At 34.4% G+C, this 233,181-nt stretch overlaps 8 protein-coding genes across 9 annotated transcripts; 4 read left to right on the top strand and 4 right to left on the bottom strand.

Annotated features, from left to right (window-relative positions):
• Positions 1–6,606: 6,606 nt before the first annotated feature.
• LOC137931858 (phospholipase B1, membrane-associated-like) lies at positions 6,607–46,439 on the bottom strand. The gene is made up of 7 exons (XM_068775369.1): positions 46,359–46,439; positions 12,848–13,106; positions 12,532–12,701; positions 9,247–9,463; positions 8,452–8,597; positions 7,063–7,231; positions 6,607–6,944 (listed from the first exon to the last, which is right to left on the bottom strand). Exons 1-7 carry the CDS (start codon positions 46,437–46,439, stop codon positions 6,766–6,768), a joined length of 1,221 nt encoding a protein of 406 aa, XP_068631470.1. The 3' UTR covers positions 6,607–6,765.
• A 14,129-nt stretch (positions 46,440–60,568) lies between these two features.
• On the top strand, positions 60,569–70,319 carry DCTN4-p62 (dynactin subunit 4). Its single transcript, XM_068775142.1, has 9 exons — positions 60,569–60,762; positions 61,940–62,061; positions 62,869–63,017; positions 64,411–64,565; positions 65,184–65,346; positions 65,936–66,119; positions 66,755–66,962; positions 67,739–67,881; positions 69,429–70,319. The coding sequence occupies exons 1-9, from the start codon at positions 60,634–60,636 to the stop codon at positions 69,625–69,627; spliced, it is 1,452 nt and encodes a 483-aa protein (XP_068631243.1). The 5' UTR covers positions 60,569–60,633; the 3' UTR covers positions 69,628–70,319.
• A 4,072-nt stretch (positions 70,320–74,391) lies between these two features.
• Ppox (protoporphyrinogen oxidase) lies at positions 74,392–76,145 on the bottom strand. Its single transcript, XM_068774899.1, has one exon. It carries the CDS (start codon positions 75,999–76,001, stop codon positions 74,595–74,597), a length of 1,407 nt encoding a protein of 468 aa, XP_068631000.1. The 5' UTR covers positions 76,002–76,145; the 3' UTR covers positions 74,392–74,594.
• Positions 76,146–80,001: 3,856 nt separating this feature from the next.
• LOC137931780 (uncharacterized) lies at positions 80,002–85,702 on the top strand. Its single transcript, XM_068775279.1, has 5 exons — positions 80,002–80,253; positions 81,469–81,660; positions 82,152–82,457; positions 84,603–84,732; positions 85,617–85,702. Exons 1-5 carry the CDS (start codon positions 80,002–80,004, stop codon positions 85,700–85,702), a joined length of 966 nt encoding a protein of 321 aa, XP_068631380.1.
• Positions 85,703–87,913: 2,211 nt separating this feature from the next.
• Positions 87,914–129,160, bottom strand: LOC137931812 (V-type proton ATPase 116 kDa subunit a 1-like). Of its 2 annotated transcripts, XM_068775322.1 has the most exons (19): positions 128,863–129,160; positions 126,317–126,496; positions 125,081–125,209; positions 123,208–123,296; positions 122,166–122,204; positions 101,563–101,689; positions 99,130–99,306; positions 98,823–99,035; positions 98,345–98,495; positions 96,771–96,910; positions 95,993–96,229; positions 95,436–95,548; positions 94,820–94,962; positions 93,273–93,409; positions 92,551–92,637; positions 91,980–92,096; positions 90,899–91,025; positions 90,024–90,156; positions 87,914–88,329 (listed from the first exon to the last, which is right to left on the bottom strand). In XM_068775322.1, exons 1-19 carry the CDS (start codon positions 128,977–128,979, stop codon positions 88,230–88,232), a joined length of 2,556 nt encoding a protein of 851 aa, XP_068631423.1. In that variant the 5' UTR covers positions 128,980–129,160; the 3' UTR covers positions 87,914–88,229. The 2 variants fall into 2 exon arrangements, with proteins under 2 accessions (XP_068631423.1, XP_068631424.1); XM_068775323.1 differs by lacking the exons at positions 122,166–122,204; positions 123,208–123,296 and adding an exon at positions 124,076–124,161 and having other exon boundaries at positions 91,980–92,099.
• Positions 129,161–129,922: 762 nt separating this feature from the next.
• emei (transmembrane protein 161-like emei) lies at positions 129,923–138,100 on the top strand. Its single transcript, XM_068775133.1, has 9 exons — positions 129,923–130,011; positions 130,102–130,464; positions 131,194–131,273; positions 131,707–131,922; positions 133,206–133,322; positions 133,814–133,954; positions 135,644–135,818; positions 136,510–136,737; positions 137,748–138,100. Exons 1-9 carry the CDS (start codon positions 130,009–130,011, stop codon positions 137,865–137,867), a joined length of 1,443 nt encoding a protein of 480 aa, XP_068631234.1. The 5' UTR covers positions 129,923–130,008; the 3' UTR covers positions 137,868–138,100.
• A 7,045-nt stretch (positions 138,101–145,145) lies between these two features.
• On the top strand, positions 145,146–148,234 carry LOC137931769 (heat shock 70 kDa protein cognate 4). The gene is made up of 3 exons (XM_068775266.1): positions 145,146–145,254; positions 145,626–145,836; positions 146,394–148,234. Exons 2-3 carry the CDS (start codon positions 145,626–145,628, stop codon positions 148,142–148,144), a joined length of 1,962 nt encoding a protein of 653 aa, XP_068631367.1. The 5' UTR covers positions 145,146–145,254; the 3' UTR covers positions 148,145–148,234.
• Positions 148,235–160,075: 11,841 nt separating this feature from the next.
• LOC137931760 (uncharacterized) lies at positions 160,076–193,358 on the bottom strand. Its single transcript, XM_068775257.1, has 7 exons — positions 193,184–193,358; positions 172,818–172,961; positions 167,463–167,624; positions 166,658–166,834; positions 165,898–166,095; positions 161,530–161,774; positions 160,076–160,555 (listed from the first exon to the last, which is right to left on the bottom strand). Exons 1-7 carry the CDS (start codon positions 193,356–193,358, stop codon positions 160,487–160,489), a joined length of 1,170 nt encoding a protein of 389 aa, XP_068631358.1. The 3' UTR covers positions 160,076–160,486.
• Positions 193,359–233,181: the final 39,823 nt, after the last annotated feature.

The following is a 233,181-nucleotide window of genomic DNA, read 5'->3' as shown; positions in this document are numbered from 1 at the left end:
ATACCATAAACAAAAGAGGATCAAAGACAGCGGAGCAATTGAAGTCAATTGACTCCTTGCACTTCAGCCGGTAGAACCATATGCGGTCTATCGATCGAGTTGACTGACTGTACTCAATTAGAAATAGCGAGACCATATGGCACTTAATGCAATTGAATATCGCCTTAATTACAACAGACATAGAGTTGTAGTCGCTGTAATGCTACATCTAATATGAGTCACGTAATAGTATGTTTTGCTCGATCAAAATGGTTTTATAAATAGCGCAAAGCTAGTTTAGTTTTGTGAAATGAATATTCAACAGTTTAGGTTGTTTATATATAAAAGTATAAGAGGTAACCTATTCTATCAATTGTATTAATGTATCTTAAATATCGGATTTTGAAATTATGAAATATATTTTATTTAAATTTAAATGTTTGAAAATCGTAGTAGATAACGTATAAATTTTTTTTTTATAATTTCGTAAAGACGCGTAGAGTTTTTATGTAAAAAAAAATTGCGCGGGAAATATTGAAAGTAACACTTTATTTCCACAGATTAAATTACAACATTTGTTTTTAACTGTCAAACACTTAATATCAACGATATAATGTAAATAAGTAAGTCTATTTCCTTTTATTACGTTTAAAGTCAGTTCCGAATATATTATAGAAGTTCCTTATGCAAAATTACAACTTTCAGTGCTTGCATTTGCAATGTTGCAATGCAACAGACATTGGGTATGAAAATTTTTGTATATTAAATTATCCTTTCCACTCGGCCAATTGTATGCTACCTGTTTTATAGCAACATTAATTATTTACGCATTATAATTAAAGTATTACAATAAATACTCTTTTTTAAATAACTTTTTTTTTGTTTCAATAATGTTGACGATCATGCCAAGGTTCGTTTCTATCAAACATACTCGAATTGTAGTGCTAAACACGATTTAAATGGCAGTTAAGTTTAGGTCTCCTCTCGGAGATTTCTGCGAAAAGTTACTCCAAAGAATGTCTACCTAAGTGAATATATATTATGGAATAAATAATGTTCCAGCTCGGCTAGAGGTTTCTAAGGGAGCCCTAAGAAAGGAGTATAAGTAATGGACTCAAAAATAAACTCTAAAACTGTCTATAGTCTAATAAACAACAGACGTAATGATAGCGCATCAAATATAAGTCAGGCTTGGCAAGTTAAATGTACCGTGAAATAACATAGCATTGTTTATCTGGAATGTATGCAAGAACCAAATGAGACTGTGACACGAAAACGGGATCGTCTTTGATTTGTATTTTATTTAAGTATTTATTCATATATCTATTTAGTATAATTGAAATGACCAATTCTATATGTCATAAACAACTGTATAGTCTGTACTTTCTATCTGATGTCTACGCTGTGACTAATTTAATAAAAACCTAAATTAGATTAAGCATATATATGTTAAATCTTTAAAGACATGATAGTTTAGGGTTCCGACTCCATGTTGCTGGCCACTGCGGCTACAATATAATTATGTCAAATCATTCTCGCGCGTTCGAATTCAAATATCGAACGCCGATATGAATTCGGACGCCATTAGTGATGTCGCTGCTGTCGCATTAGTGTCTTGTAGATTGTAAATGCTCTTTGTTCATCTATGAATACATATTCTTCGATAATTTCTCAAAAAAAAAAAACTTTAAAATTTTTACACCACTTCTTTTATAAAGTTATAATACTGAAAAATGTTACATTAATCAATTTTGCTATTAAAAGTTGACAGGTGGTTTTTCATTTTAAATGGAGTGAATTTTTATTAGCGTTTCTTTTATTTATTGATATAACATGCAACGTAGCGTAGGATATACGCCCACAAGTGGGAACATATCTTATTTTTAATTATTATTAGAATCTACATTACACAGACATTAGCGTCCGTGCCTTTGTTTTTACGTTTACGTTTAATATTTCCGATTTTTTTTTCTCGCGTGTTACAATGTTTACTAAGTCTTTTAATCTTTTAGGGGGATCGGAAATTAATGTCGTTTCTGTCGATGTATTTTACAGTATAACCGATTAATTTGTTACCGCTCTGGCATTGATTTTGTATACTAGATGGCAAAAGGTTGTTGATAACGTAGGTATTGTTGATCATAAATAAAAACTTGTTAAAATATAGTTGTGTGAATTTATCTTAAAAAATCGACATTATTCGGCCCTCCTAATATTTTGTCGACGTCCTAACAATGTCCAATTTTTAAAATTACATTTAGTGACCACTTCCTAATCCCTACTCCATATTGGCATCCTCAGATTGTGCGCCAGTATCTGTGCAGTGGTTGCTGAATTCACATCGATGAACCTTGCGATTGCATCTTGAGTCTCGTCCGTGCAATACACGCACGAGTTCGTGTGACGTGATATTGCTACCACCACATGGACACTGTTATACAGCCCGAGGGTGTCTTTTCTTCGTCGGACAGGATAGGTCTTATTAATTTCGTCATAAATTGGGCTGGTTATAAATCAGTCCTATTGGAAATAAGTTTGGTAAACCTTTGTCCAGTAGTGAACACTGTACAGCTGAAATAGTTACAAACAAGCGAACATCGTTGGAGATGTACGTGTGCAACAAACACCCTGCACCACAGGTCTAACGCCACAGTTGGACTAAACCTGTAGTAAAGAAAGGTTTCGAAAGTATAACTCTTTTCAATAACTAACTTCGGAAACTTCTTTACTAATCTTGGTTTGTATCGTTATATTTAATATATCAATAAATTATAAGGTATATCTCCAAAGATGTTTAGGTGGATAAATCCTCTCTATGCCAATCTTAAATGAGATTAAATAATCTTCACTAAAATTTTACTCAACACACGTCAAATTTTGACATTGCTCAGGGTTTTATAAAACTTGGTAACACCAATACCTCACTTTGCGTCGTGGTTACGTTCCAAAAAAACACGACGCAAATTGAAACGTCCCAAAGTGAATTTAGATTTTCTATAGCAAACCATGTAAAGATCGAAGATATGTTTCAGAGTCACGAAAATACTACTTTTTAAAAAGAAAATAGAACAAAGTAAACATTTAAAAAAACAAAATAATATAACTCTGCGAATAAAGAAATTTGAAAAATATTTACCTTCTTTGTAACCAGAAACAACATGTGAAAATTAATATAAATTTATTATTCCCTTTAAAAAAAGCACAACACACTACATTACAATACACTACGTAATTGAAACTGATCTATAAAATTAGTAAAACAAAGTGAAAATAAAACTGTATTAAAATTGCAATGATTTTTAGTTAGAAAGGCAATCCCCAAGTTTTGATGACATGGAGCAATTAGAAACAGGTGTTGCCATATTTTAGAAAAAAAAATTTCAAAACAAAATTAAAGACTCAAACCCAAAACAACGCAACCTCGAAAATCTAACGACGCAAAGTGAAAATGAGTACTAATTAAGCAGCGACGCAACTTCGAAAAAAATGCAAAACGAAACGACGCAAAGCGAGGTATTGGTGTACTTCTATTCTTTCGTTTTATTTTTATTGTGTTATTAACCTGTCTAAAAATTTATTATTGTGGACTTTCTTCCTGCTTCTTCTTCACTACTATAACACCTTGCTAAGCGGAATATAATAAAAAATAATAAATTAAAAAAATTTATAAGAGTTCTGTTAAATCGCTCTATGTACGTAAGTTATTATATCACGCCATTTTTTCCTGTATTTTAGTTTTCAAAAGTCTGTACGTCTGTATTAATGTTTCTTGAATGTGATCTATACATGTGACTATCCTGTTTTAACGGTATAAGAGACTAGATTATACTGATGAAAAAGTAAATGTTTTAGTTTAATCGACATATAAGATGATGAAGGTGACGCAAAGATGATGAAACCCGGTTTGTATTGATGGTAGATGAATTATTGCAACCGTTCAAGTTATTCATATACATGTTTTGTAATATTTCACGTTTATTTACGTGATTACAATCAGTTTTTTTATTAGTTATTCACTACAACAAGAAATATAGCGACATCTATCGTGATTACTCTAAACTAATATGGGTTACTTTGGCCAAAATAGATAGTAATGCCATCTAGTTCTCATTGGAAGTAACATTTAATATTCCTTTGATTACGCTAGTATAGTTCCTCTATGCTTTGATGAACTCCATTGAGTCTATTTACGTTCGACACTTTAAAATAAATATAATACAAAAGAGCATATTGCAATATTTTTACAAATTTAAAATAATTATTAATTTTAGGAAAAAGAAAAATTTAAATTTAAATTTTAATCTTATTAGCGAGTCCCTATGCAGTTAGACATTATTTTCATTTCTTATCTTTTGTTTTCGCAGTTTTAATTGCATGTTGTCTTGTATACTTGGAATATTTCTGGTGGCTTCTCTGTAATATTTGGCTGTGATCAAAATGAGAAGGTTTGATTTTTCAAAACGCAGCATTAGTGTAACTTTTATATTTTGTTCTTAAGAATGTGAAATCTTTATTACGGACGCATCAATTTTGATTTTATTTCTTGATAGGAACTATAATAATACATGTTGTCATTTTTAAATCATAATTAAGTCATGAAGTAACGGAATATATCTATATTTTGTCATTCGAAGTTTAAATTTTTTTAGTTTTCATTAAAATAAAAGATTGTTTAAAATTAAATGTTTTATTTACATGTAAAATTAATATTTACAATGAGTGATAATTGAACCATAGGTAATCAATTATTACCGATGGCACAGGTAAAAAATAGAACAAAATAAGAACTATTGATAAATTTAATGATGTTTTCTAATATACAATATATTCCAAATTATTTGCCTACTTTTTATTAAAACTGAATATTTTAGTAAATATTCATTATGCACACGGAATATACATATATAAAGTTGAACATTGTACAATGTAGTGTTGTGTGGAACCTAAACAATAATGAGGTATTTGAAAATTAGGTATAACCTATAAAATTTATATTAATATACTATTTTATTGCTACGCTTGGTTCTATTAAAGAAAAATATTAAAAAAGTCATTTACCCGAACGGTAGAAATAAAGTCAAATTAGCAAACAAATTCATTACTTTATCTTTTAAAAACAAATTGCGCACAAAATTATTTATAATTAATTATTTATTAATTCAATAATGTATGTATTTAACTTTGTAGAATTTTTAAATAAAAAAAATCATTTTAAATTTTGAGATGTTATATTAACAAAGTTAATATAACATCTCAAAATTTTTAATGTTGTTCACAAATAAAATCATCTGTCCCTTTCACTTCTATATAAGTGTGGTTGAAATGGAGCTATATCAACTCTATCAATGAATGTAAAATATAAAAAACCGTACTGAAACATTTTCAATTTGCTTTATTAACGGCATCTATTTGAATATTATTAAAATTTAACTAAATTTTTTTCTAAATTAAGAAACAGAACATATATTAATTATAAGATACATATTTAAACTCGTTAAGAGAAGGGTCTGCAGTCGAGTTGTTTTTAAATTGACCGAGAAATTTTGTAGCATTCTTGTGGCACTTTTACCGCCATGTTTTTAAAGTTTTCTTAGAACCGTTAATTGCACCTTTTGTACAGACGTTGAATATATTGCGTAACTTTTAAAAGTTGTTGTGAACCGATTTGTTTTTATTCGTATAGTTTAAATGTTGAATTAAACTTTTTCATTGATATTCTGTTTAATTAATATATTTTTGTATACTTATATAATTAAGACTAGTGTTTTGAGCAAAATTTTTGATAACAATTTATAATTTTTTTTTGTCGAAACTTATATTTAACTTTTGGTAATATAAATTATTTTATTTTTAAAAATTAAAAATCATTACTATTTTAATTGATAAGTTTTTAAATTATCTGTATTGTGCTAGATATAAATAGGGATTTCTTGTAACTTACATATATAGGATGATTGATTATGGCTATGGAACTTTAAAAGGGGTGAATGTAAAGCTGATTTGTCACGTATAATTATTATTAAATCTTTTACAGCCTAAGATGTAATGAATTTTTTTTTTCCATTAAAATGAAACTGGCCGATAACATCTGACATTTAGTAAACAGTAAGCAATTTTAACATGTTCCAATTCGAATTTTGAAATTGAATTTTTTTTTCGTTGTTTGTTATTTATGAAACCATTTTTGTATATGGTGTACCTACAATATATTGATTGATAGCAAATTGACCAATTTTTTTACACCTATAACAAGAATTTTTCCATGTGTAAATATACCGATATTATAAAACGAATATATTCGAACTTATATTTATGTCTTTCAATAATATATAAATATTTCCTAAAATTTTTTATTAGGCTACCATTTTCCGCGACATATAAGTTGATGGGAAACTCTTTCATTTCTAATTTACTGCCACCAAAGTGTAGGTTACAAATGAGAACATTTGCAGAAGAACCTTGGTCACTGATGTAGCTCAAATAATTGCTCTTCCGAAGTGTGAGGGGGCACATCGCTCATGCAACCATCTGCCGTTGGGGACAAAAGGCTCTCGAGTTGCGACCACAAGCCAAGAGTCACAGCATCGATAGACCACCATTTGGTGGACTAATGGTATGGTCATGGTCGCGAGAAGTCAATGGATGTGGGCAACGCAAGACCAGTCATCGTGGTGATCACTGGGGAATGTCTATGCCTTGTAGTGGGTTGACTTGATGATGATGATGAAAGGGTAAGTCAACTGCCTAATGCGGTCAACTTAATTAACTAAGCCTTGACCGCATAGGTCATAACTGGTCAGCACCTTCCTGGCGTCCCGTCTCCAGGTATGTCTTCGAGTTCTGCGCGGTAAAGAAGAACGGTGCGTTAGGTGTTGGGCACCGGAACGACTTCAGTAAAACCGGTGGTACATTGTCCGACTTATTTCCGACTGGTTCCAGTAAATTGTTCCACAGGAGATTCGCCGCTGGAACAAAATGAGAAGTAAACGACTTTATTTTCAATCATCTCTATTTCTGTTCTAGAGCGACAGCAGTTGAAAGAATTTCATAATAGTTTTTATTTATAGGTATTTGTTTGCTTACCAAGCGCGTGTCCCTTTTGGGAGAAGTGGAAGCAGTCGTGGGTGATGTACGATCGGTGGATGACCAGAGGTAGAGGAGCTCGCGGCGGAGCTGGCGCGTTGAACAGCCGCATGAACGGCTGAACCACCACCGTGAAGTCATCGCGTTGGCTGTACCGACCGCTCTCCACCTGCGTGCCATACCACGTGACATGTGAAGACTTCAAAGATCATAGACTGACAGTTCTTACCTATAGAGCAGTGATATCTCCTAGCTCATTAAAATACGGATTAATATTCACCGTATTAAGTTGACTATTCATTCATATAAATGTCGTCATCACTTATATATGTGATGAGTAAAATGCCAGAAGAATTCAATAGAAAGTTGACACCCCTCTTCTTCCTCCCACCTCAAAAGCCTTCTACTCCTACTACTGACAGTTCTCAGTAAGTTAGCCAAATTATTAATAAACAAAGACATGAGTTGTTAGATTTTTAATTCTTGTTTGATGCATTTGATCTCTCGTCTGATCTTAAGCGATGACAAGGTCTAACATGGTACATGCTTGTCTAGAAGAAACCTATTCACTCTTCTCTTGAAGACTTTTAAGCTATAATCGTCTGGAAACAATGACGCTGGTAGGTTGTTCTGCTATAAAATTAAAAGGCTATTCCGTTAAGCATGATTAGTAAACTTGGAGGAATTGGAAACTTATACTGTGGTTTATCTGTAACTTAACAGTCTATTTTAGTTGAAGGAAAGACTTTTTATGTTTAGTAATTTTTTTTTACGACGAGTCTCATAAGAAGATAAGAAAAGGACCAATATTTAGCCACTTCCGCACATGCAGTGGTCATGCAATAAAGTGCACCGCCCGCCAGCCCGCTGATAAATGCGCATGCGGCAAACAAAGCGAATCACACAACTGCCGCAGTTAAACCACTCAACACGTGTTTCACCACTCCACGGGGCATCTTCAGGAGTTATGTTACACCGATTAGTGTCTAACACAGAGTTCATAAGAAGGCGTTTAGGTCATCTAGAGAGCAATGTAGAGAGCTGCGCTCGAAGTTTCGCTGCGAGATTGAACCAGAAATGAGGTGATCCGGAGAAGAACCAAGATCATCGACGCAGTTCGAAGAATTGCTGTACTGAAAGTTTCTCAAGTGATGGTCATGAATGCGGCGTTGGTAAGTTCCTTAGTAGGTTGACCAATGACATAGTTAAGGTTGAGGGAAGTCGCTGGATGTGGCACAAGACCGGTTGCGATGATGGAAGCCGAAAAGATGAAGAATATGATAAAGAAAAAGAAATTATTATGTTCTTATAGATAAAGCAAACTACGCATAAGATGTAGACTTATTGCAATAAGTATATGGGTTTGTGTAAGTTATGGTGGGTACGTACCAGAGCGAGCTCTGCCTTCTGGTAAAGGCGCGCCATGCGGACGAGGTCGGCCAGCTCCCCGCCGCCGCGGTGGAAGCACGTGCAGAACAGCGAGTGCATCAAGCGACACATCAGCGGCCGCACCACGCGTACTGACACCGACACGTCTGCGAACATATTGCATCTTACTTAACACGCCGAAAGTATATATCGCTCATTCCCTCTTATCTCAAATCAAGATTTCAATTTCATCATGGTACTCATAAGAGGTCTTAGAGATCATCAGAGAATTTGAAATTAAAAATGCCGGCGCAATTTTCTTCAAGGCCAAATCTTTTGCCACACAGGCCGTTCGATTGTGGAATGGTTTACCGCTGAATATAAGACGTGCTAAATTACTACCTATTTTTAAGAAAATGATTGAGTAATATTTACTAGATCTATGATTATTTAACCTTGAATTCATTTCTTCTTCATCCTCTGTTTCTTTTTTATTTCCGAAGCAAGTGCGATCCAAATCCGTTAGATGTTTTTGTTTATTATAAGTATATATGTTATATACATATTCAGGCATGTTTATGTATGTACATGTTAACGACCCATTATTTGTACTTCAACCTTTTCTATACTATGGTTGTCTGTAAGAGGTTGCCTTGTGAGAAAACCGTCCATTGTACTTTTTTGTTTTTGTACATTATTATGAAGCTATTTCAATGTATTCTAGCGTGTACAATAAAGAATATCAAAGAAGAGACCTGGGGAAACAATGGTAAGTGGAAATTAAGTAAAGCAGTTTTAAAATCCAAAATGGCTAACCCAGCACTGGGATCAAATTGATGATGGTCCGCGGCAGGTGGTCGTAGAAGTAGTCGAGGGCGCGAGCGAGCTTGCGGGCGTGGGCGGATGGTGACCACGCGACTGGTGACAGACAGGACGCGGAGCACAGGTCGTTGGCGCCGATGAATACAGTCACCATCTTCCAGTCGCGCTCCATGTCGATGTCTGGTGACGATCGCATCCGTGCCACCAGGATCTAGAGGTAAAATTAATCATTATAAATATTCAAATTGGTCTAAAACAGCTGCTGCCAACCTTTTTTGTTTCATGCCCTATCTTAGGCTTTATAAAATTCATACGCCTTCCTATGTAATATATATTATTTTTATATAGAAGAGAAAGGGTATAATTTTCGAATCGCCTCCTTAACAATCGAATTGCTCTCTTATGGTGTGTGGGCCCAATGTTGAGAAGCACTGGTCTAAAATGTCTGTTGCTAACAACATGCATTTAATATATACTTGCAACTTATCCTTCGATATATATCGTGTTGTAATTGACTACAAGTCCTATACTATCACTTCATTAAAGTTTTACTTTTTATATATAAAAGCATGGAAATGAACTCAGACTTTATTATATTTTGGTTTTTAACACTTTATTGACTTTAATAATACTTTTAGTAAGACAACATGCATAAACCTTAATACGAAAAATTCCATAAATTCTCTAAATCAAAAGCTAATTATAATATTAATTTTATTCATAAGTTCGCTTTACACAGAAAGCGAAGCTATGAGCTATGTATCAATTGTTTTATCACTTTATTGAAATTCCGAAAATTTGGAAATGCAACAAAAATATATTGTGTACAAAAAGCACAATAACGAATCATAATAAATAGTGAAAGTTGTGCTTATAAAAAAATCACATTAAATTCAAATTCAAAAATTTGTTTATTCGACTTAGTACAGATTTTATTTCTTATAGAACACAACAAGAGTCTATTGCAGTGATTTCCAAAGTGGTCTATATCGACCCCTAGAGGTCTATGACAATCTGCAATGGGTCTGCGACAGCGAAAAAAAATTTGGGGGTCCATGAAATGAAAATGGGGGTCCACGATAGTGGATCTCAACACATACACTGATAGTACCTATTTACTTACATCATACTATCTTATAATATCAAAACATTTACATTACTTATAAAAGTACCTATGAAGTAAAAAATTTATTGTATTTATATGTTTATAAAATTGTATAAGTAGTAGGATTATTAAATTAACATGTGTTTTTACTTTAAGAAACTTTAAGTTTTTAACACTAAACTTCACTACAATTAGAAATTTACAGAAAATCAATATCGGGTAAGTAGGGGGTCTACCCAACACGGAAGAACATGGCAAGGGGTCTACGACACAAAAAAGTTTGGGGAACTCTGGTCTATTGTCTGTTCGAGTATAAATTAGATGGGATAGGAAAAGTCTAAAACAAATTACTAGGACTATATAAATGTCATATTAAAATAGCCTTTATAAAAAATCATTCCCAAGGTCCCTTAGGCCGAAAGAGTCAAGGAGCAACGGAGAGGGCTACGCTCGGAGTTATGTTGCGAGATGGAATCGGAAATGTTATCGTCTGAATTGATAGTGGGCGTGGCACATCGCTTGTGCAACCGGTGGTCGTTGAGGCCGAAGGTATCCGAGCGACCACGAGCCGATAGACACAGCGTGGGCAGGCCCCCACTAGGTAGACCAACGACATAGTTAAGATCACGAGAAGTTGCTTTGGCGGGAAGTGGTGATCTTTGAATAGAGGCCTATGTCTTGCAATAGGCTTCCATAGGCTAAAAAGAGGCAGAAGAACCCTTAGGCCATAAAAGTTCTTCAGTCTTTCTTCAAATCTTGGAGGTAGGAACTTTCTGAAGTTTACGATCTTAGAGATAGATGATTTACTAGTAAAGTCTTTAGTATACAATACGCCAATACCTCGCTAACATTTTAATATTTAAAAAATTAGAACATATCTTAAGATATCGCTTCATATATCTATAGTATCGCTTAACAGTGGGCGATGAGGCTAATCGTAAGTAAAACCCACACGCAATGTAACGTTACTATTGTGTAAGAGTAAAAAATTCGACGCACGGAAATTTTTATTCACGCTTCGAATATTTTATGTAAGGTCGAACTTAATTATTAATTACCCATTTCACACTATTTTTAATTACATCTTTGGACGACGATGCGGTTTTTTTATAACTCGGGTGACTTTAAGGGTAGAAGTCGGTTAATAGTAGGAACCAAAGAGGTCCTAGTGGACCTTAAACAGGGGCTTGACTTCAATTACGAAATTTGGCAGACATTATTTTAAAAACTCAACAACTGTTACGTGTAGAAATTTGCATAGCACTGCAGTCCGTTGCTTTGTTGTTTTTTAAGAATACGTTGGAAATGTACATACAGGGTGTACACTGGTACCAGTTAAATTTTGAAAGTGATCTATGTGTTAAAATTCTGTGAACCTCTTCCTTAGACTGAAAAGCCACGAAGGACAGCAAATGAACGCGAAGTGATCTTGTGTTTCTTTGAAATGACAAGGATACCGGGAGAGCTCTGTCCCTCTCACCGGGACGTGATTAAACAAAGACAACAGAGGCGATAGTGCGATACGTAGAAATTACTCTGGTATTATCAAAATATTTAATAGAATCAGGCGTTACCTTGCGGAAGTCCATCCTAAGTAAGAAAAAGACCAATAGTTAGCCACTTCCGCACATTCAGTGGTAGTCGTACAAAGAGTGTGTTTGGCACTAATCGGTGTAACATAACTCCTGAAGATGCCCCGTGGAGGGGTGAAACACATGTTGGGTGATTTGACGGTGGCAGTTGTGCAATTCGCATTGTTTGCCGCATACGCATTTATCAGCGGGCTGGCGAGCGGTGCACTTTGTTGCACCACTACCGCTGCATGTGTTTCTAAATATTGGTCTTTTTCTTAATTATCAAAGATGGTCACAAGTTTCATATATAAATCACACTTTGTACATTAATTATGTAGGATTGCCACTGCTCTTGAACAAGTTTCCAGATGATGAGTAGCAGCGTCCTCTGCGTGCCATAATACCACACTGCGATCGCCAATCGGCCTGTCAAGCGTGGTGATTATAGTATATCCTGCCATAGATATCTTTAAAATGAACAAATGACCTTAAATTATTTACTTCCACCTTTATTGTTGTTCTGCAATGTTTCAGAAACAGTGGACGACACTCATGGTGGCCCAAATACTGGAAGTTATATTTATATAGTTTATATATTACCTTAGCTTGTTTATAAGCATCTTCGTCTGAAGCAACGGGGAAGGCAACATTGAATCGGGAGTTCTTGGCTAACCACTCGCCGGTGCCGGTGGAGTATCCCCGAAGTTCAGGGTTGTATTCCTTCAGGATGTTGGGCAGCGTGAGAAACTCACGCCAAGTGCTGTCACCACCTGGTGACAAATTGATATGTGTACGTTGATATACAATTTAGTTCAACTCTTGACTGGAAACACCTACAAAGAAAGTTTCGCCTAAAAAAGGATTCATCGCAAATTCAAGTACAATACAAAGCTATATTTTATTTTATTTTAAATACCTGCACACCACGACACCCCCCGGTACTCGATGATGGCCCCCAATGCGTACTCCTCCAAGGCGCCGCTGCCTGCTACCAGAGAATCCCCTATAGCTGCAACCACATCAATATCCCCTGGACGTAAACGGTGCACTGAAGTGGGTTTCTGCCTGCTCTTGCCCCAGGGTATGGAGCTGGCGCAAGGGAACGGCGTGGACGGGGGTATAGCGCGCTGCCGACGGACGTTCGACTTCCGGGGCAAATAGTGTATCGACTGCCACTACGAAAAAACAACAATATTTATATACTACTTTGTGTAATGCCTCTAATTAATAATCTGTACCTTACAAGGCAGTTTTGACACCTCAAACATAAACTAAAAACAACTATTTTACAAAAACCATACATACTACAGTGATTAAAAAACGTGAAATTGTCATTTAAAAATTCCAGACATTAGAAAGGCGGGTATTTTTTTTCTAGGTTGATAAGACTGTATATAACATTTGCCAAGCGTCTGTTTTTCAAAAGTCGTCGTTTGGCTCAGGTTTAAAGTGTGAAGTCCTGATTGGTCGATATCAACCTGCATTAGTTCTTTTCTACTTTTTTTTACCAAAAACTCGACTCATATCGTTCTTCTACCACCGTACCTTATTTGGCTCCGTGTGATTTCTGGCTATTCAGTAAAATCAAAAGGCCAATGTGGCAACATCGTTTTGACATGATTACGGAGAGAAAAACTGAATCGAAGAAGGTCTTAAAGGCTATATATATTTTGACTCTTTCGAGGACTTTGATTTGGGAGAATGTAAATTTTACAAACAAATACGCCTTGCTTCTAAAAGTTTACTGGCAAATATAATACAGTATAAGAAGTTTGTAAATAAATAACTATTAGACAACAAATCACGCATTGGCGAAGTGTAATATTAAACACATTTAAAACATTACCTACACAACGTGTGTTGCAGAAACGGCCATTTCAAGTTCTTTAACAACACAGAATATTGTGTAATGAGGGAAATAGAAAAATAATATAACTAAAAACAAAATACGATCGTTTTTTAATTTCGTTAAATATTTTAATAATAATATATTACAACTTCTAGGTTATATTTTATTCGGTAAAAATGGCGGGAAAAATGTTTGACATTTAACCATATGTCAAACACAACACATTAATTTTTCGACTATTCTGTAATAGTCTAAAAATTAAAATGTCGTATTTATTGCGCTAACATTATTGTGTTTTTTTTAATAAACACCATATTGTAAATAAATTAATCTTCTGTTATAATATTTTTACATCTAATTTTTGACACATTGTTCGAATGAGTAAATGTTGCCAGATTAAAAAAAAAACTAAAAGTGTAAATATAACAATGTAAGGAAAACTATACTACATGCGTTAGCCAACATAAACATTGTATGACATTAATATTCAAGATGACGTTTCCATGTAGGACAAGCAGCTAAGAAACGCGACCGGCGTGCACTTACGGGCAAAGAAAATGGCACACGACCATCTCGGGCGCAATAACGATCGTCAGACCTTGTTAGTTAACGACGTAGCACATTTTCGGCTGCTCAGCACGCGCGTCACGTAAGAAAACGTAATCCACGGCAAGGGTCGAAGTGAGCAAATGAGTTATACTTACTTTGCAGTCTTTGGAAAAAAATTGAAAGTGAAAACAGTTTGAACATGTTGTAACTTTGTTTTTTAAACCAAATAAAATATACATTTTTTTATGAATATGATTAAAGTGTGTACTGTATTATACTAAACAAAGTTTGTCAATGATAAAATTTTATTAATAATACGTAAATATGCATTACAATTTACGCACAAAAATGGCAATTTCTTTCCCAAGTTTTTAGAGCGTGTTGTTCTGGAAGTTATTTTGAGTTTTATTCGTGGCCCTGCGTCGATTTTATGTAAACAGCCAATTAAAAGAATTTCTCTTTTAAAATCCTACGTAAATAAATTAATTTAATCACCCATATCATCAGCTTCTATGGTGCAAACAAGCAGGAACCTTAACACAATTAGGCAAGACGAAGTAGACCTCTTCAATACTAAAATTATTTGCGCAGTATCTTGACTTAGTAATATGGTATAATAAACTTACATACTAATTTATTAATTAAATAAATTAATAATTATTATATAACATACTACAACGATAACATTATTAGAGGTACGGAATTTTCGCAGAAAAAAATCACCAATTTCGCATTTATATTTTTCAAAATTTGCAAATTTCGCATAAATTTCGCATTTATACCTTAAAATTATAAAATTTAAGTAAATTAAACATTTAGCAACAAAAATTTCTGTTTAGTAATTTTATTTCCAAATTTAAAAAAAAAATGTAAAAATTTACAAAATTTTAAAGTACAAGTCGCGACATCAACAGTTTTAATTTTTTAAAAGATAACTTTAAAAAAGGAAGATTCGACTTTTTAAACGTCGTTTTTGGTCTAAACGTCAAGATTTCATATGTAGAAGAAGCGTTGAGCGTGACGCTGTTTATTGAACTTTTAACACTATGTAATGCTGCTACAGCAAAAAAAAAAACAAAACGTTGCTTTTAACGGCCAACAATATGTCCTGCATATTGAGGTTTTTATTAATTTTAAAAACCCGAAGAATTAACCTATGACAGTGTGCATATGTATCAATTAGATCAATTTAAAGAAGACTTTGGAAAAAAGAAGTTTACCATACATTTCGCATTTATTCGCATTAAAAAGTAATTTTCGCATTTATTCGCATCTATTTCGTAAATACGAAATTTCCGTGCCCCTAAACATTATACAGGTTGATTGAAAACAGGTGTAAAAGATTTAACACCTATAAATAATCATACTCTATAATTAATAAAAGATAAAACTATGACTAAAAAACAAAGAATGTCGTTTATCACAAGGTGCTTGAATGAAAATCCGATTAATGAATTAATCCGAGTGTATCCCAATCTGCATAACATAGTTTTCAATCATTTTTTTCTGACATGTGTAGTCTTTAATTATTATTTTTTTTTAATTTTTATTCTCATTCTGTATGTATTCGTCATCATTCATCATAATAAAATACTTTTATATATCTATCTATATTAATATTATTTTGTATCCTTGTATTACATTCATTAAAGCCTAAATTAGTACAGCTAAAAGGTAACACAATATTCACTGACTGTTAAGCGGTACGAAGTTCGCCGGGTCAGTTAGTACTATATAATTAACAAAAGATAAAACTACAAGGTTAGAACAAAGCTGTTTGATTATTCAAAACGTTAGTTATCTAATTAATAAGATATAAAAGACGTTTACTTTCGTGGATAGAATACGTAAGATATAAGAAATATATTTTAAAACTCTGGCACGAAATAGTGGCGCATGCGTAATGGCTTTTATGTGTTGATACGCAATTGAAGTAAATACGACTTGTATTAAATTGGTAATGAGATAATCGAAGTTGTCAACCCAACACCAGCTGTTAGCAAAAAATTATAAATAAACAAAAAGTTTCTTTTATCAGGGATACAGAACGTGAACAAAACAAAGTTTGAGAATAAATTAATATTTTGACATTAGAATTCACGATAATGTTACGTTTTTGAAAAGAAAGAAATACATTATTCTTCTTTGAAAGACATAGGTTTCTCCCAAAGATCACCAAGATAATCGGTCTGGAACCGCCTGTATCCAGCTACTTCTCGTGACCTTTGAAATTTCACGTGATTTTTAAAATTCCACCGCATGAAGCATATTTTTGAGCTACATATGTTAAACTTGTAATATTTACTGTTATCTATACATTTATAAGTCTGTAGCGAAATAATCACAGTTGTCAAAATGCTTTCGCTTATCTGTCAATCCATCAGTCTACGCATGCGCAAAAACTGAGAATGCGCGGTGTATGATTTGAAGGCGGTTGTCAAAACCGCGTCTTACGCCGAAAAATATTATGAAATATAATAATGGCGAGCGGCGTCAAGGGGCATATGTGTTGTTGTTTTGTGAATTTGTATTAAATTTATAGTGCTTGATGGAATATTCAATTAAAGACTATCATATATTAATTTTGAATCAATGTTTAATATGTACAAATGAGTGGTGAGTTTTATGTAAAAATTATTTCATTCGAATGACAAATAATTTATTACGGCGTTGGTGTATCTGAATATGCAGGCGGATGACTTTTAAAATAAACTGTGTCTATCTTAAATCCAAGTGTTTTAATTTTTGTGCTCCAGCTCGCTAGTTGTTGTCCCTAACATTGTTTACTTAACCTGTTAAATTCCACCACAACTGGTGACCCTGACGTGATTTGAACACGCAAGCTTCTGATACTTTTCATATAATCATCATGATGTCAGGCGTGGGATGTACATTACTGGACGTAGGCCTTCAACATTCTCTGCCAACAGTATTAGCAGTTACATAGGCCGTTATGCAGAAGGTGCCGTCCGAAAGGGAGAGGGAAGCCGATCCTGTACGTAGACGTTTGCGACAAGCACGTGGCATCGGGCGTCTCGTCACGCCAACCCTTTAGCCTTAGTTCACTAGAATATGACTAAAATATCCCCTGCCTGTCATAAGAGGCGACTAAAAGAGCATAAGGTTTACAGGTGTGAAGAGTATGGTACCTTCATCGTCCACTCAATTTGAACTTGAGAAGAACAGCAACGCGAAGTGGTCTCGTATTCCTGAGGTACATCGAGGATGCCGGAGTAGGCACAACTTCCTCGCGGGATATGTCTTGGAATAATTGCAGCCCTTTCTAAGGTGCAGAAGTTGTTGAAATGTCGAAAGTTGTCGTAAGAACGTGTTCATAAAAAACACATATTTGTATTTTAGCTCTAAAAGCTGCACAACATGACCAGAATATTTTTTTGACCTTGTTAACAATTACCATGAATAAATTTTGTAAAATAACCACAACAGGCGGTGCGGCCCACGTGAAGCGATCAGTGAACAGCTATATATATTTAAATATCGTACCATTTTACTGGCATTAAGTGTAAATGTTTAAATAGATGGAAAACGTTTTATTGCAGCACAAGTAATAACTTACACGTAAAGTACAGCATTGTTCGAATTTACGAGCTAAGCTACAGGCACTTGTTTCGAGAAAGTCGAAGCAAAAGTCCTATAATATCTGCACAGGGCGAGAAACAAAGGTATACAATTACACAAATATTTCTTACATCATTGCTTTAAATAAATATAGAAGAAATAGGTTATTAAAACTTCTGCTGCAATAATAAAACAAGATAAACGTAAGATAAAATTTACTTATTCAACGTTGGAATTTTTAAAAGAACTCTTTTTGATCGACTACTTTTTTTAAATTTATTTTATATTTGTCTCTACTCTGCTTCGCAAGGTGTTTCGAGCCATTATATAAAATACGAACGGAACGAGTTTTATTCCCGATCTATCATAAGATATAAATTATCTGTATTATTAAGTTTTTTGACATTTATATGTCATTTTATTTTATTTGACATTTTTATTTATATGCTATGCGATACTAAACGAATAATCGTTTAGTATCAATCAATTGCAGGCAAGAAATTATGGAATTATCGATATCTTTAAATTTTATCTAAATATCGATCTTTTAATTTTCTTACACTTTTGATTCATTCTTCGATTCTTTTTCTTTTGCACTAAATTGTATAAAACTAAGTTGCAACTTACAGACAATGATAATGCAAAAAACGTAACGAAAGCCCAAGCCCTACAATGGCGGGAAAATCATTTACGAATAAAAAAGGAATATTCAACTTCCCACAGATAAAAACGTGTATGAATTTTTGTCTATGGTCCAACATTGATTTCATGCGTCGTTCGACTCTATGGTTATAATGGTAGTTTTATTTGGAAAAACATTGTGAGTTCACGGAATAACAATGTATGGGAATTTTTAATTTTAACGCAATAAACCTCTTTGGAACGCTTGAGAAAGTATTTTGACGTATTTAAAAAAAGAATTTATCACAACCGTCTAATGTCAGATACTGGAGCCATTGACTAATGGTAAGGAAGAAACGGAGTACGAATTCATAGCTTTCATTCACACTGCTAGGTATAGATTTCCTTCAAATATCGCCACAATGATCTATTTTGCGCTGCCGGCATACAGCTAATTCCCGTGGTCTAGATTATGACATCACTCTACCTAGTGAGGATCCACTCATGTCTCTTATATCAGCTCATGGTGTCCACTTGAGAACCTTTCAGCTCTAACCGCCGTCGTCACCACGAATGATGTGCCCCACTCCCACTTCAGACAAGCATTTCTTCGAGATATTTCATAATTTTCGAGCATCTAGACTCATATCTTTTTTTTATGGCCCCCGCTACTGGGGGCCTCTCGTACCCCCTATCTTTTGTGGGACAGGGACTTTTTGGGCAAATTTATTTAATTTTTCACAGAATTTTTTATTATTTTCTTTCTCTTCTTTCATACTTCACATTGTCTTTCGGTCTATTCTTTCATTCCACAATTCTACTGTCTTTCCCTTTTGCTCTGTATCACCTTTCATTCATTCCTCATTTCTTTTTACATTTCCTTAAATTACGTTGTTATTTTATATCACATTTTTATTACTTAGATTCTATAATTATTTTATATCACAGTATCTTATTTAGCTTTTATTTTGTCTTTATTATCTATTTATTTGCAATATTTACTTTTTATTTCTTTCTATAGTATTATTTATAATTTTTTACAGAGGGTGATGAATGAATTTTTGGTCTCTTTTTCGCTTATCAGGAAGGCTATTGACTCCTCCCTGATTTTTACGCCAGACTGGCACTCGAATTCGAGCCGGAGTCCCCCGAATGCGGGACACTGGGCCACAAGGTGGATCACGGTCTGGATTCATACCTTGCAAACTGTTAATTAAATGTGATTATACAATTATTTATACTGCACAAATAAAACATTAAGAAGCATCAATACCATTGACCGTTTATTGAATCTATGCCAGTTCTTCTGCGGGCAGTGCAAGTCCTGTCATTGTGGCGATTTTTAGAGTAGGCCTATTCCTTGCAGTGGGCGTCTATCGGCTTAAATGATGGTCAAAATCTCTACGTGGTCACGTGAACCAAGCCGTAACCAAGCAGTAAAAGATTGCGACTGACTTATGATCGTGGTTCGATTTCCAGGACACGATAATTGACTATACTTGCATTAATATGATTGCCACTCCTCACAAAAGTTTCCAGGGGATGGGCAGCAGCGTTCTCTGTGTACCATAATGCCACACTGAAATCTCCAAAACGCCTGCTAAGCGTGGCGATTATGATATATCCCTCCCCTTGGGGTCCTAGTTCTCGTGGTAAATCTAGTCTGGCCAAGCTGATCTAAGTTGGCGTCATGTCCAATACAAACAAGATATATCCCTCCCTATCCATATCCCCCGATTATGGTATGTCTTTGAACTAAGATGACATAGGCACGCTTAAAATATTTACAACCTTAGAATGATAGATCTAAAAAATCATAAACAAAACACATTGCCCCAGGATTTTAAAATGTATGTCATGAAATCAATTACTAGTACGTAAATCTTTCGTATATAGGATTAAAAAAATATATATTAAAAAATATGAAACTCATAATATACGTAATAATATTTATTGAAATATCAGATTCGGCAGCATTAGCGTCTTGTTGCTAACGACACGTATTAACCTGTTAGCTGTTAATACACGAGACGCGATCACGACGAATGATAGGGTTGTCACTTATATCTATTGTATGTTTACAGGGTTGTCACATTTTACGTTGTCACAAAACAAAACACTATAACCTACACAAATTTTTTACAAAGTGTATTTACGAATATGTACAGAATATTTAATTTTAAATTACAAAGTTAATTTTTTTAATAATATAACCATTGTGAAAGGTCGGTGATGTAATCTGTATAATAAGTACAAATTTAAATAAAAAAATTATCAATGTGTAATGTAATTAAAAATGTTTATATAAGAAAATCGTATATGAACGTAAGCGTATGCATGTGCGTCTTTTTTTGTATGTTAGCTCTACTTCTAATATGTATCTGAATCTAACTAGTTAAATAAAACTTCCGGCCACTACAAAACACAACTCCCATACAGTCATTCTGACATTTTTCATATATATGTCATTGACAGACATTGACATTTCAGAAATTCCTTTTTTAAGACGACGTACGCTTGTGACTGTATTATTATTAATAAACATTGGAGTCTTGGGAGGTCTAAATTCGTTTCACCTCCCAAAGATTATTATTAAAAAGATGAATGGACAAAAATTCTTAACTATATAGCTATGGCGTCGATTGATAAATTTTCTATTTTCCTCGCTTGCTCCATTTGCTTGAACAATAAATGCATTTTTCCGAGCGCTTCTTGCTAACTAGGTCGTCTAGACTAAACTTTTTTCATCAACATAGTTGTTTTTTTAATCTATAACAAAATGGTTGCCGGTTCAATTTATGACATTAATTTTGCACCAGTTATAATTGCTAACGCTATATTATGTTACTGCTATAAAAGGTATATTAAAATTTTAAAAATGATGTTAATAAAATATTAAAAATGCATAGTATTGTAATAAAAATATAATAAATATGAAAAGTTTAAAAAACAAAAAGTTACGAAACTAAAGATGCTTACATAATTTATATAAATGTTTTAAGGTAAACAACCTTTGGTTTACCACCCAGAGATCGATGTACTGTTACGGCTTTTAATTGATTGCGTATTTAAATTGTTAATTACATATATTTAAATTAATGGCAGTCAAGAATGAATTATCTATGATTTTAATTATAGGCAACCAGCGAAGAAAAGGTTATGATGTTCCATGAGTACATTGGACGACTTCCCGATTGGTGTAGCTGATGTTATTACTGAGGTACATGCGAAAGTAAATAGCCCAGTGGTTGAAGTGACAGTGGTCAGGCCACGTTGCTTGTAGATCAGATGGCCGCTGGTGCCTTATGGTCCTGAAGTAAAGGCGAATCTGCAAGCGCAGAATAAGACTTATATCCAGAAGATGGACAGACAACATTGTTGAAGTTGTCAGGTGTCAGTGGTTGCAGCCACTACCGAACGGTCCTATTGGAAATCGTGCCCACACTCCGACTGTTCGAAGTTCACTAGAACACCCTTTATTAACACTAAAGAGGATAAATATCAAGGTTACGGACGTTGACTAATTTATTTTTATTCTATTTACGAGTTGGTATAATACCCGGCGATAAATATTGCACATCGACCCTTGGAAAAAAACAATCGGCTAATTTCCGCTTCGTAGAACGTTACCTCTAGTCCCACACTATCTATGTGACGTTTTGTCAGTCGGGCGACAGACAAAACACATCGTAGCACATGGTTAGCGTGGGACAGAGATTGTAAACTATAATTAACAAAAACTTTTTAATGGGATATTACGCAAAAAGCGCTCGATGTACATGTGACGTAAGAAGTGTCATCTTTGACAGCTGTCATTTTGTATGCAATCTAGCAAACGCGTTCTGAACGTAGTCACTAAACCGATACTCAATGCCACTAAATATAATGGCAACCCTAAATTTATTACGAAAGATGTAAAAAAATTCTTATTTTTAATATTAGTAATTGCAGGAGGTTTCGTATGTTCGTATGTAATTATTAAAAATAATTATATCTAAACTCTACATATTCATTAAAGTGAATATATTGAATAAATTTACAAAACCAATTAATAAAATAAATTTTTATATATTTATTTATGACACAAGATATACGTGTGGATAATAAAATTTTATTTAAAAACAATATTAAAATTTAATTTTTTAAAAAGTATATTATTCTATCCAAGAATTTTATACTGATGTTAGTGCGTGGAATTAAATGTTGTCGATGCTCGCTAAGGAAGCTTGTCGCGCACTCTTTATAAAACTATATTTGTAAAGAGCAACTGTTGAGTCTCTCGCCGGCTGCAGCAGAACTGTCTTCCGAGCCTATGGTAGATTCCTGTACTGACAACAATGCAGACATTTTATGTTGATTGACGATTTGAAAGTACTTGTAATAGACTATTCAACTAAAGAACATTTTAACTTGATTTGATTTATTCCCTTTATTTTTAAACTTGTATTAAAAATAGTTATCACTTGCATACGTTATAAAAATAGAACAGCGCAATAAGATTGTAATAAGTATTAAATTAAGCTATTTTAAAATGATATCGTTCAACTTGAAGCTATAAAGGTTTTAAACACACTATGTGCCGAGAAGAGCCTATAATAAACTTGATCAGGTTTTGTTTTGTGATAACTTTTCCTAACGACTTTAACACAGTTTACAATACCCGGCGATAAATTTTGCACTTCGACCTTTGGAAAGAGACAATCAGCTAATTTCGGCTGCGTAGAGCACTACCTCTGTCTCACACTACCTATGTGACGTTTTGTCAGTTGTTATATTTCGTGCGACTGAGAACGCTATACGAAGCCGAAATTGGCCGATTGTCTCTTTCCAAAAGTCAATGTGCAATATTAATCGCGGGGTACTGTATTTATTTACACTGTCGTTGGAATCTTTTCGTTTGATGTTATTTTTAAATCAAATACTGAAGGGCACCTAAGGTATTATAACAATTTAAAAGTAATACGTGTAGTATTTGATTCTAGTTATATATAATCAAATATATATTATAGATTCGGTCGACGATAAGGGCTAGCGGCGCGTGGGCCGAGTATTACAGGGCGAAATTGGTAAAATGCGGGAGTTCCCCGTGACACGAAAAGTCGATCAAACATACTTCAACATCATTATCAGCATTTCAACAATAAGACGCTCACTCCCTCCCCCGTAGATTTCCTATAGAACCCGTTGGAAACGGTCTGTTTTCAGCGTCTTCTGACAACCTTAATAATCGACCGTATCTAGTGTAAAATATCTAGGAAATATCTAGTGTCTCCAAATATGCTTCATTATTATCATCATCATATCTGATGATAGATGCTCACTAAGGTTTTGGCCTTCCTCCAAAGATCGCGCTATGACTGGTCATACCTCGCATCCAGCGACTTCCCGCGAACTTGATTATGTCATCGATCTACCTAATGTAGGGCCTACTTCGAGTCTACCAGCTTGTGGTCATCTCGAGAACCATCTCCTCCATCTTTTCAGCCGATGGATGCCCACGTTAAACCATAGACTCCCCCAAAAGTCGCCACGATGACCGGTCCTGTGCTCTCTCATCCAAATACTTCCAGCAATCTTGACTACGTCTTCGGTCTACCTAATGTGGAGCCTGTTCACTCCACGTCTACCAACTCGTGGTTGCCACTCCAAAACCAAACATGCTTATATAAATAAAAAACAAAATAACACATTCCTACCCATTACCAATTTTTAAAGTCAATAAAGTTATTCTTAGCAAAAAAATATAAGTACAGTTCATTTGCTGTCAATAAATGTATGGTACACCCTATCCAAAAATAAATGGTATCAGAAATAATAAATAACATACGTACTAAAATCATTTTCAAAATTCGGATTATTACATATTATAATTAATCATTGTTTACTATCTGTACCTGTTCTGTGTTGCCACAAGTTCAAATACATACTTTAAGATCTTTTACACTTATAACCAATCACCCTGTATACTCTACTCTTGTTAAGAGATATCACATAGGCGCTCTAACCGCAACATTCTATTTAATAATACATCAAATTCAATGACCTTTTAATATTTCTTTTCCTTAACGTGTATTTGGTAACATTTGACTAAATAATCTACCTCAGACGTCTGTTAGGTAACGTAACAGCTTAGTTGGCAATAAATAATGCAATGCAACATAACACACTATTCAGCAGTGAAATTTTAAAGCCGCCATTTTAAGGGCAAAGGTAAATCGGTTCATTCGTCCAGATAAGTAATTAGTTTTATTTTTAATATTTCGAACTGACAAACGTTTAAATAATTAAAAAAATATATTTAGCAAAATAAATGCGGAGATTGAATAATATATTTATATATTTGAGATTTGAACCTAAAGGTGAATGTAAATAGCTTGACATAGTTTTTATTTTATAAGTACACCAATACCTCACTTTGCGTCGTGGTTACGTTCCGAAAATTTTTTTGAATAAATTAGAAATATGTTAATTTATTCTTGCGATTGTCATAAAGTGACTTCATTTAACGTATCTATAAAACGACAATATAAATTTGTAGTACGTATTTAATAGATTCAGGCGTCACTTTGCGGAAGTCCATCCTAAGTAAGAAAAAGACCAATATATAGCTACTTCCGCTACGTAGCAGTAGTTGTGCAATGAAGTGCACCGCCCGCCAGCCCGCTGATAAATGCGCATGCGGCAAACAATGCGAATAACACACTACTACCGTTAAATCACTCAGAGTGACGACTACTGCTACATAGCGGTATATATATATATATAAGTTCCGGTCTTTGGTGTCTACCAAAGGTCTTCTCCAAGGATATCTACTGGAGGATATACCATAATCGCCACACTTGGCAGGTAGGTTAGCGATCACAGACGCTGCTGCCTATCCTCTGGACACTAGTTTATGATTATGTATAATTAATACATAAAGTATGATTTATTTGTAACACTGTATCCTGGGAATCCAGCCCGGGATCAGTGATTGCAAGTCACATTCCTCTACCGTTGGGTCGCCGCTACTCAAACTTAAATCACCATTTATATCACCATGTTAAAATAAGTTAACAACACAATCAACTCGTACATATTTTAGACATCTTTACAGGACATCTCTAATGTTAAGATAAAAACGTTGAAGCGGCGATATACATTATTGAATAAAGAATAGGTCCGTATAAATCATAAGGACAAAACTAAACGGGAAACTTCAACCACAAAACTGTATTGATGAAATAGCCATTTTGAAACTAATACAATCTCCGTGTCTTCCGTTCAAGGTCGAAGAGCATCCATCTTACTCAAATTTTTAACTATGTGATGGAAAATGATAATTATGATCCTCGATATAAAGACGGAACTTCTGACCACATAGAACAAAGTCATATGTAACATACGACTCTAGTCATCTAAGTGTAATAAGTTGTCAAGCTAAACATTTACTTTTAGTACAACTTGATAAATGATTTAAAGTGTTTGTAATTATGTTACATTATACATATACATACATGCTTATATATACATATACAATTATATTTATTTAGCCATAATTTAATTTTCATTATTAATTATTGTTTTTAATAATATAAAAGTAGTTACTTATGTAGTGATTCGCATATTTCCGAACGCACACCACGAAAATGTCATAAAAATGTCAAAAATCACGTCGGGGTCACAAATGTATCTATTTATTTAAACGCCATGTCTAGAGCTTACAATACCGAGATTCCGGAATCCCGAATACCGAAATCCCGGACTATTTTTGTCCGTTATTAAAAACCCGTATTTATGTAAAAATACCGGTATTTTGGTGTTAAATTAGTTGATGAAAATAGAATTTATGCACAATATAAATCTGATTTAAAATAATGTTATTTAATTATAAGAATTTTTTTAAAGATATACAAACAATTTAATTATATTAAAATCTACATCAGGCACATTTATATTTTATTATATATTACACTTACCGAGAACCGAAACAAGTAGTTGTTTATGTTTTAAGAGCATACTTTAATATACAAAACGTAAGTTATTATTATTATTTCTTAAATACTTTCAATTTAATTACATTTTTAGCTTCTTTAATTATACGAGTATAATGCCGTACGAGTCTATTATATGTAAAATGTACATAGAATTTAATATGTACTTTTTTTACTTGCATATTTTTTGTATCTATCTACTCCTACTCTCTATGTAATAAAATAAATAATATCTACTTATTGCAGAACAATATTTATTGGATTTCATATTTTATTTGTTAACAAGTCAATATAAAAACTGAGGTAAGTAAAAATATAACGGTATTTTTTTATTAATAATACCGGTTTTAATATCGATATCCCGATATTTCGAATATCGAATACAGGTGTTCAGATTTTAGTTCGGTATTGTAAGCCCTAGCCATGACGAAGCAAGCCCTTTTTATGACATTTTCGTGGCGTGCGTTCGGAAATATGCGAATCGCTACGCCCTCTACAATACGGTAGATTATTTCTTATGATTATCTTTTAACTTTTCTATATTAAATATCTAATCATCGAAATGTGTTCGTTTTATTAAAATCAAATTAAGAACGTCTAAAATTTTTAAAAATAAAAAAACCCATCCAGTTATTTTTTTCCCAAGAATCCGATCTTGTTTTATATATTACACAGGTCACGTCCGTACATACGTATACTAGTTTAATAATTACGAGATCAATGTATTCTGTGATAATTAGCGGGTATCGATGACGCAACCGACGAGACGCGTAGGGACTTTGGCGCGGTGAAAAAATGCCGTCTCCTACTTCGGCGGCTTCCTGCACGCGCATACTCTGGCAACATTCTGTAGGTTTATATGTAACTATTACTTGCCTGTATGTTACTATGTCTTCACAAAATTAAATAAATCATTTATGGTACAATATATACGTATGTACAATAAAATTACACAATCTTTTTCAGACCTGTCACTAAAAAGATTTTAAAACTATATTATTCTATCCAAGAATACTATACTGATGTTAATGCGTGAAATTTAATGTTATTGATGCTCACTCGGGAAGCTAATTATTTTCGCGGACTCCATAAAACTATATTTGTAATGCAACTGTTTAGTTTCTCTCCGACTCTTCTCAGCAGAGCTGCCTCCAGAACCTTTGCTAGCTTCCTGTAAGACTCACAATACTGACATTTTATGTTCATAAGCGATTTGAAAGAAGTTTATTATATATCAGACTATATAAATAAAGAATATTATACAAGTACAAGATAACTGTTGCAAGTGAGTTTTGCGATTTTGGCTCCGAATCAAGTCTGTAGGTCTTTTCTGGATTCTGTACATATTTTTCTACTATTAAATTGATCTATTATATCTCATATTGCAATTAAAAATACAGCACGGTATATAGATATGTCTTCAGTAGTTTTATATCACATTTTAGATGTCCTTCTTTCTAATGATTGGTGTAAAAGATTTGAGAGGATAAATATATAACAAATTAGCTGTCAATTAATGTATGTAAAATAATTTTGTTTCAGAAAAATTAAATAACGTAATGATAATATAGAATGTAGCAGTGACATTATAATGAGTATGAATAAAACGAAAACTATTTGCAACGCCCATGTTGTGTCCTTGTCGTGAGCATGCCGTGCCCATACCGTGCCCATACCCAACCCATATCGTGCCGTAGCCGTGCTCATGCCGTGCCCATGTCGTGCCCATCACAATATTAGTTGCAGGTTGGAATTTGAAGTTGTTAACTCTGTCGTATACTTGTGGCAAAAAGCAAAACTAAGTCCAACTTCAGTAAAAAAGTCAACTGACGAAACCAACTCGGTTTGGCAGCGTTCAGAAATCTCCGAACCATTTTCTCATCCAACATCCCACAATGCCTTAAGACGAAAGTCTACAACCAATGTGTTACCAGTGATGACTCTCACAGTCGCTCCTATGATTTCTCTACAAGATCGAATAAGAAAGTAACCGATATAGCACAGCAGATTGCCAAGTTACATTGATTTTCCTCAAAGCATTTTACGACACAGGTTTTAAGTTAGTCAAATAACTGTACACCCCAGTACACTCCCCAGTACTATTTTTCCAAGCCCCGAACTGTGCCCTTTTTTAAACGGTTTTAATTAGTTCGACCCGTACGGAATTTATTTGTTTATTTATTTGGGTCAAAATTAGAAATAGAAATTTAAGCACCTTCCCGTTGTCAGATTGATCTGAAATTTGGTAAACATATTTAATTTAGATGACAATACAATATAATAAAATCAATAACATTATAAATCTAAGATGGCCGCCGATACAAAATGGCGGATTACATATTTTTCCTTAACCCCCTCAATATGGGTATCAAATGAAAGGGCTATACTAGTAAAACACGATGATTATGTCAAAATTTAAAATTCAAGATGGACGCCGTTCTAATATGGCGGACTGGGTACATATTTTTCCACAACCACCATAATATGGGTATCAAAAAACCGTTTAACTTAAAAGTTTTTTGAATGTATTTATATGTGACAACAACGAGTTACAACAATCAGATTTTTTATCTCAAAGACGTGTCCACGCATAGGGCAATTACGTGAATACATTTGCATAAATCTGATGCTATCATAAATATACATGAAGATTCGTTGACCTATCAGCATGTAACACAATTGCTTGGGAAAAAAATTGCACATTTATTACTGTAACAAGCTAAAAAATATTGCCTTTATAACCTAATTAATATATACATCATAGATATTGATATTACAGAATTGATTTATTTATAAAAGCCACTTCTATTTTCAATTTTGTTACGAACACAATTTTTATTTTACAATGAATAATAATAAATAACAAACGTATATACGACCTCCTTGGAAACCTTCAAATCGAAATGTTAAACTCTTAGAAATAGCTAGCACCGAATTTTCATCAAGTGTGCCCATGCGATTCGTCACTCCATTAATCGACTGCCTTCGTGATTTACGTACCAATCATTTTAGGCGCTGAGTGCCCACGGCTGGCCATAAGCCACTACTACGGATTTTCAATAAACTCGTTTGGAAATGGCCTGTATTTAGCGTTGTGATGGAGTTTAACAGGTTAGGTAGGCAATGTTAGAGACACCTAGCGAGCTGGAGTACAAAAATTAAAACCCTTGGGTGAAAGATAGACAGTTTATTTTAAAGGCCTACAACTCCAGGTACACACACCAACGCCTTAATAAATTATTTGTCATACGAATGAAAAAATTTTTATATGAAACTTTACACTCCTTTGTAAATATTAAACATTAATTCAAAATTGATACAAGATAGTCTTTAATTCCATTTTCCATCACAGCATTAAAGATTTAATACAAATTCACAAAACGAAAACACATATGTCAGTTGACGTCGTTTTCCATTTTATATTTTCTTAATATTTTTCGGCGTGAGACGCGGTTTTGACAACCGCCTACAAATTACGCCGCGAGTTCTAAGTTTTTGCGCATGCGTAGACCGATGTATTGACAAATAAGCGAAAGCATTTTGACAACTGTAATTATTTCGCTACATCGTCTTACGAGGACCTTGTAACATTCTACTTCTTTTCTGCCGATGGAAGCACACTGTAAGGCATAGACCTCCACCATATATTGCCATGATGATCGGTCCTGGGCTGCCCGTATCCAGCGACTTCCCGCATTCTTAACTAAATGTGGGGGGCATGAGCAATGTGCCCCACATTGCTCGTGTCCCCCCCCCCCCCCCACATTTACTCTACTGCCACTTCAGACATAACAACAACAAGTAACATTATCAAGCTGTAAGCTGCATTGATCCACGATAAACTAAAACCTTTTTCCTTACGAAATAAAACTAAGTTACCCCGGTAACTTTTTCATAACATAGGATTATTTTCGTGTTACTTTTTGAAAATAGAATGTGACTGCGAAATACACACAACCTAATGCAAACACTTTTGATACTTCATAATCATTATTTAAACCGTTCAAAGCCCACTGTTGGACCATTTCAGTATAAGATTTAAGTTATTTAATGTAAAAGCTTGTATAATTTACAATATTAATAATAACAAGTAATTAACATATATTGCAAATGGTTTAATAATGAATTATTTTTGCATCATATAATTAATCTGTATGTTTTGTAAATCATAATGCATTCGAAATAATTATATAAACGCATCAACCCATATCGAGCACACATGAAACTTCAAAGCTGTCAAAATTATTTCCTGATATCTAATATATAAAATTCTCGTGTCACGGTGTTCGAACTTGAACTCCTCCGAAACGGCTTGACCGATTTTTACCAAATTTTATATCCGTATTCAGTATGTCTGAGAATCGGCTACTATCTATTTTCCATACCCCTAAGTAATAAGGGTGGTCCACCCCTAAATTTTATTTTTAATTTTTTAGACAATTTTTTTGGTTTTTATTTTATTATGATGCAACATACAAAAATACATACAAACCTAAATTTTCACCCCTCTACGATCAACCCTTATCTTACATTTGTTAATTAAAAACTTTAATTTTTTTTGCAAAACAACGTTTGCGGGATATATAATCGATTTAAATATATAACTATATTATTTAACCAACTACTTAGACAGTGCTAGAAGTCGCCCAGGTCATGAACACGCAAGCACGCACGGCGCATATGCACACAGAGACCCAGATTCGTAAACGCAATGTCATTGCACTTGCAACACTTCAGGTCACCGGATTATACATAACAAAACTAAACACTACTCACCACGCCACAATACCCGTTTTTAGTGAGCAGCCGCGCCCTAATCGTGAACAACGTGGGCGAAAAGGATGGAAGGAAAAGGGGAAAAGATTCGGATTCCTCCTCAGCTCGCCTGTGGTCCACGCTGCCGTTCCAGGCCTTCACACATCAGGAACACATCATTACACAGCTCTACACGGATAGTGTCCTCTGTAACGTGCGAAACGTCATAGTGCAACTGGTACGCCCCCTACCAACTATATTTTTTACTTTGTAAGTTTCTAAGTTCACGGACCCTTTCGCTTCGTGAACTCAGCTCAAGTTATGAAAGCCTTCGGACCAACAGACTTACATCAACAGAGAATAAGTAAGCAAACGCAGTGTAACTCTACTTCACGAGAACTCTTGTCCACTTGGTGCCCACGCTGCTCTCTCTGTTTGTAGGAGTAAGATCTGTCCATCTTGCTGGAGAGCATCCACGAAATCGCTCGCCTTCTATTGTGCCTCGCACCACCAAACGTTCCATGACGTGTCCAAAGAACTTGGGGATTTATATTTGCTGTTGTCGATAACCTCTCTTTTCTAGTTATTTGAGGATCAAAACGTTTCCTTACGTTATTTTACAAAATGTTTTTTTTTATGTTTCTACATACGTTAATCTATGCCTTTTGCACCAAATAGATGAAGATTATTGTACAAGCCATTTGTCGAAATAGTATGATATCCACTTTGCGGGATTCTTCCTAGGGTCGGATGGTCTTGGTGAGACCATCACGAAGTTCGAAGTAGAAGTGTATATTCTCATACTATTGTTTCTGAAGATGTTACGAGTAATGCTGCTAGCCCCAAGGCTTTTACAGCTTCATCGGTACCGAGTTCACGGAGCGGAAGGGTCCGTGAACTAGATGTATTCTCATTTGAGCTTTGCCCGTATTTAAATCGATGTATATAAAGAATTATTTGTCCGTGGGATTCCCCTTTTCGATGCGCTGATTATGACGTAATGCAACTACGGCTTCATGATTACCAAATCCAAGCGGTCGTGTGGATCATTTCTCACCGACAGAACGGTAACTTTCCGCTGCTGACCAACTCATTGAGCAAGTTTGCGACACGTGGATGCATTTCATTCTACCTTGACTTTAATACGTTGCATTGTCCGAATTTGACGCAATGCGCTTCACGGCTTTCTACATTTATGTACACAACAGTCCATCGTACGTTACGGAGTATTTGTCAATTAGTAATATTTACCCGTGAAATCTCTAATTACTAAACTTTCATTGATTATTTGAATTTGTAGACGGATTTCGATATGTTGTTCAATTAAACACGAGGTCGTTTGCCCGCCAATATACCGTGTACTCAAATATTTGCATTATTCGGTACTATTGTCCCGAATAAAATTGAACATATCTGATTTAACTAAGCTACCACTCGACTTCGAGTGCCGGTCTGGCGTTAAAACCGGGGAGGGGTCAATAGCCTCCCTGATAAGCGAAAAAGACACCAAACAGTCATTCATCACCCTCTGCAGAAAAATCGTAAAAAATGCTATAGAAAGAAATAAAACGTAAATATTGCAAATAAATAGATAATGAAGACAAAATAAGAGCGAAATAATATATAGTACTGTGATAAAATAATTATAGAATTTAAGTAATAAAAGAAAAAGAAGAAGACTATTCCATGGGAATGTTCTGTACCATACTAGCTGTCCCCCATCTGATCCCGTGACGTATGTATACAGATAAATAATAATATCGTTATCTAGCTGTCTATTTTTTTTTCACGAATGAATTCTCCGAAACAAACCCAATTAGAAAATCTTCGTGTAAGACCTGTAGTTTAAAAGTAATCATTAGTTTCTTAACAGCCAATCTCCCTTGCGGGTAGAATTTCATGTAATTCTTTCTTAGCTGATATTTACTCAACAATAGAAATATTCATGCCAAATTTCAAATCTATAAACCTAATGGATCCAGAGATATCGTGATGAGACAGTACTTATGTGAAAATTTTTTAAACATGATATATTAGATATGTATAGCTTTTACATCTACGACTCATCATCTTGTATAAATAAAAAAAATCTATAGTGGACTATATTACGTACTAATACCACAGTTCATTGGATTGTATATTTAATTCAACGTATAAATAAAAAAAGAAAACATGTAAACAATGTAATTAAAAGACGTAAATATGCAAAAAGTCGATCACTGGAAACGAAATAAATCGATTCACGTTCATTTCGTAATCCAACTTTGAGATAAACAAAACAACAAAAAGATCGGTAACCGGTCTCGCGTGGAGTAAACGTACGTAACAGATTAAATATGAGCGTTATTTGAGTATGTTTTTGTTTTTAATTCTGGTAAATATCTGACCTTTTTAATGTATGATGACATCATAAGGTTCTAGAAAATACGGAACCCGGCAGCGCAAAGAAGAACGCTCAACCACAGAGTGGATAAATTACTTTACACCTTTCCCCCCAATTTCGTTTTTACACGGTTTTCCAAATAAGTTTCTTTTGTTTTTATCGCACTCTACTAAATGCTACTGTGATTGAACACGTGTGCTGTGTACACATTTCACGGGGAATCCCGAGCTTATGTGCTGACTTGGTGCACACGCACACTGTGTCTGTATTTCTTCTAGGTATCTACGGAAAATTGTATTTGAGTGAAAGTTTCACAGTTTCAGAAAGATTTAATTCCATATTCGTAAATTACAATTGAGTGCATAAATTAGATTATTATAAATAAAATAAAAATAGTGTTTCCGACATATATTAAATATTTAAACTAGTCAATGCATTTTATTTTCATTTCTGTGTACACCTAAAAATATTGAAAAATATCATATGCATTTTCTGCAAGCTTTTCGATTTACACGATTTTGACTTGAAAATTTTTAATTTTGCTAGCAAGTCAGATAAAAAAAAATTCTGCAATCATCGAGAATGATTCATTCGCGCTCTTGTTACAAATAAACACATCTGTGGACGTGAATAAATTAAACATTTCACAATACATTTCGAAAAATAACACATTCATTGCCTTACACAGCATCGGTTTATCGAAAGTACAACAATAATAAGATTTTATATTCATTCACTAACGCCATATTGAAATGTTGATTGTGAAATGGTAATTATATCAATTAACATTTTAATATTAACTGTTTCATCGTCCAATCAGCTAAAACGAAAATATCTATGGGAGATATAACATAATCGCCACGTCAAGCGGGTTGGCAAGCGATCCCAGTTGTGGTATTATGGAGGAGAAGAGACAGGATATGGAAGAAGATGGAGTAGGCCTTTCCCATTGTAGAAGTCCAAGATTATTAAAAATCGAATTTGTTTTTGAAACAGAACGTCGTTTCAATAATTCGATATCAGCCAAGCTTGGCAGTCGGGTTGGTGGTAGCAGTGTGGTATTATAGTACGCAGAGGACGCTGCTGTCTGTGCTGCTCTAGAAACTTCTTTGTGAGGAGTGGCAGTCCTGTATAATTAATGCACAAAGTGTGAATTATGTAAGGTTATATATCCCAAGAATCGGACCCGCGACAAAAGATCGAGGGTCTCAAAGAAAGCCCGAAGTTATTTTGGTTCATATATACTATAATAGATATCTGTATCTATACATCCCTACATTCAAATGGATAAATGCCCTTGTTAAGGTTAGAAAGATCAAATCAAATCTCACTTAAGTGTCTTTGTATCATCGCAGACATTATTTAAAAAATTATACATAGTAAAATTTATATTTATACATTTATAATGTAGGTCAATTCCAGCCAGTTCTATAGTAAACCTATGATATAGATCTATGTTTAGCGATGGACTATAGAACATTTTATAATTATTAGAACTATTGTCATAAATATTCACAACATTTCTGCCTTATTAAAAATTAAAAAAAAACCCTCGTAAAACTTTTTCTCTGAACACAATACCATGTAGTCACACGGACCGCCATTTTCGCGAACTTATTTCAACATAGCTATTACAACCTGCAAGTCTTTTTGTCAAAATTAAGAAATGTCAAAAGGATAAGGCGATGAACGAATGAAAATCAGAATGGAAGAGAAAGACAGATCGAATTGTGGTATGAAAGAATAGAACGATAGATTATATGAAGGATGACAGCTGAGAGTGAAAATTGAAAAGACTGTTAAAAATTAGTAAAGATAAAAAACAACCCTGTCCCAAACGCGATAGGGGTGCAGAGGTCCCCAATAACGGAGGCCAATTAAAAAAAAAACTGCAAGTTTATCAGGGTCGAATTTCACAGTAAGAGATAGACTCTATAGTAATTTCTCGGAATATTCGTGCAGAGCAGGACACGCTGGTTTAACCAAAATTGTTAAATATATTACAAATACAACATAAAAACAGTAAAATGACATTTTTTTAAAATAAAAATTCGTATTGAAATATATAATCAGACCAAAACCATTGTTAATTTTTCTTTTATATAAAAGGTCACGAAAGTAATGTCATAACGTGAACGCGCCTTAATTTTTACAAATGACGCCAAATGTCACTGCACTTTGACATTTATGATATTGTCATATAGAGAATAAATTACCAATAAATTATAGAGTATATCTATATATGCTCCAACTTTTATAAATATATGTTTGTAATATGATATTTAAAAGTATATGCATTGTAGAAATAAGTCCCAGATTCTTGCATTTTGGTCATCAACTGACCGTAGTAAATGTTGCATGTAATGTAATTGACATTAATTTCTTATTGTTTAAATTCTCTTTGACCGGGTTACGTACACGCGTTCTAATTTATTTGGGTAATATAAAACCTTTTGATTTATTTGAAAAGAAAGAGACTTGGTCCGACGAAAAAGAGTGAATATATACCTCATTTATGAATAAAAAATTCTGTGAAGCTTTGTTGTTTGTAAAGTAGTTTTTGTAAAGCACCTATTTCTATTTGTGGAGTTTCTTCCTGTTTTTTCTCCACAACTATAACATATTGCGAAGCAAAGTAGAATCTAAAGCAAAATAGATTGAAAAAATAATAAGATAAGAGATATGATCGACAAATCAATAGGAGTTCTATTGAAAGTTCCTATTTTGAATAAAGAATTTAATATTTAATACATATGTTACAATGATTTATTTAATCTATTGGAACGCGACATTCTAACAACTTCAAGCAATAAAAAGTTTGCTCAATTATTATTTTAAGATGTAGTAATCGGAATTTAGAAGACGCTTTTTCTTACTGTATTATCGATATTTATTATTTCTGAAACCATTGACATTTATAAATAAGCTCTTATATTTATAACCAACTAACCTATATAGGGAGCATATCTTTAATCTCTCGTTATTGCAAACTAGGTATATGACCGCGAACACGCGTTAAAAAGCCATGAAACGTGAAAAGATCTATGAAATGCATTTTTTTTTGTTTTTTTCAGTGGCCTTCATAAAAAAGTCTAATATATATGTATAAAGATATATAAAGCTTTTTTTTTACGATCAAACTCTTTTGTCTGTATAAACCTTTATAATATATATTTAAAGGTTACCACAGATTATATATCAGTAGCTTGTTTCGTTTTGTTTTTACTAAGTGGGCTAATGAAGTTATTGTCTGGTACCAGGAAAGCCCACTCTACAGCCCAGCGATATTATTTCGCAACCCACTCCTCACGGCTATCTACTTTTACTAAACGCCACAGTAAGCCAAACAACATTTCTATTTATTTGTCTTTCTACATGTAACAGGATATAGAACTATTAAAATGTAAAATTTCTCAATACAAAAATATCACGAAAATTTAATGTGTGTGTCACTGTGATTCTTGCAACAAAATTACATAAATCTATCTTATTTAAACGTTTCAAATAGTTAATTAAAAATTAATTATTAAATACGATTATTTTAACCGTCTAATACAGGGGTAAGCAACCTTTATACCCAACTGTCAAATATAATTTAATAATTGTTTGGCGGCGGCACATAATGTAACACTTATTAATAATCTACAAAACTATATTTACAATAAATATATTAATAAATAAATTGAAAAGTAATGTTTTCCTATACATATTCAATATTAATTATAAAAAAACACGCAGACGGATCAACTTCATATTACACGTTTGAACAAGTCGCTGTGAGAGTTACTCGTTAAAAAATAAAATGTTTTAGTTTCATATGTATGTACCATTTTATTATAATAAATTTTATAACAATATATAGTTAGGAGAGAGTCGATAAAATAAATTCAAATTTCGCTTTACGGGCGGCATGTAAATGTTAAAAGTTTCGCAAGGGACCCTAGGGCCGCATGTTGTTTATTCTTGGTCGGTCGGAGGTGATATACGCGAGGACGTATCCTTAAGACCGAGATCACTAGTGTACAAGATTAGCAGACACAAGTGAACTACCATCCGTCCATGTGTTTGTTCGTCAAAATCAAACTAAACTCAATGACAGCTGTCACAGCACTGGCGGCGTTAATAAAATGTTGTCAAATATCTCCCTTCCGCCTTTTTGTCTTTTGAATTTCGCGGCTATGTACAAAGCGCTACAGAGCTCGTATCTGGCTATACATAATTTGAAAGGTCTTGACATAACCTACAAAACGACGCTATGCATGATTAGTTTGGATATTGCGTTCAACAGTTATAGACGTGTAAACATGGAGTTCACTAACGCCGAAATTCGCGCTATTTTAAAGTTTTCCTTCGTTAAAGCTAGAGAAACGTTCCGTGAGATTAATGGTGTTTTGGGGGATGGTACTCTATCACTTCGAACCGCGGAGGAATGGTTTCGACGATTCAGAGCCGGCGAAAACGACACCATGGATAAGCCAGCCGGCGGAAGACCTGTGACGACAAATACCGATCAAATCATGGACTACATCGAGTTAGACCGGCATGTGGCATCTCGTGACATCGCCCAGGAGATGGGAGTTAGTCACCAAACCATTTTAAACCATCTGCAGAAGGCTGGATACAAAAAAAAGCTTGATGTTTGGGTGCCGCATGATTTGACGCAAAAAAACCTTCTGGACCGAATCAACGCCTACGATATGCTGCTGAAACGGAACGAACTCGACCCATTCTTGAAGCGGATGGTGACTGGCGACGAAAAATGGATCACATACGACAATATCAAGCGAAAACAGTGGCCAAGCCGGGATTGACGGCCAAGAAGGTTTTGCTGTGTGTTTGGTGGGATTGGAAGGGAATCATCCACTATGAGCTGCTCCCATATGGCCAGACGCTTAATTCTACCATCTACTGCGAACAACTGGACCGCTAGAAGCAGGCGATCGACCAGAAGCGTCCAGAATTGGCCAACAGGAAGGGTGTAGTGTTCCACCAGGACAACGCCAGACCACACACTTCGTTGATGACTCGTCAGAAGCTACGGGAGCTCGGATGGGAGGTTTTATCACATCCACCATATAGCCCGGACATAGCGCCAAGTGATTACCGCCTGTTCCTGTCCATGGCGAACGCCCTTGGTGGTGTAAAGTTCAACTCAAAAGAGGTTTGTGAAAAGTGGCTGTCCGAGTTCTTCGCAAATAAGGAGGGGGGCTTCTACGAGGGAGGTATTATGAAGTTGCCGTCTAGATGGAAACAGATTATCGAACAAAACGGCGCATATTTGAACTAAATCCGATCACTGTAACACTTTTTATAAAGCATTGAATAAAGAGCAAAAAAGCGGAAGGGAGATATTTGACAACCTGTTATCAAATCAGCATTGTATATATAAGTATTATATATATGTATATATATATATATATATATATATATATATATATATATAAAGCAATGTATCTATCCTCTCCTTCATGTCTCTCATCTCCATCCAAAGGTTGCCTGGTAGAGATCGCCTCGAGCAATACCGACCGCCCTCTACTACCTCTATACAAATCGTTTTTTTCTCTTTTTTTTATTTATTATCTATGGTGTAAAAAAGTGTAAATGAACATAAGAGAAAGGAGTGACACAAAATTTTGTATCACAAAATCTGTTATAGACAGTTCATTTTATTTGTTAATACTACCAAGTTAGCATTAAGCAATAAACTTGAAAAGTCTGAAATCGCTTAGCATAGAACTCTTTACAGTAAGTAAACATAAGGGATACCACAGGAGCTGTGCCATGGTTCGATAGATTACTTCACCAGATTATGACATGTACAGATCATCACATCACTTTCTAATATTTTGAATATGTGCATATATGTAATATACGTTGAAGACATGAACACCACCGGTAAGATCAATGATGTGATAAATGAATAACCCACTAGGTTAACGGTTATGAACCATTATTTTAGAATTTTAAATGCGTCGTTATATTAAATTACCAATATAACGGAACTGATTGTGTATTGCATAACGAATGCTAACGACCGTTACACGGTTCGTTATTTGATTTGAACGTAGTTTTCACTCAATTAAAGCTATTGATGGTTTAGTGCAGTGATTTCCAAAGTGGTCTATATCGACCCCTAGGGGTCTGTGACAACCTGCAAGGGGTCTATGTCAGCGAAAAAAAATTTAGGGATCCATGAAATGAAAAGGGGAGTCCACGATAGATCTCAACACATACACTGATAGTACCTATTTACTTACATCATACTATCTTATAATATCAAAACATTTACATTATTTATAAAAGTACCTATGAAGTAAAAAATTATTATATATGTTTATAAAATTGTGTAAGTTGTAGGATGTTGGTATTCGCTTTGTGGTCGCAATACATTTTCATAACATAACATGTGTTTTTACTTTAAGTTTTTAACACTAAACTTCACTACAGTAATCAATATCAGGTAAGTAGAGGGTCTACCCAAGAAGGAAAAACATGGCAAGGGGTCTACGACACAAAAAAGTTTGGGGAACTCTGGTTTAGTGTTAAAAATCCGTCAATACAATATTCACTCAGAGGTAAATTTAGTATGAATAATAAGGCATAATTCAGGGAATTACACCCATGACTCATCTTTATCATCAGTTCAGCCGTAAGAATACATAGCTGGATGCCCCCCCCCCCCTTCCATAGATTTTTTTATAGGACCGGTTGGAAGTGACCTTCATCTAACCTCTTCCGATGACTTCAACAAAGTCGTGTCTCCGCCATGTGGGCGAACGCTGCAATTACCGGACTGTGTTCTCCAATCGTCTGCACTAAGCGTTTTGCTAACACTTCTATAACACTAATAGCCAAGAACAGGAACAACCAGCGTCATTGTTTCCAACCAATAACTTAGGAGGTTTCAAGACAAGAGTCAATAGGTCTCTTTAAAGCAAGCATCATCACTTAACATCAGGCGATTCAGAGGTCAAATGCTTCAGCTATAAAAGTTAAAAAAATGGACTTTCAGGCCTCAACGACTCTCTGTCCTGTTATATAGCTTGCACATTGGCACTCCAACTTGGCAATTGGCTAAGCTATGACGGTAAGTTTGTCAGTTGGCATACTCCCACCAGCTTCAGAGCGAACGATGGTTCGAAACCACGTCAATAGCATCACGAGGGTTTCAGGGGTAGCGTGAACCATACACGCAAACCCCGGTACGGGCTATCTAAAATAGCACGGCGCGAGAAAAAACCGCGTGGCGATCCCTGACCGGGAGATACCGCGGTTCCCCGTATAGCGCAGAGGACGATCACCAGGGGGGTTTTAGTGGGTAGGGATCCCACATACCCCTGTCCTCACCCCAGAGGCGGGGCATCTTGAACGTCCGGAAGATTTCCCCCCCCCCCGAAACCAAAAAAAAAATAACAGTAATAATACCAGTCGGAAAAAAACACCTTACTATAATTATTTATAAATATACCATGATATGTAGACATGTAGATATATATTTATATATAAATATCTACACATAAATACACACACATACTATTTATATAAATATAATAAATAACAAAAATCCAATTATCGTGATGATTCCGTCAGCTTGTCAACATTTAAATATATGTAATTAATTTACGTTTATACGTTTATTACGTTCTATACGTTTCCTCGTTCAATATCTGCAGTTGGGATTGAAACGTTGTCGAGTGGGTACCACGTGCCGGGAGACGAAAATTAATATAATCACTGCATAACAAAACATATTTTGTATTAAAAAATATTTATTAAAACAGTATCATAAGGAATTTGGATTTGCATCCAGAATTGAATTGGGAGGGTAATCCTCCACTTATTAGACCGATGACGTAATCAAGGCTGCGAGAAATCGCTGAATGCGTGCACTGATCAGAGGCGATATTTGGGAGAGGTATAGACATCACGAATAGACGCCCATAAACGACCACTGGAAAACATAATCCTTTCCCAAAGATTTCTATAAAGATATACGTGGTATTATGGTACGCAGAGGATGCTGCTGCCCATCCTCTGGAAACTTGTTTCTGGGCAGTGGCAATTAATGCAACAAAGTGTGAATTGTATACTATTGTATCTCAAGAATCAAACCCGCGACCTATCATTACAAGTCTCAATCCTCTACGGTTGGGCTAAAATTCACTCAAAGCTAAAGCTCACTCTCTGTTTGGCACTAATCTGTGTAACATAACTCCTGAAGATGCCCCATGGAGGGGTGAAACACGTGTTGAGTAATTTGGCGGTGGCGGTTGTTTGATTCGCATTGTTTGCCGCATACGCATTAATCAGCGGGCTGGCTGGCGGTGCACTTTATTGCACGACTACCACTGCATGTGCGGAAGTGGCTAAATGTTAGTCCTTTTCTTACTTGGGCTAAAATTGCTTGTTTTCCGGATCTTTTCGTAAACAGTAACACACAAATAAGATAGAACTATTCGCCTAAAACCTCAAGCCTAACACAGATATGAGTTATTAAATTTTCATTTATATAAATGAATAATGCGTCCGGATCCGAGAAAGCATAGCTGTGTAATCGTTAATAATTGCCGCGAGAATAGAATCGAACCGCCGACACGTGGTTAAGGAGCCGGAAACGTGAGAACTGGGCCGTACGATCGACTGCGCGTATTATGCGTAAGTTTAATCCGGGTGTCGAACTGGTTACGTCACAATTTACTAAACCGATGAATAACATAAAAACTATTTTACACCAAACCTCCTTTATATATTCTTCGTGAGAATTTTGAAAAACCCTATAACGATAGGTTTAGGAATAGAGACATACAACGTGAACACACAACCTTGAAGGTAGCCGTAAAAGTGATTGTCGCTTCCAAAATGGCGTCTCCTGTCAAAATCAAAACATTCTATTTTCGAATCGTCAATCACAACAAAATGTCGGCATTATTATCCCTACAAGCTACCAACGTTTTTAATGGCAGTTCTGCTGAAGAGCCGAAGAGAAACTTAACTGTTTTTCCTTTATAACATGTTATGTAAGTGCCCTTCATCACATCTTCCAACGAGGTCTTTGTCCAACTTTTGGACGAACGTGCTCCTACCGCTCCACGGTGTCCACTCCAATACATTAAGGTCCTAACGGCTATATACATATAACCATATGAAACCCATAAATAATAAAATAATCCCATGATTAATATTGTGATAATGTTAATAGTATGTAAAAAAAAAAAAACAAACGTAATTTTTTTTGTCAAATCTAAGAAATGAGAGAAAGGATGAGGCGATGAACGAATGGCAATCAGAATTGAAGAGAAAATTGCGATCGAATTGAACTGTGAAAGAATAGAATGATAGACTTTGTGAAGGATGATAGCTGAAAATGAAATTAAAAAAGAAAAAAATAGTAAAGACAAAAAACAACCATGTCCCAGACCAGATAGGGGTGGAAGCAGAGTTCTTTATCAAGGAGGTTATAGGTAAAAATAAATATTAGATTAAAAAAAGTCGGGTATATTAAGAAAAAATATGTAAAATTAAAAAAAATTAAAACGATTTAATAATTTGAAATCGTAAACTAAATGATATCAAATAATATGATGAAGGTTAAGAGGCTATGCGTGTAAGACAACGTGTAACAAAAGAAAATGTGATGAATGAAAGTGGATGTAGCAATAGAAATTTTGAAGGATGAGAGAAGAGAAAGGAAACATAATGCGATATAAAGTGTCTGTATCATATATGATATGTGATATGAGGGTTGCACACTGCCACTTTTATCTTGCTACTACTCTGAATTATGTTGGTAACTTTTTTCTAAAATAGCTCCTATTTTTCAGGGCATCTCATATTGTCTGCTTTATGTGGGTTGAAACGTTACAGTTTCGATTTAAAGTAATATATTTATTTCAATCTTTCACATTTCACTCTTCACAATTTCTTTTTCTGTCTCCTTGCATCCTTCACATTTCATTTCATTCATTCCTTTTTAATCTTCATTCGCAAATCACCTTTTTTCTTCATCTGTATATGTAATGTAGTCCTAGTATGTCCTAGTAATATTTGGTTTTGTTACTGCTTCTTTTATTTTGTTTTCTTTATTTTCGCTTTTTATTTATTTATTTAATTAGCAATTTTTAATTGATCATATATCTTGTAGTCGGGTTATATGTAACCGTTTATTTTTTATTCGTTATTTTTATGTTGGTTACTTAATTTCGTCTGTGGTTTTCCTCATTTTGGAATCGATATCATAGAGAAATTCCCTAGCAAAGCCCTCTCGCCTCTATAATAAAAAATAAAGAACGCCGCTACAAATTTCTAGAATATTCTTATAAAATAATAAAGAGAGTAATAGATAAATATAAAATTAAATAAACAAAAATTAATTATAAGAATAAATAAAGAATTTTAAAATAGAAAACATTAATAACAGAAACAAAGGCCAAAAAATAAAAATTGTAATACTAAATATGGCGAAGGAATAGAGGCGATGTATGTAATGATTTTGAATGAAAGAGTATACAAGAGAACGTAAAGAATGAAAGAAGATATAGTAAAAGAACTTGTGAAGACAGAAGAGAACGCTTATAAAAAATATACTTAAAATTATTAGAATCTAAACTTCCTGTCGCAGATTTAAGATAGTAGAACGAAAAAAACTAACCCTCACCATAGCTTTCAGCGAATGTGAGTTTATCTTTTCAGTATATGTGTAACATATCTATAACCTTACAAGTATTATTTTTTTATAATCATTAGGATATATTTCACAAATATGAGAATCTTCATTTGTTTTTACAATTACGTTTAATATTTCCGAAATATATATATTTTTTGCACACGTTTGTGCATGTAATGTTTAAGCGTCTTAAACTATTTACTAACTTATATCGTAAACTATTTAAAACTGAATTGAAGTAAACTAATTATTAAGATTTTTATGTTTATCTATTGATTTAAAATTAAAAAAAAAAGAAAAAAAAAACAGAAATATATATATATATATATATATATATATATATATATATATATATATACCTACATATCTAGTTGTAGCAGTTCCATACGGTACGCTTGACACAAAATAACATATTAATACATCTACGGGAATAATAATACAGTTTCAATAGTCACGCGGCGTATCGTATGGCACGCATGTTTGTGGCGGCGTTCATCGTCAAGCATAGCGCTCTCCATAGTTTTATATGGACTAAACTTGTTAATAATAAAAACAAATTTCTTTACACATTATTTATTCTTTCACTGTGTCACTTTCACATAGGTATTGGCGAGGTTTTAGTGTTGCATTGTAAATCTGAATGACCTATAAATCTAAAGCCGTTCCCTCTTCTTCTTTTCAGGCATAGGTCACCCTCAAAAATCGCCACCATGACCAGACCTGCGCTCCCCGCATCCAGCGACTTCTACCTTAACTATGTCGGTCTACCTAGTGGAAGATCTACCCTTGCCGCGTCTACCTCATGGTTGCCACTCGGGAACCTTCCGGTCTCAACGGCCAGCAGTGTGCCTCCCCCCCCCCCGGCCACTTCAGAAGAGCAATTCTTCAGAGGATATCCTCATTTCTGATTTAATGTCGTAGCAAAACTCCGAGTATAACCCTCTCCATTGCTCACTGACTCTCTGGACTTTGAGCCTTCTTAAGAGACCCGTCATAAGACCACGTCTAGACTTTAAAAGCCTTAAAAGTTTTCACCCTAATCACTCTGTATATTCGCATGAAAAAGTTAACTACAGATAATACACAATTTATCTTTAAATTCCTAATAACAAGGTAAGAACGTAGATAAAATATTAGTCTACGCCTGTTGTTTGCACGGTACGGACGTGCTCACTTATTCTTATTTTGATATTTACTAAGTAACTTTAGCGTCATAATTTTTAATGAGTGCAGTGTAAGTAAATTAGCGTGATAAATTATTATATGAAACTCAGGAATAGACATTGACACTGAGATTATGACGTCTTTGGTGAATTAAATATAGTAAAACATCTATTAAATTTCGAATTACCTTCGAATTCGATTGTGAAATCTTTAAATATCATCCGTCTCTTTCACTTACAAAAATAAAATTGAAAGAACACTATTAAGTCGTGTCACTGGAATATAATTAACGCATTTAAACCCTAAAAGCTATATCGCCTTTTAAGATTAACCTAGATCGTATTTAGACACTTTAGTGTTTACCTAAACTATAATAAAGTTAAATATATTTTAAAAAATAACCAAAAAAAATTATCTCATAATTTATAAATAAATAAATTAACAATTGCCTTCTCTAATAGACTTATATTCCAGTATTGAGGTATTTATCTTTAAAAATAAAAAGTTTTTATATTTAATTATAATAAAATTATTATAATTATGATTGGATACGTAAAAGAAATTAAAATAGCTATTCTTTATTGTATTACATTTCGATTTTGATTTTAAGCATAATTTTATTTTTAATTACATTTTAATTTTGACTGCAGATGAAATTGTAATCGTATTTATAATTTATGCAACTGTTTAATTATAACACACGTCTTTTATAAATTTATATGTTAATTAACAAAGATTTATGATTTAAATTTATTAAAATAATCGGTGTGGTTATGAAAATTCAAGAAACTAAATTTTGTAATAACCTAACGTTTATGTCAGAGTTTTAGTCTTTGATACATGAGGTTTTAATGTTTTGAAGATAATAATGTTTAACATATATATACTTACCACATCTGCGAAAGACGGTAGAGTGGCGTTAAAAGCTAACGCATCCGTCAAAAGCAACACTAAACCGAGAGCCACCCACATCTTGCCCACATCACATACCACAACTGCACTGCATCGATTTGCTCACCAACCAATTACTATTTGTTACTTTATATTTTACTTCATTTTATTATTTTAATATTAAATTAATAAAATTATTTAGAAAAAAAAATATCAATCACACTATAATTTTTAAGATATAACTTATAAATATTGTAATTGATTTAATAATGTAAATAAATTATGAGAATTATTAAAGCAAAAAATATATTAAGTACGATTTTTTTTTTAAAATTGACGAGGATATGTTGTTTTTGAACGAAACAGCGGGGGCGGCGTTTGGCGGCAAAATGTCCGTCCGCGCATGCGCGCCAGTGCGCCTCGCGAGCGTCATTGCCCAACTTACGATATCAAAGCGCGACCTCTGTGGCTTATCCCCGCGGACCAGTGCAGAATAATTAAACTATTAACAAACTTTCAATTCACAACGACTTGCACATCTAATGGCTGCGATAATAAAATTTATTATAAACGTAAGTAAAAATATCCTTACATAACATAACGCGTACACGAAACGAAAATGGGGAATCATGTACAAAATTATAATTAGAAAGTTTAACGCAATATTATAGTTATCGTATTGTGACGAAATGATGGCGTGTAATAGCCTGTTGCGTTAATAGCGGTAATCAATTATAAAAAAAGACGATAAAATTATAATATCCTGTAATGTTATAAATGGATTGTTAGAGATTTACGTCAGAATTATAAATTAAAGATTAATTTATTTCAAAATTATTTTCTGAACGGTTTACGGATGATGAAATTAGATTAGTCTGTGAACAAAAATATCTTAAAACTAGTTTCTTTTAAAACATAACCTATGTTTCTCTCTAATAAAAATTGCTAAATTAATATTTAATAATAGCATAAATGTCGAAAAGGCCTCATGTAGTTTATTAAGTTCATTTACTTATTTATGTAGGTCAACCATACATTTTTATAATTAAATACTAAATATGAATAGTAAAAAAGTAAAATATTAAAGACGATGGAATTAATAATAATTTCATATTAAAATGTACAATTCTAATGGAATTTATTGTCATTTATTTTTGTTTTTTTATTGTTTTAAATTAATAAATTATACGGTCATTTAAATGGACAACTAATTAAAAGCTTTTAAATTCAAATATTACGAAATCGATAAATGATTTCAACTTTAAAATATTTATATAATTTCTTAAAGTCTATATATCTCTACAGAAAAATTTTGAAATTTATATTTTGAAGCATGAGTTTGATTCATATTTTTCATTTGAATTATGTACAAAGATCGAACAATCATATGTACACCTTAAATCTTTGTTACTTAACATGGAAAATGCTTTTATCTCATAAAAAACACCTAACGAAAATTTGCGTAAAAATTGATATAACTGTAAAATTTTTATTAAACTTGTAAAATTAAAGTTATGCATATAAAATGGAATTTTGCATATTAACATATAGTTTAAGAAGCATGCTATTGAAAGCTAGCCTATACCGAAATCATATGTAACTAAAAATTGCACTATTCATAGATTATATATCAATTAATACCAATTAATGTTTGAATAACATAATTAAAAAGAGCAACTTCGAAATTCGGCATACTAAATAATAAAATTCAGGCAGCCTCCACACAGCTCCGTTCTTTATGACGAGATGTGGAAGGTCGCCAAAGACATCTCGCGTCTGCTCCAAGTTTTCATTAACAACTGTCTTCGACATATTCTCGGTATATACTGGCCTGAGAAAGTCTCCAACGTAGATCTCTGGAAACGCTGCGGTGAGATGCCGATCGACAGCAGATCAGACGCCGCAAATCGAACTGGATAGGCCACACGCTCCGAAGGGTCCCTGATCACATACCGAGGCAAGTCCTAGAATGGAATTTCAAGGCAAGCGAAGACGTGGCCGCCCAAAGCAAACCTGGCGGCGGACGATCACTGCAGAAGTGAAGGCAATTGGAATGACGTGGAGTGAAGTAAAGCGCGTGACTCAAGACCGCTCGGGATGGCGTCGTACTATGGACGCCCTCTGCCCTATCTTGGAGATATAAGAATAAATGATGAAATAATAAAATTATTATTATTTAATCTAACCCCAGAGACTCAGAAGTTATTTTCTTGTCACATTTCAATGGAAATCCATGTAACATCTATGTATGTATATCATGTATTTTGTACAGGATGATTGGTAATAGGTGGAAAAGGTTATAAAAGCGATTGTTAGGCTTGTGTAAAAAAATTAAAGATGCGAGTGAGACAGCAAACTACAACTGTTTGTAACCAGCTACTTTGCAACTATCTACTAGTACCTTTATCTGTTAGAGCCCAATTGCTGACCGGCGAGTCCTGACCTAAAAGAAGCACTTCGAGTAACGCCTACTGTACAAGATAACACAGGTAGACAAACACCTTCGTGATTTTATTCCCGTAAATATATAAATAGCTATAATAATAATAACATGTAGCTTTGTCGATACAAGTATTTTGTAATGACGTGCTGTATGGAACAGTCATGCAGTTCACTTTACATAATCGTTTTTATTTTTATTTTAAACAAGATAGCGAATCTCTCCAAGCCTAATGTTCTCTACTTCTAACGCTCCATTTAAAATTTAAGATATCTTGGTAATGCAGAAAGTTGTAAGAGAAAGTCTGAACGAAATACAAAGTTTGTAAAGAGTGATAGATATTGTGAAAAATGAAAAATGACGAACAAAAGAAAATATGAAGCACAAAAGAAGAAAATAAAATAATAATCATAACTGAAAAAATAATTTACCCTTGTGAACAAAGTCCCTATCTCACAAGTAGAGGTAAACGAGAGGTCATCAAAAATATGAGAAAAAAGGACCACTGGCTTAATTTAAAGTCGCCTCCATAATTTTTGAGACAAAAAATAATTGTGTAAAAATGTCATAATATGATACAAGCTTCATAAATTAACAAACGACTTAAAAAAAACTTTTGGTAAGTAAACGAATATTCTTCTTTTTTTCAGCCGATGGACGCCCATTGCAAGACATAGGCCTCCATTCAATGATCACCACGATCACTGGTCCTGCGCTGCCCGTATCCAGCGACTTCCCGCTACCTTGACTACACATGTCATCTTTCCTCCTAATGGAGAGCCTCCACACTGCGTCTACCAGCTCGTGGTCCCCACTCTAGAACATTTCGGACCCAACCGCCATCTGTTGCACGAGCGATGTGGGGACTACTTCAGACGAGCAATTGAACGAGAAACGAATATTATTTATTTAATACTCATTTTAATTCAACTATGTAGAATAATTGTGCTTAAAACCTTTTAACGGCGTAAAATCAGCGGGCAAGCAGATATTTTCAGTTTCAAAATAAGCTATTTAATGTTAAATGTATAATATGACTATTGCAATGGAGTAAAGATATTCATACTATATATTACGTAATAATTTGTGACTAGGTGACGTCATAAATGCGCATTGAAGACTGGACTTTTACCTCGAAGAAATAATAAAATAATCGACGTCGTCGTTTCAGCCCATAGATGCCCACTGCCTCCCCTAAAGATATCTATGGGGTGATATACCATAATCGCCACGCTTGGCGATTGCAGTGCGGTATTATGGTACGCAGAGAACCCTACTGCCCATCCTCTGGAAACGTTTTGTAAGCAGTAGCAGTTCTTAATAAATAATGCTCAAAGTGTGAGTTCAGAAGTTTTCTATCACCGGGCTTCCACTATTAACATATATTACAATTTAATAAATATTCGCATATGTTTTAAAGTGTACTATTGAATTTTATGATTACCTAAATTTTGAATGAACCTAACCTAACCTGAACCTAAATTTGAATAGTCACTCTGTGTTTGGCACTAATCGGTGTAACATAACTCCTGAAGATGTCCCGTGGAGGGGTGAAACACGTGTTGAGTAATTTAACGGTGGTAGTTGTGTAATTCGCATTGTTTGCCGCATGCGCATTTATCAGCGGGCTGGCGGGCGGTGCACTTTGTTGCACGACTACCACTGGATGTGCGGAAGTGGCTAAATATTGGTCCTTTTCTTACTTATGATGGACTTCCGCAAAATAACGCCTTATTCCATTAAATAAATTTTGAACTTCCGGTCATCGTCATTTCCGGTAGTTTTGATATATAACTTTTTTTATTAAAAAAACATCTATCGGAGCCGTTAATTGAATATTCATTCAAGGGAATCGACGTCCAAACAAACCGGTTTCGCGCCGAAAACAAACTCGATTAAAGCTTAGGGATGCCATTAGTTTTATCTCGTTATAGTGTTGCCCCATGTGAAAACGGACTGTAAATACATTTACGTTTTATCGTAACCGGTTTATTGAAAAAAATTATATAAATCGATTATTATCAATACCTTTCACCGATGCGAAGTGTGTCACAGATGTAAAAATGTATTTTGTGTTAATTTTAACCGTTGAATGAGAAGGCGGTGTGTGGATCGATTTGTCTTCATACAAGTTGATTCATCAAATTAAAAGTGTCGAAATTTTCACCGCGGTGTCAAACCAGTATAGATAAAATCATGTAGCGAACAATACTATCACATGTACACCTTATATTGAAGGAATGTAAAGTTCCCCAATGTCGTCTATGATGTGTGGACCTTCCCTTTCCTGATCTACCCACTTCCAGTCGCTCTTTTAAAAAAAAACCATACTATCTGGGAGGAAGCCTTGTACATTTACCCAAAATGCGATGCAAGTATTATTCTGAATAAGTAGGGAACTTCCACAGGCCCATAAAAATTTCAGTGATTTTTTTTACATAACATAAAGCTTCTTACTGGTACCCGAATTGCTAATTGAAATAAATATGTTCCAATAGAAATACCAAAGAATTCTGAAAGAATCCTCTTTTCAGCATAAATACCAAACCTAGCCTAACCTAACCTAGTTATTACATCCTATTAATTTTTAAAAAGCCGTAAAATAGAAATATTTTAATATTCCAATGCATTGTTCTAGAATTATGTTAATTGTAGTTTCTTAACAAATTTATAATAATTAATCAATATTTGATAATTCCTATCTTATTGAATATTCACAATCCTTTTACTATTTCTTGTGTTTATAAATCACACGGTTTTACTAATTGTGAAAGTTGTGAGTAAATTTTACAAATTCGTTGGGTATTCGCTTGTTTTCTTTTATTACGATGTAATAAAATATTTTCGAATATTTCTTTATGGTAATTCGAATGGATAAATATATATTTACATTACATACATGCAATATTAAAATCAAGCTTTGTATTATGAAGCCTACATTTAACGTCTAATAGGATCTAACTTATCTAATCTCTTTAAACAATTAAATTGGAAGTGTAACATCTCAGCATTCCGTGAAGTCATCTCGTGGATACCCAATTCATCGCGGTATAAGAAGAGGAGCTAGCTACGGTACTCGGGGCTGACGATGTGGGTCGTCAGCCCCGTCAGCATGTTGTACCATGCCAGTTTCATCGACCTAACGAAAATTTTAATTAATCCTATCAATTCAATTCTTGCAGTCCGTTCCACAAGAATGAGCTGATGTTTACACTTAAAAGGCCTAAGTCCTTTACCAGGTAACAGAGAGATGTCTCTTTTATGACCCTTATATAACTCCTACCACCGCATAGAAGTGGATCAAGAATTTACTTTCTAATTATTACTTTTCAGTAATTTCTTACAGTTTATGTTCTAGAAAGAGGAATAAGCCTGGTCGTCTTCCTGACGTCTTCTAATCAACACCACCATCATCATATCAACTAAATAGACGATCATTGCAAGGCATAGGCCAAAATCGATCTAGCAACTTCCTGTGAAATTGTCCATGTCGTTGATATACCTAATAGGAATTTCTACGAGCTACTTCTGTGAACTTGGATCTTCTGCGGGTATCCTTTCTGCGAATTTAGTGTCTATGGAGTGATTTATTTTTTAATACCCCTAAACTATAACGACGAGATCATACCTTCTTAAGGACTTACATCAACTGGTCAATGTGAAAACAGCTTTCTAATTTAATTGGTCCGAAGTTGAATAACAACCATGAATCACTATTCGGAAATACTCTTCCAAGAATGAAAATAAAACATAAAGTATACGAACTGTATAAAAATAAAAACAAACAATAAATATACAATAAATACAAATGGATAATAAAACTGGAATTATTTAAAAATATATATGTTAGTCGTTTAATATAGTTTACCGTAACAAACAAGTTTTATCGTATGTCGGCGAAAGTGGCTTTAAGGTTAAAAAAAATGGTCGCATACTCGAAACCAATACTGGCCCTTCTAAAATAAGAAATGTAACCTTTTTAATGAAACACTAGAGTTTTTTTTTTATGTATTTAAAACTTTATTGTAATACATAATTTCAAATCAAAATTGCTACACAGCAATGTTACGTAACATTTTCTTTCTACAATATCATAATTGAAACCTGCAACTATAACACCTGGTTCCAACAAGAAGGCGCGACACCCCATACATCCACGAGTCTATAGCAGTTGTGAAATGTTTCGTAGAAAATTGACATCCAACAATTGAGTCCAGTATTAACACCACAAGATCTTTTTATCTGGGGGTACTCGAAGAACCGCGTTTATGCCAATAAAACGACAATTGCTCAACTCAAAAACAACATTTACGTAGAAATGTCTGCTATACCAGAAGCTGTGTCAACTAGATTTTATGAATTTGCGGCCTAGTAAAGAGTAGTATGTTCGTTTAGATGACAAATGGCTCAGTGATATTGTTTAAAAAAAAATTACCCGTTTCCACTTTTCACTTTTTTTATTAGTATTTGTATTCCACTGAGATAAGCGTCCGTGCCTTTGTTTTTAGAATTACGTTTAATATTTGCAAAAAAAAAATTGTTTTTGCTCACATTTTGCATGTTACAGTATTTAAGTCTCTTAAACTAATTACTAACTTTAATCGTAATTTTTTATTTAACACTAAGTTCATGTCAATAATTTTTATGATTATTTTTTAAAATCTGTAAAATCCTGAAAAAAAAGACTTATTAGACTTAGGGTTATTAAACAATGCTTTTCAATCATAAATTTACTGAAATTTAAAATGATCTAACTATATATAAATAAACAACATTTTCAAACATCTAGGCAGTTGAACTGAGCATTAAATTTACATTATAAATAATAAAGATACATAATAGATACATTTACATTGTAAAGCATGTTATCAACGCAGTTATTCGATAATTTATTGGTATACAAATTCATAGCATTAACATAACAGACAGACGGTCGTCTGACCACTCAGCGCGGTGATGTAACAGCGCAGGGGTATTGGCCCTGTTGTAAAAGATGCAAAATAAAAGTAAATTGCTCAGCAAACGCTTATTACACACATAAATAAAATTAAATAGCCTTTATCCGCTGTCATTAACATTCAGTAACTACTTTCGTCAAAATAATAATATATTTTTATTTATTTCCGCCAAAAGTGAGGAAATCCGTAGTAAGTGTACACAAACGCACATCAATAGGTCTTCATTCTCGTATATATATATATATCATATTTAGATAGACAAGATAAGAGGACACATTTCTTATTCATATATATATATTTAAAAAAAATATTCTCTTTCTATTCTTATTATTTCCTAACTCTTCTTTTGTCCATCTCAGTAACTCTCACTCGTTTCTCTGTTTTTCTTCCCATAATCCTTTGCTTTTCAAACATCACCATTGCTTCCTACACTGCTTTTTTAATATATTCTATTTTACTATTTTGTTTATCTGTATTCTTAACAATTGTGGTTATACCTAGTTTTAATTTTCTTTTACTCTTACACCTTATTTCTATCACAATTTTTAATCACTTATTTTGTATCACATATATTTGCCTTCACCCTTCCAAAGATTGTTAAGTTTTATCACCTTACCTATTACCTTGGAATATTCCAAGAAGGTGTGGCGACTTACCTCTTGTTCCATTGCTTCATATGTCTCCATCCTCTATACACTCCTGCAACCAAAATTTGCTGTCCATACGTCTACATCAATTACGGGACAGCTGGTGACTACGATACCTTTGATCAGAGTGCTTGGACAGTCGTTGGAGACAAAAGGTTCTCAAGTATCAACCACGAGGTAGGTAAACAAGCGGGTAGTCACTGAAAGCAGGCAGCGCCAGACCTATCATCGAGGCGTGCTTCGGATGAGGCCTAATCCTTGCAGTAGACGCCCATCAGTTAAAATAATGATGGTTTTCCACTATAGATTATTTATTAATTTTAAGCCTCAAAAGAAGAGTGTCAGACTTGCCCAATGTCATAAAAATTAGTATTAAATAGTAGTTTCTTTATAATCATATCCCATAGTAAACCCACGAGGATTCCACAAAAAAAAGGTTCCCACGAGGATTCCGCATAAAACCGTTTGAGTGTTATATGGGCAATTATCAAATCAGGACGTGTTTGGAACCCTCGTAGCTTTAAGTTGAAAGATGCTAAAATAACTAGGTTCCAATCGGCGTCCACAAATAATACATATGTGGGTAATATGCAGGAATGATATGGCTTTGTAATTTCGCAGTTTAAAACTACAAATTAGTTGAGTAAGAAAATGAGAGAGTTCCATTTATAATAATGTCCCGACTCACAGCCTGAAGCCACACACTGGAGAATGGTATAAGTGTTCTAATTTCGATAATACAGTTGTGACGTCATGTTTTTTACGTCACCGAACTTTTCTCATATATCACATATTGCACGAATAGCCTTGTGATTCTTGGCTTCTAGTATATAAACATCTCAAATCAAAGTTCCCACTACATTTACTTGTTTAGAATTATTATTTGAAATATATTTGTGAAATACTTTGAAATAAAACGATGATAATTCAAACATTTCAACAGTTTAAGTAAGTAAGATGTTTAAATAGTTATTTACATAAGTTATACCACAAGATCATCGAACGTATGACGCAAACATGTATCGGATTCAGTGGATGCATATTTTTGCGTTTGTTATCATAGTTTCTTGATGAAAACTACTTCCGCAAGTCGGGACGCATATCGAAATCCGTTTATTAATTAACTAAGAGGTTATGTTAAGGAAAAATTGATCAATAAAGCACATTATTCTATTAAAGATAATTGATTTCATTTTCACGTGACAAAAAGGAGATTTATGAAATGATAAAATTGTAACTGGCTTTAAAAAACTAACTTTCTATTTTCTTTAGAATCAATATTCCGAACCAGACAATAGTATAAAAAGAAAATTAGGAGCAATAATATATACATTTAAATGTCAATGTCTAAATTTACAAAGATGAACAATCCGTGTACAAAATACGCTATCTAATAGGCTGTATTTTGTACACGGAAACACGATTTTCCCTGATCCGTATTTAAATAGCAAGAAAAACTTTGAGCTTTTCACGTAACCTTAGACGAGGGCTCCCTCGGGATCCTCAGCTCAGAATCCAAGAACCTACATTACTTGATCGGGATGCCACGAAACTCTTAATTCTGGCGTAAAAGCCCCGAAAACCTGACTCGGATAGCATGGACTTCTTTTGTTGGTTTCCGGAGGGATAGCTTTTAAATGTTCAAAGCGCCCTGTCTTTGGTGAGAGGCAGGGCTAAGAGCGTATATTCCTTACCTACTAAAATCATCTCCTCGTTAGGAGCATCCGCCGGATATTCTTCGGAACTGACGCGTTTACCAAAGTATTCAGCCAAGGCACATCCTGGTGAGAAGCTGAATCTCCCTCGGCATCCTCGCTGTAAGCGCAGCAACATTAGACCACTTCGAGTTGCTGCCCTCCAAAGGCGATGAAGCTGATGTACTTCTAATTGCATCATATGTACAGGCTGGGGATACCTGTCCTAGCCTATCTATAGTTGGCTATATATCTAGATCCCATTAACTTTAATCAGCATGGATGGACTGACTTATCTTTAGACACGAGCACGTAATTTCGAACAATAACCTCGAAAACAAAAGTCCAAGAGATATCCACTTGGGCTGTCATTGAATTAATATGTTATATATGTTTATTATATGTTTAATAATCCTACTAAAGAATGCCCAACAGGACCAACCCTGGACTTGGACGGTTACTTCAAGGTGGATAACATTACTATCACTTAAGAAAGCGTTACGCTGGCAGAAGAAGTGTCAGAAGAAACTCCAGCCACGCTACTGTCTCTATAATCTCGGTATGCTTCGAGCATGTTTGCTAGTGCTAATGCTAGCTACCTAATGTATGCATATATATATATATATATATATATATATATATATATATATATATATATGTATACATATATAAAAATATATCTTGCGGGTTCAAATATAAAATTGTAAAACCCTGTCTATACGAGAATCTGTTTTAACAAATCTTGGTAATGTATTGGTCTTTGAGTGTACCAACATCGAACAACTTTTTTCCCCATTTTATAACATAAACAGAATATTTTTTTTAAATAGAGAACGCAAATTTGGTATTGCTATATTGTATTTGAAAAGCGTAGGCACCACGTCTTGTGATAAAATGCGTTATTGCCACCAAAAAAACACGTAAAAATTAACTATACAATCAATTTGCAGTTACTAATTACCGGTTTACACAACGAAAAAGTTTCTTGATAAATAAATATCAAAATGAATTACAGATTTTTGACACTAGAAAATTTCATCACCAAAATATACCACTATTAAATTTACCCTCTATACAATAACAAGCGTGAATATATCCAAAAAAAAATATGTATTCTACTAACGATCGTTCAATTCGTTTCGTCTTTGTCACAAATCAATCACTCTGACGCACAATAAATATTCCTGTGGCCAATTGGAACGACGTCTAAACTTGAATCCTAAGCGACTTTGTAACGAGTAATTAATACGTGTAGATTTTCCATCATCGCTGTCAATTACAGGACATCCTGTCGGGAAAAAAAATACATCATAGATTATGTAGATTATAAAAATGTCACGTACGTAATATTACGACATTACAGCAAATTAACATAGATTATATAAAACTAGAGAAGAATATTAAATAAAACTTTTTTGTGTAAAGTTATTGGGAGGCCACAATAAAAATCATCATCATCACCATAGTTTCAACCATACGACACTGCAGGATATATGCCTCTCCCCAAAGTTTTACAATCAGAATCGGATGGAAGCAGCTTGCATCTAGCGTATTCTGATTTGTTTAACGAGGTCATCTATCTACCTTTAGTGTCTCTACTTCAGGACATTAAGGCCTCAGTGGGTAACTATTCTACGCGTTATGTAGCCTGCCTGCTGTCATACATATAATCGTGTTCAACAGTGACGAAAGAAAAAAGCATTTTAAAAATGGAATATCATAGATATCCTTCAAGTGTTTAGTTACAAAATAATAGATAAGAGAACATCAGAAATTCCGCTTACATCTCAATGCGAGCAGTTACATATTCAACATTTCATGGTGACCCTATAAACGGATGACATAATTGGATCCCTCGATAGGTTTCGCAACATATTACGCCATTAGAAAGCCGAGGCCGTCCACGTAGGTTCCTGTTGGCGTGCCTTAAAAAGTTTGAGTGCGTTCGCGGTTAAAATTCCCGCCGCGTGACGCCGTGTTAGGAATCCGCACATTAATAACGTTCGGAAATCGCGCGACAGAATTGGGATGGACGTGACCCGACTCTCCCATCCGTTTCAGGACATTTATTTTTATGTTTACATCTCTAACAGGCGACAGAAAACTATCTCATGGATCTTAACATATATACGGTACATATACCAAAACTGCATTTTTTTATTTTTGTCTGTCTGTTTCGGCTAATCTCAGAAATAGTTGGACTGACTTTGACGGAACTTAAACCGGTAGCTGATGTAATACAAAGTAACTTAAGCTACTTTTATCTCAGAAAAATTCTCGAACGAAAAAAATAAATAAAGTAATTTTTTTATAAAATTCCACGCGGACAAGTCGCAGGCACAGCTAGTCACAGATAAAACAAACTACTTCTAACAATACTAATCTCAAAAAAAATTAAATAACTATACTGACATCATTTATAATGTAAAATACCACTAGCAATTAGAAAGGCTAATCATTATACTATTATAATAAACAAAATTAAGTATTTTTCATTTTGATTTTTTAAAACAACAAATGTCACAAAAACAAGGTTTTATTTTGTGAAAAGATTGTACTAAAAGTAAGGACTCCGACGCAAACAATATTTATCATCAAAGTACATAACAATAGGTCATAGTTTCAGCAACTTGATTGGATGTATTTCGTTATACCCGCCATTTCGTAACGAATATTTTCCATTAAATGCTATAGACAAGAAAGTTTATTAATGTAAGCTTTGGACTCTATATCGAAGTCAGGACTTTATTCAGATCAGTTCATGTTACCCTTTTAGAGATTGCTTCCAACATGACCAGGAATGTTTCTAGATGATATGACAAGAAATTGCCCAAAAAAAATGTTTTAATTTTTATGTAAAGAAACATTTGTTTCCGTTAAAATTCGTCGTCCGGACATCCAAGGTGAAGGGCGAAGGAACCTATACAGACAATTTGAAATGTAGTCTTTCTACAAGGCTTTATAATTCTACATTGGATAAGTGATGGACTTCCAAGGAAAGTTTTATTCTATTTATATTTAGGAAATAAGTAATAGTAGAGCGATGCTCTACTACAGGGACAGCTGCAACAGCTACAGGGGAACTCCAACAGCCAGTTATAGCAACGGAATCCAACACAGGATCTACCACAGATAACTGAACACTTTCTCGCACAGAGACTAAAAAATTTAAGACTTTTTAAGTCGCTGGTTCTCGAGCTTAAGGGAATCTCATGTTAAATTAAATTAAAACGAGGTTAAGGCTGCATTTAACCGTATGCATTCCTATGACAGAAGAGAATATACTCTTCCCTATCTTAATCGAGATTGGCCTCATAAAGAGTTTTCAGAACCACAGAAGGGACACCGTAAGTGCATGCACAAAGTATAGGCACAAACCAACCAATATTAGTACCATAGGCTAACTGATTCTTTAATCTTAGCCAAAAGGCCAAAAAAAGATAAGCAAACTTGTCAGATAAGATTTGAAGAATGTGTATATCATATAAGCAACTGTACCATCTCAGCATTTTTTCTTTAACATTTAATCTATACCAGTGATTCTCAAAGTGGTCTATATCGACCCCTAGGGGTCTATGGCAACCTGCAAGGGGTCTACGTCAGCGAAGTTTGGGGGTCCGTGAAATGAAAATGGGGGTCCGCGATAATGGATCTCAAAACATACACTGATAGTACCTGTTTACTTACATCATACTATCTTATAATATTAAAACATTTAAATTATTTATAAAAGTACCTATGAAGTAAAAAATATTAATATGTTACTTATATTTTACATAACAGATACAAAATTTTATTTTGAGTAGTTTTAATTTAAATTCAATTAATAAATGTATCAATTAATATGTGTTTTTACTTTAAGTTTTTAACACTAAACTTAATTACAGTAAGAAATTTACAGGAAATCAATATCAGGTAAGTAGGGGGTCTACCCAACACGGAAAAACGTGGCAAGTGGTCTACGACACAAAACAGTTTGGGGAACTCTGATCTATACAAAGAGCTTTTTTACATTATTTCAATAGAGATCGAATGAAATTCGACCACTAACACTATCATATTCCGAGTAACATGTTAAATATAATCAATAATTGCAGTTATTTAAATAACCATCAACCATGCGACAAATGCATTCAGGTAGACATATATTTTAAGTATCACAGTGAGTCAATTCAAACATAAAATCTTATTTGTGTCGTCTTAGCGACATCTCTAGAGCTATAAGGTAACTATTATTACTACAGATAATGTTTAATGTTAGTTAATCTCGTAATGATAACTTTTATTTTATTTGCTTTTTAGGAGATTTAATTCAAGTCATAATTTAATATAATTAGTTAATAGAATTTAAAATTGTCATAGAGTACTAAAATATACTCGTAGGCAAGACGTATTCAGAAAATTAAAAAAAAATCAACAAATGACAATATTGACAGCATCAAACTCTAACGTCAGTCGAAACTGACTCATAGTGTTTTATACCTGTATTTATATTCATTTTCAATTTTTTAAATAAAAAATTGAATTCCCATAGCCATGGCGTATCTAACGCAGCCTGATTACGTGAAATACGTCTGTTCGTGCGGTCAGCTCAAGCCGATAACCAGCTTATACTTTTGTCGGCACTGCTTGCAAATACGATGCGGTTTTTGCATTTGTCACGAAGTAGGTATCTAAACATTTCACATTAAAAAAAGACGCCAGTTTATCAATAAATACTTGCATAATTCTGGCTATAGCATTCTTATAAGATATAACTTGGACTTTGGTTACACCACAAACTGCCTTTAATGGTTGAGAACCGACGTAACCAATATTTAGTGATCACGATATTTAGGTTTCTGCACTATTCCAACAAGGCAACGGCGAGAGCTCTTTATCCCTTAAACTAAATATCAAACTAATAATTACTCCTATTGGGATTTTTTTTTCATTTAAACGTTAGATTCATGAAAACACCTCCATATATTTCATGGCTTGTTTGTTGTTAAACAATATCTTCCATTTATTATATGACGGATCAGAAAAGTAATGGCTTAGAATACAACATATGAGATTGATTTATTGTAACAAAAGCATAAAAATTACTTTAATCAAAATATAAGAGTAATAGTACAATATATCTTAAAAAAACTCTCCTTTGTATAAAATAATGACTACATATCTAAATATTCAGCGTTAGTTTAGTAGAGCAAAGTTATTAATGCATTAGAGATTAAACAAAAATTAAAATATTAGTTTTGGGTGACTAGAAAGAAGCTAAATAAAATATTATTATACATACATGAAGAAAAATATACCTATAGCTTAATGTCATTATCAAAACAAAATGTACCATCATCACTAGTTTCCTGACCAAATTTTTGTATGAAATATGTCAGAAATGTGATTCATTTTATGGTAAAATAAATATGTTTATCATCATCATTTCAGCTGAAAGACACCCACTGCAAGGACTACTTCCCCCTCTCCCTGCCCTTAAAAAAAGGCACAATGACCTGTTTTGTGTCACCCCATCTAGCATCTTTTTGAGACCTTTGCTACATCGTCAGTCTACTTATTGGAGAGCCCATCCATGCCATGTCTACTGGCTCATGGTTGTCACTTGAGAATCTTCAGCCCCAACACCTGGTTGCAAAAGCAATATACTCCACCTACTTCAAATGAGCAACTCTTAAAGCTATATCTGTGACCTTGTTTCTTTTTTGACCTCAGAATGCAGCATGATCAAGGCAAAAAATATTTCAAATTTTTGTAAGCAAATGTTAGTTTGATGAAAATACTACACTAAAATAAACAGATGTTTATGGTTGTATACAATACAAAGTCATGTAATTTTTAGGTGGACTCTCACTACTGCGCAAACTGCCTCGAGAATATGCCTTCATCGGAAGCTAGACTCAAAAAGAACCGTTGCAGTAGTTGTTTTGACTGCCCTAGCTGTTTTCACACACTTTCAACGAGGTAAGCATTTCGACTTTCTAAATCCCAATGTTAATATGGAGAGATACAAATGTAGTTTAAATGGAATATATTCATAAAGACTTTTCTATGATTAAATTTCAGTATTCCATGAGTGTAAGTAAATAGCTGATCTAGGATATCCAGATTATTAATATGGTTGTGTGTCCTAATCTATTAAGCAACATTGGATTATGTTAGAATATCTTTTGTGTTAAGAAATCTGAACATATTGTATTTTTTATTTGCAGAATTTGTGTATTGGCTGATCTCTATTTCCAGGTTTTTTAATAATCTTTGTTAATGTGTTTAACATCTAAAATAAAATAAACAGTACATTGTATGTCTTCAAATGTAATGCTTAATAAAACTTTTTTGTTAAACTGATTGGTAATAATAGGTGTTAGGTGACAGAATTTGGATTTATAATTTAATTTTTCTATACCCATGAGGATGGGGAGAGGCAGCACTTACTTCTTTATTCTAATTTTTAACATATTATCTTATCCCCCCAAGGGATTTTTTGGTCAAGGTGTTTAAAAGGTAATATCTATGAAACAAACCCAGTGATCATGTCAGTGCATAAAGAAAATATCATTCGCAAGAAATTCCTGTTTCTGGTAGAGAAACCCCATTCTCTGAAGGGCCGTCACAAAGCCTCTGAACCGTGAAGCACCTACCCCAACTAAGCTCTGTTTTACCTAAGGCAAAAACTATCCTTTATACAACAGGTTATTATAATGGTAACACCATTGATTTTATTGTACATGAGTTATTAGTTTTAGCAATGGGTTTATTATTCCATACCAGGGCCACCTTGGTACAACCGCGGCAAACAACGGAACAGGGCTCAGGAGATGCGAAAGTAGAAAATAAACAACCGAAGAAGATGTACTACCTCTCGTGCTTCAACTGTCGGTGGACATCGAGGGATGTCGGTATACCTGATCAGCCAGTGGGTAAATGCTTTTAAATCTATTTAAGTAAATCATGGTGATTATACAGGGTGATCGGAAGTAGGGGTAAATGTATATACCTCATTTGCTATCAATTTATGTATGGTACACTTTATCTTAAAATCAGTGATTTCAATAATGTCAGACTTAGTTTTTTTTTATGAAAAACATGTTTATAGAGAATAAAATGTTCACACATTTCAAAATCTTTATAAACACATTTCCAAATCTTAATAAATTATTTAGACCCACAAAAAGTAAAAAATTGATGTTATCTGGTTTAAATGGCATAGTATAATAAAACATAGTTTTTTTGTTCAAATGATGATTTATAGCTACTTCTGCCATGCAGCAGTAGTCGTGCAAGCCCGCTAGCCCGCTTATAAATGCGCATGCGGCAAACAATGCAAATTACACAACTACCACTGTTAAATCACTCAACACGTGTTTCACCCCTCCATGGGGCAACCTCAGGACTAATGTTTGCCGCATGCGCATTTATCAGCGGGCTGGCGGGTGGTGCACTTTATTGCACGACTACTGCTGCTTGGCGGAAGTAGCTATATATTGGTCCTTTTCTTACTAAGGATGGACTTCCGTAAAATAACACCTGAATCCATTAAATATTATTATAAAAGAAAACAATAATAATAGTTGTTCACAGCACATGAATGAATTCCTCCTTTTAATAACTTTCTAAAGAGGTGTAGTGTCTCAAATTTAGCTTCATATTTTATTAAAAAAAAATTGTTTTGTGGTATCCATGTTAAAAATTGTTTACAAAAATTATTTACAACTCTTTCAAATAAAAAATAATTATTTTAATTATGCACAAACTGATGGCCTCTGTTTCAAACGCGAGCATGAAGCCTTTATTCCCGGTCAAATTTAGAGGCTCGCTCTATGTATCGTGTTTGCTTGAAATCTAAGAGAAATAGTCTTGGTTGGCATGATTTTTAAAAATACAAACCCTGTTAAAATCAAAATTGAAAAATACTTCCAATATACTCGCACATATATAATACTCTAAGTTTGAATTTTCCTGTTTGCTTTTACATTGAGTTTGTTTATATACTTTGATTTTATATATAATAATTGGTTTATTTGCGAGTGTAGGGTTATCAGATTTTAGTAATAACCAAAACTTTTTCAGTTAAATTTTATAAATTTTAAAAATGTTTGCGGTTAAAATTATTGCATCACCTTATCCACTAGTATCCCTTGGCAACAGTTTAAAAAACAACAACAAAAATATGTATAAGTATATTATATATAAATCAAATCAAGGCCAATGAAATATATTAAAAGAGATAATCGAATTCGAAATAAATCAACTTTAATGTGAAAATTCAAATTATATTAAGAAATTAAATAGAAATTATTATTATTATTGTAGCGTCAGGTGGATGGCCAGAGAGGGTTAATCCGCATGCACAACGCATCAACCAGCTCTTAGATTACTACAAGGCTATAGTGCAACAAGAGAAACAGGAGAAGTTGGACAGAGAGCGGAAGAAGTTTGCCATCAGAGGGAAATACATAACTCTTACAGTGAGTATTCTCTTCTTAGTAATTTTCTACTCAATAATTTTTTTATTTACTATTTCCAATAAATATCTGTCAGGAGTAATAGGACTGCAGTATTCACATCGTGCATGCGTGCAGCAAACAATGTGAAACACAACTACCACTGCTAATCCACTCTACACGTGTTTCACCCCTCCACGAGGCATCCTCAGGAGATGTTACACCGACCAGTGCCAAACACAGTGACTCGGTTTTGGCACTGGTCTGCATTGCGGAAGTACCTATATATTATTCCCTTTCTTAGTTAGGATCGACTTCCGCAAGGTAATAAGATATGCAGAGGAACCAAAGTCACTGATTTAGCTCAAAGAATTGCTGGTCTGAAGTGGCAGTAGGGACACATTGCTGGTGCACCACAGAGCCGTTAAGCACAAAGGTTTTTAAGTGGCGAACACATGCAGGAATCCGGCTGGATGTAGGCAGCTCAAAACCGGTCATTGTGCTTATTTCTAGAGGAGGCCTTTACCTTGCATTGGACTTATATTGACTGACATGATAGAATGTATTGTTAAAAATTATCAATAATAAAAAAATAAGTTGTGTAAATTGTAGGATTACCCACATCTAATTTTGTTTTTACAGGACAAGACGGGACTGACTGGTGCAATGGCCAGAAATATAGCCGGACTGCCTTCCAGTGAGAGCTCGTCTTCCGCCATAGCTAACTTCACGCCCAGTAAGGCTTCAGAGAATGTGGAACCGCTCCCAGAGGAGTTCTACACCAAGGAAGTGAATATGAATCAAGGTATGTTTCATTTCTTTCAGCTGTAAATCAGTACCGATTGGATTATGTGATTTATCTCACAAAACTGCACTAAAGTGTCTAGGTTTAGTCACATTTCCCTTCATGATCAGTGTCACTGAATTGCAACTAATTAAACTGAAAATAGAAACTAACATATCACAAACAATTGCGCACTTGCTTATTATTCATTTCACAAGCAAATTTGTAGTATTAATGAATGCATAAAAAATATATTACATTTACAATTTTATTCAATTAAACTCACGATATATGTGAGCAAAGTTTTAATGAACAAGTGGGGAATTTATGAGCAAGTATGAAGATTTTTAAGCAAGTGTGGTGATAAATAATCGGTCTCAAATAATAAAGTCATAACTGCCAAATTAGACTGATAATACAGAAAGACAAAAGATGAGACTCAAAATAGTTTTTAAGCGATTTGTGATATTGATCAATGCATAAAAAATACAAAAAAAATTGTTGCAATACATAACTTTATTAAATCATATTGCATTTCTATTTATTCAATGGGCCTGACGATATAAGCAAGTTAAGATGGATTTATAAGCAAGTGTGGTGTGGTCTTCAGTGACGAGTATGGCACAACGACTGGCATCCCCGGAATGGCAGCCAGGGTCCGCATCGCGCCTGCACCCGCTGCCCAGGCTGCTGAGTGTTAAGCGCAGCCAGCGCTGCCGTGCCTGCGACCACAACCTCACCAAGCCCGAGTACAACCCCGGCTCCATTAAGTTCAAGATCGAGCTCCTCGCTTTGTAAGTAATCTCATACTACTAATTTCCATTTATTTGCTAATCTCTATTTCCACATTTGGTATATGTTATTAAGATATCGTACTAGTTTTACTAGAGAAGTTTGTAAAGTATATGGACATATGTTTTGTATAACATAATGTAAGATGTATGAGTTCCCGTCCAGTCTGCGAATAAGCGGCTATTAGAAATGATGTCGTCGTTTGATTCCTAGACTTCTGTGTGTGTCTAGATATCTGCCTAGATATAACTAGATACTTGTTATAAAGAGCAGAAAATATTTAAAAGAAGAGTTTGTTTATTGAACCTATATTCCACAGACCATTGTCTGATTTTTTCTTTGACTTTTTACAATTAAATTTTAAATATTTTTTTACTTTTCTATATGTCACAGTGTTAAGCTGTTACTTTAGTGCAGTGTTTCCCAAACGTGAGGCCCACGCTCCATTGTGGGACAATTGGATTATTAGCGGGGGCAATTCGTAAATTGATTCGATGCGAGTTTAACCCTTTCGTTTTATTTTTAAAATTAATATATGTTATATTAGGGAGCGTGAAAATTTTAGAAAAGCAATTTTACACTAAATTGTAGTACAGTACTCAAAATTCCTATTGCAAACAAGATACATTTTATACAGCTACCATGTCCCGGAGGTGAAGATAATATCCTACGAACCAGTGAAACCCGGCAGCACTTCGGCGCTTCTCTTGAAGCTGACCAATCCGACCGGCCACGAGATGCAGATCCACCTTCTGCAGCCTGAAGACGTGCCGGAACCTGAAGAGAGACCTGAGGAACCTCAGAGCATTGAGAAATCTCTGGAGAAGTCTCTCAACATGGATAAAGTATGATAACATTCAATTTTTTTTCTGTTAACAGCTTTTAATATACACAGGGTGATTAAATATGTCTGTATACAAAGCACATTTATCGGCAAAAAGTTCCATAGCAGTATTTTTCAAGTTTTCATGTACGTTGCCTATAATATATGAAGAAAAAACAATTTTAAAATTTATATCAAATATAAATTAATTGTTGCTTACTATCTATACCTGCAGGCTTTTTATTGCCAGAAACTATAGGCACGTCGCATTTAAAAATAAAAAAAATATATTATGTATTACTATATTTAATGGAATCATGCGTTACCTTGCGGAAGTCCATCCTAAGTAAGTAAAGGACCAATATCTAGCCACTTCCGCACATGCAGCGGTAGTCGTGCAACAAAGTGCACCGCCCGCCAGCCCGCTGATAAATGCGTATGCGGCAAACAATGCGAATTACACAACCGCCACGGTTAAACCACTCAACATGTGTTTCACCCCTCCACAGGGCATCTTCAGGAGTTATGTTACACCGATTAGTGCCAAACACAGAATCACTTTATACGAAGTGATTGGATATAGGTGTAAAAATTTTAGAGCAGTGTTTCCCAACGTAGGCCCACGCCCCAAAGGAGGAACACTTTGTTTAGGGAGCAATTCGAAAATCGACAAGAGTTTAACCTTTTGCATGTAAGAATTTTAGAAAGGCTAAGGTGGGGTATAACACAAAAAAGGTTTAATAATACTTGTTTAAACCATTGTGTCATTCCCTATAAAGCCTTTTGTGTATGAACCAGGATACTTCGTGGTACGAGACGGTGCGACGCAAGGCTCAGCTGCCGACCGCGTGTCGTGTGGCCACGCCCACCGTCGCACTCACGCTCGCGCAACGCGATGACGCCGCCGAGTACGACGACGACGCGGCCCACGACGACAGCGAGTAAGTGACTAACTTACTACTGCTTCTGGTACTTTTAACGTCGCATCACAGTCGAAGCGACTCGACAATTTTATCGCTAGACTTTGTAACATTAAAATATTGAAGCTAAACCAATACACAGAGATGAGGACTGCTTGGCAAAATGATCAAAGAACCTGAAGATAAATAGAAGATAAGATTTAGCCTAAGTCCACTGTACAGGAGGGAAGGAAGGTGGAGAGATAAGACGCTACCAATGTACCACAAGTCACTTTTCATTGCCTTGTGATTATTTGTACCTTTACCTGAGAAAGAGAAACATGTCATCACGCCTCTGCTGCTTATTGTCTCAGTCAAATGTCTCTATCACCTCATCCCTCCCCTTCTTCGCCAATTTTTTTAGAAGGATAAATAAATATATGAATGCATGCGTTCATGCATGAATATGAGTGTGTGTGCGTTCGTACATGCAAATGTGCACACATGCTAGCCCGTTTGTGTGGGTATGTCACAAAAGCAATTTATTTACTAAGATTTTAATCGAAATATGTGGAAAAAGTAACTGTTGAGTTTCTGACCGGCTCTTAGAAGATCAACTTTTCAAGCCGGCTGTAGCTTTTTTATGGCCCCCGATATTGGGAGCTTCTCGTACCCCCCTATCTGGTGTGGGACAGGGACTTTTTTGTTTACATTTATTTTATTTTTTCACATACATTTTTTTTCTTTCTCTTCTTTCATACTTCATATTATCTTTCATTCATTTCTTTCTATCCTCAATTTCACTGTCTTTCCCTTTCGCTCTGTATTGCCTTTCATTCGTTCCTCATTACTTTTAGATTTTCTTATATTCTATATCACATTTTTTACTTATATTCTATTATTATTCTAAATCATATTACTTTATTTTGCTTTTATTTTATCTTTGTCAGTCTTATTTGTTTACAATCTTTTGCCGGCTGTAGCTTACTACTTATAACGTTAAAATAATCAACGATTCCAAAGCTCTTGTAAATGCCTACAATGCGATTAAAATAAGAATAGGACGGGCTCTCGGCTAACTTCACTCATATAAGTACGGTCAGCATTAAATATATAAAATAAAAAAAAAAATAATTGTTTTTGTTGATTGTTTAATTTGTTCTACAATGAGCAAAAGAGGTAGTGTTTTACATCGGCAAACTCGAGAAATTATCAGCAATGTTGATAAGTACTTCGAGGAAGAGAAAAAACGTGCCATATTGTTGTTGGACCAGTTAAAACAAGCAACAATTGTACCAGGGCCAGATGGCAATATTCATATATCGCGTGATGTATTTGGAAGTTTCATTAAACATTTGGAAACTGCTTCGAAGGTAACCGAGCGAGTGACTTTAGCCACTGGTATTATTTTTTAACATTGCTTTTTTTGCACACTATACCGAGTTCCCGTTGTGACGTCACAACATGGCGCTAGGCCGGTCCTATTCTTATTTTAATCGCATTGTACATAATTAATGATGTTTCGTGTTTTGGAGGAGAACTTTATCCTATAGTGTGCGTCTATCAGCTGACACGAAGATGTTTTACAGCATAATCATGTGGCGTAAGTCGAACAAGCTGGCGCTGCGGCTGCAGGTGAACGCTGAAGAGACTGCAAGTGGCGAGGCGCTGGTGCCTCTTGCGTTGCAGTACCGCTACCGCAACACGGTGCAACCTGGAGCGCAGCAGCCACGAGACCACACGCTGTACGCCACGCTGCTGCTGCACCTGGGCGACGTCTGCGTCTAGACACACACTGATACTTCGCTGAATGCTAGTGAACTATCCGATGCGGTACCCTTTGAATATGATACAAAAACACACCTTTAAGTTTCCACTGGATGCATTTCCCCTTATGAAATCTCTACTAAGATACAGCTAGTAGCGTCTTGCTTCCATATCTTAATATTGGTGAAAAATAAGACACTGATACACGCAACATAGGTTTGAAATATCTTGTAATCACGGTTATAATGAACTTTTACATTGGGAACTTAGATAATCTAGTTTTATTGAATCGCCATAACGCGCCAAGTCCCTTGAAATCCATATGGGGTGCGTTCTGAAACATGCGAATCGCTACAAGCTGTCTTAGATTTCTGGGTTCGAATACATCACGTAATTCTTAAAGCTTTCATTACTTAAAATACAATGCAGTACAGTACCATCTTTATACTCTTACTGGACTCAATACCCCTCCATGAAGATGAAGCTTTACCTTCTAAATTACTACTGGAGGTATACATCACGTAAATCTAGAAAATTCATAAAAAAAAAATATTATTATTTGCAAAAAGACTAAGCATATTAAAACATGTATGTGATATGTGAAGAAATTAAAAATATATATTCAATACATATAAGCGACATCTATGTACGACTGTTATTTTTAAAGATTTGAGCTATATAAAAGAAATATCATGCGTATATGTTAATATGGATATGCCTGTTCTAATTTCAAAAAAACAATTCATCAAATTCTTCTTCAATCAAATCAAGTTTGTCATTTTGGTGACAGGTCACCATTATACTTGTATTCATTTATATTATTAATAGTCTTATTAAATTATTTAATTTAATTTATGTAAAACGTACATGTCAATATGGACATACCTTCTCCAAAATTCTTATAATTTGTCTGAATTACGATGACAGATAACCGCTATATTTGTTTGAAAATCGATTGTCCTGATAATCGATAGTCTCCAGAAAATCGGTTGTTAAGTTTAAAACCTCGCCATTTGTATTCAACATTGTTTAATATAAAAAAAAAATAATGATGATTTTATTTCCAACACACTGTCGCAATAGCCCATCGGTATAGACTAAGACTTACATTTGTAAGTCGCGTGTTCGATTCCCGAGACACTATCTTATATAATTCACACTTTGTGCATTAATTATACAGGATCGCTACTGCCCACAAACAAATTTTTAGATACCAAGATAGAATACCACACTGCGATCATCAACCCGACTGCCCAGATTGGCTAATATGGTATATCCTCACATAGACATCTTTGGGGGGAAAGCCTTTGCCGTGAAACGACATTTGATATTTAATAGTCTTGGACTTCTCCAATGAGAAAGAACTTCTTCATCTTCATCCATACCTTGTCTCTCCTTGACCAGATGCATCGATCATATGATGATTTTATAAGTCTGTCAGCTCATTGCTTATCTTGAATCCAGTGCTATCTACATTGTGAGTCTTAGAGTCCAACGATTTGTCCCTATAACATGTTACATAGTCTAAATGACCATGTATATATACTCAAGGCAGTTATAATAAATTATAGTATGTTTAAAGTCATATATATGTTTTGACTACGCTTGGAATAACTAAAGTTATTCCACCTATTCGGATCTATGACTATATGTGCTATATTTTATGATTAAAGCAACACTATTCATTTAACAAGTTTATTATTAATATTAACCTTCTATAGCCTTCGCAAACTTAGCTTCATGCTGGCTATGTTCTTTTATTATTACCATATTACATCGAATATAAGACGATATATCTTTGTGTTTCAATGCATTTATATATATTATTATTATGTCCCACACTCAATGATGGACAGATATATCATAATCAAAAAAGAAGAAGAATTATTAAAAAAATTATAAAGACACCCCATAATTTATAATGTCATAAAAATAATATATTGTATTAGAATATATTGCTTTTAAACGAAGAGTTGTTTATGCTGAATGATATGAATCTATTAAGTGAAGATGATGTTCTTTAAGTATATAGAATGATTGGTATTGGTGTGCATGCTTTAATGGGATGGATGTATACCTTTTTGTTGTGAAGAAATAATAAACAATGTATTGAGTAAAAAAATGTTTACTATCTGCTCCTATAGACACTTTACTACTAGAAGACATTGGCCTGTAACATTCCAATATAAATAAATTAATCTACACTACCCAGCGAATAAATATTGCACGTCGACCTTTGTAATGAGATAATTGGCTAGTTTTGGTTTCGTAGAGCATTATCTCTGTCCCACACTACCTATGTGACCTTTTGTCAGTCTTGCAATATTGTTGATATATTTAAAAGTATTCATTTTTTCCAGAATGATTCGAAAACGGTGTAAAGGTTTAACTCCAAAAATTAGCTTTCACACTTTCAAAACTATACACATAAGTAATCACCTTGTATTTTTGTTTTATTATACACTTGACAAAAATATTTTGGGCGTTTTTTTTAAATCTCCAGCTTGAAATATATAAAGTGCGTCTTATTATCGATGTAATACATTAAAATAACATTGTTTGTATAAATGAGGGTATTTTAAATTTTTACTTTAATATTATAGTTAATAATTGAGATAATCGTATATTTTGTGCAGCTTCATTTTTTATACAGATTATTTATATAATTTATATAATTAATTATATGAGAATTTAAATGAATTGGCTTCAGTTTTCTTTAGAAATGTTGGTAAAATTCTACTAAGAACTGTAGATTTAGTATTAATACAATTATTTATTATTTTTTAGCTGTTTCAAATTTAATATTAAGTTATTGTCTCACTATATATGCTTAAGCAAGAAATACAGGTTATTTAATAATATTGTTTGGTTTTATTAAACCCTATACATGTATATTCATTGTTGAAAATATATAATAATTATGTATTATATGTCATACAAACTTAATTTTTTCAGCTAATCTGTTATGAACAAAATTAACTGAAGGTTTAAAGGCTGATCACATTCCTGGTGAAGAGACATAAAATAAATTATGAAAATTAATCACATGTATTATGACAGGCAAGAAACAGAATATCAGTGATGCAGGTGATCAGCTCTGCTGAGTTTACCAGAGCGAACATTTTTAGTGATGTAATCCAAAAAAATGGTTTTAAATTCAGGGGTACGAAACTTAGACAATAACATGTTTGTGAAGAAATTAATATTTTGACATTAGAAATCAGGGTTGTGTTACATTTTTGAAAGGATTACATTATTGTTCTTCTTTTCAGCGATGGACGCTCACTGTAAGGCATAGGCCAGTCCCAACGTTCTTCACAATGACCAGTTCTGAGCTGTCTGCATCCAGTAACTTCCCTGGTTTTAACTGTCATTGGTCCACTTAGTGGGGGGTTTATCCTAGTCGCATCTACTGGCTTGTGGTCGCCGCTCGAGAACCTTTCGGTCCCAACGGCTATAGGTTGCAAGATTTTTAAAATAAATAATCTAATTAGTAAAATTCTCGTGTCACGGTGTGCGTGATTGAACTCCTCCAAAACGGCTCGACCGATTTTCGTGAATCTCAGCGCGCATATCGGCCAACATCTATTTTTAATCCCCCTGAATGTTAAGAGTGGTCCACCCCTAAATTTCTTTTTATTTTTTAGAAAAAATTTTTTGTTTTTATTTTTTAATGATACAACACACAAAAATACATTCAACTCCCAATTTTCACCCCTATACAATCAACATTTATTTTTTATTTGTTAATTAAAAACTATTTTTTTTTGCTAAACATTTGCGGGATCAGCTAGTTACATATATATTAAAAGTGACATCCTATGATGGAATATCCTAAGAGCAAATGTTATTCTGACTTATATCTCGCTCTTTACAATTATTAGTCAAACAAACAACAGGTTAACAATACTGTCATGAAAGATCAGTATATAATCTTACATTCCGATTTATGCTATAATAAGTATAGTTATTTGGCCACCACTGCAATAATAAAACTTAAAATTTAATTTTAAAAATCTTGTCTGTACTGGATTCAAGAAAGAATAAAGATAAATGGTCAAAAAGTAATTCAGTCTATACCTGATATTAATTTTTTTACATCACAACTTGTGTTTCTGTATTGATTTGTATTATAAAAATGTATCAAAATCAAAATCAGTATAACATGTTTTGGACCCTGACTAAATAATATCTGAAAAAATATAATGTAAGAAACCTAAAGACGTGCAGTGACAATAATGATGATTTTCTAATAATACATTAAAGTGAAATAGCCACATGCATATATTTTAAAATAGTAGCCATATGTAACTGCATTCTTAAATTTATTTAAAACTGTGAACAACCATTACCTGTTCTTTTCATTTGTATACAAAAGTGCAGTTGAAAAAATTTTATTAAATATAACAGACATATGTAGTATAGGTCCACACTTTTAAGATCAGGGTATACTCTTTCTCTGCCTGCTTTATTTTCTGGTTCAAAATAATTCACCTTCTGAACTAAAAAAATCTCTTTAATAACCAAACCAAAACATATCCAACAAAATACAGTAACATGGACAGTGGATTTTTTTTAAATAAATATATTTAGTAATTTTATTTTATAATTGTATTTTGCACTTTTTTGTTTTCAATATTGAAATATGTAATATATGTGTGCATACATAACTTTAATTTGAGTCATTTGATATTAATCAATTCTTTCTGACTATATAACAATAACAAAATAATTATTAATGGACTAATTTCATAATACATTTGCAAAGAATAAATCCAATAACAATTTGACAAAAAAAAACATAACATACAACAATTCAACACATATAAAGTATTACAAAGCCCTTAAGCTAGTTAGAAAATATTTATAAAAAATTTATTCCATTTCATTATAATTTCCGTTAAATTTGTACAATCTGGTTTTATGCTTACATTTATTTATGAGTATACATGTCCGTTATAACTTTTTTGTACTATATATAGGAGATATCACTGAACTTGTGTTTTCGCTGAGTAAATTACATCATTAACACCAACCCCATCATAACTGCTGCCCACCAAGGATATTGGAAGATTGTGGTCTTGGATATACTGCCTGATCTTCTCAACCCTTTCGTAATGCCCTATAACATACTGTGGAATGCACTTGTCTAAAATGTTAACATTATAAACTGTTGGCTCTTCCATTATATTCAAAATGCTTCTCAATTCTCTCTGAGCTATGTCAAACAGTTCTTTCTCTGTGACACTATTACCAAATTTCTCCTTGAACCATCTTCCACCCAGCATTACAGTTAGTACTGTACCATTTTGATCAGGGATACAACAGGAGTCGAAAACTACACCAAGAATTGGAGAGTTCTCTATTGGAGGAACTAGAAACCCAAATGCAGGTGAGATTAGAGTCTTATTGGTTTTAAAGTAAAGGTTGACTATACCTACTGTAACAAATGGAATTTCTTTAAGATTTTCTGCTAATTCTGGATGTTGTTTTACAACTAGATCTGCTAGAGCGTGCGAGGGTATAGATGAGTATACATGGTTTGTTATTATTTCCTCTCCAGAATTATTAATTAACTTAACAGTGCTAGAGTCCACAAATTGAATCTCACGGACTTTGTTGTTGAGTTTTATGTCTACATTGTTCTCCTTGAGATGTTGCAACAAGGAGGCGGGAAAGTTCGCGATTCCACCTTTTATTGTGTAAACATTCCACTTTTCTTCCTGAGCCTTTTTCGCTAATTCACTTAACTGCATATCACTTTCACTTTTGGTTTTAAACATCGACTTGAACATTCCTTTTACGACCCCACCGTGGTTTTGTTCCCACTCGAAAAGCGTACGCATTAAGAATTTCACAGATATTTCCTTCGCGTCCCCGGCGCAAATCCCACAAATCATGGGTGCGATCGCATAATCGGCAATCTCCTTACCGAACCGTCTTTCTACGAAGTTGTAAATCGAATCGTCTTGAAGCTGTTTATGCGGGTTCCACAAATCTTTGAATATTGCATATATCAGCGGCTTCGAGAAAGGTTCGTTTCTTTGAAAAACTCCTTTAAAACCTGATGGTAATAAATGCAATGAATTATTTGCGTAGATCATTCTGTTTTTTGCCGCTGGATGGTCGGATTTTATCGGCAGAACGTGTTCACTTAGTCCTAAGTCCTGTATCATGTTCAGAGTATTCAAACCTACGACACCTTTGGGCCGAATTGTGCGCGGCCCTTGCTCGAAGACGTAATCTTTTGTTTTTATTGATTTGATCCATCCTCCGCAATAATTAGTTGCTTCCAGCAATAGAAATTTCAAGTTATTGTTATTACTTAAATTATTTTTAAGCAAATAATAACCGGTAGACAGGCCGCCCAGTCCTCCGCCAAGTATCGCTGCCATTGTGTTAATTTACGAATAAATGTTTAATAAAATCGAGTTTTATATATTTTTTGCATTTAGTAATGTCAAAATTTACTTCATGAAGGCAATCTAATTTTAAAGAGTTTTCGGCTAGTGAACATTCTACAGGACTTGTTTTGGAAATATTTGACTTGTGACATTTACTTCTTTACCATAGACGAATGTTAGAAGACAGACACTTGCTTAAACGTCAAGCTTTTTAGAATTACTTATGTTATTTGCATGAACATTGTCTTACAAAATAGAAAAATTCTTATATTAATATTAGCTACCTTTTAAACTCTACACCTACAAGTATATAATATAGTAACCATCGTAGTGACCCTAATCAAAGATTTTTCAATAATTACTACATTTGGGTTTGAATATTTTTATTATACCCATTTTTTTAATGAAATGACTTAAATGACAGCCATATAGCAAAAAGTACGCTATTAACCTAAAAATTTATACGAAATTTGTCTCTGAAATCACTTTTGAAACTTTCTTTCAGATTTTATTTTGTAACGGAAAAATCGGGTCGATCGATTAAGGGATGTAGCAAGATTTTATATATAATCATTTTTTAAAAAAAGTTCTTTTAAACACCAATAAATGGCAACGAACCTTTGTAAACTCGCATGCGTCTTTCATTATTCTTTAATTATATTTCTATTATTATATTAGCAATATTAAATGTAAAAATCTAAACTTATATCTATCACATTAGAAGGTACATATTAACGCAAAATTGGTTACCCGCCCAGACCTATGACATGCTTAAAACGAAGAAAGGGCTATTGTCTTGTTTGTCATTCCTTCAAAAATGCCGTGATAGCAGACGATATACTTCCAGTGTCGCCCCCGCAACAACACACCGCGTTGACAAACCTCTCCACAAACTGCCATTCATATGCCGCTCGACTATCGAAAACCTTACGATAATATTCCCACTATTGTATAATATCACGTAGTTAGTAAAATCATGTAATAGCCATGTAATTTTGACAAAACCTGCTATTCTCCTTCGCAAGTATTTACTTCGCGCACATCCCTATATCCACACCCTATCCTCTGCAAACTTTGCAGAACTTCTTCACTCTCATCGCCAATGAGTCGAGTGTTCCAACACAATATAGACCTCCGCAGCGACCTCAACCTCCCAACAGTACAAGAGTTCTTATAGGCCTGTTCAAAAACATACTTTGAGAAAGCAGTGGGTTAAGGTGTATTTAACATCTGAATCCACTCATAGTGAGCTCATCTCGCCATACCTTCCACGCCTTCTACAGAACCTTCTGAAGGTGTCCTAAAGACGTCCTCAATGACATTATCTAAGGGTTTCTACAATCCCAGTGTAACACGCGACACGCTGCACCCACCCACAATACTGCAAGCGCCGTTCCCACTGCACCAGCAACCACTCTTCCTGCGACGAAACAAAACCAAGCACCACACAACATACAAACCGATGCATTTCAGAAGCGATCCTGTCCAGAAGAATGTCCAGAAGAATCAGTATCCTACCTTAGACTTACGAGTGGTCCTCAATACCCTCCCGCACACTCACATTCACAACACTACACACTAACTCGTGTAGAATTACTACATTCGTGCGATCGTCATTCTGCAAACTGGAATACGTCTATCTAGTTTTATTTTTGAAAAATTCATGGAATTTTTATTTCTGGCAATCTTTTCCGAGGAAGCTGTAAAAGCGCCCAGAGCTAACAGTATTAACTTCTTTCGAAACAATATAGTAAATACGTATGGAACAGCCACGCGGTTCACTTCACATAACTTCCCTTCAGTTAGGACAGAAAATTCTTTCGACTCCGGAAGCATTGTACACCGAGAATCCTTTCTTTTCCTTTCCTTTTATACATCTCTTCTTTGAAATTATCTAGAGATTTTAAATATATGATTGATTGCATGATTTGAAATATTGAAAAGTAATTTTAATTTAGACTGTTACGGGAATTCATGCTTTGTTCGCAAGCAACAAGGGGCGCATGAAGCAACGGGCCGTGTAACGAAGTGAAACGACCCCAGCTGCTATGTTCTGGCCCGATAATGAATTTCAATTTCATACCAATTTCACTCACATCGACTCCCTATTTGTCGCATATAAGACGCCGAGATATTCTAGAGTTGTACAACAGGTACGTAAGGCAAAAAAGGTTTTAAAAATTACATCTGGACAGTTGTCAATCATTTTAGGCAGAGAATGTCCAAAACTGGACATAGGTTTTCCGTATAAATTTACAATAGAACCGGATGAAACGCCTGCATCCAACGTCGTCAATGACCGACGTCTTGCACTGTACTTGCCGGTTCGAATTCTTTATTCTCTTATGCTTCAAAGGCAAATCATTTGCCATCTGTCTCGCCTTATCGATGACGTAGTCTACGATGGTATATGCTTGCCCAAAAGAAAGCTATTCACTCTTATCTTGAAGACTTCTAAGTTATAATTGTCTGGAAACAAAGACGCTGGTAGGTTGTTTCACGTCTTGGCTGTTCGCACTATAAAAGTATTCGCAAAATGCTTAGTGCGGGTGGAAGGAATTTCAGTTTCAACAGTGTGTATATACTCCAGGACTTAAACGCCCTGTGGCCATCAGTTCTGCGGCATGACCCTGCCACATCAACTTGGCAATTCGCTGACCAATACTTCATCATTCTCCAGATTCCCTCAATGCTGATTCGATCTTGTAGAGAAATCCCAAGCTCGATTGCCCGTTAAGGGACAGCGACCTTTCCAATGAGCCTCAGAATCAGAGTCCACGTTTCTGTGACTATCGAATAAACTAAAGTTATAATTATCTAATGAATTCAGGCGTTATTTTGCGGAAGTCCATCCTAAGTAAGAAAAGGACCAATATATAGCTCATTCCGCCATGCAGCAGTAGTCACTGTGTGTTTGGCACTAATCGGTGTAACATTACTCCCGAGGATGCCCCGTGGAGGGGTGAAACACGAGTTGAGTGATTTGACGGTGGCGGTGTGTAATTCGCATTGTTTGCCGCATACGCATTTATAAGCGGGCTGGCGGGCGGTGCACTTATTGCACGACTACTGCTGCATTGTGGAAGTAGCTATACATAGGTCCTTTTCTTACTAAAGTTATAATTAAATAGTTATCCCCTGCCCGTTTTGCGGGGCCTTCTGTGTGTTATAAAATACATAAAGTTTTAGGGGAAGTTTTATACCTACAAGAGCTACAGTTTAAAAATAAACATTATTTTTATAAACGCATCCTCCCCCAACTCTTCTTAGAGGTGGAATTTCGGGAAATTCGTTCTTGAATGACCTCCACACCGCAAATATGTTCTTACTAAGTTACGAATATTATGGTTGGCCTTATGATTCAAGAGATATTATGATGAGTAGGCATAGGCGGAATTCTTTTATACTATTTAGACCATAGGTCCAATAGCGGCCAGAATAGATGTTCGCCAGGGCCTTGAAAACTTGGAATGGAAAAGATCAGCAAGCGCAGCAAATCCATCCACATACAAGGTGGGCAGGCATTTTTAAAGTTATAAGAAGACGATGGACGCTGGTGCTTCCAACCGGTTCCACTGGAAATCCATAGGAGAGGCCTATGTCCCCCCGTGACAGCCCTTCAGTAGAAATGATTGTGATGATAGATTTTGTTGAAGCGTATTTTGTTTTTGTAAATAGAATAGGAAAACACGAGTGTTTCTTTTGTTTTCTGTTTGATGGTACAGAATTGGCATTTCACCACGTTCACTCCTAGGGCTAAAAAAGCATCTACAACCAGATTTTACACCTTAAATGTTGTTCCTAAATCTTTTATAAATAAAAATAAAAAATATAATATTTAAAAATAATATTTGTCTGTGACTGTACACAGAGTATTAATCTAGAAAATTTATGCTATGATCGACTCTATGTCTGTCCTGTCCTATATAAGTTGCCGCAAGGATTAAACTCTTTTCATTCGATCGCAGGACACTTCAAAGTTGTGTCGGCAATGAGCTCAACGCAACCGAAACTGTGCGAGAAAAAGCTAAAAATCGCTGAATTAAAATTATTAAAAATACTTAACAAAATGGAAAGCTTTAAGTTGGGTAGTACGTATATATCGCAACTGGAAATACAGGCATATAAAAATGAAACTAATTCTAAATCATTTAAACGTAACGTAAAATATTATTATTTGAGTGTTGCCATTCTAATAATAGCATTTACTTCTTGGAGAGTTTACCCAAATCATTTTTCGGAGGTGAGTATTATTTTTTTTTATTTAAAATAAATTGTTTTACGAAAATATTTATTAAAACACATTTTTAATTTTTGTTTTAAATTTAGTTAAATTAACCGTTATTACATTAAATGATAAAGCGATAATGAAATGGAATATTCTTGATCTAGAACAAAAATTAGTAATGTTTACAGTTATGGCCAATATTGTGCATTTGTAAAGTCATGCACAACTTACTTTGCTAATACATTTCGAATAATTAAAATCCTACAATTCGCATGCATCAAGCGAATTTTAATTTATAATAGGTTAAATAGTCGAAATTCTATAGAATTTTCGAACATTGATCGAAAAAATACAACTAGGTTTGACATGGAATAAACATAAAACACAAACTTATGTCTTTCTTATTGAATAATCTAACTACGAACTTAAATGCATATTCTTATAACTCTGAGTGACAGCTTAAACAGAAGCTTGACCTATTCTCCTCTATTTCATAGTATAACCTCAATTTTTTTTTATTTATGTCAATTTTGATACCACAGATATAAGCCCGGGTGGTTTTTTGTGTGTGTGACTATTAAAAATTTAAAACTAGCATAAAGAATGCTTTAGATATAGAAAACAGTAGTAGAGAAGTTCGGTTTCTACCCTAATTAAAATAAAACAATATTGTTTGAACTCTAGATGGAATACTTTTACGGAATATTTGTATTTGGAATAACTTAGAATATTTCACACGGTCGCGCGACATGGTTTAGAGTCCTGTAACAATTCGTACATCAACAAAATTGATTAATTTCTCTTTATTTGAAATATTAGGTTAGACAGACCTTATGGCTTAGGAATTAGAGGATAAAATATGCAAGTTTCAGTGTGGCAGCTAACATATTAATTATTAAAATAAAACTAACTTAGAATTCGTATTAAAAATATTTAATTTTAGTCATAGATTTTACTTTAACCCTTAACAGCCTGATTTACGAAAGTGATTTTTTAAATATTACTGTGTTTGCTTGAGGGTCTAGATGAAGGGAAAAATAGATTTTTTTTTTAAATTTCGTTGGAAAGAATATTATACAACACAAAAATTTGTACAGCCAACCTATAAAAAAACTAATAGTAATGTGAACATTCGGTTTAAAAGATTGGTATCATAATTAAAACTCTAGGCTATTAAGGGTTAAGTTACTTCCTGTTTTTTCATGTCGTATCGTACTTATGATGACACAGAGGTGTGCATTGGAGGTGCCGTCGAGCTCCCTGACGCTGTTCCGGCCACCAGAGGACTGTTCCATGTGTATGGACGTGGAGGAGGTGGTGAGGCTCGCGAACATCTCCTCCGAGGAATTCGAAGACAGGTTTGCGTACAGCGCCACGCCGGTTATAATCACCGACGCAACCGACAACTGGAGAGCTATCCAAGTAAATAAACATGATTCTTTTTAAATAATTGTGACAAATTTTATTTTCATTTAAAAATCAATCGTCATTATAGACTACACTAATAACAAGGTTACAAAATGAACTTTCTACATATCAAGGAAGCTAGCAAGGAATAGAGCCAACAGCTAGCACAAGCCGAGTCGTTTCCTTTTTTCTCATCATGTTTGTGTTCAAAGATTCTACAATAAATCTGAAAGCATATAAATAAAGGAAGATGTGCTTGCTTTACGTATTTAACTTTGATTAAAGCTTTCCAGCTCAATATAAATAAAAGGAAGTCAAACAACATGGTTTTTAGCTGATGAGATTAAAAAATAATTAATGTTAATTCATTACTATGTATTGACCATCTACTATGTACTATGTATTAACTATGTATTACCATCAATACTGTGATAGGTTGTTACAAAAATTGTACACAGCTTAGATTTTAACCACTAAATATAGTTAAAAGAGAAATTATATTCCAGGAATTTAGATTTGAATTCTTCGCTGAATTCTACCGTAACGGTAAAATGGGTAAGAAGATAAACGAGTGTTTCTTCTTCGCGTATAAATCCGGACTGGGGTCGCTTAACGAAGTGTTTGAAATGGACGAGAAGCGAGCGAACCTGTCCGGCGATCCGTGGTATGTTGGTTGGAGCACCTGCTTCGACGAGGAAACGCGACGCCTGCGGGAGTTCTACACCCGGCCTTACTTCCTGCCTAAAACTGCTGAAAGCGACACCGTTGACTGGATCTTCATGGGGGGACCTGGCCAAGGAGCCCATATGCACGTGAGACTGTTTTTAGTTTTCTGTTTCTTAAACTGCAAGTAGTACACCCAGAAAAGCCTTTTTGGATTTTGATTGACGTCAAATATTTGGCATTTAGAAAGCGACGCCGTTGACTGGATCTTCATGAGGGGACCTGGCCAAGGAGCCCATATGCACGTGAGATTCTTTTTAGTTTTCTGTTTCTTTAACTGCAAGTATTACACCCAGAAAAGCCTTTTTGGATTTTGATTGACGTCAAATGTTTGGCATTTAGAAAGCGACGCCGTTGACTGGATCTTCATGGGGGGACCTGGCCAAGGAGCCCATATGCACGTGAGACTCTTTTTAGTTTTCTGTTTCTTAAACTGCAAATAGTACACCCAGAAACGCCTTTTTGATTTTGATTGACGTCAAATGTTTGGCATTAAAAGAGCGACACCGTTGACTGGATCTTCATGGGGGGACCTGGCCAAGGAGCCCATAAGCACGTGAGACTCTTTCTAGTTTTCTGTTTCTTAACCCTTTCCTTACGGCAGTGCGCACATTGTGTGGCGGTAAGCTGATGTTCGAATTTTATCATTTGTGTTACATATTTAAATATTTCACTGGTATATTAATTAAAAATAAAAGTTAGGATAATTATTAGTAATTTATTTGGCTGTAATAAATCTTAAAACACGGATCTACACATAAGCCCACATTACAAGGTGGTTGCCGTTTAACTCCGGCGCTGGTACACACGGGTCGTCCAATGGACGCCGGCTAACTCCGGCGCTAGTAACGAAAGGGTGAAACTGGAAGTATTACACCCAGAAACGCCTTTTTGATTTTGATTGACGTCAAACGTTTGGCATTTAGAGATATGTATTCTTTCAAAGCACAGGCGGACCAGCTCGCGCGCGTCCTTAAAACTTTTTTGGTCGCCTCGATCCATTGTTAAACAGCGGAACTCGTTGTCATTTAAAGTAATATTATGTAAAGCTGTAATCAGACGTCACTTCATTCACTACTATGACTCTGTCGCTCAACACATAAATTCACTGATTTTAGGTGCCATCACATACAATACAAAAACACTCGGTACATCTAAACATCGAACCGTCCGGAAACCGAGACACATACTCGAGTTTCCGAACGCCGCAACGACTATAAGACAAGCCACGTACACTGCATACCGTCATCGTCGCCATTCAATATTCAATAGGTCTCGTCAAAATCAGAAAACTAAACTGGTATTATCGATGTGTGATAGTCCAAGCCAAGGTCCCCTCGTAGATGTTTTCGGGTTTAGTAACTCCATGGAGCCTCTTCCATGAGCTGTCAATCTTCACCTTAAAAGTTATTACCTAGGCGACCTAGCACACGTCTCTTTGGCAGAAACAAAACAAAGTTAAATATTTTAGTTTACTATGCAGTTTGTATGGGAAAAGTGTGTTTTTTTTCTATTTATCAACACAAGTTTTCTAAGTAAGAAAAGGACCAATATTTAGCCACTTCCGCACATGCAGTGGTAGTCGTGCAACAAAGCGCCCGCCAGCCCGCTAATAAATGCGTATGCGGTATATTGGTCCTTTTCTTACTTAGGATGGACTTCAGCAAGGCAACGCCTGATTCCATTAAATGCAAGTTTTCTATTTATCTTTTCATTGGATTCTTCCTCGAGCTTAAATACATTAAATATATGTATATTTAGTAATGGAACGGATCTCTATCCTGACTGAAAAACTGTTGTACGAAAACCGAATGGCTTGTCAGGACGAAATGTTTAAATGCGGCATTGTATTTATAAAATCACTTGGATATTTATACACCCGCGGTAATATTATTATAAAGGATTTATAAATTCCTAAAGGCGCGCGCCGAAATGACACATTGGTGTAACTTTGTCAACGCAGTGACATATTGCGGCGGCATCTTTGAAGTACGATACAAGACGCTACCACTACTCTTTGCTCAAAGCGTGTATGGTTCAAGTCTCGCGGGATAACTATTTTGCAGTTGTATATTGTATATAGCTTCTAGAGTTCCAGCTATGTATAGATAAAATAATTTATTTTCACTCATACAAGATTACAAGTACTTGACAGTAACTAAAGAACCATTCCATAAATGGCGCTATCTGTAACATAATGTAGATCAAAGATACAAAACAGTGCGTATACGCAGGTGGATTCGGTGCGGCGTGTCTCGTGGCAGGCGCAGGTGCGTGGGCGGAAACTGTGGCAGCTAGCGCCACCACCGGAGTGCCTTTACACGTGCCGACCTATTACACTCACCGTGCAGCCTGGAGAGATACGTGAGTATTTACCATTGGAAGCATTGCTGGTTAGAAGTAACAGTAAGCGGGACTCGAGTGGCGATCACGAGCCCAAAGACGCGGCGTGTGTAAGCCCCCCACTAGACAAGCACCGATCATTTTGACTATCTTTAAGAGGAGGACAATGCCTTGCAGTGGGTGTCAATCGGCTAGTACTTGAAATATCAATACTCGTTTTATTTTTCCCGGTGTAATGTTATATCGTTCATTTTAAATTCAAACATAAAAAATCATTATTCAACATAGAATGAATTACATCTCTTTTTGACAATCAAGATGACTTTACTACTTGTTAATAAATACCTCAGACCTGAAAAGAAACAGCCGAAATATAGTCAGCGTGACTATTTGTTTATTAAAAAAATTAAAATTATTTATTTAATAGATATTAAAATATTTAACGTCTTTGTAAATTGAAATTCAATTATATTAAAACATAGCACACAAACGTTTTTTGAATTTATTATTAAATCTGACAATAGGTGCTTTTAATAAGCTGTCACGACTTGGGGACGAATTGTCAGTTTTTTGTTGCTTATTTTTGACGTTTGCCATAAAATGCATTGATAGAGTTAAAAATACATATGTAATTGAGGTTCCATAAGAGCCGGCAAACTAAGCCTACTTTAAATAAAGAAGAATTAATTATGAAATTTGACTACAAAAATGAAGCTTGTGGCAGCTCCGCGCGCTTACGCCATTTGACAGCTACTGAGGAACGGCTTCCCGCGAACGCGCGTTTTTTGCGGCACTCCTTCCCAAAGTGTGAGAGATGGACTTGCGAGAGAGAGAGAGAGAGAGAACGCTAAAATCAAAACGTTTTTTTATATCACCGTTTATACATAATGTTTTTACTTACTTAGTGGTAGTGGACACCAACCGCTGGTACCACAGGACAAGCGTGCTGCCCGGAGACATCAGTATCACCATCGGAGCCGAATATGATTAAGACGAAACAGTCACTCCTCACAATCTACTTATATAAATATAAACTTTTACAAAACTCTCTGAACAATATTCCCGTACAAGGATGTCGATAAAGTATATTATTGTACGTGTTCCATGTGTATTTCCCTAATGTTGTATGAAAAGAAAACAATATATCAAATTTTGCTGAACATAAAAAACAAATTAAAACTTTATTGTTGAAAATACTCATTTGACAGTTCGCTATAAACTGCGCGTTTGACATTTCGCTTTAAAGTTCAAATTGTTTATTGAAACCTACGACAGTAAAACGTCTGTTGGGTAAATAAGCCGATTGTTAAAAATATTTAAATAAAATTTTCATTTAAATTTAATTTACTGTATTGATTTTAACATCTAATTTTTAGTAATGAGTGTAATAAAATAAATGAATAATGTACTTATTATGTTACTAAACTTTTTTAATTACGAAATTGTGATGGATGTTAGAAAGATGACACTTTCGAATTTTTAACGCGTAAATTTGTACCTCCTGTCACATTTTCCGCCATCTGTCACCTTAAGTACGCGTACTTTAAAATCGCCACGCAGGTTAGTTAGGGATTTTGCTTTTAGATCGTCTCAGCTTGCATATTTACCATAGTTTTTAAGATCCTCCCTTTTTTAATTTTGATTTGATTAAATCAATCTGTTTATGTTTAGTGTTTATTTATGTTACTATTGTATTTATATAGATTTAATTATATTTCCTTTGATAAACTTTACTTAGCTGTTTTTATTTTTAATTTTATACGTATTGCTTATTGAGCTAAGTTCGTGAACTTTAAGGTCCCGAGCTTTACCAGCTCGAACATCTGTCACGGCTGTTATATATTTAATGTCTAATCTAAAATAATGTTGCAATATATATTTCAATTCCTTGTATTATCTATGCAAATCATATGGGTGCGCCCGCCATTTTTAATACTCTCGTAGTATTCTCTCATTAGATTTTATTATCCAAAATTGAGACATAAAAATTATGTTCCAATGTAAGTTTTAAATATTTGTCTGGAAATAACTATTAATATGTATTTTAACTAACTTAATAGAATAATGTACTTAATTAAAAATAAAACGCTCTATATTTATAAGCACATTATACTTTGTGTTAAAAACCTCTGAAAACCTGATAGTTATTAAATCAATCATTTTTGGTTGCATTGCTATTTTCATTTTTTTACAGGTTTAAATTTTCGTGTTATAATTCAGAAAATAGTGACTTAAATATATTTTTTCTTACAAATCAATCTGCAATATCATTAAATTTTAGTTTCGAGCAGTGTAAAAGTCCAGTTTGTATCATCTACTCAGTTGCTATTCACACAAAATATTAGAAAAAAAAACTACAATACATTAGCAAAGGAACAATCTTTAGACCATTATGTTTCAACACAATAATCTGTTTTGTGGGCAAGAAGCAAAGTTTAAATCTAAATAAGATTATGTAAATTCAACCAACATTAATATATATTAGGGAAACCAGAATGTAATGTTGCTTTAAGTTAAATTCACACGACTACATTTCTAACAAGTTTTTATTTCTAATCAACAATATATTCACCTTCATTATCAACAACCTTTTGCCATCTAGTATACAAATTTTCAATGCCGGAGCAGTAACAAATCAATCAGTTTTTCTGTAAAATATGTCGACAGAAACTCCTCCTTATATTTCTATATAAAAGGAACGTGCAGTAAATATCTTGTGATGTTAGACGATGAAGATAGAGGACTTGCAAGGACTTATATAATAGCCCCTTATATTTATTAAGACCAAAATCAAACACATAAATAAATAGATATACGATCAGGATAAATGAAAAATCGATTTGCGCTAAACAGGACGTCATTTATTCAATCGGAAGCTAACAACGCCCACAGACACTACAAACGGCACAAAATGGCCGTACCCACATTGAAACTAATCAGCTGATTGCATTTTAACAAATAAAAGAGAGCCTTTAAAGTTGATTTTAATAACATTTTTAAGTACATTTCGACTTACAAAAACAGTAAATATAAAAAAAGATCTCACATTACTAATAAACCTTCTATTGTATCTATGCCTAAATTTCGCGCCAAAAACTCAACGGGCATAGATAATACTGACATAAATGTAGCCATTAATAAAAAAATATATAAAATATATATCTTGAATAGGATGCTATACACTAGTTTCACGATTTCGATGCTAAAAGCGAATGTTAATAGGATATAATTTTAAAATGTTTTTCTTCTACAATAACAATAATTGATGCACTACAACACTTGATATTCAGTGATTATAAGGTTTACAATAGTGAACTACATTTGACAAACAACTACATTTCTATTTGAAAACATTTCCCTTAAAATTATCGAATTGAATTATTATTGGGCATAAGTTAAGGTAACATTTAAGCTGAGAACTTTGTAATTTAAACATCGAGACATAGCTATTGTTAATTTTAGGTTAAATATTTGCACACTATGCCTAGCGGCTGGTGCGTTGGTGAGTTTTTGGGCAATTACTCCTCCCCCTGGCCGGCCGAGTCAAGGATGACCTCGAAGGAGAAGGGCTGGAATAGGTAGCCTTCACCTGCATAGAACTTGCTCTGGAATTCCACCCTGCAAACAAAGATATCATTGGTTATTATTGTAATATTCCTACTGTCCAACAAAATTGTGTGATATTTTAAAAACTCCTAAATTAAATTTTAAATGTAGCTTGATTTGTTTTGTATTAATAGGTTTGTAATACTTTCTAATCTTTTTTTGTTCTATTATATATAATTTTTTTGTTCTACACATCATTCAGTTTTCTTTCTTATATAAAGATTATATGTGATGTCCAAAGATTTTCATTAAAGCCATGTATGTGGTCACATATGTTGCACCTTCTCTTTCCCTCACTAGAACCGAATCATTGGATTATTTATTTCAGTAACATATTAACAATGTGTTTATGTCGAATAAATCTTTTTGTATATATCTGTAATAATAATAAACAGTATATTTGTTACAATCTTGAAGGTTTTAAATAATGTCTACATAAATAAGACCACAGTTTTAGATTTCATCGATCCCTAAAGCCAGATTTTGTAATGTTTAATACATTTTAAATTATTAGTTTACTTTCAAAAATTCCAAGAAATTCTATCTATAATTACTCTATTAATAAGTCTGGCTGACAGACTAATGGTGAAGGCAAAGTAATAATTCTGCCTGGATATAGCCAAATTAGTGTCATAGTCACTGTAAATAGTATAAACTACAATAACCCTTTTAAAATTATATTATCATATATATATATATTATTAAGAGATGAAATCAAAAATGAGAACAGTAGACAAAAAAACATCCTGATTAGCCCAGCTGTTTGTCAAGTTGCGAGTTTTAATGAAAGTACAGAATGAATGGATACTGGAGAGAAGGCAATAGACAGAAAAGCGTAGTGTAGTACGTTCACCTAGGTTAGACAACCTTGTTAAGATCGTTTAAAAATGCTGAAGGCAGGTCATTTCTAAGCAACCCTTTTGGAAATCTATGAGCGAGGCCTAAATGTTTAACAGTGGACATCTTATAGCTGGAATGATGATGGTATTACACAAACTAGAAATTATAAATAAACTAAACCTTATATATGACTTTCTATTAGTGACCATGACATGCAATGAAAATTCATATAGAATGTTACACTTATTATTTAAAAATTCAAGGTCACGAAAATACCACTTTTTAAAAAGAAAATTGAACAAAGTAAACATTTAAAAAACAAAAATAATATAATTGGCGGAGTCCAATAATTAAATTGGAATAATATTTACTTTTTTTGTAACCAGAAACAACATGTAAAAATTTATATAAATTTATTATTCTCTTTTTAAAAAAAGCACAATACACTACGTAATTGACACTGAACTCTAAAATTAGCAAAACAAAGTGAAAATAAAACTGTATTCAAATTGCGTTAATTATTAGTTAGAAAGGGAATCCCCGAATTTTGATGGCATGGCGCAACTAGAAACAAGTGTTGCCATCTTTTAGAAAAAAAAGAAAATAAAAAAATTTAAAGACTCGAACCCAAAACAACGCAACCTCGAAAATCTAACGACGCACAGTGAAAATTAGTACTAATTAAGCAACAACGCAACTTCGAAAAAAACGCAAAACGAAACGACTCAAAGCGAGGTATTGGAATGTATATTGAAAAATATCGATTCTTTTAAGCATATTATAAAGTTCGTATATGTGCCGTTTAAACGAGTGGTGAAAATATTTGATATAATGTAATGTCTGTGTATCTGTAAGTGAGAACGTACCAGTGCAGACGCAAGGTGTGCAGGAAAGCGGAGAGACCTTCCATCAGCACCAGGATGGACACCGAGATAGCGGCCCAACCGGCGAACACCACATACAGGAAGATGCCGCCTTGGAAGCCCATCGACATCAGCCCTGGACACATTCAATATATATTTAATATAAACATACACCATCTATATTAAGTTGTTGTAATAACTTGAACATAACTTATAAGTATAGTTTATAGTAAAATTACTGAACATTTTTTCAAATTAAAATTAACTGTTCTTTATTTGAATAAATTATTAGACATGTTTCAATTATGTCAAATTTTAACTAGAAGACATTTTGATATTTCCAGTGAAAATTTGCTAAAACTACACGATTTATTATTTACATGCATAAACATTGAAACATGTTATTATAGCGCATTAATTATGTCCACATATATATTTTCATGTAATAATGGCGCATTAATTATGTCCACGAATACATCTTTACTTTTTTAATATTGGTTGTACATAAAAAAACAAATACAGGGTGTTTTAGCTGAGCGTGTAAAAGCGTTAAAAGCTCAAGCCGTTACATATATACCAAATCACCCTATATAAAGTGGTCATTCTTAAATATGTTACAATAATTATTTTTTTTATTAAAATGCGACGTACCAATTACTTCTGGCAATACAAAGTTTACAAGGACAGATAATAAATAATAATTATATTTATATATATACTTATACAATCACCTTTTTTACTATATTATCATTACATTATTAATTATTTCTGCAACCATTTATTTTTTTGGATAAGACTTACTATTTTAACTTTTACACCTTTAAGCAATCAACCTGTATATATTAAATCTCGTATGTGTTATATATCGTGTTATTTACCTTTACGGAGCAACATGTTCCATGCGACCTCCGCAAGCTGGGCGTGGGCAAGCGACAACGCCCACAGTCGTAGGTACGACGCGGTGTGGGATACGCTGCCCAGCACGTACTCGATAGTGTGGATAGCCTGCGCACATATTACAAATGTTATCTTCATCTCTTTAGCAAGAGACAGAGATGTCAGATTCAAAATGGCTTTATTATAGGAGATCATTACAATAAACAATGGGTAATAACTAACTGTCAATCGACGATTTTCAAGCACCAAATCTATGATTTTTTGGACGTGACTCTCGTCTGTTTTAAATGACTATTTCACCTTACTTCTTGATCACAGTAGAACATTAGGTTGTCGTAAATATTGTTAGCATGAGTTACAGAACCTTCTAAAAAATAAACACAGAACAGGATCAAGAAGTGCCGTGAAAATGCGTGATCTTGAAGTTATTTATATATTTTTGTGTACGGTTTTCGGAAATTCTACGATCAGTGATATAAAGTGGCTATTTGGTATGAACCAGTGGGTGTTTCGTTTCGAGTCAGAACCCACAGTATGTAACAATATATTGTGAGTGTTCCGTCTCAAAAGATATCAAGTTTTCATGCTACACTAAGCAAGCCAGTGGAAGCTCCTTCCACTTATGTCCCTTCCTTTATCACTCTCTTTCTCTCTCTCTATCCCTCAAGTCCCAAAAGCGGACCTTACTTTGAACTGTACCTCTATAAGTATTTTTTATTCCGAAGGAGCTGTATGAACTGACCCTATATTACTTGGTTGCTATTAGAGTATATAGTGCAACATATATCTAGATTCTTGAGTATAATATAAATCTACTTAGCATTTGATTTGGCACATCAGTAGAAGTAAGTTTAGTAAAGATCGGCTCAGTTCGTTGCCAATCGCACAGGACTCCGACAGCTTGATCGGTAACTGAATATTTAGATCTTGGTTCCGGCGTGCCAAATCAAATGCCGGGTAACCAAACCTTTGCGCAACTAACAGCTTAAAGGCTATGGAATTAAAATTCCAGCTAGTATTGCTGTAAGAGGTTTGTATTGGAAGAAAGATTGGTCGTGTCACCTGGTGTATGAAGACTTCGGAGATGTCTTCGTGGTCGTGGGCGTGGGAGGGCTCGTGGGTGGCCCCACCAGCGGCGCCGTTCTCCGCCGCCTCCGTGCTCTGCAGCGGCTGGCTTTCCTGCTTATAATCAATACACATATATTACACATACTTTTATTTTATAATTGCGGTGATGTTCCAGAACGTTCGATAAAGTATATTTATATAATTTATCATATATATACAGTGTTTCTTATTCTTTTTCATGCCATGCACTACCTAAGCCTTTTTATAAATTCTTACGTCCCCCTATGTAACATGCATAATTTTATACTTAAACAAAAGGATTTAAACACGTGTCGAGTACATTTTAGAATTGCCACCTAGTGGAACGTGGGCTTCACTTTGGGAAACACTGTTAGATATTTGACTGCAGACTATGTTATATTTTAAGAAGAACCAAGGAAGCACTTGCAACTTAATATTTATTGTACATCAATGTATTATTTTTAACCATAAAAATATACTACGCGTTTAGCTAATTATATAAAAAAGAAAATAAAATTATAATAAAAGAAAATAATATACTCACGGCGCGTTGTTTCTGCTCACGCATGATGAAATAAGGCTTGCCAAACAGCATCACTGGGACACATAGCAGCGCCACGATCACAAAGAACTATACGGAACACACAAACACACATACTTTACATATATCTATATAAATAAATAAAATTGGAGTGTCTGTTTGTACTGTTAAAATTACTGCCTTTTACCACATATGAATATATGTACGTTATATACCGAAATAACAATTTATAAAATTTTTGTCTGTTTGACCATTTGTTCCGGTTCATCTCTAAAATGGCTGGACCGATTTTGACGGGACTTGCACTGGCAGGTAGCTGATGTATTAAGGAATAACTTGGGCTACTTTTTTTTTACAATAATTCTAAGACAAAAAAAAAAATTACTTAATAATTTTTGTTGTTAATTCCACGTGGACGAAGTCGCGGGCATAGCTAGTCTAGTTCTAAAACGTGTGTCATATTGAGCAGCAAATACGCTATACATTTACCCCTATAAAGTTTTATACATATATAAGGAATCATCCTGTATATTTGTTTACAACAGGTCTGTAATTTCTGATACACTTTAATCGCTATAAGTATATTGATTCAACATTCGCTGTAGTCCTAGCCACGTCCGTAACCAATCACATCATCCCTAATTAGAAAGTCAATTTCACAGTGACCAGTTGGAGGCATACTTTTGAACATAATTAGGTTAATATAAATAAATAATAGGTCGTACCTTTTGCAGGCCCATCTGTCCGGCGAACATGACGTCATCGCACAAAGGACGCGTGTTGGGGTCGGTCTTGAACAGCATCATGTTGATGAACGTGATCAGGATAGATGGCGCGCAGTAACCGCTCGTCTTGATCATTTCTGCAAAATGTATATATAGATATAGTTGCTGTCTCACTCTGGCAGACAAGCTGTAATGTTCGTAGACATCTTTTATAATTTATTTTTAGGTATTACCAATCTCATTATAAAAATTGTATCATATGTTTACCATTAAACAATCGCTGAAGACAAGATGCTAATTTTCAAAATAATTTAGCGACTTTTGATTCAAGTTTCAAAATAGATAGTGCGGTATGAACATCATACAAACCAAATTTTAAACATCATAATCATCAGGTCAATCAAAACTTCCACTGCAAGGTATAAGCCTCCCCCACTAGATTGTCACAATGACCAGTCTGCCCATATCTAATGACTTCAAGCGATCTTCACTTTGTCGTTGATCCATATAAGTGTATTTGCCTTCTAATAATGACTATGGTCATTACTAAATCAGTTATTCCCAAAATGGTCTGTATCGACCCCTAGGGGTCTATGACAACCTGCAAGGGGTCTACGTCAGCGAAAAAAAATTTGGGGGTCCACGATAGTGGATCTCAACACATACACTGATAGTATCTATTTACTTACATTATACTATCTTATAATATCAAAACATTTACATTATTTGTTAAAGTACCTATGAAGTAAAAAAAATTAATAATATATTACGTATATTTTACATAACAGATACAAAATTTTATTTTGAGTAGTTTTAATTTAAATTCATTTAATAAATGTATAAATTAACATGTGTTTTTACTTTAAGTTATTAACACTAAACTTCACTACAGTTAGAAATTTACAGGAAATCAATATCAGGTAAGTAGGGGGTCTACCCAACACGGAAAAACATGGCAAGGGGCCTACGACACAAAAAAGTTTGGAGAACTCTGAACTAAATAATTAAAATCAAAATATTCTTTATACAAATAGGCTATTACATAGCACTTTTGAATTGTCAATCAACATAAGTCTGCTTCGTTGTCCCTATAGAAAGCTACCACTGGCTCCGAATGCTGAGAAGAGCCAGTGAGAAACTCCACACTTGATTATATTTAATCACAGCTCATTCTCATCATTATTATAGTCATAGGATGTCAGCTTGGTCATAGATCCCCTCCATAGATTTTGGAAAAGATCGCTTGGAAACGTCTTACATTCAGCGTGTACCAATGACCTTTACAACATCATCTGTCCATCTTGCAAGTGGATTTGCTACGTTGGTCTTGCCAGTCAGTGGTCTCTACTCCAGAACCTCGACATCCCAATAGCCTGACAGCTACTACATCAATCTGCTCATCCGCAGGGCTATATCAATAACTTTAGTTCGCTTATGAATCCACTCATCATAAATCTCCTAGGGAAATTCCGGGTATAGCCTGTTGTGGCTTGTTTAACGACAGATTAACAATGATCTAAATATTTTTGAAAGAGACGGAGACTTACCGGGGTCTCCAAGGTGTCCGGGTGTAGGTCCGTATGTCGTCCACTTGATGAACATCAACAGCACCATGTAGAAGAACAGCAGCGTGAGAAACATGATCTGAGGTATGAACTCCACGTAGATGCTGATGCGACGCTTGAAGTAACTGGACAAAAACGATATGTATATCAAAATAGTTATCTTGATATTCCAATTTTTAAATGAAAGTGATCACTTTATCTGAAATAATTAATTTTTTGATCAACAAATACAAATTTCATAGAGAACTCGTCGTTAGTCGTTATTCTTAAAGAAAAATTGATCTAATGTTTGCTGAACAGCTTCTTTTTTCAATATTAAATTATTTTCCTTGCAGCAATTGATATTTGTAGCTACCGGATACTTTAAAACTCCTTCCGCTGTCAGGATTTTTTTTAAATCAATAAAATAAGAAAGTAAAAAAAAATTAAAGAATCGTATCCAAAACAACGCAACCTCGAAAATGTAACGACGCCCAGTGAAAATTAGTGCGAATAAAGTAGCGCATCAACGCATCTTTGAAAAAACGAAAAACGAAACGACATATAGAGAAGTACAGATGTACAGTGTTAGTGCACCGAATTTTGAAATTCAACTTACATATGATTCCATAGAGACATGCACACTCCGAACAACATGTGGAACACTCCTATGATGATGGAAATCTTCATCTTGTATGCGTTCATGAAGATGATCTTGTTGGACTCAGCGAGCTGGAACAAAAATATTGTATTATGTTATTGTAAAGAAGGCAAATTATTAATAACACATTAGATAATTGCAGAGCACATATATATATATATATATATATATATATATATATATAAATATATATATATATATATATATATATATATATATATATATATATATATATATATATATATATATATATATAATACATATGAATATTATTTTTTTAGATATGCAATTTTACACTATTTTCGACCACATCTATTAAAAAATAATTACACTTTAAACTATTATAAACATTACAGGCAAGACATTATAGTTAAGTGTACCAATAATGACAACACTTAACACTTACTCGGCTTCATACTGCAGTACAGCTTAACCCATACTACAGCAAAGCCTTTCAGTTATTTGATGAAACCTCCCATTAATTGTTTAAAATTGTATTTTAGTTGAACTCTCACCTGCCAAACGGGATCAATTCCAAAGGGATACGGATATTGCAAATAGTCGTTGGAGTCAGGGTTGAGCTGCAACAGCTTGTTGGCGACGAGGGTTTCGTTGTTGTAATTGTTGCGCCACGACGACCCGAAGATGTTGAGACTCTTGGAGAATATGTCGTTGTAGATCAGCCCAGTGTACATAGAGAACAGCCCCATTAGCAGAATGATGTAACGGCCTCCGAAGAAGATGTTCCAAATCTGAAAATAATTTAAATTAGTTTATTGAAGGACAAAGATGTCTAGGTTTAATATCAGCTTTACTTATATTGCGGTAGACAGGCACCTCCATAACAATGGTATATGGCAGGGGTAGTCAAACTCCCTGATGGTTCAATTCGGTGTTCGAAATTTGAAATTTTTTGCAAGCCGCAATTTAATACGCATTTAAAACACGCAATACGCAACGAATATTTTTTTATGAAAATCATATTTATTGAATTTATATATACAAAAGTACAAAATATGTGTATTGAAGTTAGATATAATGGCACACATATATGACAGCACTCTTAATACTTAAGATGCCGGTTAGTTAATTATGATCGGTGTTTGGATTTAGCTAAATTTATGGTGGAATAATAATAATAATTATTCACACCAATAATTTGTTTCGATTTCCCAGGAGCTTACATAGGTGATAAAAATTTAAATTTGTAAATAAATTGAAAATCAAAAACTGCAGAATACTTTGATTTTTGAGGTTTACGTCTAAGCTATAGTAAAGTAGAAATATACATACTTCACTGTCAATCTTCTTAGCCTGGAGCGGTTTCTCCTTATAGCACATCCAGAAGCCGAACGCCGCCATTAACGCGCCGTGACCAAGGTCACCAAACATCACAGCGAACAGGAACGGGAACGTGATTATCGTGTATGGAGCTGCAACAGAACCATATCCTCAATTAGCACATACACACAACAGATAATGTACATACGAGAGTTATGGACAGCTAGCGTTGTAATTACTGCTCGCAGGGCTGACGCCATTTTAAAAGCATGCACGGATCTATAAAACTTTTATAAAATAGAACAGAGAGCAGAAACTGACGTGTTTGACCGCGACCCTCAGTCACGAGGAAGCAGCGAAGAATGGAATATACAATCTCATTTACAACATGTTTTCAAGCAGTAATGTTATTCCTATATGATTAAATAATTAACCCTTTCCGCTCCAAGGCTGTTATGTAGCATCGATAAAATTTAATTGAATTATAGTATCTTGCGATTCTAGAATATGTTTCATTCATTCGTGATTCAAATATTTTAGAAACAAAAATCTTTCATGTTTTAAAATTTTCCGCAAAAAGAAGTATTACACCATGTCGAGTATCACTCGACAGTGGAGCTTGTGGAACAATATCAGTGTCGAGTTTCACTCGACTTTGGAGTAGAAAGGGTTAAAAATCATCGTATCCAGAAGACAGTCTTCTTCCTAATGTCATATTTATTTATTATCAGAACCTATATTCCACAGACATTAATGTCTTTGTCTTTGTTTTTACATTTACATTTAAAATGTCCGAGTTTTTTGTTTACTAAGCCTCTTAATTTATTTTCATGACACCCTGACAATGTGCGGTTATTAAAAGTTACGATCCATGCGACCACTTCTTCATCCCTACTCCATATTGTCATCCTCAGGTTGTACGCTAGCATCTGTGCGATGGTTGCTGAATTCACCACATCGATGAATCTTGCGATCGTATCTCGAGTCACCAGATCGTGTGACGTGATATTACTACCACCACATGGACACTTATACAGCCCAAGGGTGACTGTTGTGGGATGAACAACGATGACCTTCTGGCTCTTTAATCCGTGAGCCTCGTGGATGGGGAGCGTTCTTTAACCTCTCTCCGTCTGTGTCTGTGATGAGGAAAGGAAGGCGATGAAAACAAGAAGGAATGAAAGAACAAAAAAAATGCAAGACATTGTGAAGGATAAAAGGAAAGAATATGAAAGTGATTGTAGAATAATGATAAAACCCTAAAAAATTATTTGTAAATAAAGTCCCTGTCCCAAACAAAATAAGGGTACGAGAGGCTCCTTATAGCGGGGGCCTTATAAAAAAACCTCTCTCTGTACCATAGCCTTGGCTGATAAGAACTGTGTTATTGGCTTGAGTGTAAGTTAGGTACAGAATGTTTCTCTGATTTAAAATATTTTCCCAGAATAAGGACGCCTACTCAGAGAATACACCGCCTTTGATTCCTTGTCCTTTGATCTTCCCCATAGATTTTCAATAAGGCCCCAAAACCAAAAATGGTGATGCAATTAATTTTTTATTCTTAAAGTAATTATGGCAGCACTGACCCGGATTGACCTCCCGATATGTTGCCACACCGTAAGCGTAAATGAGGTTCTGGAACGCGAAGGTGAACTTGTTGGTGCGGTTGTACGTTGGCGGATCCTCTGCCGTCTCCATGCGATTGAGGATCGGTGGCACTGAGCTGCCGCTTCTCTCCTGAGAAATATAACATACACATTAGACATGTAATACATATTTAAACGTGTATAATATCAATGTCTTGACTTTTCGAAAATGTTCAGCAAATCCAGTTTGAAAGAATAAATATTTGATAGTTTTCCGTGGAAAATGGAATGTAGATAATATAGAATTAATATTTTTTTGGATACAAAGGAACATAGTTCGTTTTAAGGATTTTTTTTAAAAGCTTCAAGTGCTTACTTAAACTTAAAAAATTTCCAACTAAACCTCAAGGAGGCTTTGGCTTGAACCAACATTTTATTTTGAGTTAGAGACAGTTATTAGAGCTTCCAGAATGCCTACCGTTCCCCTCCTGAGAGCGAGCTGAATGGTCTCCAGGTCAAGAGCTGGCACCCAACACTCGGCGATGAGGCACTTCTGCGTGACATCCAGGTTGAAAAGGTTGAGGGTGTGGTAGATGGCCTTGATCTTGCGGACCTTCACGAACCAGTTCTTTATGTTCTTCGCTGCCGCGACCAGTACACGATGACGGTGGTCTTGAGTTTGACCTAACACCTGAAAATTTGAGATGACATTATCTATATTGTATCGTCTATAAATATTAGTGATCAGTAAACTGTAGCTAAAGACATTCTGCAGTGAAAATTACCGTGTTCAAGTCTTCAATGCGTGTCATGACACCCATGGCCATCTCCCTGCGGTCAGCTGGTGCCTCGGGACACGGGTAGAGCGTAGCGCGGAAGCCTTCGCATATCTTCTTCACGCGCGTCTTCAGCTGGTCACCTTGGAAGAAGATGATGAACACCGACTTGTACACCTGGTCCGACTGCAAATCAAATTTACTATTGAGAGAGAAGAAATGATATATTTTACTGTTCAAATAACTATTAACGTATTAACACGTTCATTTTTGAAGATTTTCCTTTCAGGCCGCGTGGGGCGTATTCAACCCACAGTTTAAAAATTAAAAAAAGTCGTTTAAGACGTATGCTTTACACTTTTTCAATGCTGCAAAACTATAATTAGGGAGAAAATGTTATAAATTATAATATGCATTACGTACGCGCATACGTGATGTGAAGTTATCTATATTCAACCCTACAATTCATTTGTTTAAGAATCCTTTGTTTTTCAATGATAACTACAAATGGCCTGAACGTTTCCGTTCGAGAGTTTCCGAGCAGCGGGGGTCGTATAAGCCCTGCATGACTTGCAATGTGTTCAAGATTAGTGGTAGTATTCCATTTAACGAGACAAAGAGAAGTCTGGTTACAGGAAAATAATGTAAAATTTGTTTTAAAAACAACCATAGAGTTTTACGATAGAATCAACATTCGGAACGCGGCCTAGTATCTGTAATACTGTGACCAAAAAGTAAGACAAATTTAAAAATATATTTTTTTTTATTTATACTCCCAAATAAATTTCATCTCATTTAAAATAATCCTTAGCCTGTAAAACGCTTTTGTCAACGTTTATTCCAGTCCTCGAAACATTTGAAAGTCTTTTTCCAGAATACCTTCAAGATCTTCGATTCGGTTTTTATCTCCACAATCGTGTTAAAACGGCGTTCCCGCATTGGGCTATTTGAGTTTTCTGAATAGCCAGAAGTCGCACAGAGCCAAATCGGACAAATACGGTGATTGCAGAACGATATCAAGTAAGCAAAAGAACCAATATTTAGCCATATAAACACTGCCACCGTTAAACCACTCAACACGTGTTTCACCCCTCCACGGGGCATCTTCAGGAGTTGTGTAACATCGATATGTGCCAAACACAGAGTGACACTCTCTCACTCTAATTCGCATTGTTTGCCGCATACGCATTTATGAGCGGGCTGGCGGGAGGTGCACTTTGTTGCACGACTACCACTGCATGTGGGGAAGTGGCTAAATATTGGTCCTTTTCTTACTTAGGATGGACTTCCGCAAGGTAACGCCTGATTTCATTAATTTTTTTTTTTTTGATTTAGTAAACATTCTTTATTATTTTTATGGAATATATCGCGGTTTATTTTAGAGTGCTTTTTAGCAACTTAAGTAGGACTGTGGTGTTGAATATCCATCTGTCATAGTTATTGAGGTACCTTCAAACTTGTTAATTATTTTTGTTGTGTACGAATTCAAAGTGGTCGTGAAGTGTTCTAAAAAGTCGTTATGCTACATTTTAGTTCAAGAACTAATATGTAGCATGTAACATCATGTGTAATGATGTACAATGGTCGCCTGCGCTTGTTGCCATACGAACATCAGTTCTATTCACAATTGTATAGTGTCAAACAATAAGATAGTCAAGCGCAGTGTATACAACGTGAAATAGTATCTAGCTGGTATTAAACTAGTGTTGAAGGCGTGCCTTCTGATCACGATCTAGGAAGTCGAGAAAGTTCTGGAATGGTCAAAGATTGCGTTGGAAACTAGCGCTTTGCTAAGTGCTATGAATACCACTGCATGTGCGGAAGTGGCTAAATATTGGTTCCTTTCTTAAAAAAAACAACTCATTGTTTTGCAACTGATTGTACATATAGTATTTATGGCAAACAATTTATTAGGCCTCAGACAAAACAGGTAAATAAAACCTCGGTCTTCTAATATATTTTTGTCGTAATTGGTTAATTAAAAATATACTTATTTATTACCTATCATGCTACTTTGTCTTGACCGCTAGAAGCACGATAAGAGCGTATTAATATTTAATTTGTTATTCTCTTATCTCTCTCCTTCTAGCATATTGATGCAAGAGATAGGCCTCTCCTAAAGATATCGGAGCGTGGGCTCCACATTGAGAGACATTGCCAAGGAGAGAAAAATAAAATCCTTGTAAAAAAATACTGTTTTAAGAAAAGTCGAAATCATTTTTTTATTGTACAACATTATCATTCAAAAACATTAATTTATATTTAAGAGAGTAACAGTAGAAAGTAAATTCTCTTGTACGTATTACATATTACTATTTTTCATTCGTGACAGAATGATGGTATTGTAAATTTTGGGTTGTAATTTTTTCTTTATATTCAAACTTTTGGAGGCAGTTCATGTCCGCTACAAAATAATATGAATAAATTTATCTGGGTACTTACAGAAGATGGGTCTTCCAAAGGAGTGTCAATCTCGGCTTGTCGCAGGAACACGTTGCCGCGACAAGCGCGCCACAACATACGCTCGAAGGCTGGGATTCTTTCTCGCAATATCACGCCGGCCACGAAACTAAAACCGAGTGCACATTTGAGGTAATCCTAACAACATTAGTGCAGACTAAATTCCACCACTACTCGCAAAAATTCTAAATTAAAAAAATAAATATTGCATTTAAATGACGAATTTTAAGCAAAATTTGCAAAAAAAATTAATCAATACATTTTTTTAATTTAAAATTTATAATAACTTTTACTGTTAAAAAGAACGTAAAGCATTGAAAAAATTAAAAATAGTTTTTTTTAAGAAAAAATTAAAAAGTTATTATTAAAAAAGAAAAGTACTGTTGTATATAAAGTAATATTTTTTTTCCTTCAACAGTCACAAGCGAAATTACAGGAAGCAATCTAAAAGGCCCTTCGCGGCGACTTTTTGAGGCGATATTTAATAAACATGGGACAGCATCGATACTAACGCATGTTTATTGCATTTTAAACGCGACGGGGAGAGAACCGAGCATCAGTGCAACCATGCATCATTGCAACCTAGCATCAGTGTAACCGAGCATCAGTGCAACCGAGTATGAGTGCAAATCTGCATCAGTGTAACCGAACATGGGTGCAAATCTCCATTAGTGTAACCGAGCATGAGTGTAAATCTGCATCAGTGTAATTGAACATGAGTGCAATCGAGCATCAGTGCAAACCTGCATTCGTGCAACCGAGCATCAGTTTAACCGTGCATCGGTGCAAATCTGCGTCAGTGCAACCGACCATCGGTGCATGTTTTTTAATACTTGATGCATTAGATATTGACAGACTCTCTCTGCTTGACAGACGTGACTAACAATGTTGCCTCAACGGCGTTCATCTCGCAGCTGCAGCGATTGCAGGTATTGTATCGTTATCGACTGAATCGTCTTTGTGAGTCCAGCTAATGCTTTGACTGTATTGATGCGAGAGAACGGAGTTTATTAAATCATTTGCATCGCGACAGAATCATGGTTACGCTACTGCATCGCTACAAAATATCGCCGTATGCGAGGGGCCTAAGGAAAAGAAAATATCAAGATTGTAAATATAAATAAATATATCATAAACCGTCGAGAGACATTGGTGTATAGGTGCTAGTGATATAAAACATATAGCTATAAAGCCAGAGATACCCTGTAAAATGTTTTTTTTAAATAAATTGATATTTTATCGGTTGCCTTTCAATTAATTTTTATATATTATACTAGCTGATCTCGCAAACGTTGTTTTGCACAAAAAATTAAAGTTTTTAATTGACAAATAAAAATAAGGGCTGATCGTAGAGGGATGAAAATTTAGTGTATGTATTTTCGTACGAAAAATAAAAAAAAATTAGGGATGGACCACCCTTAACAACTAGGGGGATGAAAAATAGATGTAATCCGATTCTCCACCCTGGCCGATATGCACGCTAAGATTCACGAAAATCGGTCGAGCCGTTTCGGAATTCAATCACGCACACCGTGATACGAGAATTTTATATATAATATTAGATATGCGCCATAATTTAAAATCTACATATGATGATTGCAAGAATAAAAATAAACTCGTACAGCCTCGTCTTCAAAAACTTAACATATCCTTCGTGGGTCTTAGTGTAGGCATATATAATAAAGTTATATATCCACAACATATCTCAGAACCTTCCATAACATTTGAGACTTTTTAGTTGATCGAAATGTGTGGAACTTGGTTTATTGACTCATTTACATGGTTGATATTATAATGTACACATTGAAAACTATTAATTTCATTCAAAAGAGAAGATTTTCTATCGGCTGTTAGATCAGCGTTTCCAGCCGGTGAAAGCTTACTATCTACATTAAAATAATCGACGAATCAAAAGCGCATGTATGAAGAAGGGCGCGATATAACCCCCTGAGAAGTACAGATCGACCATCCTCACCATCGTCATAATCACTACCCGGATTATCAACACGACCGTCATTATCGCCACCACCATCATTATCATCACCGCCATCATTGTTATCACCACCATCACTGTTTTCATCGCCACCATTATCATCACCACTATTATTATCATCACCAACGTCATTATCATTACCGCCGTCATTATCATCACCTCCGTCGTTATCATCACCGCCAAAATTGGTATCTCCTTCGACATTATTGTCATCGTCATAATCTTATCATGAGCTCAATCATCGGCACCATCATCGTCGCCATTATCACCATCCTCACCATCGTCATAATCACTACCCCCATCATCATCACGACTGCGGATAAGGAGGAGTGTTACATTGCGATCGCCAACTCGCATATCAAGTGTGGCTATTATGGTATATACCTCCATAGATATCTTTGGGCATATGCCATGCTGTGAACGTACGGCTAAAACTATGTTCATGATATACTACTGTGATCAAAGAGGATGATGAAATTGTCATTTAAAACTCCTGAGAATTAGGTTGGAAAGTAAATTACTTTTCCTAACTTGTTAGGACTGTCTATAACATTTTCCAAGCGTTTATCGGCCAAAGCGTTAATTTTAATTATCTTCGAGTTACACGTGTCTTTAGCCAAATGTTTCAAGTTTGTAAAAGGCGAAAGTCTCGATTGATGACAAAATCGCTCAATGTTTTTAAAAAATTAATATCGTCAAAAACTCGGATCCCTTACTTCTTGTTATTCAGCAAACACAAAAGACCAATGCGGGGACGTCGTTTTAAATCGATTGAATAGATAAAAACCGAATCGAAGATCTTGAAGGTTAATTCATTTTGAAAGATATTTTGTGTTTCGAACAAGACAAGTTATGATTAATGCCAAAATCGCACAATTTTTTTGAAAAATAACTTGAATAACTCGACTGACATCGTTCCGTAACCACGGTATTGACCTAATTTAGCTCCGTGCAACCTGGCTCCTCAACATACCCAAAAGGCCAGTGCGGGGACGCCGTTTTGATACCATTGATAGGATAAAAACCGAATCTAAGAAGATCTTAGAGGCTGTACCAGGAAAAGTTTATTTCAACTGTTTGGAGGACTTGAAAAAGCGCTAGCAAAATGCATTTTATCTGACGGCATTACTTTGAAGGGTATGAAATAGATTCTGTAGAATAGTTAAAAAAATTACATCTTATAAACAAATTCATCTTTCATTTTGATCACAGCAGTACATCAAGCAATAACTACAAATAATTCAAGGTGAAAAATAATACAAATATATATATATATATATCAAATCACAGACGTCCCGATAAGATGTTAACAAGGATTTACCCAAATATTTTTCCACTACATATCGCTGCGATAAGGTAAACCGTATGTAATGAGAATTCTATCAATGATAAGAAACCAAATCTTTTGAACGATAAAGACATTTCGAGTATTCTGTTATAAAGGTACTGTTACATTAAAGCGATTTTAACGCAGCATACGTAGATGGTAAAGAAACTACAGACAGGCAAGTACAGTCGTAAGACGTCTGCTTACAAGTGGCTGAAGTGGCACTGGTCGGAACACTTCGGCCGTTGAGACCGCAAGTGGCGATCACGAGGGCATACCTCCCTACTATTTGGAACAACAACGTAATCAATTGCGAAGCTAGCTTTTCTATTTATATGGGAAACATTTGGCCTTCGTTTCTGATGTTAAACATAGACGAGGTCTACCATGCAAGCTAGCCTAGAAGAAACCTATTCAATGTTGTCTAGAAGACTATTTAATGGAATCAGGCGTTACCTTGCGGAAATCCATCCTAAGTAACAAAAAGACCAATATTTAGCCACTTCCGCACATGCAGTGGTAGTCGTGCAACAAAGTGCATCGCCTGCCAAACACAGTCTTTTTAGTCATTAGACTCTGTGTTTGGCACTAATCGATGTAACATAACTCCTGAAGATGCCCTGTGGAGGGATGAAACACGTGTTGAGTAATTTGGCGGTGGCGGTTGTGTGATTCGCATAGTTTACCGCATACGCATTTGTCAGCGGGCTGGCGGGCGGTGCACTTTGTTGCACGACTACCACTGCATGTGCGGAAGTGGCTAAATATTGATCCTTTTCTTGTCTAGAAGACTCCCTTGGCTGGTAACAATGATGCTGTTAGGTCTAACGCAATACCTCTTTTAAAGTAGAGAAGCCTCAAGAACCCAGGAGAAGCATTGGGTTGCGCCGCTGCTTAGTAAATTTCACCGGATTAGGAAGACACCCAACTCTTAACTCTTCATGGAGTTACTAGGCTAAGTGCCCCCGTGAGGGGACATCAGCATTGACTAACACTCGTCGATAATATATATATATATATATATATATATATATATATATATATTTACATATATATATATATATAAGAATTGTTTTTTAAACTGTAAATTGCCAATACTGTGACACATTGTCAATCATATTAATTGAATAACGAATAAATAAGAGACGTCATCATATTTTAGACAACTTGTTAGAAATTATGTTCTCTCGTCACTGTCTGTTAACAACTTGATGTGTTAAGACATGACTAAGTCAGTGGACAATTGTTATTCAATACATTATTAACGCGAACGGACAGACAGTTTCATAAACTTTTTAAATAGAAACTATTTCATTACACTAGGTCGACGGACAATGATATTGTTTCCTTACCGCGTGCATTAGTTACTAAATATATTTGAAATATTTTACATGGCTCACTAAAACACTAGTTTATTATGGGCTTTTGTCAAATACACAGCACGCTTCTTAAACTTGTGTCTTCATTTAAGATTAAAGAATTTCATTACAAAAATTCTCAAAGACAATCGTTTAATAAATGATCTAATATTTTTGCATAAAATATTAAATGGTCAAATCTCTTATGGGCACCTTTTAGAGTTTATGGGGGCTACAGGTTTAGTGCGATTTGCCTCGACGCCCTATGAAAGCCTTTAGTGTGGACCCTATTATGGGACAAACGGATTAAACTCTCCTATCTGTGCAGTTCTTATAACACAATATTCGAACAAATGCCTGTCATTTATATCTTTCGCCGCTTTTATAGTCTTTTAGAAAACATCTTTATAATCCACTACATCCATAAAGCATTTTTAATTTTAATTGAGTATATAATCTTTAAACTCTAAGCCTTGTAGATTGCGCGCCAGAGTAAACACTTTCAAACTAAGTGCTCTGTTGGAGTCGAAAGCCAGATGTTTCTTCTTACTCTGCAATCTATTTAAAAAATATATTTTATAAAGCAAAGACATCTTTCTTTTTACACTGTATAAAGTAAATTTTTAATGTCGTGTCACCCATAAAGGAACACAACAGAACCATTAATACGATCACTTTCAATGTTATTTCAATTATGTATGGGATTCGCCCAATCGACCAATAGTACGTCAAACATTAATCCCTAGTGCTGTCTCGCTCGCACAGTACCTACACGCAGACCTGTGCGCGTTCACACACCCACGAGTTGTACTACGCTAAATGTAGATATAGCGGCAAAATAAAGAAGCCAATTAAAGAGTTCCTGACGGTCTCAATGCACATGTCATGCACTACCCACTTACACATGACATGGCGGCCGCATCCGCCTAACCCGCGTTCAAACGAGGGCGGTCCGGAGAGGCCCGTGTCTCTCCCGACCGCCGAGTAGTCCTCGCTTCGTGCTACATACACTACACCCCACTCACTACACTATACACCTACACTGTTATAGTTCTCCGCGTGTAGACGTCTTCGTCGTAACTGAGGTACGTTCCCCAGCGTAAAATTTTTAGTCCGTGAACCTCTGTTTCCACGGGCTCAATTTCGATGAAGCTGTACGAAGCCTAGACCGCACAACATCTAATACATCAAATGTCAAGCCAAATGAAGCAAAAAATAAAGATGTGAAGGAACAAACCAGAAGAGAATCAAGAACCAAATCGACTAGCAATATTGAATACAGAGTTTCTTATACTTTCGACGAACTTTTTCCTAACGACTTCCTATATTTGTGTACAGCCGGTGTACCTAAATAAATAAATTATAGATGAGCTCAATTCTACTCTACTTTCTATTAAATTCTAGAATATTCTAGCTTTTTCTCTCGACGTACACAATAGGAGCTTCAGAAAGTGAAGTCATTATCCTTATCATCTCTCACCCATGTCTTTATAGTAAGATCGGTTGAAAGTAAGCGGAATCCAATTTCTGATCAACTTTATAAAGTTGTGTGACCATGTCCTATGTTGTTTGAAAGATGTTATACTGGTGGCCGGCTTTGGCTTTGTGCAGATTCATCGGAATTTAGCTTAAATTTTACATAAAGAGGGGCCATGTCCGTGTAGATATAGTGTTGTTCCTGGAGGCCTGTTCGGCGGTCAGAGCCGACCCTGATTTTTAGTTGCTAGTATATTGTGCGGTGGTGCATCGTGCCTGACAGTGACTCGTTGTGCGGTGTTTTTAAATACATATTTAATGTAATCAGGCGTTATTTTGCGGAAGCCCATTCCAAGTAAGAAAAGGACCAATATTTAGCCACTTCCGCACATGCAGTGGTAGTCGTGCAACAAAGTGCACCGCCTGCAATCCCGCTTATAATGATTTTTAACCCTTAATTGCCTAAAGTTTCAATTTTGATACCATTCCTTTAAACCGAATGTTCACATTACTATTAGTTTTATATAGGATAGCTGTACGAATTTTACTATTGTATAATATTCTTCCAACGAAATTAAAAAAATATATATTTTTCCCTTCATCTAGACCCTCAAGCAAAAACAGTAATATTAAAAAAAATATCACTTTCGTAAATCAGACTATTAAGGGTTAAATACACATTAAGAAAGTAGGCATTCATATTATTACACCTTTAATAAGTCCACCTCATATAAAAATTATCACATCTGCAAGACGCAACGAATTAATGATCACCCATCGCATCGCTTGTAAAACGTTCACCGCATAAACCGCAGGTGATAACTCTTACAACTTCCTCGTGATCATTCAAGTCTTATCTTTACGGCGCTTACTTTAATCTGACTATCATATATCATTTATTTGTCTTTTTATCATCACAAATATTTGTTTTCATTTATATGTGCACCTGGTTTGAGGTGACAGCTTTAGCCTCTTCATTCCATTATAGTGATATACTTAATCCTTTGGGGCACACTGGTTTTAAAAATGTCCCATCTTTTTGATGCGTAATAAGGCATGGTGGGACATTTCTCGACCCACCTGGAAACATTAGAATAGTTGCGCGCTCATACATTTTTTCTGAACTTTATTATTTAAAGTAATTGGCAACACCATTAGCAATTGTTAAAAAATATACTCGATTGCGTTGGTAAGGTTTATCATCATATGACTGGTTCATCAAGTGTTGAAACCAAAATTTTTTAGTAGTCAATAAGAGAATTATTTTTTTTATATAATTGTGCATCCTTAATAATAATAAGGCACCAATTTTGTTAAATTTTGAACGACATAAAATATGTGTGCAATATGGGTATTTTTATTTTCTAAAATTCCATGCCTCAAAGGGTTAAATCTTAATGGCAACGGGTAACTTCAATACTTAACAGATCCTAAGCTACTAACTCTGCGCCCTACCAATTCAAACCTGCGGAATATACAAATGCCATTTGGACAGCAATGCAGCCTGGTCATAATAAAAATAAATCTTACAATGACACCTACATCAGTATCTAGATTGACCTCTTTATATAGGGTCTTTTATCTGACAAATGTGCCATTCACCCGTTTAAAACTTTTACACTTATTTAAATCAACCTGTACATAAATTCACACCGTATAAAATCAATTAAAGAAATACAACATTGTAATAAGCACCAAAAAGCCTGTCCTATATTTAGGGGACTGGAAAGTAATGTCTTTTCTATCATATTTTACAGAAAAATCGATTGATTTGTTACCGCTCCGGCAATGATTTGTACACTAAACGGCAAAAGGTTGTTGATAACGATGGTGAATATATTGTTGAATATAAATAAAAACTTGTCAAAAATGCAGTCGTGTAAATTTAACTTAAGAAAAAGACATTACTTTCCGGCTCCCCTAATAAATGAAAATATTAGATTTTTTCTTCTGTATTTACCTATTTCTTTTACGAATATCAAATTAAATTTTAAAACGTTTATATCACTAAAGTAGCCGTATTTAATCTTGCCGCATTACTGCGGCAATCACGCAGATGACGTAACACATACACATGATAGCGGACAATTTAGATTAAAAGATTATACTGTCCTAATTTAATACGTAAATAGAAACACTACATTAATTATACCAGAGACTTCAACTGCAAGGCATAGGTGTGCCCCAAAGATTGCTACAAAAATCCTAATGAACCTTTTGTATGTAATACATTAGTGTGACACATGTATATGCCTCTCTTACGAACTATATTATTATTTTTACCACACTCCGCGGACGTTAATTCACGCCAGAGCATAATAACAGTTGCGTCCCGCGGGCGTGAATTCACGCCAGACTTAATCATAAATTTTTCTTTTTTTTTTATTAAGATAAAGTCAATATTTCCTACTGGAATACAATTGCATGTACTTATTATATTATTATAGTAAAAATCTTCTAGTATATTTTTATTACTTTAATTTTTATCTGTTATAATCATAAGTTACCGATGTCAAGTACCGTGCGATGGCGTAAGTGCGAGCATTAGGCAGATAACAGCGTTTTTGGGCGAGCGGCCGTTAGTATAACGCAATGGGACACTAAAAAGTGTTTATTTAATTTATTTACCGGCTGTTCCTCGCTTCAAATTCCCTTGCGGATTCTATTCATTTTACTATACAGGGGTATAGTGCCATTTCGTACAGGCCGTATTACAATAGGCTCTGTTCTCTGAGCTCGAGTTAGATGAAGCTATACAAAGCCTGAATCGATTAGCAATGTTATTGAAATCATATCACATACATCTTTGCGGGTGGACTTACGCAAAATCTTTAACATTTTTTATTGACACTACTCTTCAAAAGTAACATTAATACAACATTTAAAATCTCTAGTTCTTATTATACATGCTGTTTAGTACATAGATGATGGATTTTTTTAAATACAGCATGATTGTTTATAGGTAAAATATTTTATGGGTATTATATATGCCTTATTTGCTGTAAATTTATGGTTTCAGAAGTAATAACGTAATGATAATGAACTAAGGAAAAGCGTTTTCAAAATAGGAATTTCAATATATAAAAATTAAGTTTCCGTCTATTTGTGCCCGCAGTCTTAGTACAGCTAAACGCATTTAAATGAAAAACAAAATGTGCTATACATTCACTACTCTACAATCTCTCTACCTACTACCTGTTACTAGACATCCTGTATACATAAATATGTTTATATATATATATATATAAATATGTATGTATAGCATGGATGCACAGACCGCGGCCCGCCGGTCGAATACTAATGGACAGCAAAAATAATACTCTCGTACATTCAAAAAATATTGGATTCTATTCCAGAATAAAATCGAAATAATAAAAACATAAAAACTAACACAAAGATTAACTTTAAAATTAAATAAATGCAACATTGAAAAAACTAGATTTTTTAAAAATAAAACAACGTTCAAAACAACTGTACTGCTCTTTGAAAGTAAGCTCTGGCCATTCGATACGTGATAAGGTAAATACATCCAATTAAATAACTACATTTATTTTCCTGTAATAGGGGATAATTCCCGAAATATTTCCGTATAAATATGTATAAGTCACGTGCCGTATATACTTCGTGATTAATGTGCCCTAAATATCGAAGCGCTAATTCAATATTTTGCTATGACGAAATGTGATTGAATACTCAGTCTATTATCACATCCGAGATTAGGGTGATCACACACTATTTTTTACTAAAACTTTTGTTTAAAATTAACTAATGGTAAAAACTGAATATCAGTGAAAACTATATACGACGTATGTAAAATAGAAAATGAATTTGAAAGACGACTACCACTGCATGTGCGGAAGTGGCTAAATATTGGTCCCTTTCTTACTTGGGATGGACTTCCGCAAGGTAACGCCTAATTCCATTAAAGATTTAAAACTCGGAGTGACAACCCGTTTTATTTTTTCCATATAGACAAAGCATTTAATCTGTTTCACCTATGATATTGTGAGATGACGAGATCTATACGATCGTATACTTGTCTAGAAGATACCTATTCCCTCTTGAAGACTCCCAACTTATACTTAACCTAAGTTGGCTGTTCGCACAATAAAGGTAGCATTAAAACGCTCAGAACGAGTTGAAGCGATTTTATCCTTGTATAAATGTCGTGAATCCTTGCTTATGTTCGATGTAAAATAGATTTAATATATATACAGGGAAAACGCGCAAAAAAAACTGGTTATAACTGTGATATTTACACGCACACACACCGAGATATATCACCCGCCAAATAAACATTGAAATGTTATGTCGGAAATTTTAATACTCACACATAATTTTATTTAATAAATCAACTGATTGCATAAATTGTTTATCGTGTGACGTCATATCAAATTAAATAGATGAGACACTGAAATAACCAAAGTTGTGCGCTGGTTTTACCCACGCACTACGATAGACTAGTTCTTTTACCTTTTAACTTACATGATGGCCCGAGGTCATGCTTCCCTGGGAGCTCAAACACGCTCGCTGCGTCAACATTTCCAAAAAAACAATAACCTTTTTGTTTGAAAAAAAAACCTCAAAACTAAATTTTCCTGTACTGCGAGGCCTAATAAATCTCTAATATTTTATTATTGTGCCAGTCAATCAAATTTAACGGCAAAAGCTAATTGGTATTTTTGTCTCAGCCATACAGAAGGAACTTTAAACATGGCACGGATTTTGTCGCATAAAACAAAAGTTAAGGGGGTCTTTTAGATCTCTTAACGCAATGAACGTGTTAAAAGAGGTCTTAGGCTAGGCGCACTCTGTACCGTGCCACCTCATACCCATACATCTGCAAATGTCATTTGGACAGCTGATTTTAGTCATAAATAAAATCTTCAATTGTATGTTAAATGTATTAACTATTTATGTCATCCCCAACCCACTGCTGGGGTGTTGAACTAAACTGTTACTTAGTGACATTTAATTATTTTAGTTTTAATATAATCTCATACTGTGTCCATATATCAATTTTATACCTTCCTTACCTCCTATTTTTACGTCCCATATTACATAAACGATGTCTTGAATTAAGTCAATATTATCAAATAGACGAAAATAAACTCTATAATCATAAACAGAAAGTCCAATTTCAATCGTCGAATCATCATAAAGTTAAAACAAATTGGAACTATGAAGTTAATGTTAGATAGCAATATCATTTGTGTTTGCGTTCCGGACGGCGATAGGAAGACACAGCTGGCACCGCACCAAGTCCGTTTGCCTTGCGCATAAATAAAATACATTTGACGTTAAAACGTTTAGAATTTCATAACCGATATGCGATTATGAGGAATGTGTATAAATAAGACAGACGGTCTTCACGTACATTTTCATATACACACACATATTACTATTACAGACACGTGCTTTAGTTACAGATGATTAGCGTTTCGGATGAACTTGATGCCGTTAGCCCGGGGGCTTTTACAGCTTCATCAGAACTGGGTTCACGGAGCGTAAGGGTCCGTGGACATAAAAATAAAACAAAAAACGTACGTAGAAAACCGCTCTACCCGAGTAGAGCTGTGTAGTGTTTTGTGTATGTGCGGCTAGGGACGGTAGCGTGGACCACAGGCAAGCCAAGGATGAATCCGGATCCAACCGCGGTTCGCCCACGCTGTTCACGGTTAGGGTGCGGGCGGCCGCCCCCTAAGAAAGTGTATCGTGGTGTGCGTGCTTTAGTGGCAGGGGTGTCAAATTCAAGTTTACTTCAGCCAAAAAATAATGCTTAAATTCAGGGCTGCCAAAAAAACTAATTTCAAAAGAGACTAATATTTTCATATATAAAGTCAAATTATTTTTTTCTCACGTACATTTCTAATAATTCTTATAGTTTATCTATATATATAATATTAAATTATAATTTTATATGTTGATTTCTTTTCTAATTCACATTTCTATTTTACTATTACTTTGCGTCGTATATACTTTTTTGTGACTTTTTTTGTTCACTTTTTCTATATGGCTCTCCTTTTTGGGACATGTAGTTCCCCCCTACCATGTATGGGACAGAGACGTTACAACTCGGATAAAGTATTTTCTCATTTTATTCATTTGTTTTACTTTCCTTCCTTCACAATCATTATCTCTATTCATTATCTTCCGTGCATCACCTTTCTTTCCTCATCTTCGTTCATAGATAGTTCGCTACATTATCACAGTTTTAACTCAATTTTTTCTGGTTTGACTTTTATACAATTATGGCTATTTTTATTATCTTACCTTATTTACCACACCCATCCTTTGGGACTTTAGAGACAAAATCGACGCGTTTTTGAACAATTCTGACATTACATCGAAGGTACACAAAACACGATACTACAGTTGACGAGGCGGGTCGAGATCAAATTCAAACTATATTCAAGAAGGCATATACATGCGCTTTTGAATCGTCGATTATTTTAATGATATATGTAGCACGTTCACCATCGCGAAATGGATGATGAGATGAGGCGGCGATAGACATTTTTTTTTAATTTATTTTATCAATATTTTATCTGTACATTATATTTACCATGCAAATGAGTTAAAAAACCAAGTTCACATTAATCCTTACTAAGAATACAGCGCAAAAAGGACAATGGCAATCTTTAAAGGATTTCAAATACAAAATAGGAATCCGAAACTAACCCAGACGGTTTTCTTTTTGTGATCAAATTCACAAATATCCTCAATAGAGTTGTAAAAGAAATTCATATAATTACATCTACATATTGTATCGTTGTAAACGAGCTACAAATAAAAACACTACATAAACTTTTTTATGTTAAATTATACACAAATCGCGGGCATAGATAGTTTATTAATATATTACCACTTACCTTTGCTGAAGTTGACATCTCTGAAATTCATTTATAATACCATCACAGTTCGGGTTTGATGGTAAATATACAGACATGAATGAAATATTTATATATTTACATATACCAATTTTTGGTATAAACGCATATCACCAATGTCTCCGACATTTATACAGCACTTGTTTTGGCACGTCAGGTATATATTTTTTGGTTATAACATCTCTTTATATATATTAAAGACAACTCTCTCGATTTTGCCGTAACTCTTATCGCCGATGTGCCAAAACAAATTCCGGCTTATACACCCATAATAGAAATAAAAATTATCATATATTTTTGACATTAAAATAAATATACATTAACAATTGTTGCCAGTTTAGTCATTAAAATATTATATAAATTTATTTCTCTGCCAAAAATATCCGATTTAAAAACCGCGCACTAGCATATTTTATATCAATGTAAATAAAAATAAAAAACTAAACGTCAATAAAAAACGCTAGTGTGTACGGGCCCTTAGCGTTATTCATTCAGAGAGCACTATAGGTCGAGCGATAAAATTTATAACAGCTTCCGTATGTAACACAATATATAAACATGGCTTAAACTTGGCTTATGGTAACCGTACGCTTGTTTATCATGTACACATATATATAAATGTATAAATATATATAAATATGTGTGTCTGTTTGTGTATGTGTGTACAAAATACGTGAGATCACTGCAGGAATCAAAAATATTTACACTGTGGTCGTGATCGATTACAATACTTAAATCGCGAAAAGCAATTAATACCCTTCTATCTTGCTCTTTCAACCTCACTTTTATAACCAAATGAAAGGGACAGATGAGATTAGTGTGCGTGACTATTGTAAAGATGCGTTTATACTGCTACTTTTATAAGGTGTACAAGTAACAAATATTGTTTTAAATTCATTTTACTTCGACAGAAGAATCAATATATGAAAACTCCAAATAGGTTAAATATATCGGTTCAAAAATATGCAGACAGTAAGGTTAAAAAGGAAAATTTAACAGAAGAACGTACGCCTTCTTTGCTCTTTCACTATATCTAATAAGTAGGTAAAAGCTAAAAGAACATATTCTACACACATAAATAATTTTTATATTTGCTTTCTATATTCGATAACCGTTTCTCAAAGTTACCTAAACCCCAATTTGGTGATAAAACGGTTAATGAACAAACAAAAGTACTAATTTACTTGCGCATAAGCAGTTAGTACAATTCGTCCATGTCAATTATACATTGATCCGTGATGTATAGTCTTATATCACTAAAAGACATGTGCACGGTGCAATGGATAATGTATTAATGAACGCTTGTTAATATCGCCATCATAAGAAACTTGCATGACTACGTTCATATGGTGTTTTATGAAAATAAACATTAATCAATGTATTTATTTTGATTTGGCATTGAAGAAGGTTGTCCAATCAGCTGTTGATTTTGATAAAACTCTTCATACAATCAAACGAATCGTATATCCACTTGAACAAGAGATTGCTCAGTTTAAAACAAGTGCTCGAATATATGCCTACATTGATCTTTGGAACTTTCTATTTCCCGATGCTTTAGGCAAATATTTGCTTTTACTTTCTTTATAAATGTCATTAGTTTCGAGATAGTTTAATTAAACCAATAATAAACTAATAGTGTCCAAGGGGAAGTAGAATTAGCGTTGCTATGAATAACGGAACATATTAGACGTAACGGACCCATCCGTTCCGTGAACTCTGTTCCGATGAAACCGTAAAAGCCTTCCAGGCTAACAACGATAACTTCATCCAAGACAAATAGACTAGAGACAGTTGTTGACGAAACAGGAGTCACCGTCGTTAGAAGTGAAACAACGACCAGAAACAGGGAATCCAGTAAGAGTCATCGGGAGCTGTAGTACTAGATTCCAAATGCTGAATTTGACTCTGACAGTCCAAACAAAATGAATTTTGGACTAAGCACTTCCATTGCTCTTTGACCTGATGCACTTTGAAGCTGTTAACGCCAAGGAATATAAAGCGTAGAGTTTTATACTCAGGATTTCTCCACGACGTATCAGAAATGACAAGATCCTTACACGAAAGATAAGAACATTGGCTAGAGGATTACCAATGACACAAAGCACAGGAAACAGATGGATTGTCGACCACGATTCAGTAGACGCAGCGTACGTATGCCTCCTATCGACAAAATAGTCATGGTCGAGGGAAGTCCCGGATTCGAGCAGCGCAAGACATGTAATCGTGGCGATTTTTTTATACCTGCACCTTGCAGTGGCGTTGATCGGTTGACATGATAACAAAATTTGTAGTAACAATTTGAAATAAGAGTTTACCACGCCCGACAGGTTGGCAATTTGATTATTAAGTGAGGCAATTATAGAGTGGACACAACACGAGTTTAACTCTTTCGCCTTATTAAAAATATATTACATAGAGGTGGTGTCAGAATTTTAGAAAGGCTAAAGTGGGTCATGACACATAAAAGGTTAACAGTTGACAGTTAGTTCCTGTAGATCAGAGATGACTCGTCGATAAGAGAATAACCGTTACCATTATCGTGCATTCTATTTTCAGCACGTGCACTCTATGTGATATACAAAGTTTCTGCTTATAAACAGTAAAATCAACTTTCATGGAGGATGGAGGATAAAATAAATTTTAGAGGAATCAGGCGTTACCTTGCGTAAGTCCATCCTAAGTGAGAAAAGGACCAATATTTAGCCACTTCCGCACATGCAGTGGTAGTCGTGCAACAAAGTGCACCGACCGCCCGCTGACAAATGCGCATACGGCAAACAATGCGAACTACACAACTGCCACCGTCAAATCACTCAACACGTGTTTCATCCCTCCACGAGGCATCTTCAGGAGTTATGTTACACCGATTGGTGCCAAACACAGAGTCAACCAAGACCCTGAGAGACCTCTTTTAGGTCCTCACGTTCAACATCTTATCATGGGTAGATAGGATCATTATTCACATTGTAATTTTTCACAAAATTTTACTAAATTTCGTCGCACGAAATACAAACAGTGTGTGTGACAGAGACAACGCTCTACGAAGCCGATAATAGCCGATTGTCTCATTCCAAAGGTCGATGTGCAATATCTTGTCGCCGGGTACTGTACAACAGTAGAAACATTACAAAGCTTATGCTTAAATACCGGATATGTCTCTACGACCTGGTTATGACTTTTACACAAGATCAAGTGCAACGTAACAAAAATATACAAAGCGATCATTTTGGACATGATAACGTATCAGTCACGACATTCGAGGTGTTTGACCGCGTGTAACGGATTTATCTAAACAAAACACTGCAACTGTAATTCTACCCTCACATTTCTTTTATTATTTTTAAATTTAGAATCAATTACAATTTCATTCCATTCATTCTAGAATTTACGAAGCAATTTAATCTTAAACTGCGATATCGGGAGATCACGGTTAAATATATCTGTACTTGTTAAACTACAGTGAACCTTATAATTCTGCATGTACGATTCAATTTCGACATTTTTTTTAAACTATACTTTTTCATAGGAAAAAATAATTATATTTTTAAAAGTATTGTAACTCCTGGATTTAATATCGAATCATTTATTGTGACATAAAATATAAAAAAAACTGGGGTTAAAACATATCCGTGTCTAAATATGGCAATCGGGAAGAATATAATGATTTTTTTTTTTTCAAATTATTCGCACCATATCTTATGAGTCAGTATGTGCTTTGGCGGGATCTCCACCATGGAATTTTAAGGCCAGATCACAACCCTGGATATATCAAAGGCGCTTTGAGCTACGGCTTTGCGATCGAACCTCACCGAGGAAATTGGTATCGTATATGTCCTTCACTCGACAGTTGCTATTAGGATGATTGAAAGAAAGATTAAACAACCTAAAAGCAGGGATCAGCAACATCGAGGATATTCGTTCGGTCCTTAAGGGCTGGACTAACAGGCGGTACGATACTGTAACCTTTCAGGTATTGCACAGACATATAACTTGAACAGAACTGGAGTCAGTTATTACGTACTTTATTATTTCAAGAAAATTTAACATATAACTAATGCATATAGAAAGTAAACAGAGAGTGATACATCTTTATCAATCACTATTGTTTTTTATTCAAATTATCTAAATTCAAATAAAGCGGGTCTTCAACCCGCGAAACAATACCGTCGCTTTTTGCACAGATAACATACAATGGCTTGTCATTATTTTCCCGCCGACAAAAACAATATGGCCGCGTTTTAGGAGTTACGTAACAACGCATTATTGTATTCTTTGTTTTGAAGTTTTTTTTTTTTTTTAATTTAAAAGTCAAATGCATATCGTACATAGCCTTTAAAAATTTAAACCGGTTATGAAAATTTTTAACTCAATTTTGCGTATTACATTTTCATAAAAAAAAAAAACATATTTTTTCGACTGATGGTTTCAACGGACTGAAGGTAGTCGAACTTTGGGAGCGCTTACTTAATCTTGACCCGTATTATAAATTTACTCCGCAGTTCACTAGAAAACCTCTTCTCGGACCGTTACTGTTAAATCTTTTATGTATTAAATGGGACTTTTTTTAGTTTTATAACTATTTTTTTTAACCCTTCAACTCTACACTCTCTCAACACGTTCCGTGCCAAGGCTATTTTTGAAGATTTTCCATTCAGGCCGCGTCGGGCGTATACAACCCACTCTTTAAAAATTAAGTCATTTAAGACGTATTCTTTGCCACTGCACACAAACAAGTTCCCAGAAGATGGGCGCCAGCGCCCTCTGCGTACTATAATACCACACTGCGATCGCCAACCCGCCTGCCGAGCGTGGCATCATCATTTATTCTTATGTCCCCAAGATGAGACAGAGGGCGTCCATAGTACTTCACCATCCCGAGCGGTCCTGAACCACGCGCCTTGCTTCGCTCCACGTCATTCCATCTGCCTTCACTTCTGCAGTGATCTTCCGCCGCCAGGTTTGCTTTGGGCGGCCACGTCTTTGCTTTCCTCGAGGATTCCATTCTAATGGCTTACCTCGGTATGTGATCAAGGGTCCCTTCGAGTGACCTATCCAGTTCCACTTGTGACGTTTGATCTGCTGGCCGATCGGCATCTCACCGTAACGTTTCCAGAGATCTACGTTGGAAACTTTCTCAGGCCAGTATATAAAGAGAATACGTCCAAGACAGTTGTTAACGAAGACTTGGAGCCAAAACGAGACATCTTTGGTGACCTTCCACGTATCGCATCCATATAGCAACACGGCGTTCACATTGGACCGGAATATTTTGAGCTTAACTCTCCTATTCAGTTTTCGTGATTGCCATACAGAATAAAGCCGTGCGAAGGCTGCCGAGCGTATCGATTATAGTATATCCCCACACAGGTATCTTTAGGGAAGGCTTATCCTTTGCAGTGGTTACATATAAGTTACATTTAAGAACTTAACGGCTTCCTAATCCGTATTAGATTACATATTAAGTTTGAGCTTCGATTAGTGACCGTAAAAAAGTCAAGATTTAGTCTCAGAACTCTAGAACAAAGAGATATTCGTCCGTGACATAAAAATCAGGGATACTCATACATCTATGGTACACTTTGAAAATAATTCGATAATTAATACGACATACAATTTTCTGGTCATTTTTAATAATGACTGTAAACGCACCGTGACGACGACATGACAATAGATCGTACATGAGCACGGACATTCTTCAAATTGGCATTGTGATGTAAAACTACTAAAGACAATGACATACTGTTCTTATTAATAACTGGTCTGCCCAGACAGACTGTACTCACAGACTGTATTCACAAAGGATATTATATAAGTAACACAGATAATCTAAATAAACCGTTTTTTTTAAATTACGTTACCAAAAGTTTAATTTGGACAGCTGTTTCAATTTACTCTGTGATTCTGAAAAACGTAATGATTGTGTTTACATAAGAACTTTTAAATATAAAAAGGATAGCAACACGTGGATATACACGATTTATTTTTATTTTATATACAGAGTGTTTACAAGAGTTAAAAGCTATAAATGGATGAATGCATAGTTCATTTACTGTCAATTAATATATTGTACACCCTTTAAAATATACAATAAATAAAATAATAAAAAACGTAATGTTAAAACCTACTACATGTCAAAATAATTGTACTGTCTTTGCAGAATTTGTTCTGTGATTTTCACAGTGATCACTTTATACAGGCTGATTGGAAATAACAAAAAGGTTTTATATCAGATGGATTTGTTAATGCTGTCGGGAAATACTAGACGCCAGCAAGTTTGAACCGGTCCTATTCGAAATCTATAGAAGACACCTGTATCCAGTAGCAGACATCCTTTATATAAATATGTATATAAATAGATAGAGCGAGAGCGAGATAGAGAGATAGATACATCTTAATCGTAACTTGCAAACACATTTGGTCTAAATTTTTTTAAATGATTTACTATTATTCTAGATCTTGTATTATTTGTCATAATTATTAACATAATTAATTAATTCGATTTTGACAATTTAATTATCTAGATTATTGTGAGTGTAAATTTAAATTTCAACAAATAACTGACATTGTTTTTATACATAACTACTTGAAATTTGAACGCTACTAGGCAAAACACATTTGGACTGTTATTCTCACTCGTTATCACTATATTCGACATGTGTTTCATGAAATAAATGATTATATGCATAAATATATGTATTAAGTGTTGTTTTAAATATAAAATAAATCAAATTGATGCGTGGATACAATTTGAATTCTAACCAGAGGTAGAGAGTATACACATTGCTTCTAAAGTGCTCTCCATAGTTAGCTAGCACATATATTTTCATATGTATATTTCAATGTCTGGTTACAAATGATTTTCTTTACGCTATAGTTTAAAAAAGGGCAATCGTCAAATACACGTAATACATACAATGACGAAATATGACCAAATTCGAGCCAACTTATTTATTAACAATTCCATACTTGATCGTCGAAGGTCACACAAACCTCAGACATTGATATTCATGTACTTTAAACGTTTGGAAATAATTGAATAATTCGACACGCGTCAGTGCTCCCGAATGAGAAACGCCGGGACAAATAAAAAAATAAAAAAATGTAATTAAAAACTAAAACACTCGTACCAAGACGCTGTTAGATCTCGGAATAGAAAGGCAAATTCGTAGTCACGTCATTGTTAGTTTCAACCTTCAGATTCTCGGTACCGAAGAATCGATAACACTTCACAAGAATCGATCTAAATAAAAATGACATGATTAAGAATTCACAAACTCATTTTACACGTAACTAAATCCGTTATCTATTCTTGAAGTCCAAATAACCATTTATATAAAAAAATCGTATGTAAATGTGAATGATGGTGATGTATTCGTTAGTAAGCTAATGTGTTTAGTGTATCCCAAAGCAAAAGCGTTGAAGAGAAATCTTTACGCGCAAAACGATTTCCATTCAAAGCGACCATCACCGGATAAACATATCAACCGCCTCCACACCGATCAAACAATTCTACGCTAAATTTAACTTTATACACTACTAACCAAGGCAGGAATTCCAAGGATTCTTGCTTATCCCGAAAACTAGGGAAAACAGTACAGCGTTAGGCAATATTAAAACATTTTCATTTGGAACAATCTTTAATTGCCAAATCACACTGGACTGATTCTAGTTTATTATCTCCGGGGAAAATCAAAATTATACGCACTTTCATATTATAATTAACCAAATGAAATAAATTATTCAACTTTATACTTGGTATTATTAAAGAAAAAAAAATCAAAAATTGATTATAGAAAAAAATCGATATTTAGTCGATTAGGATTAATAAAATCTAAAAAAAATACTTTGACCCGGCCTGCCCGTTCCTTAGTCCGACGCTAGCTGTGTTGGTAAATTTCAGATTGTTCCAATTATGAAAAAAAAAATATCAAAACTTATTTATTATCTGTATCTATATGAGTCAATACAGTCGCTCCGTTCAAACCTCTGAACAGATGGCATGCATTTATCATGACTAATTCAATATCTATTATCTCCCAACATTTGTATTTCGTCTGACGTCATACCGCAACCACCACCGTCATCGTGGACTTTGTAATTGATAAATTAAATTCTGCCAGATCCATCTTCACGACCCTTCACTCGGCTCTCATGGCACCGTGATTTCGGATTAGTAAACACTTGGTTGTAAACATTAAACGGCCAAATAATAAAGCTGTCGGCTATGTCAGCACGTCGTGATCGATTACAACATACGACGTAAATCGCAGTAACGTCTAAGCCAGGGGTGTCAAACACGCATTTCTCTTGGATCAATTTTAAAAGTAATGTAATAAAATTGTTTTTTTTTTGGTCCAAAATTAATCATTATCTTTTGAGTTTGACAACCCTGGTATAAACACTTGTAAAGAACCAATCAGTACAACAACATAGTTCCGAACAGATTTCGATTCAGCTGACATGCAGTTACACGAGGGCAATTGAATAGTTCAATATAAAGTTAAAACAGTGAACGTGAACCGCAGATCAGCTGCGAAACAGTGGGTCAGTGTCACACTAGTGCCGTATGTACACAATACATACCCTAGTTGGACTTGTCCCATATGTTTGTTGGGGTCGTCGGAAATCAGCGCGCGCGTCATGGACTCAGTGGTATTGGCACCACCCTCGTGCTAGCGGACAAACAAAGATGTACAACAGACACACATCACCCTGGAGACGGCACATGGCTAAAGCGCAACCCGCTGTATCACACGGAACACCTACAATTCTGCTTGTTGTAGGAAAAAAAATTAGCCCGAGCGTGAAATCTCGGCGCGTCTACTGAACATGTTCCAAAGCGTTTCTTGCATTGTTAGTTTTGTTCTACTACGCGTGTTTCATTTGATATTGTGTATTGTTCACTATGACTAAGTCTTCACTCGACAAAATCTCCGCGTGAGTCTAGGCTACTTCAGATGGGTAAACTCAAATGCATGCACATGTGACAGGGATACGAAAAGCATGACATGAAACAGACGCGCGCGGCACCGTTGCTCCGGGCTGGACTGGGGACGCGGTCGAATGGACTTCAAAAATAAATGATGTTCTCGGCAAAGGTTTGTTAGTCGTCAAACTCACTCAGGCAGCAGTTGGTTAGCAAGGTCCGCGCAGTAACGCGGGCAGTTCGAACGAGAGCTGTAAACTAGGACGCGTATCACATCGCTATGGCATTCCATCACACAAGGAGTTAAAGAGATGTGTTATTTTGATGATGTACTATAGACCGGCTGTCTCCAATGCTTGCCTGAGTGGTGAGAGGTAGACTCCCGCGTCAGCGTCACAGTACAAGCGCTGAAAAAATAATACTGCTCTAGGACTTGCTTTGACTCGAATATAAACCCTACGTCTGGCTGAACGGGAGTCAAGGAGTCAAGGCACGTCAGAGAACGATCAAAGTTAATCAGCATACCCCAACTTGAGCGCTTGCCCTCCCGCCATGAGGCCCTCCTCCCCCAGTAAGGTCACTTGTTCCTCTTCCCGCGACGGGTCCGCCATCTTGTGCACACAAACGCCAACATGGCGTCAATGTTATTCGCTCAGTGTCAATGTCACGGATTTACCAATAAAATTATTACTCCATCTCTTTACATATACATCTATTTAATTGAAAATATCTAACACAACATTGACATTTAAGCGCTTTTTAAAATAAATAATAAAACAAAAAAAAACAAATTAAAGATCATTTGAATGTCATAAAATGAAGCAACATGAAAGACTTTGATCAAGGGAAGACCCGCTATCTTCGACAATTATTAAAATTAGTATTATAAAAACAAGACATATGCAAGTATTTTTATATATATCACTTTAACAGATTATAAAAACTTTAGAATTGAAAGTGAAATCGATATTCGCCTTGGAGCTATTTTTTTTTCTACAACAGCAAAATTCAAAATGGCGCAACTATGTATTTTATTAGCACTGTATTATCTGTGGACGAGAGTTTATTGCGTTTTAACGACGCTCGTAAACAATGCCCAATAACTGAACACTGTTTAACAAGTTTAACTGTATTAGGTTGATGATGCGACGGTTGTCGAGGGACAAATTCCTTGAGTCTTATCACTAAGACTAATTTACGACTAAGCTGTTACGAAACAATTACATTCGACGCATCTGTGTTTTTACAATCATGTGACTAAAATTCAGTTCGATAATGTTCAAAAAATTTTAACTATTAGAACTTCAATTTTTCAAAAAATCGATTTTTTTCAACACAGACGTAGATTTTAATTATTACTGTGATATACTTGTGTTTACAAAAGTAAATATATATCATAATCCATAATTGAAAAAAATGTTTTCACATTTCAAACTACCCTCAATATTTTTTTAAAGTACCCTCACATTTTTTTCATAACTAACCTAGATATACTTGCACTGGCAAGCGGCAAGGGTTTCCCCGACTTACCTCGTCGAAAAACACTTGAGTTTTCCTCAATATATGCTTGAGTTCAGTCAGCTCTAGATAGTTCCGCTTGAGGGCCTCTGCGTTCTGGTTCACTTCGCGGAGCTCGTTCTCCAACTTTTCAAAGGTGGCCTGTGTTTCGGATACACATGAATTATATGGAAGTAAATACAGCAATTAAAAAAGGCATCCACTAGTTGTACCAACGACATAGCCAAGGTCGCGGAAAATGGAAGAAGAATCGAAAGAAAGAATCTTAAACTAAATCTTTAATCTTAAATGCATTATTATATCTCAAGCCATTTTTTGGAACTTTATTGAAAATATTTTCTATAGAGATAATAAAATATACCTATCCCCCGATTTACACGGTAGATACGTTCCTGATAAAAACGTGTAAATCGAAAACTAAAAATTTTGCTTTTTAACAGTTGTGATTTTTTTTCAATATTTTTGGGTGTACACTGAAATAAAAATAAATAACATTGACAAGTTAAAATATTTAATATATTACGGAAACACTGTTTTTTTTTTTATTTATAATAATCTAAATTATGCGCTCACTTGTAATATACGAATTTGGAAAATTAAATCTTTCTGAAACCGTGAAACTTTCACTCAAATACAATTTTCCGTATATAAAACTAATTTTATGCGAAGAAATACAGACACAGTGTGCGTGAGCAGCAAGACAGTACATAAGCTCGGGATTCCCCGTGAAATGTGTACACAGCAAACGTGTTCAATCACGGTAGCATTTAGTAGAGTGCGTTAAAAACCAAAAAAAACTTATTTGGCAAACCGTGTAAAACGAGTACCGTGTAAATCGGGGGATAGGTGTATTGTAAGATGCAATACCACCCCCCTTTCAAGATAGAGCTTTGCCCTTGAGATTCCTTCTGCACGAAGTACTTCAACTTTGGAGCTTTCATCACGCCAAAATAAAATGAAGCTGCAAAAGCACTTCAGACTTTTGCATGATAGTACATCTTTGATTACAATTTCCTTCTTGAAACAACCACCATGATGGGAGTGGTAATTCGATACTAATGGGTAGGTCCCAACTAAGTGGACCGTTGACAGAACATCATCACATCTAGGCCGCGAAGGCAGGCGATGATGATGATCTTTAGAGCAGGCTTATAAGGCATAACACTTCTCCATTGGATGTCTATTGGCTGCCAATGATGATGATGTAATTATTGGAACTCGTTATTTGATTTCACTGTGAAATTTTACCTCCAGATCAATCATCTCCCTGGGTTGAGGCGCCTCAGGGCACTCGCCCGGAATCTCCAGCATTGGGATGCCGTCTCGTCTGATCTCCTTCTCCAGGTAACGCAGCTTGCGTTCCATCTCATCGCAGCGGCGGACTTCATTGACGAATTTGCGTTGGAAAGCATTCACATCCGGATTTAACTGTAGAAGAAGTCTCATTTAATTTTTTTATACAAAGAAAAGTCATGAAGCCATATACATTCGCTTTTGAGTCGTCTATTGTATTAACATATATGGTATGCTATCACTGGCTCTGAACGCTCATCTGATGGGCAGATCTTCCCAGAAACTTAACAGTTGCTCTTTTGAAAGATATTTAACAGTTTTCAATGTACACATTATAATATCAACCTTTTAAATAAGTCAACACACTAAATTCTACACATTTCGACTAACTAAAAACATTGAATATAGTAATATATAATTAATAATATACTTCTACTTTTAGATTTAAAAATAAATCTTTCTATATCAGTCAACAAAGTGTAACCAGATTATGCCAAATTATGACCCATGATGACACAAAGGTGACATTAAGATGGTGGTGGCTTAGAAAGGCTCAAAGCCAAAGCCAGTGTACTGCATAGCAAGAGCTCTTCTATAAACAGCGGTAAGATAATTCCTTACTGGAATTTTTTTTTATATTTAATTTATCTAAAAGAATAACTTTCACATACTTGACTTATTGATCTAAGAAGAAAAGAAAAGAAATTCTTTTATAAAAATGGTTATCTATAGGTTGTAATATTTGGTAATTATCCACACTTATTTTTTTAAAAAAAGGTTTTTTTATGAATCAAACAGATAAGACATTGTAGTAAGATAAAAGAAAAAGTTTATTATCAATCAGATATGTTTTATGTAAATAAGGGAACCTCTTTATACATGTATTGTTTTTGTTAACATATAGTAACATAATTTTTTTACATTGACAACACTAAGATTTTTATTTAGTTTACTTTTTTGGCCTAATTATTGCAAGTAATTTGAATAGTCAGTTTAACTTGATATAAGATTTTAATGTTATCAATAAAACTGTAAAAAAAATTTTAATATTAAAATCTAAATTTTGCCACCACTGTGTTAAACTTTACATGATGATTGGACAAAGACAGTAAAAACTTTAAATTTGTGGATTAATGTATAGCCCATTTGCTGTCAAATCTTTTACACCTACAGGATGATTTGAAACAGGTATATAAGCTAGTGTATCATGACTATTATAAAATATGTTACATTCAATTTTTCTATTGGTATGTGTTACACCAATAATTTCTGGCAGTACAGTCTGCTGGGTCAGATAGTAAACAATAATTGATTTCAATAAGTAGTAATGGGAATATTGAAAATGATATTCCTATGTTTTAATTGTACATTACTTCTTTATTTCTGAAACCATTGACTTTTACAAAGAGTGCACATTTATTCACTCCCTTAAAGCTTTTAAAGCTATAACCAAACATTCTGTATACTAAAATATCTTCATTGGAGAAGTGTGTATCTGGAACAACTGTTTCCAATGACCCTGACTGTGGAAATGTTACATAATATGCATAGACACATATTTATAGCTTTTTTTTCATATGCATAAAATTAATATATTTAATACTTATCATATATAACAAGAAGTACTTAAAATATATGTACATGGTAATATTAAATAATTAATAAAGAATTTTGGGTAATAATCCATCTTATTGATAAGAGTATTTAAAATTCAAATGGATAATTTGTCTTATCAAACATAATTATTGATAATTACTAATTGAAATCACATGACTGATTGACTTTGTGGCAAACTACATGTTACATTATTGCATAACAGACCATATGTACAATTATCCATTTCCTTTTATAACTTACATATTGGCTTGTCTGTTAGACATGAATACATATGACTATACAATGAAGTGACAAGAAGTAAGTATACATTTAACATCTATAATTAGAATAAGTAATACTTTATATATAATGTATAATAATATTACAAGTTAAAGTAGTAAAAATTATATATGGCTATTAAAAACCAGTTATAAATACATTGTCATCTAAACACAATCCTAAAAAACTAATAATGTATGGTGGAAGTATTACATACTTATTCGTCGATTTATACAAAAAATATATATATATATATTGGTTATAAATGGTGAAGCCCCCTAATATATACGTACATATTTTTCATCATAAAATATTTTTATTCAGTATTTAAAAATTGTCGTTAAAATAAATGACACTCTTTGTTTTTAATTCAAAATTAAATAAATATAATCAATAACAATAATGGAAACCCTTATTATTAATGAAATAAAAACTATATAGTAAGGTGTGGCAGATAAAACACCCGAAGAAATCAATAATCTATAAAACGTATCTTGAAATGGGGACAAACTTAGGATAGCAATGTGAAAGTGGGTCACTTGTTTTAGTAGGAGAGTTTAAAAACTAGAATTTTATTTAATTTACATTGTGAAAATAAGAGGGCGTTGATTACATTACAAACTTACATCGCGGAACTGCACGAGTCCCAATTCGCCCAGTTCAGACACGCAGGCATAAGCGGCTTCACTTTGCAGGAAAAGTTGACACAAAGTCATTTCCTCACTCCTAAACAACGAACCCATTTTGTTATATTTTCTTTTACACTACACAAACTAAATACATTAAATTAAAGAGGCTCCGTCGCGGTAGTCCGCGAACAGACTTCGACGGCGACGAAACCGGAATAAATGGCAAAATCGATAGGCAGGAACGATTTTTCAGAAGATTCGTCATACATGCGCAACGCAAGCGCAAAGATTACGTTCAAAGTGATACCATGTCAAAGACAAGAGTAAATAGTTAAAATGTAAAATCAATAAATTTTAAATCTGACAATGAATCAAAATGGGCGAAGTTTTATATTTTATTGAATTTAATTTCCAATTAGTATTTGTCTCCCACCTAAATAATGTTAGGTTTAATAAATGAATAACTTTTTTTCTGAAGACATAAAACAAATTGTTGCTTCCGTAGTATTAAAAAAAAGGGTCACGTAATTGCATCATTAATCCTCGAATTCTCTACATTTTTATAACTACAATCATCTATTCTCTTCACTTGTGAAGCTGTTGTGACAAAAGCTTGATTTTGACCCTGTCTCGCGAATATATTATTAATTATTGAATTATTTATCCCGTGTGAATTTATAAACACTAACAATTATTATAAAATATACAATTAAGTTTTATTTAACTTAATTTTAAATAAGTGTATAAATATTTATTTACTTTAATTGTCAAAAAAAGAAAAGTTATTATAATTGACATTTAAATATTTTGTTATCACTGTACATATAAGTACTTATATCATAACTGACAATGTTTACTTATATATTTATTCATTAATTTAATTCATTTCTGTCATTCCCTTGAGACCATTATAATCCAGAGAAATTAAAAATACACTTTACTATTTATTCTCATGTAGCTTTCTCTTTCTATCATTAGCGTTAAACATATGTCTCTGTCTGTTTTAGTAAATTCTGATTAAACTTTTGAAATGAGTATTATTGCAATAAGTGACAGCTTGAGGTTATATCCCGGATAAAAATAAAAATAATTTTGTAATTTTAGATCATGAATAGGTACAACTGTAGATAAAATCACATCGCAATGGTACGTCCAAATAGACTGTTTAATATTCACATCGACTTTAATTTATAAATTATCACAATATCCTAATGTTCCTTTTGCGCTAATTTTCAGGCATTGCTCGGTGCACAATTAGTAATAACCCTTATTATGGTATCTATTATACAAAAACTCGGCAATTATTCATTTGCTCGCTGGCTATTATGCTCTCAAGGGTTACAAAGGTATTTATATCCAGATAATAGTGAATTAAAAACGCTTGCTGGTGTACCGAAGGAAAAGCCTAAAGGCAAAAAGAATGCAAAATCTGATCAAAATGGGAAACCGGAAACATTTCACATACCACGAAGCCTGGACCTGCAATTGGAGACTGCACCAGTGACTCCACTGGATGTCATTCATTTACGATTTTATACTGAATACCTTTGGATTGTTGATTTTTCTTTATACACAAGCATCGTATATATTATGTCCGAGGTTTGTATTAGAAAATTAATTTTAAATAATTTTAATCCATAATATGTTAGTATTTAATTATTTTTATCAACTACTACCATTTTAACTATCAATTTATTTTTATTATAAGAACTGACAATCCATTTTGTTTAAAAAGGTCTATATGATGTAAATTTTTTTTTATAAAAAAGCATGGTTATCTTGTGATCTGTTATGGAGTTATATAACTATAAGCTATTGTAACAGTTCTATAATTTGTGGCTACTCTGCAATGAAAACACTCACATCCATTACATCACTTTTAAGTAGATAGTGCTGCTGATGAGCCGGTAGACATGGCATAGTTGGGCCCTCCATTAGGTAGACCAACCACCAGGAAATTACAGGATATTGGCAGTGCAAGACCAGTCTTACCACCAATATTTATTGTAAAATATTTATTGCTACTTGATAATAAGCATACATGTTTAATTGACTGACTCATGATGGAGCAATGGTATTCCCCCAGTTGTATCTTGTGGCTGTATACATATGTTTCTGTAAGCAAAACAGGAATTTTTAAAAAAAAATTTCAATGATTAAAAAATTGGATGTAGTACCTTTTCTAAGTTCACCATATATTTTACATAATTTTTATTATACCACAGATATTTTATTGATTATTATCAGTCTTTACTAGATTTCCTTGTATAACATATATATATAACTTCAACATTCTGAATAATAATTATTATAAAATATTTATTACAGATATACACCGCTATCTTTCCATTAAAAGATGAATTTAACCTGAGTATGGTGTGGTGTCTGCTAGTGGTATTGTTCTCCTTGTATCCTTTTATAAAATAGTACTATAATTTGAAAATAACAAAGCCATCATGGGCACTTATAAGTTTCTTTTAAAAGTGTGTACATTATGGCAGATAATGTACAAGCCATTTATTCCATGGAGATTTTGCATAGGACTATTTAATTATTTGTTTCATTATAAATAATGTAACATCTTGAACTTTTCTATATTTCATCCATAAAACAACTCCCATTTTAAAATAATACATTTAGATAATGCTATTTTACCCACTGCAAGGTAAACATTTCCCAAAAATATTTTATATTTTATAACCAAAGCATTTGACCCCTGTCTTGCCTGATGTTAAGTGATGACAAGGTCTATTATACTACATGCTTGCCTAGAAGTTACCTATTCACTCTCGTCTTGAATACTCCTAAGTTATAATTGTAAATACCTTGACCAAGAAACAGTAAAATTCTGCTATCACTAACAAAGCAGTACTTCACAAGCAACGAGTCAATAGGTGAACGCTCCACTTGCATAGTGGCCTTCTGTGTGTTCCTGCTGATTGCAATGATGGTGTTGATTGTGGACGAGTCCAACCTTGAAGTTGGTGTAGACCCTGCTTACGACAGCTTTTATGAGAATGCATCAAAATTCCTCGAGAATCAAGGACTGTCTTCGGTGTAAGTAATTAATTTGTTTATTAGTTATAATTATGGTGTAGGTGCCAAAGGTGCCAGACATAAAAGTAGGCATACCGCTAAGTGGATCGAGGATATATCCAAGGTCATGGGAAGTAGCTGAATATGGGCAGCATGAAACTGGTCTTTGAGGTAAGTTTATGCTTTGGAAGGCGCATCTATAGATGATGATGACAACAACGGTAGACCAGTTAAGAACTGACTAATGACTGGAGATCCATTTTTTTTTATTATTTCTTGAAGACTTATAGGTAGATTAAATAATAAATCTAAATATAGAAAAAACAAGGCCATTTAACAAAAATTTTAAATTTAAAATGTTAATGTCACTAATATATACTTTTTTGTGTATATTCTATACATTGATTTGCATCTTCTATCAGGAACAAAGAATATTATGCTATAGATAATGCTGAATATACAGTTATTACGGGTCTTCTGTGATATTTTCTGTGAACATTATGATTGAAACTGGGATTTTCTCAAGCAGGTTTACAACCAATATCACCATGTGTAGTGCAGTGAAATGTAACAATGTTATAAGATTCCGTCACAGACTATATTGTATGGAGCAGCTTGGATAATCAGGAAAAGCTAGCTGTTGTCGGCTATGTGTGTAAAAAGGCTAGAGAATGGTCACTTTTTTTAAAAGGCCCCCAATAGCAGGGCTTTCTTTCGCTTATCTCTGTCATATTTATGGTATCCCATAAATATTACAATCTTATTTATAATATTTATCAACCTCAATTAAAATACTTATTTACTTTCTCAATTAAACAATATTTGCAAATTCACATAAAGTTTCTGATTTGTTTATTTTAGCTTTACAGTACTCGGCGATAAATATTGCACATAGATCTTTAGAAAGAGACCATCGGCTAATTTCTGTCGCACGAAATAAAACGACTGGCAAAACGTCACATAGATAGCGTGGGACAGAGATAGTGCTCTACGAAGCCGAAATTATCCGATTGTCTCTTTCCAAAGGTCGAAGTGCAATATTTATCACAGAGTACTGTATTTATTTCAAATTAGTGTTTTTTTTTTGCTATTCCTTTAATTTCTTATCTGTTCTGTATTATTTTTACCATTATTGAGATGAACACTGATGTCTGGATTGTCACTTACTGACTAGTTTGGCCAGGACCCACAGACATGATGCAATTAAGATTAATAGCATGACAATATACAATGACACTATAAAGCCTTGTTTCTTGCCTTGACTTTGTTTCTCATAAATATAAATATTGGTTTTGTAATTCCAGAGGTCCAGCTTCTAAATTGATATTAAAGTTATCTCTAGCTGTTTGGGCTGCTATAATTGGAACATTGTTCACATTCCCCGGTCTCAGGGTTGCCAGGATGCATTGGGATTCGTTAAGGTAAATATTCACCTTGTAATAATTAAACAGAAAAATATATTGTACGAAATCCAATCTCTGAACTCACTTTGTGTTTGGCACTAATCGGTGTAACATTACTCCTGAGGATGCCCCGTGGAAGGGTGAAACACGTATTGAGTGATTTAACGGTGGTGGTTGTGTAGTTCGCATTTTTTGCCGCACGCGCATTTATCAGCGGGCTGGCGGGCGGTGCACTTTATTGCAGGACTACTACTTGCGGAAGTAGCTATATATTGGTTCTTTTCTTACAGATACTAGAGTACAGAATGAGGATGATATGGAGTAGGTATGAGGAAGTTGTCGCACGAACTGTAATATCAAAAACTAGACATTTATAACGAACAAGACACCAATGATTTTAGAACTTAAGATTTAAGTTAGGTTAGGTTAGGTTAGTTCTTAGTAAGCACTGTAACATACAGAAAAGCAAGAAAAAAAATGAAGTACAATTTTTTTTAATTAAATTACAGATATTATGGTGATAACAAAATGAAGGCTTTACTGTTGAACATAAACTTTGCGATGCCTTTCGTTCTCGCGCTGCTGTGGATACGTCCTATAACCAGACACTATTTAACTGTAAGAGTTTTTAGCGGAATGACCAAGCCACTGTAAGTATATCTTTATTAGCAATTATATATAGCAGTTTTTCCCAACGTGCCCACGCCCCATAGGTGGACAATTCGAAAGTGGATATATATATATATATATATATATATATATATATACACACCAATACCTCACTTTGCGTCGTGGTTACGTTTCAAAAATTGAAACGCCGCAAAGTGAATTAAGATTTTCCAGGGTCACGAAAATACTACTTTTTAAAAAGAAAATTCAACAAGTAAACATTTAAAAAACGAAAATAATATAACACTGCCAATAAATAAATTGGAATATATATATATATATATATATATATTACGCAGACTTAATAAAAATACGCCTTTTCTAGAGCTAGGGCAATGAAACTGGCAGCAATTCTGCCCACATCAGACTTACCATGGTTCTCACTATTATAAGTCTTTTTGATCTTCACTTCTCTTTAGGATGTAGACTACCCTAGAATGCCCCAATATCGGCTTTTCATAGACAACGGCATTCTAGTATGTAATAGTTTTTATATTTGTATGTTTCAAATTAATTATATCGTCAATTTTCTTACAAGCCAACTGTAGTACAAAACCTCTGCAGTTACAAAACTAAAATTTAGATACTCGTTCTAATGGATTTCAGTCATACCAACTTATATAATCTTTTCTAAACATTTTGTATGTGACAGCTATATTAAAGTTTTCTGCCTTCGTGACAGTATGTTACATAACGGGGCTTGGCACATAAAAGTTTGATAAATAATGCTATGTTGTAAATATACGTTAACTATATGTTATTTATTCTAAATAATATAAGTGACACAAATTATTCATTAATATTAAGAATTTATAAATTGTTATGAAGCATGAAATTATTACTTCTACTTACTCAATACAGGATGATTAGTTATAGGTGGTAAAGACTTAAAGAGGTAAACTAATAACTTAGTTCATGTAAAGTACACCCCTTGTCAAAAAATCTATGGTTTGAAATGATGATGTAATGGTAACATAATAATCATTGTCCACTCATAAGCCTAGGCACCCCCCAAAGAAATCTATAGGGAGGGTATACCATAATCATCATGCTTGGCAGGCAAGTTGGTGACCCCCTATGGTATTATGGTACACCGAGGAATCTGCTGCTCAACCTTTGAAAACTTATAACAGTGGCAATCCTTATATTTAAGGTGAATCAAACCCAGAACCTAAAATAGCAAGTCTCAGTCCTCTGCAGCAGCGCTACCACTGATCTATGTTGGATTACTCCATAAAAATTTATGATTGTTTCCCTAAAAGATTTTCTACTGCTATAAGTTATTGTCGCATTTTGATAAAAAAAAAAAAAAAAACAAATTGATTTAACATGTTTCAGAATGTTTGTTTTATATGGGGTGATTGGAAGGTTTTTTAAATGATATTTATATTCTTCCCTTTAGCTTTTATATCTATAAACAAACACGCTGTATATCGGTGACCATAAATAACCTCTATGGTGGAATGATACCATATGAAAAGTAGGTAAAATATAGTACATGTCAAATTAAAGATAAAGTATAGTGTAAGGCAAATATTTTTTTACTACCATTTATTTTTAATTTTGTTGTAAAAAGGCAGTCAAAGGCTGCTGTGTCAGTGGCTAAATATTAAATTTTTAGTAAAAATTCCTCATAAATTATTTAACACAAGTATAATCCTTTTTTTCAGTATGACGTCACAAGGATTTGACACACTCCGCCTGGTGATGATTGTGGCGTCCGTGGTGGTGAGACTGGTGTTAATGCCACGACAGCTGCAGGCGTACTTGGATATGGCCCAGAGGAGGTTGGACTTGCAGAAGAAGGAAGCAGGTCGCATCACCAACATTGAACTTCAAAAGAAGGTGATGTATTTTTTTAATATTGACATACTTCTAGGAATAAACAGGTTACTTTATATGATGAAAATTTAAATAATGGAATTGTGGGTATTGCACAATATTTAAAAAATAGTGCGTAAACTAGGGAAAAAATTATATCTTGTTCCTAAACTTTACAACCGCCACAAGCTGTCTGCAATACGATGTAAATATTCGACGTCCCTTCCAAGAAACTTCAGAACATGAGGGACATCGGATGATCGCTGCTCACCAGAGCACCAGCTCAGACTCACTGAGTCCCCACGTCGACTCTTAGATAAGTTAAACAATTGAATAAGACATATTCTAGTATAATTTTTTTTAAAGTCTTGGATTTATGAAACTTGACTACTGACTTAACAAACTAGAAACATATACAATATATGTTTTACATATACCTATTCACACGGAATATTCGACCTTGTTTAGATGATTATTTAAATAAGGAATAATAATAATCAAATAAATCTAGTTTTTCAATTATATATTTTCAATAGATCTGAAGCTTCAGAAAATCATTTAAAGTCAAGTCAAAAAAATGTTTTCAAAATGAATAAGAAAGAAAATAAATCAAAGGATAGTGCCTCTGCGTTTGTGAGAATAAATAAAAGTTAAAAAAATCAGACATCAACAAGTCTAAAAGAGTGAATTTAATTAAAATATTTTATTATTACAGATAGCATCCGTGTTTTACTATCTTTGTGTAGTAGCGCTGCAGTATGTTTGCCCCATCATCATGTGTCTATACCTCACACTGATGTACAAAACCCTCGGTGGGTACACCTGGTCCGGACTCTTCTATGAGGATCAAGTGGCTGTCAGTCCTGTTAACAAGACCAGTACAGCAGGTCTTGAGATAGATGGCATTGAACAATATCAGATGGCATGGGAGAATTTGAAAATGGTGAGTGTTTTTTTTATAATCCGAACATAAGCAAAGACATGCTCAAGAAGCTTATACATAATGATTATTCATAAGTGGAAAAGTTTTAAAGAAGATAGTGAAGCATCCAGTATAGTCATTTATTCATAGGAGCCTATTATTCCACTACCAATCTCCAAAATAAGTCCAGTTCTGTATTTTTGAGCAACCAGCCCGCGCAGAAGAAGAAAAGGCTAACATATAGCTCATTTGTCAGCAAAATGCTTTAAGGCTTTAACACATTTTTCCTAACACCCTAAATAAAGTAATTTCATTTATTCCTATGTCCCCAAGGATGGGGCAGAGGGCGTCCACAGTACGTCGCCATCCTGAACGGTCTTGAGCTTCCCCCTTTACTTCGACTCACGTCATTCCAACTGCCTTCACTTCTGCAGTGATCATCCACCGCAAGGTTTGGTTTGGGCGGCCACGTCTTCCCTTTCCTTGAGGATTCCATTCTAGGGCTTGCTTCAGTATGGGATCAGGGTCCCTTCGGAGCATGTGGCCTATCCAGTTCCACTTGGGGCCTTAAATAAAGTAATCACTCTGAAAATATTTCAATACGATAGGCTAATAACTTATAGCACTAAAAAGTCTACAGGTACTGATAATTAATTTTAGTATATATTAGGGGGACCGGAAAGTTATGTCGTTTCTGTCGACATATTTTACGGAAAAACTGATTGATTCTTACCGCTCTGGCATTGAGAATTTGTATACTAGATGGCAAAAGGTTGTTGATAACGAAGGTGAATATATTGTTGATTAGAAATAAAAACTTGTTAAAGATGTAGTCATGTGAATTTAACTTAAGAAAGTGACATTACTTTCCGGTTCCCCTAATAATAATTAAACTTATGAGTTAGAGTGTACTATGACAACAATGAGTTATACAATGATCCCTTTAAAAATTTATATCTGTTATCAATCACCCTGTAATATAGGAAATATTAAAAACATTTAAAATTCTTAATTTTGGTATTTTTTTTTAGATATTTACAGTGGAGGTGCACCGGGGAGTGTTCGGATTTGCGACATGGTGGTGCTGTTTCTCATGGTTCCTCACCACTTCCCTCGGCACCATGTACCAGACGTACTTCCGAATCTCGTGATACTAGATTTTTCCATTCATTTTCTAGTCCCCATATCAGTTACATGATTTATCATTTATTTGGACCCCTACCATGCTTTCATTACATTTGTATAGTATCATCATGTGTTGATTACAAGAATAAATATTGTTGTTTTTAAAGTTTTTAAATGGTTGTTTATTTAATGTTAGATAATAAAGATTGTCTCAAGTAAGATGTAAATCATATTTTATAATGTATTAAATATAAAGATAAAATTAATTTATTCATTGAACTCATTGATCAATGCCATTTTTCATTTTTTTTTTATCTATTTACTATTTGTCTCTACTCTGCTTTGAAAAACAAGTTTTGAACAAAAGTTTAACAGTAGTGATTTATTTACAATGTATTTACAAAATAATCAAACAAAATCATTGTCAAGGATTCTCACCATTTTAATATTCTTTTATTGAATAATATGCATTTTCCGACAATTTATTTTTAATATGCCTTTTGAATTTTACAAATGGTAGTCGAATAAAGTTTTGTGGAATTTTATTGAAAAAAATAATCTTTTTTATTGATTCATTATAGGCTAAAATACATATAAATTAAAAATTAAAATTATAGGACTTATTATTCAAAATAAGTGAAAAAAGTTTGCATACCCAAATATAATCATTATCATTTAAGAAATAGAATATCTGTTGCTTGATATAGACCTCCTCCTCCCAAATATTTATAATAGGATTACATTTATGCTATATGTCTCTCGGCAACTTGTGAAATAAATCTGATGTTGCAATGAATTTATATACATGTCATCAGGGTTTGGAATAGTGTTGATGCTTCCAGAATACCCGAATTTAAAAAAAGAATTCCGCAGACTGAGATTTTAAGGTGCTTTTGATTCATTGCTTAAATATATGCCTTTTCCTCTTATTAATTGTGCAAAATGTAGCAAATTGCGAAAATATAAAATGTCAAAAATTATATCAGTGACAACTGTTTTCAAAATAGATTCCAGAATGGAATACGGACACCTGATTGAACTTTTTTAGTTTACTTACAAGATAGTTTCTGTTAACAAAACATTGTAAAGATTTTTAATAATTTATGATTAAAAATAAATGAAAGATACAAGCAGATACATGTAATGGTATTAATGTCAAAAGCTCAGTATTAAATATACAGATAAATATTTTTGATTTTTTGTAATATTGGAATGTCAATTTTTATTCAGGTGTGGTGAACATTTTTAGATAAAGTTAAAAAAAAATTGTCCTAATTACATAGGAAAATGTATGCAAATTTATGGTATTATTTTTAACATTTGTTGGAAATAGAAAGTAGGTAAAATATGCAGTAAAAATGTTTTGTATTAAAATTAATGATTTTTATAAATTTTGATTAGTGAAACCCAGGCGTGCAGCAAAAATACAGAGAAATATTTTTACTCTGTAACGAATGTGTAAATGTATTGTATATGGGATTGTTTTCATTAAAATATAACACGATGTTGTTTTATTTAAATTCAAAATTTTGCCTGTTTAAAAACGTACTTCACTAGACGGGCCCTTTGTTGCACGACTACAACTGCATGTGCGGAAGTGGCTAAATATTGGTCCTTTTCTTACTTAGGATGGACTTCAGCAAGGTGACGTCTGATTCCATTAAATATTTGAGATCAAACCTAGTCTACGTGCATAAAAGTAGTTAAAAATATAAGAAAAATCGCGTATACAAAGTCAACACTAGAATTAAAAAAAAGCTTGTTGAACTGTTCACTAGGTTTCGTGAAAATAATAACTCCTTTGTAAGCATATATCATTTTACAATAATCTTCCTAGTAATGTCTCCGACTTTATTATCGCCGATAGACGCCCACACCAAGGTTTAGACTTCCCTCAAAAATCGCAGCTATGACTGGTCCAGCACTGTCGCAAGTAAAAGTGATCACAAAAATCTCTTCATCAGTTCTCTGATAATGACTTTTGTAGGTTTAAATTTAAGGATGTTATTACAGACTGTTGGTATATTTCTCTTGGCATACAGAAACGATTATTGCATACACTCTTTACGTAAATCCTAGGTCAATGATAAATTAATAAGACAGTCACGAAACATATCCAGCACGATTATAGTAAAACATGTATACATAATACAAATTAATTATATGACTAACTAATACAATATCTAAAGAGGTTTAGGCAAAGCGCCATCTGCCCGTGCCCTTTCGATCCCGCCAAAATATAAATGTCAATAGGGCAGCAGTATGTATACAGATTAAAAAGCATATTAATTTACAAAAATATCATTAAAATTTTTAGTTTTCAGTAAATAGCTGACATCAAAATAGGTTTTTGAAATAAAATTATTGTCAGGTTTTCTGCTAGTAAGGATGACAATATTTAAATAGTGTTTATCAAATAATCTATAACGATTGTTCACAACAATTAGCACATAATAGAGTTTAATTGTTGTTTTTGTACTTGTAATATAAAAAAATATAATTATACAATAGTGTTGCAATATATTAAAAATTTCGGGAATATAAGTACAATATAGACCGCGATACTATCGGTAGAAGGTTAATTTTATTTAACCGTTTGACTGCCTACGCGGCGGAAAAGCGCTGTTATTTTGTCTCGAATACCGCGACACAGCGCTTATGCGCTGCGAATTTCAGTATCTTCTTTTTCTAAATGTGCGCCCTCCATCGATGCTACACCAATACCAAATTTTAATCTATTTTTTACATTACTACTTAAAACTATCGCAAGGAAAAATCGTATAAAAAAAGAATAAAATTTATTGATATTCGTCTAAATGAGTTTTATTTCAAGTCAAGCCAAAATATGTTCCGCAGTTTTATTGCGAATCTTGCAATAATTACTTAGCAGTCAAACGGTTATATATTGCACATAATTGATTTATATTCTATAATTGTAATTTTGATATGATATAATTGTCAAAATGAAGATAAAACCGTCAGAAATCTTTACTTTATACCATACATGCGCTATTTTCTACAAAATATAATCAAATTTGATTAACATTGTCGGAGGCTTCATATGGCTGGTAGGTCTAGGCGTTAATAGCAATACGAAGTCCGAAGTAGAAGTGTACATATTCATTGGCTATATTCGATTGGTGCTGGACGCTGTTAGCTGTTCTGGCTTTTACAACTTCTTTGGACTCAGGGCTCGCGAAACTGAATTCCGAGAGCTAATAAATTAAAAAAAATCTGTGTCAAAGGCGTCGCCTGACGTATTTTGTTGACTAATTGTTATCTACTCAGTTTTCTGAGAAAGGTGTGGTCCTTTCCTCCAAAGACATTCTAGCTAAATCGATATCGGAACAGGGAGAGGATCAACTTTTCTCATTTTTATACCGAAGTATATAAAGAATTATATTTATGTGGAATCCTTTTCGATGCGCCGCTGACGATAATGTAATGTAGCTTTTACTTCATATTTTCAGAGTTCTACATTAGTTTAGTGTTCCTACGAGAATTCCTAGGCATGCGATTACTCCTCTATCACCTCCACTTTGAAGGTATATACTTGGTGGTAATTCTCTAACTTTTTGGCTTTACAAGTAAAAATATGTCGTCATTCATGCAGAATCGTTATATATACATATATTTCGTAAGATATTGATGATAATTAATTACTTTTAATATGTTTTTATTGTTTAACTTAATATGTCTTATGTATATGTAGTAAATTTAATTCGTAAATGCTGTATCTACTTTTAACAATTATTTGCTTACGCTACTATAGTGTTATTTTAAATTTTGAGCATATTTCACGTATACTATTGAGTATTACCAAGTAAATTATAAAATCATCATTAATTTCTAGAAACAACAATAGGTTATCTGTAGCAAGTTTAAAGGTATTTATGCCTAATATAAAGTTTGCCAATACTGTACAAGTGACAAACTGTTTACATTATAATTATTAATGTTTATAATAAATTAAATATTAAATAAAAAAAAGTTTCTTGTTCGTGAAACTGTAAGTAAGGGTTATTTGAGTTTTTTTCGTCTCTTCTTCTAGCGCTGAAGTTTTTCAATTTAGTTGTACCAAATTTTAATCAGGCAATATCAATAAATCAAGCCGTGGTTCAGACCGCTATGGCGCCTTTGAAATACAGAATTTGTAATACTTAAGACGTAAAAATAATAGATTTTTTAATGGTTCATATGCGATGCATTTATTTAATTTCTTTTTCGCCAGATCTTAAGCCATGACGGGATCTAGCCCCAGCTTGTCCAGAAGAAACCTATTCACTTTTGTCTTGAAGATTTCTAAGTTATAATTGTCAGTAAACAATGACGCCGAGGGGTTGTTCCATTCCACTTAATGCGCTTGGAAGGAATTTCAACCGTGTACGCATGTCGTGAAATTGCGACGAAAGAAAGAAGATGGGTGAAATATTTATAATTCCGCAGCACTCTCCGAAATGAAGTTTCTAGAATGTCAATAAATTAGCGACTTTTTGTTCCAAGCTTTGAAGCTCACCAATGTGCCTCTTGGCACGTTTCCAATATTTTGATTAAGTAATAATAAGTCGATCGATTTATACGAAGCGTGGTCCGCAAAATAAGTTATAAATTCAAAATATCTTTATTCAAGTAAGCGTTTACACTTTTTAATTATCAATTATTCTAACATTATTAATAGTATTTTACATGCGAATGTTTATATGCGAAGACCTGGCCAGAAACTTTTTAATAATAAACGAACATCAGCAGATTTCTTTACTGGCCCCGGTATCTTTATAGTTCAATGCATTTTTAACTGATAAATCTAACATGTGAAATTATAATTTAAAAAAAAAACTTGCCATTTAAAATAAATTGTTTTAACTATTAAGTTTGAATTCAAGAGTATCTGTAAGTTTTACGTTAGTAAAATATTTCACAATATTATAAAAAGGTCCACGAGCTGTCAAAAGCCAGACAATTATAATAGTATGTACCAATAAAAAAAATATTAATTAGACTTAGAGTATTAGTTATCTTTGCTTTACTTAAAAAAAAAAAACTTGAGAAAAATCGGCGTCGATTGGATGCGGTGGGGCCAATATAAGGAACCTTAGAAGTAGATATAAGTTCACTATTCTAATTGAAATAGCAAAGACTTTGTGAAGTAACTCTCATAGTGAACGCCATTTCGTAATGTTTTTTTTTGTGTTATGTTATCCTGCTGGTCGATTTAGACTTTGTGCAATTTATAATTGAGCTAACGGAAACGACCGCCTCTCCTGACCACCCTCGCTTGAAAACGCACGCGCACGCGGTCGCCGGTGTAATGTGTGGAGCATCGCGCCCGGCTGGGGCCCGGTGTGGAGTATTGTAGTGTACATTTGTCAAAGTTACATAGGTATTTATTCAACTGCAGGAATAATATCAGAAAAACCGTTGCTCGAAATCAATGATCTGTTAAAAAGACAATTATTTTGAGGCCGGACGGAACTTACAGGGTAAAATATTAAAGTTCATGTAACAGCTTCAAAACTATCTTAAATAATTTTCTTTAAGTGAAGCTCATGATCGAAGATGTTGTTGAATAGAAAAGCCAACAATGCCTGTAGTTATTTATTGCCATATGTATATAAATGCGCCGGTTTCCATGTTGATATTTATCGTACTCTTATACAGAATTTATATAATAATCATATAAGTAATAATATAAAAATTCAAGGTTTATGTGTCCACATCTGATTTCAAATAATAACTTAAAATACTTCAAGAGAAATTAAATCATAGATCTTATGTTTAACGAACACGTGGAGAGAGCACGTGCACAAAACGTGTTTATCTCGTGACAAAAAATTATTTAGAGAATAAATATAAACATATTAAAATGTATTTTATTTATGAATTAAAGCAATAAAAATACTATCATATACTTGTTATATTTATTGCCAAATGATTAAACAAGAAGTAGTATGAATCATTCATTTACTTGCCAATGTCTGTTGCCGTTATCCTAAAGGGACGCTTTCCTACATATCCATGTGCTGTTAGCGACATTAATTTTGTTTCAAAATATTTTTTTTCTTACAAATAATGTGGTAATATTGAATATCAATCCTTCATATCATAGTTTTAATCCTTACCAGACATTATGAGAATTTTTTTACGTCCCTAGGTTATCAAGTCGTCAGTGTTGACACCATTAAAATATTTGCAAAGTTATAGGGATAACTTTGTATATATTTTGGATGACTTCAGAATTGACAAAATAATAATCAATACTGAGTATCCGTAATAAATATGTATTTCATTAAGGCTTAATCATATTGTTTATGATACTATGAAGACCATACACGCCCTCACATTTGGATTTATTTTTATTAAACTTCTTTCCGTTCTATATAAATCTAATTTAACAATAACGAATTAAAAAACTACAAGGATGTTAAATGTGTTGAGTTTTCTAAGATTATATTGTAAATTTGGTGTAACAATTTTTTTTATTAAACAGTAATCATGATAAATATTTAATTTAAGTAGGTTTATATTAATTTTTATACAATTACACAGTTTTCACGAAAGTAATAAAACACTCCATGATTATTTTTACCGTATACTTGTGAAATTATTAGTAATGTAAATCTTTCATATTAAAGACAAAATGTTACATCTCATGAGAAGCACAATATGAAAATTTCACATTCTTATCAAATTAGCTCATTATTTACGCAGCATGAAAATGATGAGTAATGTTCGAAATCATAAGTTCAGCTTATCTAGTTGTTTGGTCCAATACGACATTTTGAAATTATTGTTTATCTTCGTTGTCACGCCTCTCACTTTAAGGATATTTTTGTCTATTGAAAAGATATATTTGAAAGCACTATATGATGACCCGTAATCCAAAAAAAGTTAAATTTGTGCAACATATCCTTTTTAAAGATTTGAGATTATTTTTGAAACAAAAACTTTGTAACTTTTTGCTTATATTGCTCATTTGCGCATATAGCTATATTGGTTTGTTAATGCTATTTAATTGTACAAGTTAAGTACATTTTAATACGTAATTAGTAGAATAATATATTTAAATATTAAATATGTATAATACCTTCTTTGTCTAAGCAGTTAGGACCTTGCTTCGGAAAAATCGATATCACACACGCGCAACACTGCATACACATAGTACTGCAGTACGCACTACGGGGGAGATTCCGACCAATCGCGGTGAAGAGCGTCAGCGGCGCTACGTTCTTATTGGTGGAGCGGCGGGAACATTCCAGAATACTCTCGTGACGTCGGGCGGTTACGTGCGCGAATAAAACCGTGTGGAGGGTTGGTGTCGCTTCAGTTTATTTCGTGACACGAAACCGTCAATCGCGCACCTTTGCTGAGTGAACTACTAGATAAGTCTACAAGAGGATTAGCTGAATTATTAAAGTGAGTAACTTTTCTATTGCAAATCTTCCTGATTTACCAGTTCTTTTCTAAATATTTACAAAAATTTATTGATCGGAACTCGTGGTGATTACCTCGTTATGGTATCATGGAAAAGTTCCTTGAACTTCCGTAGCATTATCGATTAGTCATCTTCCTATAATTCAGATTAATATTTCTATCGAATAGAGTTCGATTTCATTTCTAAATTTATTGATGCAACACGTGGTAACAAATACCCTTCTATGTTTGAATAATTCCAGAATGTTCTGATCGATTTTTTCCATGGCCGACACGGCGTGTTCCCGCGATTTTACACCGCGCGTCTATCCGCCATATTTGAATTTCTAACCTTGAGTATTTTTTTTTTGCAGATGGCAGCCACTAAAGCACCAGCGGTTGGTATTGATTTGGGTACAACGTACTCGTGCGTGGGTGTATTCCAGCACGGTAAGGTGGAGATCATCGCAAACGACCAGGGCAACAGGACCACGCCCTCGTATGTCGCTTTCACAGACACTGAGCGTCTCATCGGAGATGCCGCCAAGAACCAGGTGGCGATGAACCCCAACAACACAATTTTCGGTTAGTACACGCGACTTAATACGAGTCCATTTTGTACGGTTTAACCCACGTGGTTATTTCCCGGTCGGCATTGTATTGTATTTGCATAACCTTACACGTAGCCGCCGTATTGAGGTTCGTCTTGAACGTAATTTTTTTCGCCTGACCTTGTTACAAGCTATAATCATTCTAGCAGTTATTCTTGAAGTGCTATTTTATAAACAATAACATTGTTTTATCTTCATTGCGAATGAATGTATTGAGCATTAATTACCGTTACGTAACTAGATTTTTTTTTATATTATAGATCTTTTATGAAGCCTTTTAACGCAACATGCGTTTAGTGCAAATGAAGTTGAAAAAACTTCCGTAATCACCCGGTTCTAATATAATGTTTCTCATTGTCTTTGTTATTAGCATTGTAATACTGAAGGTATTTCTAAATGATGATATCCCAATATACTAGACTAGAGTCTCTGAACATATTGAATGATAAATATAATCTGAGTATATTTCGTTTATTAATAATATAGTAAACGCTGGGATTTGTGTACAATGGCGGCATTTGCTTGTTACAGATGCTAAGCGACTCATTGGCCGCAAATTCGAAGATGCCACAGTACAAGCCGATATGAAACACTGGCCTTTCGAGGTTGTCAGTGATGGTGGTAAGCCAAAGATTAAGGTAGCATACAAAGGAGAAGACAAGACCTTCTTCCCTGAAGAAGTAAGCTCCATGGTGCTTACGAAGATGAAGGAAACAGCCGAGGCATACCTCGGCAAAACGGTGCAGAATGCAGTAATCACGGTTCCAGCGTACTTCAACGACTCTCAGAGGCAGGCCACTAAAGATGCGGGTACCATCTCTGGCCTCAACGTTCTCCGTATTATTAACGAACCCACTGCTGCTGCGATTGCGTACGGTCTTGACAAAAAGGGAGGTGGAGAACGTAATGTACTTATTTTCGACCTCGGCGGCGGTACCTTCGATGTGTCCATCTTGACCATTGAGGATGGTATCTTCGAAGTCAAGTCCACCGCCGGTGACACTCACTTGGGAGGCGAGGACTTCGACAACCGCATGGTTAACCACTTTGTACAGGAGTTCAAGAGGAAATACAAGAAAGACCTTACCACCCAGAAGAGGGCGCTCCGTAGGCTGCGCACTGCTTGCGAGAGGGCGAAGAGGACTCTGTCTTCATCAACCCAAGCTAGCATCGAAATCGACTCTCTGTTCGAGGGTATCGATTTCTACACATCCATCACTCGTGCGCGGTTCGAGGAGCTGAACGCCGACCTCTTCCGGTCCACCATGGAGCCCGTAGAGAAGTCTCTCCGTGACGCCAAAATGGACAAGTCCCAGATCCACGACATCGTACTCGTCGGCGGATCTACTCGCATTCCTAAAGTACAGAAGCTCCTTCAGGACTTCTTCAATGGAAAGGAGCTGAACAAATCCATCAACCCCGACGAGGCCGTTGCTTACGGTGCAGCTGTACAGGCCGCCATCTTGCACGGTGACAAGTCCGAGGAGGTGCAGGACTTGCTGCTTCTCGACGTGACGCCGTTGTCGCTCGGTATCGAGACTGCTGGCGGAGTCATGACCACGCTCATCAAGCGTAACACCACCATCCCCACGAAGCAGACCCAGACCTTCACCACCTACTCTGACAACCAGCCCGGTGTACTCATTCAAGTATTCGAGGGCGAGCGTGCCATGACCAAGGACAACAACCTTCTTGGAAAGTTCGAACTCACCGGCATCCCGCCCGCGCCCCGCGGCGTCCCACAAATCGAGGTCACCTTCGACATCGACGCCAACGGTATCCTCAACGTCTCTGCCGTTGAGAAGTCTACCAACAAGGAGAATAAGATCACCATCACTAACGACAAGGGACGTCTCTCCAAGGAAGAGATTGAGCGCATGGTCAATGAAGCCGAGAGGTACAGGAATGAGGACGAAAAACAGAAGGAGACTATCCAGGCCAAGAACTCGCTGGAGTCTTACTGCTTCAACATGAAGTCCACCATGGAGGAGGAGAAGCTCAAGGACAAGATCTCGGAGTCTGACAAGCAGACGATCTTGGACAAGTGCAACGACACCATCAAGTGGCTGGATTCCAACCAGTTGGCTGATAAGGAGGAGTATGAGCACAAGCAGAAGGAATTGGAGGGTATCTGCAACCCCATCATCACGAAGTTGTACCAGAGCGCTGGAGGTGCTCCAGGAGGAATGCCGGGCGGTATGCCAGGCTTCCCCGGCGGTGCTCCTGGCGCCGGCGCGGCCCCCGGAGGCGGTGCCGGACCCACCATCGAAGAGGTTGATTAAACATTCCATCCTTATCGGAACCATCTTCTCATTTGCATCGCAGTGTTGAAGCTTAACAAATAATTCAAATAAATAAATGAATGTAATAAATTTGCAATTTTATTTACATCATCCACAGTTTAAGGTTTTTATTTTTCACATATAACTAAATGCACATTAAATTGCCAGTGTATTAAACCTCAAAGAATTGTCTTATCAAATATTTAAAGATTACATGAACAAGTTACTCGAGTAAAATAATCACGGAAAGTATATATTCTTTGTTTATTCAAAACAAAAATCGTGATTATATAGTATGGGTAAAGTTGGTAGGTATTTATTATCTAGGGTAGGGTAGACTAACATCAATTATATTTCATTTATATACGAAAGTGCCGTAAGACTGGATCTGCAGACAAGTTTATGATTATATTATTAAATTATACGTATAATTAAAAACATTGATTCACAATATTTATTAACAACTTAAAATATAGTAACAATATCTTACTACGTGATTAATTAAAATTAAGTTAAGCAGTGTTCTTGAATAATTAAAGTAAAATACATTTAGCGAAGTAAGTTTTTGGATCTTTATGTGAGAACCCAGAAATTGTAGAAAAACCAAGATATTGTACTAACCAAAAAAAGCGGAAGCTCTATATAAAATGCTTGTCAATAATTAAAAACTATTGTTACAATATCGAAAAAAATATTTCAGAAACATTGCGCTAGTTAGGTTCTTGATAAATTGAAAAACTTGAGTCATAACCTATGTCGGCTCATTCATTTAGAGTTGGCGTAAACCGCCATATTGTTTAATGATCTTATTGATGAAAACGTTTTGGTTATGAAATATTAGTGATTTGTGTCAAAAGGAGAGAATTTCTTTCATTAATTTTGACTTATTCAAATCTCTTAATTTTTCTTGTAGTTTTTATTTACTTGTAGTTTTAATTATTTACCTTTCGATGCTCTTTTTATTTAAATATATGTACGTTCTGTCTACATGTTATAAAATTGTTAGTAACATTTTTTTTTTCCTAAAAGGTAATTGAAACCCTTAACGTTTAACTAAAATAAGACCTATTAAGTCCATGATTCAAAATGTTTTATTCCAATAATGTTTAATAATAAATTATGTAATGTCTTTTTTTAAATGTAATTATTAAAGACAAAACTATTTATTTTTTTAATTAAAAAAAATGCAGTACTTGTAAGAATAGTTATAATGAACATTTTGTAATAGTTATGAATTATATTACCCTCGGAATACTGAGAGCTCTAGAAACCGATGTCAAGTTCGTGAATTTTAACAACGCAAACTTTAAAAGCTTGAATGTATGTCGTCCGTGTTAAATTGACAATTTTTCTTATATATTTGATAAAACTCACAATAACTAAATTACATTGACACAACAATAATTTTTTAATTGAATAAGTTATTACGAGATACAACGATGGGCTGAATAGGGAAAAGTTCTGGGAATTGTAAAATAAAATATTACAGTGTATTTAAATAAATGGTGCCTATGTATGATAATAATAATTCATTTCCAGTAGATTTAGAGTACTCTTCTCCCTCGATATTATAACATGACCAACATATTCCAGGATTTCCATGTTTAAAATTCTAAAACGTTTTATAGGCTATTTAACCTAAAATAGCTATGAAGATATAGAACACGTGAAAGAAAAAAATGAAGGCGTAAAAGACATTGTTAAGGAAGGTAGTAGTATGTGAATAAAAAAAAAACTCATTTACCCGAAATATGATGTCCTCAAAAACAGGCGCTATTAAAAATAAAAACCTAAAGTAGCTGTAACACGAGGCTAGAACAATTTATAAACATTTCTTAGGAATTTTTTTTGGTCTTTAACCATTATCATTGTTGGTTGCTCATTTAACCGCAACCGATTTAAAACATTTGCATTTTGTTTTTTAATTAGCATTATTTGACTGTAAACGAGCGTTTCATTCACCACTTTAAAGGTTTTACACCTATAAACAACCCGTATACTGTACTGTTTCATTGGCAAAGCAAATTAATTAATAATATATGCCTCAAACTTCTATAAACGTAGTTTGTATACTTTTATATAAAAACGCATACAGTACACGGCGATAAATATTGATTATACATCAACCATTGGAAAGAGACAATCGGTTAATTTCGGCTTCGTAGAACGTTATCTCTGTCGCATGAAATACAAACAGTCTGGTATCAATTATGTGTATTTTATACAAAGAATTAAAATAATTATCAAAAGAAGCATGAATGATACTTGTTTTATTAACTTCTAATAATACTGTAAGTCATTTTTGTTTTTTTTTTACTCCATAATGAAATGCTTGTGTCACTTTAGTTGCAATTGACAGATGACAAGTGACTTCCCGCTTGATGCGGGCGGCCATTTTGTCCAAATAGGGTTATTTCCTTCCGAGCTAAATACGACATCGGCGCCAATTCCAGATTGCATTACTACCATAATTAGTCCGTTAAATAGTCCGCATTACTTATAAGGAAGGGTACAAAATGCCGTGTCGATGCGTCTGAGGTCAGACCGAGGACTTTGCGATTGGAATTATTGATGTTTTCTTCGTGAAATTGCCTTAACGAAATGAAGATTTATTAACTATACACGTATATAGATATTTATTTACATGTCGTTGTTAAACTAAGTGTAAATCAAAAAGGATAAGTAAGCACTAAGGTAAAGAAATATATTAAATTAAATTGTAAATTAAAATATTGCAATAAGTAGAATAAAACATAAAAACTGTGATAAATACATATATGTAAATAGAATGTAAAGCTGTATATAACTGAGATCTAATTAAAATCGTAAATGTATATATGGTGAATAGAACGGAAGAGAAAGATCGAGAAAATTGTGGAATAAAAGAAGTAGAAAGATGAAAAAAAAGAGCGTGAAAAATCAATAAATGAAACTAACTATCCTGTCTTTCCCAAAGATAGAACGAGAGGACTCCTCTAGCGGGGGCCATAGTAAAAACGAAAAGGGACAAAGCACTCGGGCTGCGTTTAGAAATCAGTTTTGAAAGTACCTAGGAGAATCGAACTTTAGCTCGATCAGTTGTTATTTTGCTTAATCCTACTCTATGCTTACGGGACAGAAGTACATTTATTGCATTACCACGATGATAAATTTTGCACATCGATCTTTAGAAAGAGACAATCGGGTAATTTCGGCTTCGTAGAGCATTATCTCTGTCCCACGCTACCTATGTGACGTTCTGTCAGTCGTTGTATTTCGTGCGACAGAGATAACGTTCTATGAAGCCGAAGTTAGCCGATTGTCTCTTTCCAAAGGTCGATTTGCAATATCGCCGGGTACTGTATATTATTTATATTAAAATGAAGGGTAGACGTTTATTATACTTTCTCAACTATCTTAACATTTCAAAACGCTTTTTTTTTTTTCAAGAAACGAGAGAACTACTCCTACGTTATTTTTATTATTTCGTTGCATGTTTAACCAACAAGCGCATAGTACTTTGTCAGGTTCCTTATCGCTACTGATAAAACTTTTTTGTGTCGTAGACCCCTTGCCATGTTTTTCCGTGTTGGGTAGTACCTGATATTGTTGGGTAGTACCTGATATTGATTTCCTGTAAATTTCTAACTGTAGTGAAGTTTAGTGTTAAAAACTTAAAGTAAAAACACATGTTAATTTATTAATTGAATTTAAATTAAAACTACTCAAAATAAAATTTTGTATCTGTTATGTAAAATACACGTAACATTAAATAAACAATTTTTTTACTTCATAGGTATTTTTATAAATAATGTAAATGTTTTGTTATTATAAGATAGTATGATGTAAGTAAATAGGTACTATCAGTGTATGTGTTGAGATCCACTATCGTGGACCCCCATTTTCATTTCATGGACCCCCAAATTTTTTCGCTGACGTAGACCCCTTGCAGGTTGTCATAGACCCCTAGGGGTCGATATAGACCACTTTGGAATCACTGGTTTAAAATACTTATATTGCTCGCTGAGTGTTGCAAGTGATCAAATTAAAGCTACCATAATGAAAATTTTAATTAAGAATATGGTAAAGCAAAAATTAAAAATAAAACTTTCATTGCGTAGTTATGTTAAGATTTATGTCATTTTGTGTTATTTTATATAAATATTTCTTTAGGCGTGAGTAGTGTAATGTCTTTGGGGTTATGTCTTACAGTGGGCATCCCTGGGCTGGTATGATGACGGTGATAATGATGAAATATTTTAATGCTATCTATTAGCTTATTTAACTGGAATTATAGTTCACAACAAAACATTTAGCATCGCTTATAGCGTTGTGGGTTCATAAATATGAATTTATACATATATGAATTTAAATATACGATTAATATACATATAATATATATGTATTTTAAACAGTGAATACGACATTTATAACATTTTATTTAATGTTTAGAAATAACTGAAATCTATTCTAAAATTCATTATTTAATACTCGTATGGAATTCGAATCTAACTGAATATGTGATAAAAAGTATATAATATTTTAACTATCGAAATATAAAACTAAGAATCATCTCACACTGTAAATTGTGGTTAAAAATAGCAGAACCAAAAATAAAAGATCGCGTGGGTTGTTATTAATTTGTGCGGAGTGTGCACACGGCCGTAGACGCTTCTGGTGTGGACGGCCGCAAAGGTATGTCCGCTATTAGTGTCTATCATCTAAAAACATTTAACTTTGAAAACAGAGTTCACAGAGTACAATTATATTAAAAATAAATTAGAGGTACAATCATACATATGTCACTGATTAGTTTTAGGTGTAAAAACTTTAATAGTTACACTGGAATAATGTTACCAATGAAAGAATTTTCCAGAAGCTTTTAATAATCTGTGTCCCTTTAAATTTTAAGAAAAAATTTCCGTATGAGTAACGTATATACAGGATGATTGGTTATTGATGTAATAGCTTTAAAGGGGTGAATATATAGCTAATATGCAAGCAAAAATCTTAAAAACATTTTAAAATATTTCCAATAAGCTCATATAAGGCGATCACTTTGAAATATGTTACATTTTTTTTTCCTAAAACTCTTCTCTCTTCTTTGACTCATAGTACTTGGTTTTATATCACATTTTGTGTATCACAATTTTTTTTAAATCAATACCGCTGGCAGATCTACATAAATAAATATATTATACGTAGCGTAGGTTTGTATTTAATCTGTGGATCGAGAACAATAGGAATGAGAATGCTTTGCCGAAACTATGGACACGCTTCCGAGATTCGAAATTTAAAATAGATTTCCGGAAACACGAAGTTATTAAGGTGACCGTTATTCTTATTTATATATAGATCGGCATAAGAATGAGTTCGTTAATTTCTTTCACATTTTCTTATTTTAACCTATTTATTTTAATATTTGTGTTTTGTTTATAAATAGAATTTTTCCTTATATCAGTTAATGTCAGTTGGTAAATCACCTAGAGACAGATGATGATATAACAAAAATTACTTCATGTATTCCGACATTTGGCGCTGAGTGTACACTGATTGATTTGTTGAATTTTAAAACTCATATCTGGAAGTGATTACGCAAAATCTATATGAAATATTGACTGAAAAAAACAATAGGTTATACCAGCCTGTAATAGAAGAAAGGTATCGTAAAAAGAATGACTAATAGAGAGAAATTGAAGTAGCTGTGACAAACCTCATTGTTTTTTTTTAAACATACGACGATGGTGAATGGACAGTTTTTCGGCCAGGGTCAATTTTTTATTTGACTTGCTTCTGCCAAAATGGAATTTTTTTTCACGGGTGCGAGGGGGCAAAGCTCTTTGCCTAACACCTCTTTTAAGGTAGCAAAGATCAAGGCATCTCTAAGAAGCCTTGGATCGCTTTGGTGAACACCCTATGAAGTGACAAAGCTCAAGGAACGCGGGGATTTCGACTTGGACCGTCACTTGTTGATAATACTCGTTTAGCATTCCGACTCAAGGGTGCACGAGAGGTCCAAATCTTGGTCGGTATCTATTACTTCATTACCACTTTGGAAAGTGTTAGCGTTGAAAGAAGAAGTGTCGGATGGAACTTCAGCAACGCTTATATCTAGAATGATCGAGGATTGGTGACCCCTTTGGTGGAAGGTAGCTATGGAATGTTTTGCATGATCTCTGTCTTAACATCGTCGTGTCATTCAGAGTCAATGGCAGGTCTTGGCTTTAATTCTTATAGAGTGTGATTGGTTTTAGATGAACAAGCTTTAAAAGAGTGAATGTATCAACTATACATTCACAACTGTAAATCTTTTGCTGTCAATAATTAATGTTTTGTACACCATATTCAAAAATCTAACCTAACTGAAAATAATAAAATAATATAAATATAATATAATATAAATAGCGTATGCAAAATTAGAGTTATTGTTAACCTATCATATTTCAATAGAGTTTGAGTGATCACTTGATAAAGGATGATTAAAAAAGGTTTTTTTTTTTACTGACAAATGCGCTTGATATTTATACCCAAATACCCTGTATATCTATTAAAGATAAGACCAAAAACGCAACATCCTGTTGTGTACGAAGATAAATGCGGTGGAACCCGATATTTGTTAGCGAACGTAAAGTAACATTAGATTGAATTACGATACGTTTTGTAGTGTTCACGCTCCGTGTTACTGGCCACTATGGCCCCAATACTTTTATGTTAAGTAATTCTTGGACGTCCGAATTCAAATATCGAACGCCGATTTGAATTCGGACGCCATTAGTGATGTCGCTGCTGTCGCGCTAGGGTCTTGTAAATAATCTTTGTACATGTGTGAATACATTCTTCGATCACACTAGGTTATTATCTTCCTTAGCAATTTGCTCGAGTGAACACACCTCCACCCGCTAATTGCTTATAGTTTTAAATATGGCGTGCCTTAAGACCTGTCTTCGAATTAAAGTTGTTTGTCATTTATGAGAATAAACTCTTCCAACTGCGAATATTGATTAAAATAATGATATTACTATGATTATTATCTTATTTGTAGGAAATAAGACGTCCACCGCTTAATACAGGTCTTGTGATTTCTAATATGACCAGTTGAAAGCGGCATCAAGCATCTTCCGATGATCTTAACAAGATCGTCTGTTCATCATGAAGGTGGACGTCTTTCGATGCGCTTGCCACTCCAAGGTTTCTACTCCACAAACTTAAGCCGCATTAAAATAGGGTCGGGTAAACAATTTAAACAAAAATAAAAACATAGAATAGCAATAAAAGTAACTATACAAGGTAATAAAATAAAAATATTGAAAAAAAGAAACAGCAAAGAACTATAAATTGTAATAAATATACACCTGTGATAAAAATAAATAACTTAAGCTTTAATAAAATAAGAATAGACTGTGATACATTGATACAGATAGATCTAGACTGTGATAATTGGAGAGGGGATGAAAGGCGATGCAAAGAAGGAAATTTAGAATGAATGAAAATGTCAGATTTTGTGATATATGTTAGAAGAGTGAATGAACGATATTTGAAGATTGACTCGTATGTTTCGGCATGAGATCCGATTTGGAAATGGAATAAGGAGTCAAAGCAGACTGTCAAACTTTATAGCAATATGAAAAAAATATAACAAATTAGGTAATAAAATTAAATAAAAATTAAGGTTATAAAATTTCTGTGATATAGAAACAAAACATAGTCAAATATTAGGATCATAGATGAATGATTTTAAAGAATTGTAAAAGAAAATGTAATATTGTAGGAAATTTAGCGAAAGATGGAAAGCGACGCGTAGGAGGTATGTAAATAAAAGTAATAAGAGTGAAAGTAAATATGAAGGAAGATGATAGAATGCCAGATATTGTGACTGACGAAAGAAGAAAAATAAATAAAAGTATACTGAAAAACTTAGTAAAATCAATGTATCTCTCCTAATGATCTATAATAAGAGAACAAGAGGTCCCCAAAAACAGAGACCATAGAAAAAATCCTTAAACAAAAGGCGTCAGACACTGCCATTTCAACTTGTCAAACTGCAGGCCATGTTGGACAGTTTCTTGCGTTAGTATACCGCATCTAATATATAATTGTACACATAGTAGCGACTAATATATAATTGAGTAATCTGAATTGTATTGTTAATATATATAAATTTTAGCTGTATTTATCCATAAGAGAAAATTGTATGTTAATTGTATAATAATTATGAAACGCTGTCGTGCCTCGCAGCTGGGAGAAGAAAGATCCGTATCAAATAGCGGCAACCCTCTCCCAACTGTCTGCGTTTAGTTTAAGCGAAAAATAAATATTGTAAAAAAACCACTAGCGATACAAATTAGAATTAATAAAAAAAAATATATACCGCATCTAAATATAATGAATTAGAAAATAAATATCACCTTGATACAAAGTCATTATTTACATTTACATAAGAAACAAATGCCAAGACGGATTTGGCGACAGTTATTTTCGTGAGGAAGGAATTTCCGTGAGTTTAAAACGCCAGTCTCACGGACGTATCCGTAGTCCGGCGCCAAAGTAATTCTTATCTAATCTTATCTGTTCCACTGCCAAAAGAAAGTTTCAGTCTGTCTTTGTTGATCCTAGATGTTCTGCGTCTTACCCCTAAGTTACAATCGTGACATATTGGCAAAATATGTAATAAGTAGAAACAAAACATAGATAGGCAATAAAACATTTTAGATCGGAATAAAATAAAGTTATTGAAAATAAAATAGCATAAAACATATACTGAATAAGAATAAAGTAAATCAAAATATAAAACCTGTTATAATTTATAAATATAAATAGATATATCTGCAGTGTTTGAGGATGGATGAAAGGAATGGAATAGTTGAGAAAGACAGACAGATCTGTGAAATGAAAGAACGGAGAAAAGGATAATGTGAAGAATGAAAATAAAAATGTAATGTGAAAAAATTAATAAAAAATAAAAATCCCTGTTCCCACTTATGTGGACATCACGTTCCACCCCTATTTATATAGGGGTGGAACGTGATGTCCCCAATAGCGGAGGCCACAAAAAAAAAAGAAAAAAATCATAACACAAATTAATTAATTTTTTAGCACAACTTGAAACCATCGTAAGGAAAAATCGTACGAAAAGAATTATTAAAGTTAATTGATATTTGTTTAAATAACAGTGTTTTATTTGCCAACAAGTCAAAATATCCCGCAGTTTTTTGCGTTCTTACAAAAATTGCTTAGCAGACAGACGATTGATATTTACTGTCTTAATTCATAAAACAAGTTCAAACAAGTAAAAACTTCGATAACTCCATCACATTCTTAGTTCGAGCTCAATGTTTAGTCTTTTTTAGAGAATAGTTTCAACTGTCTAAAGTATTGTTAATATATAGGTGATTCCAAATAAGCATAATAGCTTTAAACGCGTGAATGTATTGCTAATTTGTCAGCAAAAGCTTTAAATCTTTTACACCTATTTCCAATCATCCTGTATAAAATGACCACTCATAAGTACGTTGTATTAATTATTTTTTTCCAATTGTAATGCAACTAGATTTTAACTCCAGGCAGTACAGTCTGCAGGGACCAATTGTAAACAATAATTCATTTTAGTGTTTCCAAATTTTTCTTATTATATTATAATTACGTATTTATTATAGCTTAAACCATTGATTTTGGATCAGTTATACATTACCATAATTATCAACAAATGAGTCATACATTCACTTTAGATAAATCTTTTACAGCTAAACTAATCGCCCTAAATATAAGACATTGGCAAGACAGTGTGCAGAAGAGATGATCGTATTTCTATGTCCATCATCAAAGTGGAGACGCCATCTTGTTAAAGCTGTTGGAATGTGTCAACAGTTACAATAAATAGCTGGAATATTAAAATAGTCAATCTTTAAGGTCACTGTCAGAATTAAAAACATAACCAAACTTAACCTAAAAATCTTGTCATTTGCACATTACATTAATATTTCCTCAAAGGAGTTTATAAAAAAAAACTTTTGAATTATAATCAATCACGTTTATTTTCAGAAGCCACGATGAGAACAGGTACCAATTTCTTAAATAACCTAAAATAATTATCACGAATAACATAAAATATATTACAACGCATCTTATAAACGCTTAACAAATCAACAGAACACTTTCCGTAATCTACGCCTCTCTCATTAATTTACAATAAGCCGTACACACACAGATACTTCCCTTATCAATCATGTTTTGTTCACGTATCACATATTTTTTTTCAAGATTCAAAGACACAGTTTGATGTCAACAGTTATTTTTAAAACAAGTAATATAAATATCATTTTTATATTAATATCTGTTAAAGAAAAACTAATAATTATTTTAATTTTAGTTTGAAATAAAATTTTAATGTTTTTAAAAATTAAAAATTATTTTTCCTTGTTAAATTATTATTTGTTGTACAAAGATAAAATAATTGTGAAATAGAAATTGATTATCTTTGTCAAGTTAACAGTTCGGACAAAAATTTGTGCGATTTTCACATATTTTCAACCTCGAGTGGTTGAAAACTTTTATTCTTTAAGTTTTGTTTTTTTTTTTTAATTTATTTAATATATTTTTTGTAGATATTACGCCATATGAACTTGATACAGATTAGATATTAATACCTTATTTTTTATCATTAGTACATGCAAAATGTGTTGTATTAAATAATCTTGTAAATTTGACAAGAGAAGTATTCGCATTACATTTTCGGCAAACTAACAACTTTATAATAAGTAAATAAATATAATTTTTTCTATAATTAAACAATTTAACAAATCTTTATTACGTAGCATATTTTATATTTATCCTATAGCTAGAATACCTCGGCGAGGGTTCGCTGTATTAGGTTAAACACTATTAAAGAACACTGGTTTTACGTGGTTATTATGAGAAAAATATTAAATTATTATTTACTAAAAACTAGTTCGATATTTATATGCTCTTTTTTCTATCCGCCATTTTTATTTGTTATTATCAAACATGGCGTCTTTGATTTGACGTATCCTGACATATTTTTGTAAAGAAACAATTTAATAATATTTTAACGCTTGATAAGGACGGTTCTATCACCTCAGCATTATATATATTTAATAATAATTTATGCTTAATGTAAAGCTGTATCATGTTTTACCGATTATCAATTCTCAATAGTGTTTAATCTAAGTGTAGTGTCTATCTAATAGCTTCAAGCCTTCCATTATCATACGTTATAGTTACTTTCAACAACGGCTTAGGGTTGAATTCCACTGCTATTGCACTGCGACCGGTGTCACAAGATTTTACAAGACAAAAATTGACTATGTATTAGTTTTATATAATTTACCCTAAGACGAGAAATATAAATAAATGTTAATTGGACAATTATGTATAAAATAAAAAATGTTATAACCTTTACCGATTAAATTACTGGCCGTTGAGATTATTTAAAAAATATATTCTTATTAATTATAATGTATTATCTAGATGTTTTCAAAATGGCGTGCATCTGAAATACAACTAATTGCCACAACAATAAAATTTTCTTATCCTTTATTTTTGATAACGCTAACTACTTTTTAGTGCTGTTTATAAATTATCAGTATTATTATTTTTCTTCAACACGAATGTCAGTCGCGCGCCATTTTTACACGAATTGAAGGCCATTACAGACTATTAAAACTGACAATGTATGTTATATCTAATGAAACTTATTATTTGATATAGCAACACAGGCCGCAGCTTCTATTACTTTTAAATTATCTAGATTATTATCGTTTTAATTCGATATGGTGTTTCATTGCGGGGGTTTATGGGACTGTATTCTAAACTCAAAGCGTATGTCTGGAGTTGGTAACATTTTTTTTAATAACAATTTTTAATCTGGCGACATTCTGAAATAGGTGTTATAAACCTTTATACTAATATATCTCCAGTCATATGTATATATTTATTAATTACGAGACAATAAATTACAATTTATTTAACAAATATAAGGTTCCTCTCTTTTTTTCACTTATCTCTTTAAGTAATATGTTTATACTCTTGAATTATGTTACGAGGATGCTCCGGATCGTTTCGATCGCGTCTCAGAATATTGCACACAAGTCATCACGGCGAGCTTACAAAAAACTTTTTATCAAACACTAAAATCACTTGTATAATGTACAATTCACATTATCCATCTATCAAAATCTTATCAGTCCACTTCAATGTCATTTCGTTCTTGTAAGTCGATTATTTTAGTCCATTATGTTTCCTGTTTGCGTTCTGAGAGCTTTACGTTTACATCCAGGCGATGGCAGGGGTGCCGTCTGAGGAAAGGGAATCTAAAGACCTTCGGCTGGTCGTCCCCCGGGCCTGCTGTCAGTAAAGAGAAGAACTGGAGCACGGCCCATCCACGCCTTGCAACTGCTGCTCCGAATGTGTTATTAGCTGGACAGCCAAATGGTGGTTAATTTTTATAATGTAAAACAAGTTCCAAATCAATGCATACTCATATTAACTTTATACTACCCTAATATTAAAATTTTACTTCTGTAATAATTATTCCATGCTTTTACAATATTGACATACTTTGCTGATAATAAATGCATGCTTCATCAATATTAAATGTAATAATAATAAATCTCCTCTCTAATAATAATTCTTAAAAAATATCTGCATAGTAGTTTTAGTCTATAGACTACAAGGCATAGGCCTCCCTGAAAGATCTATGTGGGGATATACCAAAATCACCACCCTTGATAGGCGGGTTGGCGATCGCAGTGTGGTATTACATTCCGTAGAGGACGCTACTGCCCATCCTCTGAAAATATGTTTGTGAGCAGTGGCAATCCTATATAATTAATACACAAATTGTGAATTATATAAGATTGTATTCCGGAGATTGAATCCGCGACCTACGACAACAAGTCTCAGTCCTTACCGTTGAGTTATCACTATTAAAAAAATAATTGCATAATAATAATTCTATTCTCTATCTATGTTAATTGTTCTCTAATAATAATACTTTTTTTTAATAATAATTCCTTACTTACATTTTATGATTTTTCTTTAATAATAGCCGCTTACTTCTTTAATAACAATTCCATAGTTATCAATGTTAATAAATCTCTAATAATAACTTCTCTTATTATTAGTGCATACTCAGATATTAATTCCACATATTTAAGGGTTTTCCATTATCGTATAATAATAATTCCATATCTATCTTAGGTATGGAATTATTATTATCAATGTTAGTTAATATCTAACAAAAATAATATACTTCTGTAACTAGTGCGTGTATATTTATTAATTTTAGCTTCATTGTTTTCTTATAATACGTGTCTCATCTTTAATAACGATTCCATATAATTATCAGTTAATTATTTAACAGTAATACTTCTCTAGTAATAATTGCATACTTCTCTAATCTCGCAGACGGCTGGTAGCAGCCCGTCGGTGGAGTTGTTGGGCGAGCGCGGGGAGGGCGTCGGCGCGTGCTTCGGCAGTTCGCGGCCGGCCGCCATCTTGTCGTGCAGCTGCGCCAGTCGCATGCTCATTTGACGGCGCTCTTTCTGTTCGCGTTCTCTCTCCCACCGTTTCGCGCTGTAGCTCCTGATCGACGACGAACTGCTTTGCACTGAGTTTAGACTTGGACGTCGCGAACCTGCCAGCATTATTTATATTTTACATAGATATCCTTCGTTAAATTTTGAAAAGAGTGATATAAAAGCTATAAAAGGATGAATGTAATGATCATTTTTCGGCATAAATTTTTAAAGATTTTTCACATATTTATATACCCTGTATAAATTAAATCACCATTCATATACGAAACTTAAATTTTCATGACTGCCAAATATATACTCTTAAAACAATTAAAAGTTGAACGAAATTTATATTAGACCTTTGCTTCATTTTGATTAAAAAAAAGTTGTTGAAAATCTGACACTAATAGACGTCTGATATTTATTTATTAATGGATTTTTGTGACATTATTTATATAAATAAATAAAGAGAATATTTAATTTTTAACTATATAAAAGTAGATAGCTTGCACATTCCGGATAGAGTAGCGAGAGAAAGTAAGAATGCAAAAATAATAAAGACATGAGTACCTTATTTTGATGAATTATTTTTAATATTATCTGTGACGTTTCTGTTTCTGATGTTAACTAAAATTATAAAAACTATATAAGAAGTTGAACACACTAATAAATTATTAAAAATGTTTATAATATTGCCGCCATTTTGTTTTTCTAATTAAAATTTCTTTTCTTCACAGTAAAGTGTGATCTTTAAGAATCGATGATAATATTTATTATATATTTTATGTTTTAATTAATGAAACAGTTGAATAAATTGGCATGGTTTGCAATAACTTTAAAAGATATGTAAGTATGAATTTATCTAAAGTTAATTTGAAACTAGCTAATACAAAATTTAAAGTCAACAACATATCTATATACTTTCGATATCTGTCTGTCTGAATATTAAATGTAACGAATCTAAAGACTAGTTTATAACAGCAGTGTTGGGTACAATACAAGCATCGACCAAATGCACACATCATTCGTACAACACTCACACAAACAAGCACTCGTGCATGTGAAACTGAAGCTTTTGCTCACCTTTTGTATGCGAATTGTAAATATATCTTGGCCAATGTTTGCTAATGATTTTATTAAGTTTACCAAATTTGTAAATGATTAAATTAATGCATTAAAAAAAGCTCTTTTCGTGTTATATTTTATTTGGCGATGCAATATTCGAATGCAGTGCATATATATTAGATATTTAAATTATAATTTTAGTAATAAATTTTCCTTACTCTTTTTGCTGTTGATACCTAAAATTAGGTCAACCTAATCTTCAGTTTCTTTATTACGTTTATGTGTTTCGGAACAAGTGATTTTTTTAGACTTTATTGGAAATGTCTAAATATAGTTACCTTAAAAATTAAATATTGCGTTGTAGTAATGCACTATACTAAATGAGTAAAATAAAATAAGATTTTTGTAATTTACATCTGTCACTGTCCTTCAGTCATGACCCAAAAACATGATAAATTTAATGTAACGAGCGTAAAATATATCTGATTAATATTTGAAATTAATTTGGTTTTTATCCGGAATCCGTAACTTTTGGACAGTAGGGTAATAAAAAATTATTAAAAAAAATTAAATGATACTAAATAACATTTTGTAAGGAAGTTTAAATGTAGATCACAATATAATATTGTCCAATAAGAAAGACAAATATGGTGTTGAATGTTGTTAAATATAATTATTATAAAATAAATTACAGGAGATGATTTTAACACGTAGTTCGTTGAAAATTAGTTATATTTCATACATAAAAATCAATTGTTTCGTAACACATATAATACAAAAGGCAAGGTAACACACAGAAAGGACGTTGAACGGCGGCCATCTTGCTCGCGCCACGCGAAGCACACGTAAGGACCTGCGACTGACACCACTTGAAACATTAACAATTATCCATAGAACACGCCAAAAGCCACGTCAAGCCTCACATAAAGCCACAATTAAAGATCTCTACCGCGGCCGACATTTCCGAGGATGCTCTTGTTTCAATTGGGAATAATTAATAAAAAATCGAGAAAATTTGTTTCTTGATTCATTTCCATGGTTGCTATTATAATATTCACATCAAAAATTGTCAAATTTTATTTTAAAAAGAGCATCTGTTGAATCTGGATCATATTTATAATATTAAAATAATCGACGATTTAAAATTTCATATAAATGTCGACTCGAATAAATATATTTTGAATTCGAATGTCAGATTTGAAAATGGAATTGTAAAATTTAAATTTTGCTTTCGAAAATTTTCGAATGTTATATGTTTTTTTTTCCTGTAAATTTCGTAATTGAGAAATAGCTCATATCATTGAGATGTTCCGAGCTGGTGGTAGCTGGTACATTGGTACGGGCAGGCGTGGTGGAGCGGTCGCCAACAGTAACAACACGCGATATCTACCCACGTGCGACATGCGACACTAGCGACTCTTTCTCGAAAGCCCAATACATTCATTTTTAGACCACTAACAATCGAAATAACTTTAATGAATTAATAAAAAAAATATTTTTTTATATATCTATCGATAAAAATGTATATATTTTTATGTGTAAGTAAAGCCAATGGCAGTATTATTTTCCTGTTAAGGATATACCACTTTTTGGTTATATCCTGGCACTGGTACTAAAAGTTACATAATTAAAATTTAACAGCGAAATATGTTATTAGGATATTTTTTTCGCTGTTTTCTGTCAAAAATTTATCGTTAATCGCCTTTAAAAAGTTTTAAAATGTAATACAGTGAAAACTCCTTATTCGCGTTGTCACTATTCACGAATTAAAAAAAATTCGATCCAAATCCTATGTTTGCGGCTAAAATTTTTGTAGTCTAGGATCTAATAAGTGAATATATAATAATAAAAGGATTCTAATAGGCGTTCAAGCCAATATTTTTTGGTGACTGACACCGAACTTTTCGTTTAGGCCGCGTCAGTCACCGATGACTGACAGTATAAAATATGATAATATAGGTAAAAATAGAACATTTTACAGAAAACATTAATGGATTTTATTGAAACAAGATCATATTGAAATGATATTTCCACCCACTATACTAAAAAATAATGCTAATACGTTTTGAAATTTCAATGCAGTAAGTTCTAAATTGCTAGTAATGCGCGCGTGGCCTAACGGGAAAGTCGCTACAAAACCGCGGCACTAAAAAGGCGCTCAACGTGTAAAGATAAATAATCAACATTTTCAAAAATTCTATTAAATAGATTTTTTAATTAATTTGTTTTTTTTTTGTTTTGTCAGCTAGGATCATATCCTTTATAATCTTATATAAATTAGCATTACGTATTCACGGTTGTATTTGCGGCATATTTATAGAACATATCCCGCGAATAAAGAGTATTTACTGTATATAAATATATCATAAAGCGGTACAGTTTAAACCTCTCAATAAGTGATCGCATTTAAACTTTTTCCATTTCGGTTAAGCTAGTATCCAAAAGGTCCGAGTTGAGCTTTCCAAGGAGCCTTCGACCTTTGCTACTACAACATCCTGCCCAACACCACCCGTGAATTCTGAAAATGCCACTAGGTAGACCACCAAAAACTTAGATCACTAATGTGAATAGTCCACAGAGTTATTGACCTCGAAGGCCTCCATGAAGGGATCTAAGCTTGGGCTGTCGCTGACACTGTGGCAAGTGTTCCAAGTGGCATTTACAGATTTCGCGAATGCTAGTATATTGATGTCATTGCAATCGAAAATAGGAATGATTTAACCACTTCGGTACGGTGCTCGTTGGCCATAAAATCGTACCAACGGCTATGAGTCGACTTTAGCCCCAATTGAATTTTTTTTAATATATTTGCTATAACAGTTTATTATAATTACATTAGGTGAACATCATGGTATCACGATGTGTTTGGTGTGATATCAAAAATTATATTTATTCTAATATTGTAAAATAAAACTAAACATATTGGTACACCAAAATAGAAACATACGTTGTCTTAATTGTATTACAAGTGATATCTGCTTGTAATGTATAACAATCTCGACACAAATGTGTTAAAGAGCAAATTGGGCCCGATGTCGCGGCAGGTAAGAGCCGGCCGTGCGCTCGTGCCGAAGTGGTCAGAGGCGATTGGGCTTCCGAGATGGTCGCGGACGAGCGAGCAGCCAGGTGCACGGAGGTCAGCCGTAAAGTCCGCGCTGCCTACATCGTCCGGATCACCTTTGGCGGCGCGCTCGGGCGGGCGCGCGCCGCCGCCGCGCGCGGGCGTCAGGTGGCGCGAGATGAGCAAGATGGCGGCCGCTCGGGCCGCACCTGCGCGCGCGCGCCGCCCCTCCGTCGCGCCGCTGCCGCAGCCGCTCGTGCAGCCGCTGCGCGAGGACGCGCGCGACGACGCCCGCGTGCCGCTCAGCGTGCCCCCTGCGTCGCCACAAAAACATGAGTCAAATGGAACATTAACTAAACAACTTCAAAAATACTGGAACTGTTCCAAACTACAATATTGTACAGGATATTACTGTTATGTCTCTGCAAAATGCTGCAAAAAGTTACTTTTAAGTTCACAGATCCTTCCACTCCCATGAAGCTGTAAAAGCCTCCGGGCTAATAACAGCAACTACATCAATAAAGAAATCAAAAAAGTAAGTAAAAAGTTACTGACAGTTTTTAAAGATCGACGACAAGCCGCTGGTCATGAAGACTTTTTTATTTAAATGTCCAGAGAAGTCCAGACAGGCTTTCGTTTATTAGATGCCTTCTAGGTCCAAGATGAAAGACGCTCGATTATATTCAGCAGTGGACGTCTTACGGCTAACATGACAACGATGATAATGTCTTCAAGATAATATTGACATCACCACTTAACGTTGATTAGAAACACAGTTTAATGGTTCTCTGTATTAAAGGAAGTTTTAGTTCTACCCTCATTTAAATTTGTGGCAAAGGTTATAGTGAATTTGCAGCAGTTGATTGGTGCAGTTACCAGTGTCGTTAAGCGAGTAGAGACAGGGCGGCGTGAGCCTGGCGTCGGCAAGGTGCGCGGGGTGGTAGCGCGCGCGCGTGTACAGATGCAGCACCATGCACAGCAGCCCCGCCAGCACAAAGATGCCCGACGCCACGCCCAGTAGCGTCGGCATGTCAGCTGTCAGCAGCACCATGTCTGGAACCGTACATCCATCACGCTCTTTGAGTTCAAGCCACTCTTATTTAATATATATCTCGATTTGATAAATATTTCCGTGTGCTGTCTTCTTTTGATTTGGTCTTTTCCTTTTGGGTAAAATTCTACTCTGGAAGAGGAAGGTAGTGTTAACCTATCCATTGATCTACCTCAGTGGTCTATATTAGTTGCGTAACATAAATAATGTTACCTGAAATTATCTACTGTAGTATTGATGAAAGCTGTAAAATAATTTCGTTAAGCGAAATGCCGACGCAAATCGAAAAACAAAAACGCTTGTACATTATTTTGAAAATAGAGAAAAGTAAAACTCGAGAGAACCGGTAATCGAGAAAGTGAAGAGAATTGAGAACTATCGATTCTCGAAAGAATCGAGAAAGTAAAGAATCTAAAACAGATTCAAGAATAAAAAAGAAAGAGGCGAAAATCAAAATGTCGAGAATCAAGACAATCGAGAATCGGAAATTTCGGGAAATTTGGGCAAAGAAATTCAAGAATTTAAAAAAGCGAAAGAACCGAAATAAGAGGCAATAGAGAATCGTGAGAATCTGGAAAGTACAGGCCGAAACCACCACGAGCGATCTGTTACCATGGTAGATGGTGTTACCTTCTGTGCAGAAAACGCGTGGCACGGGGCGCGAGTGGCTGGTGCTGTGGTAGCCTGGCTCGCACTGGCAGTACGCGTTGTGGTTGACCTGGACACACGACGCGTGTGGGTCGAAAGCTTGGCACGTCTGCCGGTAAAAGCACTGCTCGCCGAGCTTCTTCGCTGTCGTATCAAACATAAATCACATATTTAATGGAATCAGGCGTTACCTCGCGGAAATCCATCCTAAGTAAAAGGACCAATATTTAGCCACTTCCGCACATTCAGTGGTAGTCGTGCAATGAAATGCACCGCCCGCCAGCCCGCTGATAAATGCGCAAACAATGCAAATCACACAACCGCCACCACCAAATCACTCAACACGTGTTTCACCCCTCCACGGGGCATCTTCAGGAGTTATGTTACACCGATTAGTGCCAAACACAGAGTCTTTTTTGGATACCGCGTTCAGGTGTCGCTGGGTATAAAAGACCCCTCACATGTTGGTGTGACCTCACACTCTGTGTCTAAATATTGGTCCTTTTCTTACATAAATCACATATAATAACAATCTTTGATTGAAACTATGAAACAAATATTTATTCTAGGGTCGGTTTAATCTATAAGTGCAGGGAGTGCAATGCACACGGGCGCCGCTGTCTCAGGGTGCGCAGCTACACAGCTAAGAGCATCGTCTTGGACCATGTTCGTCATGTTCGTTTAGTATCGCAACAGAGATGCTATAGGTATAATAACAATAAGTGTTATTCTGCCGCCACAAGAAGAAAGGCCGTAACTAATACCATACTGTAAACTATACCTACTTATAAAATAGCTTGTTGTCGGCAAAGTGAATATAGTAATACCCCGCTTTACGCGAGGGATACGTTCCAAAAAAAATCGCGTTAACTGAAATTCGCGTATAACGAGGTTTATGATTAAACATAGTCAAAAATTATTACAAAAAAATACAAATCATTTTAATCAATCACTTTAATTCTACGAACACTTTATGCAATACATACACTTATTTTATACGGAAAAATACATCTATTGTCTTTTGGGTAACGTTTTGTTTACGTTCTTGTAAAATACGTTCATAACACCCAACACTGTTTTTAATTGTTTGACAGATGGTCAAGACACCATACAGAAGTTGATGACTACATTATATTTATACGCACTCTTTCGCGTAATTCGAGGCATTTGAGCGCGAAATTTGCAATTCGCGTTATAGTGAAACCGCGTATAACGGGGTTGCGTAAAGCGGGGTATTACTGTAGTTATAGCCGGGAGGGGGGTGAGGTCAGGTCTAGGGGGCGCCAGGGTTTCATTGCACACGAGCGGTACACGAGCTAAAGCCGCCCCTGATTTATTCTATCAAATAAATATATTTAATCATCTTTGAAAAGTCAATCAATTGTTGTAATGTACATATAAATATATATTAATAGTGTTTATTCTATAGAGAAAAACCTAACAAGAAACTAGATTAATAAATGAATAATGTAATATGAAAAAGATACTATTTGTCTACATTATAACGTAAAATAAACAAATCGGAGAGATGTAGAAGAAATATTTTCCGATAGTAGGGCTCTGGGGATGTTTCTTGTGATACAGCAAGCGAACTACAAATTGTGTGTCCGACTTTTTTAAGAAATTATTTACATGTGTTTTAAAATAATGATTCTTTTTATTTAGATTATATTACGTAAAAGAATTAAATTATAAATATATAACAACTATGTTAACCTATAAATGTGTTTTTAAATGTCCCAGACAGGGACTTTGTTTTTATTTAATATTTTTTTATATAATAGTTTTATTTTCGCGCTCTTCTATCGTTCCTCCTGATCTTCCATTCTTTTTTATTTCTTTCTACAATACTTCTTTCTTTCCCTTTCATATCCATTTTTCCTTTTATTCGATACCATTCTTTCTTCTCATACCTTAACTATTACAATTTCTTTGTTTTTATTCTATACCACATTCTTTAATCTATACTGGGTATACATTTTTATATGTATTATTTTATTTATTTATTTAATTGCTTAATTTTACTGCTGAGTTTTATTTACAATTTTTAATTTTAGCTCAACTCTTGTTTCTTTTCTTTTTACCACGTTTTCCGCAATCGTTCTGCACGTTTTTAGGAACGTTGGTCTTGATTCCTCGTCGATGATCAGCGAGGCCATAGAGTCCTCGATAACCCTAATGCCTAACCGACATTCGGAGTCGATCCGGAGTCCTCCGAATGCGGGTCAGTGGGCTACCAGGTGGACCACGGTCTGGTCCACGCCAGGTTCACAGAAGCACCAGGGGTCTTCCTTGAACTTAAACAGGCGAAGGTATTTAGAGAACCTCCCGTGCCCCGTGAAGAGTTGGACCAAGACCGCGTCTACCTCGCCCAAAAATGTTTGTACAGGTCTCATGACAAACAAAATAGCCGAAATAAAATATTTGGATTGAATAGTTGAGGGTGTATTGCGTTGGGTGGTTCAATACGAAAAGGGAAGAATTCTAAATTACATTATAATTTAACTGCAGCGCATGCGCGCCCCTTGTAATTGCGTAGCCGAAATTAGAACTATTACGATTGCCTATTAGTAGATGTTATTAGTTTATTTTTTAACTGGTTCCCTAGATGGCGCTAATGAGCGCTTTGATACGTTACTGTTGATAGTTACATCGTTATATTTTCAAAAACTTTCTCTTATAACAAATTATTTTTATAATACATGTATATATGTATATGTAATTTATGTAAGAATTATATTATCCTGTTTATTATGTGCTTTTATGTAATTATATATTAGGGCACCAGAACCGACTGGGACATGATCACAACTCAGAGTGGTCTGACAAGAGTGCACCACATCACCCTCTGCAGAAAAATCGTAAAAAATGCTATAGAAAGAAATAAAACGTAAATATTGCAAATAAATAGATAATGAAGACAAAATAAGAGCAAAATAATATACAGTACTGTGATATAAAATAATTATAGAATTTAAGTAATAAAAATGTGATATAAAATAACAATGTAATTATGAAAATGTAAAAAGAAAGGAGGAATGAACGAAAGGTGATACAGAGCAAAAGGGAAAGACAGCAGAATTGTGGCATGAAAGAATAGACCGAAAGACAATGCGAAGTATGAAAGAAGAGAAAGTAAATAATAAAAAGTCATGTGAATAATTAAATTTGCCCGTAAAGTCCCTGTCCTACAAAGATAGGGTGTACGAGAGGCCCCCAATAGAGGAGGCCATAAAAAAAAGAGTGCACCAATGAGAAGTAGATGCTTATTGCGTAAATGAAACACCTTAAATAAATGCGAAGGATATCTTATTTGACAGTCTGGATATAGGGAATCCATTTGTAAATATCTGTGTAGCGTGTAGTGTCTTGCTTCCGTATATTTTTATTGAACCGCCTGACGCGCCAAACCCTATTTTGACATTCCTGTGGCGTGCGTTCGGAAACATTCGAATCGCTACAACCTAAACACAAATGATGTTCGATTGCTATTAAAATAAAATAAACATACACTTTTGAATTGGGCGTTTGAGTGTAATAAGTTAAAAATGGTAACTCGGTACCCCACATGAATAAGTTTGTGCAATATTTATAGCCTAGCTATTTTAGGCGTAGACGTGAGAAGAGGTTTCTAACGACTTTTTTTTACTTTACTTATTTAAACATCCGTTAAAATGTAACACCATCAGAAAAAACGGTTTATCACCATTACTAGTATATATTGATGAAATAACCTTGGTAAACATTTGATCTCACAGTGTTGTCTCTGGTAGCGTACGCATCCACTGCTTTTATTTTAATTACAAAGTTAATTTTTAAAATTAAGTCGTAAAAACTATAATAAAATAAATGTTTCCTAAAAAATCTTTCTTAAAATCATATATGATTATAATTTTACTTAATTATGTACATTTATAACAAACAGAAAAGCTAGTTTTTGTTCACTTCTTGAAATATTCTGAAGTTATCGACTGAAAAGCATAGCAGTAAGCGAATTAGCGAGTGGTTGAAGTTAGTCCAACAATTACGTATTCCAGTTCACATTTCAAAGGCAGATGTGGAACTTTAGACGAGGAAGGTTATACTAAGTACCCTTAGAAACTCGGATTATGGCTGGTTTTCGAAAATAAATTATTTTAATATTAATTGCTAGCGCCTTTTTAATTGCAGAAAAGAATTATTGCTATTCAATTTGTGTAGGCGCTAACCTAACCTAACACACGACTACTGCATTGCGGAAATAACGCCTTTGATTACTATAAATTAAAACAACATTTTATCGCACATTTTAACACTTTCTATATTATTTTAACACATGTTTTAATTTGTATTACTACAAGAAACATAATTTCTTATCTGTATACATAACATTTAATTTCTAATTCCCTTGGTCACGCCATAATTTGAGAACGATTTCATTAATAATTTTATTTATATTTTCTTATACTTTTTAGAATGAGTTCATGAAAAAAATATAAGACCATTAAAACTTTGTGTTTTGGCAGTTCAATATGAATTTTTACACTGTGCATTAATTATGTAAGATTGTCACAGCCCACATACAAGTTTTCACAGGATGAACAGCAGCGTTCTCTGCGTACCATATTACACCATGATCGCCATACCGCCTGCCAAGCGTGGCGATTATAGTATATCCCCTATAGATACCTTTGGCGTTGAGCTGTGCATGTTAAGCAGGCGTTTATGGACTGAAATAACGACTATGTTCTTCGCGATTTACAACTGAATGAATGGAACAGGTCAGTATGATACAGTTGGTTAAGAAAGGAAAATGTATTACCGTAAAAACATATTTGTCGTTTAATGAAACGTCTTCAAAAAAAATCTTTTATGTGTCTAATTGTAGGAATATATAATAAAGTTACAGTACAAAGTATCTTAGACCTTTATTTTCTTAGTTTTAATTCTAAAATTAAAAGTACATTATTAAATAAATCATATTGTAACATTCAAAAGTTTTTAGTCGATTGAAATGTGTGGAACTTCTTTTGTTTATTTATTTACATGGTTGATATTTAAAAGAGCAAATGTTGAGTTTCTTTCCGGTTCTTCTGGACAGATCAGCGTTCCGAGCCTGTGGTAGCTTATTACACATAATTTTAAAATAGTCGACGATTCAAAAGCGCATGTAAATACTTATTTGAATAAAGATATTTTGAATTACATTGAATGACATGCATTTATAATTAGAATTTTATTTTGGATGTGGCGGTTTTATCAGGATGATAAAAAAAGATGAATGGTTGTAATACGTTTGTTTGTTATATGTATAAGATGAACAATGAACAAAGAAGGTTTAATAATAAAATAGCTTACGTTTGGCGCATCCTTTGGCAGGGCCGAGCGCGACTGGATGCTTGGGATCGCATTGGCATGAGAGAGTGGATGGTTCACAATATACGTGGACAAGTTTGGGGTTGCAGCTGAAGTCGCACGGCGAACCCAGGTACATCCCCTTCTCTGTAAAACAACACGTATATATTAAAAAGAAATATCCTGTGAAATTACTTGTTATCACGTGACAATAAATACAGATTGGTGTGTTTCTATAGCCCCATTATTGAAGCTATTATTTCAATAATTATTTCGCATTTTTTTTATTAACATATCTTTCATACTTCTCAATTTCTACTGTAGTGAAATAATCACTGTTGTCAAAATGCTTTCGCTTATCTATCAATCCATCGGTCTACGCATGCGCAAAAACTAAGAACGCGCGGTGTATGATTTGTAGGCGGTTGTCAAAACCGCGTCTCACGCCGAAAAATATTATGAAAGACAAAAATGGCGAACGGCGTCAAGTGACATATGTGTTGTTGTTTGTGAATTTGTATTAAATCTTCAGTTCTGTGATGGAATATGGAATTAAAGACTATCTTATATTAATTTTGAATTAATGTTTAATATTTACAAATAGTGGTGAAAGTTTAATGTAAAAATTATTTCATTCGCTTGATAAATAATTTATTACGGCTTTGGTGTATCTGAAGTTGTAGACGGATGACTTTTAAAATAAACTGTGTCTATCTTTCATCCAAGCGTTTTAATTTTTGTGCTCCAGCTCACTAAGTGTGGTCTCTAACATTGCCTGCCTAACCTGTTAAACACCACCACACTACCATTCCTTACCTTCTTTAGTGCTACATGTATTCTCTCATTCTATGACATCCTTATACTTACTTTCCATACATCGCCTTTTATTCTTCTCCACATATCACACAATATTTTATTTCTATTTTTATTTTATATGTAAAATTTTTTACACTGTTTAAATTTTCATTATTGTTGGTACATTTTTAAGCATTATTTATAGCTAAATTTTGAAATCTAAAATCTGTTTTTTTACACACATGTTTACCATATCTTAAATAACCTTACAGTTTAAGGTATTGTAGGAAGATACAGTGCCATTCCTCGTTCCTCATCAGGAAGACAATGCTACCGCTCTCAAATAATCTTCCCATCACAGGCACACAATAAGTAGTAGAGCGTCCTAACACTGAACAGTAAGCGATCATGTTCATCACTGTCTTGTCCACTGCTGAGTTACAGGTACACGAGAGACTCATGTTGAATGCAAACCTGTATAGGTACTCTGTGGTTCCCTACTGCCTTGTGAACATTTGGACCAGCTTTTTCAACTACACTTCGGCAGAGGGATGAATGGATATTTTGCAGTCAATTAATGTACGGTTTTTTGAATAGATAAAAATCAATAATTTCATAAATAATAATTAACGCAATGATTATATACTAAGAATAAGCCTTTTTATAACTAGAATTATTACGTATTATTATTTTTGTATAGATAACATTATATTCTAATAAAAAAGTAAATTATACCCTATTAACTAATTTATTTTAGAATGTATATCTAATTTATTTATAGCAGATTGTAGGCTACTCTTCAAGGTGAAGAAAGAAATTCAATTTTTATTATATATAATTATTTATTATTTGCAGTACGTATTACACGCATATAGAGCTAAAGAGAACAAAACGTCGGTAAAACAGCACTACATCTATGAGGCTTACTGTCTAGCGCCATCTAGTAGATTTTTAGATAAATTATGATTATGATAAAACAGTTTTATGTATATTAACAATTTATTTATTCAGAATATCCACCTATTGATAATTACCCTGTATAAAGTGAACACTTTAAAATATGATAGACACGTTATTTTTTTTAATTCCGACGCGACAGGCCAATAACTGCTATCAGAATAAATATTCTGCAGTTACAGATAGTAAACAATAATTAATTTTAATCTGTAGTAATTCGAAATTTGAAAACGCTTTTTAATAAATTGCCATTGCATTATTAAATTTTTAAGAAACCATTGATTTTCTTATATGGTGTACTGTACATTATTTAAAAGTAAATAAGCTATATTTAAACTTCTTTTTACATTCATCGACATTCTTTAATTTAAATAAAAACACTAGGGTTTCAAAAGTGTTTTGAAAAAAATCCATAAAAAGTATGCAGGGTTTTTTTTTTGGGATCACGAAAGTCTTTCACAAAGTAACTAAAATTGACTATATGATCCACGAGTAAGTAAAAAGTCAGTTCATATATATTCGGAAAAGGAATTTTGACGGCGTTCCGAATCCAAAAAAAAAGAATATATATTTTTTTAAAGCAAACATCAAATATACTCTGTGTAGAGTTCTTGACACACATTGCAAAGCAAACATCTCGGAAGACTTGCTGCAAATTGTATTAAAATAGATTCTGGCCAGCAAGAAAGCACTTTCGAGAATATTTAAAAAAAAGTTTTGCTTGTTTTTTATTTAATCTACTGATTAAAACTAGCCGATACTCGCTATTACGTGAATATGGATAGACATAAACATCTATTTCCTATTATATAATAAATTGGATGCTTCAAGAAACAAGAGAAAGTTTAGAACAACTTTTTTTGTAGAAACATAAAACAAAAGTACTGAGAATAGGCTATTTATTTTATTACATTACCATATTAATTTGAAATTGATAATTATTTAATTTATAAATTCATGTTCTCTTAGGTCTTCATTAAAGATCACATGAACAGAGCTCGATCAAGCAATTGCTTGTAACCTTATGTAATTTTGCGAAAATGAATAAAAAATATTAATTTACCGACGTAACTCGAATTGAGTCTAAAGTGGCAGTTGGTTGAGTACATTGCTCGTGCATCAGAAGGCCGGAAGACGAGGTCAGGGTTGGCTTCCGACTTGGTGGACCCTCGACATAGTTAAGGATATGGGAAGTCGTTAGATGCGAGCAATGCAGAACCTATCCCCGCGGCGATCTATGGTGGGAGGATTATGTCTTGGAGTAGAAGTCTATGTAAAAAGAAGAAGATATTTAGCTCATAGAAAACGTTGCCGACTGACTGGAGCATTTATAACCTATTTATATATTTTTTTTATACTTTTTTAAATTTACAGTTTGTGAGGTTTTATGTTTCGTCTTTGTTACCTATTTTTGTAAAATTTTAAATAAATTATCGCTAATATTTTAATTTTTTTAATACGTTTTACATTCCACACGCCTACAGAAAGATTTGATAGCACGTAAAAGTCGAATCTGATTTAATTATAAATTGGTTTTTGGTTTAGTTAAACTTTGCTTTAGTTAATAAATAAAGGCAAATTTATATAAGAAGAGGAATAAATATAAGATTTTGAAGAAAGTGACAGTATCTCGAAGTATTAAAGGAAATTCTCTTTGACGGAGTTGTATCTCGATTTCCCTTTTTCACGCAGCATCCGCTGTTTACAGCGACTTTGTGACGGGAAATGGGAAATTGAATGCGGTTGTACTCAACATTGTTTCCTATTAACTCTACGTCAAGATTTTAATTTATATATTGTCTTTTATATACACGGTGTTATGTTATAGGTAGGAGGTGAAAGCTTTCAAGGTATGAATTTATTGCATATTTTTCAGCAAAAACTTTTAACACCTTTTCGAATCATCATGTATATAATGATTAATATGAAACATGTTACATTATTTATTTATTTATTTCTTAAGATATATAACAGACCAATAATTTAGAAAATTTATTTTTGTAATTATCGCTTGTTATTATTACAAAGCACGAGTTACAGAACCCTCTAAACAATAAACACTGAACCCTAGGATCAAGAAGTGCCGTGAACACGCGTGACTTTGGGATTTATTTATAGATTTTTGTGTACGGTTCTCGGAAATTCAAACCGTGTACTGTCTCGAACTTACTAGAACCTTATCCGTTGTATAAATTGGTGTAATCCCCATGTAGACAGTTCAGTGTTATTTTTCGAGTTATAAGATTAAGATCTACGACCAGTGATACAAAGTGACTATTTGGTAAGTTATTTGGACAGTGATTTCTTGAGCGATTTGGAAGCAAAGTTTAGACTAAACGAAAGTATACTTTGTGTTAAAGTAGAGTAACCATCTGATTGGTGAATAAAGAACTCCCTGTGAACCAGCGGTGTTTCATTTCGAGTCAGAACCGACAGTACGTTACAATATTACAACACCCGGCTATAAATATTGCACATCGACCTTTGGAAAGAGACAATCGACTAATTTCGGCTTCGTAGAGCGTTATCTCTATCGCACGAAAGACGACTGACAGAAAGTCACATGCGTAGTGCGGGACAGAGATAGTGCTTTACGAAGCTGATATTAGCCGATTGTCTCTTTCTAAAAGTCGATGTGCAATATTTATCGCCGAGTACTTTCTTATTCTTACTAAAGCACGTTTAGTATTTTTGTTTACAGCTGACAGTAATTTTTGAGCGCACCGGAGTAGTTAGTATAAAAATAAAATAACTTAAATGAAAATTTTACCGGTCTAATATTACTTTTGTTATATTTAGTCTGACTTAACAAGAGTTGGAATGCTTCCGCTGCGAACTGGCCGTCTTGACATGCTTTTGTAACGCTCGTATTCCTGCAGCTACTAAAGAATGTGAAACAAAGCCGCCACCAAGACGAATAGACATTCAAAGAGTCGTAAGCAATTCTAAAAATAGAAACACATCTTGTGACCCAGTAATAAGTCAGCCATGTTTTCAATACAAAATGGAGCATACTAACATATTGTCACAAAGCACGAGTTACAGAACCCTCTAAAATATAAACACGGAACCCTAGGATCAAGAAGTGCCGTGAACACGCGTGACCTTGAAGTTACTTATAGATTTTTGTGTACAGTTCTCGGAAATTCTAACCGAGTACTATCTCGAACTTACTAGAACCTTATCCGTAGTATAAATAGGTGTAATCCCCATGTCGACAGTTCAGTGTTGTTTTTCGAGTTATAAGATTGAGATCTACGATCAGTGATACAAAAAACTTGGACAGTGGCTTCTTGAGCGATTTGGAAGCGAAGTTTGGACTAAGCGAAAGTATATTTTTGTGTTAAAGTGACCATCTGATTGGTGAATAAAAGACGACTTTTGAACCAGTGGTGTTTCATTCCGAGTCAGAACCCACAATACGTAACAATGTGAAGTCAAAGTGGTGTTCTTGTCGTCAGCGGAAATTACTTGCAAGATGGTTATAAACCTTTTAAGACCTCTCATTACAACGTACCGCACCATGATCCTACTAGGACCGTAATAGGAACCTATAGGTATGAAATCTCACTTCAGGTCTTTCTGGCATGTATTAAGACACTCAACTAGCTATGTTCAGGATTTCTCTATGAGATCTAATCAACAATCCCATATCTTGACTGACTAGCACAGATATTATCACCGAGGGAAGGAAGGAGGACGGAGGATGGAGGAGTATCAAAACATTCTTTATTCGAATAGGCTAATACAAGCACTTTTGAATCGTCAATCAATAAGTCGGCATTGTTCTCCCTACAGGAAGCTACCACTGGCTCGGAAGGCAGTTCTGCTGAAAGCCGGCGGGAAACTCAACAATTGCTCTTTACAAATATAGTTTTATAAAGAGTACGCGACAATAATTAGCTACTTTTGTGAATTAACATCAATATAGTATTCTTGGATGGAATAATATATACTTTTTTAATATTTTTTTAATATCGACTTTAATCTATCAAGTAGCAGATCTGTAATTGACTGTGGAATTTTATTGTACATACGTATACATTGTGCCATAAGTATTTTATTTAACGGAAGATATTTCAGATCAAACGATCTATGTTCTGCCGCCTATTTGTTTCAGGAGGTGTCTAGTGCCTGTGAATACTGTAATTAAAATGCAGAAACATGATTTTACAAGAATAATCATGTAAAGAATTAGTAAAGAAACTAGTTTCTTAAATAATTCTATTTTGTATTGTGCTGCGCTTATTTGATGTCGGTAAAGCAGTGGCTGTTTAACGTTGACACTTAATAGATGGCGCTGTTATTAATGGAGTTCGTACATTGCGGTCGCAGGTGAGTAAAGCAATGGATTTTTTGTAATGTCATATTGATAAAAATATGGAAGAATAAACTTTTAAAAGGAGTCGAATATTTAAATAATAACTTTAAATATCGTTTTTCTGTTTTCAAAACAACAAAAACAACAATAATGCGTTTTTTTTGAGTATATATATACATAATCGAGAGAAATTGTCTTATATATATGATAGTCGGTAGGCGCCCACCTCGATGACCATATATGGGCGCTGCCCGCATCGAAAACAAGACTAGAAAGATAGGCAGAGATAACAATGCCGACATTTTATTGTTGATTGACGATATAAGTGTCTGTAATAGCCTATTCGAATAAAGAATATTTGATTTTGCCTTTTTTATTTTTATTTGATCACCTAAAATATTTATTTTTGAAGTTTAAATATCAGAAAGTTAAGTTATAATCATCAAGTTTGCTGCCTTCATAGACATCTTGAATTTACAATCTTTGAGTGGTTCATCATGTAACTTAAGCTTCAAACAGTTTATAGAGCGCTTTGAAAAACTTTATGCTTTTCAAGCGTTAAAACTTGAACTTTTAAAGTTTCAAAGTCACCCCGCCCGTGTTACTTTCAGGAAAACGATACCCCTGTCACACAGTCTCGAGGCTTTTAAAGTTAAAAACCCTATTAAGTACCGTAAATATGACTTTATAAGACGCGTTATTTATTTATTTATGGCCCCCGCTATTAGGAACCGTTTCCCTATCTTGTGAAAGGGAAGGGTCATTGCATTTCGTTTATTAATTTTTTTCACGTCTCATTTTATTTCCGCACTCTTCACACATTCATCTTAAGTTCTTTCATTCTCTTTCTGACTTTCCACATTTCGTCTGTATTACCCTTTGATCCCGTTTCCCTTTGTTCCGATTCCTTTCTTCTGTCACATCATTCCTTAATTTTATATTTTTATTTTGTTTTCTTTTACAATCTTATACTTATTAGTTTTATTTACAATTAATTGTTATTTGGCTTACAATTTTCTTTAGTCTTATTTCGTTCTATTATAGTTTTAACAACGTCTCGTGTATTCATCGCCATTGATTTTTCCTTTATTTTCATACCTAATCGGCATCACGCAATATCTATTGCATTACGTCAGAAGCAAAGTATTTAGCATATTACTTTGTATGTTGGAAGATAAGCTGCTAGCAACCTAGGCTGTATGCAGTTTCATCGAAATTCTGCTCTCAGAAACAAGAGTTTCGCCACCTAAAGATTTTTCTCTGACAAACCGTTTCCTAGTTACAAAGAAGATGTTCACACGAAGAGGGTCTATACCAGTATTTAATGGAATCAGGCGTTATTTTACGGAAGTCCATCTTAAGTAAGAAAAGGACCAATATTTAGCCTCTTCCGCACATGCAGTGGTAGTCGTGCAATGAAGTGCACCGCCCGCCAGCCCGCTGATAATTGCGTATGCGGCAAACAATGCGAATCACACAACTGCCACCGCCAAATCACTCAATACGTGTTTCACTCCAAGGGGCATCTTCAGGAGTTATGTTACACCGATTAGTGACAAACACAGAGTGAATGGTAAATGGTCTATACCCGTGTAGGTTTATGTGTGACTGTAGTGTAAGTGTTACGAAGAGAGGAATATTAGGAAATATATCTAAAAGATTTTGTTTCTGAGACAAATGGTTCCAGATTGTGATGTGTCGAGTCGTCGGTATATCCCTTAAATGCTCCTTGCAAGGATATCTTGTGTGAGTGGGTGTGAGTGTTGATGAGTGTGTGATGTGGGGATATACAATAATCACCACGCTTGGCAGGTGGGTTGGCAATCGCAGTGTGGTATTATAGTACGAAGAGGGCGCTGCTGTCTATAATATGGAAACTTGTTTGCGAGCATAAGCAATCAAATATAATTAATGCACAAAATGTGAATTATTTATAATACTGTATTCTGGAAATCGAAACCACGACTTCTATTGCAAGTGACAGTTAAAAAACTAAAAGTTTGACTTGTGATTTTGAAATTATTTAATTTGAATTTTTACTAACAGAAAAATCTCCATAATGCTAGAATCGGTTGAAGGTTCTACGAATTCTAAACGCATCTGCTGCCCTTGGAACTTATTCGTTTAAATTGAACAGAATTTAAACCAAATTAGCACTAAACTCCGTACGGTTTAAACGTCCGACCGTGTTCCACTTGCAATGTATCAGTCGACGCTGGAATTTTTAATTAAATCGAATTCATGAATAACCATTTAATGGATACGATCTAGTATTACAATTGTTTGATTTGAATGTAAAGCATAGATTTTTAAGTTTTTACAGACTACCGCTACGTTCACAAAAAATCTATCGCACTCTTTTACTAGGTCGAATGTCCACCGCTGGGCATAAATCTCTCCCATAGATCTCCAATAGATCCCGTAGGAAACGTCGCTATATGTTAAGAGTCCGGACTGGCCAAATTTTCTAACAGCTGGGCTATATCTGTTACCTTCTTTCGTCTATTCAACTCCTCATTTCAGATCATAGATATAATTAAAATGTTTATATTATACATGAAATTGTTTTAGTGGCTTGACGTCCTCTGTTGGACATAGGCTTCGATCATAGATTAATATTTTAGGATTATGGAAACGGTTCTCGAGTTGACTACGTGCTGGTAGACGCGGCGTGGGCGGTCTGCCCACAAGTGGGACTGACGTCATAATAGCTTCACTGCCAGTGTCTTGAACATGGAAGTATTTCAGAAATCAACTTTCTTTTTGTTGTTTACTTGTTTAAAAAGGACTCAAATGTTATTAACTAAGCTACCATTTGCATATATAAGGTAACTAAATAAAAAATACGCAGTGCAGACATGTTAGCATGTTACTTCGCTAGATGCCGGGGCCGTGCTGGCTCTTAAAAGTTGGCCTGAATGCGTCTCGCGCCGGCTCGAGATCGGTCGCGGAAAGTCGCTCGATTTGAGCAGCGCAGGTCAATGCTTTGTATTGGGCGTCCATCGGTCAAAAGAAGAAGAAGGATGTGCCTATTCTGGTCACACTTGGCATGCGGGTTGACTAGTACAGTTTTTAAAACGTTTGAGAGATACTGCTGCCTTCGTCCGTGTATATGTTTTTTCTTGCCAACATTAGATAACAGTTTTAATGTCAGCATGAGTCCACAAGCTATGATCATTGCGTTGCTATGCATGCGTTTTATTCTTGTTCTCACCTTGACCACTTAATATCCTGTACGATACGACGTCTCCTCGGGATATACATCCTGTATCCTATTGACTTATAACATAAAAGTTTTGATAAACACTTGTGTGGGTGTCTGTTGGCAGATTTATGTTTTTAAATGCGATTATTTCAGAAAGTAATACAGGCAGCGGGAGGAAAGTGATGCTGTTAGTATTGATGATCGTGCGGATTTCTTGACACATATTTTACATTTCAGTGCAGTGTAAGGATTACTCGTTCAAAGTCTAGATATTTTTAAGGTCAATGATTCTATAAATTCTTTTCACCCTTGATTCTTACATAATTGCTAGTTGACAGTTTTGTTCACACTTCGGGTATTTAATAGATAAGCGATGGATCTAGTGTAAATTTAATACTCTCTAAGTGCAGAGTTTTGAACTGGTTGATAGCAGCCTCATTAGGACATCGAAAGGTGATTATTAGCGAAATCTAAAAAAAATTAAAGTTAGATTCCTTTAAAATTCAAATTATACAAGAAATGAAAGAAAGTGACTTTATGTCAAGCATAAACAAATGTCAAACGACGTTAGAGACTTTTAACGCTTCAACTATGTTTTTTCAATAACACAGCCACGACAACGGGCAAAATTGCCTTTATTAGTCTCCAAAAGCCGTAACCTTCAACTGTAAAATCAAAAAACCATTGCATTGCCCCGGAGTAACTTTTTGGTATGCCTTATTCACGAATGGAATAACTGGATCATATTTTTTTCTACAAATGCTCGTGGCCAGGCGACGAATATCGTTAAATAAAAATATCGACGCATGATTACGGATTTATTTTTGCCGAACTTACGTGTCGCATTCGGGAATATCCCGTTGTCAGTGAGGTCACCCGATTTAACAAATAAATTGTTTTTCGAATGTATTGTTTTGGAGACATCATAAATATGAGAGTTTACCATAAATATCTTTTAACTCTTTTGAAATTAAAATAAAATTGCTATCGATAAGTCAGCTCAATTGAACCAAGTTTACTGCAGCGTGTGAGGTAGAACACAAGGTTACATTTTGAAAAATGTTTGCAACTCGTTGGAAGATGTTTACCTAAGATCTAAGATAAGGCTCTGTGTTTGGCACTAATCGGTGTAACATAACTCTTGAAGATGCCCCGAGGAGGGGTGAAACACGTGTTGAGTGAATTAACGGTGGCAGTTGTGTAATTCATATTGTTTGCCGTATGCGCATTTATCGGGGGCTGGCGGGCGGTGCACTTTGTTGCATGACTAGCACTGCATGTGCGGAAGTGGCTAAATATTGGTCCTTTTCTTACTTAGGATGGACTTCCGTAAGGTAACGCCTGATTCCATTAAATACCTAAGATTTAACTAGAGACAACTTTTAATGGAGCGAAACTCGAAGGTTGCCTGTGGAACCTCTGTTTGAGTCGCTATGAACTACTATTTTACTGTACCGAGAGGCCGTTGTGCACTTAGAAGGACGCTCCATGGAGTAACTAATCTCAGAGGCCACAAGGAGACCTGGGCCTGGGCTGTTACTTATCGACATACTACTCTAGTGTACGGGAGAGTATCCTACAAGGCCGCCCACCATAATTCAACGCGGGATACGTTAATATCACAGGTATGCTGGGAATTCTAGAGAAGTTCTTTTTTTACCCCCCCCCCCCTTTTGGGGGCCTTGTTCCCTCTATCTTATTTTTTAGATAAGGACTTATACGCCCTATAAACATTTTCTTAATCTACAATTTATTACTATCCTCTATTGTCTATTGTCTCATGTGAAGTTATGTTGTTAGCCTTGCGGCTTTTACAGCTTCATCGGAAATGATTTCACGGAACGGAAGGATCCGTGAACTATATATAATATCCTCTCTATCTAATAGATTCAGGCGTGATCTCGCGGAACTCCATCCTAAGTAAGAGAGGGACTAATATATAGCTACTTCCGCTATGCAGCAGTAGTCGTGCAATGAAGTGCACCGCCCGCCAGCCCGCTGATAAATGCGTGCGGCAAACAATGCGAAACACAACTACCACCGTTAATTCACTCGTTGAGTACGACTAGTGCTGCATAGCGGAAGTAGCTGTATATTAGCCCCTTTCTTACTTAATATTCTCTCTCTCTCATCCTTCACAATTCCTTTTATCTTTTCTCCTCTTTCTTCCTTCACCTTATTTTTCACTCTCATGGCATATTTTGACACTGCATTTATTCATCATCTTTCATCCTTTAACACATATCTGCAACTATACATCATACATTTACATTTTCATAATTTTCTTTTTCTATAGAAATTTAATTGGCTAGACTAAAGCCATCTTCGACCCAAAATGAGCGCAATATCGCTTAGCTATGGACAGTAGCACGTTGACACAAGATTATTCCTTACTATCGATTCATAACTCTCTGACATAGCTCGAAGAGTTTTCCGTCTGAATTGACAGTGGACGGTACATCGCTCGTACAACCGCCGGCAGTTGGAACCAAAAGGTGATGTGGGTGATGGTGTGGATAGGCTCACCAATATTTGGGACACTGACAGAGATGTCGCTGAATGAATCTTCTGGAGATGCTTGTGTCTTGCAATGATTCTTAACTATAGTGATGATGATATGTTCTTTTCATGTAATTCGATTTAATTACACACACACTGATAAATCTCCGTACGAACTAACACAGTCATATCTAACAAAGTGAATGAAATTAAAAAGTAACATCATGTTGAGATGAATTCCGCAAATCCCAACCGGTGCAAGGAAGCTGTGACCCGAAAGATAACGTATCGCAATATGCCCTAGTTCTATGGAAAAAAACTTTTAATTGAACCACTAAATGAATGAGAAACTTTATTAATACATATGAACTTGTTATAGTAGTATAGCATGCACATATAGCCGCTGGTGTTTTAAGCTAGTGAAATGGAGGTTTCCTGAACCGATAAAAGCATTCTATCTAAGTTTACTGCATTAAGTAACTCAAAACTAACACGCAAAACAAGGTGGATAAGTGATATTGTTAAAGTCGACTGAAGACCTCTCCCTGCGACAGATCTTTCCTCATATATTTCAATTAATCAATTTAAAACGTAAGGCGTCACATATGTAGGTTTATTTAATTTATTAGTTCGCGGATCCGGATTGAAACGCCAACAGAGAAAAACACCAATCGAATATAGCCAAACAGAATCTTTTATAATTTATTGACGTGGCTTTCGTGGTTTTCATATTGTATATATAATAAAAATCATTTAATATTGTTTTGTAACTTGCGTCGAAGGCGGCGGGTAATTGTGTAGTGAATTGAAATGGATTTTTTCTATAATTGCTTTCATTTTAGAACTAACATCTCTGACGTAGCTTGAAGAAAAGTTCGTTTGAAGTGGTAATAGGCGGAGCCGAAAGGTTCTTGACAGGCAACTACAAGCAGGAAGACGCGGCGTGGGTATACCCCTTCTAGGTGGATCGATGGTGGCAGGACGATCGTAGCGCTCTCTGAAGGAGACAGGGCCTTGCAGTCGGCGTCCATCGACTGAAAAGCTTGCTTTCATTCCTTTATTATCAAGATTTATCTTTGTTTGTACAAGTTTCAGTAATTGCACGACATTTTAGTTTTTCCGTTATTGTAAATAGACGAAAAACCAACGAAATACAAACAATTATGTAGAGTGGATCATGAAATATTTCGTAAGGTATTTAACTAAGCAGATAGCGTATTGTTAAAAACTACTACGCCGAATATGTACTGTTCCGATACCAGATCACGAAAGTTGGTTGAATTTGAATTTTAATTTAAATTCTAGAAAATTCTAGATCGAATGGAAAAGAGTAAAACGGTATCGAAGACTTCTGTTTTACTTTGGAATGTTTTCGCTTTGCTATGCATCTTCGAAAATTAATGATACAACGGACGTTTAAATATATATTAATACTTAGTGTTATTTGTCAACAAATTACTTGCAGATTCATGTGTATTCATCCACGTGTTAATTCTATCTAGAAGAATCTGACTCGATTTATTTACTCTGTCAACGTTAATTTCACAAATTATTAATGAAATAAACCTTCACGTAAAAATCAGCATTAGAGGCATGTTTCACATATAATAGAATAACAATAACACAGACAGTTAATAGAAGTTAAACAGTTAATAGAATAACATGCTTTATTGATCAATCTTTCTTTAAGATAAGCTTTAAATCATTTCGCGGATTAATGTCAAATTGATTTGAAAATAGTTTAGAAGATCAATAAAAAAATGTTTAGCGAAATTAAAATCGAACAAAGAATCTGAAGTAGTTGTTGTAGAGTAAGTTGATCATCCATTAAACTTTAGCCTGTAATCGGTGAAGATGAAGCGATTCGGAAAGAAGAAAGAAGTGATAAAATGAAGTAGTGAAAATATAGAATAGAGGATATATAAAGTTACTCAATGCGTGTGTATGGTATGGTAAGGTTTGGAATATTCCAACAGATATATTCAACCGATCAGTATCCCTTATTCTATTCTCTCGTAAAATCAAATGTGTTCGGCATTTAGCGCAATGACAGCATTCATTTATTGACTTATTAGTGACAGTCTTGATGATTTCTTTAGAGAGCATCCCTGAGATTGTTTGCCTTTCAATTTACCTTGCGCCACCAAAAGTTCCATTGAGTCCTCATAACGAGTGATATGTGCAAAGAAGTTTTTTGAGGATCGAAACGTTGGTTCGGTGCGCCGTCCCCGGGATTCTGAGCTTACGCCTCCAGCACCACATTTCCTGGCCGTCAATTTTCCCACTGGCCAGAATCCTCAGCTTTCAGATCTCAGCTCTGTATAAAAAGATTCGAAAGACCTGGCTTCTCATAAATCGAATTTTTGTGTTTATGACACAAAATTTCCGAATCTCATCTCTGCAGCCTCCAGTATTGGTGATAAAGGAGCCAATGCCAATAAATAAATAAATCAAAAGGTCGCAAGTCCATCGGCTGAAATTGTGTTAACGATAAGGCTATTTAAAATAAAAGACGAAGATTGAATATATATGGTGTTACTACCGACTTGGAATTGAATCTGGGAATTCTGCGGTGGTATCTGCGTTCCCATAACACGATATCATGATTCGTGCATCAAATTACAAAACATTTCCCGAACGTTTAATATATACGTTTATCGACTTTGTTCCAATTTTTACATCCCATTTTTACCGATTACTCCGCATGGTTTATAACGGTTACTGCTGTTTTATAGTGTTGTAAAACATTTCGAATAACTGTAAATTATACATTACACCGATTCGGTTTTTACGGTCTTCGTTTATAGGGTTTTCATTGCTTAAAGACACTTACTTCATTCCAGTGATTGTTTTAAATCGATGCGAATGGAGAGTCATTTAGAAAATTAGTTCTGTTTATTTTAATATAACAGTTTAAAATTAGGTATCGTGTTCAGTTTTAGTATTTATTAATATATTTTCTTTTCACTCTGTGTTTGGCACTAATCGGTGTAACTCCTGCAGATGCCCCGTGGAGGGGTGAAACACGTGTTGAGTGTGCATTCGCCAACTTGCCTGCCAAGCGTGGACATCATGGTATATCTCCTCAAATATTTTTGGGGGAGGCCTATATTTGTAGTGGGTGTCTATGTAGCAAAAGGTTTTTGGTCCATATTTTTTTACATCCATCAACTTTCGAATATTCATCATATCCACTTTTTCAGGTTCCAGTTGTGTTCGAAAATCGAAAGCCGATTGTAATTTTTGTTATTGTATAATTGTTGTTATTTCTTTTATTTTGATTGGAAAGGAATAGATTTAAAGATTGTATCCAAAACTAATAAGGCAATGGAAATAAAAAAATCACTGAAAACTATGTTTGTACAAAAATTTTCTTATTCGTCTATATGCTCGCAGCAAAACGTGCATCGATTTACCGTTGGAATCTTTAAATAATATTATACAGGGTGATTGGAAACAGGCGTTAAAAGGATGAATATACAGATCATTTGCTGTCAATATATATACAGTAAACCTTATTAAAATCAGCTTGTTCTTTAGTTATAAATAATGTAATGATAATGTAGTAAAAAAGCGTTTTAAAAATTCTGATTACTGTATATTTAAAATTAATAATTATTAATTAATTAATTGTATTCCAGAAGTTATTGGCAGGTCGTAATCCAATAGAAAATATAAAATAATGTGTATGTAAAGTGAGGACTTTATACAGGTTGATTTGAAATAGATGTAACAGATTTTAAGCTTTTAGCTTCAAAGCTTTTAAATCTATAACCAATCATCCTGTATATATTTTCAATTTAGGATTGAGAACCAACTAAACAACGGGAATTATAGCAAGTCTTTAAAATCGATTCAACAGACTGTTTTACTATAGATAAATTTTAAACGCTATGTGTATTTATAGGTAAGATAAGATAAGCGAAGTTTTTTTCAGAAAACTCCTTTTTTTTCTTATAGCCCCTGCTATTGGGGATCTCTCGTTCCACCCCTATTTATGTGGGAACAGGGATTTTTATTTATTATTGATTTTTTCACATTTTATTTCCATATTCTTCTTTCATACATCAAATTATCAGTCTTTCCGTTCTTTCGTTCTTTTCCATTCTATTCCATTCATCGATCCTCAATCACTGCAGTTAGGTCTATTTAATATTAACAATTTATCACAGCCAGAAAACTCAGATTGCGTTGACCTTTTTAATGGTTGTTCACATCTGGAATGTGTTTTTATTTCCAAACTTTTCTTTCATACATCAAATTATCAGTCTTTCCGTTCTATCGTTCTCTTTCATTCTATTCCATTCATCGATCCTCATTCACTGCAGTTGGGTCCATTTAATATTTACAATTTATCACAGACAGAAAACTCCTTTGATACCTTTGACCTTTGACCTATGACCTTTCTAATGGTTGTTTGTAAAGAAGACAGGATAATGCAGTTAATCCATCAAGAAACTGACCGCAGGGAATGCACTTAGCCTAGATAAAGCTTTCAGAATCTCTAGTAGTGGATGGCACTTTTGCTTCAACTTTTACAACCTGTTTGAGTGTTTATAACTGAGGTCGAACTAATGGTTCTCGGGTAATATAAAAACGTTGAAATGTGAGTTGTTTTAAAATTTTATATACTGTTTGAGACTAATAACTAACTTTTGGTTCCTGTTTTTGATACTATGAAATTTCTTAATAAATGTAAATGAAAACGGAGACGTGATCGCTTCGGATCTCAAAGGAAGACTCATGGTGACCCATAAAGTAATGGTTATGAGAAGATCCGCAGAAGAATCAAGGACCTCGAAGTAGCTCGAAGAACCGGCTCTAATGAGCAACCACGAACAGATTCGTCGTGGGTAAGTCGCCATTAGGTGGATCGATGACATAGTTAAAGTTGCTGAAAGTCGCTGGATGTTGGTAACGCAAGACCGTTTATCGTGTTGATATTTGGAGAATGCCAAAGGCTTTGATACAGAACCTTCCACTGCCTTACACCATCTGTAAAAGCCTCCGAGCTAATAGCATCAACATCAACTGAGAATAAGTAATTCCTTGCTTTGGGCGTCTACCAGCTGGAAAGAAGAATAAGTAAGTAAGACGCCGGAAGACGCTAGGTGCAGCCGCTTCCAACCGGTGCGACTGGAAATTTACAGGTCAAGTCCAACAGTGGACTAGAATGATAACGATGGCCACTACGAGGATTATTAAAGCGCACTGAGATATGCTCGCAGCAAACTCAGTCAAGTTTTTCTTTGTGATCACTATCACATATTCACTTAATACAGTAAAGTGTGTCTAAAAAAGGAATCTAATATGTTAAAACAAACACGTATCAAAGTAATATAAGTGAAATCTTGGCGCGCTGCCACGAACGCGTTCAGACAAAAACAACTGTCCAATAATCTCAAATAATATACTTTGACGACTTGATTGCAATATGCCTACAATCACTCACGATTGACTAGAGTTGAATTTAAATAATTTAAAATTACGATATGTAATTTCAGTATGTCTTTTGCTATATTAGTTATAAACTACTTACTAATAGTTTAGAGATTTAATATAAAGCTAAAATAGCCCAACTTATGCTCTGAATAAACAAAGAAATTACGTAAAGAAGTTGTTAAAAGGTTGAATTACTGTTATTACAGAGGTAATTGTCTCCGATGTCACCTTAATTCTATTTTCCATTAGAAAGTGAAATACGAAACGATCCAATTTTCTCTCCATTGGTCAGGTGCGACAGAGGGAAAACAAAATTTTATTTCTATTTAAGAGAAAGTTTAAATTTAATTGACAATTTTATTTCTAATCGCTTCTTTTTTCACTTTGCATTACGATTAAAATTTAATTTAAAAATAAAAACTAAATTATTGTGACATATTTCAGAGTTATCACACTTTATATATTTTCATTATTCATGATTAAATATGAAATAAATTAATTAATATTGTGATCTATAATTGTTGACCGATGCAGATACTAAACGAACTGTCAAATGCGCGAACTTCGGAGCGAATTGTTGAGCGTGCGTAGTTCAAAACGAACTGTCAAAAGTGTGTGGTGTCAATAGTAATAAAATATCATGAAATATTTTAATATCAAATATATTTTACCATCAGAACTTAAGTTACGTAAGCGCAATATATGTTATTAGGTAACTTTAAAAAAAATTAACGAAATCGATGAAGTTGTTCACAAGTTAAGACGTGAGCAGGGTACATAGGAACTCATTTATGTATACAGGGTGATCGGTTATAAGTGTAAAAGCTATAAAGAAGTGAATGTAGCAGCTCAACAGTTAATGGGAGACCTTAGCTATATAGTGATCATATTATACAGAGTGTTCGGAAATGGTGTTAAAAGTTTTTAAGCGTTTTTGCTGACAAATGCGTCATAATAATTCTCAATAAAAATAAAATCACCTGTATAAGATAGTAAGACTAAGTGGATATAAATAGATAATACGAAAATTGTATCCATATTCTAAAATAAATAAGAGAGTCTTTTGTACGTGATATTTCTTTTAGAAATGAAAACGAAGTGGGACAAGGCCTTCGCAACCAAAGACCGACCGACAGACGGTTCTCTTTAATTGAGCCATTGTTGGTGCGACAATTTGACACTTTATTGTTTTCATTATATCATTTTTTTTGCAATTTTTTTTCCAATACCAACATTCAAAAATAAACTAATGTATACGTGGCTGAATATAGTGTTACCTTTGCTTTTTTAGGCATATACAGTCCCGGACTTAATTAAACTAGCTTATATTTAAACGTTAGTAAAAGGAATAATAAAAGAAAAATAACGTCAATCGGATTCCTAAATAATCAGACGCAAACAATCTATGTTAAATTAATTATAGAAAAGATTTTATGCGTTTTAATCGAAAAAGAAGGAAAGAAAAGGAAAAATTAATTACGAAAAGTGTTTAAGCGTTCTATCCTTGAAAGTATTTCCAGTCTCTAAAAATGTTTAACAAAGATACTTTTACATTAAATTGATTGTGTATATAAAACCTTATTTATTATAAGTATATATGTTATGTACGTATGTATGTATGTTTAAGTATGTATGTCTATGTATGTTTATGTTCGTTTGTTTGTTAAATATGTATTTTTCGTACACGTAAACTACCCATAATTAGTACTTTTACCTTTTCCATACTATGGTTGTCTGTAAGAGATTGCCTTGTGTGATAAGACCGCCCGTTGTACTTTTTGCATATTATTGCAATATTTAATAGATGTATCTTAACGTGTACAATAAAGAATATTAAATAAACAAAAAAATAAATTTTTAACATTGAAATCAGATGGCGTCGTCCGAGTTTGGTATTCTGCCTTTTACAGCAAAGAGAAAGTAAATTACGAAATATTAATTCAACTTTATATTTGTTTCTGCACGGCGTGTTATTCAAGCTTCTCTTGACACTAGATTAGATACCACATTGTTTCATGTTGTCCTATATCGGACTATAGATACAGATACAGTGTTCAAGTATTTCCAAAGATATATATATATTTAATCAAATCATGTAATTAAACTATTTCTTTATTCATTTCTGGACCTACCATTCATTCATTTCAGGCGATATGCGCCTACTGCAAGGCTTCCCTCAAAGACCGTGACATCTGGTCTTACACGACCTGCGTTTTTTTATCGCTTGCTACACTGCCTTTGACTATCTGAAAGCGTTTACGTGGTCAAAGATGAACCACACAGAGTAAGTAAGTACCTGTTCACTCTGACCCTGAAGATACCTGGGTTATATTTATCAGTCGCGCCGCGTCTACGGCCCGTGGTCACATGTCGAGGACCTTACGTCCCCAACCGAGTCTACCAATAATTATATCCCATATTGGTAATCCTGATGTGATTCTCTAAAGTTTATTCTTTGATGAAGTATTTGCAAGACTCACACTATTCTAGATTTAGGATATCACAGCTGGTGCCACTTGTGGTGGCGACCACCTTTGGATGTTTGTTTAGATTTTTTAAATGGATCCCATTATTTGGGGGGGGGGGATCTTTCGTTCCCCTATTTATTTATTCAGACTTTTTTTCACCATAGACAATAACTAGAGAAAAATAGAAACAATTCATATGGCACTAGAGGCGGTCTTATCGCTTAAAGCGATCTCTACCATACAACCTTTGAATGGTGATGAGAGACGTGAAGGAGAGGGCAGTTTATGGTGTGTGTAAATACAATTACATACATTACTTTATGTTTATATGTATGTTTATATGTATGTTTATACATAAATATACACAAATATATATACACATGAGCATATAAACAAATTCATATGTTACTATATATCTCCCTTTATTATTTTTGGGACAGCGATATATTTTACTATGATTTTTTCACAAAGTTTTCTATTTTCATCCTCTCTCACGTCCTTCACGATTTCTCTCTTTCTTTCTTCTTTCATGCTTCATATTTTCTATCATTCTTACAGCATTTATTCACACATTGCCACCCATTCTTCGCCACATTTCTTGAAATTTTAATTATTTAAATTTCGAATTAACTATTTTTATTTTTTTTTCTTTCAATTTTATATTTTGGGTTGTTTAACTTACCCGAGATGTTGATGTGGTGTTCATCGTAGTAATCCAGGTGGGCGAGTTCGTCTTCGTCGTCGGGTAGCAGCGGCTGGGCGGTCGCGGCACGGCGCCGCGTGGCGTTGGGCGCCGCTTTCACCAGCACGCAGAGCGCCACCAGCGCCACCACCGCCAGCGGCAGCACCACCCCCATGCCGACATCACCGCACCACCACGGCACGCCTTGCGCTGACAACAAAACATTCATACTGTACTATGTAAACTAACGACACAGGCGTGACTTTTATTTCAATTTACTGTGGATACATTTGAGGATTGAGAATCAGAAAGAATAATTTAAAACAGTTAGTTCGAGTTAATAATGCAGTGTATCATTATAGTACGCTGCCTTACATAGTTATCAATTAAATAGTTTCGAATTAATGACACATTTGCCTTGTGCAGCGAAAATATACAAATCAAAATATTTTTTTTTGTAAAGGCGTTTATTTTGGACCATCCTAACACGCTTGCGTAATGATTGCAGCGACGAAACAATAAACAAAATAAATACATTTAAAAAACTTTTAAGTTAAACGGTTTTTTGATATCCATATTATGGTGGTTGTGGAAAAATATGGACCTAGTCCGCCATATTGGAGCGGCGTCCATCTTGAATTTTAAATTTTGACTCAATCATCTTGTTTTACTAGTGTAGCCCTTTCATTTGATACCCATATTGAGGGGGTTAAGGAAAAATATGTAATCCGCCATTTTGTATTGGCGGCCATCTTAGATTTATAATGTTATTGATTTTATTATATTGTATTGTCATCTAAATTAAATGTGTGTACCAAATTTCAGATCAATCTGACAACGGGAAGGTGCTTAAATTTCAATTTCTAATTTTGACCCAAATAAACAAATTCCGTACGGGTCGAACTAAATAAAACTGTTTAACAAAACAAAAACATATATCAATTACCTACGATTCAATGTAAAGAAAGATTTATACAAAAACACATAAATAAAATAGTGTAAGAAATTCGATTCGTATTATTATGTAAAGGTAAATCTTTATTCCTTACGTAAACATCAAATAACCGCAGTCAACGCTTTTTTCAGCCTATTATTCTGGTCACGTACTCATCCCTTACGGTGCGAAGGTTTGAGAGGATCTACTTCTAAACTCTATACATATATTTATATTCAACGCAACATAATGCTATATACTTTAAAGTGTCGTTTTATTTGATTTCACAATAGCATATAATATCAGAAGTCACATGCAGTAGAGGATTATTCACTAATTAAAATATAATTTCTGACAAGAAAACAGTACGTCAACTACGCAGTTAATATTTTAAATTTTTTTTGCCCGCAAGTGTACTGAATAAAATCTGTTTGTATATAATTTTTTTATTGTTGAAAACTCACACAATAGGATCTGCGACACGCGGTGCGGTAGAGTCGCAGACGTAAACGGCGTTTGTTGTCAAAGCCGAGCTTTAGCCGCCGTGTTAAGCACACAGCTTCCGACTTAAAGTTTCGCGATATAAACACGCTCGGAGCTTAAAAGCTATTTGTTATTTTATAGAGTTAATAGGTCATGTGATACGAGAAATTATATACATAGAGGTTGTTAAGTTCGTTAGAGGACACTGGATGAAGGCTGCTTTTTACTGGTCCCTTTGGATCTCTGGGATATCTCTGGTATAGTGCACGGTCAAAATGATAATGATGATAAAAGAGAAAGTTTGACAAAATAATCAAGATGCACCCAATAATGTTGAAGTGGAGTGAATACACAAAGAGTAACATCCAGTGACAAACTAGATTGCTGGGTTTTGCATTTGAATCTCTCATCACAGCAAAGATCTGGATGTAAAAGACGGATATATCATGTCTTCGTCCAACTTCCATGATAAAGCCTTGACAATCTCGACAATTCATATGTTAGTGATATTGATATATTCTCGTGCTCTCTCGTATCTTTTAAAAAACAATTTCGTTCGAAATTATTGAGTACATACAATGCAATTGGAACCATAATATAAATATATAAACAAACATAATATAAATATATAAACAATAGTCTTTGATCCCTGTTTAGTTATGTTTTTATTTGTTTTTTCATTGTTTGACTATATAAATCATTATATGTTCTCAGTGAGATAGTTATAAGGTAACAATTGTAACTAATTTTATATTTCTAAGCTTCTAAGTTTGTATCTTCTTACTGCCTTTTGTTACTGTCTATCTCCAATAAAGTAAATTAAATAGAAGACAGCGGATTTTCCGCCGAAAGCTACTATTTCTGCAGCACTAGCTAATTTTGTTCTTATTGTCACCAATGTGGAATCCCAAGTCTACTAATTAAGACGATATTACTGTAGTATGCGAAAACGTTTCCGTAGAGAAGACAAAAGGTAGAGTTTGGTAAGAGATCCATACATTATAATCGCAACGTAATGTTCCATGTAGGATTTATCCAGGAGACAAAAGAAGAGTTCGTACCAGTGGTTAAATTATATTGAAATATGCGTCGTATTAAGGTCTACCTGAAGAAAGGATATTTTTGATGGTCTAGACTATTAGATCCTGATTGTTAATATATCCCACTAAATACTAATCTAGTGTGTATAGATGTATATATACATATATTGGGTCTAGTTTTATATAAAACTAAAAAGTGTTTATGATCATTTTTATCTTGTATTGTTACATGGGATAAAATCAGGTAATACGTACAAAACATAATGGTTATTATATCATTGGCGTTTGTTTAAAAACGATAATACATTCAACAGGTTCGCGTGATATCGGGCTTAATATTAAAAATAGATTACGGGTATATAAATAGTGTTCTCCTAAGCAACAGTCGAAGTTATTTTCGCAGCAGTACTGTAACGTAAATTATTCTTATATCAATAAAGTTTACGAAATTGTTTTAAACTATTTAATTGTATCGGTTTACTTAATAACTTGTTATTTTTTTATAAATTATTACCAGGGTTACATGGCAAAAGCATACGAATAAAGACGTCGATAGAAAGTCGCTGCTTTACATGCTTCATTAAGGAAAGGTAGCGATAAAAATATGCCTTTATGGAATAAGAATTAGCAAAGAAATGATTCAAGTTAAAGAAGTTTATATTAGTAACATCTGTTACGTTAGTCTATGTACTGCCAGAATTTATTGGCGTCTAGTATTCTAATAGAAAAAATAAATAATCTATCATATTTCGCATTAATCATTTTATTAATTAATAACATTTGAAAATAATTAAAGAATTATTTGATCAATAAATGCTGAACGATACTGCTGTTATAGCGTACATTTATAGCATGTGAATTGTCAAACGCGCGAAGTTCAATACGAACTGTCAAGCGCGCGAAGTTCAAGACGAACTATCAAGCGCGCAAAGTTCGAGACGAACTATCAAGCGCGCGAAATTCAAAACGAACCGTCAAACGCGCGAAGTTCAATGCGCAAAGCTTTTTGTTCAAATGAACTGTCGAATATGAAAAGTTTTAATAGACTATATTAAAATTTTTTAGATTTCTGTACAATTTTCGATAATTTGGTTTTCCATAAGAACCTTTAACAAAAATAGGAAACCTATAAAAAAGAGAATTGAAATTTTTCAAACGTTTCTTTTTTGCATTTGACAATTAGCTTGATGGAAACCGACGGTGTGGATGAAGATGATGCACATAGCCTCAGTAGACGACACCTATTCACTCTGACCCTGATGAGACCTGGGTTATAATTCTCAGGAAATAAAGAATCATGGAATGTTTCTTCACCTTTATAACTTCGAATCGATTTTAAGAAAAAAAAGTTACAAGAGAGCTTGCAATTCATCTGGCTCAAATGAGTGGTTTTATATTCTAAATAAATAGCGTGGACGCGTGACAAACTGGGCAAACTGATTATCATCGATAAAGTAGAGGGCATGGATATAACCTCCTAGTTTTTTTGCCACTAAAGACCGTTAAATAGAGACTACAAAAGACTTTAAATATAATCTGACCTAGGAATGCCTTTAACCTTTGCGATATAGATAAAAATTTTAAGATCTATGATAGCAAGCATCGCTAATTACTTTAAAAGAATTCTTATCTTATCTATTTTAACCATCACTTTAAAGCCAAAGTTAAAAATGTATTTTATTTTAGTGATTTAATCTGTCAGACGGGACAGATATTAGAGCATGGGTTGTGGAGTTTATGAACTAAAATGTAACTTGTTTTATTTTAGTAATGATGGTTTTAAGATAGTAAAAATATATTTTTTATTCGACGCTATTTCTTCGTATTGAGTAGTGGTAGCCCTGCGGTAAAGAACTGACACTTTCGATCGTAGGTTGCGGGTTCTATTCTCGGGATATGACCTTATTTAATTCACACTTTGTGCGTTAATTATATAGGGTTGACATTGCTCACTAGCACGTTTCCAGAGGAGCAGCGTCTTCTGCACACCGTAATACCACACTGCGATCTCCAACCCTGTGGTATCGCTTGTGGTATATCCTCTCATAGATATCTTCGGAGAATGCCTTGCAGTGGGCATGTATGGGTATATATGAGACGACGATAGCAAAGGCAAATGAAATAAAATTGTTACTTATGAATAATGGTCAATAAATGGTCAAAATGCGAACTGTCAAACATGTAAACCTCACAAGGAACTGTCAAAGTCAACTATCAATAATCACTATGTGTTCAGACAATTCCGAAATGAATTCGCAGTTGAATTTTTAATGAGAACCTACTGTAAATTGTTATTGTTACGTACTGTGGGTTCTGATTTGGAATGAAACACCACTGGTTCACAAGGAGTCCTTTATTCACAAATCAGATGGCCACCTTACTTTAACACAAAGTATACTTTCGCTTAGTCCAAACTTCGCTTCCAAATCGCTGTCCAAATAACTTACAGAATAGTAACTTTTGATCACTGATCGTAGGTCTTAACCTTATAACCTAAAAAATAACACTGAACCTTCGACATGAGAAGTACGCCTATTTATGCTACGGAGAAGGTTCTAGTAAGTTCGAGATAGTACTCGGTTAGAATTTCCGAGAACTTAAGGTCACGTGTGTTTACGGCACTTCTTGATCCTAAGGTTCCGTGTTTATTGTTTAGAGGATTTCGTAGTTCTAGCTTTGTGAAATATAAAGCGAAAAAGATAGTATAAATACGAGGAAAATTATAAAAAAGTATCTCATTATTTTTCCAAAACAAACCACAGAGTAAATAAAAACACCTATCCCTAGTTGTCAAAGTTTAGACGACAATTCAAATAAAAAAGTCATGTTAGGTTTATCTCCGGTGGTAAACCATGTGTCGAATAAAATATCTTTTGACAGTTTAGTCTGACGGGAAGCGAATTTTATTTTAAAATTCGTTGTACTATCATTATAACGAACAGAACTACAGCAAGCGACAATATTTTATATTTCAACATAAGTCGACTACGAGAGCTTTTAAATTATAATTTAAAAATAAAAAAACATACAGCAATTTTGTTAATCAAACATATGAAATACTCATGGTTCAGAAAGTAGAATTTAAATTTTAGGTAACTTTTCTAATACCTAGTCTAGCCATAAATTCTGTTACTGGTTGTTTACATGAATTAAAAAAAAAACTGGTTTGAATTTCGAACATTAGCTTTCTTAGACTTCTTTCCCGCCATTATTGTGTTTTTTCTTAGAAATTATTGGGTACTTTCTTTGTAACAGGACTTATGGCTAGACTAGGTGGCTGGATATTTCATGCATAAAATGAGTCCATAGTAGATATAAATCAATTGTTAAGTACAAAATTAATATGGCGTCGAGGGAACATATCGTCGCCCTTAGAGCCTAGATACACGTCACTGGATTTATTTCTCTGAAATTCGTCAAGAGTAAGCAAGTTACTAGTGTGAGAGTAGTGTATACATTTAGATGGCACACAACTTCGTGATGTTATTTTTAAAAAATCAATTAAGTTTTCTTCACATTGTAGTTTTTTTAGTACTTTGAAAACCCGCCCAACTTTTTCATTTAGTTTAAGGTTCTATATTAATCCCAAGTTCATCGTTATTCGTTTATTAATAATGCGAATAAATTAAAATTTCGTTACGTTGTCATTTTAAAATTAAGGTCGTGTATTCGCGTGACCTTGAATTCGATGAAGCAGTAAAAGCCACTAATAGCGCGCCAAGCGAATGTTGCAATATAAAATATAATCAACTTTTAAATTTATTTATAACTAGCAACCCAGTGTTTGTAATGCCTTATGAAAATAAATTCATGTAACAAATTTCACAACGATGACTTTATTTATTTATTAAATTTAAAATTGATAAATAAATAAATTAATAATCCGTAAATATTTACTTATGCAGTTGTTAAACGGAAATTATAATTCGCACCGCGTGAACTGCAAAACGCGCGAAGTTCACAGCGGACTGTCAAAATTTTATAGATAACTAGCTGATCCCGCAAACGTTGTTTTGCAAAAAAAATTAAAGTTTTTAATTAACAAATGTAAGATAAGGGTTGATCGTAGAGGGGTGAAAGTTTAGGTTTGTATGTATTTTTGTATGTTGTACCATAATAAAATAAAAACCAAAAAAATTGTCTTAAAAATTAAAAATAAAATTTAGGGGTGGACCACCCTTATCACTTAGGGGTATGGAAAATAGATAGTAGCCGATTCTCAGACCTACTAAATACGCATATAAAATTTGGTAAAAATCGGTCAAGCCGTTTCAGAGGAGTTCAAGTTCGAACACCGTGACACGAGAATTTTATATATTAGATAATGCGTGTAAATTTTATTATCCCTTTACACAATAGATTAGATAAATATCAAAATATATGTTATGTTTGTTCTTTTGTCAATGAAAATTTTACAAATAAGTCCATTGTCATCGTCAATGTCACCTAAAGGCATCGTTCCAGCCCCCAGACGAACACTGCAAGGTATGCCTCTCTTGAATATATCTATATGGGGATATACCATAATCGCCACGTTTGGCATGTTTGGCTATCGCTATGTGGTATTATGGTACGCAGAGAACACTGCTGTCCATCCTGTTATTAATGCATAAAGTTTAAATTATATAAGACTATCCCGGGAATCGAATTCGCGACCCATGTGGCTAGCTTCAGCCTTCTACCACTGGGTTATCAGTTCTTTAATTATAAGTAGTATATTATCTTCAATTATATTTAGTATATATTTATACAGATCATTCAAGTGCTTCAAAAAAAGAAATCAAGTAGATCCTAAATTCAACGAGACATTGAACTTACTTTACTGACATCTCTCGACTTAACAACGTACACCCAAACTTGTTTTTTTCTATGATCACGTAAATAATGTTACAAACCATCCAAACCAGTGATTCCCAAAGTGGTCTACATCGACCCCTAGGGGTCTATGACAACCTGCAAGGGGTCTACGTTAGCGAAAAAAAAATTTTGGGGGTCCCTGAAATGTAAATGGTGGTCCACGATAGTGGATTTCAACACATACACTGACAGTACCTATTTACTTACATCATACTATCTTATAATATCAAAACATTTACATAATTTATAAAAGTACGTATGAAGAAAAAAAAAATTATATATGTTTATAAATTTGTGTAAATTGTAGGATGTTGGTATTCGCTTTGTGGTCGGAATACATTTTCATAACATACCATGTGTTTTTACTTTAAGTTTTTAACACTAAACTTCATTACAGTTAGAAATTTACAGGAAATCAATATCAGGTATGTAGGGGGTCTACCCAACACGGAAAAACTTAGCAAGGGGTCCACACGACACAAAAAAGTTTGGGGAACTCTGATCTAAACAATAAGCACGGAACTCTAGGAGCAAGAAGTACCGTGAACACTTGAAGTTATTCATAGATTTTTGTGTACGGTTCTCGGAAATTCTAGCCTAGTACTATCTCGAACTTACTAGAACCTTCTTCGTAGTATAAATAGTACACCTATTTATACTCCCCATGTCAACAGTTCAGTGTTGTTTTTCAAATTATAAGATTAATATCTAAGATCAGTGATACATAGTGACCATTAAGTAAGTTATTTGGACAGTGATTTCTTGAGCGATTTGGAAGCGTAGGGTGATCATTTGATTTGTGAATAAAGGACTCTTTTTGAACTAGTGGTGTTTCATTTTAAGTCAGAACCCACAACAATAAGTAACAATGAGTTTTCTTAATTTAACTTAAACGTTAGATGGGTTGAGAAGGAGAGAAAAAACAATCACCATTATAACTTAAGTAACTTTAAATATTGATATGATTTTTTATATAAAGAACTTTAGGAGAGAAGTTTTCTTCGTAGCTGATCCTTTTTAAACGTTTTTTGGACACCTTTATTTGCTTCAAACGGTGACTTAGTTAGCGGGGTCGATACTGAGCAAACGTGGTTAGTGTGACTACAGAAGTATATATAAAGAGTTTTTATATGCAAGTTGTTTATATGAATGTTGGCCATATGCACTCCGGGCAGCGACGTAGTCGAACGAAGTAGGACGGTATGATCAATAGAGCAAAGAGAATAATTATGTTAAGGCAAGTTTTAATTGGATTTTGAAGCGGACAGCGCATAGCACAATAATCCTTTCTCACTAGTGACGTAAATAGGAATTTTTATGCTCATAACACGTGGTTTTAATAATATGTGGAGCCTTTCATGTGAATGCTGCTAGTTGATTTACGCTTTGTGCATAACGAAATCGAGTCGAGTCGACTTAACACGTTCACTGCGGGCCCAATTTTGAAGAACTTTCAGCTGGTGCGGCTGAGGTCGAATCAGCCTCAAGCTGAACTTCCTAGTAGTGCGGTTGAGGCCTTTTCTGCCTCATGTTTCGGTTGAGTGTAAACAGCCGCCGCACTAGAGAGAAAACACGAGTTTTACGCGCCGCACCAGTGCAAAGTCTGCCATGAGGCTGAATCGGCCTCAAGCCGCAGTGAACGTGTTAAAATTTACGATGGGTTATCGTATCCCTGTTACAGCGGATATGTACGCACAAAGTAAGACTATATCCGTGTAGGTGTATAGTGTAAGTTTTTTTTTATGGCCCCCGCTATTGGGAGCCTCTCGTACCCCTATTTTGTTTGGGACAGAGACTTTATTTACAAAAAAAAAATTTTCAGGGTTTTATCTTTATTCTACACTCACTTTCATTCTTCTCAATTTCTTTTATTCTTTCCTTTTATCCTTCACAATATCTTGAAATGTTTTTTTGTTCTTTCATTCCTTCTTGCTTTCATCGCCTTCTTTTCCTCATCTTTTTTACTCTTAGGTGGCTAGGTACAATTTTATTTCTAATCTTTATTTTATTCTTACAATTTCTATCTTTATCTTTTAATATCACAGGTTTGTTTAGATTAGAATTTTTAAAACTTGTCTTACATTCTATTATTATTTAATAAGTTCTTTTACATGTGCATATTATTCATTTTGGTTCAAGTTTTCCTATTTGGTTTTGTTATTTTTTATTGCATTGCTTACCACCCTGCGAGCAAATGTATAGTGTAAGTTGTGCGAAGCAAGGACTACTCGGCGGTCGGAAGTTACACGGGCCGCTCCCGCCCGCCCTCACTTTAACGCAGGCTAGGCGGGCACGTCCGCCGGTGTCTTGAGTATATGTTTGGCGCATCGTGTCAAACGGAGGCTCGATGTGGGGCGAATGTTCTGAATTTACTTGAATTCCGTTTTTAGAGCAGCGGGAAGAGCGATACAAAAAAAGTGTTCAGAAAGACCGAAGGCTTTGCATTCGCGGCCAAAATACAGACCCTGTCATGGTCTATATTTGATAAGTTCTGTGCGAGGGATTTTAGTTATTAGTTCGAACCTTAGTACCACCACCCAGTGTCCCTCTCAAAATATTAAAGATGTCTAGCTAGTTTATTTTAGGTAGAGGATTAAGGTACAAAGGTCAAATACTTGTTACATAGTTACACAATTATGGTTTTTCGTTCAGGAGTACAAATCTTGTTTCAAGGAGACTCAAGCACTGGAGCAGGCACATTGTATTACATGCAGTGGTAGTGGTGCAACAAAGCGCCAGCCCGCTGATAAATGCGTATGCGGCAAACAATGCGAATCACACAACCGCCACCGTCAAATCACTCAACACGTGCTTCGCCCCTCCACGGGGCACCCTCAGGAGCTATGCCACACCGATTAGTGCCAAACACATTGTATTAGTTTAAAAAATTTCCCATTGTTGGATAATAAGCCTTATTTCAATATATATATATATATATATATATATATATATATATATATATATATATATATATATACACATGTATATATATACATACACACTCATATATACACACACACACATATATATATATATATATATATATATATATATATATATATATATATACACACTGTTCAATATATACACTGGAAAAATCCAATAGATGGGTGTCACGATCTTTTTTGTTCAGTTGAAAAACAGTTTGCTTTCATCATTTCACAGTAGAGTTTATACGGTATTCGACCGCATGTGAGTCGAATTTACCATAAAATAAAATAAAAAACGTTAAAAACTCTGTAAAATAAAAGTTTAAAAATCATTTCCCGTAAAATGTCCGCCATTTTTAAATTGGCTCTGTGAGTGAACAATTATCAATGACATGCTGAAAGACCATAATCGTTTACAGTTATTACCAATTGGTGGGTATTTTAATTTTAAACTCTATCCGGGTGCCGTAGGGTTGAGTTTTGACGCTGTGATCTTAGGCGCTGCAGTGCAGTGGACTGTTGGCGCATTGCAACGGTGGCGGTGTGAATGGATTTAAATTCGGTGTACGCAAAGCTAATTGCTTTAGTGCTTGAGGTACTATTACGTTACGGTTCAAGGCTTCGACGCTGTGTTATTGTTGGGAGCTGTTTTCCTTTCGCTTTCACAGCTGCGAAGTCTCATGCCTGTTATATCGTGGTATAAAAGGCTAAGCGAAGCTTGGACTTTTTCTCCTACTTTACGACATTTTATTTTGACCAAAAAGATTTTTTAATTATATTATCAGCCAGAAATAGAATTGATGTAGAATCGCCAGTGGTAAGTAAATATTAACAACTACTTATCAACAGATATTTATTAGATTATTTTATTTATTTATTAACACTTTTGAACACCATACACAATAAATAGAGGAAAATAATAAACAATTCATAAAGTAAAAGAGGCGGTCTTGTCGCTCGAAGTGATCTCTACAGTCAGCCAACTTTTGGATTGTGATGAGAGACATGAAGGATAGGGCAGTATAGGGTGAACCTACATACAAATACATACATTACTTTACATAGATATATATACATACGAGAGTATCTACGTACATATATACATTGCTATATATGTACACATACACACATATATCTATATATATATTTACGTGGGAAAGGTACTACATTAAATCAAATAATTAAGAAATGTTTCACAATATCCTATTTTAGAAGCAAAGGAAGTGCTCTTTTACCATTTTATTAAATGCTGACGGCGATTTAGCGCACCCTTCATGAAAACAAAACACACTATATGCGAATTATTGTAAATTATGGATTATTCAGATTAAATAAGATGATCAAAGGACAGTAACAATACAACTGTAATGAGGTATTAAAACAAATATTAATTATAATTGTTTTTGGAGAATTTAACCTTCTATACTTGAACGGTTTCATCGTTCCGGTTAAGCTAATTTATTTAAGATCAAGTAAGATAAATATAACTTATAATTAGATATGAGAAACATGACTATATAGTTTTTTGACATGGGCAAAAGTCTTTGCCATTTATTCGTCAGTTAGTTTGGGGTTGCATGGCTCTAAAAGCGAGATAGAAGTGACCTATTATATACTATATTTATTACATGTAAAATGAAATGACATACAAAAACTTTAAAAGGCTTTAATTAAGGCACTAAACTTTCACCCTAACAATACAAGCATACAATGTAACAACAAAAGTTTCAGAGTCCTGAAGACACACGATCTTTAACCTTCTGGAGTACTATGATATTGGAATAATAAACGTGAATCAAGGTATATCGCGAGCCAAGCAAGTAGCAGCAAGTAATGTAATAAATAAACAAATGAATTACAATAAAAGTGAATATAGAAATAATAACAAAATTGTCAATTAAGATTGGTGTTCAAAGTGTGTTAAATGACAATTGTGTAAATAGATCGCAGGCACACGTGTCAGGATTAGCAAGTTAGATGTAAAATATTGAAATTTAGTTATGGATAAAGTAATGTAAAAAGTAATGTAATAAAAATTGTAAATAGGTTAAACGAATAACATTAACTGTAATAAAAATTAAAAAAAAAATACTTTAGACTCATAATAAAAAGATAAATAGAATAATAAGATTAGTTAATTAATAATAATATAAAGTTTGCTAAATGCCATCAATTTTTAAATATTTCGCATGCATACAAACATAAGGAATAAATTTGTACGTAAAAAATAAAGATATAAAATAGTAAAAATATGTAATATATAAACCGTATATAACAACTAATCAATTTTAAGATTAATAATTAAATAAAAATATGAATATCTTTAAAAAAAAACTGCCATTAGGCGATAGAGATGGTGACAAAAAAAAGCGAAACAAGATAGTATATGTCCAGTCGTTCGATGATCATACGAGACCGAAGTGAGGTTCTTCCAACTCATCAAAATATCTAAAGTGTCGACATTTAACAAGCCTTCGAGCATACTTGATAAAATGTAGTCTAATCTCAGAGCCTTTAATAATCTTCCGCTGAAACTTTTAAGCTGGATCACGTTCCTTTTCATTTTATTCTACCAACTTTTCCAGGAAGTGTGATATTATCACCGTCATTATAATTTTAGCTTAGGATTTAGGCCTCCTTCATATATTTACAATAACACTAATAGAAAGCTGCCTGTATCAAGATACGTTTACCTAGAACGAGCTTGTCAATGAAGTTGTATTTAATGGAATCAGGCGTTACCCCGCGGAAGTCCATCCGAAGTAAGAAAAGGACCAATATTTAGCCTCTTCCGCACATGCAGTGGTAGTCATGCAATAAAGTGCACCGCCCGCCAGCCCGCTGATAAATGCGTATGCGGCTGCAATGCGAATCACACAACTGCCACCGCCAAATTACTCAACACGTGTTTCACCCCTCCACGGGGCATATTCAGGAGTTAACTCCTTGCACGACTATCACTGCATGTCAGTCAAAATATCAAAGAACGCTTGCACGTTTAGGGCTAGCAGTAGAGGAAGATAATAAACAAGTGTGATTGAAGAAGGTATATTTACAAATGTACAAGGATTATTTACAATTTACACGAGCCTAACGCAACGGTGTGAACACATCACACATCATTTCTAATTTGTGACAATGAATGCAGACAGTTGGGAGAGGGCTTGCCGCTGTTTGATACAATCTTTCTTTTCCCAGCTGCAAGTCACGACATTGTTTTATTATACGCAATATTTCTTATGGATAAATACAGTAAAAATGTATAAATATATGTATAAATAAATTAATATTTATATATATGTATTTATATAAATATTATTTAAAACTAGCTCAATTATATATTAATTTCAACATTATTTTAAGTCGCTACCCAAGCACTACATACTATTAAATGCCTTAAGGTTTATGACAATGTGTAAGACCAAATCATCAAAAGAATCTGTGGTAGATTTTTTCTTGAGGAGGTTTGGTAAGAGGAATGTTACCACTATGGTATGAGAGTTTTCGCAAAGGTTTATTTAAATTTAGGGTTGAAGATTTTTTTTAGTAATTTGATGGTTGCAAGACTCTTTTAACTAACTAATCCTATTAGAAATCTGTGGGATAGATCTATGTCCAGTAGTGGAAGTGCCGGTGCTGAAATAATGACGAAGTTGTGCCTTAATTGGCACATTCTGAGGACTCTGTATTTTAGATAAGTATTATATAAGGTTGTTTATTTCACAGGGATATAACAAGAGAATTTGAATAAAGAATGCGTCGTAAAATGTAATTCTAGTAGGGTAACCTACATCAGTAGCGAGGGTGTCGTTAAGCCGGGGCGTGTTACGCATGCGCGCTTCCGCTTGACAACAAAGGACATATATTTATGACTTGAAAGCATTATTTTTTGAACACGCTATGTATGTTATTTTCATCAATAGTACAGGATACAACAGTAGTACTAATATATATACAGATAAATTAGAATAATATACTTTCCGTAATAAATAATTTCTATCAATTATCTGTAATTTCATAACTTCTTAAATGTCAATGTCAATGTGTCAATGACTGGTGTGAAACGAGTTTAGTATTTTTTTCTAATTTAATTTTTAATCAAAAGAATTTATGTTAAATCTATTTCACAGGAGTTCAATGCTTTGAATGTCGTTTCTTTAATTTCAGGTAAATATCTATAATATGTTTACTTGTAATAAATTTGTGTTCTGTACAGTATTAACGAAAATAAAACTTTCGTTACAGAAACAGTTACTGTGTTTGACTTCACAAATGTATTAAAACCATTATATATATATATATATATATGTATATATATATATATATATATACATATATATGTACATACATAAATACACATATACATATAAGTATATATGTATATGTATATTAAGTTACTTTGGGCATTAGACACCTTGGTAAAACTTGATTAGGACTTCTACCGGAGATCCCTTTTACATTACTTATGTTTTAATTTAGGCTATATAAGACAAGGAATATATACTTATATCTATAGTGATAAGCTTTAATATATGTGTTGTTGTGAAGTTTCTTCTTGCTTCTTACCCACGACTCTTACTCCTTGCGAAGCAGAGTAGTTTAAAAAACAAAATGGATGTAGGAACAAATGTTAACGATCAATAAGAGTGCTATTAATAGTTCCAATTTTAAATAAATGAAACTTCTATTTATCTTTGTTAATATAGCTATATTAAAAAAATGAAAATAGCATATACAATGTAGAACAATTGCAAAAAAAATTAAATAACCTATATTAAAAAATGTGCATTTGACAGTTCGCTTTGAACATCGCGCGTTTGACAGTTCAAGAAATTGATATTTTCGTTTAAGAGTTGCATCGACCTGAAAAAAAAACGTCTATCAGAAAATTAACTCCTTTTATTTTCTGTCGCATTAAATTCTTTACTACAACGTCTGCTGTGACTGTTTGTCATCATCACCGTCATCATCTTAGCCATATGATGTCCACTGCTGGAGATGGGCGTCTCCCTGTTGTTTCCGATAGGAACATTTAGAAGTGGCCGATATCTAGCCTCTTTATACGACCTCAACAAAATCGTCTGTCCATACGTGGGCTGGGACGGTGGAGATCAGAGCCTTAACTCCTAACTCAGTTTTCTTTTGTTACATCACCATGTTACATTTATTATTACAGTAATAACTCATTTAAATAAGACGAAGTGGCCCGAGTGTGAAATAGGTCATTTAAAATTATAATACGAATTCATTTTAAAAAATCTCGCTAGACGCGCGCAAAAGTCCATCCAATTAAATCTTTTCGTTTCGTAGGCGAGAGTTCTACGGGACGCGGTTACCGCTTGCGTAGCAAGTCCTTAATAATTCACCACTTAAAACGTACAGAGATGTTCTATGACCGTATAATGAATGCTACGGTTTCTTCATAAAGCTACACATGTTCGTAGATATAATAACATAACATTACTAAGTTGTAACAAGTACTACTCTATTTATTCAGTGAATTATTTAGGAATAAAATCATGGTAAATTTGTACCAGGTAGAAGCGAGTTGTATCAGCTCTTTATAACCTGCTGAAGGCTAATATCAAGGGCGTACATAAACTTATTTCTAGAATGTGCTTCCAAAGCATTCTTCTGCTGCTTTATGCTGTAAGGTATAGGCCTTCCGCTGTACCAGTTCTGTTTTCTAGCCTGCCTAAGTTGAGAAAGGTAAAAGAAAATAGCGAACTTGGCAACAGAAGGACAATATGGAGTAGAAGGCCTGGTCTGATTTTACACCCCACGTCGGTACTTCTCTAGTGGTGGTGGTAAGCAGCCGTTCGATCACCCAGGACTGGTCAGGCGGCAGCAGGTCGAAACGAGGACCGCCGGTAGTTGACAGGATATGTTCGTTTCGAGGTACGAATAGCTTCAAATTCAATGATCGAAGGTTATTTCAATTATGAAACTCGCACCCCACTGCGATGAGAATTTATAACGTAAATTTGAAATAGCCCCGGCGCGTGACATGTCACCTAGCTAGTAAACGCGACCATGGCCTGGGTCCTTCTCCCTTACAATGGATCTAAGCTCCTGTGGCTAGCGTGCGGGCGCATTGGAATGTTGTTTATAAAAACAAAGGTCCGCTGAACCGATAGCACGCTTCCATAATCCCACGCCACTTGATATAAACCATGCCCCCCCCCCCCCCCCAAGTGTTTAACATATTTTACTGTATTACAATTTATGTATAAACATTTCCCTCTATATGACATTTCCCGTGTTTATATATTTTTTGGTTAAAAATTTTTTTTGAATGTTAACATGCAACGTTACATCCCTAAGAATGCCACGATGATCGGTGCCACGCTGCCTGTGTCCGGCGATTTTCCACGACATCTACTATGTCGTTAGCCCGCCACTCGAAAACCTTTTTTAAAGCATATTAATTTGAGGTAATTAATTTCAGCCATTATTTTTAAATTTGAATACTGTGCTATAATTAAATAACATATTACAACGTGAATTGTTATGTAGTAGTATTCATTTTTTTATGGCATCATCACAACCATTCCAGCGGTACGTTGTCCACAGCTGGACAGAGGCCTCTCCTTTGGATTTTCAATAAGACCAATTAAGGGATACATATATCAATATAAATTTTAAATGAAAAAAAAAACAGTTAGAGTTGTTTTTTTAAGTAATTTGTATTAATTATTATTAAGTGTATTTGATATTTGCTGATATAAGATTTTATGTGATTCCGGGTCAATTATTTTGCAAGTTGGACATAGGCTTCTGTCATAGATTTTCAATAAGGCATTGCATCCAGCGTTTTTCGAAAACCAAGGTCACTTGTTCATCTTGTGGGTGGACGCTTTTCGCTGTACTTGCCGATTCGTGGTCACTTATTCTGCGCTATGTGGCATCGACTTTTCAGCCAATAAAAGCCTACTGCAAGGCATAAGGCTCTCTCAAAGATATATATGAGGGATATGCCATAATAGCCACGCTTATTTTTTTGATGGTTGCATTTTTTGGGGAGCCTCTCGTCCTCCATCGTTTTTTGGTGTAGCGACTTTGATTTCATTTACTTTTTTAGTAAAGATTTATTTACCTTTCTTATTTATTCTTTGCATTTTCTTTCATTCTTATTGATTTTATTTACATATATGCATTGCCTGCCATTATTTGCCATATTTTTTGCAGTATTAATTTTTTTATAAATTATAATGATCACCCTTGGACAGGAGGTATGGTGATCGCAGTGTGGTATTATGGTACGCAGAGGACGATGCTGTCCACCTTCTGGAAATGTTATTTGGCATGTCACTGCCATTCTTACATGCCAGTTGGTTAGGCTATAAGGCTATAGGCTATACTTTCTTTTTTTAAATTAAAAAAGAACAAAAGCATTTATACATATGTATGTTTAGGCAATAGAATAATATTATCTATATTATCATATAAGCGGAGACAATCTCAGTTGGTAAGCACAATTTGGCTCAGTTCCAGCTTCGATGTCGCCATCGTATTATAAGAAAATGATAAAAGAAAATATTCTTTCGAGATATCTTAGGGTCGCGCCAGGCGAGCGCTTTTGTGGTAGCTAATAGCGGATAGCTAATGAGCTATATAGCAATAACGGAACTAACAGCTTAATTATACGAATGCAGAATGCTAACGAGTTTTTATTTTTATTTTTAAAAACAACATTACCCGTTCTATTTTCTTGGCTTTGTATTTTTAACGACATATTTATACTATATATGTTTATAAGTCAAACAGATATTACTTACACGACCCCCATGTTATAAAACTACGTAAAAACCGCTCCCATATTTTAAAAATATTTTTATATTTTTATTCATTATGTTCAAAGTTGTAGACGATTTAATTACATAGGTATATGCAATATTCAACTCTTACATTGTTACCATTAATTAAATTTATCCACGTTTATGCTAATAATATATGCAGTGAATAAATTGACTTATAACACTTGTTATTATGTGTACATAAATAGTGTTATGTGCATAATGAACCTAGTTCGTGGGTTCGATTCCTGGGATACAATATTATAATGGACGATGCATTAATTATATATATATATATAAGTTTCAAGAGGATGGGCAAATACCTTACTGTGATCGCCAACCCGCCCACCAAACGTGGTGATTATAAAATATCCCTTTATAGATATATTTGGAGGAGACTTATGCCTTAATGGGCGTTTATGGGCGGAAACTACGAAAGTTTTTACGTTTATTTCCGATCACCCGGTATAAAGTGATCACTCTGAAATATCATCACCAACATGGCAACTCTTCTCTAAAGATCGTCATGATAAACTTTCTAAAAATGTAACACGGTGATAATGGTATATCCCTCCGTAGATATATTTGGAAGAGAAATATGCCTTACAGACGAAATAGTGTTACTACTGTTTTTCATATCAAATATAAAGGTATTTTAAAGAGTGTTTGAAAGGGCCACGACCTTTAGTAACGAAGAACCTATGGAGGAGAATATTTAACAATTCAAACTTTGATCATAATTCGCTAGCAGAAAAAAGGCACCTAAAATTATTATGATTTCGTATATTAATCTGATTACTTAAAAGTTCTACTCATTTTTCCCTTTCTGCCACTTGGCAACCAAATTCGACCAAATTTTGAACATTTTTTACTTTTTCTGTTCGTATGGCCTGTTCACTTCCACGTAACTCATTTTGTAGTTCTTATAGCGTTATACACCCTATATAAGATGATTACTCTGAAAAATGTTTCAAGAATAAATAAAATATAATCAAGAAAAAATTATTTTTTCTACATATATATATACATATGTATATACATATATATATATATATATATATATATATATATATCAGAACTACCGTCGTACTGTGTACTATTACATATATATTAATATTGATAAAAAGTCTAACATCAGTAGGTGGTTACACAGGATGATTGGAAATAGGTGTAAAAGCTTTAGAGATGAATGTGTATCACGATTTTTTTAACATTTATTAATTTATAATTATATAATTTGTAAGCAATTATTAAATTTAATAATCCGAATTATGAAAACCCTTCTCCTTACTACGTTTCTTATAATTTTTTAAACTATTGCTTTTTGAATAGGGTATACAATACATTAGTTGGCAACAAATAACATATATATACACATTTTTGAAGCTTTTACACGTATAACCTATCACCCTGTATTCTTTGTAATTGATATATCAGGGAATATATTTGTTTTTGATGTGTAAATATTTGAAACGTGAAATATTTTTAACAAATGAATCAAAAATTTTTATTAAACAATAAAAAGTCGATTTGGATTTGAACCTGCGACTTAAAAAGCTACACTCGTTATACATAAAGCTACACCACATCCATTGCCTTGATTAAATTAATTCAAACGAAAAATCAATAGGTTTCCATCATAACGTAAATATGCCCGCAAGCAACGCTCTGGAAAAGCGTAAGGTAGAAATAAATTATGCTATAAATAGGTCGCCGGGCAGGTTAACGAGCAAAAATGGCTGCAGTTTAAAAAGATTCACTTTGAAAGGACTCTTGGAGGCTGTGGAGCGTTAGGCAACTTGCGAATTTTAAATACCTCTGAGGTATATTTAGTATCTGTGGCGTTATTATCGAGTGGAATTTACTAGAGTTGATATTACGTAATATTTCAATCAAAAGTTAATTTAAGTACAATTATTAAGAGACTAAATTATAAAAAATATGTGATAATGATATACAATGAAACTGGACCTATATCTTTTTAGAGGATGACCGCAAAGTGATATTGGTACGCAGAGGACGCTGCTGTTCATCCTCTGGAAACTCGTTTGTGAGCAGTGGCAACCCTATATAATTATTACGCAACTATAGTCTTAGCCTTCTATTACTCAGCTACCACTGCTCAGAGAGAAGATTATTATCTTATTTAATGGAATCAGGTGTTACCTTGCGAATGTCCACCCTAAGTAAGAAAAGGACCAATATTTAGCAACTTGTGCACATGCAGTGGTAGTCGTGCAACAACGTGCACCGTCCGCCAGCTCGCTGACAAATGCGCATGCGGAAACAATTCTAACTACACAACTGCCAATGTCAAATCACTCATCACTCCTTTTCTTACTTAAGATTATTATCGCCTTCATTAAATGATTAATAATAATAATAATAAAGGCTTTCACGTTTGAATTTTGTAAATAAAACATCAGAATGATAAAGTAAAAGCAAACAAATATTTGGGAGACCGAAAAGTAATCTCACTTTAAGTTAAATTCATACGACAACAATTTCAACAAGTTTCTATTTCAAATCAACAATATATTCATCTACGTTTTTAACAACCTTTTACCATCTAGTATACAAATTTTTAATGCCGGAGCGGTAAAAATCATTCGGTTTTTGTAAAGTAAAATACCCGACGAAAAAATTGCATATCGACTTTTGGAAAGAGACAATCGGCTAATTTCGGCTTCGTAGAGCACTATCTCTGTCCCGTACTACCTAATATTTATCGCCGGGTGCTGTATGTCAGCAGAAACGACATTATTTTCCCGTCCCCCTAATATTAGAGATTGCGGTTTTAAATTACATGACTTTTAGAATTGGCGGCGGCGTTATTTATCTGCCATTAGGGAGGCAATGGTGTCACTTTCCACCCGTTCCTTCAGCTCCACTTCACACTTATACTATTCTTTTGTAAATACGGGACAACTCGTTATTGCGTGCACCAGGTCCTGACCCACCGCTGGGTCACAGACATAATGTTAATATATTTTTTTATTCTCTGCTATTGAGTACTTCTCCTTCTACCCCTATCTGGTTGGAGACAGGGATTTTGTTTTACTAATAATTCTTTCATTTTCCTTATTTTTTATTTCCATTCTCTTCTTTCATTCGTGACAATGTCAATCTTGCTACTCTTTCATTCTTTTCCATTGTAATTAACTTGCATCCATCCTCAGTCACTGCAGTTAGGTCTATTTACAATTTGCAATATCTCAGATTTTTTATTTTAACTTTTCTTTTATATTTTTTGTATCACAGTTTATTTTTATTTATCCCAGTAACAACTTGATATTTATTTACATCGAGTTTGTTTCTCACTATATTTTACTTCTAAGTGTTAAAATATAATTCTATTTTCGAATTCAAATTCGAACGCCGTTTGAAATTCGAAATGTTACAATTGGATATTTCCTGTCATTCTTATTGGGTTAATTATTTATTGAACTCTAAATATATATTACAGATGACTTTTAATTATCTCCTCAAAGAACAAGGCAACGTGCAATACAGGCGGATATTATCTGCCATTAGCAAAACTTCTGTATTGGCGACCCTGATGTGATTCGAACATGCAATGTATGTGGTTCAATAACGTGTAATGAATGTATTAAATATGTACTTATATCAGACATCTTTTTAACTACATTTTTCAGATTAAATGTTGGGTGGAAATACCTTGCTTTCTATAAGACAAATCGTGCTCAGGTGTAATGCGAAATTTGTTATACAATTTAGTGTTCATTACCTAAACATTTTGATTTTTAAAGTTAAAAATACCGTACATGTGTATTTTTTTACTATTTTTCCATCGCATAAATTGTTTAGATAAGTTAAATTGTATATCGTAGATATTATAAATTGAGTACTTTTTCGTTTTATCATTATACATTACACTCGAAAATATAGATTGTCATTGTAATAAAATCACAATTGATTTACTGCTTCGGTTTTTCTATTACCTTATTGTAAACATATGTGGGATTGTCAAACAATAAAGGCGGCGGTTCCGAACACAAGTATTTATTTTGCTCCTAGGAGCGTAACAATCTTTTCACTCTATATATCTCGTGACATTACATCGACTTGACAGTTAAACGTCAATAAAACAAAAGTGACAGATGAGGTGCGTTTATGAAGAAAGAAGTGAATAAAAACTTAAAAATAATTTTATCTTTTATCGACATATAATACATTATTGTATATATATAAAAATATGTCACGTAAAGTGTGACATATATGTCATATTTTAAAAAAATTACGTCTGTCAACTAATTTTGGTTTAACGTAATTTTTTTTACGGATACTGTCCAGAAATGTGCCTTATATACTCTTAAATTTTTTAACACCATAAACATTCAGCCAGTATACATACGCTATTTCAAGGATATCCATTTTTTTTCTATATCACCTTTGGCTTTGTATTTCTATATACTTAATACAAGAAGTACAATAAATAGTAAATGTATTTTCTTTGTAAAGGTTATATAATTTTAAAAAGACTGTATATATTCGTTTTAAATAAAGAATTGTTGGGGTTCATTTGAATATGCACCATTTTTCGCCTTGAGATTGGCCGACCCTTTAACCCAGCAAAACCGGCGTGGGACCTTGGAATATCAGATAACGCGTTTCTTTAGTTTACAAGTTTCACACTGAGTCCATCAGAATACATTAATGTTGATAACATCGCTTGGCAAGACAATTTGCTGTGGTATAATCGTGGACGTCCACAGCTGGATAAAGACCTCTTGGATTTCCAATAGCAGCAAGTTTGACAAGATCGCCCTTCCTTCTTATAGGTAGACATTCTGCGCTTGCCAGTTTGCGGCATTTTTGTTTCACATTCTATCATTATCGTCCGTGCCTTTGTTTTAACATTTACAGTTAATGTTTCTGAATTTTTTTTGCTTGCGTTTTTGCATGTCACAGTGCTTCCTAAGTCCTTTAAACTATTTCCAAACTTAAATCTTAGGTTCTTAAATCATTGATGTCTTGGTGTTTTCAAGACGTTCTAACAATGTCTAGTTTTTAATATTACGACTCGTGCGATCACTTCCTCATCCTTACTCCATATTGTCATCGTCGTATATATAGGCATAGGTTGTACGCCAGTATCTATGGGAGAATCTTGCGATAGCATCTTGAGTCTCGTCCGTGCAATACACGCACGTGTTCGAGTGACGTGATATTGCTACCACAACATGATGGAGCAATGAAGAGCGCCTCTCTCTTTAGCCCCTGAGCCTCGTGGACGGTGAGCATCCTTGAACCTTTCCCTGTACCGTAGTCATTGCTAATGATAACTTCTTTATCGGCTTAGATGTGAATCAGTTACAGGGTGTTTCTTTGTTTACAGAATATTCTACTCTGAGTAAGAACGCTTACTCAAGAAGCACTCCTTCCACCTCATTGAACTAATATATGCTCCGCAAATCCGTGGTCTACCCTCTAATCATAACTTTATCGCATAACGTGTGGACAATAAGACACCGGGACCTTTCTAGAGTACTGGAGAAGGGTCATAGGAGAGACCATGAAAAGGAACAAGAAGTCATGATAAATACTTAAATCTGTGATAAATGTGAAGGAAATATAAATTAAGTTTTAAAGGAATTTTGAAAGAAACTCTGTGTTTGGCACTAATCGGTGTAAGATAACTCCTGAAGATGCCCCGCAGAGGGGTGAAACACGTGTTGAGTGATTTGGCGGTAGCAGTTGTGTTTGCCGCTTACGCATTTATCAGCGGGCTGGCGGGCGGTGCACTTTGTTGCACGACTACCACTGCATGTGCGGAAGTGGCTAAATATTGGTCCTTTTCTTACTTATAAAGGAATGTAAATGTAAGAACAAAATGTAAACCCGTAGTATTCTGGTTCGAAGGCTACGAAAGTGAGGTGATGAATGAAAGTATTAGTAAATGAAAGAAATGAAATATTTTGTGAGAAATGAAAGATGATTGAATAAATGACATTGGAAAGAAATACAGATGAGAACGTAAATGATAAAATCTGTGAAAAAATTATTAAGGGAATTCTGAAAGCAATGTCGTTTTTGCGCATGTCGATATTTGATTGTCATTTGGAAGCTTGTTACGTACTTGAAAGACGTTGTAGACTAGATGGCAAAAGGTTATTGATGACGAAGCTGAATATATTTTAGGTTAGATTAGAAATTAAAACCTGTTAGTGTGGTAGTATGAATTTAACTTAAGAAAGCGACATTACTCTCTGGTCCCCCTAATATTTTGTAGAAAATGCCCATGAGCACCAAAACAGGGGAAAAACGAGAGGTCCCAAAAAAGGAGGCCATGTAAAAATAACCTGAATTTCTAGCAGTCATCTGTGCTGCGAGATGTGACCTGCACACTGCTACTTCTACTTTCTAATCTGGATCTGGATTACATTTGTTTATCTACATATCCCATTCCTGATTCGATGTTGTAGATAAAACTTGAGCTCAGACGTTACAATGGCTCCTAGAGGGATGCCCAATGAATTTATTGACCACATTATTTTACTTAAAACCTTGCATGTTTAAATTGAAATATGTTTGTAAATAATTTGGTTAAACATATGTAAATTTTAATCGACTTATAATGTTAGTTATCGTCATCATTATTTATTCCTATGTCCCCAAGATGGGGCAGAGGGCGTCCACAGTACGTCGCCATCCCGAGCGGTCTTGAGCCTCGCGCTTTACTTCGCTCCACGTCATTCCAACTGCCTTCACTTCTGCAGCGATCGTCCACCGCCAGGTTTGCTTTGCGCGGCCACGTCTTCGCCTTCCTTGAAGATTCCATTCTAGCGCTTGCCTCGGTATGTGATCAGGATCCCTTCGGAGCGTGTGGCCTATCCAATTCCACTTGCGGCTTTTGATCTGTTGGTCGATCGGCATCTCACCGCAGCGTTGACAGAGATCTATGTTGGAGACTTTCTCAGGCCAGTATATACCGAGAATACGTCAAAGGCAGTTAACGAAGACTTGGAGCTGATGCGAGATATCTTTGGTGACCTTCCACGTCTTGCATCCATATAGCACGGTTTTCACATTGGACCGGAATATTTTGAGCTTAACTCTGCAAATCAGTTTCTGTGATAGTTATACATAATGGAGGCGTGCGAAGGCTGTTTGTGTTTGTAAAATTCTTAATTTTTAATGTGGCTGAGCATTGCATGCCTATTCAGGTTTTGTGTTTAGAAAGGAACCCTGGTTACCTTGTGGGTTCTTATTTAATGTTAAAGAATTTATGAAGCCGGTCGTAGTTTTTAGGAATTCTCCTCGGAACATTCACATAATCACAAATGTAATATATGAAGAAATAATAAATATAGGATGCGGTGTCCAAGGTTTGTTATAAATGAAGGAAATATATACTAGAATAACCTTTTAGAAAGGATAATCATTGTTCAATAGTTATATAAAGTAATTGAAATGTTAAAATGTAATGAAAATGAAATGCTTGATGCGTAGTTTCTTAGCGTTCTTATAGTTGGGAGAGAGATCGGATACGGTGCCTCGGGGATATATATATATATATATATATATATATATAGTTTTATAGCTTTTACACCTATTTCACACTGTATAAAGCGATTACTCTGAATTTTTTCCTATGCATATTACAGGTAAGTTCTGGTAGCGCAAAAAACATATCGTTCGCTGTCGTTTCAGTCCATAGACCTCTCCTATAGGGGATAAATCATCTTCATCACCCTTGGTAGACGGGTTGACGATCGAAGTAGGAATTAGTAGACGGAGGACGCTGCTGACCATCCTTTGGAAATTTATTTATAAGTGGAAATCATAAATAAATAATGCAAAAAGTGTGAATTATGTAAGAATGTACCTCTGGAATTGAACCCTTGACCTAACGATCGCATCTCTCAGTAATTCAAATTATAAAAACGATTTTTTTACTATATAATCATAAACTTTAATTTATGGACAGGGTGTACCAAAGAATATTTGTCAGACATTGAACTATACATATACCCCTTTGAAGATTATACATTTTAAAGTAGTCATCCTGTATGCATTTATGACGGATCTATCTATATTTTAGCATTATTGTCAAGCTTATTAACGACATAATTAAATATTGAATTAGTACTTACCTAGTATATACTTCAAGCTACGTATAAATGTTAATATCAACACAATTAACACCGGTTTTTGTCTCTGAATCACATTCGAAAAGTAATCGAAATATCCGTTATAATAAAAAATGGATTTTTCATTCAAAAAAAGAATCTTACCACAGTACGTTACATCACAGCACTAGTACATAATGTTTTGCGACGATACGTAACTACGATAGATAATAAATGTTTTAATTGATTTTTAATTTACTATCTATTGGCACCGGAGTGTTATTGACTTTTTGCGTTCTTTTTTTTGTTTTCAAAATCTACGGAGCGTTTTTTTTTATTTGTTCGCTGGCCGAGACGCGTGTGTCGGCCGCTCCGACTGGGCGGTACGGTTGGTAGACGCGCATGCGCGAACGTCGCTCCCTTAACCAGGGCCGAATTTGGTCATCAAATTAAATTAATATATATTAAAGTAGTATTTATATGCAACTACCTCATTTAAAATAACTATTACTACACCGAAAGATTCTCGTTCGAAATTCAGTAATGAATAAAAACGAAGAACCTGGGTCAGTGTGTGTTGCAGGTGATGATTTACGTAGATGATACGTGGTCGCTTACGATGGGCCTTATAAGAAGTCTCCAGGTCAATGTTATTTTTATACACACATACACATGCACACATGCACACACGCACACACGCACACACGCACACACGCACACGCGCGCGCGCGATCGTTTACACACACACACACACTGTGTGAAATTTACTGATGCTGTAATATAGAAATGTTTCTTTTTTTGGATCGTACTGTCACTGCTGCCCAAATGGCATTTGTAGATTTCGTGAAAGGTTTGGCAGGGCGTATGGTGTAAAAAATAATTATTATAATTTTAATTTATCAACAGGATTTTTATATTTCAAATCCGGCCCTGTTCCCTGAAAATTACGAAGGCTCTATACTAGGCGAGGATATCCGAACTGTGACGATGTTGACCGAAACGACCTGTCTGAAGTTAGTCGTCCAGATTTACTTGAACCGCCTCACCTCCCTTAAGCCTTCTGCAGTTAAAGTGTAAAGTGCGTTTGGGCGGTGTGAAATGTGTCTTCGTATACTGGTTGCCCTGCACTGAGCATGCGCTTGGAAGCAGTCGATGGATGCGGAGAAAATTGAGATGTATGAAGACCAGTTTATAACTCGCTGATTGGCGTTTGAACGTATACGTTTCAAGGCGACTCGTTTTAAAAATCACCTCAAGAAAACGACCTATGCATTTAAATTTTAGAAGTACTGAACTTAATCAATAATAAAACAACAAGTACATTTATATATTTACAAATTTATTATTCGTATAGGATCTTTTTAGGGACCTCTTGTATATGTCAAGAGAAGAATGTCGGAAGAGCCAAATTTGGTAGATACAAGCACTCCTCTAGAGGCAATCTTCAATTTAAGCCTTTCTTCCTTCAACCTAAATATATAGATCCCACAAAAAAACTTACTTGAATTTTTATGTATATTTTTATGTTTTCATTTATAAATACGGTATAGCAATTCATTTTCAAGTCATAACTTGTATCACATATCAACCAAAAAATTTATTAAACTATGTTCATTAGGAGAAATTGAATGTTGTCCGTTTCTAATGTATATTTTCTCATATATATATTTTATCCTTTACAGGCGAAGCATTTGACCTTTGTTTCGCCTGATCTTTAACGATGTCGAGGTTGAAGATGCTATATGCTTTTCTAGAAGAAACCTATTCACTCCTGTCTTTAAGATTAAGTTAAAATTACCCGGAGATAATAATGCTGGTTGTTCCACTCCTTGGTTGTTCGCACTATAAAAGCATTAACAAAACTTTTAGTGTCTGTGGAAGGGTTTTGAACCGTGTATGGATTTCGTGCATCTGTGCGGCTTGTCCGATAGAAGAAAAAAAAATTTTTTTACTTTGGTTTCTCTACTCATTTGTTGTCCGTCGAATGTCTTGAACTTGAAGGTTATATAAACGAACAATTGGCTTAAGGCAGACAATAGAATTACTCTACTTCACAGCTAATGATTGTCTCCTAAACATTTGTAGAGTTTATATTACTGGCCGCTACTAACAAAATACTTTTTAGAGTAAAATTATTTTTTCAAATTTCGAACGCTAAATTGAATTTGGACGCCATTAATAAAATAGTCGCTGTCATTGTGTTTTATGTAATTTGTAAATAGTATACGATCTTAAGGAATAGTAGACCAGTGGTAAGGATTGAGACAAGTGATTGTAGGTCGCGTGTTCGATACCCTGCATACCATCTTATATAATGCACATAAGTTTCCATAGGATGGGCAGCAGTGTCGATTATAGTATATCTCCTCCATAGATATCTTTGGGAGAAGCGTGTGCTTTGCAGTGTACGTCTATGAACTGAATCGACAAAATGATTTTAAACAGTCTCTATCTAATGTAAAAAAATTTCCATGTCACAATGTTAGTTACCTTACTCCTCCGAAAACGCTTGACCGATTTTTACCAAATTTTACATGCGTATTCAGTAGGTCTGAGAATCGGCTACTATCTATTTGCCATACTCCTAAGTGATAAGGGTGGTCCACTCCTGTTTTTTTTTTTTTTTTTGGCAATTTTTTTGGTTTTTTTTTATAATGATACAGCATACAAAAATACATACAACCTTAAATTTTCACCCTTCTAGAATCAAACCTTATTTTTTATGTGTTAATTTAAACCTTAATCTTTTTTGCAAAACGTTTGTGGGATCAGCTAGTATATATGTAATATGTACCACATCGATTATATCTGGTTTTCATATTCCTTGTCTTCAACGAGGAGTTGTTCCTTTTTAACAAGATTAATCAGTATTATAAACCAACATGTATTTTGGTAATTATTTCAGTTGAATTAAACAGTAAGAGTGATCAATTCGTACGCTTAATCATGTAAATTTTTACATAGAAGGCTTTAGTGTTAAATCGTGTATTTAAAAATATGACGGTCAACCTCGAGGCATTATTAATTTTGTTGCGGTACCGGAATGCTATAGCCTTGCCCGATAAACAGCTGTTCGTACTACGGTGAAGGTGGTGTTGGCGGCATTCCAAAGGTCGTTCGATTTACACGCGGTTCTAAAAATAGGTATTTTTATTTCTATATTAATGTTTTTTTTCTATATATATGTTCATAGACTTCTTTGAGTCGAAATTAATTAACTTGGGCTTGATATAGAACTGATTTTAATGATCGACGGTGTTAAAAATATACTTTATTATTCTTTTCGGCCAACTGTCGTCCAGTGCAAGGGATAACCCTCCTTCAACGTTCTCCACGATTACTGGTACTTAGCTGCTTGCATCTAGCAACTTACCGCGACTTTTACTAAGTCATCGGTTCATCTAATGCAGTGATTCCCAAAGTGGTCTATACCGACCCCTAGGGGTCTATGACAACCTGCAAGGGGTCTACGTCAGCGAAAAACAATTTAGGGGTCCATGAAATGAAAATCGGGGTCCACGATAGTGGATCCAACACATACACTGATAGTATCTATTTACTTAAATCATACTATCTTATAATATCAAAACATTTAACATAACAGGACTGGACATCATTAGCCGTGGAGATTTAAGATTAACCCTTACAAATGTTGATAATTTATTATTAAAGCATCCGGTTCATCCTTCTCACTAAAAATATTGACTTATTGCTTATGTTATTTTATTTATAGTTTATTTTATGTTTATTTAATGTTACGTATATTTTACATAACAGATACAAAATTTTATTTTGAGTAGTCTTAATTTAAATTTAATTAATAAATGTATAAATTAACATGTGTTTTTAATTTTAGTTTTTAACACTAAACTTCACTACAGTTAGAAATTTACAGAAATTCAATATCAGGTAAGCAGGGGGTCTACCCAATACGGAAAACATGGCAAGGGGTCTACGACACATAAAAGTTTGGCAAACTCTGATCTAATGGGAGGCCTACCCATGCTACGTCTTCCAGCTCATGGTTGCCACATTTCCGCCCCAACTGCCATCGGTTGCACGAGCGATATACTCCGCCCACTGCCACTACAGACGAGCAATTCTTCGAGCTAGGTCAGTGACCTTGGTTCTGGAGATCTCACAGCGAAACTCCGAGTAAAGCCTTCTCCATTGCTCTCAAAGTGATCTTGAGTCTTCTTATAAGGTCCGCCCATGCCAACTTTAATGTATACTAAGTAAGCAAGGACCAATATTTAGCCACTTCCGCAAATGCAGTGGTAGTCGTGAGTGAGACAGAGTCTCTGTGTTTGGCACTGATCGGTGCAACATAACTCCTGAAGATGCCCCGTGGAAGGGTGAAAAACGTGTTGAGTGATTTGACGGTGGCAGTTGTGTAATTGGCATTGTTTGCCGCATACGCATTTATCAGCGGGCTGGCGGGCGGTGCATTTTGTTGCACGACTACCACTGCATGTGCGGGAGTGGCTAAATATTGGTCTTTTTCTTACTTAGGATGGACTTCCCCAAGGTAACGCCTGATTCCATTAAATATATATATTTAATACATCAATATAAGTTTTAACATTTTGATAATAGAATAGTGCTATTTATACAGGCGATTTCAGTGCATTCGCTCTCTTTTGTTTTTTATTAAAACATACTCCTTAGTAATCAACAACAAACATGATCAAAATTGATCATCACATAGTTTTAATGCTTTTCTGTGTCGTGAGAGTTATTTCTCGTATAATATCTATTTCTGCATGTTTCATTGTGGTAAATCTGAAAAAATTTTGAGAAATTATTAATTATTAAATGATTTTGTCTCCTTTAGTGCCAGGTTGAGTCCTGCACTAGATGAATCGACGACATAGTTTGTCGCCGGAAGTCGCTGGATAGTGGCGATCTTTGGGGAAAACTTTTGCCTTGCTAAGCGCGTCCATAGGCTGAAAGGGCTTTTATTTTATACAAAAACTAGCTGATCAAGCAAACGTTGTTTTGCGAAAAAAATTAAAGTTTTTAATTAACAAATGTAAGATAAGTGTTAATCGTAGAGGGGTAAAAATGTAGGTTTGTATGTATTTTTGTATGCTGTATCATAATAAAATAAAAACCAAAAAAATTGTCTAAAAAAATTAAAAATAAAATTTAGGGGTGGCCCACCCTTTTCACTTAGGGGTATGGAAAATAGATAGTAGCCGATTCTCAGACATACTGAATACGCGTGTAAAATTTGGTAAAAATTGGTCAAGCCGTTTCGGAGGAGTTCAAGTTCGAACACCGTGACACGAGAATTTTATATATTAGAAGATAAACCTTGAGAAATACGTAGCACGAACAATCGCTCCTTTGAAGTGCAAGCGGGGCATATCGCTCGTGCAGCTTACGGCTGTTGGGGCTGAAAGTCAGTTGAGCCAATATGATATTGACGACATAACGAAGATCCAGGGAAGTCGCTGAATGTCGACAGTGCAAACCAATATTTAGGACCAATATTTAGCCACTTCCGCACATGCAGTCGCAGTCGTGCAACATAGTGCCCCACGCCAGCCCGCTGATAAATGCGCATGCGGCAAACAATGCGAATTACACAACTACCACCGTTAAATTACTCAACACGTGTTTCACTCTTCCACGGGGCATCTTCAGGAGTTATGTTACACCGATTAGTGGCCAAACACAGAGTGGGGTCAGTCCATCGCCGCTTATTTATATGCCACTTCCTTCCCTACAACCACTCAAAATCACGTGCCCGATCACGTGGGCTATTTTTATTATACCCTCTCTTACGCGTAAGTTATATTTGTGATTTCACGTAACAGACGAGTACCCCGACCGAGTCCACCGGCAAACTTGTAGTAATGGAGAGGAGGAAACATTGACTTGAATATAGTTCCAATACCCGCGTGTCTTATTATTTCTAACCGTTCCAACACGTCCATCCGCAATCCTTTGCTACAGGTATGCAGCACGTCATAGGAATGACCGTGCGGTAAACTATGTCCCGACTCTAATAAATGTTTAGAGAAATTAGATATAGTTTTTTACGAACTTAAACGAATTGTACTTACTGTAGACACCACTTTGCATCACATCTTTGACTTTCTCGGACACAAAATATCCCAAAAGTATTAAAAGAATCGCAGACACTAAGCCACCGAAGAAAATCAGCGAATACTCTACAGCTGGATTCAACAATCTAAGAGGCCCCGCTTCGCTTGTACACCTTGTGGTGACCACATTACAGTTGATTTCCAGGAATGTCTCTTCAGGAGGATATTTATCCCAACAATTTTGGTCACCGTACACATCGAATCTTGATATATTCCAAGTATAGTAGTTTCTGAAATTATTAAATACGGAAATTTAGTAGTACTATCATTTTAAACATCTACAGACAACTATCAGAAAAGATTTTGGTTGCAGGAAAGAATAGAGAAGATAACATGACCATCCTGATAGAAGACAAAAAAGTTACCATTAGGGTACTGCATTAAAGTTATAAGTGACGGAATTAAAAAAAATAACTAAGAAAGGGACTAATATATAGCTACTTCCGTTAAGCGCGTGCTCCTTCACGGGGTGAAACACGTGTAGAGTAGATTAACGGTGGTAGTTGTGTTTCGCATTGTTTGCCGCACGCGCATTGATCAGTGGGCGGGCGGTGCACTTCATTGAACGACTACTGTTGCATTAATGAAGTAGCTATATATTAGTCCCTTTCTTATTTAGGACGAACTTCTGCGAGGTAACACCCGAATCTATTAGATATAAAAGAAATAAGTCCTAGTCGGGTAAGAGTGGAATAAGGTACAAATTGTGAGACTATGGAATATGGAACTTAATAGGAAAATAGGCAAAATGTTATATTCCCCTCTGATTACGGAACATCATCCATAGATATCCTTGGGTGACGCCTATGCCTTGCAGTGAGTTTCTACGGAATGAAAAGCCGAAAATTGCAATTTGAGAGTCTAGTGAAAGCGTACCTTTAGTTAAATGTATGCTTTCACTAAGATAGATTCGTATTATATAATACCTGTGGTGCTGTTTTGTTTGACGTTTCTTAAAGTAGTAATAAGTTTTATATTTACTTACATGGGTGCAAATTCTATTACATTCAATTCTCTCTCTCTGAAGAGTGTGTAAAATTCTCTCGTATCTATTATGACTGTTTCTGTTATCTGAAAAGAGATTATTAAATTACAATAAGGAGTTTCATATAAGAGTAATAAATAAAAAATATATGTACGAGTACATAGTTGACATAGAGTACATATTCCACGTAAGCACTCCTAATTTTAGATAACGTCTGGTTGTTTTTCTAGACATTGTTCTTTTGTTGTCACGGTATATTGTGATGTATTGAAACTGTAAATCTTACAAATGGACTAGAGAACATTTATCCTATAAATCTATATTATTATTTATTCTATAAATCTATTGTCTGAAATTTCAGTCTATATAAGTAGAAGTATAAATCTAATAATTTTTTAAAGGTTCCCATTTATGGGGATCTCCTGTTTTCCCTACCATGCGTGGGATAGATACGTTACATTTTGAGTAAATGTGTTTAGGCTTTTTAATTTTTGTATATATCCCTTCCTACCTTCACAACATCTTTTACGTCTTCCTTTTTTCTTTTTTCTTCACATGATTTATCTTTCATTATTTATAATTCCTCTTCCATACACCACCTTTCTTCCCTCATCTACATTCGCTCATCATAATTTAACATTTTACTTCTAGTTTTACAATTAGAGGTAAAATCATTCTTTTTTTAAATTTCATTATTTTGCCTTCATTGCCTTTTATATGATTTTTATAACTGTTTTGTTTATTTCCTGCGAATCTTACCGAAACTTAGTATCTAAGGTTGAACTTTATTCCTATTCACTTCGATCTGCAGCACTTTTTTACAATACTCAAAGTATAAAGAGACTTTCATAAGTTATGCTTAGAAACCATATATTGTCTTGATATTATTATAAATAGTACAAAAATATGTGGTAGCTTTACAGACCTCCGTCACCAGATCATGTTCACTGTCTGTTGTATATTCTTCGACCTCAGAAGCCGTGGTGATTTCTGTTGAGGTCTCCGTAATGGAGTCCACAGTTTGAGGCACCTGAAGTAATATATTAATACGAATATTAATTCTACCGACTTACATATATATGTATATATATATATATATATATATATATATATATATATATATATATATATATATATATATATATAAATATAAATATAAATTTGAATGACTATTATTCAGATATATCTATACATGATTATTTTCGTCTGTCGGCTCGGGTTATAAAGAAAGCAAGTTTCTAGCTAGAAGTACATTTATTTCTCGTCGCTAATAAAGCGGAAATTTAATAAATTCCTCTCCACGTTCTTCGGTATGATATACATCCAACATCGGGACCACGGCGACCGCGCCACGAATCGATTCAGCTAAAATGTCTCCCGAGAAAAAGTTGTCACCTTTTTCCGAAAATCTTATAGATATCAATTAGTCAATTCAATACATCAGTCGACGCACCTGACGTAGATTTTTTTTAAAAATTATATGTCAATACTGTTACAAGGCACGAGTTACAGAACCCTCTAAACAATAAACACTGAACCCTAGGATCAAGAACACAAGTGATCTTAAAGTTATTTATAATTTTTTTGTGTACGGTTCTTGGAAATTCTAACCGAGTAGTACTATCTCGAACTTACTATAAGCTTATCCGTAGTATAAATAAGTGAGGATAGTTCAGTATTGTTTTTCGAATTATAAGATTAAGATCTCAGTGGTATCAATCAGTGGTACAAAGTGACTATTTGGTAAGTTATTTGGACAGTGATTTCTTGAGCGATTTGGAAACGTAGTTTGGACCAAGCGAAAGTATAGTTTGTGGTAAAGTAGGATGACCACCTGATTTGTGAATAAAAGACTCCTCATGAGACAGTGGTGTTTCATTTCGAGTCAGAACCCACAGTAAGTAACAATACGTTCTCCAAACAGCAGTGTACATTATAATTACAACTCAAGATAAAAATTGACATATAAATATCAATTCATTTTATTGTTTTGTTTTCTAAGATAGAAGCTTCATTATCTTCATTCCAGCAATAAGACTTCCTCTGAACATGGGATTCCCCCTTTGATTCGTAACAGACCTGTTGAAAGCGACTTACATCTAGCCTCTTTCGACGACCTTAACAAAGTTGTCTGTCCATCTTATAGATCCTTCGCTGCGGTTGCTAGTCTTAGCTTACTCCTCGCTTACTATTAACCCTTGAAGGCCTTTAGACAAAGAAGTATGTTATCTGATAACTGAATAAAAAATTGAGAAAGAAAAAGAAATGCATTCACGTAAAAATAATCACGGGTCTAGTACGTTTCATAGTCATTTTCTTAAATATAGGTAGTGACTTAGTAGGTGTTGTATTCAACGATAAATCATTCCACAATCGAACGGCCTGGATTATAATATTAGACAAACCTCATAGAATGTTGTTGAAGTCACAGTTTCCGTGCTCGTCACCATAGACACACAGAGTGTTTCCGCTTCATAACATGAGAGTTGAATGAAGCAATCATCATCTATGCTCATACCAGTACAGCTGTCATCTAAATTTTTTTGTAAGCTTAATACGTTCCATGGATTACTGCAAAAAAGTTACTGTGTTTCAATAGCCGGAAAGATTTAAAACAGCGATGTTTCAATCGCACTTTAAAGCAAATGAAAGGGACAGATGATTGTGGTGGGCGTGAACAATTGTAAGAGAGTGTAAAGATGCGTTTATACGCGACTACTTTTTTTAAAAATGTAACAATTGATGTATTATTTGAAGTGTTAGACTTTTGTTACAAGACTACTTCTTCCTTTGCCTGTTTTATATGATTTTTTCATGTTTATTAATGTATCATAAATAATTAAATAAACAGATATGGAATAAAATACATGGATAGCCTCTCGTCTTCATCCAAAGGTTGCCTGATAGAAATCGCCTCGAGCGATAAGACCGTCTCTTGTATCTCTATAAATTATTTCTGTTTTTTTTTAGTTATCATATATGGTGTACAAAAATGTGTAAATAAATAAATGGATAGTTTTTCGATTAAGTAAAGCGTAAAATTAACAATTTTTTATCTCGCGAAAATTAAATTAAGACTTACATAATATGAACTATAGTACATATATCGTAAAGCATAGGTCTTTCCCTAATATATCTATGGAGGCATATACCATAATCACCACGTCGGACAGGTATTATGGCACACAGACCTCTGTAAACTTGTTTGTAAGTAGTAACAATCCTATATAATTAATGCAAAAAGTGTGAATTATATTAGATTGTATTCCGGGAATCGAACCCACGACCTGCGATCGCAAGTTGCAGTCTTCTACCACTGCGCTGCCTGGATATTATGTGTTAGAGTTTAAAACGACATGGGAATAAACAGAATAGTTCAAGTATTTACTAACATTATTGCAGGTTGTATCTTAGTTGAATTTCCCGCGTTGCACGACTCTTCCTCGAAGATTGTATAAAGTTGCGGGCATTCATATGAATCGACTGCAGTTATTTTTGCTACCTTAAAGATGATGTTAAAAATTAATTATTAAGTTATTAATAAATAAAAATAAACTAAAGGGATTACCATACGATCTATGACTTTATGGTCTGATCTAAAAGTAAGAAAAGGACCAGTATTTAGCCACTACCGTACATGCAGTGGTAGTCGTGCAACAAAGTGCACCGTATTTGAAACATACACCGATATTTGAAAACCAACCAGCCTGGACTCCGTCGAGGTCAGCTTGAAAATCAAGGTGGTCGCTAGACCCAAAATGTTCTAGACAGAAGCGTTGTTGGGTGGTTACTTTTGCCACTTATTCTTCTAGTGCTATCACTTTCCGAAGTGGTAATAACGCCATTGAGTTGAAATACTAAGCTGGTATAATCAACATGTGACAGCTCAAGCCAAGGTACCCTCGCGAGGTCCCTTGAGGCTTATCAACCCTTGGACTGTCCCTCGAAACGATCAAATAACTCAGCGATTTGCTATCTTAAAAAGGGTCTAGGCTAAGCGCCCTCAGAACCTTCCTTCCCGAACTCGCGGAATTTTCAAAGTTCTCGGACAATAGTGGAAGCCAAATTGAACAAATATTTTACAAGCACTTTTGATTGTATTTATTAATTTCGTAATCATAAATATTTGAATTACCGTAAAGATGACCAGTGCCAGGATGAAGTCCTCGATGAAAATCATTGTTGCAATTTCACAGATATAAAAATATCTTCATTCACATCGAATTGGAAACACTTTTATATTAAATCAAGCTATGTGATGTTACGTAAAAGAGCACAGTGTTAATATTTAGTAGGTCTGTTCGAAAATGCAATACTACAGTTATATTTTCCTTATACATTTCCTGTTTGGCACTGTTTTAAAAATAGAATATTGTCGTTATTTTCGTCATTTGTTACATTTAATAGTTAGTAAAGATCAACAGAGAGCAAATGAGATGGGTATGCTCGGAGTTTTGCTGCGACGAAGCTCGAAGAAACGCCACTTCAGATGAGTGGCAGTGGGTGACGCACACCGCTCGAAGAACCCACTGTTGGAGCCGAAAGGTTCTCTAGTGGGATCTTTTTTAAATCTTTTAAAAAGATCATTAAAGGAGGTCTATGACTCGAAGATGGCGTCCATCGGCTGATAATAAGAAGAAAGATCATTTTATTTTATTGTTGACTATCTATGCCATAAATTTTGTTACATAGAAAAACAACATTTTTTATTTTTCGTAAAATATATTTCTCTTATGCTAGTCTAATACATCAATATAACACCATTTTAAAAATATATAAAGCTTACTCGAAATGGTCTACATTGGCTGCAATATAGTTCTTTAAACGCTGAGGTCAGCTATTAAAACCAACACGCACTATTTCTATGGAAAAACCTTTCATTGCTAGTCGTGCGCATTTTCTTAGGGATTCCAAATTATCATGGAGCTTACAGGTATACTTATACTTTGGAACTGACCATAAACCATAATCTAGTGGATTCATATCAGGACTATATAATGGCCAGTCTATATCTCTGATGAAGTCCAGTACATTTCTAACCAAAATTGTCTGGATCAACATTTATGACTTGTAGTCGTTTGGCTGAAAAGAATATTCTTGGTTTTTGAACGTGATGTTGTTAAGGGGTTGTACTGCCTTTTCAATAATGATATCTTGATATATATGTAAGAAAAGAACCAATATTTAGCCACTTCCGCACATGCAGTGGTAGTCGTGCAACAAAATGCACCGCCCGCCAGCCCGCTGATAAATGGATATGCGGCAAACAATGCGAATCACACAACCGACACCGCCAAATTACTCAACACCTGTTTCACCCCTCCACGGGGCATCTTCAGGAGCAGGAGCATGTTACACCGATTAGTGCCAAACACAGCTTAGATGATATATATGTGCCGAAGTTTGGATGCCTTTTTTTACAAAAATATAGCTTAGTTACTCCTTCATAGGTGACACACCACCAAACCATCACCGCAGTCGCATAATGCTCATGTTATACTCTGTTGATTAATTTGGAGCTTTTAACATATTTATGTTGAATATATTTGTAAAATATTGCCCAATTATAAAGTTGTTATTTTAATTTTAAAATTCTATTCTTTTTAATTTATCAGTTGAAAAACTACTAGTGCGTTTCTTATAGACTGCAATTGCTAAGTTGCTTTTTGTTGAAAATACACGACATGGTGCTAGGTACTATCTTCGTCTTTCAAGATAAAATCTTTTTGCTTTTGGAAAGGATTTCTACTAATTTTTTTTAAGTTCATATCTTTTTCTGTTATAGATAAAAAATATTTGACTAACACCAAGCGTATGGAAGATTTTAAAATTTGAATTTAGAACCACAATTACTGTATATATATTATGTAATAATCACAGTAATTCTGTTTCTAGAAAGTTCGCGATAGTACTCGGTTAGAATTTCCGAGAACCGTACACAAAAATCTATGAATAACTTCAACGTCACGCGTGTTCACGTCAATTCTTGATCCTAGGGTTCCGTGTTTAATGTTTAGAGGGTTCTGTAATTCGTGCTTTGTAACTTTACAGTAACTTATTACTAAAAAGCGTTTTGAAAATTTTGATTGCGTTTAAAATTAATTGTTTACTATTTGTCTCTGCAGATTTCGTACTGTCAGGAGTTGAAGATCTGTCGCATTGAAATGGGAATATAAATTAATGCAAAATTTTTAAGTAGGATCCTTAATAAACTTAACCTCATATATTTATAAGTTAATGAATGGTTCGTGAAATTTGATTAAATGTAAATAATTGTACAAAATAAAACGATGAAAATCATTTATTTAAAATAAAAATAAAAAATATAAATGAATGAGCTCATGCAAGTCTTTATTTACCGCAAGACTGTCAGTTGATCGTAAACATTTGTTTATATGTTCGTTTATGGTTGGAACAGATGTGAAATGTTTGGAAGAAATGTTAATGCACTCAACAAATGCAAGTGAAACTTTTACAATAATTTAGATACTACTGTCATCAAAATATATGGTGAAATTGTCATTTATAAATACATTTAAAAAACTTTTAAGTTAAACGGTTTTTTGATACCCATATTGTGGTGGTTGTGGAAAAATATGTACCTAGTCCGCCATATTGGAACGGCGTCCGTCTAGAATTTTAAATTTTGACATAATCATCGTGTTTTACTAGTGTAGCCCTTTCATTTGATACCCATATTGAGGGGGTTAAGGAAAAATATGTAATCCGCCATTTTGTATAGGCGGCCATCTTAGATTTATAATGTT

Source organism: Battus philenor, unplaced genomic scaffold (assembly GCF_028537555.1).
Source record: "Battus philenor isolate CCGP_79_NKW_IND1 unplaced genomic scaffold, ilBatPhil1.0.hap1 SCAF_8, whole genome shotgun sequence".
NCBI classification, from domain to species: domain Eukaryota; kingdom Metazoa; phylum Arthropoda; class Insecta; order Lepidoptera; family Papilionidae; genus Battus; species Battus philenor.
Note: the sequence above shows the minus strand (reverse complement) of the source record. Positions and strands in the feature narration are given on the sequence as shown.

Coding starts and splice junctions, on each gene's coding strand:
- LOC137931812 (XM_068775322.1), bottom strand. CDS start 128,979: ATGGGTTCGTTGTTTAGGAGTGAGGAAATGACTTTGTGTCAACTTTTC. Junction 98,496..98,822: donor TCGCTCTCAGGAGGGGAACG/GTAGGCATTCTG, acceptor TATATTTCTCAG/GAGAGAAGCGGCAGCTCAGT. Junction 94,963..95,435: donor ATGTCTCTATGGAATCATAT/GTAAGTTGAATT, acceptor GTTTTTGTCCAG/TTACTTCAAGCGTCGCATCA.
- DCTN4-p62 (XM_068775142.1), top strand. CDS start 60,634: ATGGCGTATCTAACGCAGCCTGATTACGTGAAATACGTCTGTTCGTGC. Junction 63,018..64,410: donor TATACCTGATCAGCCAGTGG/GTAAATGCTTTT, acceptor TTATTATTGTAG/CGTCAGGTGGATGGCCAGAG. Junction 65,347..65,935: donor GGAAGTGAATATGAATCAAG/GTATGTTTCATT, acceptor TGTGGTCTTCAG/TGACGAGTATGGCACAACGA.
- LOC137931760 (XM_068775257.1), bottom strand. CDS start 193,358: ATGGGGGTGGTGCTGCCGCTGGCGGTGGTGGCGCTGGTGGCGCTCTGC. Junction 167,625..172,817: donor TGCCAAAGGATGCGCCAAAC/GTAAGCTATTTT, acceptor TTGATACGACAG/CGAAGAAGCTCGGCGAGCAG. Junction 166,096..166,657: donor CTACTCGCTTAACGACACTG/GTAACTGCACCA, acceptor GTGGCGACGCAG/GGGGCACGCTGAGCGGCACG.
- LOC137931780 (XM_068775279.1), top strand. CDS start 80,002: ATGAGCTCAACGCAACCGAAACTGTGCGAGAAAAAGCTAAAAATCGCT. Junction 80,254..81,468: donor ACCCAAATCATTTTTCGGAG/GTGAGTATTATT, acceptor ATGATGACACAG/AGGTGTGCATTGGAGGTGCC. Junction 81,661..82,151: donor ACAACTGGAGAGCTATCCAA/GTAAATAAACAT, acceptor ATTATATTCCAG/GAATTTAGATTTGAATTCTT.
- LOC137931769 (XM_068775266.1), top strand. CDS start 145,626: ATGGCAGCCACTAAAGCACCAGCGGTTGGTATTGATTTGGGTACAACG. Junction 145,837..146,393: donor CCCCAACAACACAATTTTCG/GTTAGTACACGC, acceptor TGCTTGTTACAG/ATGCTAAGCGACTCATTGGC.
- LOC137931858 (XM_068775369.1), bottom strand. CDS start 46,439: ATGTGGGTGGCTCTCGGTTTAGTGTTGCTTTTGACGGATGCGTTAGCT. Junction 12,702..12,847: donor GGGGGTGTCGTGGTGTGCAG/GTATTTAAAATA, acceptor ATTTGTCACCAG/GTGGTGACAGCACTTGGCGT. Junction 7,232..8,451: donor AGAAGGCAGAGCTCGCTCTG/GTACGTACCCAC, acceptor TATGGCACGCAG/GTGGAGAGCGGTCGGTACAG.
- Ppox (XM_068774899.1), bottom strand. CDS start 76,001: ATGGCAGCGATACTTGGCGGAGGACTGGGCGGCCTGTCTACCGGTTAT.
- emei (XM_068775133.1), top strand. Junction 131,274..131,706: donor CTAGTGGTATTGTTCTCCTT/GTATCCTTTTAT, acceptor ACCAAGAAACAG/TAAAATTCTGCTATCACTAA. Junction 131,923..133,205: donor AATCAAGGACTGTCTTCGGT/GTAAGTAATTAA, acceptor TTGTAATTCCAG/AGGTCCAGCTTCTAAATTGA.